General features: G+C 60.9%; 10 protein-coding genes and 2 long non-coding RNA genes across 38 annotated transcripts; 6 read left to right on the forward strand and 6 right to left on the reverse strand.

Moving 5' to 3' along the window:
- Positions 1-43416: 43416 nt before the first annotated feature.
- RHBG (Rh family B glycoprotein) lies at positions 43417-53004 on the reverse strand. The gene is made up of 10 exons (XM_032318122.1): positions 52692-53004; positions 47938-48124; positions 47314-47464; positions 47057-47204; positions 45994-46160; positions 45576-45713; positions 45314-45447; positions 44891-45012; positions 43935-44008; positions 43417-43775 (listed from the first exon to the last, which is right to left on the reverse strand). Exons 1-10 carry the CDS (start codon positions 52876-52878, stop codon positions 43707-43709), a joined length of 1377 nt encoding a protein of 458 aa, XP_032174013.1. The 5' UTR covers positions 52879-53004; the 3' UTR covers positions 43417-43706.
- Positions 53005-53572: 568 nt separating this feature from the next.
- Positions 53573-61478, forward strand: LOC116576206. 2 transcript variants are annotated; one of them, XR_004280072.1, is made up of 4 exons: positions 53573-53656; positions 56635-56776; positions 57238-57412; positions 61300-61478. It is a non-coding gene; the product is annotated as an uncharacterized LOC116576206 (long non-coding RNA). The 2 variants fall into 2 exon arrangements; XR_004280073.1 differs by lacking the exon at positions 61300-61478 and adding an exon at positions 57609-57906.
- An 803-nt stretch (positions 61479-62281) lies between these two features.
- On the reverse strand, positions 62282-68606 carry TSACC (TSSK6 activating cochaperone). 2 transcript variants are annotated; one of them, XM_032318154.1, is made up of 4 exons: positions 68494-68606; positions 67773-67829; positions 63459-63581; positions 62282-62510 (listed from the first exon to the last, which is right to left on the reverse strand). In XM_032318154.1, exons 2-4 carry the CDS (start codon positions 67804-67806, stop codon positions 62293-62295), a joined length of 375 nt encoding a protein of 124 aa, XP_032174045.1. In that variant the 5' UTR covers positions 67807-67829; positions 68494-68606; the 3' UTR covers positions 62282-62292. The 2 variants fall into 2 exon arrangements, with proteins under 2 accessions (XP_032174045.1, XP_032174046.1); XM_032318155.1 differs by lacking the exon at positions 68494-68606 and having other exon boundaries at positions 67773-68477.
- A 308-nt stretch (positions 68607-68914) lies between these two features.
- Positions 68915-86308, forward strand: CCT3 (chaperonin containing TCP1 subunit 3). Of its 2 annotated transcripts, none has more exons than XM_032318097.1 (14): positions 68915-68945; positions 70725-70786; positions 71377-71427; positions 71523-71585; positions 72574-72670; positions 78364-78481; positions 80320-80506; positions 81086-81235; positions 81995-82127; positions 82302-82383; positions 83394-83574; positions 84994-85239; positions 85499-85630; positions 85965-86308. In XM_032318097.1, exons 1-14 carry the CDS (start codon positions 68915-68917, stop codon positions 86067-86069), a joined length of 1638 nt encoding a protein of 545 aa, XP_032173988.1. In that variant the 3' UTR covers positions 86070-86308. The 2 variants fall into 2 exon arrangements, with proteins under 2 accessions (XP_032173988.1, XP_032173989.1); XM_032318098.1 differs by lacking the exon at positions 68915-68945 and adding an exon at positions 69545-69563 and having other exon boundaries at positions 85965-86069.
- A 3374-nt stretch (positions 86309-89682) lies between these two features.
- On the forward strand, positions 89683-92323 carry GLMP (glycosylated lysosomal membrane protein). Its single transcript, XM_032318889.1, has 6 exons — positions 89683-89857; positions 90179-90436; positions 90617-90817; positions 90915-91133; positions 91485-91741; positions 91850-92323. The coding sequence occupies exons 1-6, from the start codon at positions 89738-89740 to the stop codon at positions 92013-92015; spliced, it is 1221 nt and encodes a 406-aa protein (XP_032174780.1). The 5' UTR covers positions 89683-89737; the 3' UTR covers positions 92016-92323.
- Positions 92324-92530: 207 nt separating this feature from the next.
- Positions 92531-99075, reverse strand: TMEM79 (transmembrane protein 79). 15 transcript variants are annotated; one of them, XM_032318900.1, is made up of 5 exons: positions 98587-99075; positions 97741-97853; positions 96156-96958; positions 95792-96005; positions 92531-93456 (listed from the first exon to the last, which is right to left on the reverse strand). In XM_032318900.1, the coding sequence occupies exons 3-5, from the start codon at positions 96913-96915 to the stop codon at positions 93243-93245; spliced, it is 1188 nt and encodes a 395-aa protein (XP_032174791.1). In that variant the 5' UTR covers positions 96916-96958; positions 97741-97853; positions 98587-99075; the 3' UTR covers positions 92531-93242. The 15 variants fall into 15 exon arrangements, with proteins under 15 accessions (XP_032174791.1, XP_032174790.1, XP_032174789.1 ...); XM_032318899.1 differs by having other exon boundaries at positions 97741-97857; XM_032318898.1 differs by having other exon boundaries at positions 98467-99075.
- Positions 99076-99211: 136 nt separating this feature from the next.
- Positions 99212-124147, forward strand: SMG5 (SMG5 nonsense mediated mRNA decay factor). Its single transcript, XM_032318881.1, has 22 exons — positions 99212-99429; positions 102667-102765; positions 103268-103391; positions 103745-103901; positions 105700-105789; positions 106912-107001; positions 107856-107934; positions 109865-109990; positions 110076-110144; positions 110295-110503; positions 111134-111271; positions 111697-112281; positions 114172-114347; positions 115397-115472; positions 116063-116238; positions 117073-117231; positions 120212-120271; positions 120722-120881; positions 121252-121342; positions 122118-122192; positions 122534-122672; positions 122780-124147. The coding sequence occupies exons 1-22, from the start codon at positions 99356-99358 to the stop codon at positions 122861-122863; spliced, it is 3036 nt and encodes a 1011-aa protein (XP_032174772.1). The 5' UTR covers positions 99212-99355; the 3' UTR covers positions 122864-124147.
- Positions 124148-125538: 1391 nt separating this feature from the next.
- PAQR6 (progestin and adipoQ receptor family member 6) lies at positions 125539-129499 on the forward strand. Of its 2 annotated transcripts, none has more exons than XM_032318882.1 (8): positions 125539-125674; positions 126219-126295; positions 126692-126819; positions 126907-127112; positions 127217-127364; positions 127750-127846; positions 127935-128085; positions 128364-129499. In XM_032318882.1, exons 2-8 carry the CDS (start codon positions 126245-126247, stop codon positions 128636-128638), a joined length of 1056 nt encoding a protein of 351 aa, XP_032174773.1. In that variant the 5' UTR covers positions 125539-125674; positions 126219-126244; the 3' UTR covers positions 128639-129499. The 2 variants fall into 2 exon arrangements, with proteins under 2 accessions (XP_032174773.1, XP_032174774.1); XM_032318883.1 differs by having other exon boundaries at positions 125546-125674; positions 127238-127364.
- A 10-nt stretch (positions 129500-129509) lies between these two features.
- Positions 129510-160705, reverse strand: SLC25A44 (solute carrier family 25 member 44). Of its 6 annotated transcripts, XM_032318884.1 has the most exons (10): positions 160534-160704; positions 155684-156321; positions 149942-150069; positions 139812-139879; positions 134753-134858; positions 134111-134211; positions 132949-133144; positions 129865-129903; positions 129713-129782; positions 129510-129600 (listed from the first exon to the last, which is right to left on the reverse strand). In XM_032318884.1, exons 2-9 carry the CDS (start codon positions 156306-156308, stop codon positions 129747-129749), a joined length of 1299 nt encoding a protein of 432 aa, XP_032174775.1. In that variant the 5' UTR covers positions 156309-156321; positions 160534-160704; the 3' UTR covers positions 129510-129600; positions 129713-129746. The 6 variants fall into 6 exon arrangements, 5 of the variants coding, with proteins under 5 accessions (XP_032174775.1, XP_032174776.1, XP_032174779.1 ...); XM_032318885.1 differs by lacking the exons at positions 129510-129600; positions 129713-129782; positions 129865-129903 and adding an exon at positions 131334-131828; XM_032318887.1 differs by lacking the exons at positions 129510-129600; positions 129713-129782; positions 129865-129903; ... (1 more) ...; positions 134111-134211; positions 134753-134858 and adding exons at positions 139304-139397; positions 139431-139469 and having other exon boundaries at positions 160534-160705.
- A 4929-nt stretch (positions 160706-165634) lies between these two features.
- Positions 165635-186108, reverse strand: SEMA4A (semaphorin 4A). 4 transcript variants are annotated; one of them, XM_032317166.1, is made up of 15 exons: positions 186087-186108; positions 179265-179432; positions 177504-177664; positions 176302-176364; positions 175944-176042; positions 175605-175710; positions 174803-174919; positions 174442-174566; positions 174118-174290; positions 172968-173118; positions 169406-169586; positions 167909-168027; positions 167665-167822; positions 167301-167401; positions 165635-166945 (listed from the first exon to the last, which is right to left on the reverse strand). In XM_032317166.1, exons 2-15 carry the CDS (start codon positions 179401-179403, stop codon positions 166353-166355), a joined length of 2286 nt encoding a protein of 761 aa, XP_032173057.1. In that variant the 5' UTR covers positions 179404-179432; positions 186087-186108; the 3' UTR covers positions 165635-166352. The 4 variants fall into 4 exon arrangements, with proteins under 4 accessions (XP_032173057.1, XP_032173054.1, XP_032173055.1 ...); XM_032317163.1 differs by lacking the exon at positions 186087-186108 and adding an exon at positions 183811-183883; XM_032317164.1 differs by lacking the exon at positions 186087-186108 and adding an exon at positions 180160-180308.
- Positions 185230-186588, forward strand: LOC116575737. The gene is made up of 3 exons (XR_004279928.1): positions 185230-185501; positions 185644-185697; positions 186390-186588. It is a non-coding gene; the product is annotated as an uncharacterized LOC116575737 (long non-coding RNA).
- Positions 186589-193403: 6815 nt separating this feature from the next.
- Positions 193404-209542, reverse strand: LMNA (lamin A/C). The gene is made up of 12 exons (XM_032317167.1): positions 208972-209542; positions 198839-198995; positions 197665-197790; positions 197257-197427; positions 197016-197141; positions 196174-196394; positions 195858-196083; positions 195483-195590; positions 195263-195382; positions 194791-194880; positions 193823-194092; positions 193404-193541 (listed from the first exon to the last, which is right to left on the reverse strand). The coding sequence occupies exons 1-12, from the start codon at positions 209325-209327 to the stop codon at positions 193515-193517; spliced, it is 1998 nt and encodes a 665-aa protein (XP_032173058.1). The 5' UTR covers positions 209328-209542; the 3' UTR covers positions 193404-193514.
- Positions 209543-229797: the final 20255 nt, after the last annotated feature.

Here is a 229797-nt window from a genome sequence, read left to right on the forward strand (position 1 = left end):
GCGTTTGTCCCGGGGAAGCACCTCACTCCTCACCCCCCACCCCCACGGTAAGGGTTTTCTCTTGGGTTAGCTCATTCTCGGCCCCAGATTAAGACACAATACATTTACTGATGAAGTCGAAAATATTCTGGGCTGGGACTGACCCGGCAGGTCTGGGCTGGTCTCCTTCCCTCCTGGCTCAGGTCACCTCTGCACTGGGAGGACCTTCCTTCACCGAGGAAAGCGCTGGACACAGAGGTGCGGCCAAGGCAGCTGGGCTGGTCACTGGCTGCCCGTCAGCCCTCCCACGCCTCCCGAACCCCCAGAGGTCTGGGGCAGAGGAGGGGGCTGGGAGGCATTTACTCAGGTGTTCTGAGAGTGGAGGGCCACCTGACGCTGAGGTCAGCTGGGGCTGAGTTCAGATATTAAGCTCTGGACGGAGCCAGCCTCTCAGTAGCCAAGAACGTCCTGCACCTGCAACTCCCGGAGGCCCAGGCAGGCCGCCGCTTAGGTCCCTGCTCCGGCCGGAATGTTAGAACTTCCCGGAGGCACCCAGGCCTCAGCTCTCCATCCCCTTCCCTGCTCTGGAGAACCACAGACAGGGCCCACGTGGTCCATTCGGGCCTAATTCTTTGGAGGCTGGATCACTGGGCCCCTGGAAACCTGGGTCTAGGGGCAGAAGTGGGCGGCTTCAGAAGAAAAGGGAAGGGGCCCCCGGCGCCGCTGGAGGGCGGGGGAGGGTCGCCAGGCCTCTGGCCAGACTCGGGGAGGGGCGCGGCGCTCCTCTGCCGCCCGGGTCGCCCGGTTCTCCTCCGCCCTATTTCCCTGAATCTCCTTCTCTCCGCCTCGTTTCCTGCCCCGGCCCCTGGTTCTGGGCGCCCCTTCCCCCGCTCTGTCCGTCTGGTCTTCCTCGTCCCGGGCTTGCCAGGCTCCCCGGCTGCCCCAGCTTCTCCGGGGACCGGTTGCTCAGCTCCACGGCCCCGCACCACGGCCGGGCCTTCCCGCCTCGCGCTCACGCACGGGGGGCGCACGGGGAGTGGCGTGGCCACGGCCGCTGGCCCCCGCGCTCCCACGGGTCCCGGCGTCAAGAGCCTCCGCTTGGCGCCGCGAATCCGGAGACAGCGTCTACGAGGGCCTGGCGGCCGAAGCCGCGAACCCGAGGGAGGACCGAGCCGGGGGGATGGGCGTGCCCGAGGGAGGCTCTTCTCCGCTTTATTCCCCGGGGCCGGCTCGGAGCGGACGTGGGGGGGGGGGAGCGGGGCACGGGCACAGCCTCGAGCCGGGCTTTTCGCCGGACCCGGGTCCCGGGAGCGGGCCGCCGGTGCAGGAGACCCCGCGCCCCCCGGTTCCCGCAGCCCGCGGACCCCGCGCCCCCGGGTTCCGCGGCCCCCGGACCCCGCGCCCCCCGGTTCCGGCAGCCCCCGGACCCCGTGCCGCCTGCTTCCCGCAGTGCCCCGAATCCCGCAGACCCGCGTCCTGCATCGCCCCACGTCCCGCGGCCCCGTCCCCCGCTTCCCGCGGCAGTCCGCGGTCACCCCAGTCCGAGCCCCACCCCCGGCCCCGATCCCTTCGACCTCCGCTGTCCGCGGCCCCCGCTTCCCGAGCTGCCCCCTCCCTGCGGTCTCCCGGATCCCGCGACCCCGGATCCGTGCCCCCCCACCCGCCCGGCTTCCCGCGACCCCCCGCTCCTGCAGCCCCCAAATTCCCGCGGCCCCAGATTCCCGGAGCCCCCGACCCTGCAGCCCCCCTCCGTTTGCCGCCCCCCCCCCCGCTTCCTGCAGCAACCCCCCCCCCGTCCCGTGCCCCCCAACTCCAACGCCACATCGCCCCGTCTCGGCCTCTCCCCTCGGGCGCCTTGAAGCCTTTTCTTTTCCATTTTGTTAACTTGTCTTTCCCGCCATTTAATTTAACGTTAAGATCTTTGTTATGTTTTCCTTTCATTTTATTCAACATTATTTTATCCCTTCTGTTTTAATGACTCCTATTCAAATGGATTCAGTTCTCTGTTTCTGATTCCCTTTTTCTTTCAACGCTCTAGGTCACTTCGGCCGTCTCATCCTCTGGGATGCCCCCGCGGCCTGTGCCCCAGAAGGAGCCGCGCCCCACCTGCCCCAGTGCCCGCGGAGCCCCCAGCCGGACTCACTGGGAAGCGGGAGCCGAGCTGCCAGCGCCCAGAGAGCGCTACCGGACCAGGGGCGCAAGGCGTGTTCCCCTCTGGCCTGGCCTGGCCGGGCCTGACCCTGGGCAGCAGGCGCGGGGTGGGGGGGTGCGTGGACAGGCCTACGGTTCACACCCGGCCGGCGCCGGCCCCTAGACACGCACCGGCAAACACCGAGATCAACCAATGTCACACCCGCAGGCCCAGACCATGAAAACACACCACACTCACAGAGCGGGGACATAATGGACACAGGAGTGATCGGCACACGCGCACCAGTGAGCACTGCACACTGTAAACAGACATGACTCAGACACGAAAACCTACTTGCACACACGGCAGCTGGGGGGGGCGGCTTCGGTGCTAACTCAGACCATCCCAGTGTGACCCTCCGCAGCATGGCAGTGCAAGGGCACCTGCCTGGTCTCCCCCGGCGGGCATCGTCGTGGCCAGACACGCAGCCATGGGTTCAGTACCTCCGCCTCACTAAGGCTGGAGGGACTCCCAAGGTGGGGAGTCCTGGCTGTTGGTGTAGCGGCGGGATCCAGCCCAAATCTGGGAGCTTGAGCCCCAGGAATGAGCACCAGTCTTCAAGGACCCCTTCTGCAAATTAGGCGGAAACCAGCGCTGCTCGGAGAAAATGGCACCGCGTTAGAGTATCAGGCCGCGATCCGAGTGCCAGCAAGGCTTCCCAGTCGCCTGTAGCACGCGCGGTGCTGGTGTCGGGCCAGCTGCCCACTTAGAGACCATTATTTGTGTGAAAAGGAGCAGAAAAGATGCATGTGGTTCTAGGAATCAAAGTAACACATGTATACAAATATAGGTACCTGTACACACCTAGGGGGACGGAAAGCAGAGACTCTCCAGCTCCCCCGCGTCGCGGCCGAGCTGACTTGCCAGCCCGAACCTCTCTGGCCGGGTCTGGGGTTCTTTCCGGGGCAGATGGGGTGGACAGTGGACTCTGGCCACAGGCAGGTGTGAGTCGGTGCAGACCCAGCTGGGCAGCTGGGTGAAAACACAAACCCAATCGGGTCACACCCGGGACATGCTCCACACAAAGCTCCTGACCCCTACATGGGGCACGAGGAGGCAGGCGGTGTGTGGTTACGGATGTCCCACAGGATGGCCTGCGACATGGATGCTGCAGGAGAGAAGATGGGCTAGGAGAGATGCGTGTGTGCACACACAGGACTCTCTAGGTTTGGAACTGAGTTGCTGCACGTGAAGCTGCGGAAGTAGGGGAGCTGGGAAGAGAGAGGCCAGGGTCGTCCTGGGGAAGCCCTGGTGTGGGGGTGGGGGGATCCGTTGTCCTGACGCCTCAGAGGCGTGCAGGGGCTGCGCCTGACCAAGCTGCAGATGTGTCTGCCCATTTCTGGACTGAGCCTGGACGAGAAGCAGGCAGGAGGAAGGGCCACGTCCCAGGTCTCTAGGGTGGGACAGGGAAGTGCAGGCTTGCCCCCACCCCGAGCCCACCGGGCGGGCTGGCTGTCGCTTTGGAGGTCTGCCCTGTCCTTGACTGGGTTCCTGGTGCCTTTCTTGTAGGTCTGGGTCTCTACCTCTGTATTGCTGGGCCACAAAGACAGCTGACACAGGAGGCGGTAGAAGGACGAATTCGTTCTGCGGAGGTCAAGCTCATGGGTGATCAAGTCCGTCCATCTTGCTGGTTTCTGTATTTCTGTGATAGCACCTTTTCACGTTTGTGCAAAAATCCAAGTTTGGCCTTGAAGGTTTGTTTTCTGGGGTGCTTGGGTGGCTCAGGCAGTTAAGCATCTGCCTTTGGATTGGGCCAAGAGTCCCAGGATCAAGTCCCGCGGGGGCTCCCTGCTCCGCAGGGAAACTGCTTCTCTCTCTGCCTCTGCCTGCCACTCCCCCGGCTTGTGCTCACTCTGGCTCTTACAAATAAATAAATAAAATCTAAAAATAAAAAAGAAGAAGAAGAAGAAGAAGAAGAAAGAAAAAGAAAGTTTTTTTTTTTTCTTTCAGCCCTTTGGCTACTGTCTCTCTGGGGGTCTTTTCTGTCTGTTTCCCTCGAGGAGCCTTCCCCTTCGACATCACACCCCTCAAGAGCAGTCTAGGCCCTCAGGCTCAGTTTCGGTACCTCCCCCCCGCCCTGCCCCCCAGTATTGCCTACTTTAAAGTTTGCCTCAGGTGGGCCACGGCTTGCTTTCTTGGGCGGGCAGCCGGACAAGTCTGGGGGCACAGCAAGGCCTGTGGGGCCCCTCAGACAGGAGGTGGAGGCCTCTCCTCTTCCGAGTGGAGTGGACGGAAGGGCGTCGTGAGGCTCCGAAACCCATGGCTAAGGGCCCTTGGAGTCCCACCCAGCCAGGCAGGGGAGGCACCTGGGGACATCTAGGTGGAGAGCCCAACGGTGAGGACAGCGACCAGACACCCTGGGGGAGGGGGAGGGGCTGGAGTCTACCTCTGTGCCCGACCATCCTGCGGGTAGGACGACACAGGGACCTATTTACTAGGTGGCTCAGTCAGGGTGGGGGGGCTTGGAAACGGCGGCCTGTGGGGGCAGGGACAGCAGCCGCCCGTGTCCACTGTGGACTGCACCCCACAGAGTGCGTGCGGCCCCTCCTTCCAGAGAAGCAGGCCCCCCCACCGCCCGTGTTCTCCCCCAGTCTGGATTCCTTGCGCCCCTCTGGTGGTGGGGGGCTTTGCCCCCACCTGCTCTGGTCCTCAACTCCTGGGAACTGGGGGGGGGTGTCTGTCTCCCTGTCTCTGTCACTCCTTGTCCTGGGGTCTCCGTCTCTCCAAGCTCACCCCAACCCCCCCTGGGGAATTCACCGACTTCTCCGGAGCCCCTCCCTGCTCTTCCCAGAATAACACGAGGGAAAGTGTCCCACACCCTGGGCCCCTCCTCCAGGGCTGCGGGCCCCTCTGCCGGTGTCAGATAATTGCTGGTGTGCCGCTCTGAGGAGCCCGAGCGGATCCCAGCGAAGGAGAGAGGGAGAGAAATAAATAATAATTTGCTTCCATTCAGCGTATATAGGTTACTTGATTTGCATATATGCTAATAATGCTATAATTACCCTGCTGTTCTGGTCTATGATCAAGTTCTATAAATACACGAATAGCAGAGTGAGGCCTAGCAGCACCACGCCAAATTATAAGTGTGCGTCTGTGTGCATTTACGTGTCCCCTAAATCCAGGAACCTCTCTTTGTTACCACAGGCCCCTCCGAGGCCGCTCTCCGCTACCCTCCTGTGCTCGGAGACAGCTCCCGCGGGGGCGGACAAACGAACGACGGGCCTGAAGGAGAAAATATTCCGGGTTACATGTGATTTTTTTCGTATTGATCTGTTCATGAATAAATTACTACTGCTTTTCGGAGGATCAGAGATTTCCCCCAAATCCTTGAATCTGTACTTCCTGAATGCCCTCACCTCCTACAGGCCTGTCCTTGGGGTGCAGGTAAGCCGCAGGGAGAGCCCCCCGGCTGGTGCAGGGCTGCTGAGAAGCTTGCCAGCGGAGGGTGAGGGGTCCCTTTCCCCAAAGCCACCCCCGCACTCAGCTCCCTCCTCACCTGCTCCCCATCTCAGGACGTGTGGGGGGGGGGAGGCTCCGGAGCCCAAGCCCGCCGCCCGTGCAGATGTTTGGGGGATTGGTGGCGGAGGGGGAGGGGCCTGCATCCACAGCTGTCTGCTTTAATTATAATTATCCTCTTTTGCTTCCTTTCTGGCTAATGAGGGGGGGATTAGGTTTTTTTTTTTTTTTTGCTCCCTTTTCTCCCCCCCTTTCCCTGGAGTTGAGGGGTGGGGTGAATTCAGGGTCCTCCTCCCCTTCCTCCCCAGGCCCTGGTTACTGGGAGAAAGGCAGACTCGGGAGAGTGGGGACAGTGTGAAGAGATTTGCAGGAACAAAGGGAGGACAGGTTTGGATTGCTGGACACGTCCCAGAGCCGGAGAGACCCCTCCATCCCACCGGCACCCCCCAGCCCCCAGACAAGGAGCTCAATGTCTTGCAGCCGGTGAGAAAGGAGCTAAAGGGAGCCCGGGCCGGGGGGGGGGGGGGGGCACAAAATTCGTCTCAAAGGATCTTTATTTCTGAGCTAGTGAAGCAGATTAATCAAGGGGAGAGCAAAATGATCATAATGGGAGCAATGAGGGGAGGGGGCTGAGGCCGGAGTGGGGCGCAGTCTGGCCGTCCCCCTCCCCCGGTCTCCCTACTCCAGTGCGGAAGGAAGAGCCAGGCCTGCGGACCCTGACCTAAGCCCTCAGAGTCCCCCTTTCAAAGCTGAGGGACGCCGGCCCGGAAGGTGGCTGGGAAGGCGCCAGGGAGAGGAGAGAGCCCCCCGCCCCAGCGGAGGGAGGTAATGGGAAGAGGGACACTGAAAGCCATGGGGGAGGGGGAAAGAGGGAGCCGGCAGGGACTCAAGTGGCCTCCAGGTCTGTGGGACAAAAGTTGGACGGAGATTTGTGTATGAGAGAGGAGGGGAGGGGGCCTTGGGGAAGGGGGGGCTTTGACAATGAACTTGAGACAAACTTCATTAGCATGCAGGCCTGCTGTCTGTCACGTCGAGCTCAGACAGAGTTCCCAGGCCGGCCAGGAAGAGTGGGAGGGGAGGGCGGGGTGGGGTGGGGGTGACGGAGGGGACCGGCCATTGTGCCATCCTGGGCCCCAGCGACCAGCGAATATCAGGATCCCAGCCCTGGAAACCAGCCCCCAAAGAGCTCTCCCTCCTCTGAGAACAAGATAATTTATCTCCCACTTTGAATCCGTGGTCCCTCCCCTCCTGTCTCCCGTCTGGACTTCCCAGCGCCGCCCTTCCGCCCCCACGGTGGGCACACAGTGTCTCCCAAGTGTCCCTCTCTCCTTCACAACTCGGATGTGGATGTGTGATTTCCCCGGAGCTGACAGGGCCTGGGGCTGGGGGAGGCTCGGGCCGGGGGCCGGCAAAGCGTCCTGGTTCTGGCGCTCCTTCTCCACTCCGCTCCCCACCCTGGACGGGTCGTCTAGCCACGCTCTCAAGTTCAAAGGTCAGCTGGACCGGGCAGGAGCCTGGGGACTGTGCCTGTCTGTCACACTCTTTCTCCCTTTCTCGGGCTTCCTTGGGGCATTTGGGTGGCCTGAGGAACAATGGCTTTCTTGAGCCCCTTCTTCCTGCCTCAGGTCGGAGAAGGCAGTAGGAGGAGGTGGGGGACAGGGGAGATGACAAAGACCCCTTCCCACACGGGCCTCGGAGAGGGACGGGAGGGGGCTTTCTCCGAGCGGGCTGTCATTTTGGTGGTCGCGGTGACTCCAGACAGGGGCAGCACCCCCTCTTTGCAGCCTTCCGGGGACAGCAGCCAGAGAGAGAGCGCGCGGGAGGGAGGGGGCGAAGAGAATTCCTGAATGGACAGACAGATGCTACGTCACCGTCACCGGGGCTGCGTCCCCCACCCCCAGCCAGAGGAGGCAGGAGCGGGAGGGAGGCAGTGCGGCGGCTGGGGCCGGCGAGCCCGCTCTCCTCCTGGCAGAAGCCGGGTGAGTGGCCATTCCGGAGGGCTCTTGCTCCCTCGGACCGCTGGGCTGGGTGGGCTGTGATCCCCTGGAATCAGCCCGGGGCACCCTGCTTTGCCCACCGGCGAATGGAGGAGAGGCGGGCACAAAAATCGCAGAAAGGAACGGCGGGTGAAAGGCGGAGGGGCGACCCACGGGGGTGGGGCGTGGGTGTGCAGGACTCGTGGGCAGAGGGGGGTCCCCGCTCCTGCTTCCGGGCGCCCAGGGCGGTGAGCTGAGGCAGCAGCCCTGCCTCGCTACCAGAGCGCCTCCGGGTCCCCTCCTTCCCCGCCGGCCCGCGGGCTGCGGCTCACCAAGTTTGTCAATGGGATTGGGAGGCTTTAGGGTCACGGCGCTCCTGATCCTGTTAACCGGCCCCTCCCACTCGCCACCAGACGGCCAACGTCTTAATGCTCCGACCAGCGGGGGGTGCGCAGGAAGGGAGACCGTGGGATGGGAGGGCGGAGAAAGACGGTCCGGGGTCTGGACTCCTGACCTGGTTCCTTTCGCGGCTTTAGTCCTCTCTGCCCCGGGGACTTCAGCTCTTGGGGGAGGACAAGGTCGAAGGAGCTGGGTCCTGGGGCTGGGGGCAGGGAGGGAGCCACAGTCCCAAACAGGTGGGGACCAGAATTAGGAGGAAACCCAAAAGCATGGTACAGAATTTAGATCGCTCTAACCCTCCTTCCCCGCTTTTCCCATGAGCTGGCAGGTGGGAGCGGGGTTCGGGGATGCTGAAAGCCCAGCGGGGTGTCGGGGTCAGACGCTCAGGTCCCAGAAGGGGCAGGAGCCCCACTGCAGCTTTCACCAGCCCCACTGGGTGCTGGTTCTTATTTCTTGCTTTTCGGGAAGGGCCAGGGCACACGGAGAGAAGGCACAATTCCTGTCCCCACCCACACGCTGGGGGGTGGTTCTGGGAGACAGGCGAGGACTCCTGGAGGCCAGTGGGGGCTGGAGGCCGCGGACTGTTTCTGGTCCTCGGAGGCCAGGTTTCTGGGAAAAGCTGAGGCTACTAGTCACCGAACAGGCTCCGTGCCTCCCTCCCGGGGCGCGGTCCTTGTCACCATGCCCCCCACCCCTGCACGGCACGGGGTGTGTGTGGGGGGATTGCGGGGCAGCGCTCAGCAAGGAGAGGCATTGCTGCTGCGGGGACCCCATGCCTTTCTGATGGGGAGGGAAGGAGCCAGAGCCCCCAGCTGTGTTTGTGCCCATTTTCTAGCCAGTCTTCAAGTTTCGGGGCTCGGCCCCGCTTTGGTGTGAGGACCTTTTCAAATGGAGACATCCACTTAGGAACGGAGGGGCGGGTGGAGCTGAGGCTGGGAGCCTTCGTGTCCCTGAGACATGGGGCGGGGCGGGCAAAGCGCTCGGGCAGGAAATGGAGCTGGACTGGAAGGCTCGTCCTGCTCCCAGCCCTGCCTAGTGATGGTTTTCCCTGCCTGAAGGCTGGTGGTCTTCCCGGTTTAAAGAAGGTGGAGTAGTTGTGGGGCGAGATTGAGGGAGAAGGACTCATCAACTTACCCCAACACACACACACACACGCACACACGCACACACAAGCATATGCAAACACACGTGTGCAAGCACACACACACACATACACCCGCCCGCACACTTGCGAATACGCCTCTAGAATGTCCAAAGCTGGGTCACCACATCATGCCCCTAAATCAAAATTCAGCCTGAAAGCAAAATCCCGGAAATGTGAAACTGTAAAATATTGAGAGAAGGTTCCATGCCCAACAGTAACACGTAAAATGCTGCTTTGTTTTCTCACCTTCTGTGCACGTGAGACGGAGAAGGCCAGGGCAGGGGCTCTGGCAGCTCCAGGATGGAAGGGCCAGAAAGCTGAGCCGAGCAAGGAGCAAGGCTGGCGGTGTCTTCAGGGCCCGAGGACTCTACAGACTCGCCGCCCTTAGCTCTTGACAGACAAACAGGTCTCAGTGCCCCCAGATCCCTCATCCAGCCCCAAGCAGCCGGAGCAGCCGGGAGTTGTGAGGACAGAATGCCCGTGGGGTGAGGGCCTGCTGGCCCAGGTTCAAGTCAGAAGGGCCAGGAGCCTCTGCTTCAGCAGGAGGAGGAGCAGGCTTCGAGCGGGGCTCGGGTGGTGCCGTCCGGGCAGTGTCCAGGCAGTGTGGGGCCGGCGGGGACCCTGCCTTGCCTCACGTGCGGGCTGCCTGGCGGCCCTCCCTCCTCCCCATCACCCCCGCCCTTGCCCTCGCTGGTGCTGCCTGGAGTTCCTGCGAGGGAAGAGGGGCCTGGCCTGCGGGGGAGGGAAGGCCCCAGGAGGGCGGCAGGGAGAGGGGTGCACGGGAGTGCGGGGGAGCACCGGAGCCGCTCTAACCTTCACGCCTCCTCCTTGACAGGGCCGGCCTCCCAGAGACAGCAGCCCCGAGTCCCGGTGGTCACCTTGGCTTTTAGGGTATTTATTTTCTTATTTGTTTGCTTTGATGGTGGGGGTGGGGGCGGGGTGGGCTGACCCTGCACCCCCCCTTCTCCTCCGTGTTCTCCTGGTCCCCCCACCCTGCCTCTTCTAGCTTTCGGGCCCTGACTGTGCTCCCCTCTGAGGGTTCCAAGACCTGTGGCATCACCGATGGTGGGAACCAAAGACACCCCCCCCCCACCGCACCCAGCTCTGGGAGAGGGAGGAGAGGCCCTGGGGACCCGGGGGACTCTTCCTCTTCTCTCAAAGGTCCTGAGGTCCGAGGGGGGCACAGGAGGAGGCGGGTGGTTGCGGGGCGTGGTGGGGATATGGGTCCCGGAGGGCAGCATAGGTTGGGGGGGCGAGGGGATCTGGGAGGCAGCCCCACCGTCAGAGGCTGTGGCCAGGAGTGCCCAGGACATGGGGTGGCATTTGTGTCTGCACCCACGTGTACACAAACAGCACCCTGGCACCCCCAAGCTTTTGCCCCGCAAGGAAACCTCTTGCTGAGGGCCGGGCCCTCTAGCGTGTTCCTCCACTCCCTTCCCCTCCCTGGCTCCAGAGGGCTCGGAGACACGCACCCAGCTCAGCTTCTGGGTCTAAGCATGGGGGGCAGCCAGGAAGGCACTTCGACAGGAGAAAACCAGGCTCCTGGGGAGGGAAGCGTGGCATCCCCAGGGAAAAAGTCTTCCCCGTCGTCCCCACGCCCTCTAACCCCCTCTGCCCCTATGGAGATAGACAGATTTTTTTTTTCATGGCTTCAGCACTTTTTTTTTTTTGCCAATTCCTGCTTGTATGTGTCCCTACCCCACAGACAATGCAAATATTCTGTAGCAAAAGAAAAATGTGTGATAATGTTTATAACAACGGGGCACCCGGGAGGCAGAAATAATACCTGAACCCAGTCTCCTCCGAAGGCAGCTTTCATGTGTATCTTCCAGGCGAATTATTCTGATCTTTGAAACAAAGAAAAAAAATATGCTCTTAACATAATGACCTGAATGGTTCTAGAGAGTGGCCTAATGCCAACATTTTTGGACCCAAACGATAAAAACCTGCCCCAAAGCTGCATCCAGAAAGCGCAATTCAGGCCTTGTTTTTCCGCACCTGGGCCTGTTCCAGCACAGACAATGGGTGCGCATCAGGCCCGCAGGGATGGGGGTGGGGACAGGCACCGGCAGAGAAGGCAGGCTCGAAGCTAAAGGAGACACTTGCACGCTCTGATCACACCAGGGACTTGGGGGGCTCTCCCCGCAGCACCCCAGAATTTCCCTGGAAGGACTCGGGGGTCTGCAGGCCACAGCTACTGTACACCAGCCTCTGTCGAGAGTGCTGGGGGCGCCAGTGGAGGCCTTCCTGGGGAGACTGAGGCTGGCAGGCCCAGCACAAGGGGGACCTAAGGCACTCATTTTGCTCCAGTCGGCGGCCTCTCCGAGGCCTGCCGTATCCAATTCCGGAGGGTAGAAGGGTCTCTTGGGGTCAAAGAAACCCCTGAATGAAGTCACTAACACACCGCGGGGCCCCGATGCCTCTCCCGTCCCCTCGCACGCAGAGCCCACGCACAGAGCCAGAGCGCCCACTTTGTCAACGCCCGCCCTCTGTACCCATCCACACGAGGGCAAACTCAGCTGAGCATGGGCACGCACATACCCTCCTTAACCCACTCTTTCCTGGGCACCCACTAGGTTTTCGGCATAGTATTAGATCCCCCAGACCCAACAGGAATGACTTTGCCCTGGAGGGTCATCTCATTTGCTCCCTTCCACGTACTGTCCTTTGGGAAACCTGAGTGACGCGGCCTCATATACAGAGCAAGCCCAGAGGCCCTGGGGAGTCTTCTGGCTCTTCCTGGGCTTGGCTTAGTGCTCCATCCCCATGGGAATGAGGACAGAGGCCCCATTCGCCTCCATCTCGGAGCAGGACCCTGGGAGGCCAGCTTGTCCTGTCTGCCCAGAAAACCAAACCAAAAATGGCTTCATCAGGAATCTGGCCAGATATTCCAGGGCACATGCTCTTCCCCATTTCCCCTGCGGGGGCCTCCTTACCTTTAACACCGCCTAGGCTGGGGGAGCTCTGAGGCACCCGTGGCTGTGGCACAAGGCAGAAAATCTAGCTCCTTATCTAGCTACTGGAGGGGAAATTTGGAAACGTACCCTGCTTTCTTTTTTTTTTTTTAAGATTTTATTTATTCATTTGACAGAGAGAGATCACAAGTAGGCAGAGAGGCAGGCAGAGAGAGAGGAGGAAGCAGGCTCCCTGCCGAGCAGAGAGCCTGATGTGGGGCTCGATTGGAGGATCCTGGGATCATGACCTGAGCTAAAGGCAGAGGCTTTAACCCACTGAGCCACCCAGGTGCGCCCCCCCCCCCCCCCCGTACCCTGCTTTCTAAACCCCAGTTTTTGAGAAGGTCCAGCAAGTCTGATTTTGGCCCATGGGGGAGGGGGTGTCCTCCCGGGGCAAAGAAGGCTTTGGGTGTCTAACCCCTGTCCCATCCCCAGCAGAAATACAGCAGTGGCTGAAATGGAAAGAAGGTTCTCCGTGGTCCCCCGCCCCAGTCACTGCACTCCCTGGGTGGTGTCCTCGTGAAGAAGAGCTGGGGCCCACTGAGGGCAGGGGACTAGGCTGGGACAGGGGAGAGTGGACGGCACTGGCGAGCGACTCTTCCCACCTGCCGGCCTCAGCCTCCCAGAAGCTGGGAGAGGGGGAGGACAGGGGTGGGAGAGAAAGTACCCTTCGGAAGCTTTTAAAGGATCTTGTAGGGGGCAAATGGGGGAATATTGGTAAGGGAAGTTGGTGGTGTGTGTGGACAAGTGGAGGTCCCACCCAGGATTTCTCGAATGTCTGGAGGGTCTTGGGTTTCTTTTAAAGGGGCATGAAGTCGCCGACCTGGAATAATTTGAGGACATTTGAAGGCAGGAAGCTGAAAGGCTGGAGGGCCCTAGGGTTTCTCCAGGGCCTGTAGGGAGGGTGACTTTAGAGAGCTCATTCAGCAGCCTGCTGGTACGGTCAGTCTGTCTCTGAGAGGGCTTGAGGAGGATCTCACTTTGCTGCCATGGAACTGAGGCAACAGAGACCCCTGTGCTCCCCCAGTGCTTCGTTCTGAGCCGTAGGGGCACGGGGAGGGCAGGAGGGAAGAAAGTAGGCCGTCGACACTTTGTCTCTTTCTTTCCCCAGCGCTGGCTGGTGGCTGGTGTGCTCCCAGTTCTGGGAGGGTAAAGGATTGATGCTGTGGAAGCTTCTAGAAAGCCTTTCCCTTGGGTAGCAGTCCTGAGACCCTTTGGAGGCTGACAGAGGAGTGGGGGTGGGGAGCTGTGCCAAGCACTGCCCTGAGAGCACCCGGAGAGCGCCCTGAGACTGGGGAAGCCAGGCTCCAAACTGCTATTCTGGGGAAAGGCAGGCCCCCAGGCTTTACCCTATTTCAAAGTGTCCCCCACGTCCCATTCTCTATACATTCTCTGTAAGGGGTGCATAAAATGAAAATTGGCCATGGGCTTGCATCTAACCAGGGGGAATAGTATCCACACAGTGCGGAGAGGTGACCCCCCCCCCACAGTGGATAGAACAGTTGGCCCGCTGGCAGGCCGAGGGGCGCACCTCTGTTGGCACCGCGCTGAAGGATCCCAGGGGATAGGAATGGGCTGGGATGAAGCAGACACACGGGCTCTAGGAATCTAAGTCGTAGGATTTTTCAAAAAAAGGGCTGAGAGTAGGGCGGCTGGAGGGACGGGGAGTGCTCCCTGGCAGACACTGGGACTCAGCGAGGAACCCGCAGCTCTCTCTCCGGAGAGCTCTGCCAGGCGGCGAGAATCCGGACCCGGCTTGCCGGGTGGCGCGAGCTGCCGGCCTTGGGACGCTGCGTTACTGGACTCGGATTCTCTGGGCTGGATGGGGAGAGCCAGGTCAGGACATTGGCGCCGACACCGACCCTTCTCCCTCCGACCCCCGCTCTCCAGACGCCGGAGATGGAGCGGGGGTGGGGGCGCACGGGGCAGGCCTCCGAGGCCGAGTGGATTGTGCGGAGACTGTCCGCGTTAATGCCCGCGGGGGTCCGCCGGCCTCCTCCCCCCGGACCCTTGGTGCAGCGAGCAGGTTCTAGAGATGGTCCCGTTTCTGCGCGGCGACTAGGGAGGCCCTGCCTGGTTCGGACCCCGCGTCTCCCGCTAGGAGTCCAGAATCTTTCCCTCACTGTTTTGGGTTGGAAACCAAGAGCGAGGTTCCCGCCGGTCCTAAAAGGTTAGGATGCCAGTCCGGAAGGGATCCGAACACGACAAGCACAAAGAGCGTCCTGAGGAGAGGAGGCAGGTGGGGGAGAATCCCGTTATCTGATTCTTTTTAGTATCTCTGGGCTCCCCACCCCCATCCTGGCGCAATACCGCGGGACCAAACGGAAAATGTGGGGCCGACGGAGAGTGAGGATGGAGGGGAAAACCACGCGTGGCAGTGGGGGGAGAGGGCAGCGGGCTCGGGGTGGGAGAGGCAGCGAGAGGCCGGGGGTCAGCGCACCGAGGTTCCCCCCCACCCCGCTTCTAGGGGGAGGGGCGCCCCAGTTGCGCGCTCCGGCTGGTCCCTGGCAGGGGAGGGGCGGGGCCGGCTGGGAGACGAGGCGGTGACGTCAGACTTGGCGGAGCCAATCGGAGGCTGGGCTGGGGAGGGAGCGTGAAAGGATGAATGAAAAGTCCGGAGCCGGAGCGCGCCCGGGCCAGAGCAGCGGCCGCGGCGCAGGCGGAGCTGGGGAGGCGAGGCCCGCGAAGCCCCGCTGGCCGCGGCTCGGCGGGGGCTGAGGTCCGGCGGGCGCCTGCACCCCGGCGCCCGCGGAGCCCTGGCACCCCGGAGCCCTGGCACCCCGGAGCCGGGGCCACGGCTCTCCGCGTCGGGAGCGCGCCGGGAGGACCGCGCGGGAGAGCACGATGGGCGCCCTGGGCTCGCTGTAAGTGGCCTGGCCGGCTCGGGGCAGCAGGTGGGCGAGCGCCGAGGTGTCCGGCGTGCCTGCGCGTCCGCCTCGAGGGGCCGGCCGAGACCCACACCTTACTCGGGGCTGCGGGGACCTCCGTGACGACTCCCCTTCCCGATCGGAATCCCCGCCAAGCACCAGGGCCCCTTTCGCCTCGGACCCCCGGCCATTTTCACAGCCTTGGGTGCTTTGTGGACCTCTTTGTACAAAGCCGTTTTTCTGGGGGGTCCCGCGGGGCCTGGGGTTCGGCTCACCTGCACCGCCTGCCCCATCTCGTGTGTGTGCGGGGTCTCCCGGAAGCCCTCCCGGGTGGGGTCTTTGCCCTTTCCTTCTCTACCCGAGACGCGCCGGGAGGCCCTGGGGCGCCCGCCCCGCACCGGCTTGCCTCCCTCCGGGTTGCCGGGATTTCCTGTTCCCTCCAGGACGCCGCCGCCGGGGGTTTCCCGCACGGTTCGCTGCTCGCCCCCAGCTTTAGTCAGCGCCCTTGTTCTACCCTTTCGCGAGCCGGGGGTCCCCGCGGTCCCATGCAGAGGCTTGGGCTGTTGGGCGCGCCCTGCAGCTTCCAGAGGAGGGCGGTGGGGACCCCGTGGGGCCGCAGAGGCCTCTGCCGCGGTCCCTGCGGTCGTCCCGGTTGGCGCGAAAAGCCCGCGAGTCCCTCTTCCTGCGGAAGGACCCGCGAACTCGCGCTTCGGGCTCGGCTGCGAGCGGGAAACCAGGCGCTCGAAGCTCCTGGGGCCCGGGGGCGCGCCCTGGACCTCGACGCCGCCGGCCTTCGGTCCTTCCCACGCCCTTTTCGGTCACCGTGGTTGTCTGTGTCCTGTACTCGGGGTCCCTTTCGGTCTTGGACTCCGTTTCTCTCTCCGCCCCCACCTCCACCCCCGTGCCCTCTCCCACCTCCACCGCGCGGCCGGGGGCGGTGGCGGCGGCCGCGGCCGGGAGGCTGCGTGGAAGAGGCGGCGGCAGCAGCCAGGAGGCGGGGTTGGTTGTTATCTTTGGTTATCTAGCTGTATGAGTGGTGTGGAGTCTTCATAAAGCTAGATAACCGAAAGTAAAAATAACCCCATACACTGCGCAGAGGGCCCCGGGAAAGCTGGCCGCATGGGCGGGCGGGGGAGGCCTACACGAGGGGCTGGAGGCGCGAGGTCCCCTGGGCCGCGCGGGCGAGAGGAGACGCCGGTGGCCCGCGGGCCTCAAGACCGAACCCCAACCCGCAGGTAGGAGGCGCCGCCGGGGCTCACGTTAGCCTGGTGCTCCCCATGAGCTGGGACTAGGCAGAAAGAGGCAGGGTGGTTCCTCCCCAGGATGGGGCCTTTCTGGGCAGAATGAGGGGTGGGCCACTGCGCGGGGAGCTGCTCCGAGGCAGAGATCCGTTGACTCTACGTGCACGGTTCTTTGGGACAGTGTCTAGGGCTCCCGGGGCAGGCGTCTCCCGTGGGCGCTGGTGAACAACTTTCCGCAGGTTATGCCCAACTCTTGCTGGGGTGGGAGGTTTGGGGGGAAACCCCTCCGCCAGCCAGACCTCCTTTTCAGGAGAAAAGGAAAGAGCAAAGACCCCCACCTATGGTTTTTGCTTTCATACGCTCCCTGAAGCCTTGTAGGTCTGCCCAGTTGGGCTGGGAGCTGGGAATGGCAGAGTGGAGACGTGTGGGGGTAGCCCTGGGGGTGGACGGGGAGGCAGGGACAGGCCGGATCCTGGGGAAGGGGCCTGCGGAGTGTTTCTCATCTCTCTTCTTCCTTATTCTTTACTCTTCCTGGCCCAGCACCTGAGTGTGATGTCTTGAAAAGCTTCTCACACCAGCTTTGTCTTCACTGACCGCATGGGTTGAGTTGGGGTCTTACCTGCCTATCCCACTCTCGCGCTCGCTGGCAGAAATCACCTCCAAGAGCAAATGGCCTCAAGGAGCTCAAACACAAAGGAATCTGTAGCTTAGTATTTATGCTGCCCAGAGAAAGCAAAGAATTACAGAGATTAATCAGGGCCTTTTCTGAAAGAATCCATTTATCTGGCCTGACCTAAATATTTTCAGCAAGTGTCTCAGGGCAGTGGAGAGGAGGAGGAGGACCGGCCGGAGTTACTTGGTGGGACGGAGTAAGTGCGACAAAGCCAGAAGTAGCCCCCCTGCATTTATGCCCGCTCCCCGCTCCCTCCCCCACCACCTGGGCCTCCAGAGTGCAGCGAGAAAAAGAGGGCCGGACAACTGGGCAAAATGCCCTTTCCCAGACCCCAGTTCGCTGCGGCAACTGACCGTTTCCTCCAGGAACTGACTTCTGTATGGAGGAGGAGATGATGATTCCATGATACGTTCTGAGGGAGAAATCCTGGGGACGCCAGACGAAAACAGTCAGGCTTCAGGGAGCCTAGAGCACTCGCGTCTCCTCCCCTTAAAGCTTTGGAGGAAGGAGAGATTAGCTGCCTCTCACCTTTTTTTTCAACTGTTTGGAATTTGGTGTTTTTGGAGCGGGGGCAGTGGAGACCGGATTAGGGAGAAAGGGAGCAGGTTTGGGCAGGGACTGAGAATCCCCACACCACGCCGTACCTCCTGGTAACAGCCTCCCTGGTCTACATGCGGCTTTTTGACCCTCCAACACTGGGCGGTGGTTCTGATTAACCCCATTTTACAGAGGAGGAACTACAGACCGCAGTACGAAGCTAGGGTCACGGAATAGTTTCAAACCTGGGGCAGGGCGGGTAGGGGGGAGGGTAAGGGGGGAGAGGTGGGTGAAGGGTGAGTGAGAAAGGAGGGGGTCGGACATGGGGCAGGAAGGCCCGGGAGAGATGGGAAGAGAGCCTCGGGCCTGCTGGTGATCCGGGGAGGGGGAGGGGAGGCGGAGGAAGAAGGGGGGGAGGGGGAGGAGAAGCTCCATGAAAGACAGGCTTTTTTTTTTTTTTTTTAAAGATTTTATTTATTTATCTGACACAGAGAGAACACAAGCAGGGGGAGCAGGAGAGGGAGAAGCAGACTCCCTGCTGAGCAGGGAAACCGAAGGACCTCATGATCATGACCCTGAGCCAAAGGGAGATGCTTAACCCGCTGAGCCACCCAGGCACCCCTACCATTTTTTTTTTTTAAACTCTTCATGCTGCTGGTTGGAAGTGCGCCTTTGGGATCTGCTGAGACTCCTCTACCTAAGAACTGTTTTAGCGGCAGTGGGTTTATGCCGACACCATGGGGGGGCCCAGGAGCACATGTGATCTCTGGGTCTCCCAAGGAGACCAGCTGGGAGGAAGCGGGTGGGTGGAGGGCACAAAACAAACCCCTGCTCTGGGGAGGGGGGGAGAAACCAGGAGGGAGGTGGTGGGGGAGTGTGGGCTGCCTTCCCCGTCCTCACGGTGGCGCGCGTGGGTGTGCGGGCAGGGCGGTCAGGAAGGGTTGGGAGGCTGTGCTGGGAGCTGTCTGTGTCTGCTCAGGAGGGTGAGAACCTGAGTGGCCTGGTGCGAGGCTGGGTGTGTGTGCGCGATGGGTGCACAGTGGGCAGGAAGCTTGGCTGTCGGATCAGGGATGCCTGACCACGCATAAGTACAAATTCGCAGAAGGGACTGACACTCTAGGTTGGGGAGAGTCTGCCCGATGCAGACCTCACAGTCATAGCCCTGAGTCCTGCTGCCAGCCTCCCCCAACTTTTATACCAGATGATGCCTCCTCCAGCTGAGCCCATGAGGCACCCTGATGGGATGGGAGTGCAGGGAAGCTGGCTCCAAGGGGCTCGCAAGGGCCTCGCCTGTCACCAGTGAGTGACTTTCTGGCTTGGTATCATCACACCTCTGTTGACGAGGTTTTAGTTTTGTTCTTTAGATCTTAGACATCCACCCATTCCTACTGGGAATCAAGTTCTAAGCTGGTTTCTTCACGCATTTTCCTCCCTTGCCCTCATCCCAGTGGCTTCCTATTGGATTCTGAGTCCAGGAGTTCAAAGGCAGTTTTCTCCTAGATATCTGACTCAAGTTTTGATTATCACTCACACCCTCACCTTGGGTCAGATTTTCCTCAATGCGGGGCATTGAAAGTTTTCCCCAGGGGCACCTGGCTGGCCCAGTCGTTAAGCTGTGATCCTGGGGTCCTGGGATCAAGCTCGCATTGGGTTCCCTGCTCTTCAGGAAGCCTGCTTCTCCCTCTCCCACCCCCCTGCTTGTGTTCCCTCTCTTGCTGTGTCTCTCTGTCAAATAATAAATAAAGTCTTAGAAAGAAAGAAAGAAAGGAAGAAAGGAAGAGAAAGGTTTCCCTACTTGTAACCACCATCACCGTCAGCCTGGGGAGAGACAGAAACGGAAGGAGTGTATGTGACTGGAAGGTCTGGGGTTGGGTGTATCACGCACCAGCTGCAACGTCTCCAAGCCTCGGCAGGATGTTTATAGAAGGGGGAGAAGAATGTATGCCCTCAGGATTGTTACATGGAGCAAACAAAGAATTCTATGTAAAAGACCTTGTACTGTGTTACCATATCCATGGGCAAGGAGTCATACTTCCCCTACAGTTCGCAACAACAATCTGAAAGCTTATGATTGAGCTCAGAATGCAAGAAAGGACAGCTCTTTGGTATGTTCTTGGCTGAGGATTTCAACACATTGAAACTGGAAGCTCCTTCCTTCTTTTCCAGCTCTGGAGTCCAGGAGGGACTGCTGGGGACCTGGGTAGGCAGTATCTGGAGGCTGGTGGAAGGAGGAACAGCCTGCTCAGGGAAGAGCCTAGAGTCCTTGGGGCAGAAGGGCCATCGTGTTTTCTCTTCTTAACAGATCTTATCCCCTCGTGGTAGCGTACTACAATTCAACTTACGGAGAGAGAGAAATATGGCAAGGATAGATAATAATTCCAAGCTTATTCCATTAAGTTTCTAGGATTACTAAAAACAGTTTATCCAGGTAAAGGACCTGTTAGGCAGTGGGTATAATTAACAGACCAAATGGAGACCTGCCTATCAACCTGCAGACTTTTCATCCACACTGAGCAGCTTTAAGAAGGTGTTTTCTCTCCTCTTGCCTCCCTGCCTCCTGACTGCCAAGCTCAATTCCCAAGGTTAGCAACCCTCTGGAGAAACACAGCCCCCTCTTCATTCTTCTGGGTCTGGAAGTCCTACTTGAAGTCTGCACTTCCCAAGGCTTGGGATCTGGAATATTCTGATACTTATTTCTTTGCCTTATTCCCTCCCTAATGCTCTGGGCACAGATCAACCTTTCCACTTTCCTTCCTTTGTTGTCCAGACCTCAGAGATCTTGGGGAGTTATGTAGGGCGCTTTCTCTTCGAGAGGCAGGGTGTGCCCACTTCCCTAGGAAAGAAAATGCATTTAGATTAGTGCTTTAAAATCATTGCAGGGGAAGAGTAGATGAAACCATGAAAACATTCTCAGGGCTTTGAGGAAAATGAGAAGCAGGGTTATGGAAGGTAAAGGTGTGTGGGTGCATATTTAGATAGGAGGGAGGTGAGAGAAAAGGGGAGCCCTTCCTTGCCACCCAGGCTCTCCCAAGGCTCAGAGTGACACTCCCCTCCTCCTCCTGCCCTAATCCCCGCATTAAGGCTGCTCTGAGTTTGTTATGACAGCGGCTGAAGGCAGCTGAATTGCTGTTTGCTGTGTCTGCTAATTGGACTGAAGGGTTGGAATCTGGACACTGAAAGGAACCATTGTTGCTGTTTACCTTCTACAACTGCCTCCCTGGGGACCTTCTGGGTGAAGGGGAACAGCATGCCCTCAGGGTCACTGCACCCATGCCCAGTCTCCACACAAGGGCCTGTGGTGGGGAGACAGTTTCTCATTGCCTGATGTCGTTGGGATGGTTTGAGCTTCCACAACACAGAAGAGACAAGCCCAACACCTGAGCCGGTCTCCCATCCCGATCTGGCCCGGGGGGGTGGGGGTGGCACCAGGAGTTCCCAGGAGAGAGAAGTTTTATGCTTGTCCTTCTCTTCCATATTTATTCCCTGCTTCTTCGGCGGCCCTAGCTTTGCCTCTTCCTCCAGTGGGCCAGGGTTAACCCTTGTACTTTGTCCTAGGAGCTTTCTTCCAGGCCAGGGATTCTTGACTGGGTTACACACAGGGGAGCTTTAGAAAAAAAAAAAAACTGATGTTTGGGTCTAATTCCTGACTGATGAAATCAGAGTATCTGGGAATGAGGCCTAGGGATCCGCATCATTGGAAAGTTGTCTGGGTATTTCTAATGTGCAGGTAGGGTTAAGAACCACGGATACAGGCTTACTCCTCTGCATGGGTCACACACACACACACACAAACGCGCGCGCACCCAGGCACACACCTGTGCTCATTCCTACCTTCCCTGCCTTTCCTCTCCAGCTCTCCCTAACTGTAATGCTATTGGGCAGACTGTATCTGCACCTGTGTATCTACCTCATCTTTATTACTAAATTCCTTGTGGGAACCATAGAACTTAGAGGTCTGAGCCCCATCAACTACCTTGACTTGCCCTTCCCCAAGGGCAGGAACTGTGCCCTTCCTGCGGGTTTCCAAACAAGACCCAGATGAAGACTGAGCTAATCTAGGATTCTCATGTCCTTAGGGATGAAGGGATGCAGGGCTCAGAACTGCGCTGGCTCTTGGGCTCTCCCTCCCCCTGAAGTTGCATTGGGGATTTGGGTATCTGCAGAGAGGAGAAACTTCCTCCAGGGTTATCTGCCCCTTTACTTACAAGTTTCCAAATGTTTCTGCTTCTTCTCTTCCCTTTAGCTTCTCACCTGGGGCGGGTGGGTGTCCCCACCCTCCCGCCCTGTTTCTCGCGCGAGCCCCAGCTGCATCCAGCACCACGGACAGCTCCCGGGAGGTGAGTCAGCCGGCGGCGCGCGCCCTGCGGAGGGTGACACGGGGCCTTCTACTGTCTCTAGATTGTGTGATCTGTGGGAACTGTTTGCAGGCAGCGGTGGAGTGTCAGGAAGAGGAAAGGGCTGAGGGCAGTGTCCAGTCCATCTTCAGGAAACTGTGTCTGTCCTCCTCGGGGACTCTGAGTGAGGACCGGCTGCCCCAGCAGGAAGGCTGAGAGTTAGACTTCAGGAAGGATTTAACCGAAGCCTTTGTGAGATCAGGAGGAGCCAGAATGAGCCTTGGCCCTGTGTCCCTCATTGTACAGATTCCCTAGAGAGTGGAGGAGTTAGGACCAAGGTCACTCAGCTGGGGAGGGAAAATGCTGAGAGGCACCCCTTGAACTCCAGCCTGGCCCTGCCCACCCGGTCTGCTCGATCCCGTGGGGCCTCCCTGCTCCCTGAGTTAGGAGGAGGAGGCCTGAGAGGGTGCGCAGGCTGTCCGTGCACGAAAAAGCACAGAATGCGTGTGTGGACATGTGAGGCGTCCCCACGAGCCAGCACGCGGTGGGGCCGAGTGCTCTCCTGTCCATCCGCAGAGGTTCCGGGGGAGGCCTCAGGCAGAGGCGCAGGGGAAGGCACAGCAAGCCGTGGCTGGCAAGCCCATGGGAGAAAAGGCAAGGGGGCAACCATCTGCCAGGGCACAGAGGCCAGCGAATGGCCACAAGGAGTCTCCAGAGGCCGGCAAGAGTCACGCAAACTGGAACAGGGCCTGGGAAAGGCCCTTCTGTGTGCCCAGGCCTGCTTCTCCGACACCGGGAGCCCAGGAACAAAGAGGCCATTCTCTCTAGGATGTGATGCCGCCATCTCCGGCTGGCAGTGCCAGGTGGTGGGGGCATCAGGGGTGTCAATCTGTTATCCCCCCCCTCGACTCTTAGGTCCTCTGGGGCTGGATGTTGGGGAGGTGGGTGTTCCATGCTATGTTGCCACGGCAACCGCCCCCACCCCCACCTTCCTAAGCACAAAGAGAGAGCAGCTTTCACCCCCACCCCCGGGAAGAACCTGGGTCTGGTTGGGAATCTTCCCTTGGGAATCCTCCTTTCCGAGGCACAAGCCTTGGCATGCGTGAGCCTCACCCTCTCCTCGGCAGCAGAGCCCCGCCGAGCCGCGCAGGCAGGGCGGCTGGCGCATGCAGACACTCTGGGAAGGTTGTGCGAACAAGCAGGAGTCCCTTGTACTTAACCCTCTCTCCCCTCAAGCTATCCTGTCCCTGCCCTCCACCCAGGCCATCCGGGGCCTTCTCGGCTCAAGTGACAGTTGCCTTGACCTTCTAGTCCTTCCCAGAAGTGAGGGACACCCGGCTACCCCCAGCAAGCCTCCAGGCTGTGGGAACGGGGGAAGAGGAGGGGGTCATCCCTGCCACCCTCCATCTGCACCCTCCGCCATTACTCATTAGGCATTCTGCCCCCTCCTTCCGCTCGTTAAGCCTGATTTGCATACATTTGCATAATACAACTCATTTACATTCCAGGAGGCTCATGGTAGGAGCCAGGAAAAAGGGGGAGGGGGACGGAGAAGAGAGAAAAGGGGAGAGATTTTGTTTTCATCAAAGTGTGTGTGTGTAGGGGAGGCGGCAGGAAGAGGACAGAAATAAAAACTCACACTACTTTCTTTCTTCCCTTCTGCCGTCCCTCCCTGAGCTGGACTCCGATGCCAAAGAGAGATGCCAAGGGGCCGGCTTTTCTGTCCTTTTTTGTCTTGCTTCCTCCGGCCTTGGCTCCCCAGCCTGGCCCCCCACCTTGTTGGGCTCAAGCTTCAGAAAGAGAGAGCTGGGGGTAGGAGGCAATGCTGTGGGAACGGAAGCAGAGGGAGCGGGAGGCCGCCATTTTAGGCAGCTGGTGCCCCTAAGACGGCCACCTCGGACAGGTGGACGGACATGGTGCGGGGTGGGGGTGAGGCCACAGGAAGCGCCTGGCTGGAACGTGGTTGAGTCTACCTGCTCACGGTGGGAAGAGAGGGTGGGAGAGAGGGAAGGCGGGAGGGAAGAGGCATGGGGGCCCCAAAGGAGCGCGAGCCTGGCCTGGGTGCAGGGCTGGTGGAGAGACCTCGGGTCCCCTTGCAGACCCCGGTGAGCGCCGGCGGTCAGAGGACCTGGCTGAGGATCTGATGGGCCGTGGGTTAGGTACAGATCCTGGAGGGGTCAGAATCGGGCATCCCCGCAGGAGGAAGGAGAGGGTAAGTGGGTAGGCGGGCCACCTGAGAAGAGGGGTCTAGTGTTCTCTGCCCAGCCCAGGAGGCTGACCCGGATGGACCTCCACGGGCCCCGCTCAGGCTGGACGATCCCTACAGAGCATCCTCTGCCCACTCCCATGGCCTCCAGAGCTCCTGTTACATCCTTGCTTGTGGCTCTGGCTTCTGCTCACTCCGTCCTCCATCTGGGTTCGCCAGGTCTGCATGCGTGCGTGTGCCCCGGGGTTCCACGGCCCTGCCAGTGTATCCGGTCAGCCATCGTGGGGCTCTAGACGCTCACCCACCTCACCTGTCCGGCCTCTCTGGACTCCAGACCTGTCCCCCACCTGCCCTCTGTGCTCCTGCCCTTCGCTCCCGAGGCAGAGGCTGGAGGGGTCCACCCGCATGGCGGACGCCCGGGCCTGGGCTGCAAGGACCCCGGGACAGTTCCTGTGCTTTCGGCTGCCATAGTGACGCCTAAGCCAGCCTCCCCCAGAGATTCACCGGGTGGCCACTTCCCAGACGCTCCCTGGCTCAGCCCTGCTTCTGACCTGGCCCGGTTCCTGCCACCCTGCCTCCACCAAACTCCTAGGCCCTCAGGTCCCACTGGGAGCAGGCCCTCGCCCTCCACACCACCCACATCAGGACCCATCTCCCCGCCTTGCAGTGCCCCTCACACCCACACCTTCCCCCCCTTCGCCCTGTCTCCACGTCCAGCCCTGTCAACAGGCACTGCCTGCCGGCACTGGGGCCTTGTGGAGGACGGAGGCGGCTACAGGGCTTCCTGAGGAGCCGACGTCGCACAGGGAGGGCAGGCACGCAAGGAGTCGGCGACAGGGTGAAGGCCTGGGCCGGGTGCTGCAGGGGTGCGGGGCAGGCAGCTAGGGTGGGCCTCCTGGAGGGGCCGGAGGAGAGGTGGCGAGACGGGGTGGGGGTGGGGATGAAAGTGATACAAGGTCCAGTGTCCTCCAGTCTGAGGTCTGGGGAAGAAGTGGGTGCTGGAGCGTGGACAGGCAGGGGACGGGGCTGTCCATTCGGGGGACTCTGGGGCAGGAAGAGACGGACATGGGCCCCGCCAGGGAGGCTGGACGTGACAGGGTGCTGGGGAGTTCGCTGACAGCTTCAGAGAGGCCGGGAGCAGGGTGCGGCCGGGGGGCAGCACATGACCGCTCCCAGGAGGGGCCGGGACCCCGCAGCAAGCTGCCCACTCGGCCCGTGCCCCGCTGGACGCTTCAGGGGCTCCTGGTTAGTTCTGCAAATGAAGGAAATGTTTAAGGCCTGGGAGCCCCTGAGGAAGGGTCTCCGCCTGTCCCGCCGGCCTCCCTTACCGTCCACGCGTAGGCTTGTGGGAGCTCTCCGGGAAGAGAGGTGGAGAAGCCGGCGTCGGTGTCCAGCACCAGTGCCCTGGGGCCAGCAAGGAAGACGGGCAGCTGGGACTGGAGTGAAGGGCAGAGAGGGCACCGGGTCGCGGAAGGTCCCTGGACGAGGGGGTGAGGGACAGGGAGGGTGGTGGGGCCTGGGCCTGGGCTGCGAGGGGAACCCTCCTGGAGAAAGGCTGTGGGAGGCTGGAGAGGCAGCCGAGGAGGAGGAGGAGGTGGTGAGGTGCTGCTGTTGGCCACTGGGGGGATGGGGGGGTAGTGGGGGTACGGCCCCCCCCCCCCCCGGCCCAGCCTCTGCACAAAGGCTTCTCTGTGAGGTGAGGGAGCATGGACGGGCTCTGTCAGGTGAGGGGGCTTAGCTCCCAGGGCCCCCGGGGGCGGGTGGACGGGTCTGGAGGTGTGGAGGGCTGAGGGGTAGCCTCGGGCGTTACCCAGACCTGGGAAGGACATGGAGCAGCTGAGATCCGGCCAGGGCCAGGCTCTCGGGGCCGCAGGCTTGGGACGAACGCCTCTCCAGGATCCCGTCAGGCCCCACAGGCCCCGCACCGAGGCCATAGCTGCCCTTCCCTGGTGCTACCCAGCTCCTGCTCCGGGACCTCCCTCCCCGCTCCCGGGGGGTGGAAAGGAGTCCCACGCCGGCCGAGCCTCTCCCCGGTCTTGTCCTCCCCCAGGGACATTTCTGTCCTTGCCGGATCTGCAAGTCCTGCTGACCGCCAGCGGGGAGGGACCTTCCCCACCACCCTGCGCTTGGTGCCCACCGTTCCTTGTGATCAGAGTTTGGGTGTGGGGTGCCCACAGCAGGCAGGATGACCTGCTCACACACTTGCTGGAAGGGCCCCATCCACGGGACGGACAGCAGGAGGAGGTTTCGGTTGCTGACCTGGAACCGACAGGCTTGTCAGGATGCAAACCCTGCTTCCCTGACTTACGGGCTGGGTGACCTTAGGCAGCTCACTGAATGTTTCTGATCCTGACTTCCTTCCACAGCTGTCCTGGGTCAGAAGGGTCCCTGTGACAGGGTGTTTTGTAAGGCTGTGTGCAGACGTCCAGGGCTAATTCTAAAAGGGACGCAGAGTTAGAAGGGCCATTGCAGGTAGGTGGGAACAGTCAGGGAGGGCTTCCTGGGCTCGGAGGTAAAGGCAGGACCCCTGGGGCGGGGAGGGCAGGGGACTGGACGCAAGCTGCCGTGCAGGCCTGTCCGGGAAGCGTGGGGGCGGCTCTGGCGGTCTCCATCCTCAAGCATCTTTAACACTTAGAGGGGAGACCCCCTAACCGCAGCTTCTTTGGTCCTTCCAGCTGGCTCTGTGAGCATACTGACCAGCAGTCCTGGGGGAGCCGGTCTGAAGTCCCCCTCCCTTTGCCCTCCCCCGGCGCCCCCCACATTAGGGTTCTTCAGAGGCGCCGCTTGCCAGACACTGGGACCCTCGGTGAGCATCTACCAACGGTGCCCTGGGCCTGCCGTGCCAGGCTCTCCCGTCCCCATGTTCCGTGCCGTGGCCTTGTTAGGGGGCAGGGGGCTCAGTTAAGACTTCGCCAGAGCCCTCAGCCCCTGGGCTGGCAGGACTCTGAGCAGCAGGGTCTTTTGTCTCTGAGCGGTCACTCCTGGCTGTAGGGGCGGAGCTGGGAGGGGGACCGGTTCTGGGTCTCCTCCCCCACCCCCCACAGATCGCGCGGGAGCCCGAGGCCTGCGGGGAAGGGCGGGGCCGAGGCTGGCATATGGAGGGACAGCCCTGGGCACGGGGGCACGAGCCTCACCCGGCCAGGGCTACCTTCTGCCGGCTCTGTCCATCTGGCACCAGCTGGCTCTCCAGCGCTGCCCCCACAGTCAACCGGACTCCTTCTGCTGCCGTTGCCATAGCAACGGGCTGCCATCTTGTACTCAGGGCACTGCCTCCTATCTGGCTCTTCCCATGGGCTTTCCCGGAGGATGGGAGATAGGTCTCCAGGGATGGACCCCTTCCTCCTGCGAGCCGTTCCTTAAAAATTTAGATTAATCCATGATTTTTTAAAAATAGCCAAGATGGAGGCCAATGGTAAGTCGGGCTCTGTGCTGAATACTCCCGGTGTGTTATGTAATATGGCCAAGGAGGCACTCACGGGATCCGGTTCCCACCCAGTTTCTTACTCCTGCGACAGGCCTTTCCTCTCTCCAACCAGGAGGTCCCATGATCCTGCACATTCCTGTCTTGGGAAGTCCTTCCCGGGGCCTAACCCCGGTCTGTAGCGAAGCACCCTTCGACCCTGGGCGCGACACGGCGACTTTGAGAGGTAAGGAACACAGGGCCACCGGGTGCGTTCGCGGCCCGGCCCAGGCTTCCCGGACTCCAGCTGCTGGCACTGGCCAGCCTGATGAGGTCCCAGGAACCCTTCAAGACTTGGGGATCCACGTCCAAGAGCTGTTGTTCAGAGGGGCGCCCCGCCGGCTCAGTCAGCAGAACGTGTGACTCTCGAACTCAGGGTCCTGAGCTCAAGCCCCAGGTCGGCAGGGAGCCTGTTTACAATAAGAATAATAATAATAAATGCAATCTTGTCTAGAGGAGGGGAGTCCGCGTCACAAAATGCTAAGAAATTCCCCTTCCTTGGCCCCATAACCACCCAAAGAAAGAAGAGCCAGAGGCCACTGGGAAGTGAGTGTCCCAGGCCCTCAGGGTGGGGGGCTGGCTCCCCTAGGAAGGCAGTCTCCCTGCTCCTGCCACGCGGGAGGCTGACGGGGACCCCATCCCCCCTCCCTCTGGAGCTCAGGCCGAAAGCAGGGAATGGTCACCTTGACCCAGAAGGACATCCCGTCGGGGCACTGAGCAGGGGCCGGCTCTGCTGGGGGATCTTGAATGAGGGGCAGGCGGAGGGAGAAAGGCCATTCTCCACTGAGGCAGGGTGGCTGGCAGGGAGGGGCTGGGGTGATTTACGACATCACTGCTTCCCCGCCCCCCTTCCCAGCCCCCTGCTCCTGGACCGTTGCTAGGAGATGCTGGCTGGCTGCGTCTGGGCTGGGAGGGTGGGGCAGGCGGATTCTGCTCCATCTGGACTCCTCCTCCCCCACGGGCTGGGGGTGCTGCTCTGAGCTTCCCCCACCGCCCCTGCCCAAGCCCTGACACGCACCTTCCCTTCTGTTGTCCCCCCAAATCCAGCCAGCCTGGGGCTCATGGGGCTCTGAGGCAGGCTGAGGGTCTGGCAGGCCAGAAATGCCAACAGTGAGCTGGGGAGGGAGAGGCTGGCAGACGCACCTGGGGGGCCGAGGAGGGGGCTGCTCCCCAGGGCCTGCAGGAGCCAGGGCAGGCTGAGGGCCAAGGGAGGTCGGGGCCTCCCAGGTTTGAGGGAGACGGAGTCCTCTCACCCTTGGGGAGCTACCCGTGATGGGCAAGGCACACCACATTCGCAGCCCTCCAGAGTACCGCCGCGGTCAAGGTTAGCGGCTTGCAAAGGCTGGACCACCTGATCTGAGGGGGGAGCTGTATCGCGGGGGCAGGGCTCGGGTCCCCTCCCCTTCCGGAGATTCTCTCTTCACATTTCAAAGCCCTTGGGGAAGTCAGACGGGGTGAACTTGAGGGACCCCCAGAGCCACCTGCTCCCAGGTCCTGCTGGCAGGAGAGGGACACCGCGTCCCCGTGAGCGCTCCTGATACCGGAGTACACACAGCCCTGGCTGGGCTTCCTTCCTCCATTCTGCTCGCTTTACCCCGAGAAGGAGGGCGCCCACCTGGATTCAGCACCCGCTTGCCCGTGCCCCAGTCCCCGCCCCCTTCTCCATCAATCTTCCAACAGGCCTGGAAATGGGCTGGTACTGTCCCTCACTTTGCAAAGGGGCAGTCGGAGCCCGACGAAGGACATGTGACTTGCCCAGAGTCGGAGCTAGTAAGCTGGGCTGGGCTTTGGATGGGCCCTGGTGGGTCCCCTGCACTGCTGCCTCCCTCCCCTGTGGCTTCTGCACAGCAGGTTCCTAACACACCCGGAGTCACGGATGGGCGGGGCCTCACAGCTCCTGTTGGGGGCAAAGCCCAAGAGATGCTGACACCGCCCTTGTGGGCGAAGACAGGACCGGGAAGAGGCTATGGTTGCTGTCGAAGCCACCAGCAACGTCCCAGGTTGGTCCTCGTCCGAGGGAGGCCTGTTCCCCTGTCAGCCAAGTCCCCTGGCCACTGCCCCACCTCTCACCTGCTGGGAATCTGAGTTCCTCCTCCTGTCATGGCCCTGGGTAGAGCTCCTGGAAGACATGCCTGGACTTAGCCCTTGGGCCTGGGGCCCCCTGGCCCTTGCCTTTTTGGTGGAGAGGAGCCTCAAGGGCCACTGGATGTTGTCCCTGGAATTCTGTCCTGTGCCTCCAAGGTCTCCATCCAAAGAGAATCTTCTTCACTGTTGATACTTCTTTTCAGACCAAAAAGAAGGATCTGTGTATCCAGTGGGTGTGGGCTTGCTCCGAGAAGCCTTCTGGGATTGACCCAAGCATGAGGCTCAACTCCATCAACCGACCGGCTGCTCCAGGAAGCCTCTGAGCAGGATGGAACTGGCTAGGCCCCGGCCCCAGCCTGGGTTACCCATTCCTCCTGGAGCCACTGGGGATGAGACTTCTTTCCACGCGTGCTCCCATGTCTGCAGCTGTCCACCTAGCCCAGCCCGGTCCCCCCCGTGTCGTCTGAGCTGACAGTCCTGAGATGGGGGTCCCATCTCCTCTAATAAAGATCCCTAAACGTTGAGCCAGTCCTGGTGGTCGTGGTGTACCTGGGTGGGATGTGAGGGGAGGGCTCCCCCCGAGAGACCCGTGCTGTGGGGGCCGCCGTTGCAGCAGAAGAGGGAAGCCTCATGGAGACACACGCCAGGTGTGCGGACTGAAGTCCTCCTTGGCTGCTTCCCGCCTCCCAGCCGCCCCAGGGCTCCTGGTGATGCCTCCCAGGCTCTAGCCAGGCCCAACTCAGAGCGATGGGCAGATGCTCCCGGCTGAACTGGAACCACCACCAAGACCAAGAAAGCGGGAGAGGCTGGGCTTGCTGCCCGGAGTGCCTGGGGGGGGTCCCTGGGTGGTCTTCTCTCTCCTCCACAAAGGGGCCCTTCTTCACAGACGTCCTCTGTCTGAACCGACCACAGAGAGAGAGCACCCACTCCTGCTTCCTCTGTAGACGTAGAAGGAGAGGGAAATACTTAGCAAAAGGGATGTGGGTTAGATGGTGGGTAGGACAACCCAACAAGACCTTGGTGGGAACCTGGGGGCAGGGGGCCTGCAGTAAGAGGGGGCTGGGACTGTGCTCTTACCCCATGTCCCGGATGATGCATCCGTATCCAACGCTTTCCCCCCAAAGACAGGCCCCTCCCTGTCTGCAGAGCTCCTGCTGTGAAGTGTTGGGAGTCGGACTTCCGACACCTTCGAAGATCTCTGTCGCCCGCTGACAAGTTCTTCCTCCCACCGAACCACAGCCCCTCTGTGGAGCGATAGTCTGAAACCTGGAATCTTCCTAAATAAAAACGCTGAAGCTAGGAACCATGGTACACTTCCAGCAGCACAAAAGGGAAATTGTGTCTCCTTCCTGCCCCGTCCCCAGCCACCCCCTCCTCTCCACAAGGCAACGACCGTCCCTGTGTCCTCCCCAAGACACTTGATATGCATGTACGCACGTGTCTACAACCCCCCCACAGAAACACTGACCACCGCACTTTCAGCTCCCTAAACCGGGCCTCCTGGCCTGAGGGCAAGACAAAGCCCGGGGACCCCGGCATCTGCTCAAGGTGCATCCAGAGCGCCGGTGGGCACCTGGGCACTGTGTCCAGGAAGGAGGGACACATGAAAGCCACCTGGCCTTGTCCCACTCTTCATTTCGCAGAGGAAATGCACGTGGGACAGGAGGAAGGCTACAGAAGCCCCCCACCCCCACCACGCCCCAGGCGCTCCCGCAAGGACAGGTCTCAGAGGGCGGCCAAGGCCCAGGACACAGCCAAGAAGAGGCCGGTCCATCGGTACCACGACGTGGCTTATTTAAGCACCTCCCCACGCCTGGGCAGCGCCTCCAAGGTTCCCAGCCCTCCTGTCAGGACCCTCCTGCTGTCTGGCCTTGCGAGGGGCCCCAGCAGCCCCCCAAGCCCAGGAGGAGGGGTGAATGGAGCCGGGGCCCACTGGGCTCCGGGGTCAGCAGGAAGGAAGTCACTGGGGATCTGCCCCCCACACCCGCCCTGAGCATCAGTCTTCACAGCCCCTTACCCTCTGGGTGCTGGGGCCCTGGGTGGGGGAGGCAGCCAAGGATGGGGTCCAGCCCTCTGCCTGCCCCGTGGCCTCCTGGCCTGGAAGGAAACTCAGGACGCAGCGGTTGGGGATGGGAAGGCGGCGGGAGGGCTCTGCACAGGAAGGAAGGGCGCGGGCCCAGCAGGTGTGTGAGAAGCCTGGGAGGGTGTGGGCCGTGGGGAGGCAGAAGGACCCAGACCCAGGCAGGGGTGGCGGGGTGGGGGCGCTCCCTCGCCGGGGATGCCAGCACTGGGCCCGGAGGGGCCTGGCGGGACACTTCGGAATGTGCTCTCCGAGCCCCTACGGAGCATATGCAGATGAGCCCGTCTGTATGCAGATGAGCCCGTCTGTATGCAGATGAGGAAAAAGGCCTCCTCCTCTCCGGGTTAGCACGCGGCCCACGCCCCTTCCTGCAGGGCCGCAGCTGTGGGGCAGCCTGGAAAGAGGCCAGGCTGGGGAGAGGCGACCTGCGGCGAGGGTTAGACTTCAGGAGGGACTTACCCAAGCAACGTGGGCAAGGAGCTGGAGAGGAAATGGGGAATGTAGAGGGGCGGCGGGGCGAGCCAGGCAAAGAAGATGGGGGGCGGACGAGGACAGAACACAGCGGGAGGGGGACAGGCCGACCGAAAGCTGGAGCCGGGCAGCTAAGAAAGAACTTAGACTGGGGGCTGGGCAGCCACTCCGTGCCAGGCCTGCTGGGTCCCCTTGGGTCCTGCCGACCGAGGCCCCCCGGGCCGACAGATGTGTCCAGGACCCCCTGTTTGCACATGGCGGGGCCATGGCCTATCCAGCTCCAGGGCCTCGTCCTGCCCTCTGGGAGGGTGAAAGGTGTTCAAGGTCAGGGCCTGTGCTTGGCCTAGGTAGGGGCCCCGGCTGGGGGCAGCAGAGAGGGGAGACACCAGGAGGGGGACATCAGGTTGGGGAAGGACGCCAGGGGATAATGCCGTGGGGGAACCTGAGGCCAGGCTCTTGGGAGCTTTGCTCTTCTCGGTCAGCAGATCCAAGTCCCAGCTGAGCCTGAACCCCAGGGTCCTGGGACCCCAGCCCAGGGCCCCTTCCTTGGAGTGCAGTGGCCGGGAGTGGGGGTGTCTTTGAGAATAGCCTCTCCTCTCCGTCCGGTGGCCCCCGGCCCCCCATGTCCAGTGGTGCAGCCAAGGCCTTTGTGGGGAAGCCGCGGGGAAGAGAGGCCCCTTGTTGGCCTGTTCATCTCACCGGAGGCCCCGCCAATGCCAGTCGCCAGCACCGGCTGGGCTCTCCTTCCTGGGGGTGCCAGCCGGCCCCCCACCCGAGACCGCTGCTGCCCACTCCCCAGCTCTGTCGTTTCCTGGAGCCTCAGGGCTTTGGCCCCAGTCCCGGCTGGAGGATGGCGGGGAGCCCCAGCCCCAGAACCTCCCACACCCCTCCTTTCACACGCTGGCACCGGAGTCGTGGGAACGCCAGGCGGCAGCTGGGCACCAGTGCTGGGCTTTGCCCACCCCCAGCTCAGTCGACCTCGGCGAGGGGAGAGGGGCAGGCTGCCCCCAAAAAGCCCCTTCAGGATGGGGCCCTAGAAATCCTTAGCACTAATTATGAATCTGGGGACAAACAAGGCATTTGCAAGTCAATTAGTGACAGAACTTTCCCAGGAAAGCGCTTCATCCAAGCTCTGCTGAAGCCTGGGCCCCATGCTGGGTCACCTTGTCCCTCCTCCTGTCCCTGCCCTGCTCAGAGCTCAGGCACAGTGTTCCGCCAGCCCCTCAGCCGAGGTGCCAGAACCCGGAGTGGGCTGGAGGCTGGGGGACAAGGCCGTGCTCTGCGGAGGTCAGCTGGGGGTCCCTCTGGGGCTGTCTCCGGGGCCGGGCCGGACCCTCGGGTCCACTGCAGCTCAAGCCTGCGGCTGGCCGGGGCGGCGGGCAGGGCTAGGTGGACAAGAAAGTAGACGTCACTGTGAAGAGGCCAGGGGGCAGCTTTCCTGGGGGCAGGGAAAGCAGGGCAGGAGGCAGGCAGCCCAAGGGGGTTCAGCTACACCTATGGGAACTTCAGGGGGGCTGGCCCACCATCTGGGGCCACTTCTCACCGACAGGGAACCAGGGCAGGACGGGCCTCCTCCCAGGCCTGGGAAAGGCACTCTCTGCCTAGAGGACCCCTTAATTGGGGGACTTGGCGGTGGGGGGGAAGGGGCTGTTGGGGCAAAAGCCCTAGAGCCAGCCTCGCTAGCCATCTGAGGGAGATTAAGGGATTACAATTAAAAGGCGTTTGCAGGCCGAGCAGGTGGGCTGGGGCTAACGATCTAATTGCCGCCTTACACCAGCACTTTCGAGGGGCTCTAATGAGCGGGGTGGGTTTTTCAAGGGGGGGCAGGTGGGCAGAGGAAGAGGGGAGAGTGCACCCGGCCGGGAGGGGCCAGGAGGGGCCAGGAGGGGCCAGGAGGGGCCAGGAGGGGCGGGGCCTCAGCTTGAACACCCCTGCTCCTGGGGCCACACCGCAGAGGCCCCCCCACTGATGTCCTCCCGGAGGACCCAAGATGAAGCTGTGTCACAGAGCTCTGGGGGCAGGAGAAGTGCTTCCAGGCCAGGAATGAACAAAGGGGGCGCTTAGATCCGGACAGAGCGGAGCCCTTAAGACTGCGGTCAGGGTGTACTCTGTGTCATGCATTTTACCACATACTTTATAAACGTCCATAACCCTCACAACCACAGTAAAGTCGTGTCTCCCCCAGGACAAGACCCTGGAGCTGGGGGTCCCACCGACCAGGGGGGTTCCCTTCAGATCCGGCCATTCCAGGAAGGGACAGAGGGACACACCCTCTCCAGACCCCAAGAAACCCCAGGCTGAGGGTCCAAGCGTGCAGGGTGCAGCCCCCGAGCCCCCGCTATGGGGCCCCAGGCCCCTCCTTGACTCTCATGCAGAAAGAGACCGGGGCATGCGGAAGGCGTCGCACAGCGGAGCCCTCGCACACTCTGTTCCAGTTCCGGGACAGCCAGCCCTTCTGCTCCTTTTGAAACATTTTTTAAAGTCTTTATTTGTTTACTGGAGAGAGAGAGCGTGCGTGCACAAGCCGGGAGAGGGGCAGAGGGAGAGGGAGAAGCAGGCTCCCCGCGGAGCAGGAAGCCTGACCGACAGACCGAGGTGGGACTTGATCCCAGGACCCTGAGATCTTGACCTGAGCCGAAGGCAGACGCTCCACCGACGGAGCCCCTCAGGCGCCCCCTCCGCCCCTTCTCTGCCCTTTTGACGGGTCCTCCTATCCCCTCCGTCCCCAGGCTCTCCTCCCTCGTTCTCCGGTGAGAGGGTGTGACCCAGGCTGGGGAAACACAGGCATGGGGCTTATTTCCAGAAACCGAAGGGCCTGACCCAAGTAGTCCTGGGAGGGTCCCGAGCAGCTGGGAACGGGCGGGTCGTGGGGCGGAGACAGGTAGGTCCAAGGGAAAGTCCTTGCCGTCTAGTTTACCCTTTGTGCCTCCAGAGTGTCGAGAAGGAATTACTCAGAAACAATTACATTCAAAATATTGGTTATTGCATCTTTTTTAAAGGCTGGGGAAGGATAGTGCTTCACCCCAAAGGCCAGAGTAGCAAAGCCTGAGATGCTTCAGTTAGGAGGCAAGAGTGGGATTTTGGTTCCTTCCATCTGCCTCTCCCCTCCTCCGGCCTCTGACGGCCTCCCTCCCAGGCACCTGGGCCTGGTCAGTGTCCCCCGTGCTCCCCCCAGGTCCCCGGGGCCTTTTGGGACCGGCCCCCAGAGCAGCAGCACCCCTCCCCAGCCAGCTGGCGTTGAGGGCAGAGCCTGACTTCCCACTAGCCCCACGCGCAGGCTCCCTGAGCCCCACCGGCCCTATGAGGGGACAGTGGTGGCCTGGTGGCTCCCGTCCGTGCTGCCAGGCCCCCGTGGGCCCACTTGCCCTCTCCGCACATCTGTGTGTCTTTCCTCTGGGGCCTGGGCCCTGCCGGCCCTTCCTCCCCCGGGGCTGGCTGCCTTGCTGAGGGGAAAGGGGGCCTGGTCGTGGGGCCTTCGAGAACCGTCATCTGGAAAATGGGGCTGTAAACGTGGCTCTGCCGGAGCGGCGGGGGGCTCACTGTGATAATGGAAGTGGAGTGCCCAGCGCAGCAGGGCCCGAGCAGGGCTCCGAGCGAGGCTGTCATTGCCGTTATTAAATGGGAGGGACCCTGCGCCGTGTGCAGGCCTGTGGAGGGGACCCCTCGTTACTGCTCTGGCTGGGGATAATGAGGCCTGTGGTAATAGCCCCTCACACTCCCCAGCCTGCTGACAAAAGGCCCAACAAAGTGGGAAGTGAATGCGCATAATGGGACACTCGGGGCGGGGGGGGGGGGGGGCCTTCGCCCAGGCTGGGGGGGGACCAGGAGGGATCCCCGGGCTGTGGCTCCAGGTGCTCAAGGACCCCACAGGCCAGAAACCCCAGCCCGCAGGCTGCCCTTTCTCTACCTCACCGGGGCCAAGGGCCTTCAGAGGCAAACCCGGCTTAGGATGGGGGGCTGGCCGGTGCACCCAGACCCCAGGCCCTGGGGCCTCATGAGGCCACTGCGGGAGAAGGACACGACCCACCACCGGCTACTCCCATCATAAATGACCTGGAGAAAAACAGATCAGGAAAAGGGGAGCGTCAGGACAGCAGGGTCAGGAGGGGAACCACAGTTTCAAATAAGGCGCTTATGGAAGGCCGGGTTTTGTTCAACTTCGTCCTGTGAAAAATCGTCGTAAACACAAACCGCGCAGGCCAGTGTGGGGAGCCCCACGGCCCCCCCCCCCCCGTCCGCCTGCTTCCCTCTGCGCCAGCTCCCCCCACCCCCTTGGCTAGACTCAGAGCTGAGGTTTTGAAGCAAGTCCACACTCCCCCTTCCCAGCGGCCCAGGCTGTGGGGCTCCAGAAAGCCGTGTGGCCCGAGTTCCAGGCAGGGGGACAGAGAGCCTGGGGCCTGGAGCCCTGGGCCTGGGATGCAACACACGGGTCCCACCTCCCTTGGTGACCGGCTGTGTATCATTTCATGAGTCTCCTAACCGCTCAGAACCTCAGTTGCTCTGTCTGTGAAAGGGGCTTCGGCCTCATCCTCCAGGGCGTCTGGAGGAGGAGGCGCAGCCCTCAGAGGGTTTCATGAAGGTGCCGCCGGGAGGCAGGTCCAGGGTCGGCTCTCTGCACGTCTGGACCTAGGGAAACTCAGTGACAGCTGGTGGTGTGGTGGTTGAGACCAGAGCCCCGAGGCACCCAAGCCAAGGTGGGGGTCAGGACGGGGCATGGGGGAGGTCTGCAGAAGGCCACTGCCAGCTAGCCAGCCACGGTGATGGGGGGGAGGCTGAGCCCAGAGACTGGCCACGTTCATGGTCTGCCCCTCACCGCCACCTGCCGTGGATGGGCCACAGGGTCCCAGGCTGCTGGAGACAAGGGGAGCCTGGAGCCTGGAGCCGGAATGGCCCCTGTTCTCTCAAGAGGCTTGGTCCCCTGTAAAGACCCTTATCACCACCTCCACCTCCCTCCCAGGGTGATTATCACCCAGAGGGGCCTTTCCTAGGGGACATAAAGAGACCCTCAACTCCCATCCTTGGGGCAGGATAATGGGCCATTCACACTGAGGGACCCCAGCCCCACACCTGGCCCTCTCGGACGCCCGACTCCACCGCCCCCATTGTCCCAGGGGCAGGGGAGCCCAAGTCCCCAGCTGGAGCGCTCCTGGCCCTTCCCCCACCTCTCCAGCCGCCTGGACTCCCGCTTAATTTGGGGGAGGTGGGTCCGCCATTCACCCACCCCCTCACTAAGAATTTCACTCCTCTCGAAAGCCCTTACAGAGCGATGGGAAAATGGGAGGGAATAATTAGGAAAATCATTAGCGTCTCAAGGCCCATCTGAGAGGGATTAAGGGATTAAAAGCCTTCCAGCCAATCTCTCCTACTTTAAGGTTGTTGCAGGGGTTTGGGGTTTTGTTTTCAGGACCCCCCCCTTTCTTCTGAGTTGGGGCAGACTGAAGTCTTGGTGGATCCTTCCCTCAAAAGCCATAGGAAAAAGTCAAGACATTGAAGTCCGAGCAGAGAAGAATGGGGGGAAGCAGGTGTGTGGGGGAGGGGCTCCTCCCAAGCTCTCCTGGGCCGCCTGGGGCCACTTATCAGGGTGTGAGTGCACAGGGAGGGGGCACTGAGGCCCATCCAGGCCAGAGGGGCACCTGGCGGGCCTGCCAGGCCACCTTCCACTGGCCCGAGCGCCCGCTGAGGGCTCAGCCTACTCTCTTGCCCCTAACTGGGTCCGTCCTGCTCCGTGGCCGGTGGCCAAGGCTGGAGGTCAGGGGGGAGAGGGAGAGGCAGAGCGCCCGGCTCACGCTGTCCTCGAGGCGCCCACAGTCCATTTGGGGCGAGCCGATAAACAGCGCATTACACCCTGCAAGGGGGGCCTACAGAGGGCGCTGACCCCGGGCCGTCTGGAGGGCTTGGCCACCCTCCCCCCAGAGCGAAGTCCGGCTTTTCTGCACAGGCATTCCGGGCGTTCTGAAGGCCTGGCACCCGGTCGGCTCCTATTCTAGCCCACTGCTCCCTTCCACAGGGTCGTGCTGTCTCAGGAGAGGGTGCTCTAGCCTCGAGGGAGAAATCCAAACACTGTGCCACCAGGGTTAAGGCAAACGGGGCCCCCAGGGGCTGTGGGTTTTTGGGACCTCCACCCCGAGCTACCCCCGAATGTTCCAGGGAAGAAGGGCACTGGCTTCACGTGGCCCTGCCCTTCTCCTCTCTCTCCCTGGTGCCAGTCCTGGGGCTCCCTCCATTCCCCAGCTAAGCCCCTCCGAGCCTCTGTGCCCGTGGACACCTGCGCGGTGGGGGAACGCGTAGTACAGGACGGAGGCAGGCCGGAGCCCACCCGCAGTCCGGGAGACCACGCAGCCTGCTGGCTTGGGCATCAGTGGCCACGGTTATTAAGGGTCTGCATTAGCAACTGCCAGCAAGAAGCCCGGTGCTGATTCCACCGATAATCCGAGGCTCGCATGGACGGAAGGGCGGGCGTGGGCCGGAGGGCTGGCAGCCACTGTGCACCGCGTGGGGTCCGGCCAGGAGCCGCCACAGAGCTGGGGAGAAGGGGGACCCTGCCCCCACCGCCAGCTCCCACCCCGGGTTTCCTTGACCCCCCGGGGCGCAGCCTCCTCAGATGCTGTTGGGACAAAATGAAGCGTGAGGAATTGCATGGAGGAGGGGAGACTTCTGGAGAGAGCCAGAACCAGACAGCAGCCCGTGGGAGGAAGGCGAGGCTGTAAAAGCCTGAGTGAAATGAGCTAGAAGGGGATTGGGAACAAGCCCCACAGTGTCCCGGAGCCACATTCCTGCTCTGGGGAGACGGAGAGTGGATGGTGTGAGCCAGGGCGGAGGGGACACTGGGGGGGCCGCCCCTCCAGCCGAGGGCTCTCCTGCCAAGAAGAGCAGGGTGGGAAAGCAAGTTTGAGAACCCAGGCGATGCCCAGGACAACAAAGCCACTTCCTCTCTCAGCCTCAAGCCAAGCTTGGCCTGTTTGGGGCCCCAGAGACCCGCCGAGCAGGCCCCAGGGAGCCCCAGAAGTCCAAGCCGGGGGAGCTCAGGTCGCTGCTCCTCTGGCACGGGCCGACATGAGGGTGCCACCGGCAAATGTCCTCGTGGGAGGGCAGCCGCGCTCTGGGGTTCGGGCCGGTGGGGGCCTCAGCCGCATGTGCACGTGCGTGAGGACGAGGGTTTGCCTTCTTCCCGAGGTAGCCCGGGTCAGAATGCTCCGGAGGAATTCTGGGTCAGCCCAGAGACGGGGACAAAAGAGCAGCTGGGTGAGGAGCTGTGGGGCGGCCCAGTCGCAGAGGTGGGGGCTGGGGGCCGGCAGAAGTCTGGCTGCTTCCCAGGCCCATGGCACCCCTCAACTCCCAGCCCGGGGGCCCCTGACCCCAACTCTCCCCCTAACTTAGAGTGTCCCAAATGCCAGCCCAGGAGGCTGCACACCCGCCCCCCCGTCCCCCAGGGTGAGGTGGCTGGGCACATTGTTCCTGGGTCCCAGGGGGAGGCCAGGGGTGGAAGGCTGGGCCGGCCCAGAGGATCCTCAGGCAGCGTCTCTCTTGTCTTCTCCACCCTCCCCATCCGGGCCTCTCGCCTTCCTGGGACCAGAGGCCTGGGTTTCCCAGGACAGCTTTCCTTTTGGTGTGGCCCCACCGATTCTGCCCTGAGAGTCTGAGGAGTGCCAGATGTATCCCTGTTTCAAGGGTTCGGCACCAGCCCTAAAAGAGCTTCTCACCCGAGTGGCGGGCGCCATCCTTCACAAATCTGCATGGAGGTCCGGGAAGGGTGGGCTCGGGCCCTGCGCCTCGTCCAGCCTCAAGCCCGTGAGCCAGAGCTCAGCCTGCAGGCCCCCCGAGCAGGGCTCCTGCCCCTCCCCGGAAAGGACTCTGCTCCCAGCCCAGAGCGCCCTCACCCACTGAGTATTTTTGTAAGTAAAACTCTAAACCCGAGGTGGGGTTTGAACTCAGGCCCCCGGAGTCAAGACTCTGAGCCAGCCAGACGCCCCTGTCTGAGCGTTTCAACCCAGGGTTTAGCCAGTTCCACGCGTGAGCCGGACGCAGGCCCCCGGGCTGGGATGGAGGGCCGCACCTGTTTCATTTGCGGGAGGGGACCGCGCCTCAGTCAGTCCTGCCACCGTGCACCTTTCTCCCAGGCCAGACGGGGCCCCTAAGTGTGGTGGACAGGAGAAGGGGGGGCAGGAAGGGCGGCCTGCACTAGGTCTGGGTTTCAGGGGTCAGGGAGGACTCCCGGGGTGTCTCTGTCCAGGACCCGGCTTTGGGGACACCACGAGCGTTCTCCTCCGGGCTCTGGACCGGAGTCGGCTGTGCCGGTCCACTGGGTCCCCGTGATGTGAGAAAATGGACGGCGATGGGGCCAGAGGCTCTGGGGACAGGTAGGGAGAGCGGGAAGAGCCCCGCCCACCGGGCCGGGTTGAAGCCCCAAGGGAAGGAACCCCAGCGGGCCAAGCTAGTGAGCAGGGGGAGGGAAGTGGGGGGCCCACCGCGGTCTGACCCCCAAGTCAAGCCTGTTTGGGGCAAGGAGTAGGTGCAGAGGGGACAGGTTGGGGTCACCTCTGCCTGGGGCCGCGGCTGGTGATCAGACTGTGCCGCGGAGACAATGGCGCTCTGTCTCCGGCGCGGGGACGACAGCTCATCTCTATGCGGTGGCTGCCGGCCCCTTTCAGGCGCTGGAAGCCGGCGGCGCAGGGGAATTCTCACAGGCCGGGGGCATTTGCATACCCGGGCTCGCCGGCCGAGACATTGGCCCGCATTGTTCCCGCCGGGGCGGTGGCGGCCTCTGTGGTGCACGGGCCGGGGTGCGCGGAGGCGGGCTGCAGGCCAGACAAAGGGGCTGGGGCGCAAAGCCGGGAGGCAGCGGGCAGGGGTCCTGATGGTGGGAGAGAAATATTGGGGTGAGGCGGGGCACCCGCCGAGCCACCGACCCACACTTCGGACACCCACGCCGTGTCTAATTCCTCCCCGAGCCAGGGCACACGCCGTGATGTGAATCCCAATGGCACAGCTCAGGCCTTTCCCAGGCTGCCGTGTTCAGGCCAGGTCCTTCAGAGGTCAGGCGAGCTGCGGTGGCCAGAGAGCTCCAGCCACACAGGCCCTGAGACACTGGGGAGCCTCCCTGGACGGACAGAGTTATGCAAAGCCAGAACAGTGGCCACTTCCAGAAACCCTTCCCTTAGTGTCCTGCGGGCTTCCACGCCGACCTCCGCATGGCCCGTCAACCCCATCAGTGCGTCCCTGGAGGGCCACGAGGGCCCAGTGTCCTCGTCCACCGAGGTCCCAGAGCTGGGGTGCAGGCGGTTCACGGTGGACAAGCATCTGATTGTCTTGCATTGAGAGTGATAATGGTGGTGATCAGAGGAGGCTTCCCTGAGGGCCAGAGGCCTATTTGTCCTGAAGGGGTGAGGAAAGAGCCCCCTTGGCCCCGTCCCTGCCATCTCCTTGACCTGCTTGTTGTCACCCTGTTGGCCCAGGCTGGATGGTTGGGTCACCTTGCCCATCAGGGGTGGTGCTGAGTGGGGCTGCAGGCAAGATGGGGGAGGGGCTCCTTAGACACCCACGTTTCCTGCCCTCTGAGCTCCGGGCCACACAGCAGTGATGGGACCATCACCCCTGTCCCCCGTCACTCACACACCCTCATCCCCAACCACAAGTGATGGTTGCCTTCCTCATGGCACAGTCCGTGGGGTGCCAGCAGCCTGCTGGCCCTCAGGACCGGGTATGGGAGGGACAGGAGGGAAAGTGAGGACAAACCAGGCATCTGGCTCGGGACAGCTCAGACCTGGACCGCGTCCCCTGAGCACTGAGCGCAGCACTGTCTCCAGGCCACGGGAGGCTTCGTGGGGGACATGGAGCAGGGGACCACCTGTCCCAGGGCACTTTCAAGGGGCGGTCCCCACCTGGGACAAGGTGGCCTTGTCCTCTGGGTGGGCCACCCCACAGTTCCTCCCTCGGAAACTGCCTGGCTAGCCACCTCCCCCGGAGAGGGCTCAATTGGTCCCTTCCTCCAGGAAGCCCTCCTCCACGCAGCAGGAAGCGGCAGCCAGCCTGGGCTGGAGCAGGCCACGTTTTCAAGCCTGGAGATGCGGCCGTGGTCAAGCAAGGACCAGAAGCGGAGGGCCTGGTGGAAAATGCTGGCGGCCGTGTGCAGAATGACGGTCCAGACTGAACCAGGGCACGCCAGGGCTCGTCCCTTTCCTGACAGGTTTTCAGGTCCCTCTGAGGACTGCTCGGGGGGGAGGGGGGGCTCCAGTTCAGCGACTGGACCTGGGCCAGCACAGGGCTGAGAGCTGAGGCCCCAGGGCGTGGACGGACGATGCGGCCTCCGCTCTCCCCCAAGCCCCCCCATCCCCGCGGGGCTGACAGGACAGGGGACCCTCCTGCCATCTGGGCCGTCATCCTTCTGCCCCAGCTCAGGGGCCTCCCCGTGACCCGCCCACCCTGGCCAGCCGTGGGGGCCTCCAAGCAGGAAGGACGAAGCTGACCGGCTCCTGGGGCAGGGACGGTCCCCTGGACCGCTGGTCCCTCGGGGCTCTCTGTGCTCCTCCCCGCTCCTCGCTCCCCAGCCAAACTCCACACAGTGAGGAGGACGCCTGCTGGGGGCACCCGCTGCCCCTGACGCCCACAGTCCCTGGGTCTGAACAGCTGTTGGTCTCCAGCTCCGGCCGATGTCTGGAGCAAGGGCCGGCCGGGGTGGAGGGGTCCCCGCCCTCCCGCCCGCTGCTGGGGGGCCTCTCTGTCGCATGACCTCTGAAGCCCTGGAGCCTGCCTGACACACGGGGGGCTCAACACAGACACGGGGCAGGCATGCTGGGGAGCAGAGCAGGAGCCTCCGGGAAGGACACGGGTTTGGGAGCGAGGGGGCCGGAGGGTCACGGACACCGGCTCCCGCGCCGGGCCCGGAGCGCCCTCTGGTGGTCAGAGGAGGTCAGGCCGGGGGCTGCCTTCCCTCCCGCAGCCGCTCTGGGGGCGCTTCACACTCCCAGGGCCTCACACCGACAGGAGCAGAAGGGGCGCCTGGCTGCGGGCTACTTCCAGGGACTCCGTGGCAAACAACTCCCTCTTCCCCTTCTGGGCCCTGCAGGCGCCTGCCCAAGTCAGGAGTGGGAGCGGCTGCCGTTCTGGGGCAGGAGGACCTGGCCAGCAGTGCCAACTGTCCTGGGACACACGGACTTTTGGGGAGAGAATGAGCTCCCCGTCCCTGGAGGCAAGCAAGCCTAGGCTGGGCACCTACCTGGCGGAACTCGGCCTCCTAGAGGGAGAACCATGGGCCCAGGGAGGAGGCAGCTCGCTGGCCCCAAGGTCAAACGTTCCAACATTGTGTGTCAGAGCCAGAGAGGAGACCCCCACATGCCCAGTGCACAAAAAAGGAGTCGGAGTCCTTGGTGTGGGTGGTGTTTATCACCCCGACAGCCGGCCTGGCGCACACCGTGCTGAAACGGCTGCTTCAGCTGCCTCACTAGACAGGCGGGGGGGGCGGTGAGGTCTCGACCGCGGCCAGGTGCGGCCCCCCCATCTGCCCACCTTCCACCGCCCTGTCCCCAGGGCCGCAGACGGCTCTCAGCCTTTCTTGCAGCAGGAGGGACAGGAGCTAGAAAAGAACTTCCCTATGGTCGCCGGTCGCCAGTCAGCATCTTCTAAACGCAGGGCGTCCTCTCTCAGGGCTGGAAGCAAGTCAGGCCCGGCTGTCTGGCTCCTCTGCCCTCAGAGGGTCCTGGGCTTCCTCCTCCTGCTCCCCAGGCACCTGGAGGGCAGGGGTGGGAAGCAGGTGAAGGGGTAGCCCCAGGGGCTGAGGACCACAGCTGGGGCGGGGTGAGTCCCCCAGAGAAGGAACGGACAGGAAGGAAAGAGGCAAGTGAGGCCGGGAGGGAGGCTCGGGTCCGAGGGGCCGCAGGCACCTCACCTCCCAGTAAACTTGGTCCTCGTAGCACTGGGAGTCCGCAGGGGAGCCCAGGAAGGGCAGCTTCAGCAGGAGGCCTGGTTGGGGGGTAGGGGTGGGTGTGAGGGGCGGGGAGGCCCAAGGGCCCCCCAGGACACCTGCCACCGACGGGTCACAGCCGGATTGGGGCAGCCCTTTTGCGCATCGGACCCTGTGCCAAGGACTCAGCAAGGCCCTTCCCGGGTACCCGCCGCATCCCTGTGAGCTGGACCTGACCCCCAGGGCATGGTGGGGAAGTCCCGTGCCTCCCTCCTTCCCACAGAACGTCGTCGGGGACCCTATCATGACCCGCTGTGACACAGCTCCTGAGCTCTCTGGGGCCTCCCGCAGGAGGGGTGCAGAGAGTGTCTACTGAGTAAGTAAGACATTATGCGAGGGAACAAATCGAACCTTGTTGGGGCACGAGAATCTCGGGGGGAGAGAAGGGAGGGCTGGGGACACTGAGTCATCGGTTTTATTTTGAAGGCCACAAGGAGCGAGTCGAGACATTGGGAAGGACCGTCTGACCGGGCATCAGTGGGCAGTCCGCCTCCATGGATGGATCTGGGTTCCCGACCCCCGCACCCTGCCCCTTGCCCAGTGGCCCCTTCAGGACCTCAGCCTGAGGTCGGGCTGCCCTCTGGTGGGTGGAGCGGGCAGTGCAGGGAAGCCCCAGACACCAACTCAACTCAGTGCCTGGCTGGCTCCCCACCTTCTCTGAGCACCGGGAGGGAACAGGTGTCCACTTCCAGATGAGGTTACCCCTGAACTCTACTACCCCACCCCACCCCTGGCACAAAGCAGGTGCTCCCTAATTATCTGAGCCAATGAACGTCAAGGGCGTGGGATCTGCTGGGCGGTCCCCCGGGGGACAGACCTCCTCTGTCTTCTGAGCCCCACAGAGCTCCTGCCAGCCTCCCGCCAAAGCCAAGGTCACTCACCTCCGAGGCCCCCACCCACGGAAGCAAATGTCAGTGTGACCAACAGCCCGAAGAGTTGGTAGATGGCCTGGGACGTGGCGGTGCGCCGGCCCGCGGCTACGAGCGGAAACACGCTGTCCAGGCTGCAGGGAGAGGGGATCGGGGGACACAGGGCTGGAGCCCAGGGTCAGGGCGCCAGCGCACTGCATGGCCTCATGCAGCCAAAGGACCTCGAGGGAGCCCAGAACACCCTGTCACCCTCATGGGCCGGCACACCGCTACACGCTTTGAGAACTGTCTGAGGATCTCTTTTGGTCCCAAGGGTAATTCGAATGAATGAAAACAGTGCTTTTTGTGTTGGTCCACAAAAGGAGGAAGAGAGTGAGTGAGGTCACCCTGCGGGGATAATGACCTTGGGGAGGGTCAGGGGTGGTGAGGACTCACCCTTCTCCATAAGCTTCGTGGGTGGCCAGCCCAGCCACAAGGACCCCCAGGAGGGCTCCCAGGACTCCAGGCATCCCGTGGAGGTTGTGGACACCACATGTGTCTTGGACTTTGAATTTTGCCTCGAGGATGGGCTGGAGGACAGGACATCTGTCATGAGTCTTGAGTGCCCCCCCCCCCCCCGCCCTGGGCTGTTGGAGATGGGGGAGGAAAAGGGCTGAGTGCCCCGTGCTCTGCCCAGGGCCCCGGGAGATGTCCATACCGTGAAGAACTTGTATCCCAACGTGGAGACCGTCCCAGCCAGGAAGCCAGCTGCCAGGGCCCCAAAGGGCGTCAGCATCATTTCACCTGCTGTCCCCACCACAACCCCTCCGGCCAGCGCAGCGTTCTGGATGTGGACCTGGGGCAGCACCAGGGAGGGGGGCATGGGAGGCCCTTCCGGATGGCACACCCAGCCCGCCCCACCCCGTCCAGCACAGCCGCATCTCCTGCCTCTAGAGTCCCTCTGCCGACTGACCCCTAACCCTCCAGCTGGCCCGCGGTCTCCTCCTGCGAGGACCCTGCACATCTGGGCCCCGGGCCTGTGCTGCGTCCTGTTCTCTTGGAAAACAGGCCTTACGGGTCTCACAATGCTCCTCCCCCGACCCATCCCGAGGCCTCCCCGAGGCCTCCACCCCTACCATGTCCAGCCGGCCGCGCTCCCCAACCAGGGCCGACAAGGCAAAGGTGCCGAGGGTGCTCGCCGTCAGGGAGTAGTACGTGTTGAGCGCTGTCCGGTGCTGCCCGTCCCCCAGCACGGTGGGCGCCGAGTTGAAGCTGGGCCAGAAGACCCACAGGAAGATGGTGCCTAAATGGGGAGCCCAGAGGAGAGCTGGGGGGCAAGCCTCCCAGGGAAGCATGCCTTCCTGAGGGAGCCCCCGACTTCCATTTCACCACAGACCTGGAGGTGAGTGAGAAATGCAAAATCTGGGGCACCTGGGAGGCTCAGTGGGCTGAGCGTCCCCTTGGCTCCTTTGGGTCATGATCCCAGGGTCCTGGGATCGAGCCCCACAATCCTCTCCCTGCTTGCGCTCTCTGTCGCTATCTCTGTCTTTCTTTCAAATAAAATCTTAAAAAAAAAAAATGCAAAGCCAGCCTTTTTGTGGGGGCCCAGGCCCTCTGGCCATTCTTCAGAACCACCTACGAGACAATAGAATCTCCATTTCCTTTCCTGCCTTGTCCGTGAAGGCAGAGACGGGAGCAGGGGCCAAGGCAGAGGCGTGTGCCTGGAAGGGGAGGCGGTGGCGACTGTCAGCCCCAGCTGCTCCCAGGAGGGACCCATGACCCCTCCCTGAGCCCCGGGCATGCAGGGGCCTCTGGGAAATCGCGGGGTCGGCACCGTGAGGGGCAGAGTCCTGGAGGTGGTAGATGGGGAGAATGGTGGGGGCAGCTGTGCTGGGCGGAGCCTGGCCTCTGACTTGGGGCGGGGGCTGAAGAGTTGTAAGCAGGGATTGGTGCCGTCAGACTTGGTCTGGGGCTGGGGAACAGGTCTGGGGCGTGTGAACATCCCAGGACTGAGTTCCAAGAACATGTCGAAAACAGAACAAAAACAAACCCGCTGACACTGCTGAGCAGACCCCGGGCTCTTGGAAGGGAGAGCCCAGCAGGACCCCAAGGACTGTAGGCAGCACCCCGAGACCTCGCCTAGAGGTGGTCCTCTCTAGCCACCACCCCCCCCCCCCCGCCCACCCAGGCCGGCCTCACCAATCATGGCAAACAGGTCGGAATGGTAGATGGAGCCCTGGCGATGTTTGCTCTTCTCCAGCTGAGGCCGGTAGAGGACCCGAGAGAGGACCAGCCCGAAGTAGGCCCCGAAGGTGTGGATAGTCATGGAGCCTCCCGCGTCCTTCACCTGGGGAGGGAGTGCAGACGTGTAGGGGCAGCCGTCCACCCCCCCCAGGCCCCCCCGGCCCCATGCTCTCCCCGCTTGGGCCTTGCCCTGACGGGCCCCCCCGACTCACCCCCAGGAGGCTGAGGAGCACAAACTCATTGATCCCGAACAGTACGGTCTCCAGCAGGGCCATGAGCAGCAGCTGAGCAGGCCCAGTCCTGCCCAGGACGGCGCCGAAGGAGATGAGCACAGCCCCCGCACAGAAGTCCGCGTTGACCATGCTGGGGACACGGGACAGAAGCGCGGGAGAGGCGGGCAAAGGGGGCCCCGGAGGCCCAGGTCAGGGCCAGCAGGCCGGGAGCACCGGCATCTGGGCCCTTCCCTGGTGGGTGGGAAGGGCTCCCGTGGCCCCCGCTCATGGCCGAGGAAAGCAGTCTCGGGGAGGTTCTGGGACGTGGCGTGCGAAGCCCACAAGGGGCAGGAGGACCAGATCCTGAACCGGGAGTGCCCCGAACCCCTCCTTTCCCAGGACGCCGTCCATGCGCCCAACAGCCCTTGGGTAAGAAGGGGCTTAGAGAAAGGGCCAGGTGTGGCTGGGTGTGCCCCGGCCGAGGGAGCTGGCAGGCCCCTGGGGCAGCCCCTGCAGGTCTGGGAGCCGACTGAAGGACAGGACCGGGGCTGGCTCTCCCTGCCAGGCAGGGGCCTCCCAGCTAGCCCAGGGCTGGGGAGGAGCCGGGAGCCCACCACTGCCCACCTCTGCACGCCCACACGGATGCGGCCCCCGTGCATGGAGTGCAGGAACCCCTGGATGAGCGTGGACCACTGCAGGGTGAAGGCGGCCAGGAGGAAGGTGAAACCCACGCTGCCGAAGCCGTAGCGCTGCAGGAAGGCCATGAGGAAGCCGAAGCCCACGAACACCATGGCGTGCACGTCCTGGAAACCTGCGGGGGCACGCGCAGCTGCTTGGTGCCGCCCACCCCCGCAGCCGCCCTGCCGTGGGGCAGGGGTCAGCCCTTGCCTGCTGGGGCGCCCAGAGGCTGGAGCTGACTGGCCCTCTGAGACCCCCCCAGCTGCAGCGGGGACCCCCCAGCCTGGGTCATCCCCCAGCCTGGGTCACCGCCCCCCCACCCCGGCCCGCCCTGCTGTCCCCATGTGGGAGCCCGGAGCCCAGCCTCCTGCTCTCTCCTCTGGCCCGTCTTCCCACCCCTGACGGGGCCCTCCTGCCCAAGCTCTCCCCTGCAGCAGCCCCTGGCCACCCCACCCCGGGCTCCAAATTGGCCCCCCCTTCGCACTTCGTCCGATCTTTCCCCTTCTGCTGGGAAGTCCTCCTCCGTGTCAATCTCCATTCCTCAGACTTCGGAATCTGTGCCTCTCTCCGTTTTGAGGATTTTAAACTTTTTAAAAACAATTTATGAAACAACTTTATTTATTTTTTGGGGGGGGGAATAGCTCCAATTGTGAACAGAGAATTCCTCAGGGATGGGGATGGGGACTGGGACAGGAATGGGGGGGGGGCTGCTGGGACACTGCCAACGGGGACCCTGGATCTGTGCCTTACAGAGGCTCGGGCAGGAGGGTTCTGCTCTTTTGCATGTTTCTTTCTATAAGTGTGTATGTTAACTTTATAGAAGACTTGGTTGGATTCATCCCACGCGGTGTCACACAGTGCCAGTGAGTTTCTGGGCAGGGAGATAGGACGCTTCCTGCTTGCGAAATAGGCGAATAGACGTGAGGCTGATACCCACGTCTACAGGGACGCTGGGGACGCGTTACATGGCAGCGGTTTGCTTCGGTGTCCGTGTGTGCCCGCACCCCTCCCTCACTCCGTGTAAACAGGGTTTGAGACGTGACCTAGTGCGGCTCGTGGCCTGTCGGCCCTGCTCAGTCTTTTGGAGGAATTCCGTGCGGGGTCTTTGGCTTTAACTGAGAAATGCTAGGGGAGAGTCATGAGTGTGGTCAGAAATCACACAGTGTCAACAAGCTATTGAGAAACGGGGTCAACTCTGACCCTAAACTCCCCTTTTAGAGCTCCACGTGAGAAATCTCCCTTGGAACTTAGTCCTAGCAAATGTCACCTCCCCCAGGGCCCCCGGCTGCTTCTGCCGCATTCCCCTGACAGAGATTTACTAAGAACTGGGGCACCAGGCTCTGGGGACACGGCTGTCACCGCAGCTGCCACTGCACCTGCCCTCAGGGAGCGTCCAACACAGACGTCGGAGAACCAGGGACCCACGCGCGGAAGCCCTCCTAGCCTCCGGGGAGAACACATAACTGGTTGCATTTCCTTTTTCTCTTGGCCGCCTGGAAGCTCCAAGCCACACTGGGATTGCCGCTGGGACCACGAAGGCACTCATTCCTGATGACTACTATTCATTATTTATGTTCTGCGTCTCGGCTTTTCTTTTCTCGTCCTCATTATGTGTTTGTTGTAAACGACCTCAGCTCTCTTGTAGAGAGAGGGAGATCATAAAGGAAAAAAAAATCACGGTCCCCTTTTTCTTTTGTCTGAAGAAGCATCGGCAGAGGCCAAACGTGTATTGCTGGACCGTACACGCGATCCGCAGCTTCAGGAGAAGCAGATTTTTCTTGTGCTGGGTGTGGGCTGACAGGAAAGGAGGTTGCGAGCTCCTGGCAGACGTCTGGGTGGGTCTGGGGCTCAGCTGCCCCCCACCCCCAGCTGCCCAAGGGGTAAGGGCCTGGGGGTCCGCTGCCTTTGCGAAGTGTCCCCAGCACCGTGCCACTTCTCCAGCACTGTGCGCCGCCGAGTCACCAGCTCTGTCAGATCTTAAAACCCAGCAGAAAAGGAGAAGAACCACCTGGAAGCCAGCCTGCGCCCTAAGTTCTTTGAGGCCTTGCTGTCTGGCTTCTTTTCTCCTTGTGGGAAACAGTAAAGGGGTTGCCATGTCTGTTCTTTTGTCCAAGGACAGCTGGATGGCAAAGGGGCCTGGGTTGCTGGGCTCCGTGACCCTGACGAGCAGAAACTGCCCCAGCACTTGTCTTAACTGGCAATAATATTTATATCTCCTGCTCTGGGCTTGTTTTCAATCACAACTCAGTCCCTTGACCTTTCAGCTGGAGTCTAAACATTAAAAAATCTCCTTCACAGCGGGACATTCCACAGACTCTCCGTTGGCTGTGGCCACCAAACCCATGCACCTTTGGTTGGAGAAAAGATAAAAGTCCCCTAGAGATGCCCATTACCCTGCCTCCTTCCCTGACTGCTCCTGCCCAATCCACTCGTTGGCTCCTGAGCAAAATAACAAGGAACAAGGGGGCACTTAGAGCTGGACTGGGTGACCACGGACAAGTCACTTAACCTCTGTGAGCCTTGGTTTCCTCACCTGTAAAGTGGGGCTATAAACACGCCCAGCAGAGGAAAGGGGGTGGTGACCTGGGGGTCCACCTCCTCTCACACTCGACTCCCTCCTCCTCCCAGAGGTCACAGACCACTCCGGTCCAGTCACATCCCCTCCCCCACGTCTTCCAGGAAGACCCCCATTCCACCTGTCCTAACCCTCTCCCCAGAGCTAAGCTCTCAGAGGCATGTGACACAGGACCTGCCCATACCGTTTTCTGAGACTCTTTCTCATGGCTGTGGCCGTGTCCCCCGTCAACTTGCCTTTTCTCCTCTTTCTTATTTCTACGACTTGCCTCATGGGACAGGAGGAGTTGCCGCAGCTGGGCGGCCAGGGGAACGGCTCAAGCCTGGCTGACTTGCTGTGTGATCTTGGGTAGCCCCCTGAGCTCTCTGGCTGTCTCTGCACACCTGAGGCAAGTGGACCAGATGGGCTCTGAGGGCCCCTCCTGCAGCAAGAGGTCAGACGGACCCTCAGAGCGGCCGTGCCCTTGGCACCGGTTAGCCCCACGGCTCAACACCAGCTGCAGAACTCCCTTTCATCTCCCGAACCAAAGGGCGGTGGCTACGCCTCCCTCTGGCCCTGACCCCTTCCCCTGGACTCAGGGGCAGGGGAAGACCCGGCTCATCAAAGCCCCAGGCTCCAGAGACCGCACACTTCCCTCCACCCCGACCTCCCCCCACACCAGGGTCCCAAGTCCACAGGGATAGAAACCTAGGACATCAAAGCGGTAGGATCTCCACTCCCATCCTTACTGCGGCCCAGGGAGAGTTGCGTGTTGCAGGAGAGCGCTGCCCCCGCCGAAACAGAGGGGCCACTGGCTGGGGTGTTTCGGGGAGAACCCTGAGGCCTTGAAGCCCTCCGGGAGGAGCAAATACAGGGTCCTGGCAGGCAGCCAGGTCAGACCCTCGGACAAGAGCTCACTTCTCTCAGCTTGAGAGCGGTTTCCTCCCCACTCTCTACCTCTCTGGGCAAAAGCGCGACCCGGGAGCCTGCCATCCAGCCGTCTGGGAAACACGGGAGATCTGCAGCCCCTGCAGAGGATGGCTGGGGGCCTGGGGGCCTGGGGGCCTGGGGATCTGGCACTTCGAGCTGGGGCCCGGTGCATCTCACCCTCTATTCCCTCAGCATCGGCAGCCTTACTGCATCGGGGTCGGGACCGGGAGAGGGTCAGGTGGGGACAGCCTGCTACCAGCTCAGCATAGGAAAAGCAGGGTAATGACAGACCAGGGTTTATAGAAGAGACTCCCACACTCTGGGCCTTGTTTGCAGGTGCATCCCGCAAACTGAAGCTTCCTTCTTCCCATTGCCCAGACAGGGAAAACTGAGGCCGAGAGGAGCCCTGCCCAGCAATGGTGATGAAGTCTGGAGAGCTGGTATTTTTGGTCCCAGCTGCCCAGGGCCTGAGCTGCAAGAGGTGGCCCCAACCTTGAGAGAGAGGCTCTGTCCCCAGCAGGGGATGTTGCTTGGGAAGCCCGAGTCCCAGTTCCTGCTCTGCCATTCACCTGATGGGTGATTACAGGCAAGTCACAGGCCCTCTGAGCCTCAGCTTCCTCCCCCAGGAAATGGGCTAATGACCCTGCCAGGCTTCCTTCTCAGAGCTGTGGTCGGTGGTGGTGTCCTCTCTCTCGGACTCCAGAAGGGCCAGCTTTGAGTGGCTGGGGAGGAAACGCCTCAGTGCCACCGACTCGGCTGCCTTCATAGCGAGTACCTGCCATTACCACCTTCCGCACACCACTCCCCACAGGGAGGACTCTCTGCCTGGGATCAGGGTGGAGGCCCTGCAGAGCCCGTCTGGGAACAGCCCTGCAAAGCCCAGTCCCACCAGCTGGGAGGGGAGACAGGGAGCACCTCCAGCTCGGATCTGGGTTTGAATCCCCGCTCCCTCAACTCTGGCAGCCCAGACCTTAAGCAGCCAACTAATCTCCTCGAGCCTGGGTTTCCCCATCCCTGTCCACGTCGTGGACTAAGGGAGATAATACATGTGCGGCCCCCGGCACAATGTCCGGACACCGCAGACACCAGTGAAAGGCTGTCATTATGAATCTGGGGCACCTTCTTCTCCGAGAGACTGTTGCCCTCCGGGGGTAGAGACGCCCGAGACACCGCGGACCTTGGGGTCTTTGCTCCCCGCGCCCTCACCCGCACTCACTTGGGTAGCGAAAGTAAAATTCGTTGTCCGCGTGACTGTGATTGCCCCAGTGCCAGAGCGCGGCATCGGTTTCGGGGTTGTAGCGGACAAAGGCGGCAAAGAGGATGGCGGTGGCGCCCTGGAGGAGGAGGCACAGCAGGGGCAGCTGCAGTCGCCGGCCCGCGGCGCGGCGGGGGGACCCGGCCATGGATAGGGGCTTCCAGTCCCCGGCTCCGGCTCCGGCTCCGGCTCCCGCTCGGGGCGCGCAGGGCGGACTATCCCGGCTCCGTGCGGCAGGTTCCACCGGGGCCAGGCCCCGCCCCCGGACCAGGCCCCGCCCACCGGAGCCAGACCCCGGTCCACGCCCGAGGCTCGGCCCCACCTACCGGAGCCAGGCCCCGCCCCCGGATCAGGCCCCGCCACCGCTCGAAGCCCCAGCCCCGGCAGGTGCGGAACCAGGGTGGCAAAGGCCTGTGTCCGAGGCCTGAGGTGGGACAACGTCCGGGCGGGGAGGGGGTTATTAGGACCCCCAGTTCCTGTCTCCCTTGGCCCAGCTGTCTCTCCCGCTCTTCGGGTTGGGACAGGTCCTTGGAGATGGCCTTTGACCTGCCCTGGTGGGGCACAGCTGAAGGAGCAGGTGGGGTGGGGGGAAGAGAGGACCCTGCCCTTCGAACGTGGCATGAGTTTAGAGAGTGTGTCCCAAGGAAGAGGCCCTTTAAGGCCCCGGCCTGGCCCCTCCAGGATTAACACCAGGGACAGTGGAGGGCTTACTCAGTCTTCTCCCAACTGAAAAAACCAGATGGAGAAGGAAGGCAAAGAGACCGGCCAGGCATTGATGATTAACCTGACTGGGGGTGTCTGGGCCTCAGCAGCACAGTCCCTCCCTTGGGCCCGAAGCCTTCTGGGCCTCCCACCCCGGTCTGCATCCCAGCCTGCCCAGCAGCTGGCCGCGGTGACAGCTGGGCTCCCTGGACGCCTGCACAGGGGTGAGGACGCCTGGCCTCTGCCTCAGCAGCTGGAAAGAAGGAACGCTCGATGGAAAAGGGTCTTAGCCTGGAGTCAGGAGCCGCTTCTAACATGGGCGAGGTCTACGTTGGCTGGGGTCCTGGGAGACAGACAGTAAGGACACAGACTGACTGACGCCTACTGAGAGCCAGGCTTTGGAGACGAACCACATGAGCCCTGCCTCCCTCCAAGAGCACCTAGGAGGGAACGGAATTCCCAGTGGGGTGAACGTGGGACCTTAGGAAGTACAGAGCCCAGGGGGGCCCAGGAAGAGAGGCAGCAGAACCCACGGGAGCAGGGATGAGGTTGGGCACAGACATGAGCTGCTTCCTGGGAGCTCGTGTCTGCAGGCGCTCTAGAAGGACAACCTAGAAATTGGGCATTCCAAGAAGGAGGAGGGGACATTTCAAGAAAGGGACCTGCAAAGACGGAAGCCTGCCCCGGGAGTGTCCAGGGTGTTCAGGGACTGAAGCTGGGGGTGGGGGGTCTAGAAAGATCTTGAAAGCCCTGCAGAGGCACACGGCCTCAGCCCATGGGCAAGGGGCCACTGGAGGCTGTCACGGGGGGAAGACCCTGGCACTGTTGGTTCTGACACCTGAAGGCCACAAGGGGCTTCAAAGAAGAGAAGTCGACGGGCGTCTCAGTGGGGCCGGTGGGTTGGGAAGCCCTGTGTCCTCCCTGCTGCCCAGCCAGGTCTGAGGGGGCTGTAGTGTGGGCGGGGCTCGTCCCTGGCAGCAAAGGAAGAGCTGCCGTCCCGGAGGCCGTGGCCGAGGGTCCCAGGGACCAGCCACTCCCCCCAGCAGGTGTCAGGTGGGGCTCCTGCCCGCAAGGGGGCTTGCCCCTTCTCAGGAATGCGCAGGGACAGGTGTGACGGTGCGGTCCCTGCCCCTCCTCCTCGCGTCCCGTCTGTGCGGCTCGTCCCCTCTGCAGTTCCCACCGTCGGCTTCAGCCTCCAGCCTCGCGTGGGCTCCGGGCAACTGCTGGATTCTAGGTGTCCGGTTTCCTGACCTAAGTAAGTGACCGGCCAAGGAGGCCTGGGAGGGCAGGGGTCAGCCTCTGGGACTGCTCCCGGCAGCCCAAGCAGGCTCTCTGGCCTTCTGCGGCCCCTGGCTCGCGGCCCGGAGCTCTCTGGCACTACTTGGTCAGCAGGAAGGCTGTTCTCTAGCTCCTGCTGCAGGGGTGGGGGTGGGGGGGATGTCTGGTCAGCAGCCTTTGGATAATGATTCTCGGACGATTCATCTGGGGTATTTTCCTGGAACCAGCCTTCTGCCCCAGGGATGGGGCTTGCTTCCTGGGCGCTGTCTGGGAGTGGGGGCTTCTTCGGGTTGCCCAGGCAGGGTCTGGACAGGCCCTCATAAGCTGCAGAACCGGTGAGAGCAGGAAGGAGTGGGTTGGGCCCTCCCAGCATCTTCTGGGAGCCTGTCCCATCTCTTCCTCACCTATCGTCTCTCTTAGTCTCTGAACGCCTCCGGATCGCAGATTCCCCCTCCTCCGTGGTTCTTCATGCGTCCAACAACAATTCACTTAGTCCCAACCCTGGGCCAGGGCCTGGGGCCATGACCCAAGACTCTAGTCAACATGGGTAACACAGCTGGGTCCTGGAGGCCTAGAGAGACCTCTGTGGGATCTACTGGATATTGGGGGGTCTAGAGGGCCAGAAGAGCCGGGCCAGCCGTGGAACGTAGACATCTGGGTTCCATCTGTTTGCCCCCCTGTATGGAAAGATCATTATATTTTAACAAATGGTGGTACCAGCCTGTGTCACCCCTGGCCCAGCAGAGGGCAAGATCCTGATAGTCCTCCCCTTCTGAGGGTCCCCCCGACAGGCCTCCACCTGCGAGGTCCTCCCTGGCCCACCACCCAGAAGGAAGAGGCTCCATCCAAGCGTCCTCTGGGCCTGGAAGCTCTGGTGGAAGGGAGCTTTGTTTCTCAGTCCTCCCTGCACGTCACCCCTCCCCCAAAGGGCCCCTGAGTCTGTCAGCTGCTCGCATCCTGCAGCCTGGGGGTCTGCCCCATCTTGGACCTCCCTTCTTCAGGTTCCATTCAGCAGCTGGACACGTGGAGGGCGGCCAAGGGGAACCCCTGGGGGCTGCTTGCCCTGGCCCAGGGAGGACCCTGCGGTCCTTGGCTTGGGCTCAGGGCTTGGGTTACTGAGTAACTGTGGGGTTGCCCTGGGGGGGGGGCGGTGTAAATGAAGGGGCAGGATCAGGCTGCGGAGGGCCGAGGGTGTCCTGGCCCCGGTGCTAACCCGTGCTGCTAACCACGGTGGGGTGGTCAGGGAAGGTTTCCCGGAGGAAGTGATGCTTATGTTGAGATCTAGCCCAATTTCACAGCTGGGGTGGAGCACTCTGGTATGAAGAGAAAAGAGGCTAGGCTAGAGAGCTCCTGGATGCCCATTTTCTGGGGCTGGATGAATCGCCGCTGTCAGACCCCCCTGAAGACCACAGCCACGGCAGCACCGTGTAAAACACTGCTGTTTTTACCTCCCCGGCATGGTGAAAATTAGATCTAGCCTTCTCTGCCCAGGGCCTCATCCACTTAGGGTGCTGTAAAAGACAGATTGCTTTCTTGATCTCAAGCCCCCCATTTTTTTTCATGTGTTTAACACTCTATCTGCATTCTGGCGACAGGCCAGGTGCTGTGCTGGATTCTGGCGGACGTCTCCCCCACGCTCCGCTGCCACCACATGGGACAGAACCACGCCCTGTTCTTGGGCCGCCAAGACAGAGGAGACAATGTCTCAGTCACTAAGGCTTGACGGTAGCCGTGTTTCCGAAGTACAGTCCTTGCCTATCCTGCTGGGGGTCTGAGTTCAATCCCCGATCAGTAAAAGTTTTGGGACACTGCAAAGTGCAGAGGGAAGGGCGTAAGGACGTAAGTCCGTCTCAGCTCGGCCCCAGAGAGATTTTGCACAAGTTGTTTACCAAGCCTCCAACCTCAGTTTCCTCGCCTGCTACAGGGAGGGAACTCACCTCCCAGGGGCTATCGTGAGCATCAGTGTCCAGGGAGCACGTGTCAGTGTCCAGGGAGCATGTGACCGGCCATGTGTCCTCAGAAGCAAAGCTCACGGTGATTACCGCTGTTCATAAGGAAGCCTCCAAGTAAGCCTTATGGCCATTTCTTTGCCTTAGGGGAAATCTGTGCACTGCTAGGGACGTGGGGAAACTGGCCCTCAGTCTTTAGTTTGAACACAAAAGGAAGGGGGTGCCTGGGTGGCTCAGTGGGTTAAGCCTCTGCCTTCAGCTCAGGTCATGATCCCGGGGTCCTGGGATCGAGCCCCGCATCGGGCTCTCTGCTCAGCGGGGAGCCTGCTTCCTCCTCTCTCTGCCTGCCTCTCTGCCTGCTTGTGATCTCTGTCAAATAAATAAATAAAATCTTAAAAAAAAAAAGAAAAGAAAAGAAAAGAAAATGAACACAAAAGGAAGGGTGTTCATTTAACCCTCAACTGCCTGAGTGGGCCCCTTTAAGAGGAAAGCCAGGAGGGAAAGGGTCATATGGGTGTGACTACTGTCAAAGGGGGCCAGGACAGAACACTCTGTCTTCCCCCCACCCCCCACCGCAGCTTCTTTTCCTCAGTGCTCCCAAGGACTCCACCACCACCATGGAACCAACCAGAACCACGGTCCATCCCGGACCCACTGGGAGAGCCAGCTCACGTCCTACTGTTTCCCTCTGCGGGGAGTCCAAGGACTCCCTCTCCTAGCCAGCCCCATGCTCCCTGCCGGTCTTCCCCAAAGGTGAGTTTTGATGAACACCTCTCTTCTCTGGAAAGGGAGCAACTGAGCAGAGATGTTCCCATATGACCCAGGATGGAATGACTGGATGAGATTTCTGTCCGGGGCCTGGCAGGGGTCGTCCACAGCTGGGCAGAAGCAGCTGGGACGGAGGTGGTGAGCTGAGTCCCTACCACCTGACAAGGGCTCCTGGCTCTAGGAAGCTCCTGGCTGCAGAAGAGGGACTGGACTAGGCCGTCACACTGGAGAACTTCACCTTGTCTGGTGCACACGTAGGATGCAGGCTGCCTGCTCTGAGTCTCTGTCCTGCAGGCCTGCCTGAGTCTGAGACCCCTGAGACCCAGGCAGGATGTGAAATCTGGGGCTCGTGATGCTGGTAAGCAAAATCATAGCCACTCAGCCCTTCCCTCCCTAGCTGTTTATGGAACCACACTTCACAAGGTCAAGCAGGCCTGACTTTGCCCCTGGGGATACAGCAGTGAACAACAGACACTGACCTTGCCCTCAAAGAGATGCTTTTCTAGTGGGGGAGCTGCGGGAAACACACACAAATAGCTCTATAACATGCAGATGAGGCCAGCAGGCGGACGGAGGGACAGAAAGGAAGGGGGAGTGAGACTGGGCTGCTGGGGATGGCCTTGGGAGACTGAGACGCAGGCAGGGAGCCAGAAAGGGGCTCTTACGGACCCCTGGGCAGAGGGAACAGCATGGAGGGCAGGGCAGCTGTGTGGGGAGTGAGGGGGTGGCGCAGCGAGATGTGGGCCGCACACGGAGCACTCAGGGCCCTGGTAAGGAGCACGACTTCTCTGTAGGGATAATGGGGGGCAACCAAGTAGTTAAGAGCAGGGGAGTCACATGATCCGATTTACTATTGTAAAGGAGCTTCTGGCTGCCTGGGGAGCACAAGTGTGCGTGTAAGTGGAAGCAGGCAGCCAGCTGAGCAGCCAGCACCATCCAGGCAAGAGCCGGTGGTCATGGTGACACGGAAGAGGAGGAAGCAGTCAGGCTCCAGGTAGACTTGGAAGCTAGAACTGACAGGGTTTCCTGAAGGACTGCACATGGGATGAGAGAGAATGGAGTCTAGATTCACGTGTGCATGTGGATGTCCAGCTATTCCAACACCACTGAAAGGACTCTCCGGGACACCTGGGTGGCCCAGTCATTGAGCCTCTGCCTTCGGCTCAAGTCATGATCCCAGGGCCCTGGGATCGAGTCCCACTTTGGGCTCCTCGGGAAGCCTGCTTCTCCCTCTCACACTCCCTCTGCTTGTGTTCCCTCTCTCGTTGTGTCTCTCTCTGTCAAATAAATAAATAAAATCTTTTAAAAAAGAAGAAGAAAAGACTATCCTTTCTCCATTGGATTACCTTTATTTACTCCTTTGTCAAAGGGGAACTGGCTATGCTTCTGTGGGTCTATGTCTGGGCTCTCCATTGGGTTTCGTTGCTCTATTCATCTAGCCTTTCACCAATACCAACCACACTGTCTTGACTAGTGCAGCTTTACATTAAGTCTTGGAGTCAGGAGGCATCTCCAAGATGCTCCAATGTCGTTCAATATTGCTATTCTGGGTCTTTTCCTCCCATACATACTTCACAATAAGTTTGTCAATATCAACTAAATAATTTGCTGGGATTTTGATTGAGATTACATTTAACCTATAGACCTAGTTGGGAATGGGGTGCCTGGGTGGCTCAGTAGGTTAAGTGAGTGACTCTTGATGTTGGCTCAGGTCTTGATCTCAGGGTTGTGAGTTCAAGCCCTGCATTGGACTCCACACCCAGTGTGGAGCCTACTTTAATGAAAAAAAAGATCAACTTGGGAAGAACTGACATCAACACTAAGTCTTCCTATCCATGAACATGGACTATCTTTCCATTGAGCATGACTTAAACTTTTTTTTCTTTTCCTTTTTTTTTTTTTAAACTGAGGGGCACCTGGGTGGCCTAGTTGGTTAGATGACCAGCTATTGATTTCAGCTCAGGTCATGATCTCAGAGTCGTGAGATCAAACCCCATGTCAGGCTCCATGCTCAGTGCAGAGTCTGCTTGAGATTCTTTCCCTCTGTCTCTCCCTCCCCAAACTGGCTTGCTCTCTCTCTTTCTCTCAAAAATAAAAACAAAGGGGCCTTTGGATGGCTCAGTCAGTTAAGTATCTGAATTCAGCTCAGGTTGTGATCTCAGGGTCCTAGGATGGAGGCCCATGTCAGGCTCCTCCCTCAGCAAGGAGTTGGCATCTCCCTCTCCCTCTGCCCTTCCCCCTGCTCATGCTCCCTCTCTCTCACATAAATGAGCAAAATCTTTTTAATTTTTTAAAAGATTTTATTTATTGGGTGCTTGGGTGGCTCAGTCAGTTAAGCCTCTGCCTTCAGCTCAGGTCATGATCCCAGGGTCCTGGGGTCGACCACCGCATTGGGCTCTCTGCTTCGCAGGAAGCCTGCTTCTCCCTCTCCCATTCCCCCTGCTTGTGTTCCTGCTCTGTTTCTCTGTCAAATAAATAAATAAAATATTTTTAAAAGATTTTATTTATTTGTTTGAGAGAGAGACAGAGAGAGATCACAGAGGAAGAAGCAGACTCCCCACTGAGCAGGGAGCCCAATGTGGGGCTTGATCCCAGGACCCTGAGACCATAGCCTGAGCCGAAGACAGACGCTTAATGACTGAGCCACCCGGGTACCCCAGCAAAAAAAATTTTTTAAGATTTTATTTATTTATTTATTTGAGAGAGAGAAAGCTAGCATAAGCAGAGGTAGGGGCAAAGGGAGAGGGAGAAGCAGACGCCTCACTGAGCAAGAAACCCCATGCGGGGTTTGATCCCAGGACCCTAGGATCATGAACTGAGCTGAAACCAGATGCTTAACCAACTGAGATACCCAAGCACCTCAATTAAAAAAAAAAAAAAAAAAACCTTAAAAAAATAAATTAAAAAATAAAAAACACTTTATTGAACATATTAGGCAAATATCACTGCCTAAATTTAAGGTGTACAATGTTACTTTGATACATTTATATGCTGCAATATGATTGCCTTTGCAATATTGTTGCTATAGTCATTATACTGTGCATTAAATCGCTACGGCTTATTTAAGACTCATTACAACTCTGTACCCTTAAATATCATTTTTGGCCCCAATTCCCTATCCCCTGGTAACCACCAGTTTACTGTTCTTTTTAGTTTGGCTCTTCTAGGCTCCGTGAGTGGTGTTACGGAGTGCTGGTCTTTCTCGGACGTCCCTCACTTGGCCTCATGTGCTCCAAGATCACTCACGTCGTTGCAGATGGTGGGGTGGCCTCCTTTCTGACGGCTGAGGCGCACGGGGTACCTGGACCAGAGCCCTTTTACCCACTTGTCATTTGATGGGCGCGTAGGTCGCTTCCGGATCTCAGCTACTGTATAAATGCTTCAGTAAACCTGGTAGTGCAGGGGCCCTGCGGGGGAGGGGGCTCAGTTGTTAAGTGTCTGCCTTCGGCTCAGGTCATGATCCTGGGGTCCGGGGTCTGAGGATGGAGCCCCGCATCGGGCTCCTTGCTCGGCGGGGAGCCTGCTTCACACTCTCCCACTCCCCCTGCTTGTGTTCCCTCTCTCACTGTATCTCTCTCTGTCAAATAAATAAATAAAATCTTAAAAAAAAAAGATTTTATTTATTTATTTGACAGAGAGAGATCACAAGTAGGCAGAGAGGCAGGCAGAGAGAGGAGGAAGCAGGCTCCCTGCAGACCAGAGAGCCTGATGCGGGGCTCGATCCCAGGACCCTGAGATCATGACCTGAGCCAAACGCAGAGGCTTTAACCCACTGAGCCACCCAGGCACCCCTGAAACCCTCTTCTTAGTCAACTGCTCTCCCTCCTCCCCACCTCTGCAAACCAACCCAGCTCTTCCCCTGCATTTCACAGGAAGAGAAGGCGTCTGGGGAAAAGGACCCAGTCTTGAGAGTAATTTGCCAACGCATCTGTGAAAGTGACGACGCAGCGTGGCTCATGTGGCTGAGCTAAGCTCATGTGTCCTCTTCTCAAATACTGGAAACTTATGGCTGGACCTGACCCCTCATTAAAGCTACACTGACTTCCCCGCAGAGAAATTTCCATGTGACCTGTCTTGGTGTTTCAAGTTCAGGGCTGGTCGTCAGTCCTTCTCTGCAGCACAGCTCAGATTCCCCCACTCCGTCTTAAGGAGGTGACCCGCCCGTTTCTAACCCCACCATCCGGCCGACAGTAGTCTCACATCAGGTCATATTATCGACTGATTCAGGTCCCACGAGCGCCATCGCCCTTCCGCCCCAGAATGCCTGCCCGTGGTGTTCCCATGACCTTACAGGTGCCCTGCTGCTCTCCGAAGGCTTCCAACGGATCGTCAGTGCCTCCAATAGAATCAGAGCTTCTAGTGGCTGCGCTTAGTCCCATGGCCCGGGGAAAGCTGCCTTGTCAGATCTCAGCACTCTCCATTCTCCCTCACATCCTCTGTTGGGGAGGAAAGATTCTCCTAATTTCTAGTGGCTTCTTCTCCCACCTCGAGGTCCTTGTCCAAGCCCCTCCACTGACAGGAGCCCTCCCCTTACTTCATCTGCCTAAGCCCCACGCCCAGCCCTTCACAGAGTCCAAGATGGGTACAGCTGCCCTCCCTAAAGACCCCTCCCCTGCAGCCCCCCTGCAGCCCCCCTCCAAGGACTGCTACATTTTGCAAGGAATTAGCTTAGCTGCCTTGTTAGATGGTAAATATCCCAAGACGGTCTCTACCGTGACACGTATCCCCGGTGACCCTCCCAGTGCTTTGCACCCTGCGCGCACTGACTGTGAACCAGCCATGTGCAGGATTCCTACACACTGGGTTCCACCGAGCGCTTGCCGGGGAGAAAGCAGAAGACGCACACAGTAACTCTGTTCCACGAGTCATTTAGTGGACTGGGGCAGGTGACTGAACAACAGGCTGCGGGGTAAGGCTGGGAGAGTAGAGTTCTTGCTTGCCCTCCCGGGAGCCAGCTGTGTCATGGACGCTTGTAAATTTTCCAAAATAGCCATCTGCTGTTGGGCGAGCTGGGTCTGGAGCTGGAGATTGGCGTACATGCACTCCAGGAGGCCCAGGCATTCTGTGGGCTTGTGGTCAACTCCTGAGGGAGAGCAGAGGAGGTGCACCGGGGGCAGGAGGGAGGCGCGGAGACCGTACCGCGGTGGGGAACGCTCCAGCCGTGCCCGCACAACTCAGCCCGCATGCGCCGGTGCTCGGCGGTCACCCACCCGGCCGCACTATTTTAACTGGAAAACTGTCACTGGGATTTGTTACTTTGTCCCTTGCCAAAATTTCCCCCATAGTACTTGTGATCACATCGCCTGGTCTGCAATCACTTGTTTAATGGTTGTCTAAGCCCCTCTCGAGCACGTAAGCTCCGGGAAGGCAGGAGGCTCTGATTCCTTCGCTGTTCTATCCGCAGCACCTAGAAGCGTGCTGGCGTCTAAGTATTCCGAACGTACTGAGGAGCGAGTGGGACGACCCTTCCACAGCCTGGTGCGGCGTGGGGTCAGCGGGGACCCGCAGTCCGTCCTGTTGTGTCACGTCACGTTGCTCCTGTTCTCAAGGACGACAGCCGGCTCCGGGCTAACTCTGGCAGTGATGTGCCTATGTCTTGTGTATTTACTGGCCGTGGCTCCTTTGCTAAACTCTGAGGTCAGCAAACACTGTTGTCATGACCTGTCGTATGGTCTAGTGCTGGTTAGGCCCTGCAGGTGTCCGAAACACCCACGCATGTCCCCACGGGAATGTGAGCGACTGCCTACCGTTTCCTCCCCTGGCCGCTTTTTAACTAAAGTTACTAGCGAGCAATACAATTTTCCCTTCAGTCCCGCCTCGCCCAGTAAATATGCGAATAAGGAAACCAACACAAATTGGTCGAATCCAGAAGAAAACGCTATCAGTTGACCTGAACAATCAGCAAGCTGCCAGTGACCCGGGGTTGGTACCAGATCAACAGGGAGAGAGCTCAGGCCACTTCCTGCGTGCAGGCCCTCCCCATCCAGCGCTGGGTTCCTTGGGGAAACCTCCCCCCTCCCCAAATCCTTACCTGAGGGCGGCTTTGTTTTCTGGATGTTCAGGGAAGTGGCCGGTGGGGAACTTGCTGGAAGATTAATAAAGCTAGGGGAGGGTTTGGCTCGACAAAGAGGCACAGCATTACTTTCCTCTTTGGCTGGAACAAAATCAGAGGCAACTAATCAGAGTCATTTCTCACAAGGGATGGCCTTTCTTTCTTTTTTTTTTTTTTTTAAAAGATTATTTATTTATTTATTTATTTGACAGAGAGAGATGACAAGCAGGCAGAGAGAGAGGAGGAAGCAGGCTCCCCGCCGAGCAGAGAGCCGGATGCGGGGCTCGATCCCAGGACCCTGGGATCATGACCTGAGCTGAAGGCAGTGGCTTAACCCACTGAGCCACCCAGGCACCCCCAGGGATGGCCCTTCTAACTCGACCCCTGCCTTTGGTCTATGAACACAGGTACCAAGGCCCTGCACTCAATAGCTCCAAAGGAAGTGACGTAAGACAGACAAAAAAGAAGCCACAGTGAGAGTAAGGGAAGCCAAGCAGGGATGGGCTCAGCTAACATCTGAGAAGTTCTCGTGGACGTGTGCCACGTGCTTACTCCTGTGCTAGACACTCGCGCAACACAGGGTCTCGAACTTGTGGCTTCCCCGGGACTATCTCTTTGGGAGATGAATAGCACACTGATGACGAAATGTGAGATATAACCACTCAAGGATCAGGGCGCCTGGGTGGCTCAGTGGGACAGGCCTCTGCCTTCGGCTCAGGTCACGGTCTTGGGGTCCTGGGATCGAGGCACATATCGGGCCCTCTGCTCAGCAGGGAGCCTGCTTCCCCCCCAACCCCTCTGCCTGCTTGTGATCTCTGTCTGTCAAATAAATACATAAACAAATAAATAAAATCTTAAAAAAAAATAACCACCCAAGGACCTAAACAATGTGCTTCTGACAATCTGGGTGAAAATGAGAACTTTGTTGCTATTACTGTTATTATTATCTCTAAAACTTATTTATTTGAGATAGAAAATCTCTGCCCGGGGAACGGAGCCAGGTGCCAGGCTCGATCTCACGACCCGGAGATCACGAGCCAATCCCACATCACGTCAGACCCTCAGCCAACTGCGCCACTCAGGTGCCCCCAAAACGAGGCCTTTTATCTCGTAGTTATCCTAAGTATGTGACTGGATGCAGAAATGGATGCTTTCGGAAAGGAACAAGAGCTCAAGACAACTCTGGGAGTTGGGGAAGACCCCCGGCCAGGAGAGGGTATCTACCGGAAAAGATACTTCAAGTTGGGGGGAAAGAGGCTCAGGAGAGCAGGGGAGCCGCGGGGGGCCCTTCACAACAGTGAGTCTGAGACTTCAGGCTTTCTCCTGAATCCGGTGGAAAGCCACTGAGCCTTTTAGGATCAGAAAATGTGATAAAAACTCTATTTTATTAATTTCCAGGAATTAAAAGAGACTGGATGTGGAAGTTCTTGAACGGGGAAATACATGACCTTGGGCACAAATAATTAAGTTAGAAGGAAAAGTGCATTTGTAGGGAGAAAGTCATGGGTCCCACAGAAGACATGTGTCAATTTTGTTTAGTGAGCAACACTTCCTCTGGAAAAACTACTCTTCTCAGATTCCAGGCCCTTCTGGTTGGGACACCAGGCCCGGCTTCCCAGGAGGAAAGGGCGTGGGACCCAACACAGGCCAACCACGGTATCTCATCCTCCTCGGCCATGTGGCTGATCCAAGCGTAAGCACGAGGGGCCGGGGGGAGTGCACAGACGGATCGGGCTGTCCAAGCAGTCTGCTTTCTTCTGATCTGCTATGCTGGGAAAATGTGAAGTTGGGGCAGAGGAGAGCTACTGAAATCGGCCAGCGCGCTGCAAGGAGCAGACACGAGCAAGAGAGCCCGGACCAGAGTGCCGGGGAGATGGACGGACTAACGGCTGCCGGCACCACATCCCTCAGTGCAGGCCCGGAGGCCCCCGCTCCTGCAGGGCCTTCTTCCTGTCCTGCGACCATCTCAGCTTCCCTCCCAACTGCACAAACCTCCGAATTTCCTTGTTTACCCAAGGAAGTCTGAGTTGGGTTCCCAACTCAGACATACTGAATGAGTGGAGACGAGACAGTCCAAGTAGAAATGCCTAGAAAAACGGCACTGAGCTCAGGGGAAAGGTCAAACTACCAGGCCAGCCCCAAAAAGGGGATAAAGAAGGTGAAAAATAAACGAGCTCTCTAGAGTGAAAAACGGGAGAGCAAAAACGGGACCTTGGGGAGCTCTTCCTCGGGAGTTTCAAGATGAGAAGTGGCCAAGCGTACAGAGGCGGCGGATGGAGAGGCAAAGCGGCTGAGTCTCCGAGCGAGACCGCGAGTCACTGCCAGGCCGAGATCAAGGGGGACAGAAAGACGGACTCCACCGGCTCACTTACACACCTAGGAGACAGCTCGATGCCCGCAAGCGTCCACCACTGACGATGCCAGAGCAAGCAGACCCGCACGGTTGCGACTCTCAGGAAGCGGACAGCGCTGCGGTGTAGACAGCCACTAAGTGACTCTCAGGGAGCTGACAGCGCTGCCGTGTAGACAGCCACTAAGCGACTGAGCATGTGCGTCATTCCACCGGGAAGTGTGAGAGAGCACCTAACCTAGAGCCCATCTGGGCAGCCGGGGACTGTGTTCCCCAAAGCGATCCTGTCTCAGCCGGGACCTGGGGATGAAGATACAGGACGGCTGTCTTCAGAGGAAACAAGCCTGGGGCAGAGGTGTGACAGGTAGGTTGAATGAAGGAAGATGTCATGTTCTTGTCCTTAACTCCAAGTGCAACAAAGGCCCCCCCCGCCCAGCAGGGGACGGAGAGTCCTCATAGCCGGGTGCCAGGCTGAGGTCCTCTCTACTTGGAGACTCACTGGGCCTATGAAAATGCAAATCTGTTGGGGCACCTGGGTGGCTCAGTGGGTTAAAGCCTCTGCCTTCGGCTCAGGTCATGATCCCGGGGTCCTGGGATGAGCCCCCCATCAGGCTCTCTGTTCCCTTCCTCTGTCTGTCTGCCTGCTTCTCTGCGTACTTGTGTTCTCTGACAAATAAAATAAAATCTTAAAAAAAAAAAGGCATATGAAAATGCAAATCTGTTTTATTCCCTACTCCTGGTGAAGGTGAAGGAAATTCGTCTTTGGGGGTTTTTTAGGCTGTGTTTGCGCATTTTCCAAGCCCGGCTGTAGGCCCCCCATCTCCTTTTCCCCACGCCTCCTCTGACATTTGAAGGCTCGTGTGGGATGGTAAGAAGACAGAAGCTGAAACGGGGTCTCGTGATTATTGTCACCATTGGGGAAAATCTAACTTTAACTTCCATACAAATGCACTTCTCCACAATTCAGTCCCTTCCTAGGTGTAGGAGGCTATATTTCCCACCAGGTTGGAAGGTGTGAAGGTGTGAGGAATACTGACACACAGTGCACGGGCAGGAACCACACCTCCGGCAGCACAAAGGGGAAGGAGGCTGGGAAGCAGCTTCGGGAAGCAGAACACAGGAAGTAAAGGGAACAGGTGCATTATGGACATTACCTATTTCTCACAATGACCGTAAGAAGTAGGTAGCCTTCTCCACATTTTATCTGAAAAAACTTAAGGTAGGAAATTTGCCTAGGATTCCACAACTAGCCACGTGGCAGTGCTGGGGCTAAGTCCCGGCCTGGGGGCTCCGTGGTCATGCTCTTTACCAGCCCCGACGGCGGTGAAGAGAGTTAGTCTGTTCCGTCTAAGCTGTGACACAGACCCTCTCCGGTAGGAGTCATCTACTCCACCCACGGAGAAGTGGCTGGTTCTGCAGTCGGCTGCTCCAGGCACCCCCCAGTCGGCTGAGCCGGACTGCGGGGGACTGCGCCGCCCCCCCCAAACGGAGTATCTGTTTTCTCTTCCCACCACTAGGTCTCCTGGAATCCCTGTGCATGAAGTCGTGTTCTAAGCAGTAAGAGGGAAACAAAGAACAATGTACTCCATCAACGTGTCCTCAAGCAACTATCATGTAACAGATCCAGTTCTAGGCCCTGGGAATACAGCAGTGTTCCCACTTATTTATTTATTTTTAAAGGAAGGTCTAGGCCCAGAATGGAACTCAAACTCATGACCCTGAGCTCAGGAGTCACAAGCTCTGCTGACGGAGCCCGCAAGGCGCCCCAGCAACGTTTCCATCTGATGGGAAACCGTAGAACAGCTACAGATACGTTCCACTTAACAGAGAGAACAGGGGGAAATATATATATATAACTAGAATCATTTTCCCGAATTCTGAGCAATTATGGAGGCCTGGCTTTGGTGTGTGTGGGGGGTGGGTGCAGGGCCTCGGACACACACCTTCTCCGCTGGGACCGCCAGCACGCTGCTCCATCGGGACACCAGCAGGTGCGGTGCCTGGGGAAGAACCACAGCGTTACGGGCCCGACAGCCCGCGCTGTCACCCCCAGCGACGGTTCAGGCTCTCTCCGGCGCATCTCGGGAGGCGCGCGCGGGAGGGAGGTCCTGCTGTACGTCCCGGCCCAGGCTGCGCGGCCGGGGTCGCCGGCGCTCTCGCGGGGCTGCGCTAGCTCGCAAGCAGGTCTGCCGCCGCTGCTCCCGCTCTCCAGCACCGAGCGGTCGGGAACTACGCCCAGAGCTTGGCGAGGAGCCTCCCGCGAGCGGGGCCTCCCCCACGGCTCCGTCCCGCAGCAGCAGCCCCCCGCCTGCCCTGCGCGGCCCCGGCTCCCCTCCCCACGCCGCACCCCTGCTCGCGTGGTTTTCGGTGCGGGGCCGGGAGTGGGGCGCAGGAGGAGGGCGCGGGGGAGCCGGGACGGGAGCCCCGGGGGCGCGCTGCGGGCCGGACAGCGGGCTGGCGTCTGCGGGAGGCACCTGCGGAGGGAGCGCGGGGGCCGCGCGCGGGGTCTCGCCGCGCGCCCCGAGAAGGGCTCTGCCACCCAGCCGGCCCCAGCGACCCAGCTCCCGAGGCGGCCCGCGCCGCGGCTCCTCCCGCAGCTAAGGCTGGGAAGGGCCCCCCGCGGCCGGGGCGCACCCCGCACGCCGGCCGGCTCGGGCACCTCACCTGCGCTGTCACTCTAAAGCCTCCGGCCCGGCACCCACCCTCGCAGTTGACACACATGCGCCGTGGCGCGCCGGCCAACCGCCCCGGCCTCCGCGCTTGCGCCGAGCCGCGCGCCGCACGCGGCCGGGAGCGGCCACCCTACTGCGCAAGCGCCCGCGCCCTCCCCGTGCCGGCGCCGCGCGCTCTCCATCTAGCTTGCCCGGCCGTTCCGGCGTCGAGGGCGGGGCTAAGGAAGCCGATTGGCCGGTCTTCGTGCCGGTCAATGCGCTGGCTGCGGTGATTGGCAGCGGCCCGGAGGGTAGCGGGTTAAGGTGTGAGCCTTGAGGAGGCAGCGTTTTCTGGGCTTCTCTCTGCTTCTCTCTCTCCAGAAGGTTCTGCCGGTCGCCCCAGCGCTGGGTACCGGGCTCTGCATCGCGCCGCCATGATGGGCCATCGTCCGGTGCTCGTGCTCAGTGAGTTGGGGGGAAGCCGGGGCAGGGACCCCCTTTCCGCCCCTTCCCTCCGCACTTCGCCGTGGGGCCCAGCCGGTCCCGCCCGGGTCGGGCCGCGCAGCCTTCCCGTCGCCTCGGAAGCCCCCGCCGCCGCTCCCCCGAGTGCCCCGACCGGGTCCCTGGTCTCCCTGGCCCTGGCCGAGCCGCCGGGCTGCGGGCACTCGCGCTCTCCGCGCCGCCGCACCCCTGCTCGCGTGGTTTTCGGTGCGGGGCTGGGGAGTGGGATGTGGCCTGGCCTGGCCTGGCCTCGGCGCCGTGGCCGGTGGGGCCGTGGCCGCGGGGCCCCGCCGGCTCGCCTGGCTCGAGCGTGCGGCCCTTTCTGGCGGCGCAGGCGCCTGTCCCCGTGGGATGGGGGGATTAGGTGCCGGGGGGGGGGGGAGCGGCCGAAAAGGGGGTCAGCGCACCGCCGGTGGTACCCGCGGCCAGTCTCCGTGGCAGCCCCCGGGGTCCCCTCCAGCGACGCGCTGCGGGGTCCGGCTTGGGTGTCCTCTGCGCCGCGATCTTTCCTGCGGAGTTTTCCTGGATTCCTCTCTGAGGGCCACCTCCATTGTCCTCGCTTGGGCCGTTCCCGTTTTTCGGGTAACTTGTGTACCCCGCTACAGGCTCTCGTCCCTCCCTTACGGGTTTCGGTGTACAAAAATGCAATAACGCGATTTCCTCCGTTTTCCCTGTCCCTAGGAAATAACTGTTTTCAGGGAAAAAAAAAAAAAAAGATTTCACCGAACTGGGGCAAAGCCGCCCTCGTTCTGATGAGTCTGCCGGACAGTCCAGGCGGGACTTTAGTTACCGCGACCTGAAACGGGAATCCAAATGCTGAGGGTCCTGAGCGTGTAGATGAGACGACTGGGTGAAAATTTTACCCGTTTAACCTGTAGGGAGTGTGTGATTTGAGAGGAGGGAGGGGAGCATTAGGTTGGTCTGGTTGGAGCCACGGGCTTGTCTCCATGGGGCGGGCCCAGGGCCGAGTGGTGCATCGTGAAGCCTTTTCCAGGTCTGCGTTTATCCCTGGCACTAGTGGCTAGAACCGAGTAGGCCTCCTGTCAGGATACGTGCTTAGCTCTGGCTGATGGTAGGGGTCCCTGAGGCATTCCTGTTCCAGCCAAGTGTGGAGCGAGCGTGTCTGGTAAACCGAGCCCCTCTCAGAGCTTGTTCTCCCTGCACAGCACACCGTGGGGGCACGGCAGTGATTGCGCTGGCACTGTCAGTGTGATTCCCTCTGCCCAAGTAGGAAGATAGGAACCCCCCAAACCCCTTCCTTTTTTGCATAAAGCAGTGATTGATGCTTTTTTTAGGTCAGCGGTCCTTTGAGAATCTGATCGCTCTAGAGCCTCTTCCCAGACAAGAACACAGTAGCTCCCCATTTTCTCCCAACCCCAGGAGTTCACCATTCCACTAGGGCCCACTCGTGGACCTCAGGTTATGAATCTGCTGTAAATACGTGAACGTTTGGTTCGTGGGAAGGCGATGACCAGGGCTCCAGGGTTGAAGTGTTAGGGATTGTTTGTGTGCCAGGGCTTGACATAAAGACGTAGCCACAAGTACGTATATTTACTTTTTTAACAGTTTTTTAAGGTATGTCGACACAATAACTTACACGTATTTGAAGGGTACGGTCCGGTGAGGGTTGACCCTTGTTACATCTAGAACACCTGTGTGTGTTTATTTTCAAAGGTCAGGGAATTAGAGTTTCTATACGGTGGGTGAATCCTGGTCTGTTGCATTTTATTTTATCTGTTTTAGGCCAGAACACAAAGCGTGAATCTGGAAGAAAAGTTCAGTCTGGAAACATCAATGCCGCTAAGGTAGTGTGTCTTTGAAGTAGTTTAAAGTTTGGATTAGTTTGCCTCCAGCTGCCTTCCCTGGTACTTTTGTATTCATTTGCAGTTAGGCAGAAGAAAATGTCCTTTCAGGCCATTTCTCTCATGGTGGTAGGTAGAAAGATACTCTCCCGCAGTGAGTTAGGCCTAATACCTGGGCATAATTCTGTTAGTGTATATTGTTTTGTAACCTGCTCGTGTCTGCCTGCCATTCCCCACGAGTTACTTGAGGGAAAGGACTGTCTTCCCGTTGGCATTCCTAGTGCCCGCTGTAGATCCTGGCGGGGTACTCAGCACGTGCTTCTGGACGAAAGAGTGAAACCTCCCCGGAGCTGGTTTAGCGCAGTGTGGAGGCCCCTGTCGTGGGAAGAAATGCTAACACGTGGACCCGCGGTTACCTGAGTTACGGGAACCGGAAGCTCCAGAAGCCACGTCCCCCTTTCCTGTGAAAAATTCTTTCTGCGTCCACCCTGAAATCACTCCCGGGGAGAAGTAGCAGCCCCTGGGGCTGTGACGTCCTGTACCGAACGTGCCTTCTGACCGGTGGTCCGCATCTGTCATTTTCTTTTCGCTAGACCATCGCGGACATCATCCGCACGTGCTTGGGACCCAAGTCCATGATGAAGGTAGGCCTGTCCCTTCCTGCACTTTCTGACTTCAGATTTTTCCTGTCTGTTACCTGGAACAGGTGTAACTTAGGTATGACTTACTTTTGTCCTAGATGCTTTTGGACCCCATGGGAGGCATTGTGATGACCAATGACGGCAACGCCATTCTCCGAGAGGTGTGACTTTTTCTTTAGCTTTCCAGTGTTCGCTTCGGCAGCACACATACTAAAATTGAACGTTTTGCTTTCTAGGAATTTTATAAAGGATCCGTAAAATTACGTATGCATGATGGTTAGTTTCTTAGGACTGCCGTGGCTTTAAACAGAAATTGATTTTCTCATAGAGTGGAGGCTAGAAGTGAAAAATCAAGGTGTCAGCAGGGCCCTCCTCCTTCTGAAAGCTCAAGAAAAGAATCTGTCTTTGATGCTACCAGCATCTGGTGGTTGACCGCAGTCTGTGACATTCCTTGGCCTGTGGACTCAGTCTCCTTTTTTTTTTTCTTTTAAGATTTTTATTTGACAGCAGGCACAAACGGGTGGAGGGGCAGAGGGAGAAGCCAACTCCCCACTGAGCAGAGAGCCTGACGTGTGGGGCTCTATCCCAGGGCCCTGAGATCATGACCTGAGCGGAAGGCAGAGTCCTAACCCACTGAGCCACCCAGGCGCCCCCTGTCTCCTTCTCAGTTGTTATAGGCCATTCTCCTGTTGTGGCTCTGTTATAAGGACAACAATGATTGGATATAGGGTCTGTCGTAATATCACACATGATCTAATTGTAGATCTTGATTACAACTGCAAAGACTGTGTTTCAGTAACATTCCCATTCACAGTTTCCAGAGGGTAGGACTTCAGCTGTCCTTTTGGAAAACACAGTTCAGCCGCAACACTGGGGCTCCTGGGAAGTAAGCTATGAAAGTAAGAGGCTCTTCTGTCTTTGAGAAACTTGAGTAGTTGAGTTGGGACACATTTTTCCCTAAAAAGAGGGGGACTTGGAGAGAGGATTCACTTAGATATTTTGGAGAGCCCTTAAAATCATGTAAGCTGTGGTAAAACGGTACTGGATAAGGGAGAGAATATAACAGCTCAAGAGTCAGGACCCAGTAGAGTGGGTTCCGAGGTCTTTGAGTATTGCTGATTCCGTGGCAATCTGTGTTTTCCTTCTCAGATTCAAGTCCAGCATCCAGCAGCCAAATCCATGATTGAAATTAGCCGGACGCAGGATGAAGAGGTTGGAGACGGGACCACATCAGTAATTATTCTCGGTAAGAGGGCGACAGCAGTGCTGATAAGGGAAGCTCGATTGAAACGTGAGGTTTTTTCTTTTTCCCCTTTTTTTTTTTTTTTTTAAGATTTTATTTATTTGGAGCACCTGCCTGGGTAGCTCAGTCATTAAACATCTGCCTTTGGCTCAGGTCATGATCTTAGGGTCCAGGGATCGAACCCGACATCGGGCTCCCTGCTCAGCAGGGGGCCTGCTTCTCTCCTTCACTCCTGCTCGTGCACGCGTGCGCGCGCGCTCTCTCTCTCTCTCTCTGTCAAGTGGACAAAATCTTTAAAGATATATATGTTTATCGGAGAGAGAGACAAAGAGATCGCAAGCAGCGTGGAGGGCTACAGGGAGAAGGGGAGGGGCCCACGTAAGACTTGATCCCCATGACCTGAGCCGAAGGTAGACGCTTTACCTGCTGAGTCACCCAGGTGATCAAAACATGAAGATTTTTATCGGAAATAACATATGTGTCCTATTTTAATAAGGAAATTATTACCAGTCCGCTAATTCCAAATATTTAAATAATTTATTGGTAATTTTTTGTGTATTTTCTCCAAGTGAGCATAAAACATTCATTATAGTGTAGGATGAACTAAAAACCTGGTTGAACAAAATACAGTGTGTTCTTGTCATTCACGGTAAGTTGCATTCTAGAAAGTCACCACAGACGCTGAGTTCGCAAGCACTAAACCGTCCGTCCTGGAGTAGATCCGTGTCCGGCTCCTTTGAGCCTCTACACACTCTTTAATACCTACACACCTTACTGCATTTGTTTGGTGGGGGGGGGGGGCAGGGGAGAGGCTGAGGGCAGAGGGGGAGAAACCCAAGCAGAGTTCCCGTAGCGACGGGAGCTTGGAGCCTGATAGGGAGCTCGATCCCACGACCATGAGATCATGACAGCTGAAACCAAGAATCAGGTGCCCTCATACCTCACTTAATGTGAGGGGTTTTTTGGTTTGTTTTATTTATTTCTATTTCAATTTTTTAGAAAGGTTTTATTTATTTGGGGGAGAGAGTGATCGAGAGCACGAGCAGGAAGGAGAGAGAACAGGCTCCCCGCCGAGCAGGAAGCCTGATACCGGCCGCAGTCCCAGCACCTTGGGATTAGGACCTGAGCCAAGACCAGATGGTTAGCTGGCTGAGCCACCCAGCCTCCCCTACTTATTTTTAAAGTAATCTCCCAGTTCACCGGGGTGGCTCAGTTGGTTAAGCGTTTGCCTTTGTCTAGGATCATGATCAGGGTCTTGGGATCAAGTCCTGCATTAGGCTCCTTGCTTAAAGGGGAGCCTTGCTTCTCCCTCTGCCTGCCGCTCCCCCTGCCTGTGCTCCCACGTGAGCCAGTGCGCTCTCTCTGACAGATAAATAAAATTATAAATAGAATAAAAAACCAACCAAATAAATAATTTCTACTTCCAGCATGGGGTTTGAGCTCATAACCATAAGGTCAAGAGTTGACGCCTTTCCAAGTGAGCTAGCCAGGCACCTCTCGGTTTGTTTTTTGTTTTGTTTTGTTTCTGTTTGTTGTTTTGTTTTGTTTTTAAGATTTTATTTACTTATTTTGTAAAGAGAAAGCGATCACAAGCAGGCAGAGAAGCAAGCAGGGCAACGGGGGTGGGGGTGGGTGGTGCGTTGCAGGTTCCCTGCCAAGTGGAGAGCCCAATGTGGGCTCTCCTGTGTGGTTCAGTCGTTAAGCGTCAGACTTTTGGTTTCAGCTTAGGTCACGATCTCATGGGTCCTGAGGTCAAACCTAGCGTCAAGCTCTGTGCTGAGCAGAGTCTGCTTGAGAGTTTCTCCCTCCTCTTCCCCCTTCCCCTCCGCCCACTTGCACAGGGGCATGCACACGCTGTCTCTCTTTTTCTCAAATAAATAAATTATTTATTTTTTAAAGGTTTTATTTATTTGAGAGAGCAAGGGATCATGAGTGGGGGGAAGGATAGAGGGAGAAGCAGAGTTCCCACTAAACGGAGCCCGGGGTGCCTGGTGGCTCAGTGGGTTAAGCCTCTGCCTGTGGCTCAGGTCATGATCTCAGGGTCCTGGGATCAAGCCCCGTATCGGGCTCTCTGCTCAGCGGAGAGCCTGCTTCCCCCTCTCTCTCTGCCTGCCTCTCTGCCTAACTTGTGATCCCTCTGTCAAATAAGTAAATAAAATCTTAAAACGCAAGACTCGATCCCGGGACCCAGGGATCATGACCTGAGCCAAAGGCAGATGCTCAAATGACTGAGCCACCTGGGCGCTCCACAATAAATAAATTTTTAAATAAAAATAAGGACACATTATGTAATACATGTTGCTGATTCATTGAACTCACAGCCAGTAGCACCGTAACTCACACCTGAACGAGGCTTTTGTAATGTGTTTTCTCTGTAAGGCACGTCACTTTTCTTGCACTTAGGAAGGCTGGGCTGGACTAGTGCTATGCTTGGGCCAGTTTAAACAGTGAAGTCAACAAAATGCACAAAAATGTGAACCTGTATTGCATAAAGTGTGGGAGCTGAAGCAGGGCAGGGCATCGCATCGCGTGACTCGAGTGTTCATCTCAGCACGTGTGTGTGAGTGACAATGAAAATGCCCCTGATTTGGGGCTCAAAGATAACATTTTATTTATTTATTTGACAGAGACCATGAGAGGGAACACAAGCAGTGGGAGTGGGAGAGGGAGAAGCAGGCTGCCTGCTGAGCAGGGAGCCCGATGCAGGGCTCGATCCCAGGACCCTGGGACCATGACCTGAGCCAAAGGCAGATGTTCAGCAACTGAGCCATCCAGACGCCCTTACAGATGACATTTTAGCCAGTTGTGCGGTTGACAGATGTCGACAATGAGTCTTGACCGTACATATTTTAATAACATCTTTCCATTTTCTGTAGGATCATAAAGGATCAGTTCTGAAAATTTGACGTTGCCTTTATTTCTCTGTGTGTTTTAAGTCAATGGAGAAATGTTTATAATCAAGGCATTTATTTTTTAAAATCTGATTTCAGTAATACATTGTTGAGGAAATCACCATCACCCTATCTCTCTTCCACCCCCCTGCAACCCTCAGTTTGTTTTGTGAGATTAAGAGTCTCTTATGGTTTGTCTCCCTCCTAATCCCATCTTGTTTCATTTTAAGGAAATGAACTCTTTTAACAGATGTCAGTTTATGATGTTGGCCCACATGCCTGGAAGTAGAGTGCATATAACAGAATTATTGTATGAACTTTTAAAGTGATGTTTTCAGTTATTTTTAGGAAGTAGAGAGTTGGGTGGAGATGTAGTGTGTCACCACCAACTAAGCACTTGGTTATTTATTTTTTTTTTTCCTAAAGATTTAATTTATTTATTTGACAGAGAGAAATCACAAGTAGACGGAGAGGCAGGCAGAGAGAGAGGGAAGCAGGCTCCCTGCCGAGCAGAGAGCCCGATGTGGGACTCGATCCCAGGACCCTGAGATCATGACCTGAGCCGAAGGCAGCGGCTTAATCCACTGAGCCACCCAGGCGCCCAACACTTGGTTATTTTTTGACGGAGCGTGAGCTGGGGTTGGGCGGGGAGCAGAGGGAGAGAGGGGGGCTTCAGCGGACCCCCTTCTGATCGGAGCTGGACTCAGGGCTCCGTTCCTCTGGCCCTGAGATGACCTGAGTCGAAACCCAGGGTCGGATGCTTAACCTGGAGAGCGACCCAGGTGCCCACTAAGCATTTGTTCAGACCCGGTTCTCTTTGAGGAGTGAAAATTAGGTGTGGCTAGTTCTGTGCTTGGAAAATTCGGAGGATGCAAGAAGGAAGACAGACTTGATATGCTTTCCCACTGTTTCGTGGCTGCAGATGAGCAGTAGGCACCAGGCAGGCTTTCCTAGCTAATAACCTAGTTAAATCTCCCGGAGAGATTAGGGGTTAAGTATCCACGAGTCTAGGTAGCTCTGATAAAGAAAACCCTGCTGTTCCTAGAGTCATTCTTCTTCGAAGTTGTCCTCACTGTTCTCTAACAGGCCATACCCTTTCCTAAGTGAACTTACTCCAGCGTATTTTAAAATGCGTATTTCTGGACGCACCTGGGTGGGCTCAGTCAGTTAAGTGTCTGACTTGGTTATGGCTTAGATGATGATCTCAGGGTCGTGGGATCGAGCCCCGCATTAGGCTCCACACTCGGTGCAGAGTCTGCTTGTCCCCTCCTCCCCTTCCGCCCCTCCTGCCACGTGTGCACATGCGTGTGTGTGCGCTCGCTCTCAAACTGAATAAAGTCTGTAAAAAAATAATTGCTTAATTATTTTAACAGGTATTTTGGTCACTTAGGAATTGGTGTAAGGTATCGAATTCAAACATTGAAGCATGTGCCAAAGTACATTTGTTTTTGTTTTTAAGATTTTATTTATTGGACAGAGACACAGCGAGAGAGGGAACACAAGCAGAGGGAGTGGGAGAGGGAGAAGCAGGCCTCCCGCTGAGCAGGGAGCCTGATGCAGGGCTCGATCCCAGGACCCTGGGGTCATGACCTGAGCCGCAGGCAGACGCTTAAGGATTGAGCCACTCAGGCGCCTCTCAAAGAGTACACTTGTGAACCTTGACACATTTGTGTACATTTTTTTTTTCATTTGTGTACATTTTAACAATCAGTGTTAGTGGACAGGTAGTACAAGCAAATTGTACAAAAGATCTTTTTTTTTTTTTAATTGTTACAAAAAGTACATTTGTCTCTCCAAACTTTTTTGTTAAGAAACAGACTTGTGGGGCGCCTGGGTGGCTCAGTGGGTTAAAGCCTCTGCCTTTGGCTCAGGTCATGATCCCAGGGTTCTGGGATCGAGCTCTGCATCGGGCTCTGCTCAGCGGGGAGTCTGCTTCCTCCTATCTGCCTGCTTCTCTGCCTACTTGTGATCTCTGTCTGTCAAATAAATAAAATCTTTAAAAAAAAAAAAAGAAGAAGAAACAGACTTGTGTGTATATGTGCATCTCTATATCTATTTGTGTGTGTTAGAAAGTAAAGACAAATTTTTTTAGTAAGGGGATGTTTCACAAATAATCTCTCAGTAAATTTTGTAAAATTTTTGTGGTTATGCTTCCAGGTATAAGGTTTTTATGTGTATTTTTGTTTTTAGTACAAATGGTTTCTCTGCCTCCCAGGTTCCGAGAGAATCATAAACAAGTCCGTTTTCCTTTATATGTTTTTCCTTCTGGAGTCTTTGGGGGGGAAAAATGTCTCCTTTTGCTTGGAAAACTGGTGACAAACGCTGATCTTGAAAGATCAAGTGAATAAACTGTGTTCAATCTTCGATCACTTAAAGCATGTCTGGTGAGGGTATTTTTTTCATGGATTGCCTTGTATAAAGTATAAAATTTGGATTACAAAAAAATTTTATTAACAGTCCATTGGCATAGGTTTTGGGACCGTCTATTTTAGGGAAAATGATGAGGTATTTTTAGAAGTCTCATGAAGTTGCCTTGAAATCTTGGTACTTTATTAAAAAAAAAACACGATTGGGACGCCTGGGTGGCTCAGTTGGTTAGGCAGCTGCCTTCGGCTCGGGTCGTGATCCCAGCGTCCTGGGATCGAGTCCCGCATCGGGCTCTTTGCTCAGCAGGGAGCCTGCTTCTCCCTCTGCCTCTGCCTGCCATTCTGTCTGCCTGTGCTCACTCTCTTCCCCTCTCTCTCTCTGATAAATAAATAAAATTAAAAAAAAAAAAAACACGATGGCTTGTGTGTCTCTTTTCAGCGGGGGAGATGCTGTCTGTGGCCGAGCACTTCCTGGAGCAGCAGATGCACCCGACGGTGGTGATCAGTGCGTACCGCAAGGCCCTGGACGACATGATCAGCACCCTTAAGAAGATCAGGTATTGAGATCAGAGCTACTGTCAGCCGTGGGGGCCTGGAAGACGGAGGTGTTCTGCGGTGGTGAAGGAAGGCGCATCACCAGGGCTTGACACTGTCGTCCTGTATGCGAGGAGGAGAGAGGAGGACGGCAGAAGACAGGACAAGGACACAGGGCACAGAGCGGACAGAGGGAGTTGGGTTCAGTTCTCCCACATGTCTTCGGGTTATATGCAGTTTGCTTGTTCCCCTGTTAGGGGCTGCCATGGAAAATGTGTAGCAAAATAGACCCACCTTCTCAAAGCTTAGATGCCAGTGGGGGGAGTTAGTTGAAGAGTTGGATAACTAATTATTCAGGATTTAATACTACAGTGCCCTACCATCACGTAGGATTATGACTCATGCAGTTAAGTCTCTAGTAAAATGCTGAGGAGGGCGGTAGCCGGCAGTTTTCCATTAAAGTCAGGAGGAGTGGGACTGAAAATCTGTTTGAGTCCCATCTAGGAATTAAAGAACTTGCTGTTCATCTGCTGTGTACTAATAGGGTAACGATAGGAGTGTGGAAAGGCAGGACTTCTAAAATCAGAGGATGTGAGGTCATGACAACGCAGAATGTCCTGGGTTTAAAAATTCTGTGTAAAGCCTCTACTCTGTTGTGGTTGGGTGTTTGGTACATACGCCTCAAGTAACTTGGCGAGCTGTGTGTTGTAGTACCTGCTGAGAAACGGAGTGTATGTTAAAGTCTGTCTAGCACTTTCAGGGAATGTGGTGTTTGCCTGAAATTATTTTTATGAAGTAAGCTGTAAGAATGTAGAGATAACGAAAGGACTTATTGAGTTTGTGGAGCTGAATTGATAGTTTCTCTTATCAAACAATAATTGTCTGAATGTCCTAGGTGATACTTGTCGAGCTGTTGTTTCTTCTCTAAAATCCATAATTCTTGGGGCGCCTGGGTGGCTCAGTCGGTGAAGCATCTTCCTTCGGCTCAGGTTATGATCCCAGCGTCCTGGGATTAAGTCCTACCTCGGGCTTCTTCCTCAGTAGAGTCTGCCTCTCCCCCGGCTCATGCTGTCTCAAATAAATATTTAAAAAAAATAAAATCCAGGGGCACCTGGGTGGCTCAGTGGGTTAAGCCTCTGCCTTCAGCTCGGGTCGCGATCTCTGGGTCCTGGGATTGAGCCCCGCCTCAGGCTCTCTGTCAGCGGGGAGCCTGCTTCCCCCTCTCTGCCTGCCTCTCTGCCTACTTGTGATCTCTGTCTCTGTCAAATAAATAAAATCTTTAAAAGAAAAATCCATTAATTCAAGAGCTATGTAATGATAGCATAGCATATGCCTTACACTGTTACATGAAAATTCGGTTTAGGTGGTGTCCAAGGTCTTGTAGAACTTCGGTTTTATGGTTGCAGATAGTCTCACCACATACAGGTGTGTGCTGCTGTTAGGAGAGGCTGAACACAAACACGGCATGTGGTTCACCACGGAATCAGCTGCTTGAGGATAGTGCGGGCTGAGGGGGGTTACCAGGACGAGCTCTCGGCATTTACTAGTGGTGGGATAAGGTGTCAGAGGCAAAATGTGTTTTGACCCAAGTTACAAAGTGGAGTTTATTTGGTTGAAGCAGAAGATAAAGAACACACCATGTTTCTGTAAACTCTTAAGTCTGGAGGGTCGTCAGGCATGAGGAGACACTGGTCGGATTTGAGATCGCTTCCAGGGAGGGCTTAGTTGCAGTCTTGTTGAAAGGCACGGGGAGGGACAGTTCTGCCCGTTGCCCCCCCACCGGGGTCCCTAGGCTGTAGATGAGGGACTTCCTCGACCGTCCGAGCTGTCCGCTGAGCACACTGCCTGCCTCTTCCTCCAGTACCCCTGTGGACACCAGTAACCGAGACGTGATGCTGAACATCATCAACAGCTCTATCACCACCAAAGCCATCAGCCGGTGGGCCTCGCTGGCCTGCAGCATCGCCCTCGACGCCGTCCGGACGGTGCAGTTTGAGGAGAACGGTCGCAAGGAGATCGACATCAAGAAGTACGCCCGGGTGGAGAAGGTGAGCTCGTCCGCGCGCTTGCAGGACGCGCTGCTTCCGAGCGGGAGTCGCCTCACTTGGGAGGACCGAGGGTCGTGTTTTTATAGTTAGAACATTTGCTGCCCAGAAAACTGCAGCTTGAAAAAGAAGGTACCCAGGAGGTGTTCCCAGAATAGTTCTGCTGCTTTCAGTGCTGTTCCTCCGCAAGGCTTCCGGGGGCTGGAGGAGGGCTTCTCGGTGTCTCTGTGTCTGGGCCTCTTGGTGAGGCTGTGACCCAGGCCCCAGAAAGCGCTCCCCGGCTCTGCTCCTTGGAGGACCAAAAGTAGCATTAATAGCCGTGGGCCTGTAGGTGGAGCCCCAAGCCTAAAACATCTGAGAGAATCTTTGCGAGTCCCTGAATTTCTCAGCGTCTCCACTGACCTTCAGATCGGGGTCCTGGTCCGTGATTGGTGTGCCTCCTGGAGGCAGAAGTGTGGTTACAGCAGGGAAAAAGCGACGTCAGAAACCTGAATGTGCTCATTCGGGAAAGCCGAGTGTCTGGGAAGGGAGTTGAGAACTGGCTGCTCTTGGTTGTGGATGAAAAGTGGGTCTTTTGCTCAGATACCGGGGGGCATCATTGAAGACTCGTGTGTCCTGCGGGGAGTCATGATTAACAAAGACGTGACCCATCCCCGAATGCGGCGCTACATCAAGAACCCACGCATCGTGCTGCTGGACTCCTCTCTGGAGTACAAGAAGGGAGAAAGCCAGGTGAGGCTCCCGGCCCGCCTCCTCACCGCTGGGGGAGGACTCGGATGCGAATAGGACACGGAAGTAAAGGCGTGTTTGTTACCCTGCCTGCTGCGTCCGCTACCTGCATGTCTAGTTTCTGCTTCCCACGGGAATCCTTTCCCGGTGTTGGAGCTGATTCTGATTTCCCTTCACAGCTGAGGGATTCAAAGCTCAGAGAAGGTAGATTAATTGGGGAACACAACCGTCCCGGCCAGGTCAGGGTTTGAACGCAGCTCTGTTGGCTTCGGTTCCATACTGCCATGCCACCTCTCCTGACACGAGTAGAACATAGGGTCAGGGGTAATTCAGCTTGGGAATGTCAAGGAATTTTCAGAGGGAGGAGGTTCTCCAGGCTTTTACTCTGTGTGGCTAGAATAAAATAACAGGCTCGTTAACGCAGGCATTGGGAGGAAGGTGTATTTTGTTGGCAGGAAGAATTAAGACCCAGATACTATGCACACTGACGGGCCGGAGGGAACATTGCACTAGGGTCCGGGACCTCAGGCCACAAACTCCCCTGAATGCCTTTGCCTTTGACATTTCCACTTAATGTGTAATTAAACATTAACACGGAACCACACTCCTGAAACCAATAAGACATTATGTGTTAATTTAAAAAAAGGAAAAAAAGTGAAGGCATTCAGCTGCAGGGCTGGAGCTGAACGGGCTCCCGAGGGCTGGGCTTCCAGCCGGCAGGCCTCTCGGACCTGTAAGTCCGCAGCTTTCTCCACCTCGCAGACTGACATCGAGATCACGAGAGAGGAGGACTTCACGCGGATCCTGCAGATGGAGGAGGAGTACATCCAGCAGCTCTGTGAGGACATCATCCGTCTGAAGCCCGATGTGGTCATCACAGAGAAGGGCATCTCAGGTAGGACTCCATTCGCTTCCCCTCCCGGTGAGCAGAAGAGGGTGGCTGCCCCCCCGCCCCCCGTTGGCGTGGACCGAATGTAAACGCGACGGTGTGGGGTACGTTGGGGATGACACCGGTTCAGGACCCAGGATTCCGGCTTCCAATTTGACGTCTCTGTTCTCGGGTTTACAGATTTAGCTCAGCACTACCTCATGCGGGCCAACATCACAGCCATCCGCAGAGTCCGGAAGACAGACAACAACCGCATCGCCAGGTGAGTTGGCCACGTGAAGATGAGATTCCTCCTTCCCGTGTGTTTTCCTTTTGGAGCTTTATAATGTGGTTCCTGTTACCTGAAAAGGTTTAACGTAGGACACAGTCAGATTGGGTATTGATGGCCATAACCTGGGCTTAGCTGTGTGCTGTCTCCAGAAAGGCTCCGGACCCGCAGCTGCCTGCTGCTGGCCAGTAGTGACAGGCTCAGGCTTAGACGTCTGTGGTCCCTGCCTCAGGGTCTGTCACGGCCTGTCTGCGGTAGCTCGGCCTAGAGCACGGCTGTTGGATTCCCTGACTGGATCTTCAGCTGCTGGTCATGTAGCTTACGACTGACTCGCTGTTTGCAGATTCTGTGTTCACATACCATTCGTTTCTGATACTAATTTTTATTTTAAAAAGCTGAGTCTACCCCAGTGTCAAATATCAGATCCAAGTCAAGTGTTATACTTCCGCCAGCTCTGAAAGGGCTCTGAGTGCGCACAGCTACAGAGGGCGGACCGTGGGCCCGGGAGTGGGGGGCCCGGGAGTGGGGGGCCCGGGCAGGTGAGTTCCGTGCTCCGTGGAGTGGAGTCAGACGCACACTCACGGACTCCCTTTCCTCCCTTCTGGACTTCACGCTGTCTTGAGTGCAGCTCCGTTACTGGCCTGGAGCTCTCATTGGGCCTTGCGGGACGCAGCGCGTCTGGAAAGGACTGTAACGTGGCGCACACGGTAGATGCGCCCAGGAGCACATTTGTCCGGTGCCGAAGGGCCACAGAACATCCTCGGGTCAAACTGCACCTGCTTGTCTCATTGTTCCGTGTATTTGCAGTTTATTAGCCCTGTCCGTGCAAGGACACGTCACATACACGTGTTTGAGAATCTTACTGCCGGGCAGCCAGGAGCTCCCGCGTTACGTTGCCGTGTTTCCAGCAATCCACTTCGGGCCTTACCCCAGCCACTGGCCTCCGGCTGGGAAGATGAGTAGAAGCCCCCAAAGTCACATGCCCCCCCCAATCTGGTCAACAGAGCTTGCGGGGCCCGGATAGTCAGCCGGCCAGAAGAGCTGAGAGAAGAAGATGTTGGGACAGGAGCAGGCGTGTTGGAAATCAAGAAAATTGGAGACGAGTACTTCACGTTCATCACCGACTGCAAGGACCCCAAGGCCTGTACTGTTCTCCTGCGCGGGGCCAGCAAGGAGCTGCTCTCCGTGAGTCTGCCTTGGGGGCGTGCGCGCCGGAACTGGGTCGTTGTTTCTTTCTCTCTTTCTCTCTTTCTCTCTTTTTTCTCTTTTTTCTTTTCTCTCTTTTCTCTCTCTTCTTTCTTTTCTTTCTTTCTTTCTGATTTTATTTATTTATTTGACAGAGATCCCAAGCAGGCAGAGAGAGGGGGAGGCAGGCTTCTTGCTGAGCAGAGGGCCCGAGCGGGGCTCCATCCCAGGACCCTGGGATCATGACCTGAGCCGAAGGCAGAGGCTTTAACCCACTGAGCCACCCCAGGTGCCCTGGGTCGTTCTGTTTCTTGAGAGAGGCCCCTAAGACCTAAAATCCTTCTGTTGCCCATTCATAGCCATTTAATTTTTGATATGTGGCCACAAGTATCTTCTTTTTTAAGTGAATAATAATTTTTTTAAAGATCTTATTTAGTTGGGGCACCTGGGTAGGCTTCGTCGTTGTATGTCTGCCTTCAGCTTGGGTCATGATCCAGGGTCCTGGGGTCAAACCCACATCAGGCTCCCTGCCCAGGGAGAAGCTGCTGCTCTCTCCGGCCCCCCCGCTTGTGTTCCCTCTCTCTGTGTCTCTCTCTGTCAAATAAAATCTTTAAAAAAAAAATAAAAGATTTTATTTGACACGAGCACAAGGAGGGGGAGCAGCAGGCAGAGAAGGGGAAGCCGGCTCCCCACTGAGCAGGGGGCCTGATGTAGGACTCGATCCTGAGACCCCAGGATCACGACCTGAGCCAAAGGCAGACATTCAACCAACTGAGCCACCCAGGCGCCCTGAAAAACAATTTTTTAGGGGCATTGGGTTGGCTCACTGGATAAACACGCAGCTTGAGTTCAAGCTCCGCCTTAGGTACAGAGATTACATGTGTATGTAATTTTTAAAAAATTATTAATTATAAAAAAACCACATAAAATTTACCATCTGAACCATTTTTGAGTATGTAGTTCCGTACATATTTACATTCTCGGGCCATAGATCTTCAGAACCTTGTCATCTTGCCAGACATACCCGTTTGGCAGTGACTCACCATTTCCCCAGTAACCACTGCTTCCTTATTTCTTAAGCTGACGTTACAAATACCACTTTTGTCCCAGGTTAGGTAACTTACCCAAAGGTGCACAAGCAGGGCCTGTGGCGCCCGGCTCCCGCAGCGCCGTGGGACGGGACGGAGGGGGACTGCTCTGTGTCGCCTGACTTCACCCCCCGCCTTCTCACACACCTGTAGTCCCTGTGCTTCTGCGAGGTGCAGGGCGTCTGCTCTGCCCCACAGTGTTCTAGGGACCTTTCCAGCTGCCCCTCCTTGATGGTTTACCAGACGTGACAGTTAGGGAGCCCTCGAGTGCCTCTGATGTGTCCCTGAGTCCCCAGCCTTGGGCTTCATGTCATCCGTTTGCTTTCCCAAGGAAGTGGAACGCAACCTCCAGGATGCCATGCAGGTCTGCCGCAACGTCCTCCTGGACCCCCAGCTGGTTCCGGGGGGTGGGGCCTCGGAAATGGCCGTGGCCCACGCCTTGACAGAGAAGTCCAAGGCCATGACCGGTGTGGAACAGTGGCCATACAGGGCTGTTGCCCAGGCCTTAGAAGTCATCCCTCGCACCCTGATCCAGAACTGTGGGGCCAGCACCATTCGTCTGCTTACCTCCCTTCGGGTGAGTTCCTTCCCACGCTTTGCTCCTGACGGGGTGGGGAGAGCTGCTTGGCCCAGGGGGATGGTTCACATCTGTGCGTCTGGCTCTCCTGACAGCTTGTACCTTCAGGTGTCCCCTCTCTCTCTCCGAACACTCGATGTGTTTGCAGTCATTGTCATTACCTTGTCTCATGTCACTGTTTTTGCCTTATTATGTCATGTTCCTGCCCACTTGTTTCTGGTGTTTTCCCTTGAGCTGTTGATACTTCTTCCGACTCCAGGCCAAGCACACCCAGGAGAACTGTGAGACGTGGGGTGTAAATGGTGAGACAGGCACCTTGGTGGACATGAAGGAACTGGGCATCTGGGAGCCGTTGGCCGTGAAGCTGCAGACGTACAAGACGGCAGTGGAGGTGAGGCACCTGAGTGCGCTGGGCCGCGGGCGGGCACGTCCCTGGAAACCAGCGTGTTGGGCTCGATCTTGAAGGGGGCTTAGAAGACAGAGGGTTCTCGGAAGGTCTCGCGGAGTATCCTTTTCTGTACCCCCCTCTAGCTCATGCAGAAAGCAAGGTGACCCCACGAGATGTGGCCCTTGCTGAGGGAGAGCTGCGTTTTCCGTGCCAGCTCCGTCAGGGTAGACGGCAGATAAAATGCTAACTACGTGGAGGAGCTCGGTGTTGGGTTTTAAAGAAAACAAGCGCTCTTGCGGTCTCTGCTGACCTCTTTGGGGCTGTGGTTTTCCCCCAGACGGCAGTTCTCCTGCTGCGGATTGATGACATCGTCTCGGGCCACAAAAAGAAGGGGGATGACCAGAGCCGGCAAGGCGGGGCTCCCGATGCTGGCCAGGAGTGAGTGGCCGGCACCCAGACCTCGACGCGGAGCCGGCAGAGGCTCCCTCTTCCCTGAGCCAGACCGCCAGGGACACTGTGGATGTCTTTGCTTGGAAGGGTTCGGGTTGAGGGGCAGCCCAGCCCCTTTTCTGCCCCAGCTCAGTTTGCAAAAGGCGCTGACATGTAATTCTTCTCTGTTGTAAGCTTTCCATTTAATTTAGTTTGCTTCCGACGATTAAATCTAAGTCATTTGAGACGGTGGTTCTGTGTTTTTCAGTCTTGAGTCTTATCTCCGCCTCCTGGTGAAGAGGGAGGAGGAGGAGACCTTACTGGGGAGGAAGGGGGACCGGAAGGAGGCAGGCACCCGCCTCCTTGAAGGCGTTTTTCAGACTTCCCAGTAGGTGCTGGTCGGGAAGACTCTTGGAATCCAAAGGGTCGGACTTCCCACTGGAAGCAGCACCGCCTTGTATAAAGGGCCCAGAGAACAGGAGGAACCTGTCCAGCCCCTGGGTGTTCCCGCTGGGGGTTGTGTAGACAGCAACACCCAGTGCGCGCCACGGCTCAGGCGTTTGCCCTAAAGAGCATGAACCTGGGGTTTTTCTGTTGTTCCCTTTAACTTTCAGAATCCCTCGCGTCTTACCTGGAATGCTTTTCTTCCTGACCGCGTCTGTCCCCCGGCCTGCTGGCGTGCCCTGGCGCGCTCCGGTCGCCGGAGGGCCTCTGCCTCCTTGCTGGCGGTCGTGGAAGGTTTAATTGTGTTTCATGCTTTGTTCTTATCCGGACAGGAAAATAACGGCCAGGGATGCTGGAGGCCAGGTGGGGCCGGCCTGTGATTTCTTCAGGGTCCGTGTTGGCCCCTGGGCCCTTCACATCCCCTTTGTCCTTAGGAGTCATACGGTCAGCCCTTCCCTCCTCCCCGGCCGCAGGCCTTAGTCGTGCTGGGCGGCGTGCTCGGTAGGAGAACAGCACACAGTGCCTCCTGCCCAGCGCGTTCCAGTCCGCGTGTGTACTCCGATCTCCACGGGGACCCCGATCAGTCCCATCCCCTTTCGCACTGGGGCGTCCGACTGGCACAGATAAAGTCGTGTCAAGGGCCACAAAGCTGGAGAGGGCAGGCGAGCTTGCTGTGGGCGGTCTGGCTCTTGGCAGGCCGTGCCCACCGCAGGAGGCATGAGGTGGTCCCTGGTCTGTTTGCCTCCGGGGCCCAGCGTTGGCTCAGCCCCCTCTGAAGCCCTTGCTCCTCCTCCTGCCCTGCGGCTCTGGAACAGGCCCGCCCATCCTGTGCCGAGAGCCCTGCCTCTGTTTAATTCATCATTCCTTCCGCGCTCTAGGACCTTAGGGGCGAGGTAGACGACCCTTGAAGTGGTGCTCATGAAGACCCTGTGGGTCTTTGCTCCCTGTTGCAATTTTCCCCAACGTCCATCTGGGCTGCCGTTGTCCCTGCCGGGTGCCGGGGTGAACGCTGGGGGAGCGTGTGGTGGCCGGCCTGCTGTGCTCAGACCCTTGTCCCTGTGAGCGCCTCTGAGCCGGACTCCCGGCCAGCAACTCCTGTCCAGGCCGGCTCCGGCGTTCCCAGCCTCTCCCTGCCGCGCAGGCTGCCTCCTCCGTCACCACCCTGTGGGCCTGTGACCGCAGCTTCGCCACCTCCTTGACTGGGTGTGCCACCCCCTGCGTCAGGCTCCTAGAACCGGCCACATCCGTTTTCCTCCTGTAAAGCAGCGTTTTTGTGAGTGGTGGGGAGGCTGAGTTCCTGACCACTCAGGCAGACACCAGTCTCTACTTCACCGTGTCTTGGTAGCTCAGACGATACAAGCACTTGTCTCAAAAATGAGCGGTTTTTGGGGGGTTTTTTTGTTTGTTTTTAGATTTTATCCATTTGAGAGCAAGCATGAGAGGAGAGAAGGTCAGAGGGAGAAGCAGACCCCCGCGGAGCCGGGAGCCCGATGCGGGACTCCATCCCGGGACTCTGGGATCGTGATCCGAGCCAAAGGCAGTTGCTTAACCAACGGAGCCACCCAGGCGCCCTCAAAAATGAGTTTTTTGAGAAAACTTGAGTTCATCCCAGAGGAGCCATTTGGGGGGAAAATAAAATTAGATCCCTACTTCATTCCCGGTTTCCAAAATTACTTCCAGGCAGCTGAAAGTTTTCAATATAAAAAAATGAAACCAGGGCGCCTGGGTGGCTCAGTGGGTTAAGCCGCTGCCTTCGGCTCAGGTCATGATCTCAGGGTCCTGGGATGGAGCCCCACATCAGGCTCTCTGCTCAGCAGGGAGCCTGCTTCCCTCTCTCTCTGCCTGCCTCTCTGCCTACTTGTGATCTATCTCTGTCAAATGAATAAATAAAATCTTTAAAAAAAAAAAATGAAACCAGAGGAAAACCTGACATTTTAGAATCTATCCGCGTCGGGGAGAATAATGAACATTGTGAAAAAGATGGTGGAGGCGCTGGGGGCGGTGATGCTGGTTCCAGTACAGACGTGGACTTGAAAGAACGAGCGCTTGGCGGTCAGGAGGGTGGGGCCTGCAAAGAATCAGGCCAAGGTGTAACCACAGAGGAGTGACCAGCCTCCCTCACCGGGACAAGCAGGAGGGTGGAGGCGGCGAGTGTCAGACCGTCCCACACAGGGCCTGGCCGCGAGAAACCTCACACACCGTCCCTGGGATCAGCCGCGTAGCTTCCCTATCTGGACTCCGACGCGTACGAAATGCTGTCGGTACAGGGGTGGTCATGCCGCAGTCTGCTGCCGCGGATTGCTGGAAACCACCTCGGCTCTGGGAAGATGTATCTGGGGGACAGTCCCCCGCGGCGAGACGCGCGGGTGGAGAATGCGCCGGGAGGAGAGGCAGCCGACAAGGCGCACGCGGGAGAGCACACGGCAGGTCGCGGTTTGCCGCCGTTTCACGGCATCACACGTATGTGTACATGTGTGGCACGCGGCACGCACAGAACAGCTCGGGTCTTGTTCTGCTTTCTTCAGTAGGCTCTGCGCCCGGCGTGGGGCTCGAACTCACAACCCCGAGACCAAGAGTCGCCCACTCCCAGCAGCCTGCTGGGTGCCCCTGTGTGGTGCTCCTTGGGAAGGACAGGTCCCAAACACCACAGTGGTGGTGGTCTCAGGAGGGAAGAAGGGTGACATCCTCCCTTACCTTAAGAAGTCTGAGTCATGTGCATTTATTATTAACATAATTTTAAGGAAAAACACGAAAACAACGAAGAGGTTTATTCAGCCAGACATAAACCCCTTTTGACAAATACACTGTTCCCATCTCTTAGTTTGGAAGTGTCTTACAAGGCGGAGCTCCCGTAGGTCAGGAAGGGCATGCCCGGGCTCCACAGTCATGGACGGACCCATGGGGGCACCCCGTCTGCGCCCGAGTTCTGTCCAATTCCTCTCTGCCTTCCCCACAGCACAGCGTTATCGGGATCCTCTGGGATCTCGAATCCCGGCATCGTGGCCCCTTAACAGGCAGCCAGCGTGGCGGTCGGGTAGGCGAGGTCGGGGCGTCTCACTCGGGGTCCCGCTGGGGATGACGAGCCGCCCACCTTCCTGACCTCTCCCGAGCCTGGGCCGGGGTTAAAGGAGGCGGCCCCTTTAAGGACTGTGCGAGGCCCCGCCCTGCGCGGAGGTCAGCTGAGTGTGCGTGTCACATGACTCTGGGGTCTCTTCCGCCCTCTGAAGTTGGGGCCCCATGTGCCGCCCCGAGGGGCCCCGCTGGCGCTGGGGGCGCGGTGCCCCCGGCCCCACACTCCTCCTGAGCCTGCTGGCGTCTGCAGCCCCGCTCGGCCTGCTGGGGGAGGAGACCCGCCAGGTGAGGGACGAGACCCACCGGGTGAGGGGCTAGAGCCCTGGGCGCTTCGGCAGACGCTGGCCTGGAAGGGCACCCGGGCAGCAGGGGGCGCAGGGGGCTGCTAGTGCTCACGGGAGCGGGTTGCAGAGGGCGGGGGCTCCCTGTCTTGCCCTGATGGCCCAGAGGGACCCAGGCGGGCCTTTCCTCACCCCCCAGCCCTGCGCCCTCATCTGCCTGCCAGGGTCAGGGCGTCCGGGGCTCTGTCCACCTCTGCGCCCCTTACCTCTCCCCGTCCCCCCAAACGGCTTCAACCTGTGTCCTTTTCCCTACCCCATGATCCAGGTGTCTCTGGAGGTCATCCCGGACTGGCAGGGGCCCCCCCAGAACCTGCTGCACATCCGGGCGGTGGGCGCCAACTCCACGCTGCACTACGTGTGGAGCAGCACGGGGCCCCCGGCAGCCCTGCTGGTGGCCACTGACACCCCTCGCAGCACCCTGGCCGTCAACTGGAGCCGCCTGCTCTCCCCGGAGCCGGACGGGGGCCTCACCGTGCTCCCCACGGACAGCGTCCGGTTCTCTTCTGCCATTGTCTTCACCAGGGTAAGGAGGCTGGGGAGAGCCAGGGGGAGGAGCAGAGAATTCATCGGGGTGCCGGGGAGGGTACTGAAGACTGTCAAAAATGGGACCCTGGGGGTTGGGGTCTGCAGGGGGGTGGGGGTGGGAGGTGGTTCGGGTGCAGCGGGACACAGCAAGCCCCTCCCACGTCACCCCGCCCGCCAGCTGTTTGAATTTGACGACACCAACACATCGGAGGCGTCTGCCAAGCCTCCGGGAAAACCGTATCCCCCGTATTCCCTGGCCGAGTTCTCTTGGGACAACATCACGGACTCTCTGGACCCTGCCACCCTGAGTGCCACGTTTCGAGGCCACCCCATTCGTGACCCCACCGGGGCTTTTGCCAACGGCAGCCTGGCCTTCAGGGTAAGGTGCAGGGACTCAGAGGAACCCGGAAAGCTGGTTTGTGAGGGTGAGGAGGGCCTGCAGACACAGGCCCCCGCTTCCCATGCCTCCCCTCCAGGTGCAGGCTTTTCCTGGCTCCGGCCGGCCGGCCCAGGCCCCACGCCTCCTGCATTCAGCGGACACCTGCCAGCTCGAGGTGTCCCTGGTTGGGGCCGCTCCCCGCGGAAACCGTTCCCTGTTTGGGCTGGAGCTCGTCACCCTGGGCCGGGGCCCCGACTGCCCGTCCATGCGAGAGCAGAGCTCCATCGATGACGAGTACACGCCTGCTGTCTTCCAGGTCAGGCTTCCGGCAGGGTGGGGGCCGCAGGAGGAGCCCGCGGGGCCAGAGGTGCCGGTCGGTCACCACGTACCAACGGGCAACTAGTTTAGCAGCTTTAGGTGCTTTAGTCACTGTGGCCTGAGGAGGACTGAGGAGGGAGCGGCGCACAGGCTTGCAGAGGGCAGGGCTAGGAGGTGCCCGGTGCTTCCCATCCAGCTCCCCCTTCTACAGAGGACAGACTGAGGCTCTGTGCACGTGGCCTTCGGTCCTGGAGGTGGCCCCGGCCCCAGGCCAGACAGTGATAGCGGGAGGCCCAGAAGGGTCCGCACAGGGTGTTGTTCTCATCCTGTTGTTTTTCTTTCTCCCCAGTTGGACCAGCTGCTGTGGGGGTCCCCCCCATCAGGCTTCATGCAGTGGCGGCCAGTGGCTTTCTCCCAGAGGCAGAGGGGCCGGGATTCGGCCCTGCCCTGCCAAGCTTCCCCACTGCGCCCCACCTCGGAGTACCCTCTCCCCCAGTCCCCCATTGTCCGAGCCTTCTTTGGGTCCCAGACCAACTTCTGTGCCTTCAATCTGACCTTTGGGACTTCCACAGGCCCCGGCTACTGGGACGAACGCTACCTCAGCTGGTGAGGGCCAGGGCGGGGCCGGGGCCTTGGGAGTAGACGTGGGGGAGCCGGGCCTCCCGGTCTTCCCACCTAACCTGCTGGCCTGCCTTTCCCACTCTGCTTGCCTAGGTCGATGCTTCTGGGCGTAGGCCCTCCTCCGATGGACAGCTTGTCCCCGCTCATCTTGGGCATCATGGCGGTGGCCCTGGGGGCCCCGGGGCTCATGTTGCTGGCAGGAGGCCTGTTTCTGCTGCTGGGCCACAAGCAGTGCTCCGAATACCAGCCTATCAACTGAGGCCCGCTCGCCGGGGCAGGGGATATGCACTTCGGGCCTGCCTCGCCGGTCTGCCGAATGGAGGGTCAGCGGCTCCCTTCTCCGTCCGGCTTCCCTGCAGGACCTCAGAGACCACCCCCAGGGGTGGCTTCCTTCATCCTCCGGGGAGGGACCAGCAACAGGGTGATGGCTAGAGGTGGGGAGGGTCCCTTGGCATCCCTTCCCGCCCCTCGAGCCCTGTTTCCCAGGATGGGACTCGGGCCTAACGAGAGGCCTCTGACCGGTTGGCCACCCTGGAAGGGACGAAATAGACTCTTTTTCCCCCACAAGGGCTCGTCTGTCAGTGTGCGGGCTTCATGGGTGGGGGGGCGGTGCTGGTTCCAGGAACCGAAGGCTGAGGTGTGGGCATGGGAGGTGTGGGCGAGGGAGGCGTGTGCGGCCCCCTCTCTTCCCTCCAGCACGCCCCTCTCTGTCCTGTGGGGCAGGGGGTTCTGGACCAGTTGGCTCAGACCAGGAAGGGACACCTGAGAGTGGGGTTCAAACATGAATAGTGAGGGGGGACCGTGGCGGTCATTTATTGTCACGTTCACACAGGGTTCCCATCGGCCACCGCACCCTGTAGGCACCCCAGCCACACACACCCCTGCCCCTCTCTGGACGGAGGCTTCCCCTCCCCTCTGCAGGTTGGAGGTGGGGGGTTGGGGGCCTGGCTGGGTCGGAAGGGAGCAGGCGGCAGCTCTGGGCTGGGGCAGCTTCGATCATCTTGACCGAAGCTAAAAGTCCTACAGGGGCCTGTGGTGGAGGGTCCTGAACCCAGGCCTGCAGGAAGGTTTCCGCCAAACGTATAAGTCCCGTGTGATCAGATGCCCAGGCTTTACCTTGGGCACGGGCACTACTGCCAGTCTTCCTGCAGCCCGTGGCACAGAGATAGTCAGTCGGCGGAGGCTCTGCCTGCGCGGCCTCATGGGGGCTGGAGTGTGGGGCAGAGGCCAGCACGGGGGTCCTGGAGGCAGCGCCAGGGGTGGGGGTGTTGCTCAGGAGGGAACCATGCCCCTGCTCCCTGTGCCAGCCCCTGCCCTCAGCCCGCAGAGGGGCATGGCCGTCCACCTCTTCCCCTGCAAGAAACCAGCTAAATTCCCTCCCGACGGCCGAGGGCTCCCGAGGTGACAGGGGGGAGAGAGGGGGCAGACGGGCAATCCTGGGGCTTGTCCCCCAAGGCACCGAGGCTGGGGGAGCCGAGTGGGGGCCTCAGCCCCAGGGACGAGGCCTGAGGTCCGAGGCCGAGCGGGCGTGGTCGGGGTAGTCCAGGCGGCTCTCGGCAGCGGCGAGCATGCGCTCGGGCTCCACCACGAACATGTAGTACAGGTTCCACACCAGCATGGACAGCAGCGGCAGGAACGTGAGGCCGTAGCCAAAGCCTCGAAAGGAGCGGCCCACGGCGAAGGTCAGCCAGTATATCAGCCTGGGGGCAGCAGGAAGAGGAAGTGCGTCAGCCGGCTGGCTTGCGAGCTGATGGGGGCGGCGGACGCGACAGGACGTGGGCCCTAGTGTGGACATCCCGCATCTCCAGGAGGCCCTCGTCATTCCCTCCCTCTCTGCTGACTTTCCGAATTTAAGTCTGAAACTTCAGCGCAGGTGGGATACCTTTCTGTGGTTCGGAAGGCAAAGGCACCAGCGAGGACGGTGAAGCGCCCCCGTCCCGACCCCTGCCCTCAGCCACCCGCCTCCCCTCCACCCGCCCTCGGACGTCCAGTAACCCCGCGGCCTGTGAGTCAAGGCTTTATGTGCAGATGAGCAAGCACAAGGCGGATGTTCTCCTTTTCCCGTTTTGAGGGTCGGTAGCACGCCGTACAGACCGTTCGCGCCACTGCCTGTCCAGGTTAGGGTTGTAGCCATACATAACGCACTTCCTCGCCTCTCACAGCCGGACCGTACCCCACTGTACTGGTTTCTCATTTTGCAGATGAAGAAACAAAGACTCCAAAGGGATTAAGTAGAACTGGCCCAAGGTTGCACATCAAGGAAATACTAAAACTGTGATCTGAACCCAAGCCTGAGCATCACCCTCTCTCCTGCCATGTTAGAGGACAGAGGGAAAAAGAGTAAGGAAGCCGACTTCAAGAGGCCTGGAGCCAAAGGGATAGGCCTTTCCGCTCTTGGAAGATCCATCCCAAATACACACCCCTAGTGCCAGGAGGACAGCAGCCGCCTCTTGTCACGTGAAGGACCACTCGCCACAAAACGCCCGTGCCTCCACTCTAACTCGTGGGACGGGGAAGAGCCTCGGCCCGGGCTGGCAGGTGCAGCGGGACGCTGGGTTCCAGCGGCTGAGCCCTCCCCGAGCACCAGACTCCCGCAAGCTCTGCGTGAAGTCCCTGTTGAAGTCCCACGCTCCGCAGGGGTGAAGCCCCACGCTCCACAGGGGTGAAGCCAGGCAAGAGCGTTGAGCACCTTGCAGGCGGTAGGGAAGGAAGGGCCCTGTGGGGGACACACGGAGGGGCTGTGCTCCAGGCCCCATGGCTGCCGGCGGGCCTCCCCTGACCTGCTGGGCTTCCCTCGCCGTGAACCAGGTGAGAAGGGCCAGACAAACGTCATGGCTGCTTAAGCCAGCTTCTGTCTGAGGCCGGCGCTCCCCAGGACGGACATGGGCACACGGGAGGGTGAGTGACACAAGTAGGAACACGTTCATCTGGGGGAACATCTGGGAGAAAACAGGCTTCAAGATGGCCTGGTGGGACAGACAGCCACTGGGAGAGGCTGGTGGGACAGACGGCCACTGGACTCCAGTCAGAAGAACGGCACACGGATGCTAGCTCAAGAGCAAGAATGTTCTAGCACTTAAAGGGACCAGGAATCCTGCATGAAAAGTAACAAAAGGAGGGATGCCTGGGGGGTTCAGTCGTTAACTGCCTTTGGCTTGAGTCATGATCGCAGTGTCCTGGGATCGAGTCCCACATTGGGCTCCCTGTTCAGCAGGGAATCTGCCTCTCCCCCTCCCTGTCACGCCCCCTGCTTGTGCGCACCATCTCTCTCTCTCTCTCTCTCTCTCTGACAAATACAAGCTTAAAAAAAAAAGTAACAAAAGGAAATACATTAGGGAAAAAACAAAAAGATCTGCGTGTGCCTTCAGAAATTCAAAAGTGCTTTCTGGGTTCGCAGCAGTTCATGTGGAAACGCCCCACAGGGTTTCGGGTGACTTCCAGACAAAAGCAGAGGAACGAGAGCCAACGTGGCTCCATGTGTACCAGCAGGAGGCCAGTGCCAGTGACCACCGACAAGCAGGAGGCTCTCTGGCCAGAGGGAAGGTCACAGGACACTGAGGCAAAGGAAACTGTGGGCGGGGGACAGGGTGCTGGAGTGGGGACTTGGAGCACTGGTGTCAAATACCTGAACGGCCCTGGGCAACTCCAGAGTCAAAGGACAGCGGTTTATAACACAAAGACAAGACTCTCTAGTAACTGGGGCCTTGACACAGACGCGGAACTGAGCATCGGTCACAGGGGGTGTCTAACTAGAGGCCGGGGGCGGGGGAGGTTGATGGAGGTGACACCTGGCAGCCTTTCCAGTTTTGGGTTGGTCCTTGTCTCTCTAAAACAATTTCCTTTGGGAACACAGAGCGGGTCACCTGCTGCCAGGTGAGGTCAGGCTCAAGGAAGAAAGCGGACTCACCGATGCAGGGGGCGCATCCAGGCTAATGCGGAATCCCGAGGGCTCCCTGCCCCCGTCTCCCCAGACCAAATGCCGGGGTCCCTCCAGCACCACCGCCTCCCCCAGCCCCACCCCGCCGGCCAGCTCACCGGGAGACAGCAAAGAGACCGGTGAGCAGGGGGAGCAGTTTGAGGGTCTCCTGGGGCAGGTAGGTGGAGAGCACGGCCAGGTTGAAGAAGTACAAGATGAAGAGCTGCACCGACTGGGCCACGAAGCGCCGGTGGATCTCCACCTCCCGCCGCCGCTCCCCGAACGGCCGCAGGGCCGAGAAGCACAGCAGGCTCAGCCCGTACACCAGCAGCCCTGGCGGGTCGGAGAGCGTGCATGGTCAGCCCGGGAGCCCGCAGGCAGGAAGCCTGGGAGGGCTCGCGGTGGGGGGTGAGGGGGGGCCGCGGACCCCGGGGAAGGGGAGCTCCCGCCCCCGGCCCCGCTCCCTGCTCCCCGCCGGCTCACCCAGGATGATGGGGAAGGTGGCAAAGACCCCGCAGCGCAGCGTGTAGATGAGGCGGGAGCTCATGGTCGGCAGCCGCGGGGCGTCGAAGGGCAGGAAGGCGTAGGCCCCGTACAGCAGGCAGGGGAAGAGAATGAGCGCGGCTCCCACCGAGGCCACGGCCCTCAGCCCGTCCCGGCCTCCGCAGCCCCCGCAGCCCCGGCAAGTGTGGCCCGGCGGCCTCACCACGGCCTCGGCCCACTTGCGCTCACAGGGCTCGGGCTGGGTGGGCCGGGCGGGCACGCAGGCCCGGCGGCCCTCGCCCTCGCCGGCCTCACAGCGCACAGCCGGGTCTTCCTGGGGCCGCCGCTCAATGCACTGCAGGTCAATGGGCACGAAGGCCCGGGCCGCCTTCTCGGGCAGCAGGTTGGCGTCATCTTCGGACAAGTCCTCTAGCTTGGTGGGTGGCTCTGACCGGAGGGGCTCGGGCTCCATGTCCCGCCACCCGGGGGGGTCTGGGAACAGGGCACTGGGCGGGGGGCCGGTCCCCCAGGGCAAGGTGGCCGCCTCGCTCACTGTGCTGTCAAGGCCATCCTCAGGTACCTCTCCGGCCGTGGTAGACCCGGCTGAGGACCCCACCTTGGAGGATGCGGCTCCATGGGTCTCGGCCTCACCTTCCCCTTCTGGCTGACGGCCATTGGGGACCAAGGCCTGGGGTGGGCTCTTTTCCAGGGCCTCAGACCCCTTCACTTCCAGCAGGGCCAGGGTCTCGGGTTCTGTCATCCTGGGGCCTCACTCCTGGGGTCTACCATGAGGGCCTATCACCCTGGAGGGAGCAGAAGAAAGCTCTGTCAGAAGTTCCTGGTTTCTGGCCCTCGGGACAGGTTGATAGAATCGGAACTGTCTGGGGCAGCTGGTCTCATGGGCTCTGGCCTCTTCTGGGACCTTCGGGAGAACATGGGGCCAGAAAAGGTGTTGAAAAGAAGGAGGCGGGAGGGAGGTAAGCATCTGAAATGGAGACACCCTTTCTGCGCCAAATGCTCCCCAGCAGGAGAGGGTGAGTCAGGGGGCACAGGCGCTGGCAACCGCGGCCTCGGCCAGCTCCCACCCACACCGTCTACTCCCTCCACCAAAACCCCTGGGGTCACAGCCACCCTCTTGCAAAAACAGGAGGAAGGGTTTTCTAGAGCTTTGCCAGGACCTCCCTTCCCACCAGCGGCCTCCCTGCCCCTCCATCTCCAATCCTTCCCGTCTTCTTGGGGATCCCTGCTTGGAATTCTCCTGGTAACTGATCCCACTGATCTGCCTACAACTCTGTCCCAAGGATCCGGCAGCGGCCGTGCGCCCTGCTCTTTCGTCTCCAAGGTGGGCACCGGGACAGTCTCCACTCTCTTTACCAGCCCCTGTCCGCTGTCCTCCAACTCCAGAGGGCCTGGGGCTGTCCCTTCTGAGTTCTGGGCCTAATCACGGCTGTTTCCCATGCCTCGTCTCCTTTCTTTCCTCCCTGTTTTCTCCATCTCACTCCTGCTTGATGGGGCTGGGCCCCTTCCCCCCACCTCCTCAAGGGCCTTCTGCCTCTAGCCATGTAGACCCATGATACCCTCTTACTTTCCATCTGGAGAGACGGAGGGTCCCCAACGTCTGGGAAGGAGCTGCCCGGCTCCCTGCTGGCTCTGCAAGTGTTCCTCTCAGTCTCTCTCCCTTTACCTGTGTCTCCAAACCTGTCTGACCAGAGCAGGTGGGGCCCAGATTAAAGGGGCAGGACCCGCCCTGCTGAATCTGCCGACAGAAAAAGCATTGGTGGAGGACGTCGTCATCCTCTCTGAAAGTGGGGGTGCAGCTGGGCGTACAGGGGAGCGTGCGGTCCAGGCACATGGGATGTGTGGGGGCCCGAAGCTCGGCAAAGCAGAGGGTAAAGAGTGGGTCTGTACGTGAAAGGGTGCTTGGAGTAGGTTGGGAGACCCAGAAAAGAAGTGGAATTTCTACCGTTATCCAAGAATATTTGTGGAGCACCTGTTTCTAGCCAGGCACTGTTCTGGGCACAGACACAGGAGACAAGACGACAGGCAAGGTCCCTGCCCTCCAGAAGCTTATTGTATTGGGGTCCCAGGTAATGAAGAGCCTAACCTGTCAGACGATTAGAGTAGAGAAAAACCTCTTAGCCAAGATGACATTTAAGCTGTGACCTCATGGGAAATAAGGAGTGTCCTAAGGAGGGGACAGCAGGAGAAAGCCCAGCCTAGGTGGTTTCAGGAACAAAAAAAGGTCGGTGCAGGAGATGGAGGGGGAAGGGAGGTTATGTTCCCATCATAACTCACAAAGACCCCAAAACACCTCGCTTTGTAGCCTGCGTGCAAGGTTAGGAAAGCAATCAGAATCCAAGGTGACCTTCCAAGGCAGAGGGCGCGTGGCCGCTCACTGCCGTGGGGGCTGCTCGCTCCCGTGGGGCCTCACCCCCGAGCCGTCGGAGCTCCGGGAGGGCGGGACAGGGTCTGGGCCGCTCGCCCCGCATCGCGTGGCCGGGTGTGCCTGTTTGCGGGGCTGCTGAGACGCGCGGGTGCGGGTCTGTGCGACGGGAGCCCGGGAGCCGCGGGCGCGGCCAAGGCTGGCGTCCCGGAGGGCCGTCCGCTCGCGGGCCGCCTTTTGAAGGGAACTTTCAGGGACACTTCGGTTTGTTCACGGGACCGCGGGGGGTGGGGGTGGGGTGGGGGAGGGGAGGGGTCGGCAGCGATCCGAAAGCGGCGCGGCTCCAGCGGGGGCTGGGGTGAAGGGTCGGAAGGACGGACCGAGGGGCCACTGCAGGACAGAGCAGAGCCTCGCTCCTAGCTGCGGCCCGTCTGCCGCCCCGCAGCCCAGCTCCAGCCCCTCGCAGGGTCCGCCGTCCGCTCGCGGCCGGCGTTGTCAATAAAGTTTTCCGCAGCGGCTCGCAGAAGCCGGAAGGAGGCCGCGCTGCCCAGACTTAGTTCGGGCAACTTCCGGGAGGGAAAACGAGCTTCGCGAGATTTGGCCGCGTTCAGGCCGCGGGCCCGCCGCTGGGCGGCTGCTATCGCGAGATTTGGCGGGCGGAGGCGGAGCTGTCGCGGGCAGCCGCCTCACAGCGATGGCGGCCGAGCAGGGCCGGCGGCGGCGGCGGCGGCAGCGGCTCCGGCCGGACACGGCAGTGGTGGCGGTAGCGGCGGGCGGCGGGGGCCTGTGACCGGGAGCCGCCCCGGACCCGGGCACCATGAGCCAAGGCCCCCCCCCAGGGGAGAGCAGCGAGCCCGAGGCCAAGGTCCTCCACACGAAGCGGCTTTACCGGTGAGGGGCCGGGGCGTGCGTGCGGCCGCCGGGGGAAGTGGGCGCCGCGGGGGCGGGGCCGCGGCGGGCGGGGCCGGGGTGCGGGGGGGCGCGGGAGGGCGCGTCCGGGCGGCGAGCGGGGTGGGCGCGGGGCCCGGCGGGGGCCGAGGCCGGGGGGCGCACGTGGAGGCGGCCCCTGGCCCGGAGCCTGGGGCGGGCTCCGAGCTCTGCGGGCGGCGGCGGCGAGGGTGGGGTCGCGGGCGGGGAGCACCCGGAAGGGAGCGGCGCTCCGAACCCCGCGGGACGCGACGGAGGCGAGCGCCCCGGCCTGCGGTCCGGAGAGCCCGGGGCTCCGTGTGACCTTGGGCCTCGCCGTCCGCACCCTGGAGAGGACGGGCTTGGGTCGGGTGCGCCCTGAAGTCCCTCCGGCTCCCGTCTTGCGGAGTTTGAATGAAAAGAGAGGCCGAAGACGAGCTGCGTCGGCCTGGAGGGGCCCCGAAGGGCCGAGTCCCGAGTGTTCCTAGGTCACGGAGCCCATTTCAGGGCACCTGGGCCCCCCTGATCGCGAGCCCTGCTCCCGCCCAGCTTCCTGACTACAGCCCCTTGCCAGGCAGCGTCCATCCCCAGTTTCTGGTTCCCGCGGCGCCTCTCGCCCTCCGCAGGTCCTGGCGGCCGCCCCCGTCCCCCTGCGGAGGCCGCTGTGCGCTCTTCCCACACGGGGTCGAGGATTTTTTCTTTCGGGGCGGGGGGTGCAGCTGGAACGTGGTTTCTAGAACTGGGGCAGAATGGGGTGAAGCGTGAGGCGAGGTTGGGGTTGCTGCTGTCTAGTAGAGGGTGAGGTTCGCAGAACAGGGGCCCTCGGAGCGGCGGCCCGTCTCGGCCGGCCGCCGCTCAGCAGTGCGGGGCTCGGGAGCGTGTTCTTTCCCTCCCGGCCCTGGGCGTCCTGCCTTTCTGGCCTTTGTAAGTCAGAGGCACAGGGGAGCATAGGCTGCTCCAAAAATAGCAAAGTGATCCAGTGCGGCAGCCCCCAGCCGCCTCAGGGCGGGTGAGGAGCCGGCTGAGGGTGACACGGGGGCCGCGTCACGCTCCCGAATGTCAGCGCTGTCCCTCGAGCGTGGGCCCTGCCTGCGAGATCCCGCACCGGTCTCCAGCTCTCAGCGACGGCCTGGTCATCCTGATCCTTCGCGGCCTCGCTCTCCCTCAGCCCGCCCCAGTACCTCACGGGACCCACAGGGTGATGTGGGCGCACGTGTGGCTTACGTGCGCACGAGCGTGCCCGTGCCTGTGTTCCTGGCTTTGAGCAGGGTGGAGACAGAGGCAGCAGAGGGTCGCAGTGGTGACTGTTGGAAGGAACCGGGGAAGGGAGGTCTGCTTCCTCTGCCGCACGTAAATGTGTTGTGAGATTCGAAACTGTCACTCTGAGCGTCAGTAAATTTGGGAAATTCCCACCGTCTGTTTATAGACGGAGATTCTGAAATGTTTTAGGAAAAGAGAAGGCAGCCGTCGAGGGGATGCTGGAAGGGCCACAAACACCAGTTAATTAATTAGGCTGATTAACTATTTTTAAAAAGTCGTTTTTCGGGGTGCCCGCTGGCTCAGGAGCGCATGCAGCTCTTGATCTTAGGGTCACGCCTTCAAGTCCTGTGTCGGGTATAGAGATTACTTGAGAAAGAAAGAAGGAAAGAAAGAAGAGAATCTGCAATTAGAACTTTCCAGAGTAACGGTTGGTAAGCTTTCCTGGATTGGGAACTAAGGAGAGCTGTGGAGCCGGTCCATGAAGACATGTGCACATGCTCCTGAGGTCTGTCCGTGGCACGAAGTTGGAAGGCCCTGCCCTGGGGAGCTGAGGGGGCCTAGAATAAAGTCAGTGATGGCCATCTGACAGCCCTGGCATGGAGGGCCAGGCTGGCTAAAAGGGCTGCCTCCCATCTGTAGGCGGCCCAGAAGGCATTTGCAGGAATGCTGAGCTCTGAAGATTGCCTGTGAGGAGGCCTGGAGTCCTCTCCCACCCGCTCCTCTGGGTGCTGGCGGCCACTTTGCCCTGGGCAGGGCAGCCTCTGTTGGCGTCCCACCTGCGCCACCGCAGGGAGCCAGCCTGCCGTGGCCCACTCGACCCAGCCCAGAGGCCCACGTCTCAGTGTTCTGAAACAGTCACCAAACCCTCCCTTTCTTGTGTGCCCAGAGCTGTTCTGAGTGTCCCTGTTTCCCCAGCTCTACCTGCCTTCCTCTGGGTTTTCCCCTTCTAGAGATGACACGTCCCTCTGGCACTTCTCAGCCATCCATGGTGGCGTTTCAGTGGCCTTTTCTCGTGGTGTCTGGCGTCTCCTCTTGGCCTTACGACAAGAAGGATAGAAGCTAATACTTGCTGAGTCTGCACGTATGAGGCACCGTCATGAGCGCTTCACGTATTCGCTAATTTAATCCTCGCGCAGTGGGGCGTGATGGTGCTTCCATCGTGTAGATGGGAGAACTGGGACCCGAGGAGGTTAGCTCCCCCGCCCGGCACCCAGAGCCCGGCACAGCAAGCGAGGAATGGAGGAGACCTTGCGGCGACGCAGTGCAGCGCCCCCGTTCTTCCGTACCCCACTAATTCAGAAATAGAAATTTATGCTAGGAAGGCCTTTCCTTTGTGTCAGGGACAGTAAGTCCTTGGACAGTGATTAACTCGAGTCCCGTTACTTGTTGAGCGGCTGCCGTGAGCCAGGGCCTCAGGCAGGTTCTTTCAGTTCATCCTCACAGTCTCCTGTGGTGGCTGCCGTGCCTGTCCCCGTTTTTATGGACAGGGAAACTGAAGCTCGGAGAGCTTAATTTGCCCAACATTACAGATGTAGACACAGCCAGGGTCAGAGCCTGCATTTCCTGTTGGCGTCCCAGCACAGGCTCTTTCCATTAAGAGAATCCAGCTTTTCCTGTCACAGGGCTTCTCTGCTTTGACCCCTTGGACACTTGGGGCAAGACATGTATTGTGGTGGGCTGTCCCGTGTATCGTGGGGTCTCTGGCAGCACCCACTGTAAGCCAGTAGCAGCTCCTCTGCCCACCAAGCTCCGCCGCAATTAGTGACAGAACTGTCCCCCAGGGCAGAGGGCTATTCTTGGGGTGCATGGTGGCTGTTCGTCTGGTTTTGTACAGCGTAGCCTGCAGCCTTCCCGTTTCCCTGCCCCTAATTCTGTAGCTTCTCCTCTAGGATCAGTGCCCCCCGCCCCAGCCTGCCTGGACCTATGCAGGGCTCAGGGCTCTCTGCCTGTGCTTCCCTCCAGGGCCGTGGTGGAGGCTGTGCATCGACTTGACCTCATCCTTTGCAACAAAACCGCTTATCAGGAGGTGTTCAAACCAGAGAACATTAGCCTGAGGAACAAGTAAGCCGGAGACTCTCAACGACAGAGCCTTAAGCTTTCTCTGCCTTTCTCCCCCGAAACCCTGTTGCACACAGACGCGTGTTCTGTCTTACCTCCTGAGCTCATGGTAGGGTAACGGGCTGAGAACTCTGGCCTTCCTGAGAGAGGACGTGGGGACCCCTCACTGTCTCCGCAGCTTCTTCCTCTAGCGGCCTGGTGCCGCTGGACGGCACTGAGTTGGGGGAACCGGCCATGCTACCAAGTGGCGGGAAAGAAAGATGGGGTTAAAAGGCAGGAAAAAAGGAGAGAAGTGTGCGGGGCGCAGAGAGGATTATTAAAGTTCTTACCGCTCCCGCCTCTATCCTTGGGGGTTTCCACTGCTTTCCAGGACTGCTGTTTTTCCCGGGTCCTGCAGACTGACCCTGGACGTCCCTTGGGAGGCATGGGGATTGGTGGGTCGGGGCGTGGCACATGCCTCCCTGCCCGAGGATGGTCAGCCTCCCGTGCCGCCCTGTGCCCTCAGGCTGCGCGAGCTGTGCGTCAAGCTTATGTTCCTGCACCCAGTGGACTATGGGAGGAAGGCCGAGGAGCTGCTTTGGAGGAAGGTGTACTATGAAGTTATTCAGCTCATCAAGACTCACAAGACGGTAAGGGGAGGGCCCAGGTTTCGAGAAGAAAGGTGTCTGAAGAGGGACGCTGAGAACGGAAGGGACAGCTGGGAGGGGGGGCCAGGACACGGTTGGAGGCAGAGGAACCACGGGAAAGAGGCAGGAAGGAGGGAGGGGTCCGATGAAATTAGGCTTGGCCGGGGGGCCTCCTCCCAGACGGGAAGATGAGAGGTGGATCTGAGGGTGTGGGGTGACCCGTGAGTGAAGGGCATGTGGGCGAAGTTCCAGAGCCAAGAATCCAAGTTCGGTTCCTGGTGAGAGGCCTGGGGTCAGGGAGGGAAGAGCCCTGTGAGCTCACGGCTTAGCAGTCCCTGCGCTTCCCCGCCGTCCAGCACATCCACAGCCGGAGCGCCTTGGAGTGTGCCTACCGGACGCACTTGGTCGCTGGGATCGGCTTCTACCAGCATCTGCTTCTCTATATCCAGTCCCACTACCAGCTGGAACTTCAGTGCTGCATCGACTGGACCCACGTCACCGACCCCCTCATAGGTCAGTGACATCTGACAGGTGGGCTGGGGAGCGAGTGTAGGGGCCGCCGCATCTGGCCTTCTTACTCTTCTGGGTTCTGTAGCTGGTGACCTGGCCAGGCACAGAGGATTCTAGCCAGACCTGCAGACGGTCCGTGGATTTCGGGTTTCTCTAAACAAGCGTGCGAGGTTGGGTGAAGACCTGGAGGAAAGAGAGAGGTGTCTGTTGGTCGGGGGTGCAGACGAGGCGGTGTCTGAAGGACGGCCCCGATGATTGCGAGCAGGCCCGTCCCTGGAGGGTGGAAGTTACAGCGCTTGTTTTCTTCTTGCCCTTGAGTTTGCTCAGCACTGTATGTGTGTGTTCTTTTTTAACTTAACTAATTAATTATTTATTTTCATAATCTGTACAACCAACGTGGGGCTTCAACTCACGACCCCAAGATCAGGAGCCTCCCACTCCCCTGACTGAGCTGGCCGGGCGCCCCCAGCACTGTTTCTTTTAACTTCAGAAATTGTTTCCTAGCTTTTTTGTGCTTATTGAAAGTGTTAGAAATGTTTACAGACGGTCCTTCAAGATCTCGCCGGGAGGTTAGGTGTCACGGATAGGTAGGCGTGGCTGCCCGAGGGGCCGCGACTGTGCTCCACCTCATTCCCTCCGTGGCCAGAGTCCAACTCTGGCCGCTCACGCTCCTTCCCTCCTCCTGCCTGTGCCCCTGCCCTGGCCAGACGCTGTCTGTGTCAGCTGGGGGCATTCTCCTTCAGAAGCCCAGCACTGCATCTGGTGCATTTACAAAACATTTAAAAACAACGAGGTAACCTAAGACCGCCCTCCTAGACACCATAGCAGATGGCCGGAGGGGTCCAGAGCCCCTGCAGTGAAGAGCCTTCACTTCTGAGGCTACGTTTCCTGAACTCAGTTTTTCTCCTCATTGATGTGCTCGCGCGACCGGCTGACTGAGGAGGCCTGCAGAACGTACTAGGAAGGGCTTCTCGGGGCGGGTCTCGTAGCCAGCAGCGTGGCAACCTGGTGATGTGGACAGAGGGGACCAGCTCGAGCCAGTCTGCCTTTCAAGTCCTGGCTCTGCCACTCACCAGTGTGTGACGCCCTTCTTGACTGCCCGGTGGGAACAGTGGAAGTCACCCTCTCCAGAGGTTGCCGTGGGACCCGTTGACACCAAACAGGACTGAGACCAACCAGTGCCTGATACGTGGGGAAGCTGCCCCCCAGAGAGCTCGAGCTCTCTGAACTGAGAAGGGGGAGCTGAGAGCCCAGCACATTGGCTCCGGCCACGCCAGTCCTCGGGCACGGCAGGCTCACCTGTCTCCTGCATGGGCAGACTCCCCAGTAGGTGGCCTTCTCCATAGGCCTCCTCCCCCCGGAAGCCTGGGGCACCTGCCTTGGCCTCTTGTACATTTCATTCTTCCCAGCAGGTTTCCCGTCTGTACCCAGACCTTTGCTCCTTAACGTGGGAAGCTTCTACCCAAGGCACCCAGGACTGACTTGACACTTGGCCTTCCCCTCTTCTTCCTTTCTAGAAGCCTTCCTATGATGACCTTTCACGTTGCCCTTCCCCAGCAAACTGTCCTGACCTGAGGACCCTTGCCCATCTCCTCCAGTTCCTTGCCGTCCTGTGAATGATCCCTACCTGCAAGCCTCTGTCTCCCCACCTGGTCCTGGATGCATGTCTTCCCTGCCCCTAACACAGGGTTTCAGGACGAGCTTCGGATTCTTGATCTCCTTCCCCACCTAGGAAAGATGTTTCCCATTAGGTAGAGGGCCGGGGAAGGGGCCTCTGAGTGTCCCTTTCTGTCTTTCTCAGGATGCAAGAAGCCAGTGTCTGCGTCGGGGAAGGAGATGGACTGGGCACAGATGGCGTGCCACCGGTGTCTCGTGTACCTGGGGGATTTGTGTAAGAACTGGCACTCGTTGGGGCAACAGTTTGGGCTGCAGGACAGGCGGGAAGCTGCTTCCGTTGGTACCAGCTTGTGTGTGGCGGGAGAGCAGGAGTCGTCGTCTGCGGTCTGTAACTAACATGTCCCCTCGTCCCTGCTCCTCCGTGAGCCAGAAGGGACCAGTGACTCTGGAAGAAGGAAATAAACTGAGAGAGTCTGGGTGGTAACTCAGGTTCAGTAGTGGGTTAGGAAGATTTTTTTAGTTGGATGTTTTTCTCCTTTGGGGTATGTTTTTTTCTGTTTTTGCTCTACTCCTAGAGGAATTGAAGTTCAGCCTCCTGGAGGGTTTCCCTGCCTGGCAAACGTTCCTAGAATGGAGGAGTACTCTCTTGCCTGCTGGGCCCTGGGCCTCTAGTTCTGGTAGCTGAAGGTTCCTCATTAGGCTATTAGATGCATTACTTTTTGTCCCCTGAGGCTTTTCCTCCCTGCCCCGCACACTCCTGGCCCCCTCATGGGCCCTTTGTGCAGAGAGAGCAGCGGCTTTGCGTTAGACTGGCCGAATGTCCTCAGTAACGTCTTCCTGCAGGATCAAACAGCTGTATTCCATGACCCACTGCTGGAGGTCGTCCCGAGCAGTTACGGCTGCGGTGGGTGCCCGGGTCCCCTTCCGTTGGAAGGAGATAAACAAGAGCCTGTTTACAAACACTAAACATGGGACGCCTGGGTGGCTCAGTTGGTTGGACGACTGCCTTTGGCTCGGGTCATGATCCTGGAGTCCCGGGATCGAGTCCCGCATCGGGCTCCCAGCTCCATGGGGAGTCTGCTTCTCTCTCTGCCCTTCTCCTCGCTCATGCTCTCTCTCACTGTTTCTCTCTCAAGTAAATAAATAAAATCTTACAAAAAAAAACAAAAAAAAAAACAAACACTAAACATGACCCACACCCTGAAGCTCCCAGCAGGGAAGAGAGAGTTGAACGACGGGCAGAGTTAAGGTTATGCCCGAGGCCCAACAGTCAGCCTCATAGCTCAGGTGTCTTCCTCCCGGGGTCTTCCTGCAGGTCCACAGAGTGACTCCAGGACGAGGGGAGGTTTTTCTGGAACACAGCAGCATCATGTTTCCTTCCTTCTGTCTCCTGCAGCGCGTTATCAGAATGAATTAGCTGGCGTAGACACCGAGCTGCTAGCCGAGAGATTTTACTACCAAGCCTTGTCAGTAGCTCCCCAGATTGGTAAGTGGCGTCCGACTCAGGCCTCCCTAACCGGCAGCAGTTTTCAGCAGGAAGACGACATTGAGAGGGCAGGCAGGCCGCACTGGCTTCGCTGGGTCCTCTTGTGCTCGGTCCCGTCACACTTTGCCTTGGTTGTGCATTCTCCCTCTTGAACACAGGCTTGAGAGAAATGCAGATTCTTTTTTTTTTTTTAAGATTTTTAAAATTTATTTGACAGAGATCACAGGTAGGCAGAGAGACAAGCAGAGAGAGAGGAGGAAGCAGGCCCCCTGCTGAGCAGAGAGCCTGACGCCGGGCTTGATCCCAGGACCCTGAGATCATGACCTGAGCCGAAGGCAGAGGCTTAACCCACTGAGCCCCCCAGGCGCCCCGAGAGAAATGCAGATTCTTTATCTAAAAAGGAGGGAGGCAGAGGGGAAGGGAGAGAAGGCTCCCTTATCTCTGAGGCCTCTGCAGAGAGAGGACCCTTGAGGGACAGCGGGAGCAGGGGGAATGCTCCATTGCACGGAGAGGTGGGGATTTGCTTGCAGGAGGAGAGCTGAGGGTGAGAAACAGAGCTGGGGAGGAGCAGAGGGCTCCGTGGGTTTCCAGCGACCCTAGAGTTGCCACAGCTGCCGCTGACGGAATGGCACCCGGTGGTGCTGATCCCTGGCAGGCGAAGCCGGAAATGAGTGTCCAGTCAGTCCCCCGGGGAAATAGGATTGGCCACTCCTCCCCGGGGATGCTGGTGTCCTCTACAGACCCAGGCCTCCTCCTCCTCACGAGCCCATGAGTTTCCCGGTGCTCAGCAGTGCTGGGTCATGGCGGCAGGGGAATGTCCTGGCACAGACCACATGACTTCTGTCTCCCTCCAGGGATGCCCTTCAACCAGCTGGGCACGCTCGCAGGTGGCAAGTACTACAATGTGGAGGCCATGTACTGCTACCTGCGCTGGTGAGTACTGCCCGCGGGCCTCGTGTCCCAACCGCTGCTGCTTCGCTCCCCCGCCTTTTCCTAGCTCCTGCTTGTCGCGGATCCGCCTGGATTGGAACGCGCTCAGGCAGCCGGCAGAGCTGCCCACCGTCTGCTGGGAAGTGCAGGATGGCTGTCTTGGGGGAGGAAGTCCGCGGGGTGTGGTAGGCAGAATGGGGTCAGGGTAGCGGCTGTGCAGAACAGCACAACCGTCGGCCTTTGGTGTCTGAGTGACCACGGCGACAGTGTGGGAGGGCCCGCTGAACCGCAGGGTGGCCACTGCTTCCCCAGTGCTGACGCGCCCTCAGAGTAAGGAGCCTCGGCTTTAGGATGGCTGAGCCGAGTGGGCTTAGGTCGCCCGAGTCGCCAGAGCCGAGTGGACGTGTGTCTGATAGGTTGCTGGGTGCCCCAGTGAGGTAACGGTCAGGAATAAACCGCCTGGGCCCCAGCGGCAGCTGCCTTGTTGGGGCCGATGGCTCCATGAGAAGCCAGACGTTCCAGAAGATGCTGCTGTGAACTAGGCTTCCAAGCAAGAGGGAGCTGGTTCTTCGTAAGCGTGTGGGCCGCGTGCGGAAGTGTGAAGTGAGCGTCTCCCTTCTCATTCCTTGTGCTGTGATTGTGGTTCATTTGGTCCAGGAAACCTTTCTCCTTGAATCAGCACAGTGTCTGCTCTTGGGGCGCCTGCCCCCTGTCCAGGGCCGACATTCCGGCCCCCGTGGCTGCTGTTCTTAAATACAGGTGACCAGGTTCGTGGGCTTCCGTTGCCTCCTCCCCAGTCCTCTCGTACCTTTCCGGGAATGCCCCCTTACTGGTCCTTGGTCCCTCATCACCCTCGTGACCGTGATTGCGAGTGATCACTTCCAGAGAGAGCCTGGCATGTCCAGGTTTGGGAGGTGCCCGTGGGGGCCCTGCCTTGCTGTGGTAAAGCACTCACGTCTCCCGTTCCTGGGTGAGGCATCTGGGTGGGGCCTGGTCAGGCCATTCTTTGCCCCCAGTGGCCTTTTCTAGGATCAGTCACTGGTATTCAGCAGCCCTGGGGGCTGCTCTGTCTGGAGCAAGGCTCTTCTGGACCCTTCCCACTCTGTGTGGTTTCTCTTCTTGGGAGAGATGGATTTCGTACATTGGTGGCTCAAGGCTCCGGACATTGGATTGTGACCCATGACATTTGGAAATAGAACCTGCCCGTCTCTTAGGGCCTGGAAACTGGCAGTCATCTGTGTGGCATTCTGGTGGTCAGAGCAGCTGCTCTGCATCGTCCTCTCCCCCATCCCCGGTTTAAGGCGAGGACGCACAGAGCCCACTTGTGGACGGAAGGAGTGTCTGTGACTTTGTGACTACCTCTTATTCACCAGTAACACATATTTCTTCTTTTCTGTCCCTTGCTTCCTATGATAAAAATACATTAAAAACAGCCCAGTGCCCTGTTGGTGTTGTGGGTGCTGCCGTGAGGCACGCTGGGCTAGGAACCGCCGCACTGGCTCGGGTCCCTGCTCGTCCCAGCTCTGCATGCATGTGCATACATGTGGGCAGCATGTGCTGGGCCTGGCCTGTGGCGGGCTTCTCTGCACACTCTCGCCTCCGAACCAGTGTTTGAGCACAGGAGCTGTGTGTGCACACACGTGTGTGCGCCGGCTTGTTAGCTGCCGCTTGTCGTTACGTGCTCTGTGCTGCCCTATTTCAGGGACTGTCCCTGACAGAGTGGGAGCAATTATTGTGCTTACGGAGGGAGCGAAGGTCTTCCGTTCACTGTGTTGTCCGAAGTTGTGTCTGTGTAATTTATCTGGAACGGCGGCCTAGCCCTGAGTCTGTACACAGAAAGGGAGCCTGGGGGCAGCGTGCGTTTGCTCCAAGTACTGTTCCCCAGAGCGCCGTGCCTGCCGGGGCCGCACAGTGCACTCTGTGTCTGCTTCAGCATCCAGTCGGAGGTGTCCTTCGAGGGGGCCTATGGGAATCTCAAGCGGCTGTACGACAAGGCGGCCAAAATGTACCACCAGCTGAAGAAGTGCGAGACTCGGAAACTCTCTCCCAGCAAGAAGCGGTGAGTAGGACCCGTGGGGCTGGGGCGGTGGGACTGGAGGGCCTCTGGGGCATTTGCCATTTCCCTGGGGCGCCTCTTCTTCCAGGTGTAAAGACATCAAGAGGTTGCTGGTGAACTTCATGTACCTGCAGAGCCTCTTGCAGCCCAGGAGCGGGTGAGCGCCAGCGGACGGGCCCTTGACCTGCATCCCGTGAGCCCCCTCCCGCCCGGGCCAGCTCTCTGCAGTTCCCACCGGGCCCCGCAGCTCGTCTTGCCTGCCCTGGGCCCCATCGCTGACCTCCTTGTCGCCCCTGTCCTTCTGCAGCCCGGTGGACTCGGAGCTGACGTCGCTCTGCCAGTCAGTCCTGGAGGACTTCAACCTCTGCCTCTTCTACCTGCCCTCGTCCCCCGGCCTCAGCCTGGCCAGCGAGGGCGAGGAGGACTACGAGGGCGGCTATGCTTTCGTCCCGGACCTCCTCGTCTTTCAGATGGTCATCATCTGTCTCATGGGCGTGCACAGCTTGAAGAGAGCAGGTGACCCCCGCGCCCTGCCTGCCCCCTCCGCCCCGCCCCTACCCGGCTTCCTCCCCGGGCTGCCCGCCGCGCCTGCCTCACTGCTGGGCCGGGGACCCCTCCGCTGAAGGAGCTTCTGGTGAAGGAATGAAGGCAACAGCCCGTCCATACTGTGCCCCCACCTCAGGCCCCTCCCGCAAACACACTGTTGGTCACAACCCGGACCAACAGGAGGGACAGGGTAGTTAGCCGATGATCCAGACAGAATTCCAATTTTGTTTTCGGGAGCGGTTGGGCAGTTGCGCAGACCTTCCTGGGAGCGGCACACATGGAGCAAAGTCGGGAGGAAAAGGGAGGCGGGCCTGGGTGTGTGGGGGCTTGGGATGTGGGGAGCCCGCCTGAAGGCGTCCGAGCCAGGGCAGATGGCACGGGCCCACAGGATATGCTTGCCCGAGGACGCACACGGTGAGCCAGCACGTCCTGGGCGGCATAATCACGCAGAGACCTCAGAAATCCTTTTTTCTTAGAAGAAGCTTTGAGAAGTAGTTTGGTCCTAGGAAGGAGGAGAGCAGGTGAGATGGGGCTGGAGCTCATGGCGCCTGCCCCTCCTCAGAGCCCTGGGCCGCTCATGCCCAGCTTTCCCGGCTTTAGGGTCCAAGCAGTACAGCGCAGCCATTGCCTTCACGCTGGCTCTCTTCTCGCACCTCGTCAACCATGTCAACATACGGCTGCAGGCGGAGCTGGAGGAGGGCGAGAACGCCGGGCCTGCATTCCAGAGCGACGGCACAGGTGCAGGCGTGGGGGTGGGGCTGGTCCAGAGCGAAGGCACAGGTGCAGGCGTGGGGGTGGGGCTGGTCCAGAGTGACGGCACAGGTGCAGGCGTGGGGGTGGGGCTGGTCCAGAGCGACGGCACAGGTGCAGGCGTGGCCGTGGGGCTGGTCCAGAGCGACGGCACAGGTGCAGGTGCGGGGGGGCTGGTCCAGAGCGACGGCACAGGTGCGGGTTTGGGGGGTTGGTCCAGAGTGACGACACAGGTGCAGGCTGGGGGGGCTGGTCCAGAGCGACGGCACAGGTGTAGGTGGGGGAGGGAGCGTGCACATGGGCAGGTCAGGCTGGTGTGCGGTGACGGGGAAGGGGAGCACATGGGGGGCTCGGGAGGTGGTGAATTGCTCCAGTTTGCCCCCAGGCCCCACCTGACTGTCTTCTTGGCACAGATGAGCCCTTGGAGAAGGAAGAGGTGCCAGGCCCCGAGCCCCCTCCCGCAGCACCTCCAGCGGGTGAGGTCAGAAAGAGCAGGAAATTTTCCCGTCTCTCCTGCCTCCGCCGCCGCCGCCACCCACCCAAAGCAGGAGATGACAGTGACCTGAGCGAAGGCTTTGAATCGGACTCCAGCCACGACTCTGCCAGGGCCAGCGAGGGCTCGGACAGTGGCTCTGACAAGAGTCTCGAAGGTGGGGGAACGGCCTTTGATGCCGAGACAGACTCAGAAATGAACAGCCAGGAGTCCCGGTCAGACCTGGAAGACATGGAGGACGAGGAGGGGACACGGTCCCCAGTCCCAGAGCCTGCTCGGCCCAGGTCAGAGGCTCCCGAGTCTCTCAATGGCCCCCTGGGCCCCAGTGAGGCTAGCATTGCCAGCAACCTGCAAGCCATGTCCACCCAGATGTTCCAGACCAAGCGCTGTTTCCGACTGGCCCCCACCTTCAGCAACCTGCTCCTCCAGCCCCCGGCCGAAGCTCACGCCATGGCCAGCTGCAGGCCCTGCGTCAACGGAGATGCGGACAAGCCCTCAGAGCCAGGTATCTGGGCCTCTGTTCCCGCCACTCTGGTCCGTACTTCCCACCACCCCCCGAGGGAGGCGGCTTGCCTGTCGGTGCAGGTGCCCCCCCTGCCCCCCCTCGCTGCATCCGTGTGCTCCCTCCGGTCCGGTCCGGTCTGGTCCAGCAGTGTCGTCCTCAGAGTCCCCACTGCTGCTTGCAGTCTGCCCCTTCTCCCACACCGCCATTGCCCCTGGCCCTTGTCCCACCAGGGACCTCTGTCTCGGGGATCTTACCTGCACAGGACGCACAATGCCTGCTCTCTGCTGGGCGCCGGGCTGGCCTGTCGTCGGGTGCTTTGTTGAACTTGCACAGCAGCCTCGTGCAGGACGAGTTCTCCTCCCTCTTCTGAGTGCTGCCCTCACCTGGTGCTTGGCTCCTTCTTACTTGCCGTCTGATTTTCCCTCAGAAATCACGGGGTCTGGCATTCTTCTGAGGCTAGGGGAGAGTTCCTCCCTGCGGTTCCTGTAACCTCTGCCCCGCCACAGCTTCCAGGCCTTTCCCACTCAGACGTCCTTGTCTGTTGGCTTGTCTGGGTCCCCAACGAGACTGTGAGCCTCCTGGGGGCAGGGCACCGTGGGTATGGTCTGTCCTTGGATCATCCGTTCCTAACACCGAGCCTGCACGAGGTGGGACGCAGGAAACGCTGCAGGGATGAAATGCTCAGAAGCCCGGGTGCAGGGGTGGGGCCCGGGAAAGTGCTGGGGGGGCAGGGTTGTCCTTTTTTTTTTTTTTTTTTTTTTAAATTTAGCCCAAGCAGACTGCTGAGTGTGGGGCCTCGCACAGAGCTCGGCTTCACAGACCCTGAGATTGGGACCTGAGCCGAGCCCAGGAGTCAGACACGTAGCAGAGGGAGCCCCCAGGCGCCTCGGGCTGTCGTTGAATTCTGTCTGCCTTTTCTCCCTCCCCAGCGGCTGCCTTCTGGTTGCCCGCTGTGCGTCGTAGCAGGGAGTAGGCCGTTTATAAACACCGGTTGAGGAAATAGCTGTAGATCCCTCACAAGTTAGCTTGAGACCGAAAGAACCATATTTTGTTTTATTTGTTTATTTAAGAACCATATTTTGTTTTACTCGTTTATTTAAGAACCATATTTTGTTTTATTTGTTTATTTTTCAGTGGGCTCCACGCCCAGTGTGGAGCCCAGCACAGGGCCTGAACTCCTGACCCTGAGTTAAGACCTGAGCTGACACCCAAGAGTCAGACACTGAACCGACTGAGCCAGCCGGGGCCCCAGGAAGAAACCGTTCTTGTTTTTCTTTCTTTCTTTCTTTCTTTTTTTTTTTTTTTTTAAAGATATTTATTTATTTATTTATTTGACAGAGAGAAATCACAAGTAGGCAGAGAGGCAGGCAGAGAGCGAGGAGGAAGCAGGCTCCCCGCTGAGCAGAGAGCCCGATGCGGGACGCGATCCCAGGACCTGAGATCATGACCTGAGCCGAATGCAGCAGCTCAACCCACTGAGCCACCCAGGCGCCCTTTGTTTTTCTTTTTAAGATTTTATTTGTCAGAGAGAGAGAGTAAGCACAGGCAGGGGGAGTGGCAGGCAGAGGGAAAGGGAGACGCAGACTCCCCACTGAGCAGGGAGCCTGACTCGGGGCTCAACTCGGGGGCCCAGGGATCATGCCTGAGCTGGAGGCAGACCCTCTGCTGACTGAGCCCCCCCAGGTGGCTCAGCAAGGGTGGAGGCACCAGTTTCTCAGCTTAAGAGCATCCAGCTGGTGGGCGTGGAAAGATGCAGGGGTGCGTGGTGAGTTCCCCATCTTCCACATCAGCACTCCGCCCTGGGGTGCGGGCAGGGCGGGCCCTGGCCTGGAGCTGAAGCCTGAGGCTGTGTTCTGGCCGCTCATCCTGGCTCCCCGTCCCCCACCCCAGCCTCCGAGGAGGGCTCCGAGTCGGAAGGCAGCGAGTCCAGCGGGCGCTCCTGTCGGAACGAGCGCAGCGTCCAGGAGAAGCTGCAAGTCCTGGCGGCTGAAGGCCTGCTTCCCGCCGTGAAGGTCTTCCTGGACTGGCTGCGGGCCAACCCTGACCTCATCGTCGTGTGTGCGCAGGTGCGGCTCTCCGGGGCGGTGGAGGAGCTCCGCCGTGGGGGGTGCTGGGGGGCCCCTCCGCGGGTTCCATCACGGCAGACGTTAGGCACCTGCTTCGGGTGGGCCGTTACGCTTTCTATAGGGGCAGGGTTAGACGTGACCTCTGCCCTCCAGGAGCCTGTGGCCCCGGGCCGGGACCCGGAGTCTCTGCACAGGGAAAGCGAAAGCTGCTTGTTGCACTTTGGGCCCTCGTGCTGCGGGGCACGCCCGGCCTCAGGACTGGGGTCAGTGAGGGCCGGCCTCAAGCCCCGTCCCGGCGTCCAGAGGGAGGAGTGGTGCCTGGGAGACAGGCCCCGGGGGCGGCAGGACCGCCAGACAGGGTGGAGGCGCTGGGGCAGGGGAGCTGTGGAGGTAGTGGCTTCAGGCCCGGGCTGTGGAGGCGGGCGCTGGGGGGTGGGGCGGTGGGGGCAGGGGGTGCCTTCTTAGGGTCTGTCTGTCTCGAACCTGGAGGGCCGCACAGTTTTTGTCCAGTGTTGCTTTATCCCAGGGGCACATCTGCCCTGCTGTGGAGGACCCCTCCCCTGCGGGTCGCCCTGTTCTCAGAGGAGAGCTGGGGTTAGGGCCAGGCACACCCTTGGGCGTGTGCTCATGTGTGCTGGTGGCGAGTTACTCACTCCCCTGTAGTCATCGGGAGGTGTGCTAAGGCTGGGGGTGTGGGGGTCCCGTCCCCACACAGGTATTCCAGGATGGGCGCGTGGAGGGCAGAACGGTGGGGAGAAGCCGCCTCCGGCGCTCGGGTTTCTCCCCACTCCCAGAGCCCAGTGTCCTTCCGTGGCCTCAAACCTTCTCCCCACGGTCTTGCTGCTGGTGATGAAGTTCAGCCAGGCCCGTGGGCCCCCTTCATGTCTCGTGAGATTGGCTCCCTGTTTCCCAGGTCTCCCAGGACTCCCCCGCCCCCTCCCCCTCGGCCTCTTTTGTTGATTTTTCTATCAGATCGCTCTAGGTCTGTGCCCATAGCCAGCACCCCCCCCGCGTCCTCCTGCCCCACCGAAGGCTTCCCTTCTTCCCAGAGCTCTCAGAGTCTGTGGAATCGCCTGTCTGTGTTGCTGAACCTGTTGCCAGCTGCTGGCGAGCTCCGGGAGTCTGGTGAGTGAGTGCCCAGCACTGCCCCTGCTCTCCCTCTCCCTCGTGGCCCCACAAAGCCCAGCCCCCTCCCTGGTAACCCAGCCTGGGGGGAAGGAGGCTGATGGGGCTGTGTCCGGCCATCCCGGCACACAGCGGCCATTGTGGTCTCTGCGTCTCTGGTTTCTTCAACACTGCCCTGCTGTGGGCAGGTGGCCTGGTTGGCGAGGCAGGGTGCTCCCCGGGGAAGGCTGTGGGGTGGACAGGAGCAGAGAGAGGCAGGCCTGGGAGCCAGCTCCGGTCACCGAGAGTCCTCCTGGGCCTCCAGAGCTCATCCCCTCTTGCCACGTTCGAGCTGCGTGTGTGCTCCGGTTCCCAGCTCGGGCCTCAGCTGAGAGGGTGCATGTCCTCCTTGAGAGCCCTCCTCAGGTCCACGCTGGGCTCGGGGAGCCTTTCGGGTCAGAGCACACTGCTCCTGTGCCTGCCCTGCTCCTCCAGCCCCACCGGTCCTGTGGGACGGCCCTGCACGTCCATCTCCCTGCTCTCCAGGGGGAAGGGCCATGTCCCTCAGGGGGCTCCCACAGGGCAGCTGGTCTCACGCGGCTTCTCCCCAGGCCTGGCCCTGTGTCCTGAGGTCCAAGACCTTCTTGAAGGTTGTGAACTGCCTGACCTGCCCTCCAGCCCGCTGCTCCCAGAGGACACAGCCCTTCGTAACCTGCCGCCTCTCCGGGCGGCCCATCGACGCTTTAACTTTGACGCGGATCGGCCCCTGCTTAGCGCCTTGGAGGAGGTGGGGACGGCGTTTCTGACACCGGTAGCTCTGTTCAGCCAGCCCCGCAGTAAAGCCGGTGGCCCTCCCGTCCCGACGGACAGGGTCCTCAGGGCTGGGCTTGGCATGCTTCCTTCGTGAGCCGCCGGGCTTGCCTCCTTCCCGGGGGATGCTTGTGGGTGTCCTTCCGTGGCCTGCCTCCACCGTGTCCGGCTTTTGCAGAGTGTGGAATGGGGGGCTGTTAGGGCTTAGGAGCTGTTCTCAGGCTCTTTTCCGCTCTGGGGCCGGCATCCTGTGAGCTGGACAGGAAGCCGTCAGAGAGAGCTGGAAGGGGCAGCGCTGCCTGACCGGCCACCCGTGTGTCTGCGTCCCTCTGCGGGTTGCCTGGGGACTGCCCGGTAAGCCGAGCAGACAGGCACCCAGCACCCTCGCCGGCACACAGGGGCCTTTTGGTTCCTCCTCTCCAGCCAGAGGGCCTGGGCTTTCGTCTGTTTCATGTTTTAGGGTTTTAGAGAGGATTCTTGTTTGAGGGGGAAGAACCGTTTTCCTAACCAAAAGAAGAGGCTGGAACTGTTGGTCTCGCTTTGTCCCCTCGTTTTTGCACTCGAGGAGGGAGGTGGCGGGAGTGCCCAGGTGCCCCAACGCCCAGCCCGCTGTGCTGCCTTTTCTGTCTCCGCCTGGGTCCTGCTTAGCCAGTTCTGCCTGGAGTCCCCTTTTCTGGCAGCCCAAAGCTCTGGGTCTCGGGGCTCCCCTCTCCACCGGCCTTTCCAGGGAGCCCCTGCCCCTGCTGCGGGGGGGCCGGGGGGCGGTGCCTGGGGGCCCTGCCGCGCCTGACCAGCTCCCTCGTCCCCGCAGTCGGTGGTGCGCACCTGCTGCATCCGCAGCTTCGGGCATTTCGTGGCCCGCCTGCAAGGCAGCGTTCTGCAGTTCAGCGCGGAGGCCGGCATCTTCGTCAGCATCGCGCAGTCGGAGCGGGAGGGCGTGCTGCAGCAGGCGCAGGCGCAGTTCCGCATGGTGAGCCTCGGTCCTGGGGGGCGGGGCTGCACGGAAGAGCGAGGGGACGGGGGCGCCGGGGGTGCGGGGCTGCGGGGTGGGGCCTCCCCCCGTGGGCCTGCAGACGGGGGCAGCACAGGAAAGGAGCAGTGCTTTCAGTAGAGGCAGCCTGGCCCCCGTCTGTGTCCAGACTGCCTGGGCTGGAGGCCCGTCCCTGTCCCCTCCTGTCTGAGCTCCCTGCTAGGTTCCCCCATGGGTTCCCTGGCCCCAGGGGTGCTGGCCTCTCGGGGTTGTTGTGACGTCAGAACGAGCTTGCGTCTCGGGCATGTGCTCGCGGGCGCCCCTGGCGCTTCCTCTCTTGGGGATGAGGACTGGGGGTGGGGGGAGTGGCCAGATCCTTCCCTACAGGACCCCCAGAAAGTAGGAGGTGGCCGGGGTTAACCTCTTCTCCATTCAGAACCTGGTCCCCAGACGTTGACTGAGAGTCAGCTCCGTGCCAGGCCAATCTGTTCTGTAGACCCTGGGTTCGCGGCAGTGAGCGAGCAAGGAAGGTCGTTTGCTCTCGGTGGCCTGATGCTGGGGAGCAGGGTCTGGGCTCTGCGCTGGGGCCTGCATGGCTGAGCACACTGTCCCCCCCGGGCTGGATGGCAGCCCGTTTTGGGGGGCAGCGGGGGAGGTCTGGCACTGAAGCATGGCCCACGTGTCTCTGCAAACCTTGAGGTTCTTCGTCCGAGGCCTGTCCCCTCCTCCCAAGCTGCAGGCCTCCCCACCTCTGAGCATCCGCTTCGCGCGGACAGCGTGCGTGGTTGGGAAGGGGCACAGGCGCACCAGGAACTCCCTTCTTCGTGGTCTTAAAAGCAAGCTCCTTTTGTTGAAAAGCAAACCTGTCGTGTTCTGTAGAGGAAAACACGCAATTACAAAGACATTCACGGGGAAACCACACAGCTTTAAAAATACTAGTTTTTGCAGGCATTTCCTTTAGCTTGAAGCTCCAAGACTCCCATCGCAGGGACGGAGCCGCTGAGAGCCCCTCGCGGTTGGTGCTGGACCCCAAGGTCCTGTCGCCTGCTGGGGCTGCCCCCAGCACTGCAGAGTGGCCCATGTCCTCCCCAAGGGTGCATCCCTCAGCAGCAGCGTGCCCTCCCCGTACTGACATCTGCCAGCGCATACTGAGAGCTTTCCGTGTGCCGAGCCAACGTAGCCCGGGACAGCGCGATCAGCCCTGGGCGCAGCTCCGTGAGGGGCGCTTACCCTCTCCTGCGCCCCATGACGGGACACAGAGCCACAGAAGAGGGACTGTCTGTGGCAAAGCCAGGGCTCTGCCATTGGGCAGACCAGCTCTTCTGAGCTGCTGTGGCTGCAGCATTTGCCTGGGTGAGGCAGGCCGAGGTCCCCTGAGGACGGCCGAGGCCCATATCTTGGAGTCGCTGGCCTGACGATGCCAGAGGCCGAGGTCGGCGCAGCTCTCCTCTTCCTGGACCCAGATGGAGGTCCCTTCTCTCCCCTCGGCGGAGCGGACCTCGCAGTTCAACTCCAGCCTGAAAGGCTGTTCCCCGGGCTGGATTCTGCAGTGCCAGCACTGCCCGGCCTCGCCAGTCTGTCGGCACGGCCCCTCCCTCTCTCTGTCCTGTGCCCAGGTGTCCCCAAGGGGCCATTTTGTCATGTGGTCCTCTGGAGGGGGGTAGGCGCATCTCGCACAACCATCGTGTAACTGTCACAGCTGAGGTGCTGGGATGGGCGCAGTACTGTTAGCCCAGACTTTCCTCCGATGTCACTGGATTCTCCACTGACGTCTGTTTTCTTTGTTGTTTTTCTAATGATTTTATTTATCTGAGAACAAGCAAGCAAGAAAGACAGAGACAGCACAGGCAGGGGGAGCGGTGGGCAGAGGGAGAAGCAGGCTTCCTGCCAAGCAGGGAGCCTGATGCGGGCTCGATCCCGGGACCCTGAGATCATGACCGGAGCCGAAGGCAGCCACCGCCGGTGCCCCAGATGTGCTCCCACATGACATTGGGTTGTGTGTGTCCTTGGTCGGCTCTGGGCTGTGGCGGTTTCTCAGTCTTCCCGTTCTTGACCTTGACACTTCTGAGGAGTGTCTGTCAGTTGGTCTGTAGCGCGCCCTCAGTCTGGCTCTGTCCAGACAAATCGTGGCCACGCGTTCTCGCGGTGGACGCGGTTGTACAGGTTACTGCTGTAGAGCATTGTTCTGGGGACGTCCCTTCACCCATCGAAGGGCCTTCGGTGCCGTGCCCCCTGCCGCCCATCCTTTGTCTCATCTTTAGACCACGTAGGGAGATTGGGCTTCATCCCCGGAAGACAAAGGGGACCGTCAGAGGCCTCGGGGCCCAGCAGCTGGTGTCTGGGTGCCGGCGGGGAAGGTGGCTGGGGCGGAGGCAGGGGCCGGGGAGGAAGAGGTGGGAGGAACCAGCTTAGACGGAGGTCCCACAGCGGAGGTGAAGGGGAACAGAGGTGTGAGTGGTTTTTCGGACATGTGGTCAGCAGGACAGGAAGGCGATGACTTGGGGAGCAGAGAGAGGGACCAGTCACAGCCCAGCTCAGCCTCCTGGCTTACACAGCGGCTGCTTTCCCAAGTCGGGGACCGCCAGAAGGGGAGCAGCAGGTTTGGAAGAAGTTGGCAAGTGGTTGGCGATCGTGGTGTGCGCGCGCCGCGCAGAGCAGAGGGCAGAGCTGGCGGCCGCCGTGCTGCTGGGCACTGTGTGTGTGGCCCCCGCGCGCAGCTGTTGCTCCGTGGCCCGGGTGCCTGGGCTGGCGAGAGCTGCGGTGCGGGTCCCAGAAGCCCTTCTCTGCCAGGGCAGTGGTCTGTCTCCTGAGCCTCCCTCTCTCTCACTTAGTGGGGGCGAGAGAGCTGACCTCACATGATGCCTTCCCGTCTCTGACGCGGGAGCTCCTCTCGGATAATCTGTGAGAGCTCTTGATCACTGGGGAAAGGACTGTGGCCCCAGCTCTCGGTCCCAAGCTTAGCGCGCGTTTCGCCTTGTAGGCGCAGGAGGAAGCCCGTCGGAACAGGCTGATGAGAGACATGGCCCAGCTGCGGCTTCAGGTAGGCGGTTGGGACCCAGCGGCGGCCGCTCTGCATCTGCTCATTGGCCGGACCCCGCGGGCAGATGGTGCCCAGCCGCTGCCCCCTTGCTCTGCCCCCAGCGCCTGTTCTCCCCCGCACCCCCGCTGTTCCAGTGTGGCGCCCGGCCCTAGAGCTCTGCTCTGTCTGCCCCCGACCTCGCGCACCGGCTGCCACCCGAAGCAGGTTGTCTCCCAGACTGCCTTCTCCGGCTCTCTCCTCGCTGGGCCTCGGTGGGCCCTTTCTGCCTTCTCTGTTCGCTTTTCCTTCTCTTTCTCTTTGCCTTTCCTTCTTCTGCCTCCTTTTCTTCCAAGGCCTTGGTGCAAGGAGCCCCCCCGTCCGCCTTGGCAGCAGGGGACACCCCACGAGAGCCCCCTTGGGTTCCATCCTTCACGCCCGTGCAGCCACACCTACTCTGCCCTCTCTCCCCAGCTCGAGGTCTCTCAGCTGGAAGGGAGCCTGCAGCAGCCCAAGGCCCAGTCAGCAATGTCTCCCTACCTCGTCCCTGACACCCAGGCCCTCTGCCACCACCTCCCGGTCATCCGCCAGCTGGCCGCCAGCGGCCGCTTCATTGTCATCATCCCGAGGACAGGTAGGTGTACTGGGGACGGGGGCAGGGTGTGGTTAAGAGAGACTTGGGGCTTGCAGTCGAGAAGCACTCACGGAGGCCCAGTTTGTACACGGTGGCCTCGGTCAGGTCCTGCCGTCTTTCTAAAGCTCGGTCACTTCGTCTGTGGAACGTATGTGACAATCTGTTAAATGCTGACTCACGAGACGGTTGGGAGAAATGAGAAAGACCCAAGCGCACGCACTTGGTAGACCGTGAGCTCTGCTGATCGGAGAAGGTCCTATTTTGGAAGAGCCCTGGGAGCCACCGAGGAGCCCGGGTCCCTGCTTCTACTGCTGCGGGTGCTGGGGTTCCCTGCGAGCTCACCTGTTCCGCCTCCCCCCCAATCCACCAGTGATCGATGGCCTGGACTTGCTGAAGAAGGAGCACCCAGGGGCCCGGGACGGTATCCGGTACCTGGAGGCGGAGTTTAAGAAAGGAAACAGGTGAGTGTGGGCCTCACCAGGCGTCTCCTGAGCCCTGGGTCCCCGTAGGTGAGAGACACACTTGCAGTCCCTGCGCACTGCTGCGGGGAGGGAGGCAGGCGGGGGGAGGGGACAGAGATAAAATGACAAGTCAGGGTCTCAGCTGTGGATGCGGGGTGGGGGGGCCTGTTGTCAGAGCACCAGGCTGTCGTCTCTGTCTCTGGGCAGACGGGAGGTGAGCGTCGTCAGGGAGCTGGGGCAGCACCCCCACACACACACCCCCACCCCTCCGGCTCCCAGCTGCCGCTGTGGGGTCGGTCCGCGATCAGGGCTTCTGGGGTGGGAGTGCCTTCACCTGCGCAGCCAGGCGGGGACTGCTGAGCCCCGCTCAGGCCCTCCCTTTGGGGCTCCAGGCTGGGAGAGCCACGGGCGGTGGGTGCAGCAGAGGGACAAGCTGGCTCCGGCGCCCCGGCGTCCCGGCGGCATCTGCCCCTGCCCGGCCAGGAAGCCACACAAAGCCTGCTTGTTTGGACCCTGTCTCCAGAAGCCCTGACTTGAAAAGCATCTGCTGCTCCTCCCTTCCCAGCTCCTCCCCCGGGAGGAACCAAGGGACCGATGTTATCGGGAGGAAAAGCGAGCCCAGCTGGGGTGTGTGGGGGGGCGGCCAGGAAGCTCCTTAGAAATGGCTCCAAACAGAGCCCTGATGGGAGCGAGGTGCCCCTCCCCTCCCCTGGGACACAGGGAGGTGCTTTAGGGGAGGTGCCCTGCCTCCTCTGACCCCCTCCCCCTGCTGCAGGTACATTCGCTGCCAGAAAGAGGTGGGGAAGAGCTTCGAGCGGCACAAGCTGAAGCGGCAGGACGCGGACGCCTGGTAAACGCCGGCCCCGCCTCGCTGCTCTCCCCACCTCTCGGGCTGGACGGTGCTGCCGCGGCTGGTGGGACCAGCCTGGGGCCTTGCTTAACCCGCCAGGGCCTCCTGTGCGTGTCCCGCGGGAGGGAGAAGTAGCCCCAGCCCCACAGCCCCTTGGTGTCCCTGCTTGGTGTCCCTTTACCCAGTCCCCATGGGACACTCTCTAGAACCACTGTCCCTCTCTGCCTGGTTTCTCCTGCGTGTGCTCCTGCTGCCCTCCCCAGTCCCCAGCTTCTGGGGCTGCTGGTACGTGGGCTGCCCTCACACTCTGGCTTGGCTTGCCTCCTCTTCCTCCCTACCAGGACCCTATATAAGATCCTGGACAGCTGCAAACAGCTGACTCTGGCCCAGGGGGCGGGTGAGGAGGACCCCAGCGGCATGGTGACCATCATCACAGGCCTTCCGCTGGACAACCCCAGTGTGCTCTCAGGCCCTATGCAGGTCGGTCCGCCAGGCAGCAGGATGGGGGTGAGCGGGGGGAGGTGCCCGGGCCGACGTCCTCCTCAGACCACTCCATGCGCTTGCTTGTCGCTTGCACCATCCTTCAGGCAGCCCTGCAGGCCGCTGCACACGCCAGTGTGGACATCAAGAATGTTCTGGACTTGTACAAGCAGTGGAAGGAGATTGGTTGAGACGGACCCCACGCCCTACAGTGGGGCTGCGTCCAGATCTCTCCTGCCCTCCCTGGCAGCCAGGACCACCACCTGTAGTCACCCCAGCACACGCAGACGCACACGCACGCAGGAAGGGAGCCCAGCCGCGCAGGCCCCAGGGAGGGCCCGGGAGCGCAGGCAGGGCCCGGAGCCGGCCGAGAGGGCGGCCTCCCTGTCGCCAAGATGACGTCGGGAACGCGAGGGCGGTGCCGGGAGCAGGAGAGGCCTGGGGGCCCCAGCCGGCCCTTCTGCCTCAGCCCACCGCTGTCCCTGGGGGCAGGGGCAGGCGTGGGCGTCTGCGCTCCATCGGAGAGCTTTGTGGACCTCTGAGGGGAAGGGCCAGCAGGAGGGTCCGTCTTCTCACTCAGGATGCCCGGTGATTGGCGCCGGGAGTCCGCACCCTCTGGCGCGGGGCGGGGGAGAATTGGGTAACACCAGACACGTGGGTAGTTCCCTGCGGACCCTTCCTCTCCTGGAGGACCGCCCGTCCTCTCCCTTTGTGCGGGCAAGGCAGCTCTGGAGCCTTGGGGACTCTTCCAGAAGAGGGGCCCGGAGCTGCCAGCACCAAGAGGAGGGCCAGGGCTCGCCCCCTCCTGCTGCGGGGGCCGCGCACCCAGCCGCCCCACTTCTGCTTCCGCTCTGCGTTTGCCTGGCTTCCAGGGCCCTGAGCAGGTCACCCTGTCTGTCGGCAGTCTGGCCCGCAGGCCAGGGAGGGTCCCTGGGGCCCCCAGCCCCACAGTGGTGGCGCCCGCGTGGGGGCAGAGTGTGATGCCAGGAAGAGGAGAGGGGAGCCGTGGGAGGCCGGGAGAGGCCTGCGTGGAGATGGGCGGCAGGAGGGAGAGGCCCTTAGAGCTGCCCGGCCAGGGGCTGCTGGCCCGCTGGGGCGGAGCATGGGGTTCACTTGCGCGCAGCGAGGGCCGAGGTGAACGTGGGAGCCGGGATCGGGAATCGCTCAGGGCAGCGGGCTTTGCAGCGGGCACAGGCTGTCCGGAAGGCTCTGGCCAGGAATGCTTTGGCCCCTTGCCCTGGGGCTGGCCAGGAGCTCGGCCAGGGGTGGGGGGTGCCGGGGGTCTTGGCTCTGCGCCCCCCACCCCAGCGCTAGCCTAGCTTCCCGGGCTGTTCTCAGAGGAAAGCAGGCTTCTTGCCTCCTTCCTCTAAGACAGCACACCTGGGACAACCTGGGGCAGCGGGGTCACCCCCCTCCCAGTCCCTGGCAAAGACTGAGACTAAAGCGTCACTTAATAAAGACCCCTCGAAGCCCAACCCCGTCTCCTGGTGCCATTGTGTCTGGTTGTATTGGGATGTTGGCACTTTCTTCCTGGCGTTTGCAGAAAGTTTCTTCGAGGTGAACCCCTGAAAGCAAGAACCCAGCAACCCAGGGATGATTTTGTGGAAGACTCCGTCAAGTTCCGTGGCCCTGTGAGCGGCTCGTGGCTTTGCAGGGGTGCTGGCGGGAGCTCCAGCAAGGACAGCTCCGGTGGGGCGGGCGATGCGTGGCCTCCCGCTGGGTCCCATGAGCAGGGCTGAAGCTCTTCCACGGGGGCGGGGGGCGTGCGTGGGGGCCCGGACACCAGCCTCTGGGGCCTCAGCCCTTGGCCCCCAGCAAGGACTGGAGCGGCTGGTGTGTCTGGGGATAAACAGGAATGGCGGTTCCCTTGTGGTGCAGCCCCATTTCCTGGAGGCGTTCGCTCTGGACTCTGCCCAGCACCGAGGCTCAGTGAGAGGTGCTTTCTGAGGTCACAAGTCAGGATTTGGGTTCCCGAGCCCAGGCGTCCCCCTGCCCCCACCGCCCTGCTCATGGCAGAACCTGGACCCCTGGTGCGCCCCCTGGTCTGAGGAGGGTGCCATGCCGCCCTGGCCAAGTCTGGGCTGGCTCTAGCCTGGTGTGGCCAGTCTGATGTCCATGGGCTTGGGTCAAGCCGGAGGGGCTGGCTGTGTGCAGGAGGCCGAGTGAGTGGCCTGCTAATGGGGTTGGGCCACCCCGCGCTGCTCCCTGGGGGCTGGACAAGGCTGGGATTGTTCCCTGGCTCCCCTTTGTCTCACTCCCCGCCCAGGCTTGGCCCGCCTGCCCGCTGCTCTCTCCCTCCTGTCAGCTTGGCTGGCAGGAGCCCCAGGCCTGCTGACCCACCGGGTGGGGAGCGCCGGCCACGCTCTGGGTAAGCCTGGGGTGTGACACCTGCTCTGGGGGACCAGAGGAGGAGCGCCTGCTCCAGACCCCTCTTCTGTTTAAATGGCTACTGCACACAGCCCTCCAGAGACCCCAAACCCTACCGTTAAGGGAAGGGACCCCAAAGGGAGCTAGGCCCCAGCATCTCCACCCCCACCCGTCCCCAGGGAGGTGGGCAGCGCGCAGGATGGGTCAGATCACCCCCATCCCACTCCTGGGAGGGGCTACGGGACCGGGGAGGCCTCATCTAAAAGCCAGGCCACAGGGACTAGAGACCGGGTCTGCCTCCGCCCAGCAGGGTCCCCAGCACCCAGGTCAGCAGCAGAGCCCGGCAGGAGCAGAGGCCCGGGACCGGCTGGCGGTGAGGCCCGGAGTGAGCCGCGCACAGGCACACACCCAGGCCGCCGCGCGGGAGGCAGGAAGAGGGGCGGGGCAGGGCTGTATTGTTGCCGCGCTGTTTTGGCTGGGGGAGGGGGAGGGTCCTCCTCTCCCTCCCCCGGGGCAGCTCCACCCGCCGGCTGGCCCAGCCCCTCCAGTGGTGCCAAGGAATGTGCCTGGGAGAGGCAGGAGGGGCCGCGGAGCCGCAGCCACCCGGAGGCAGAGCCCAGGTCTGGAGCAGAGGGGTACGGGGCTCAGGAGGGTCGGGGACCCCCGGAGCACATGTGTAGTCTTTAGAGAAGAGCCAGGCTCGCCCTGATTCGTTGCGACTCCCGCGGCCATCCGGCCTCTCCCCGAGCTCTGGGCGAGCGCGGTCAGTTTCTGTGCTCGGCCCGGCTCCGCGGGCCAGGGGGCGTTCTGGGGCGGGGCGGGGGGTGCGCGGATGCTCTCGGCACTGACCTCCCTGACTCAGGCTTCCGCAGAGACCGAAACGGGGGGCTGGGGACCCGGGCCCGGGGTTTGGGACTGCTAACCCCGGCTGCCTTCGCGCGGGGGAGCGCCCTGCACTGTCTGTCCCGGGCTGAAGCTGAGCAGCCCCTCTCACTCGCGAACCGAACGCCCCAGGCGGGGACGGGAGCACGTGGTATGACGGAGGACGCCAGCTCCCGCGCGCACCTGCGGGCACAGCGCACTCCCGCTCCCGGTGGCCAGGCCCGGCCTGCCTGGGGTGAGAAGGGGCCCAGGATGGGGGCAGACACCTGATTCCCTCACCCCGCACTTTGTCTCTAGGTCACGGGTGGAGGTGCCGGGCCACCATGCTCAGTCTCAAGCTGCCCCAGCTCCTCCGAGTCCACCAGGTCCCTCGGGTGAGGGGCTTGACCCACCAGCTCCCCGTCCCCAGGCTTCCCCCTCTGAGCGGCTGGGCGTGGGTGTGGGGGGCTCCTTCCTGCAGGCATCCCTCTGCTGTCTAAGGAACCTGCTGGCGACCCCTCCCCAGAGCCCAGGATGCTCGTCCACCCAGAGTCCCTTCTCCCCGCCCCCCCCCGCCCCAGCTCACCCCTCCCCTCTGGTCCCCTTCCCACTGCCTCCCGGCTTTCTCCTCCGCTCTCTGGGTATTTGGGACGCGGTAAGGCGCGGCTCTGAGTTGGCTTGGCTTTGGGGCGGGAGTGACCTCCAGCCCACTCTCTTCGACGCCGCTTGCGGAGGTCTCTCGCGGGCCCAGTGGCGCCCCCCGACCTTGTGCCCCACCCGGCCCCGCACAGGTGTTCTGGGAGGACGGCATCTTGTCTGGCTATCGCCGCCCCAGCAGCTCGGCCCGGGACTGCGTCCTCAGCTCCTTCCAGATGACCAACGAGACGGCCAACATCTGGACTCACTTTCTGCCCACCTGGTGAGCGGCGCCCCGACGGGGTCCCCGGGGGGGGGGCAGGGGCCGCGCGGCGGGTGGGCGGCGGGCCTGAGCACCTGCCGGCCGCAGGTACTTCGTGTGGCGCCTGCTGGCGCTGGCGGGGGCTCCGGGCTTCCGGGCGGAGCCGTACCACCGGCCGCTGCTCGTCTTCCTGCTGCCCGCCTGCCTCTACCCCTTCGCGTCGTGCTGCGCGCACACCTTCAGCTCCATGTCGCCCCGCGCGCGCCACATCTGCTACTTCCTGGACTACGGCGCGCTCAGCCTCTACAGCCTGGGTGAGCCCCGCGGGGCGGGGGCGGGGCCGGCAGGCTGTGGGGGCGGGCCCTCGGTGCTCTGGGGGCGGGGCCGAGCGGGCGCGCCCTGGATACGTCAGCTCCAGCCCCGCCCCCTTGCTCCCCAGGCTGTGCTTTCCCGTACGCCGCCTACTCCATGCCGGCCTCCTGGCTGCACAGCCGCCTGCACCGGCTCTTCGTGCCTGCTGCCGCGCTCAATTCCTTCCTGTGCACCGGCCTCTCCTGCTACTCCCGGTGGGTTTCCCGCCAGTGCGGAGGGGGAAGGCGGAGGGACAGGACACAGCTGGAGGCCCGAGACACACCGGAGGCCAGCGGTGGCGTACCTGCGCCTCGGGCTCTTGATCGACATGAGTAACAAAGGCCCGGCTTACTGAGGACTCCCCCGGTGTCGCTCCCCCAGCACCGAACCTGCCCCGTCTCCTTGGATTCTCACGGCCACCCTGGAGCGGCGGGCGGGCGGGTGTCCACCGCCTTCACGGGTGTGGTCACTTACAGAGGCTCCCAGGCCCTAAGGGCTTTCATGGCCACTAAGCTAGTGACAGTCCATCTTGGCCAAAGGACCCCTGACCTTCAGTGACCACCGCCAGCAAGGGTGGTGACTCGCCTTTCCCTTCCTCAGGTTCCCCGAGCTGGAGAGCCCTGGGCTCAGTAAGGTCCTCCGCACGGCCGCCTTCGCCTACCCCTTCCTGTTCGACAACCTTCCTCTCTTCTACCGGGTAAGGGGGCCCCGGGCTCCTGCCCTCCCTGCTCCCCGGACCCTCACTCCCCAAGGCCCTCCCGGCAGCTCCGCTTGTCTTCTGCCAGCTCGGACTGTGCTGGGACAGGGGCCCCGGCTGCGGGCAGGACGCGCTGAGCGCCAGCCACGGCTACCACCTGCTGTGCGCCCTGCTCACTGGCTTCCTCTTCGCCTCCCACCTGCCCGAGCGGCTGGCCCCGGGGCGCTTCGACTACATCGGTGAGAGCTCAACAGTGGTGCCCATCCAGGAAGGGGTGAGGGGAGACAGCGTCCCAGAGCACAGAGCGAACCGAGGAACGGGGTACCGCAGCCAGGAAGAGCACGCAGGGCCCAGGCGCACCCCTCCCCACATAACAGTGGCACCAGCAGCACGGGTACCGGGGGCCTTCTAGGTTTTCTTAGTCCCCGTTTAGGGGAGCAGCCCGCCCAGAGCAGGAGGTAGTCAGGGTGGCCCTGGGAACGGAGTCTGTGCCCTGAGCTGCCCGCCCCCCCCACAGGCCACAGCCACCAGCTCTTCCACATCTGCGCCGTGCTGGGCACGCACTTCCAGCTGGAGGCCGTGCTGGCTGACATGGGATCTCGCCGAGCCTGGCTGGCCACGCAGGAGCCCCCCGTGGGCCTGGCGGGCACGGTGGCCGCGCTGGGCCTGGCGGTGGCCGGGAACCTGCTCATCATTGCTGCCTTCACAAGCTCCCTGTTTCGGGCCCCCAGCACCTGCCCCCTGGTGCAGGGCGGCCCCCTGGAGGGGGGTATGAAGGCCAGACAGCAGTGAGGCCCCATCTCTGAGCCTGCCCTGGGGGAAGGCGGAGGCCAGGCCTTGGTGCTGGGGAGGAGCCCAGACTCGGGCCTGATGGGCGGGGCACATGGAAGCCGGGAGCCGAGAGTGGCTGCGGAGAGAGGGCAGAGGAGAGGAAAGGGCCAGGGCGCTGCTGGCAGCAAGCAAGAGGGGCAGCGACGGTGTGCTCAGCGGGCCGGGGAAGTGCTGAGGGTCGGAGAGGGGCAGCGCGAGTGCCAGGCCGCAGCTGAAGGCTGGCGACGGGGAGGTGCTGAGGCCCTGACACCTGGTCCCGTTTCTGGCTGCGAGTCTCTGCCAAGCCCGGGGAAGCACTAACAGGACTAACCTAGACCCCCGACCCCGCGCGCTCGCTCGGCCTGCAGACCCACGGCCGCCCTGCCTCCCGACCAGGGGCTCTCTGCACTCGGGGAAGAGGCTGTCCCCCGCACAGCCACGCGCTCCAGCTGTCCGGGCCTTCGGGTGTTCCACAGAAGTGGGTGTCCTGGGTGGGGGGAGGGGTGCTGGGCTAGAGGGGGACCCTAATAATTAGACCTTTAGAAAGCTCCCTTCGATGCTTCCAAATAAAGCAGTCAACGGCAGATCTGGGGGAGCACTGAGACTGAAGAGGCCCGCCTCCCCACCCCCTCCACCCCGCCCCCCAAAACCCCACAGACAAAGAATCACGGCCCCAGTTCCTCTTCCGGAGTTTATTCTGGAGCAGCGGGATGATGGGGACCCCACCCTTGCGGGACGGGAGGCGGGGGGAGAGGCGGGGTGCGGGGGGGAGGTGGGAGGGCTGCCAGCTGGCCAGGGCCACAGGGCGCCCGCTCTAGGCCGTGCCGTAGAAGCGCCGGTAAGCGTCCTGGAAGCCGATGTGGTCAGCCAGCTCGTCGCAGTCGGGGTTGAGCTCGCAGACTTCCCTCTTGGGCTCCAGGGGGTCCGGGTAGGGGGCTGGGGCTCTGGCGCGCCGAGAGAGAGGCATCAGCCTCCAGGCGCAGCGCCCACGGCCCCGGGGCTCCCCACGCGTCCCCAGGCCCGGTCTGGAGCCACGGGGCCCTGGACAGCACTCACCCCAGCCCGGGGTCCAGGTAGCGCCGGAGCCTCCTCACCACCTCGCTGCCCTCCCGCTTGGCCACGAAGGCTGTGGGGCACAGAGGCGGGCGTCAGGGGGCTCGGGGCCTGCGGGGTGACACGCGCATCCCCCCACAGGCCCTGCCTCATACCTGCTCCTCTGCGGGACTCTGCACCGCTGGGCTTCGCATCTGCAGGGGAGAGGGTCTGGTTCAGCCCTGCTCGTCCCGGCCCCCACCCCCAGGACAGAGCCCATAGGAGGGGGGGCGGCTGGGCGAGCAGCAGGTAGGGGAGGGGAGGCTGGGGCCAGGCGGGCCACTCACCGGCCAGGCCCGCCAGGCAGAGCGCAGCCAGGGCCAGCAGGGTGAGGGCCGTCACGGGCCTCATGGCGGGTCTGTCCTGTCTGTGTCCGTGAGCGGCTGCGGGGCTGCTGGGCCTCAGTTGGTTTGTCTCTTGCCGCGGCCAGCACCCGCGCCACTTATACTCCTAGTTGAGCCCCGCAGGCGAGGGGGGCGCCCCCCATGTTGTGGGCGGGTCCCGGGGGACTGTGCCAGGGCCATGTGGGAGTCATCTGCCCCAGCTCTAAAGGCCAAACCCCGAAGGATGTTGTGGTTGGAACTGGAGCTGCCTGGGCAGGCCCGGCCCCTCCCCAGGGGGCGCACCCCAAGTCCCCCCACTCCAGCCTCAGTTTGAACACCAGTGGGCCAGGCCAGGGCGGGGGGGCTCCAGGTCTAAAATAGGCTCCGGGAGAGCCGGGCTGCCTCTGGAAGCCTGTGATTTGCACCGCCGGCCGAGGGCAGGAGCCAAACCCCAGGGAGGGGGAGCCCGAGGCAGCGATGCCCTCGCTCACCCCAAGGCAGGGCGGAGGCGCCCATCCCCGCAGGGATGTCCGTGGCAGGCCTGGTGTAGGGGTGCTGGGGACCCTCGCCCGGAGCCCCTCGCAGGGGCACAGACCGGGCCTGTGAGGAGGCGGAGGCTCCCTGGTCCTCTCCTCGGGGTTCACAATGGGGACCGGTCTTCCGAGACAGACGTCCGGCCTGCAAAACCCCAGCCCAGCACCCCTGAGGGCCACGACCCCCCAGTCCAGCCTGGAGAGGATGGGGAAAGGGTGCCCTCATGCCGCCTCGCTGTCCACCCTACGGCCTGCAGCCGGGCGGGAGGGGGTCTCCCGTGTGAATGCCGCAGCCCTGCTGGGCTCAGGGCAGCCAGCAAGGGTCCCTCGATATCTGCCCGTGTGTCTCCAGTGCCCCCAGCCAAGCATCCCGGGGGGCTTTTTCTGTGCCCCACGTGTACGCATCCACTTCACCCGCCGGTCAGAAGACCTGCCCGTCGGCGCATGTGTGCGCGTGCACAGGCGCTCACCATGTGGGAGACGGAGGGAGGCCTGCCTGGGGCCCCCATCACAGTGAACCCGGGTGGCAGACAAGGGCTGGCCCCGGGGTCCCGGTCTCCCGGTCGAGGGGCTTTGCTGCCTCCCTGCACGGACATGCGGTGGGCAGCGGCGCCCCCACCAGCCCGCCTCGGCCTGGAGGCTCTCAGAGCAGCTCGGGGGGGGCCTCGCGGGGGGGTCCTCGGCCCTGGAGAGACTGGGAGAGGCCGGCGGAGGAAGCGTCCTCGCAGATTACAGTGTAGGAAGCGGAGGAGGTTTATTTACGGATGTGGGGAGAACATGGCAAGGGCCCTGGGGCTGGCCGGCAAGGGGGCAATCAGGGCAGCCCGAACACAGATGCCCCGGGCCAGGTCCGGGGGTGCTCAGGAACGGGCGGGGCAGGCGGCTGGCTCCGACCTGCAGGACAGAGAGCCTGGGGCCTGATTCCCGGCGTTGGTGCTGGCCGACAGCCCTCGCGTCCGAAGAGAACAGGGAAGGGTCTGAAGGGGTGTGTGTGTGTGTCTGTGTGTGACCCCAAGGGAGCCCCCAACGCAGAAGGGCTGGTCAGGCGTCATCCTCCGGCTAATTCCATCCGCACTCAGGGACTGGCCACCACTTCACCGGTTCTCAGGGGCAGCCGGCCCTGGCCCTTGACCTCGACTGCCCTCTGTTCCTGGTCCGGCGGCCGCCTCCTCACTCGGACCCCCCCAGCACGCCCGGCAGCTCCTTCTGTTCTCTGTGCAGGGCCTGCAGCAGCAGAGGGACACGCAGCCCAGGAGAAACCGTAACCTTCCCCTCCACTCGGCCTGACCCCAGGCCTCTTTCCCCCAGCGACACGGAAGGGGTCTCGGCTCAGGTCACAGGCCCAGCAAGAGAGGGGCAGGCAAAGGCCTCTGTGGAAGGTGTCCCCTACTCAGCAGGCTGGCGGTCATGGCCACCGAGGCTGGGCCTCCCCAGAGCAGCGCCCAGCATGACTAAGGGCCCCTGAGTGTCCCCTGACACTAGCAGGGTCGCAGCTGGGCCATGGGCTGGGACACGGACAGCCCTGCAGGTGCCACATGAAGTCACGCACCAGCTCACCAGGGCACCCACTGCCCACTCAGTGGGGCTCTCTGGCTGCGTTGGGGCTGCTATGGCTCTGAGCAGGGGCTGTGCGCCCCGCTCTGAACACAGCAGCTCTGAACGTCAGGGCTGGCCGGCTTGGAAGTCGGGCTCCAGACAGGAGAGTGAGCCATGGCCTCGTGGGGACAGAGTGGCAGCGGCGGGGAGCACACTGCCTGACGACTCAGCAGGGTGCCCCCAAGGAGGCCCGGGTCAGGACCCTGTGGGTACCTGCTGCCCAGTGCCCCAGAGCCAGGGAGGGGGTGAGGGCAGGAGGGAAAGCGAGGCCACTGGCCGGCTCCTGCTGCAGCCTCCGAGGCTCGGGGACCCGGGAGCCTGGGATGTGGGGACCCACGGTGGCGAGGAATGGAACGGGAAGGCCTGCCCCGGGAACCCGCAAGTGGTTACGAGTAAAGACGGGCTGCGCGTCTGGGTGACGGAGCGAGCCCAGCAGTGGTGCCCACAGCCCTGGACTGGAGCCGCTCTGAGGGGGAGGGAGGGAGGGGGAGAGGGAATCCCAAGCAGACTCCCTGCTGACTGCGGGGGGGTGGGATCCGACCACGAGCCCGAGGGCATGGCCTGAGCTGAGCTGAACCCGGGTCGGACGCTTGACAGACTGCGCCCCCGGGTGCCCCCAAAAGCTCCTGGGGGTCTCGTGGAGAACCCCACAGCCACAGGCCACTGAGCCTAACAGGAGGAGCCTGTCCCTCGGGCTTGCCACCTGCCATCAGGCCCCACGGCGGGGGACACGACCGGGGACACCCACCTGCCAGGCCTGCTGCCGGGCCCGGGCCTGCTGCTCCAGCTGCTCCAGCTGCCGCCGCCCGGCCAGCACGGCCTCCGCCAGCCGCCGGTTCTCCGCCTCCTGCCTGCGCACCCGGCGCTGCAGCGAGTCCCGCTGCTGCAGGAAGTAGGGCACAGCCACGCTGCGCACGTCTGCCTCGGGGATCCCGCTGGGGCGCCTGGGTGGCGGGGGTGGGGGGAGCACGGGTGTGGGTGAGTCTCAAGCGGGCTGGGCCGGGCCCCCACTGCTGGGCTCACCGGCCGGCTCTCGGCTCAGGCGCCCGGGGACCCCTCTCCCGGTTCTCCCCACCCGCCAGCCGCAGGCGCCCCCCCATGTCTAACGCTCCCAGGAGGCCACCTTCCAGCCACGGCCTCTGCCCGTGGGACCCTGTGTCCCCGCTCCTCAGCGAGTGGGGCCACCCCGAGAGGCCCAGCCGGTGCTGGCCGCCTGGGAAGCTACGGCAGGCGGGTCTGGGGGTGAAAGCGCGAGTCCCGAGGGCCCAGAGTGAGGACGGGCTGGTTCGGAGGGGCAGGGGGCTGGAAGCCACCAGAGGTTCTTTAAAAAATTCGTTTTTCTGGGTGCCTGGGTGGCTCAGTGGGTTAAGCCTCTGCCTTCGGCCCAGGTCATGATCCCAGGGTCCTGGGATCGAGTCCCACATCGGGTTCTCTGCTCAGCAGGGAGCCTGCTTCCTCCTCTCTCTCTCTGCCTGCCTCTCTGCCTACTTGTGATCTCTGTCTGTCAAATAAATAAAACCTTTTAAAAAAAGTTCGTTTTTAGCTCTAAAACCCAATTCTCTTATGTGTTAAGGTCATAAAGCATAAAAAATTGGAAGGCATGAGAAAGGTGTTTCCTGGCTCTGGCCTAAATTCAGGCAGGGGGCTTTGGGGAAGGCAGGAGCCTGGGATCCCCCCATCCTGTGTGGGGTGCCCGAGCCACGGGAAGGTCAGCTTTGGGGGCACACCATAGGGGTCCCCTAAATACTGTGAAATGGACAAGTGACTAAAACCTGACCGGACAGGCACTGCAAATCCGCCAGGGGGATCCCGAGATGAGCCCCCCGCAAGGACGGTCCCCCGTGGGCCGCGAGCCCCCGACAGCACGCGCCGGCTGCAGGGCCCGCCTTCCCCGGGGCCGCGCCTCTCACCAGGCCGGCTCCGTGCGGTCTTTGCCCTCCTCCACGATCCTGTCCAAGGCGTCCAAGACCGCCTCCAGGTTCCCCTCCGCTTTGATCTCCGAGATCTCCTCCTGAAGGGCAGGCGGGCCACAGCACTCAGACGCCGGACAAGCCCACCGGGCCCACACGCGCAGGACCGGTAAGATTTTGGCTGACTTCTGTCTTCATACCAACATTCCAACTTCTCTCCGTGTGGCTTTAATAATTAAGGACAGAAAGTACCAAACGGACAGCAGAGCCCGCCCAGCCCCTCGGGGTGCCACCGCGGTGCCACGGACGCACACGGACGCACACGGACGCGGAGCCCTCTGGAGAGACCACGGTCACTTCAACACGCGAACACAGCCCTGGCCTCCTTCACATTCCCCGCAGCAGGCCGGTCCACGGATGCCCACGGTTACGTGTCGCCTCTGCTCCCTGGGCACTGGGGACGCGGGGAGGACAGGAGCCCCCGGGGCAGCAGGCACACGCCCCAGCCCTGGCCACGGGCATGAGAGCAAGGCCACGACGGAGAACTGACAGCGGCCACGGCAGCCCGCAGCCACAGAGGGCAGCGCTGAGCCCTGGGGACCCCGAGGGCCAGCGCCCCCTGCTGGGCTCCTTGGCACTCACCCGGACGGACGCCTGCAGCTGGGCCACAAACTTGTCGTGGATCCGCTGGGTCACGTCAGGCTGCAGCTGGCAGAGACGCTTGTAACAGTCGCTGAATCTCTGGTAGCTGGCGGGGAGGACAAACAGCCGGCAGAGGGTCAAGCGCACGGCCAGCCTGCGCCCGGCCTGGCCACCTCTGCCTCCCTGCCGCAGGGGCCGGCCAGTCAAGTCCACGGCCCCGGGGGAAGGCTGTGGTTGCCACCCGCAGCCCCACTCAGCCGCACCTGATCCCCGGGGCCCCCACCGCCCCACAGCAGAGCCCAACTAAGCTCTGGAGTCTCCCCTTACGAGTGGGTCACCCCCGTCCAGCCACAGTGCCTCAAATCACCGGGAGCTAAGACTCCGTGCCAGCTACCCCCACAGTGTCCAACCCGCTCCTGGGGGCGGGGAGGTCCTGCTGCGGGGGTGGGCTGCGGTCCTTGAGCAGCTCTGGTCACTCCAGCAGGACAGGACAGGACAGGTGGCCTCTGGCAGAGGTTTCCTTCCTCTGTAAAGGAGCCACACAGGAAGGAAGCAGTGCCCCTTCTGTGGGAGGGGACGACCCGTGCAGGCGGCAGTGGCTCCAGCTTCAGGCCTCCGTGGGGACCTTGGCCTGAGGGCAGAACTCATGCCCTGAGGAGGCTGAACGGAAGAGGGGAACTGGGGTGTCCGAGGACATCATCATGCGCTGGAAACACCAAACCAGAGCCACCCACCTTGGGGCTGCTAGTTAGTGGGGTAATGGATTCCTCTTACTGTCCTGCCTTTTTTTAAAAAAATTTTTTTAAAGATTTTATTTATCTGAGGGAGAGGGAGAGAGAGAGAGCATGAGCCCAGGGTTGGGGGAGCGGCAGGGAGAGGGAGCCGGAGACGCGCCCCTAGCAGGGAGCCCGACGCGGGGCTCGATCCCAGGGCGAGATCATGATCTGAACCCAAGGCAGACGCTTAACCGACGGAGCCGCTGGGCGCCCTGTTTGCGCCCTGTAAAAGGAGGTCTCTGTCCCGGCTGTTGGAAGCTGGTCCCGGATCCACCCTCACAGCTGGAAGGATCAGAGGGTGCCCGGGACACTCCCCGGGCTTGCTCTCTTGGACAAAGAAATTCAGATAAGGCAACGGAGGCTCCTGCCTCGTCCCTCCCCACTCCCTGCTTTCTCGTCTCTCTCTCTCCCTTCGCCCTCCTGCCTGTCCGCCATCTGCCAGCGCGCTGGCCGCCAACCAGGTCCTGGGTGATCCTGTGGGAGGGAGCCGCACGGCCTTCCTGGGGCGTCCGCGGGAGCACACGTGGACATGGGGACGGCTGCTCGTGGGGGGCACTTTGAAGGCAAAGGCTCTCGGGATGGTCTTTAAGCTGCGGTGGGGGGAGCTCAGTGACCCGCAGGAGCGTCTGAGCCCGGAGTCCCCAAGCACACAACAGCCCACACTGTGCTCGGCGGGGGATCGGACGCTCCCCAGCTGTGTGGCCAGACTGGGGGCCACGGGACACACATGGTGTTGTGTCCCTGGAAGCCGGCGCCTAGCCCCCCGCCGCTCGGGGTTCACTGCTGGTCCCCCTTTCTCATGGCTCCCGGCCTCCCCGACCAGCTCTTGCCCTACACGACGTCTGCGGAGCGGGTGACACCTGTGCGTGCACGGGGCCCTGCGAGGGACACCTGCTAGTCCGCAGGAAACCTGTGAACCTGCTGTTCAACCGCCCCAGACACGAAGTCCTGCCGTCCGCCCGCAGGTGATATTAGAAGCAAGGCTACCGCCGCCTCCCGGCCCAGCACCTTCCTGGGGCCCCGGGCGGCTGCCGTCCTCTGTCTGGAAACGCTCCGCCTACGGGGCGCCGCTGCTGTCCTGCGACTGCGGCTTGAGCATTGACACCTTGGAGACTGGCACGCGCAGGAGGCCAGGCCTTTATTTCCAGAAAGCCGCCTGCAAGCCTCTGCCGGCGGCTCCACGTGAGGGATGGTCTCTCCCTGTCGTGACGGTGCCCGCTGGACACCAGCACCTGTGGGGGCTAAACCTTGGCCCCGTGAGCAGGAGCAGGGACAGAGGTTGGCACCCTTCAGCCTCGGCGGGGCCCCAGGCGTCCTGTGTCCTGCCAGCCCCACTTGCCACGCAGTCTGTGGCTACAAGAGGAATGTGGCGACGCAGGACATCCGGCCAAGCGGGCTGGAACGAAACTGGGTAATTGTGGCTTCAGAAAGACTTGGCTCGGACACCGGAGATCCTGTTCCTCCTCCGGGCCTGCTGGCCGGCGGAGGGTCTGAGTGGGCCCCTGTCCTGCGCTCCAGCATCCGGTGGTGGTGGTGGCGAGGATGCGGGGCCCGGGGACCAGGGACAGGCCATCGCCCACCAGTGCTGCTGTGGAGGTCACTGCGTGGCCCGCTGGGCTCCGAGGACTCAGTGACGGCAAAGCCCACACGCGCAGATCCCCGAGCAGTGACCGCGGGCCGCACGGGAGCGGAGGGCGGGCGGCTGGACTGCAGGACGGCGTGGGGGAGACGGGGCACAGGGATCCCGGCTTTGTTTGTTGGACACTGCAGGGTCACTGCCACGCCTGCTCGTGTAAGGCTCATGGCACGACGCTGCGGCTCTCACACGGTGTAAGGACGACCCCGAGAAGTGCAGCCGACACCCCCAGCTGGAGGAGACACGGGAAACCGGGGAGGAACAGCTTCTCCTCGTGGCAGGCGCTCCCGCAGCGGATGCCCCTTGCAGAGCGCCGCGCGCCGCGGTCAGGCCCGTGGACACCGCGTGCCCGGGGCGTCCTCACCCTCTGGCCCATGCGCGTGCCTTTGTCTGCCTCCTCCCACCCCCTCCCCACCCCACGAGTTCCTTTCTCGAGAGCAGGGACAGGCTCCAGGCTCGGGAACAGTTTAAATGCCCTTGTGACTTCTAAAAACATACTTTCAGAGAAAAGCAGGTCAAGTGATGCATTTTGGAAAGCATTCGGGGCCGTCACGCCCCTCCACTGTCCACTCCCTGCATGTCCGGGGTGCCCGGAACTGGGCTGGAGGCAGCTGCAGCCCAGCGCCCCCACTGCGCCCCCAGGGCCAGCAGGTGTGCACTGATCTGGCAGAGGAGTCCTCCCTCAGGAGCAGCTGGGGGGGGGGCTCTCTGCAAGCCCCCCTCACCCCCTGCTGGGACGGTGCCCCGGCCTTGGCCTTCCAAGGGCACGCAAGGGGCCCATCAGCTGCGTGTGGCTACGTGCACTGGTTCTGCGGCTCACGGCCTGTCCGTCTGTCTGGGTTCAAACCCTACCTCTACCGCTCGTCGCATGAGTGACGTGTGAGAGCGTCCGTCCGCACCTTTCCGAGCCTCGGGTTCTGCTCTGCCCGGCGGGCGAGTAACTGTCTGCGCTCATAGGGCTCCCGCGAGTCACGCGTGTGACGCACCTAGCACAGGGACCCCGCGCAGACGAGCACTGTCAGTAGCACTGATTCCACCGCAGGCCTCACGGCGCCCACAGAAGTGCCCAACAGTGAGCTGGTTTCCCGGCGTCGAGAAGCCTCCCGGCAGACAAGAGCTCCCTAACAGCGTCCTGGTGGCAGAGGCCGGCTCGAGGCCCGCCGAGCCGCAGGAAGACCCCACTGGCCGCACGACAGAGAAAAGGCTAAGCTGTGCCCCCCCCAAAAGAGGACTATATTTATCACCAAAGTCACTGTTTGAAATGTACTAATTATCAAAACACAAATGACTATATTAACTGATTTTAATCTAGTTCTCTTATACTCTTTTAAGTTATATTTTTTTAAAGATTTAAATTATTTATTTGACAGAGACAGTGACAGAGGGAACAGATAGAAGCAGGGGGAGTGGGAGAGGGAGAAGCAGGCCTCCCGCGGAGCAGGGAGCCCGATGCGGGCTGGATGCCAGGACTCCAGGACCATGACCCGAGCTGAAGGCAGATGCTTAATGACTGAGCCCCCGAGGCGTCCCTTTAGTTCGTTTTTAAAATAACCTCTGTGCCGCATGTAGGGCTGGAACTCAGCACCCCGAGATCTAGAGCGCCCTGCTCTCCAGCCCGTGCACCACGGGAACGGAGATCTCCCATGGTCTGAACTCACAGAAGGAGTATCTCATTAACTGCACTAAAAACTCTGACTTTACCAAACGAGTTTATTTATTTTTTTAAAGATTTTGTTTGAGATAGAGCGCACAGGAACAGGGGAACGGCAGGTCGAGGAGGAAGCAGGCCTCCCGCGGAGCTGAGAGCCCGATGTGGGGCTCGATCCCAGGACGCTAGATCATGACCTGAGCCAAAGGCAGACCTGGACAGACTGAGCCACCCCAGCGCCCCGTATCACGAAATTTAACTTAAAAAAATTACCCTCAACATACGGAAGCCCAGAATCATGCCCCCGGGTCAGTCAGTGCAGGGCTTTGCAGAAGGCTCGCCACTGCCCCCCTCCCAGCCGCCGGCAGCTCTAAGCACCGCCCCACCCCCACCCCGAGCTTGTGGCCCCGCTGAGCGCCCTCCACCGACCGCTCACCAGAGGGCGCCTCGGCCCCAGCCCAGGGAGGGGGCGCTGCGAGCCCGCGACAGAGGCTGGGGGTCTGACACCGCCCACCAGCAGGTGCCTGTGGGTGGCTCCTCCCCGCTGCCCCTTCTGGGTGCCGGGCTCAGCGGGCAGCCGCGGGCCTGAGGGCGGAGGGAAGCCAAAACAAGAAATGCTCCTTGAGGACCGCACAGGTATGTGATGCATGATGACAACTGTGGCAACAAGTTAGCTTTTAAAAACTCCTCTTCATTAGGGGCGCCTGGGTGGTGAGGGTCGGCCTTCCCTCTGGGTCGTGATCTCCGGGTCCCCCGCGTCTTCTTCCCATCCCTCTGCGCCTCTCCCTGCTCGAGCTCTGGCTCTCTCTCAAGTGGGGACACAGGCCCCTTGTAACCTCAACTTTTACTGCTTGGAAACTTCGGGAACTACCAGAAACTTAATAGTGAGAATCTGAAATTGCGGTACTTTTTCTGAAAAACACTTCTTCCGATTTCATAAATATTAACAAAAAGATTTAAAAAAATCCCTCAAAGTAACCGTAACAGTGGCCCCCTTACCCACGGTGCACACATGCCAAGACTCTGCCTGCGACTGGACGGTGGCGAACCCTGCAGTGCTGCTTCTCCTGTGCGGACACAGCACCATAAGCTTTATTTATGACCCAGGTACTGTAAGAGGTGAACGACACTGTAACAACCACCGTTCTGAAAAACATCCCCATAACAGCAGTACTGCAGTAGAGTCGCGTGAGCGTGGTCTCTGCACAGCCCCGTGTCTCCAGAAGCTGCTTCGGAGAAGGGGAGAGGCCTGGGGGCGCAGAGGCCCGGCTTCCCACCAGGAGGGGCACCGCTGTGCTGCTCCGCGGGCTGGGAACCAACCGGGCAGTGGGGTGCAGGCAGAATACCGACCTGGGCTGGGCCAGGCGCGAGGAGGGGGACCGAAGGCGCAGAGAACCCCAAACCTGTCCAAACAGCTTTCTGACCCCAGACCTGTTCACTCCCCAGCTCCCGATGCCGGCACCGCCCTGCGCCCAACCACTGCAAGCTGGGAGTCCTGGCATCCCTGTCCCTCCACTCCGCTGTGTCCTACCCCCCCCCCACCCCGTCGCCTCTGTCTGCACCGCCTCAGGCTGCTGTGGCCCCTACCAGGCAGTTAGGCACCGGACTCTGGGCGGAGGAGCTTTTCAAGATCAGACAGATCCTCTCAGACTTCCCAAAAAAATGGAACAGCTTAAAAAAACAAAGCCCAAACTGAACTAGTAATGGTCATTTGTAAAAGACTGTAAAATGTAATGTGTCAACTAGTCAACTGCAATTTTATTTTTTTAAGATTTCATTTTTTTAAGGAATGTCTATACTCAACGGACAGGCCTGAACCTACTACCCCAAGACCAGCAGCGCCAGCCACTGAGCTGCCAGGGACCCCCACGCCTGCAACTGTAATACCAGAGAAAGATCATACTCGTGGGGTCTGCGTGCTTCCCTCCATAACCTGGCTTTAAAATTTAACATCATAATGTGATCATTTCCCATGAGTAGAGATTATTCAAAATGGAATTTTATTTTTTTAAAAGATTTTACTTATTTATTTGAGAGGGAGAGAAAAAGCACAAGGAAGGGAGGGGCAGAGAGAGAGGAGGAAGCAGGCTCCCCCTGAGCAGAGAACCCGACACAGGGCTCGATCCCAGGGCCCTGATATCATGACCTGGGCTGAAGGCAGGTCACTGAGCCACCCAGGTGCCCCCAAAATAGAATTTTATTATTTTTTTTAAAGATTTTATTTATTTATTGGACAGAGAGAGATCACAAGTAGACAGAGAAGCAGGCAGAGAGAGAGGAGGAAGCAGGCTCCCTGCTGAGCAGAGAGTCCCATGCGGGACTCGATCCCAGGACCCTGAGATCATGACCTGAGCTGAAGGCAGCGGCTTTAACCCACTGAGCCACCCAGGCGCCCCTAAATGAAAAACATTTCTATATGTAAACAAATACATAAATAACGGCGAAACATCTGAGTCAGCCGTCCTCCAAAGAAGACACGGAAGCGGCGAAGAAGCGCGTGGACGGGCTCAGCCCGGGAGTCCGGAGGAAAGCGCGGACCCGCGGCAGGTGAAGCACTGGGCGCGCAGCCGCCGGCCGCCGGCAGACAGACCGCCGGTGAGGAGCGCGCCGAGGGTGTGGGCAAACCGAGCCGGTGGAAACGCAGAGCAGCACAGCTGCCCCGGAGGACAGCCTGGCACCTCCCCGGGCGGTGACACCGGGAGGGAGTGTCGTCGGGAGCCAGCAGAGCCCCAGCACCTGCGCGGCGCTTCCCAGCACCGTTCCTGACGCCCGACCCCGGAGAACAGCCCCGCGACGTGCCAGTCGGGGCAGAAGCAACGAAACGGGGTGGGAGGGCCACACGACAGAAAGCAATCCGGGCATAAAAGGACGGAAATCCTGACACGGCGACAGGGACGAACCCCGAAATCCTTCCTCATGCGACGTGCGGGAGGCCGGCCGCGTCAGGCCCGCGCGCTGCGCTCTGTGCGGACGGAGAGTCCAGACCAGGCGGGTGCGCGAGACAGAGGGCAGACGGGGACCGCGGGGAGCTGCGGAGAGCAATGGGGAGTGACTGCTAACGAACACGAGGTTTCTTTCTGGGGTGGTGAGAATGTTCTGGAACTAGAGAGTGGCGATGGGTGTACAAGTCTGCGAATGTGCTGTGCACCACGAGGGTAAATTTCCCGGTATACGGATTAAACAACTTCTTCTTCCCCGGCTGCTTGAAGCCTGGCCGCCGTCAGGAATGACGCGGTAACTATCCGCACCAGGAAGTTCATGACCAACCAGCTACTTCAGCGGAAACAGACGGTCCCTGACGACCTTCACCCCGGAAAGGCAACGGTACCGGAGACAGAGATTTGCAAAAAACTCACCACGATGTACAAGACCACACCAGACGTGCCATCTGCATTGGGATTCAGAACTCCAGATCCAGACCGGTTGTGGCAGCACAACAGGCTTTGGCGTGATTTATGATTCGTGGATAAAGCAAAGAAAAATGAACCCAAACGCAGACTCACAAGACACGGTCTATATGAGAAGAAAAGGCAAGAAGCGGTGAAGGAGCGCCAGGGACAGAGGCCGGCGGGGCTGCGGCGCGGGCCAGAGAAGCGAGCTGGAGGCTGCGCGAGCAGCATCGGAGCCGACGCGGCGCCTGCCCCTGAGAGGAGTCAACCGAGACTGTTAGAGAAAAACAAGAATTAAACAACTATGAAAATATGAAAGGTGGTAGAATTCGTAGAAACCAGCAGTAGTCGTATGACAATTAACAGGATTTATTTTTAAGATTTTATTTATTTGCCAGAGAGAGAGCACAAGCAAGGGGAACGGCAGGCCGAGGGAGAAGCAGGCCCCCTGCCGAGCAGGGAGCCCGATGCGGGGCTCGATCCCAGGACCCTCGGATCGTGACCTGAGCTGAAGGCAGCCGCTTAACAACGGAGACCTCCAGGCATCCCTGACTTTTTAAAAACCTCTCAGAAAACTAGAAACACATAGAGACTTTCATAATTTTTCAAAAATACATAGCCAAAACTGTTTTTATTTTAAAGATTTTATTTATTTATTTGACAGACAGAGATCACAAGTAGGCAGAGAGGCAGGCAGAGAGAGAGAGGAGGAAGCAGGCTCCCCGCTGAGCAGAGAGCCCGACGCGGGGCTCGATCCCAGGACCCCGGGATCATGACCTGAGCCCCCCAGGCGCCCCTATACAGAGCCAAAACTTAAACACTGAGGAGAAGGAGGAAGGCGAAGACGATGACGTCACTGACGATGACGTCACTGTTCACTACCGCGAGTCCTTGGTGACGGTGTGGGTGAATCTCACAAGGGCAGCGTCGAGGAAAAGAGTCCAACATAAAAGATCACAAACCACAGGATTCCTTCCATTTGATAAAGTGTTGGGGGGGTGGGAACGCAGGCAAGATTCATGTCTGGGTAACAAAAGGCAGGAAAGTGGTTACCCTTCCGGCTGCAGGTGAGGACGGGACGGGGCGCCTGGCACTTTCTGGGGGTGTTCCGGATCCGGGTGCTGGTCACAGGGCGCGCTCATTCGCGGAAATGGATCCGGCTGAACACCGGGGACCCGCGCACTCGGAGGAGGTTACGCTTCGGGAAGAGTGCAGCAAGACTGCTGGATACAACTATCTCACAAAAAGCAATAGTTTCCCTAAGTCATCAGTAACTAATTTTTAAAAGAAAACAGAAAACAAGAGAACATTCCCGACAGTAACAGAAACTATCAAGTACGAGGTAGTGACCTAGTAAGAATGCACGAATTCTTTAAAGAACGTTAAAACTCCGCAGAACGGGCGCCTGGTCGCTCAGCGGTTAAGCATCTACCTTAAGCTCCCCATGATCCTGGGGTCCTGGGATCGAGCCCCACATCGGGCTCCCTGCTGAGCGGGGAGCCCGCCCCTCCCTCTGCTGCTGCCCCTGCTGGGCCCCTCCTTCTCTGTCTCCCTCTCTGACAAATCAATAGTATCTTAAGAAAATGAGTCTGAAAAAGAAAACCTGGAGGCGGCGGCCGGGGCCGACAAGGAAAGCTACGTGACTGACAAGTGCGACGAGGGTGTGTCCCAAGCGGCGAGGGGCCCGCGGAACTGCTGTGGAACAGCCCTGTCCACGCCTTCAGAGCGGCAGGGGTTAGGTGGTGGACGCCGGTGCCGGTGAGGATGAAGGAGACAGGAACAGCTTTTCTGGGAAGCAACCTGACCAGGCAGAGGCGGGTGCGAACCCCAGAAGCCAGGGCCCCTCTCCATTACCTTCGCGCAGAAACGTCAGCGCTCGTGCAAAAGCAAGGACAAGGGCAGCGGCCCAGGCAGGAGCTGTGGAGGACGGGCTGAGCCGGCCAGGGGTCTGCCCCGGCTGGGTGAGCGCCGGATGCCGACCAGGGAATGAAAGGCGGCCCAGCGGCCCTGCACCACAGGCACCCAGGATCCGTGGTGACCGCGTAAAGCAAGCCTGTTCAGTGAGAACGGCCTCCGCGGGCCCATTATCACTCACGTCCACTTGCAAACAGGCACGAAACCTGTTTTACACGGAGACAAACACACCAGTGTCCCCTCCTTGCACTGGCCAACCCAGACGCCCCCGACCCGCCGCTCTACTCCTCTGACTCCCTTCTCCTGATGGCACTGGCCTCCGGAGAGCAGGCGCCCTGCGCCCCGACCGCCGGTCCACCTCCAGCTCCGGCAGCACGGCCGGCGACACTGCGGGCAAGGACTCCCACCCCAACCCCCGCGGGACACCGAGCCCACAGAAAGCGAGGCGTATGGAGAGGGGGCGGGCGGGGGGCGGAAACGCAAATACCTAAAACAGGAGGGACCTGGCCGGGGCAGGTCTTGGCGGTGGCTTACGACGGGTCCACAAGAGCAACTGCGGACGCTTTACCAGGCTCCTTCCTGCGGAGAACTGCAGGAGAACCGCTCCTGCACGGAGGCCACCAGCGGCCCCTCCCCGGCGGCCCCGACGACCTCCGGGCCTTTGCACAAGCCTGGTCCGTAGGCTTCTCCCCGTCGCTCCCTCCTCCCGGTTCCGCTCGGCGTCACGTGCTCTGCGGCTCCCTCCCCGCGCGGCCCTCCGGCCCGGCGCCCGCCCTCGGTCTCGGCAAGCCCGGCGCCCGTCCCCCGCACGTCTGCCCCGGGGACGCGCGGCGCCCGGGCCTGTGCGCACTGCAGCCGCGGGCGCAGGACGGCCGGCGCTCCGTGCGGGGCCGAGGCGCTCCGTGCGGGGCCGAGGCGCGGGGAGCCCCGCCGCAGCCCGCCCGCGGGGCACGCCCCGGGGCCCGCACACCGGACGCCCGCCCCGGAGGCCGAGCGCCCAGCTCCCCGCCCCGCCCCCGACGGCGCGCGCGACCACGTGACCGCGGGCGGAGCCCGGCCAGTCGCGAGGCCACGTGACCGGGCCGCCGCCGCGCCCCTCCCTGGCCCCTCGCTTCCTGCCCCTTACCTCCCGGCAGCGACCAGCTTCTGGAGGAAAGTCTCCACCAGGGTGTCGAGGAGCTTCACCCTCGGGATGGTGGCGCCGGGGGGCACGGCTGGACACGACCCTTCAGGCCCCTTTTCCTCGCAGCCGCCGTCTGCGTGGACGCGGCGCGCTGCGGCCATGTTGAACTCCGACCGCCGAATCTAACGGGCTCGCTCGCCCCGCCCCCCGGGCCTCCCGATTGGCCGGCCCGGCACCGGGCGCCTCCGGTTGGAAGGGGCGAGTGTCCGTCACCGAGCCGCGGGGGCGGGGCGGCGCGCTCCGGCGGGCAGACGGACCACGCGCAAGCCGACGCCCAGGGGCTCCGTAAAAAGGTTTAATCACACGTCAGAGGCTTCGTACAGTGCAACAGTGGGTGTCCGCCGCTCGTGTTCACAGCAGTCCAGTGTGCCACGCGCCAGCTGCACCTGCGTGCCCGCCGCCCCGTTGTCCCACGTTCCTTCCGGGGCGGGCCACAGACCAGCCCCCGCGAGTCCAGCGGCCGCCGCCTTCGGCCCGCTGCCCACCCGAGCGCTCCGTAACCCGAGGCCACCCGCCCCCCCAGGGGTCGGGGCCCCCTGTCCGAGCACGGGCCGGGGCGAGGGAGGGAGGTGGGCAGAGGGAGAGGTGGAGGACGGAGGGAGCGGTAGACGGAGAAGGAGGTGGACAGAGGGACAGCCCGACAGAGGGAGAGGTAGAGAGGGCGGGGGGTGGAGGTGTGCGGCACCCCGCATGGGGAGCTCGGGGCGGGGCGGGGGGGGGGCAGTCTGAGCGCACGCACGCCCCCTCCTGCCACCACGCCCCGTCCTGCCACCGCCCGACGCCCGGCCACGCCCGACCGAGTGGCCAGCGTGGGGCCGACAACAGACGGGCCTCTAGGGAGGAGGCGTGGGGCGGAGACTGCAGGGACAGGAGCCCTGGCCTCCACCCTCCTGGTGGCTCTTGGGCAGGTGGGTGACTGAGGGGCAGTGGGTCAGAGTCACCTGTGCACCCTGGTGTGGGGGGGAGCCACTAGGGGACGGACACTGGGGGACACCTGACAGAGGAGGAGAGGGGACACAAAACCAAAGGGAGGTGAAGGGGGTTCGCCCTCAAAGATCGGACAGAGGTGGAGAAGCGGGGTCTGGCTCTGACCAGGCCAGGGAGACAGAAGGGGGCAGCCGTAGAAGTGTCAAGGCCTCGGGTAGCTAGCACCTTTCACGGTACCGCGGCCATTCCCGGGGTGGGACTGATGAGAGGCGGGAAGGCTCCTCCAGCCACACGTGTGACCTCTGTGGGTGCGGCAGCCTGGGTGGCAGCGGCGTGTGGGGAAGGAGTGCCGGGCGGCCGCGCAGGGCAGTGTCAGGCTGGTAAGTGCAGCGGTCGTGGGCAGGTGGCTTCGTGCCCTGCTCCTGACTCTCCCAGCACCCCTCGGGAGGCCTGTGACCGGGAAGACTCTTCACTGGGATGAGGAGAGAAACACCAGTGGCTCCACGACTCGGAGGCTCCCGCTGTGAGGCCTGTGTGTCCGTGAGTCCCGCTGACCCGGGTACAGACACGGGTGGCCCCGCTGCGTAGGGCCCAGAGCTCCACTGGGCTTCCCCGGACCGGCTGTTCTCTCCGCCTGGCAGGCCTTCTAGTCACCCCGGGCCTGCACGTCCGGGGGCTGCTGGCTCGGAAGGAACGTGGACGGGACAGATAATCGGGATTGAGGGAAAAGCCGCATTTTCCACCTGTCTGAGGAAGGGGTGGGCTCTGACTGCAGGACTGGCGCTTCAGCAGGACTGACAGTACCTAGTTCACAGGTGTTGAAAACACACACAAGATAAAGGATCAACATCTGTCCCCGACCTAATACCTCTCCAAAGAGAGGACAAGTGCTCTGGAACACCAGAGGTTCTCGCTGCTCCTACTCCCCGCGCGGAAGTGCCGGCCCGTGCCCCCAGCGCCCCATCGGCAGGGAGAAGCAGCGCAGTCCGGCGGGCAGCTCAGTCCCGAACTAAACACGAGCGGGCCCGCGGCAGGCAGCAGGAGACGGCTCGTGGCAGCCGATGGGAGCGGGGCTGAGGGCCCAGGAGAAGACCAGTGACGGGAAGCAAGCTCTATGTACAGCTCTTGTCAGGGTGTCAGGAACACAGACCGTGGGGGAAACCAGAAGAGGTTCCGCAGGGCGTGGGGCGGTGGCACTGGACGGTGGGTTTCCTTAGGACGGGGCTGAGGACCGGGACTGAGCCAGGGAGCCCAGCAGGGCAAGAAAACGAAAAGTAACGGACGAGGAGGGGGTCCCGGTGTGGAGCTTCTTCAGCAAGAGCCGTTCCGTCTCTGCCCTGTCCCAGACAGGCCCCCTGGGGTAGGGCTGCAGATGTGGGGTGGCGGGGAGCCCGTCGGGAGGCGGCGCCACCCCCCCACGCGGCCCCTGCCCCAGAGCAGCGCGGCCACCAGTGGGCTTGGCTCCCGCCGCGGGTTACCAGTGTCGGGAGTCGACCAGCTCCGGCCGGAGGCTCAGCTTCTTGAGGCTCTCGTAGCCCACCACGATGACGATGGTGGAGGGCGTGGCTGAGATGATTCTGGCCGAGAGGCCCTTCATGAGGCCCCAGGGCCCCTCTTCTGCCATCAGCTGTCTGAAGGTCAGGATGATGGAGCTCTTGCCTTCCACCTGGAGAAGCACACAGCGGAGGGCCGCGGGCTGCGGTCAGAGCCGCTCAGCACAGCCTTGTGCCTTGGGGTCCGGGGTGGGACCGTGCTTGGGCGCGGCAGGGTGGCCTGGGGCTGCGTGTGGGCCCCAGTGCCGGCCCGTGGCTGCGTGTGAGCCCCAGTGCCGGCCCGCCTGCCAGGGTCGGATCCTGCTCCCCGGTCACCGGTCACCGACAGCACAGCCCCGTGGGGAGTGTACTCTGTGCTTGGGGCCCTCGCGCGTGCAACAGCAACGGAGCACCCCCAGCCCCGCCGCGGTCGTCTGAGCGGTCCCGCTGGCAGGCCCCGGTGCCGTTAGTGCGAGCTATTACCGCCATCAGGCCGGCCCTCCGCTGCGGCCCTGCCCTGGCTGCGTCCCTCCGGCCTCAGGGAGACCGGGTACTCGCGGACCTGCCACTCTGTCCTTTCCATTCCGACCACTTCAGTCCCTCAGTCCCCGAGGCTGGACTCCTCCCCTCACGCTCGCACCCACACACCCGCCAAGGCCCCTGTTCCCTGCCACACCGGAGTCCAGCTGAGGCTGGCATCTCCTCTGTTCTCGACAGTCCTGCCCCCTTCCTGTGCCCCCAGACCCTGCCACCGAAGCACACTTGGTCCCACTCAGACCCTCAGACGGCGCAGGACACCAGCTCTCCGTGTCACACCTCCCCAGACTGGGCGATGTTCACAAGGCCATGGGCTCCGGAGGGTCAGCCCCTCCCCCCACCGCCCGCAGCTCGGGCCGCACACCACACCCCGCTCTTCCTCCGCACACCCTCGGCAGCACTCTCCTCTGCCCGCCTCTGCCCCCTGCCCTCCCTGCCCTACCGCAGAGCCACAGCCGGGGCAGGGCCGCTCGGGTGAGCCTCCAGGCCTCCAGCGCGCTTTGTCCCCTCCCGCCCCGCAGTGCCTCGGCAGCAGACACCTGTCCTTTCCCTTGGTCTCCTCACGGAACACTCGAAATAAGCCTCAGAAGAGGAGGGAGCCTGTGCACTTTGTTATCTGCAAACCAATCAGATGCCAACTGATTTGTTCAAAAGTGTGGGGGGGGGGCGCCGGGGGGCTCAGTCGTTGGGCGTCTGCCTTCAGCTCGGGCCATGGGATCAAGCCCTGCATCGAGCTCTCTGCTCAGAGGGAAGCCTGCTTCTCCCTCTCCCACTCCCCCTGCTTGTGTTCCCTCTCTTGCTGTGTCTCTCTCCATCAAATAAATCAATAAAATCTTTTAAAAGAGTGTGTGGGGGCGGCATTCTTTCCTAGGGACGAGTACACCTACATTTACCGGCCACCTCCGTCCCAGCATCCTGGTATCGGGGGGCTGACTTCACCTCCAAGCTGTTGAGTTCCCCCCCAGCCTCACCAGCGACCCCACTCTCCTGCACAGCTGTCCTCCTGCCCTACCCACCTCAGATGTCACAGTCCCCCAGTATTCTCACCTAAAGCTTCACACCGCAGCCCCTGCCACCCGTCTGTGACACACCCAGACTCAGATTCTGCTTCCTCGGCCGAGGTGCCGGGGAGCTCTCTTTGAGCTGAGGGAGGACAAGGACGATCACCCCGGACAGCACCACCAAGGGCTCTGTCAGCGTCCCTGCCGCGTCTACATGGCACAGTCGGTGAGGCCTGTCCAAGAACAGCCTGCAGAGAACCCAGACCTACCCGCCGAAACGGACAGACGTCTAACCGCCCCAAGCCTGCGACGTAAGCAAAAGCTGTCCTATCGGCTACGCTAGCAGGCGGCCAGGGCAGGGGAGAGCCGGCGGGCATGGCCACGACAGGAGCAGGGCATGCTGGGACAGGAACAAGTGCGCGAGGCCAGGAGCAGGACGTGCGAGGCCACAGACACTACGACGGGAACACTAGGGGCTTCGACGTGCGCCGCTGGTTTCTGCGGAAGCGAGCCGGCTGCGGGAAGGGGCCTGGCTGACAGGACAAGGCCAGCTAGACTAGAAGGCCACGGCTCAGAGGTCAGGAGGGCACGGGGGAGCCCGCAGGTCACCCACCCTCCTTCTCACCCAGGTGGAGGCCGGACTTACCTGCACTCGGGTGCGGATGACGTCCATGGGGTTGGTGAGGACGGAGGCAGTGGCCGCAGCCAGGGGCCCCGAGACAGCCTGGAAGACGATGTGCGGGCACTCCTTAGGACAGAGGTATGAGAGCTGTTCTGGAACCGAGGGAAAAACAAGGCCTCAAGACCCGCGGCATCACGCGGTCAGCCCTCAGGCTGCTTCTGCGCCCAACAAGGACGAACCCTCTCCAGCCCCAGCCCCCTCGGACCCCGGAACACCCGTCTTCTCTTCCTGGCCTCCATCGGAGCCAACAACACTGATGGCTCTGAGGGCCCTTCCGGAAGCCATGCTGGGTCCATCTCCAACCTGAACAGAACAGTCCTCTGGGGAAGGGGTTTCAGAACCTCTCTGCACGCCAGTTCCTTTCATCTGACGGACAGAAATCCTCCCTGGTGCGAAAACCCGATGCCTGTGCTCCGCTCCTCTCGACTCACGGCCAGGAACGCACACGGGGCCCGTCTTCCCACGCATGCAGGAGGAAGGGGCAGGGTGACGGGCACGGGCTCTCTTCCCCGCATCCCTGTCCTGACCTTGTGCGTTCTGGACCACGTGAATATTTGTACTGCACTTTTTCATTCCAGCTTCCTAGCAGGCGGCGTTACGTTAGTTTCCTACGTGCGACACGGTGACTAGACAATCCCGCATCCTGCTCAGTGCTCGCCACATTAACCCCTTCAGCCCCATCACCTGTTTCCCAGCCTCCCACCTCCCCCCTGGTGACCAGCAGTGTGTTCTCTGGAGCAAAGAGCCTGTTTTTTGGTTTGTCTCTTTTCTTCTTTGTCTTGTTTCTTAAATTCTATGTCTGTGTGAGATCCTATGATACCTGCTTTTCCCCGACTGGCTTATCTCACTTAGCATTATACCATCTAACTCTGTCCATGTCATGGCAAACAGGTAAGTTTTCATTTTTTTTAATGGCTAATACTCCATTATGTATATACCTATGTGAATTTATTTTAAAGATTTTATTTATTTATTTGACAGACAGAGATCACAAGTAGGCAGAGAGACAGGCAGAGAGAGAGGGGGGAGCAGGCTCCCCGCTGAGCAGAGAGCCCGATGTGGGACTCGATCCCAGGACCCTGAGATCATGACCTGAGCCGAAGGCAGAGGCTTTAGCCATTGAACCACTCAGGCACCCCTATGTGAATTATTTTTTAAGATTTTTAATTTATTCATTAGAGAGAATGAGCGAGCACAAGTAGGCAGAGTAGCAGAGGCAGAGGGAGAAGCAGGCTCCCCACTGAGGAGGGAGCCCGATGCGGGGCTTGATCCTAGGAGTCTGGGATCATGACCTGAGCCAAAGGCAGAGGCTTAACTGACTGAGCCACCCAGGGGTCCCCCGCCATATGAATGTTTTTAAAAACAAAAACAATACTGAGAGAAAGTCATATCCAAGAGAGAGGTTTTCTCCAGGCTGTATCAAGAAAGCAAAGCTCATTTCTCAAACTGCTGATGGAGATGGCCAGACTCAGCCACTCCCTGGTCACTGGGAAGCTCAGTGTGGCTGAACTGTTAGCTTTACCCTCTCTAGCCATGAAAGACAAGAGCTCGCTTGTTGAACAAAGTCTCCCTGAGTGGCCACGTGGCCAGCCACCCCAGACCCCGAGGATGGAGGTGTGAATAAACAAGGTCAAATCCCATCCTCAGAAAGGTTTCTGTTCTACAGCGGGGGGGGGGGTGGGGGGGTGGGTGGGGGTGTAGAGGAAATCCCCAAAACCAAAACCAAAAGACAGAGCTACGTCAGAAGGTCACGTGTGTCCCCTGTCGATAAGGATAAAACAGGAGAGGGGACAGGGAATGCGGAGTGCTGGCAATGCAGGGGCTGCCGTTTTAAACACGGTGGGCATGCAAGCCCTCTCCAAGAAGGCTTGAGTCTGAGCAAAGACCCGAAGGTGAGTGCAAGCCCTATGGATCTGTGCAAAGAACTTTCCAAGCAGGGGAACATCCTGTGCAAAGGCCCTGAGGCAAGAGCATGCCTTAAGTCTTCAAGGGCAGCAAGGCCAGTGTGAGGTCGAAGCTCTGGCTTCCGCTCCGCAGGAGGCTGGATGTGCGGCAGGCTCGTCGCTGCAGGTTCCGTCTCCGTCTTCTCTCTACAGCTCAGTTGCCACAGAACCTTAAAGAGTTTTCTTCTCATGCCCTTACTTTTGGTCATTTGTGGCCACCTAAAGATCAGGGGGTAGGCATGTGGGCCTCTAAATCCGGTAGCACGGGAGGACTCCGTACGGCCTGCCAGAGCTGCCTGCCTCTGCCACCCGAGGTTGCTAGCCACCGGTCAGCATAAACCGAGAGAGTAACCAGCATAAACCGAGACACCTGCGTCCTGTTTCTCCAGAGAAGGAAGCATCTCACGGCCACTGCGTGGTGGCGTCCAGCTGGGCGCTGCCAGCTTCCATGGGCCTGTCTGCACTGGCCCCTGGGCCTGCAAGCCACAGCAGGCTCCAGGTTCGCGCTGTAGTCATGCACACAGACCATTTTCCTGGGGCTTCGGGAGAGGATGAGAAAACAAAGCAAGAGGGTGGGGGCAAGAGCTCCAGGTCCTGCTCTCCACCACTCGTTCAACCAGCGCTCATGGGCTCGAGTATCTGCAGAGCAGATGGCAAACCCAAGCTCACTTGGTTTAAGTCCCTCCTGGCCACATGATTTTGGCCTGTCTATTTCACGCTACCAGACGCCAGGCACTGCGCAGAGCACAGGACACACAGCAGAGAGATGAACCCGGAAGGGCCTGCATGGGACTCACATTCTGCTGTCGGAGCTGTGAGTCAAGGACAAAGCGATCGCAAATTACGACAAACGCTGTTAAGGAAACAAGCTGAAAAAAAAAGACGAGCCCTTTTTCCAACTGGATGAAGACGTCTTCTGTGCAAAGGTGGCATGTAGGCTGAGGCCTGGAGCGCCAGCAGCACGACGGGGGACAGGGCGCTCCAGGCCGAGAGAACGTTATGTGGAAAGGTGAGGACAGAGCTTGGTGTGTTTCAGGAACAGAGAGCAGGACAGTGAGGACGGAGCGGACCACGGGGACGGAGGCCACCGCGGGCCGCGCAGCACAGCGGCCGGATCATGGAGACCTGCACTGGCCACGGGCACACTCGTGTTTACTTTGTAAACTTGTGTTTACATTTATTCTAAATGCTCAGAAGGCACCATTGGCAGATTTTAAGCCAAAGGGAATGACAAGAACTATTCTGCTCATTCAACAAGTATTTACGAAGCACACGTGTCACGTGTCCAGGAGCCCGTCTGTGTAGTCAATAAATGTCAATTTCCTCCCCCTTCCAAGAAACTTTCCAATCAACTGTATCTTAATTGTATCTCAACTGAAAAATGCATTAGGAAAAAGGGAGCCTTTCCACACCGTGGAAGAGAGAAGGTGCAACAGTGGAAAATGTGTACGTACTTCATGCTCGACACTCACCACCTCTGAACACATCATCCTGCTTGACTTTAACAAAATAAATGGTGTCTTGGAGTGAAAAAAAAAAAAAGGAGAGAGAAGGTGCACACAAACGGCATCAAGGCAAGCTATGCAGCTGCAGAAGGACGCTTCAAGGAACGCCCCTGGGGCTCAAGGACAGACAGGTGGTTTCGGGGTTAAGAAGGGCTCCAAGAAGAGATGGAGGCGGCAGTGAGCAGCACTCACGTAGGTCATGGCCTCACAGGGCTGGCGCACCTGGACAGCGGAGAGGAACAAAGCTGGGGTGGGAAGATTTGTCCGTGATCTGGCCTGGCTACCACGCACACCACACAGGGGACACTCCGCTGTAAAGGGCGGCGGAATCCAGGCTGAAGAGATGGGCCCGTCCTCGGCCAGCAGGGGGAGCCGCTGAGCACCACGCCCAGGGTTGACAGAGCGACTCCGACGGCATGTGCGGTAGGTGGGACGGGAGACCTGCTAGAGGGCTGGCGCAGCAGCAGGCAGGGTGGCCCTGGAGGCCTGGTTTCCAGGGAAGGCAGGAGAAACGGACAGAGAATAGGAAAAGACATTCTGGGGTCACCAGGACCCGATGTGGGGACGAGGGAGTGACTGTGTCAGTGACATGGAGAATAACCTGGCCACTGAGAGAAGGAAGTGAGTCAACCAGCTTGGGATGAAAGACAGTTTACTGCGTAGTGTTTCGGATGTAAATGCATGCGTCCAAGTCGGGAGGACCAACAGTCAGTGTCTGTCCAGAGCTCTGGGAAGTCAGTCTAGGGACAGACACAGATTTTCTGACATGGCAGAAAAGGACAAGTCAATTGTAAATGAAATCACATGAGGAGAGAAGGGCAGAGACAGATGCCGGAGAAAACGCTCACATTTCCTAGAGTGCTTCTTTCTTTCTTCTTCTTCTTCTTCTTCTTTTTTTTTTTTTTTTTTTTTTGGCGAGAAAGAGCGCACGTGCACAAGCAGGCCGGGGGGCAGAGGGAGAGGGAGAAGCAGGCTCCCCACTGAGCAGGGAAGCTGGATGTGGGACTCGATCCCAGGACCCCGGGATCATGACCTGAGCCGAAGGCAGACACTTAACCGACTGAGAAACCCAGGCACCCCTCTTAGAGTTTTTCTTAACATTAAGATTACCAAGATCAGTTCCCAAAGGATCTGAAGCAAAAGGTCACGTGGAGTCTGGGTGAATTTTACCAAATATGCAAGAAGAAAGACTGTGCTGAACAGGAGAAACAGAGCTAGCAATAAAGAAGAAGGCACAGTCAGGAGAGTAGGAGAATCACAAACGTGTAGTCCCGGAGGGAGAGGGTGATGACAGGTGAGGAAGGCATCATGAAGTCTGGTTAGAAAGGTCCCAGATAGCCTGGGCAGAATGCCCACGGCCAAGGCTCGGAGCCCACAGCAGGGACTGTGGAGGCTGCAAGCAGACACCGTCCTCACAGGAGTCTGCTGGTGGCCCAAAGCCATGGGTGTCAACGGTCACAGGCACGCTCAGGTCCTGTTCTTGGCAATGCACTCGGCCTTCCAGAAGGAAGTCTGGCAACAGGCTTATTGAGGCCCTCAAAAATGTTATCTTTGGACCCAGTAATCCATTTCTGGGAAACACCTAAAAAGAAGTAAAATGTCTTACAAACAAAAATACATTCTAGGTTGGGGCGCCTGGGTGGCTCAGTGGGTTAAGCCGCTGCCTTCGGCTCAGCTCATGATCTCAGCGTCCTGGGATCGAGTCCCGCGTCGGGCTCTCTGCTCAGCAGGGAGCCTGCTTCCTTCTCTCTGTCTCTCTGCCTGCCTCTAAGTGTACTTGTAATTTCTCTCTGTCAAATAAATAAATAAAATCTTTAAAAAAAAGAAAAATACATTCTAGGAGCGGAGGGGTTCCAGGCTCTTTGACACCCTGAATTTAACAACGCTGAGGAAAGGCATCCAACGCAAACACTCATCTGAAATTTGAAATTTCCTCTTCAGATCCCAAATATCCCATGAATTTTGTCCTTCCTCGCCTTCCAATTAAAGTCCACGACCCCCACTGATTAAGACAATCAACATAACTGATGTTCGAGAGTCGTCTACTTTACTCGTCTGAGTCCCCCCACAATGACAGAAGCTCCCCGAAAGCAAGAACCCGTGTCTCATTCATCCGTGAGCCCTCTTGGGATCAAATGTTTGTTGGACAAACACCCCCTTCTTCCCTGAAATCCTCCGCTCTGGCTTGCACAGCGCCCCGCCCGCCCCGCCCCCACTTACCCCACCTGCCCAACCCCTGCTCTCCCGCCCCCCCTTACCTGCATAGAAGTGATAGAAGGGCCACCAGACAGCACTGTTTGGGATGTAGGTAAGCAGTGACGCCACGTACCCCCGGTAGAAGCCTCGGAGCCCGTCAGCCCTCAGGATCTGCTTGATGATGTCCTTGGTTTGGCCAAAGGCTACCACCCCTCGTCCCTGGGGGCTCGCTCGCACTTGGAAGCGGCCCATTCTCTCGCCCTTGCGCTGCATCATCAGGTGCTGGGACACCACATCGATGGGCACCGTGATGCTCTGCGCCACAAGGGAGGCCGAGCCGCCGGCCACCAGCGACTTGACCGTGTTGCTCTGGCTGTAGTCAGCGACAAACTTCCGGGTGAGCTCGTACGTGGTGACGTAGCACTGGCCGGAGATGAGCGTGAAGGTGTTGACCAGGAAGCCCCGGTAGAGGCCAGTCACGCCGTCGGCTCGCAGGATCTTGACGAAGGCGTCGAAGGTCCCGTGGTAGAGGCTCTTGCCTTTCTGGACCTGCAGCCGGGTGCGGATGAGGGTGAACGGGTAGACGCTGACGCGGATCATCATGGTCATGGCCACCCCAAACACGTAGAACTTCTTCTTGTCCAGGTGCTCCCACTCGATGATCTGGATGTTGCGTTTGTCCTCCATGGCGCCTACAGACCTGGGGGTGCGAGCGGGCAGGAGGACGTGGGCAAGGAGGCCAGGGCTTTGTGCTCTGCCCTGCCGGCTAGGCTCCGAACCCCGTGCTCAGGCTTCGTCTCCGGGGTGCCCGCCTCCCCAGAGTTTAGATCCCACCCAGTCCAGCTTGGCCGGCTCTCTTGCCTGAGTCGTCCTTCGTGCCCCCTGCTCTCTCCTTGGTCAGCCCTTCCCCAGTTCCAGAAGCCGCCCCTCACCTCAGTGACTCCCGCAGCTCCGCTCCCGGCTCGGCTCCCTGCCCCGGCTGAGCAGACCACCCAGCCCAGTCCCTGCCTCTGCCCGGGCCCTGGAGTCATAGCCCATGTGCCTCCTGCCCTGCTCACCCAGGCAGAGCTCAGGATGCTGCCCAGAGAAACCACCTGGCCAGGGGCAAGGCCTCCACGGGGATGAAGGGATGTCACTGAGCGACACTTAGCAAGTTCCTAATGCTGAAGGGAAGCCGGTGCTCCATTTTGGCTGCTCCAGGGCCTCCCAAGGAGGCACCGCCCTGACCACTAACCCTCAGCAGGGTGCTGCTTTTGTCACCATTTAGCGGCAGCGGACTGGGCCCTCCGAGCTGCCCACTTACCCTCACTACACTTACCTTCCCTGCAGTCTGCCCCCCCTCCCCGCCCTCCAGCAAAGGATAGAAAGTTAGCAACAAGCCAAAGGTCAGAGTCCCCTTTGGTTATTAGATAACTGGCTCTAGAGAAAAAAAGCAGCAGCAGAGAGCAAAGAGGTTTCCCTGAAGTCTGGAGAACCATAAGGCACAGGACAGGCCCAGCCCTTCTCACCCCTGCGCACAGAAATCGTCATCTCTGTGCTGTACAATGAGAGAAGACCCAAGCGATAGGAAGATACCGCCTCTGCCTTCCAGACGCGCACAGTCTGTTTTCAAAGACAACAGCAATCCCTCCGGGGAATGGATCTAAGACTCAGACAGAAACCAGGTCAAAGTACGCTGCCGTGGCTCTAATGTCAGGCCTGGCCACCACCGAAGTTCTCCATCAAAACCAGCACTAATGCAATAACCATATGAAACCGGGACCTTCCAACTTAAGAACCATCCAGCAATGGGTCATGATCTACTGGACATGCCCTGAGCGACAACGGAACGTGTTCCTGCACAGGACACCGGACATTTTTGGCCAGAGTGGAAACGGGGAGGTGGAACTGGCAACGAGAAGTCAGGGGCTCCCCAGGCTTTGGGAGAAATCCCGAAAGGCTTGGTAAGCAGGTGGCCACATTAAAGGGACAACTCTAGAAGCCGAAATGTTCCTGAAGCCAGTGCCTTAGCCAACCTCATGGGTCTAAATGGAATCCATCCTTGACCACCTATCCCAACCAAAGGTCCCAAGTAGCCTGAGGAGCTTCTCGCTTTGCCATGGAAGTCACCAGAGAAGCACAGTGAGCTTTCCGGGGAGCCCCCACCCACACCCCCAGCGGGACTGTGTCACTGTCACAGAAGGCCAGGCTGCCTGCAGGGCGAGCCAAACACCTGTGCCCGGAGGGAAAACCTCAGCTTCAGGTGAGGCCAGCGGAGGAACCCTGCAGGGCAGAGCCATGGGGACAGAGCAGGAATGCACGCAGACCACGAGAGCAGCAAACGGTGGCTTAGAACAACCAGCTCGGCCCAGGAGGAGCATCTAGGATGTGGGAAATAACCGAAAGGAAGGCTGCCGTGTCACTTGCTGCGGGCAAAAGTGGCCCTTCCTCCCCAGCCTCAGATGGGGACACCCACCAAGCCCCACAGTCCTCTCCTCTGAGGCCTTCAAGAGAAGGTGGTCACTGTCACCTGCCCAGAGTGTCTGGTATCCAGGATCCCAAGGTCATGTTTCCAACACCACTGGGCGATGAGCAGAGAGAGACTCAAGGATTTTCCGAATACCTGTCACCTCATGTGACCTTAGAACCTCACCTGTGCAGAGTTAGACACTTCGGCATCAGATAAAGTAAAAGGAACAGGTCCAAGGTCATGGTGGAGGCAGGATATGAGCCAAGATTTCTCCTCTACTGACCATGCCTTCTACCCCACGGAAGTGAGGAGTTCCGACACAAGTCACACTGCTGAGTCTAAAGCCGGGTCCCTCCCACCTGTGGTAGGCAGCATTAATGCTTTTATGGCTGCTGGTCACTCAAGGGTTAAAGGGTTAAATATAAGCTCCTGGGCCTGCAGATGACCAGAGATTTCTCTCAGCTTTGCTCCAGAGAAACCGAGAGCTGCCTCTGCTTTCCCAGGGTGCTGGTGGAGGGAATGACCAGGCCGAGCGGCGGGCCAGCACTTGGCTGTCACCAGACAAACACGGCAGGGCTCAAGCAAGACAGCCTCCTGCTGGGCTCGTGCCAACTGTGCTAAGCAGGACAGAAAGGAAGAGCAGTGGACTCGTTCTCAACTTGTCCGGCTGAGTCATAAAGAACCACTAACTCCTGACAAGAAGTCCGACGGCGGGACCCAGCACCCCATGTCTCCATCCTTACCTGGGCCTATTGACTGTAAAGTCCCACAAAGGCGGGGGGGGAACTCTCTGAAGCCAAGGCAGGTGTCTTCTACAGCTGCCATGGTGACCGAAGCCACTAAGGGTCATGCCTCAGAGGGAGAAGCTTGTGCACCTAAAGGCGAGAAGGCCCCGCACGCACTCCCTCTAACCCTTCAAAAGCTGCGGCTGCCCTCGAAAATGGGATCCCAACCTGCTCTTTGTTACATAACCTCCAAACTTCCTGCTGAAATACCAAAACTAGTCCCTCCCGCTCTACCCGATGGAAAATCCTCTTGGCAGGCACCCGGACGCACATTGCCTCTGGGCTTCCCTTCTCCCCACTCAGCAGCCCCGTTCTTTCGGGCTCTTCCCCCGACCCTTACTTGCGTGCACAGCTCCGAATCTGAATTTCCTCCCATCTTTCAACAACGGCCCAGGCACAAAGTTTGAAGTGCTTCCTATGGAACCCAACAGATGACCCAGGACACACCGAAGTCATCAAACGAGATGTCAGAGGCAGCGCCTCCGCTACCAAGCCCAGCGGGGGAAAGGGACAGGTCGGTGGTCTCTGCACATCCGCTTCCACCTGCACTCTTCCTGATCAGAAGCATCCCTCCAGATCATTCTCTAGGTTCTGAGGTAAGACTCTGGTTCAGGACAAGGCAGGCCACCTGGAAGGCCGGGGTCATGCAGTGGGAAGAACACCCGAACTCAGGAGGTCCGAGGTCCACTTCCATTACTGGTATGATCGGAACCATGTCGCTTCATTGAAACTCAGTTTCCTCATCTGGGAAGCGGGGCAGCCAGGCCTGCCACACGTGTACCGGCGAGGCGGTTCGTGGGAAAGCATCCGGTAACAGCCAAGCATCTCTACCACTGCAAAGCTCTCCTGGACAGCGTTGCCCGAAGCCCTGGCTGGTCAGAGCCCTGCACGCACCGGCAGCCGGCCGGGGCTGGGAGCTTGCAGACAGACGAACTGAGGCTGCAGGCTAGCCCGTCCAGTAAGAGCCACTGTCAACGAGCTGTCTGGGTGACTACTGTGCCCCAGCGTTTGGAAAACTCTGCTTTAAGTGACGACAGTCACTCTCGGTATAACGATGACAGAGCTGCTCAAGAAGTCCAGGACCATAACGACTCTATCCTGACCTGTCGCCAGAACTGGGCCCAGCACTGGTTACCGGACGCAGGCAGAGCTGCTCCCGCGGCCACCCGCACCAAAGCAAACCCCGTCCCGCAGCTCTGGACCCACACGCTGGGCTCGGCCCCCGATTCTCAGCGGAAGCAAGGCCTCTGCCCCACTCTGTCCCCCACTCTCCCCGCACGGGCGCGGACACATCTCCACGCTCGCCACCGCGACGCCTCCGACCCCTCCGACCCCGCCCTCGAGGCCGACCCCCCCCCCCCGTCACGGAGCGGCCCCACCCAGCTCTCCCGGGGTCGTCCACAGGCAGCCACGCGGTCCTCGTCGCAGACACCGCCTGCCCGGGCCCCCCGCACGGCCGCCCTCCGCCCCGGGCTCGCTGCCGGCCGAGCCACGCCCCCGCCCCGCTCCCTCCGCCGCGCGCTCCTCCGACGGGAGCAGACGCCTGGCCGCAGCCGCCCCTCGGCCCTGGGGCTGCGAGGCCGGCTCCCGCGGAGCCGCAGGCACTCGCCGCCGCCGTGACAGGTCCGGGTCCTCGGAGACCTCCGCCGTCGGGCGTTCCGCGCCGCCGGCTTCTCACCTCCTCCGATCAGGGCGGTTCTGCCGCGACTGAGGCGAGCTCCGAACCCGGCCCTTTAGGCCACAGCGCCCACTCGAGCCTCCGTGCCCGGCGGCCGCCGGCCCCCGCTCGCATCTTCCTCCATCGCGACCCGGCTCCCGGTACTGCCGGAACCGGAAATTGGGACACTGTCACTCCCGCCCCTCGCGAGGGGGCGGGGATACGCCGGGGGCAACTCCACCAATGGCGTGCTGAGCTTTGAGCCTCTCCCCCGCCACCCCCGAGGAGGTGAGGGGCGGAGCGCGCGGCCATCCTGAATTCGGGCAGAAGCCACGCCTTCGTTGGCCTCGTCATGCCCTCAGTTCTACGGCGCGTGCGTGTCCTTTCTCGTTCGCGGAGCCAAGTCACCCGGCCCTGCTTGAGGATCCCGTTGTAAATGGGTCACCTTGTGTTTCGGGTCTATTGAAATCTTAACTCCAATCTAATCTGTGATTTTTGCGTGACTTTTCTCATCTGTGGAGCCAAAACAGTAGAGGCCGGTGTGCAGCAGGAAGGAATGAGGTTAGACAACCGATTCTGAGGCTTGAGAACTCAAAACATTGCAGGAATAGGGGCCATTCTGGAGGTGGAGTAAATGACATTAGGGTGTCTTCCGGCTCTGAAACGACCTGTATTTGGATTTTAAGGGAGAGAAAGAGCTCTTTAAATGAGGGTCTGGAAGACCCCGGGTGGAGAGAAAGTTCACTTCAAAATGGGATTTTCCACATCTCAACAGCAAAAGACCAACGACTCGGTGGACAAAAGACTTGAATAGACGTTCTTTCTCCCGCCTCAGTTCATTAGCAAGTCCAGTTGCAAGTCCAGGCTTGCATCGGCACAGACCACGGTGCAAGCCCTCCTTCTCTCCCTGTCACCTGCAGCCCGTCCTCAGATGCCGTGGGCTTCCTTTCTTTTTGTTTTTAGTTATGTATTTATTTATTTATTTGACAGACAGAGATCACAAGTGGGCAGAGAGGCAGGCGGGGGGGAGGGGAAGCAGGCTCCCCGCTGAGCAGGGAGCCGGATGCGGGGCTCGACCCCGATCCCAGGACCCTGAGATCGTGACCTGAGCCATGAGCCGAAGGCAGAGGCTTTAACCCACTGAGTTAACCCACCCAGGCGCCCCTATGGGCTTCATTTCAAAAGCCTGTCCAGAGCTTGGCCACTCCCCGCCAGCCACATGCTGCCTGCCTGGCCCCTGCCACCGCTCTCACTTGGAGGACTCCAGCAGCTACCTCACAGGTTTCTTTGCTTCTCCCCCTTGCTCCGGCTATGTTCTAGTCCTGGGATCGAGCCCCACATCGGGCTCTCTGCTCAGCGGGGAGCCTGCTTCCCCCTCTCTCTCTGCCTGCCTCTCTGTCTACTTGTGGCCTCTCTGCCTACTTGTGATCTCTCTCTGTCAAATAAATAAATAAAATCTTAAAATGTTTAAAAATAAAATATAAAATCTTTTAAAAAAAAGGAATTGTGTCTACTTTGTTCATCGGTGTGTCCTCAGCACCTCACAGTGCACGTAGTAAGTGCTCAGTAAATGTTTGAATGAATGAAAGGATTTCAGCATTGAGACTATATGCCAGGTACACAGAAGCCCGGTGAAGCAGCAGCCGTGTATGAAAGGGATTAGAGCAAGGTGTGCCCAGGGCACTAACTCTGCAGGGCAGGTTTGAGAACAATCCAGAGGGGCTGATGTCCCAGGGGGAAGAAATGGCATGCCTCAAGGAACGTCACTGTTAGTTCTGTCAGGCAGAAGGCTACTGATCTCTGTGTCACCAAGGTCTGGACTGACACTGGACACTCAGTATAGGTTCTTGGAGAACGGTCCCAGGTGCTCAGTCGCTGGACGTAGTAGAAGGCGTATGCAGAGCAGCTGGAGGGAAGGCACGCTGTCCCCGGAGGTCCTGCTGGAGTTCTTTAGTCTGGATTGAGTGAAAAGCCATTTCAAGTTTTTTTCTTCAGATTTATTTATTTATGTATTGGAGAGTGTGAGCTCGCCAGAGCTCAAGCAAGGGGAGGGGTTGCAGAGGGAGAGGAAGAGAAAGAACCTCAGGCAGGCTCCCCGCTGAGCGTGATGTCTGTCTGCAGGGCTCGATCTCACGACCCTGAGATCACGACCTGGCTGAAGCCAAGAGTCAGACACTCGGCCAGCGGATTCCCCAGGTGCCCCAGCCATTTCAAATTTGTGGCAGAATCATTTCTAGCAAGCTCTTCTTGACCCTGGCCGAGAATGACCCTCCAGAGAAGGGAGTCTGGATGGGAGTGGCAGAGAGGTGGAGGGGGCCGGCGAGGGGTCGGCTCTGGCTGCCTTGGCGAGGGGGTCAGGACCTGGTGGGAATGCAGAGGCAAGCGAGGGCCGGGGAGCAGATGGGGTGGGGACCCAGTCCCCAGGGAGGGCTGGGAGAGAGGAAGTGTAGGACGAGCCCCAGGCCTCCACACTGCGGTGCGACTAGCCCGCACAGGGGAACACGGGAGAGGGTCTGGAGGGAATGACAAATTGAACTGGGGACATGTTGCGTTAGAGATGTCTGTGGTGTGTCCAGGTGGAGGGAAGCAGTAGCTGGAAGGCAGGTAAAGCACTGTCCCCCTCCATACCTCTTCCCCAGCTCGTGGCCCGCTGTCCCTGCTGCGGTGTTGTAAGCCCCATGCAGACAGGAAGCAGGCCTGGCCACGTCACATTCTGGACCACAGCCGGGGCGGAGTGCATGTTTGCTGAACGGACCGGTTGGCGGGGACGGACGGGCGTCCTTCGTTAAGAGGTGGGAGAGGGAGCAGTAGGTATGGACACACTGTCCGAGGGATCTTTTTTTTTAAGATTTTATTTATTTGACAGAGAGAGACAAAGAGAGAGGGAATATAAGCAGGGGGAGTGAGAGACGGAGAAGCAGGCTTCCTGGCAAGCAGGGAGCCAATACGGGGCTCTCGATCATGACCTGAGCCGAAGGCAGACACTCAACGACTGAGCCCCCCGGCGTCCCTGCAAGGGAGCTTTTAGCGGGAGAGAACAGAGTGATGCTGCGGGAACCTCAGACGCTGGGACAGGCAGGCAGGTGAGCGAGTGCGCAGCCGCACCGGAGCAGCACAGGTGTGGCTGGATGGAAAGGTCACCAAGGTCAAAGGCTGCACAGAGGTCACGCAGGGCCAGCCGGGACGGAGGCTGTGCTGTCACAAATGGTGAGAATCTCCGGAAGCCTCTGGTCGCCAGTGTGTAGTGCCTCACGCCTCACGCTGCCGGCTGTGGGGGTGGCCTGAGATGCACGCGCCCCCCCCCCCCACCCCGCCCAGGGTCGCTCACATTCTTAGGTTTGGCTCGGGTTGGCTCGGGCACCTCCCGAGTGAGGCAGACAGTGAGCACCAGGGAAATCCCCGGGAGGAATGACCCCCGGGACTGGGGCCAGCTGGGAAGATCGCGTGGAGGCATCTAAATTGTACCTCCGAGGGGAATGAGGAGAGAGACATTTCCAGAGTAATGTTGAGGGGAGGCAGTGAGGGGCAGACAAAGGATGCGCTTCCGGACGCCTCTGGGTGGTTTGGAGGAAGACGTCCAGCGGGCTTGTCCTCGGGCTGGCTGGAGCCGGGAGAAAGCTCGCTGAGGAGACGCCTGCCTGGCAGCGAGGGTTCCATAATGCTTGAAGCAGGAGGGGCTGCCGGTACCTTCCTTCCTTCTGAGAGGTGAGGGACTGTGGCGCGGACAGGGACGCAGGCCGAGTGCAAGTTCCCAGCAGCCCCGTTGTGGCCCAGCGCCCCCCGCAGCCCCACTGCTCTTGGTCGAGAGGTCCCCGGGGTGGGAGGGGGTGGCTGGAGCCCCAAGGCGCGTCTGGCAGGTGCTTGAACAGCAGAAGCCGGGCTCGGGCTAACAGTGTGTTCGGTGACCGAGGAAGACGGAGCCATTGCGCGGGGCGGGGGCAGAAGACATTCCTAGAGAAGAAGACCTCCTCCAGAAAAGAAGGCACAGAAATCAGGGTCTGGAGGAGAGACTTGCCCACCCGTGCTCACTGCAGCGGTGTCTGCCGTAGCCTAGAAATGGCTCAGTGGAGGGTCCTCCGGCACGAGGGGAGGGGAGAAGCGGCGGGACAGGTGCCCAGGGGAACAGTGCTCCGCCCTGGCGAGGAAGGAGGTCCTCCAACATGCGTGAGCCTTGAGGACGTCACAGGGACTGAAAGAAGCCCGTCACAGAAGGCCAAATACTGTGCGACTCCCCTCACAGGACACACCTCCCGTAGCCAAATTCACAGAGAAGGGACTGGTGGTTGCAGAGCCTGCAGGGGCCTGGCAAGGGGGAGATGCTCGTTGAGGGGCAGAGACCCGGGGCCACAGGAAGGCAGGCTCTGGCGGCATCACACAGCAACGGGAGCACAGGCAACACTCCGCGGTGGTCCGTGAAGGGGGTAGACCGCCTGTTGTTTGCTTTGAGCCGCATTACAAATAAAAACGTTAAGGAAAAAGGAGAAGCCCCAGAGAAAGTCGTGGGAGTGCAGTGGCCAAGTGTGAAGGTGGCAGAGAGTTCAAGGCCCTTTGGGGCTTATGAGTAGCTTCAGAGTCATCGGTGCAGACAGGTGGCCCGAAAGCCAGAGCACAGGGCACCCGAGAGGGCAAGGTTGTCCCCGGGGGAGCCGTGGGTGGGCGGCAAGAAGGGGCCCTGTCTGGGTTTGGGTGCGAACAGGAAAGAGAGCCCGTGGGCGTGGGGGGCGGGGCGCAGAGCCCTCCTTCGTTGGGACCCTGCAGGGAACACCCAGCGCAGGGGAGGGGAGGAGCGGTAGAGTGCGGGCAGTGCCGGGGTCTTGGTGAGAGGAGCCCCCGGGGGGGAGCCCCACACAGGGCTGTTGTGGGACTGGGGAAGGGGATGCCCCGGCTGGGGGTGGCCATAGGGTCTCTCCCTAAATTCAGTCCGCCAAGAGTGGACACCGGATGAGGAAAGGGCTGCAGGGTTGGCTCTGGGTGGGCAGCCGGCGCGGCAGAAGAGGCGGTTTGCCGGTGGACAGCGCTGGCCCCACGGACCCGGCGCTGCTCCCGCTGAGGCCCTCCGCTGCCGCCCCCTCCACCCCGCCGTGCTCTGCGGCCGCCTTCTGCTCCCAGAAAACAGCGCGAGTCGTGAGCTTTGTCTTTTTAATAAAAAATAAACTGTCTGTGACAAGCGGTCGTCTGGATCCCCAAATAAAGGAAAGGGGAGAGGAGAAGGCTCGAGAGGTCAGCCAGAGTGGCGGAGGGAACCAGGCTCAGATCACCCCGTCCTTAGCCACGGCAGGGGCCACAACCCGCCCCGGCTGAAACAAGAAGGGAGCTGGTCAGACCTCCAGAAGGACGTCCCAGGAGCCAGCAGCGCGGCCGGTAAGGGAGCGGGAGGGGCAGCTCCGGGCGGGGACCCGGAACAGCGGAGACTTGGTGTCCATGGTGGCGGCGGCAGCAGCCCCCCGTGGGGTCTCTGGGCAGCGGGCAGCGGCCTGCTGTGTCGTTCGTACCTCCGTGTTTGTTACCACGGGGGCCTGAACAGTCCCAGGTCGCAGGGGCTCCTGGAGCAGCATGTTTCTGGAAGGTCTTGGAATGGCGGGAGATGAAGGATGGGCTCCAGGTCTTGTCTGGTCCGGGTCTGGGACGACCCGGTGGAGAGCCCAGTGCGTGGCGGAGGGACAGCCCACGGGGGGTCAGGCCGCTGTGTCCGGCCCGCTGAGGACCACCGGCGGCACAACAGGAAGGCGGTGTTTTGTGCTCCTGCCTGTCCTGGGGCTACACTGCCCCAGGTCCCCCAGGCAGCCCAGCTGGGCACCCCGCCCTACCCTACCCTACATGGCCGCAGCCCTGCCCAGAGCCTACGCCACCTCCGTGCCCGGGGGGTGGTTGTCAGCGTCCACATCGCTCGCGGAGGTCCTGCATTCCTTGGGAGGCTGGAGGTGCTGCTCCCGGCTCAGGGGGGCCTTCTCCCCTGGGGGCAGGGTCCCACAGCCCTGCACCTTGCCCCGGGCTCGGAGAGCCCCCAGCGGGGAGGCAAGGAGGAGGAGGAGGGCCCCTGAAAGCACTAAGGCCAGGAGCACAGTGACTGTGAGGAAGTGGGGCCAGTAGGATCGCTGGGCAGCCAGGGAGGCCCCAGCCCCAACCCTGGTCAGTGGGGCATCCACACGCTCCCGCGGGATGCCTGCCAGCTCGGGGTCCAGGGCCAGGGGCTGGTCCTGGCTGTGCACCCAGTAGGAGACCACGGGGTGAGAGAAGCTGTTCTCTGTGGCCCAGCACTGGTACAGGCCTCCTACCCCGCCCTGCAGCAGCAGCACCAGAGAGCCGTTGTAGACCGCGGAAGAGGCTTCTGGGATCTCCGCCGCACCGTGAGTCCAGCGGTACGAGGCCAAGGCCGAGAGGTGGGGGCAGGGGAGCTCCAGGATGGAGTTGGGCGCAGCCTGGACTTCTTTAACTGGAGATGAAGGAAGCGGATACGGCTAAGCGCAGGGGAGCAGGAGGGCAGGAAAGCTCTACAGACATGTGGACCCTGACCCCCCTCTCTGCCTTCCAGTCCGGCCCCCACACTCAAAGCTGAGCCCTTTCTGTCTCCAGTCTGGACCCCAGACTAACCCTGGTTCATCTGACTCCCACTCTGACACCACAACCGACTTCAGCCCCAGTCCGGAATCCCCGCTTGGAATTCCCATCCGCCCGCCCGAAGCCAGGCCTGAAATCCTCGCCGGGTGGGTGCTGGGCTCGCAAGCTGGTGGGTGCTGGGGGAACAGCCACCCGAGCCTCCCCCCACCCTCCCCCCGTTCCACACTCACTGATTTGGGGGCGGCTCTGGGGTTGGCGGCTCCTGCCCATGGGACCAGTGGCGCAAGCCCACCCTGGGTTCCCTTGCTCCGTGTCCTGTCTCCAGGACCTCCTGCGAAGGCAGAGAGCAGACCTCAGGCCTTGAAACAGACCGACGTGGGAAGAGGACGGAGGGCGAGAGGGAGGTGGGGGTCAGCACAGAGAAGACGCAGGCAAACCCAGGCGGCGGGGGCAGCTCCAAGACCCCTCGCTTCAGCCCACCCCAGGAGGAGCCTCGGCCCCAGGAGGGAGACCCCGGGTGGGACTGTGCCCCACACGCTGGGAAAGAAGGTCCCCGTGGGCCAGCCTCCACTGCCGTCCGGGACCGGCACTCACGGGATGGGGCTGGGCACCAGGCGGCAGGTTCTGGACTCGGGGTCCCAGGCACAGTGGGGGTCCCGGGCCAGGACACAGTCCACGCAGCTCTCATAGATGCAGCAGCTGGCTCGGGGAATCCTCCAGATGCCCCCTGAGAAGCCTGCAAACACTGCGCCCTGGAAAAGAGAGGGACAGTGACCTCTGCACCCCAGTAAGGACCCAGCCCCCCCCAGCCCCGCCTCGTCAGAAGGGCCCTTGCCACCTGCTCGGGGGCCAGCAGCAGGTTGCGGACAGGTTCCGGATCGAGGAACAGCTGGATCTCCTCCACCAGATGAGCACCGCTGTCCCCACTCACCACAGCCTTGTGGAGGGCCCCTGTGGCTGTGGAGAGACAGACGGTGGAGACTGTCACCTCCTCCACGGGCCCTCGTGCATGGCCTCTGACTCCAGACTCCTCCAAAGAGAACCCAGCACAGCCCATCAGGCTGCTCCCTTCCATGCCGTGGGGCTGACGGGAACTCTGTTAGCAACGGCTTGGAACCCCTTGCCCCTCTGTCTTTCCCTTGCAAGAACCCAACCCACACCCCCATGGACTTGGGGCCAAAGACAGCCACATGCTTCTGCAGAAAGCCCAGCGGCCTCCACCCTCAGCTCCCCTGAGTGTCCCTCCTCCACGGGCCTCAGTGAGGTCGCGCTGACCGCGTCGTTGGAAATCGCACCCCCCCCGGCTGTGGCTGGGGGTCCTCCCTCCCTCCAAATCAATTTCTAATCTCAAAACACACGAGGTCCGTGGCTCATGTGCTACACACGTTGTCTGTCTCCATGCGTCCCACAGGCACCGAGCTTTTGTCGGTCCTGCTCTCTGCTGGGACCCAACAGGCGCTGAGCGGGGACAGTGGCTGCGATCAGCGCACCGGTCGCTTTCTTCCACGGAAGCTCAAGGTCATCTACCCCCACCAGGCCTTCAACACACACGCCCGGCAATCTCGCACGTCCCCCCGCTGACTCTCTCTCCTTCCTTCACAATGACTTGTGAATGTAGCCCTTTCTCCTCACACCTCCCTGCTTCTCCACCCCTGGTCCCCAGCCCCAGACCCCATGTCCTCCTCCTGTACGGAACACCAAACCCTGCCTGCGACAGCCACCTCTGCTCCCTGCCGGACACCCGCCCCCAGCCTGACCTTCTTCTACTTCCCCACCCCGTCCCAGCATGGGGGCTGCCCCCCACCTGCGTCCTGGACTCCAGCTTCCTCCTGGCTCTGCGTCACCTGCCAGTCACCCCTGACCTGCCTGCTCACTTCCTCACCGGTTGCCTCTCTCCTGCAGCCTGAGGACCTTTCCATCTTAAAAAAAAAGAAGCCTGCTGGCAGGAGCCCCTCCTTCCTCCAGTCTGCCCTCCCCGCTTCCCTTCACGGCCAACTTCCTGAAGGACTGTCCCCCCCCCTGGCTGCTCCCAGCCACCCGCCACCGGCTCGCTTCTTCACGGCTCTAATGGGGCTTCGGGAGACAAACAGCTCCTGCTCCGGCCATCAAAGCCCTCTGTGCTCTGTGTCCATCACCCCCTCCAGACTCAAAGCTCAGATAGGGTGGACACTGGGCTGTCGGGTGGCCCCACCGTATCCTAGAGCCCAGAAGGACGCCAGACACATAGCAGGTGCTCAGCAAGCATTTGCAGAATGAGAGCGGGAGTGCACGGAGTCCGCAGCCTGAGTCACAGTCCCCACCTGGTGGCCGCGGGACATCGGGAGACTTTACTCACCGGTGCCCAGGTACAGGACCAGATGGCTGTGCCCGTCGGCACCCTGGGCTGTCTCCACCGCAAGCCTCGTGTACTCCACACCAGACTTCACCAGCAGGGGTGTCCCCACCACCTGCTCGTCCATCAGGAAATGGTCCTTCATGAAGGTCAAGGCTTTGTCGGAGGAGGGGCCCACAGAGCACTAAAAGGGGAAGGAGGAGCCTCAGGTCAGTGCTCTCTGCCCCGCAAGCTCACTGTCGCCTTCCCGCACCCCCACTGGTCCCTCTCTCAAGGCAGTCCTCATCTCAGGACCCTGGGGCTGCTGAATTCCAGGCCCCGCACACAGCACAGCGTGTCACGGGCTCACGGTGCCCCACTCCGTCAGCTGCTGCTGTGCAGATGTCTCTCCCCCTCCACATGCTTCCATTTCCTCATCTGTGATGTGAGGTAAGAACATCTGTGTTTCACTCTGATGCCAGAAGGAGCACGTGCACCTACTCTCACTTCCTCCCCCTACCCCGGAAATGGGGGGATGGGGCAGGGCGAGAGCAAAGGCAGACGCAGGGTGAAAGCTGAAGTCAAACGATCAAAGATGGTAAAAGACTGAGCAGGAAAAAAGGAAAGAATTTTCTTTTTTTTTTTTTTAAAGATTATTTATTTATTTATTTGACAGAGAACACAAGTAGGCAGAGAGGCAGGCAGAGAGAGAGAGACAGAGAGAGAGAGAGAAGCAGGCTCTGCACTGAGCAGAGAGCCCGATGCGGGGCTCGATCCCAGGACCCTGGGATCATGACCTGGGCCGAAGGCAGAGGCTTTAACCCGCTGAGCCACCCAGGCGCCCCAGGAAAGAATTTTCTTAAGCCAGCCCCAGGGTAGCCAAAAGGGTCTGACTTACAAGGCAGACTCTCTAAAGGTCACAAATGGCAGCAGCCACCTCTGGAAGTGGGGGGTGAGGGTGGGGGGTGCCGCATCAGGAGGGCAAGCTGAGGTCCCACACATGGGGGGTGGGGGGGCTGGCCCTGCAGGCCTCGGGCCCAGGACTGGAGGCTCCTTCTCTGGAGACCAGAAAGCAGAGAGTCTCTGGACACGGGCAGCAGGCACACGTAGAAAGCAGGGGGAGAAGGCGGGGAGACCAGTGCATGTGGGGGCATGGTCCCCCGGCCCCCGGCCCCCCAGGGCCGGCAGCCAGGCCGTCTCCCTCCAAGCACAAGGCTGGAAGAGGGCCCCAGAAAACTGGCTGCAGGTCAGAGGTAAGACCTGTTGATACTGACGCAGAGGACCCCTGAGAATACTGCCTGGCCAGGCCACCTTCCGTGGGGCATCAGGGAGCCCCCGCTGGCGGTCATGTCCACGGAAGAAGCTTCTGGAGAGCTTCACGGGCCCTTCTCACGAGAACAGAGAACCGGGGGCCATCAGACCCGTGAGTTAAATGATGAACACAAAAGGGACTAAAACGAACCGATGGAAAAAAGACAAACGAAAAGCTAAATGACCTAGAGGAAACAGACCCTCTCCCAGCAAAGAACTACTGAAGCGGTCTTGTGCCCCCGTGGAGCTCTTATTGGACGGAGTCTCTAGGCCCAGCCTCCAACAAGACGCAGGAGCAACGGCAACTCTGCCACAGAGACCCGGAAGCTCCAAGATCTAGACTGAGAAAAATTCCACAGGACAAGCAAATGGCAAGAGAAAAGAAGACGTTGGAACGTATAGATTAAAAGAGCCTTAAAAGAACAACAAATCCAAGGGGCACCCAGCGGGCTCCATTGGAATGCATGCTGCTCTCCATCCCACGGGGTGAGTTCTAGCCTCACACGGGTGTACAGATTACTTCAATAAGTAAACTTAAAAAAAAAAAAAAAAAAAAGAGGGGCACCTGGGTGGCTCAGTGGGTTAAGCCTCTGCCTTCAGCTCAGGTCATGATCTCAGGGTCCTGGGATTGAGCCCCGCATCGGGCTCTCTGCTCAGCGGGGAGCCTGCTTCCCTTCCTCTCTCTCTGCCTGCCTCTCTGCCTACTTGTGATCTCTGTCTGTCAAATAAATAAATAAAATCTTAAAAAGAAAGAAAGAAAGAAAAAAACCCCAGCTAATCCAAGGTTACATATCTTACTTAGATTTTGATTCAAATAAACTATTTTGGGGCACAGGGGGGTCTCAAATGGGTAAGCATCTGCCTTCAGCTCAGATCAGGATCCCAGCGTCCTGGGATCAAGTCCCCAGTCGGGCTCCCTGCTCAACAAGGTGTGAGCCCCTGTTCATGTGTTTTCTCTCTCTCTCTCTCACTCACTCCATCAAATCAATCAATCAATCAAATCCTTAAAAACAAAAGAAAAAAATTTAAAAAAAAAAAAAAAGAGGAAGCCAGGGGATGTCAACCACGAGGACTTCACGGAGAAATACAAATGAAATGCCCAGAAGGACAAGAAGGGAAATTCTAGGATGGCAGCAGTGCGGGGGGTGGGGGGGGCAGGTCTGGGCTGCCGCTCATGGGAACCACCTCCAGGAAGGCAAACCCGTTAGAATGCCTAAAGCATCTGTCTTCAGAAGAGATGCAGATCACTGAGGAAGGGTCTGGGGTAGAATGAATGATAAGAGCTTAGAAAACGAAGCAGCGAAAAGACAAAAAGAAAAAGAAAAGAAAAGAAAAAGCAAATTAAGAAAGTAAAAGAAGAAAAAAGAAAGAAAAAGAAGAGAGAGAGTTACACACCCCCGGAAAATTTTGAAATTATGCAAAAAGGAAACGTAATCAGGGTCTGCTTCCTGACTCAGCTGTGCATGAGTCCTGATCTAAATACTGATCTAACCAAAATTACTATAAAACTCTGTTGGGAGATGACGGCTGGGTGCAGTGGTGTGCTGGTAAAACAGTTCGGGGGTGCGGGGATGCGCTGCCCTAATTCCCGCGGGTCTCAGGCCACCGGCGTCATGTCAGCGCACATGAGCTTGGAAACAGATGCCCCCAAACGATTCTTGCTGGCTGCTGCAGGCCAGCTCCAGTGCCTACGTGCCTGGGTAGGGGTGAGGGGCATAGGGATATCGTCACCACCCAGAATGGGGATTCAATACATCCTACTGAAACTCAAACATCAAGAAGGAGCAATAACAGTATGTTAGAGATTTGGAGATAAATACAAAAGGTATCAGCTCAGCTAAAAGAGGTTGTCCCTCTACAGGGGGAAAGGTGTAGGACGCTGCATAGGGCTGTTTTTGGTAACGGACCACGTAGATCTGTAAGATTCTGTAAATGCTGTCGGTATTTACAGAACTCAAGTCTGATCAAAACACAGAAGTTAAATAAGAAAGGCAGAATCAGATGCCCAGGCAGTTCTTGGCACAGCCAGGGTTCCCTTGATTCCTCCATGATACACCCGGGTACTTGGGGTGCACTTAGCGGCGGGGGGACTTCTCTGTGTGTAGGATGCACGGACACCTGTGGAATGTGGGCCACAGGAGCAGGTGTGTACCTGAGCAGACAGGACTGGGTAACATTTATCAGACACTGATCGTGCCACCATGGGTACTTCCATACGCAGGACATGTGTGTATCAGTGGAGCGGAGGACTGCTGGGTGTGGGGGTGGTACTCACACTGCCTGGCCGGGGACTGATCTCGGGGACCCCATAAGTAGTCCAGCGTGATGTCTCTTTGTTCAACTCCTTGTACTTCCCCTCAAAGACACGCTTGATGTCCTTGAGAGCGAAGGCACAGACAGCAGAGCTCCTGGTCCCACCGATCTGCCTGGGGACAGCCAGAGCAGACACAGTCATCGCCTCTGCTCTACCAGCTCCAGGCCTGGCCCACCCCTGTGAGAAAGCCCTGAAGGGCAGGAGTGTAGAGGGCCCAGCTGGCCTACTGCTGTTTACTGCCCCTCCCCCACCACCCCCATGATAGGGGCCAGGAGAGCCCCTCACTCTGGCTCATTTTAGGATTATCCTTAAGGATAATTAACTGGGGCTCAGGTCTTGGGGCGGCTCCTTCCTGTCTTGCCCAGGCTGGGCTGTACCCATTGGAGGGGCCATGGAACCTGCCCCTGATGATGAAGCCCTGATCCTTTGGGCCTCCTGGATTCCTGGTCCTGGGACAACCAACCAGAGCCTGACTATGAGACTATTTTTATTCCTTCAGCCCTGGTCTGTGAAGACAGGTTTCTCTTGTTCCCTTTAGCCAGATTGTGGCACACCCCACATTCTCAGTTCTGGATGCCACTGATACCAGGCCCTGCTGACAGCAGATAACTTTGGTACCTGACATGCGGTCATCAGACACCTAAACACTGTGGGGCCAGATCACAGCAAATCAATGAATTTTTCCCAGCCTCCAAGCAATGACTATTCTTATCTTAGTGACACTGATGGTGTTTCCCTCTTTGCTCTGGCCATTGGGAAGCTCAGAGCTAAATTTGTAACCAGCATCCCAACACTGCACCAGCGACAGCCATCTGTGATGTGCTGACCCTGTCCCTGCCTTCTCGTTCTCCTTTTACGCCCATTTCATCGGTTTGACCTTATCTGGTCTCAACGTTCCCCTTCCATAAGCCTCCTATCCTTCTTGGAAGGGGGCAGGTTATAAACCAGAAAGAACCTCTCTGGGCCTAATTTTCCCACCTCCACGAAGGTCATGAGTCAGATTCCTGGGACGTGGTGACGGGTCCATGCCTTCCTAGGTGAAGTGCATGCAGGGGCCGCTCTGGGCCCTACGACACGCGTGCCGCCCCTGCGTCCCCACCGCTCTGCTCACCACTGAGAGCTGAAGGTCGCGTAGACGAGAGGCTCGCCGGAGGCGGCGGCGGGCAGCAGGACAGCGTGGCGGATGACGTTGAAGGGCAGCTGCCCCGGCTGGGAGCACAGCAGCTGGGCCTTCAGGAAGGTGGTCCACTTCTTCTGCAGCAGCTTGTCCCCGCCCACGTCGTTCTAGGGCCGCGGGGGCGGAGTCAGGGCCGCCTCGCCCCGTCGCCCCGCCCCCGTCCCGCTCTCATTGGGCCGTGAGAGCTAGGCCCCGCCTCCGCCGCCTCCCCAGTGGCTCCCCCGACGGCCGGCCCCGCCCCCCGCCCGGGCCGCAGACCTTGCAGACTCTGGCCACCCGCGACGTGTGGAGCTTCTCGAAGAACTCGAACTCGCTGGCGGTCTCCTCGAAGAAGAAGTACACGAAGTGCGTGGAAGGGATGGCGGCCACGAAGGAGGCGTCCGCTGCGGGGCGGGGCGGGGAGGTTTAGGATTGGGAGCCCCCCACGCCCCCCACCCGGGGCCGGTTGTGCCGCCCGATGGGACGCCCCACGGCTGGCGGGAGGTGGCGCTGGGGGCGGGAACTGCATGCACCCCCTCCCCTAACACAGAGGACCGCGGGGTTCGGGAACCGCGGCTTTCGGGCCTGGTCTCCGCGCTCAGGGCAAGGCCAGATCTGGGCTGGGGGCTCGGGTCCTTACGCTGCAACCAACGAAGAAAATTGTCGGTCTTGAGGACGGGCTGGGGTCCCAGCGTGCGGATCAGGATGGGCTCGCTGCCCAGGAAGTTGTTCATGGTGCCAGAATAGAGCATCCCATCTAGGGGAGAGGGCAGGAGGCATCCTCGATGGAGGGTGCAGCTTCCTGGGGCGCCCACAGCCCAGCCCAGCTGGTAGGCCCCTCTGAGCACCCTTGTTAGGAACTCCTACGGCAGGAAGAGCCTCCCTCCTCGTCCTTCAGCACGCTGGCCTTGTCCGGCCCTTCCCTGGCTGCTCCCTCGCTCGCCCAGCTGAACCCCCTGCCAGAAAGGATCCCTCTTTCCTCCCCAGAGGTGGCGGTGCTTTCTGCTTCCACGCCTTGGTCCCACTCTTCTCCTCCTGGAACATCTTCCCTGTGCGTCTACCCCAATTTCCGAGGTCCCACTCAAAAGCCAAAGGCCACCTCCTCCAGGAAGCCAGGGTGGGGAGTCCGTTGTGGTTTGTGGATGGGAGGGTGCAGACAGTGATGTCGCTATAATCTATGGACAAGTGGCTGAGCCTCAGGCCTCTTCTCTGCCAAGATCCCTCCCAGGCGCCCCCGCCTGTGTGAACAAACCTCTCTCCACCTCTCCCCCCACCTCCTTTGTGGTTGGGGAGCTGGTGGTTGGGGTGCTGAGTGCCCCTCCAATCTAGTGCTCTGAGGCTCCCGGCTTCCCCTCCCTCTGTCCCCGGCCTTTCAGGAAACTGTCAGCTTCCATATTCACAGAATGACCCGGGAAAGTCCCTGCCGGGAACCTGATGCTCACCTGTCAAGACAGCCGTGTGCTTATGGGCAGGGTCAAAGGGGCTCTGGCCTTTCCCCTCCACAACCTTGTCCTCGGAGATGGGCAACAGGTAGGAATCTCGGAGTTCCTAAAGGGGGGGAGAGGCTGGGGGCCAGAACGCCAGAGTCTCATGTCTGGGAAATGGGGGGCGTGAGGAAGGGAGAAGGATGTGGAGGGGAACTGGGGCCAAGAAGCTCACGAGGGTCCCGCATCCAGAAGAGCAGGGTTTTCCAGAGCTAGAGAGGGTGGGGAGGGGCGGGGGCAGGGTGTAGGTGTGAGAAGGGATGCTCGGGTCTGGGCGCTGGTGCCCTCCTAACTCACAATGAAGGTACAAGCAGGGCTGAAGGCAAAGGTGCCGCAGGTGTACAGGTGGGTGGCGTTGAAAGAGACCAGGACGCGGATAAAGTTGAAGCACTGTGTCTGGGGAGACAGAGAATCTGGGTGTCTGGCCACTTGCCCCACACGCTTGGGTCACGGGCTGCCCCCCCACTTCCTGGTGGGGAGAGGGCCTAGAATTGCTGGGGGGGGCGGTCCCTGGACATCTTCACAGAACGTGATGCAGGCGATCGCCTAGGAAAGAAGCCTCCTCCACTGCCAGCCCAACCAGATGCCATCCAGTGATGGTCTGGGGACTCGGGGGTTCCCCACCCAGTGTCCCTACACCCCTACCTCCACTCACCTCATTGCTCTTCTTCTTAAAGGCGCATTCACTCTTTTTCCGGTCACTGGCCGGCCAGGGGATCTGCAGTGGTAGGGGTCGGGAGGGAGAGGGCAGTGAGGTCTTCTGCTCGAGCTTTGACCCGCTGTCCTCTCCTCGGGTCTGCTTTAAAGCCACCAGCATGGGGCGCCTGGGTGGCTCAGTGGGTTAAGCCGCTGCCTTCGGCTCGGGTCATGATCTCGGGGTCCTGGGATCGAGTCCCACATCGGGCTCTCTGCTCAGCAGGGAGCCTGCTTCCCTCTCTCTCTCTCTCTGCCTGCCTCTCCATCTACTTGTGATTTCTCTCTGTCAAATAAATAAATAAAATCTTTTAAAAAAATAAATAAATAAAAAATAAAATAAAGCCACCAGCATGCACAGTGGTCAGTGCACACTGATGAGCTGTAATAACACCAGCCCTTGACCCTGGCTATTGCCCGAAGGATACCGGTGTTCAGGAGGGTGCGGCTCTACGGGAGAACCCAGCCTGTGGAATGAGACCCGAGTTTGAATCCAGGCTCAGCCACCCCCTGGGTGAGGGGTCCTAGGCCATTGCACAGGCTTCCGGAGGGCACAACCAGTGTCATATGGAAAGTACCCAGTACCCGGCAGGCTAGGCAGAGCGGCAGTCGACAAACCACACGTTTCCTGGGGAACTTGTTTAAAGTGTCAGTTCCTGGCTCACACCTCAGAGAATCTGCATTTTCAGCCCGTATCCCGTATGCACAGGTGGCCCAGAGACCACACCCTGAGAGACACAGCGAGGTAGATGAGGGACCCTCGGCCCGTCCCTCCTCCCTCCCCCCTGTCCTCCTCACAGTGTCCCCAGCAGGAGGGTGACTATGATTTGACACGGAAGCTTCGGGGATTTCTGCTGGCAGGTGGACATCGTACTGTTGATCTAACTCCAGTCCACGCTTCCTTCAGTGTCAATGATTTCCATATCATCCATTTTAGCAATTAATGTTACTCCTCCAGGATGCATGGTACCAGCAAGCAGTGAGGCCACCGTGGCGTTTCTTATCTGCTCTGCAGACCAGATACCTGCGTCGGGAATGGCTGATCGCCGCGGGTTAGAATGGACAGCGCTTGCGCAGTGAGTCGTGCGTGGGCAGTCTAGGCCCCCCGCAGCTGCCCACCCCCCCACGCACCCGGCCCGCACCCTTCATCCCCGGCCTCCTCACCATGTTCTTCAGCTTGGGCGTCCCTGGGTCCTGGATATCCAAGGCCAGAATGGCCTCTCGAGCCCCCACATAGAGAGTGCCTCCGTCATCGCTCAGGAGCAGGGTGTCGAAATCCTGGAGGCCCTTCTGGTGGAAGACGCTGAGCGCCCTGGGTCTCTCCCCTGTTGGGAAGTGATGAGAAGGGGTGAGTGATGAGGGAGGGCTGGGCAGGCAGATGATTCCTGAGGTCACGGTGGGGGGTGGTGAGGAGAAGTGTTGGCAGAGTGTGCTCCCCTGGCCTTGGAAGCTGGACCCACTCTCCATCAGCGGCTCCGGCCCCCCCCCCCCCCCCCCCCCGCCCGTAGCATAGGAGGTCTGTGTTGAGCCCATAGGAGAGACAAGAGGCTGCCAGAGACAGGCTAATGACAATCTGGGCCTGGGGGAAGGTGGCCTGCACCCAAGAGATAGACAAAGGGAGGGGAAATTGAGCAAGGCACATGGACATTCTTCCAGGCCTGGGGGGCGCTGGGGGCAGGGGAAGGATGCCCGGATCCTCCCCAGGGAGGAGCAGGGGGAGCAGAAGGCAGAGGGACAGACAAGAAGATACTGTGAGCCACATGGGACGGTGCGTCAGGGTAGCTGTGGGCTGTAGGGTCACACTTGCTGACCCCCTTCCTCTCCTCTAGCAGGAAGCTTCAGCCACTGGAATCACAGCCAGAGGCTGAGCGGAGGGGACCATCAGTCTTCAGAGGCCCCTGTTGGCATGGCTGGATGTCTCCGGGGTGGGGGAGGCGAGCTGGTTCCAGGAGGGACACGCCAGCAACAGGGACAAGCTCCTCCATCCCCTCACGGGCGCATTGGCACCTTGGCCCTCGTTGGAGGACCATCTCGCTAAGACTTACTTCTGGAAGCTCTGACAATCTCAGGACCAAAAGGAGAGGCTAGCAAGGTGCTGGAGGCCTCCCCCAGAGCTCACAGAACTGAACCCCCTTCGCACAGCTAGTTGCTGACATGCCTCCCCACTCGAGCCTGCGAGCCCCCTGAGCACGGCCGAGTGATGCCTCCTTTGGTAACCCCAGCACCCACACCTCCTGCAGGACCATGTCCTTCCCGGACCTCTCCCTGGAAGTAGGAGAAACATGGGCCCCTACAGCCTCAGCAAGAAACCAGCCGACGGGCGTGCCTGGCGGGGCTCAGTAGGTTAAGCATCTGCCTTCAGCTCAGGTCCTGGTCTCAGGGGTGTGGGCTCTCTGCTCGGCAGGGCGCCTGCTTCCCCCTTCCCCTCTGTCTGCCTCTCTGCCTGCTTGTGATCTCTCTCTCTGTGTAAAATAAATAAAATCTAAAGAAGGAAAGAAAGAAACCAGCCAGTAGCGTCCCAGGGCCTGGACCCCAGCAGGCCGCCCTGATTCTCTTATTCCTGGGGCCCACGGCACCGGACACGACACGGTCCGGCACGGTCCGTGTGGTTGTCATGTGCCTGCCATGTCCTGGGCCGCCGGGTCCACGGATAACCTCCTAGCACGGGCCTTGGTTTGGGGTGTGTGTGAGAGCAGTTAGGGTCTGCAGTGCCCCGCTTGAGGAAACCACCACCTCTGAGAAGCGCCCCGGTGCCTCCTGTCCCTCAGTCTTTCGCCACACGGTTTCTTCACTCCTTCCTCAGTCTCTGGCGCTGCGAGACCACAGTCTCCAACCCCCCGCCCCGTCCCTTGCCTCCCCCGCTCCCTCGGTCTCTGTGCTCCCCTGGCCCTCCCGTTTAGCCCCATCCGGCCCTCAGACCCTCACCTGCGCGGTAGGTGATCCTGGGCACGGGCTCCTGCCCTCCGTCCCCTGCAGTCAGCGGGAGTGGCACCGCCAGGAAGAGCTGGGAGAGGAGAAGGCCCAGGAGGCTCCAGGGGTCCTGGCCCGGGGCTGGGAGGGCCATGCTCAGCGGGAGGCTGTCACCAGATGGCTCTGGGGAAACAGGCATCGGGCACTCTCAGCGTGAGCCCTCCTCACCACATCCCCCCCTGGGGGACCAATGGGAGAGCCCCAGGCAGCAGAAGTGGGGGTGGGGGTGGGGGTGCCGGGGAGGGGACAGCTTCCTTTGCAGGGTGCCCGCAGAGTCTCACTTCCATCACCCGCAGGCGCCCGCCCGCTGCCTCGCGCTGCCCTCCGGGTCCGAGTCCCGCCGTCAGGCCGTCGCCCTGACCTCCGGCCACCCCGGGCCCCTGGCCCCGCTCTGTCTCTGCTCTCCTCACTCTCAGGAAGTCCCGCTTGCTGTCTCCTCCATTCCTTCCCTTCCCCATAGTCCCGACCCCAAAGCCCTTCCTGGCCCCCGGAAGGGGAGGTTCTGGAGAGCAGATTCCCCCACTTAAAGCAGAGGTGAGCCGGCCGGCCTCTCCCCGCACTTTCAGATCAGCGCGCACCCTGGGGCTGCGCCTTGTCCGCTGGCCTTGGACGACCCAGGCAGGCCTGCTCCGACCGCTCCCCTCGGCTCAGCCAGGCGCCGGCCTGCGGCTGTTTGATGCCCAGACCTACCTGGCCCCCTCCCTGCAGGGCGGCGATGAGGAGCCCAGCAGCCTCCCGGCACTGCCCGAGCGTCCGCAGCTGACCCTCTCCCTGGAGTCTGTCTCCCCAGGTCGCTGCATCTGTGTCCCCAGGATGGTCTACCCCCAGCCACCCGCCCCTTCCTGCATACCCTTGAGCTAGCCACAGCGCAGAAACCCAGGTGGCCGGACTCTGGGGTGGAGGGGGTCCCCAGGCCCCGGAGGCAGGGGACAGAGGCCTTAGCCCGGCTGGGCCGGGAGCGCGGCCCTCCAGGTGCCCATAGTGCCAGAGCCAGCCCTGGGAGTTCTGGAAAACCAGAATTTCCACCTCTCGAGTCCTGACAGATCCCTGGCTTGGGCTTGGGCGGAAGTGGGGGGGTGGGGCAGTCAAAGAAAGAAGACTCCCCTCCTCTCTCCCTGTCCGTCCAGAAAGCTGAAAGGGCCAGAAGGTTTCTGGGTCACGTCAGCCACCCCTCTACCCTCTGTCATGCCACATCCCGTCTGACCAGACCAGGAATGACTACTCTTGCTCGAGCCCTCGCAGCTGGGAGCCATGACCCGGGCTTCGCTGTTCCTCTTTCGGCTTGCCCACAAGATGAGGTCTCCTCCTGGCTGGGGGCCTGGACAGGCCTGCAGCTGGCTGACCCCCCAGACCCCCACTTCCAGCTGAGCCTCCGGCTCTTACCCGCAGCTGTGCCGACCCAGTCCCTCTGCAGCCTGGTCTCCGTCCCCTTCGGGGCAGCACAGGCTGGGTGGCCCAGAGCATGTCCCGTCTGCGGTCACACCTCTGGGACACACTGCTGGGGCGCCCAACCCCCCCCCATAGCTCACCTGCCCCTGGAGGCCCCCGGGGGAGCCTCATAACGCAGAGTTAATGACACATCTCGCACTGAGGGCTCACAGCCTATGAAGTGGGGAGTTTCCGGCCTGCTCAGCCGGAGGCTGGCTGGCTGCTGGGTTAAGAGCATGGCCATCCCTGGGCTGACCTGACTCCGACAGCGACCCAACTCAGATGCCCATTCCTCGGGTGGGGAGTCCTTCCTGTCCTGCCAGCCCTCTGGCCACGACGCAGCCCAGGTCACTCCCTAGAATTTCCTCTTGGGCACCCCAGCACTCTTTCCTCATCCCTCTGCTCCCATTTCTCTTCCGTTCTCCTCGGGGCTGGTCTCAGCAAGACCCCTCCAGACAACTGTCACAGAGGTTGGTGGCCAGGTCCTTGGGAGAAGCCGGGGAAGGGGCGGCAAGCCGCTAGAGAAAGTCTTTCAGACTCCCAGAACCCTGGAAAACTCCCACCTGGACCCCACCTTCTGCGCCTCCCCACCTCCCAGCCCAGATTGGGACCTGCCCTGGCCCTGGGCCTCTCTGCTCCCGCAGATTTGGCTTATCTGGGTCACAGGGAGGAGTTCTGGTGGGGGGAGGTGGGTGAGGGAGGCGGGGGAAGGAGCTCCAGCCCACGCTCTCAGCCCGACGCCCTGCTCCTGCCTCTGGAAGTGTTTGCTTCAACAGCTGGGTTTAGCTCCTCCTTCCCCAGGGACCCAGGAATTTTCCTTCTGGCCCGGGGCATCTTCCCCAGCGCCTCCCCCCAACACAAATAGTTTGAGATGGAGCTCTGGTCTGCCAAGAACTTCTGCAGCTGGCTACCATGGTAGTCCCATTTCCCAGGTGAGGCGAGTGAGGCTCAGGGAGGCTCCCCAGGGAGAAGCCAAGTTAGACTCAGATCTGAATCCCTAGGCCACCCAGTGGCTGGGGAGCACTGACTCCCGCTGTCCTCCCTTAGCTCAGAGCCACTAGGGCGGGGAAGACAGCTGGGAGGGTGTGTGCTGCTGGCTCAGGCTCTCCTGGCTGAGAGCGCGTCTCTCAGGGGACTCCCAATGCAAGAGGGAACCAAAACCTTGGCAGGCAGGAGCCCCACACCCAGGAGGGCCATCGAGGTCGCAGGAAGATGCAGACCAGAAGGAAGGGCACTGCACCCCGCCCCGCCACTGCCCCTCTTGCATGGGAGGCCCTGGAGTCAGACTCCGCAGTCCACACCGCCGCCGGCTGGGGTCAGGGGCACGTGACCTGGGCAGCCGCAGGAGCCCGCATTCAGAAGGGCCCCCGTGCGTCGGGTCTGTGGCTCTCCAGCGGCCTCCTGAAGGCGGCTGATGGTTTCTGATGGGGACCCCCTCACATCTCCCTCTGCACCAGGCGGGCAGACAACGTAGCAAGTCCTGCCCACAGCCTCCAGCCCCCTGCTGGCAGGGCCCCACCTCCCTCCTGCCTGTCCCAATGAAGAAACCAAGGCCCAGCAGGGGAAGTCTTGGGAGGGTTGTGCAGGTGGGGGTGGCAAGAAGGGGTCAGGGGTTCAGGGACAGGTCTGAGGGGCCGTGATGTTGCATAGCCCCAATGTGGGGGTCCTCCGGCTCCTCTCTCCCCAGCCTGGGCACCCCCCAGTAGCAGCAATGCCGAGTTCAGCCATGTCCCCCACCCCAGGGTCCACCTCCTCTGGGGACTCCTCCCCCATGGCCCCTCGGTCACATCAAACAGCAGACCCTTTCTGCCAAGCTTTCTGGCCCAGGGTGGAGATCTAGCTGTGGGGGTTAGAGGTGGGAGGGGAGATGGAGGTGTCATTCTGCACTCCACCCTGTGCTCACCCCCTGCACCCCTGCCTTGTGCTCACCTCTGCACCCCTACTCCATGCTCCCTCCCCCTACACCCCTACCCTGTGTTCATCCCCTTGGACCCCTATCCTGTACTCACCTTCCCTGGACCCTACCCCATGTTCACCTCCCCTGCATCCTTACCCCATGGTCATCCCTCGTAGCCCTACCTTCTGTTCACCCCCTGCACCTCTACCCCATACTCACCCCCGTATACGCCTACCCTGTGCTCACCCCCCGCACCCCTACCCTGTGCTCACCCCCACACCCCTACCCTGTGCTCACCCCCACACCCCTACCCTGTGCTCACCCCCCGCACCCCTACCCTGTGCTCACCCCCCGCACCCCTACCCTGTGCTCACCCCCGCACCCCTACCCTATGCTCACCCCCACACCCCTACCCTGTGCTCACCCCCCGCACCCCTACCCTGTGCTCACCCCCCACACCCCTACCCTGTGCTCACCCCCAGCACCCCTACCCTGTGCTCACCCCCCGCACCCCTACCCTGTGCCCACCCCCCCCCCCGCACCCCTACCCTGTGCTCACGCTTTGCACTCCTACCCCATGTTAACCCTCCTCCCCTCCCCATCCTGTGCTCACCAGAGAACTCTGGGGCACTTTGTCTCCTCAGTGCCCCAGGGCACATGGATACCTCACTGAGAGGGGCTCCAGGAGTGGGGAGAAAGGCTTTGCCAATGACCCAGCAGGTCCAACGCCCCCTAGCCCCTCTCCCTTCCAGCCTCAGGGGCAGCCCCAGAAGAGCCCAGTCGTGGGGAACACCAGCCTCCTGGCTCCCCTTCCTGGATCCCACCTGCCCTGCCCCTTGTTGCTCTCTTTTTAGGATCACAGCCAAGTCAAGTCAACTTACGCAGAGCAGCCTACTGTGCGTCAGGCACTAGGGATGCTCCCGACTTCCACTCCCCCAGCCTCCCCGCCTCTTCCCGCCCACACTGTCTCTCAGCCTTCCTGCCACCCGCCCAGCCCGACCTCCCTAAGCCTTTAGCCGGGGGCCTCCTAGGCTTCCTCCTCCAATCTGACTGTGCTGGAAGGCTGAGCAGAGTAGCGCACACAATGGCCCGACCCCTCCGTCTGCCCCCTCCTCAGGGCAGAGGCAGCATCAGACAATGGCCCGCCCCCTCCCTTCAGTTCTCCGGCTTCCTTACCTGGAGCTCCGGGATGCACCGTGCTTCCCTCCCCCCGGAATGCCCGGCAGTTCCTGTCTCCCAGTGCCTCCGTCCCTGCCACGCCCCCGCCCCCCATCCTCAACCCCATCCCGCCTCACTGGTCCTCAGTCACCATGGCGACCGCATCTCTAAGTGGGAGGGACTAGAATCTCCCCATATTCTTCCTCCTCCTACTCGTGTCCCCCTGCGCCCCACCTTCTGCGGCTCACGGATCCACATGTGTGGGGGAGGCGGGGATCCAGCTGTGGGGGGTAGGCAGGAGGGAACACTAGCCCCTGGGGGGCCTTGCTCAGCATCTTCTCCCCCGTCCAGCAGGCATCACCTCACAGATGTCCCCCAGCTGGGTTCAGGGGTCATATGGTGCTAAATTCTTTCCTGGGGTCCATTTCTCTGGGTTTCGCTCTTCCCTGGGAAATGCATCTATGTAGGAGGGGTCCCAGCCAGCTGCCAGCCAGCCTGACCCCATGCAGACTGAGATTGCCAAGGAGGAGGCAAGTGAACCCACAGATGTCCGGGCAGATTAACTGAGAGGCTGGGTCTCAGAAGCCCTCTTCTGTTCTTAGTATCCCGAGTCCCCCGGGAAGGGGTCCACCACCACGCTCAGGCTGGTGCCACGGCCTTCTTTGGCTAGCCCCCGAGACCTGTCAGGGGGAGAAGGGCGATGCTATAAGAGGGCGGAGAGCAGACTCCTGCAGAAAGGGCTTTCTAAGGTCTAGACCAGACGCAGATAAAACAGAGACAAGCCTGCGCTGGAGTCTCACACCTCTGAAGGGGCGAGCAGGGTTCCGGCTGGGAGCTTTGAACCTGGGCCTGTGTCCTCTCCCGGCCCCGGAACTGAGCACCCCTGGACCCCTCCCTGCTCTCCCGTCCCCCCTGGACCTCAGCTTCCTCACTGGTAACAGGAGCAGTTGACAACGCTCCTTCCAGGCTGGCCTCTCTGGGCCTGGGCGAGGACTGTAAAGCAGGCACCAGGGGGCCAGGGAGCTGGAGCCCTGGGTCCCAGGCTGGGCTGCCTCAGACTGGCTGTGCGACCCTGGGCAGCTTGCTTGCTCTCTCTGATTCACAGAGGTAAGATAATGGCTTTCCAGCCTACCTGGGAGCAGTTTGGCCCATTTCTAGACTTAATAGTGTTTCTAAGAAGAAGGAAGTGAGTGTGCTGGTGCCAGCCCCAGACCGGGCTTTCAAAAGAGACCGAGTCTGATTCCCACTCGGGTCTGGGTTCGGGTGGCCAGCGAGCATTTCCGTCTGGGGAGGGGCCGCTTGGGCAGGGCTTGTGCTGAAAGCAGCAGTGGACTCCGAGCCAAGCTCCATCACTGACCCCCACGGTCCCTTTCCCCCTGCTGGCGGCCCCTTGGCCTTGGGGCCTCAGAGAGTGCCCGCTTGTCCAGGCTCTTCTGCCCCTGGATGGGGGCGCATGGGAGCGGGGGGAGGCGTGACTGGAAATCAAGGTGGCAGCGTCGGAGGCCGCTGAGCTTGTGGCGCAAGAGGACGGAAGAGGTCAGGACTTCCCGCCTGGGAGTGTCCCTGGGTCTCCCCCACCTCCTTCCCCTCAAGGGGAACTGGGTGCCATTCCTGGAACAGAAGCGTAAGGGCCACATTTCTGAACTACTCCAAGGAAGCACAGTGGAGGGAGGTGCCAGCTTCCCCTGCCTTACTTCACCCCTACGCAGGTGGGCTTCAGGGAGCCTCCCCTGGCCTTGAATCAGAACTCCAGGAAGGAGCCAGGCTGTCCCGGTGACGCGGTGGGGATGTAGTCTCGGGCTGTGGTTGGAACTGTGCTGGACACCCAGTGCCCTGTGTCCTCTCTTCCAGGCGGAGAAGGAGGGAGAGGCTCTCTGCAGCCTAATCCCCCTCTCTCCTGCTAATGTATGCACCATCCCATTTCCTCTGGCTTGCCTAGCCTCAGTTTCCCCACCTGTGGGAAGATGGGGGTGCCAGGGTCCCACATCTTTAGTTGCAGGAGGGACAAGTGGCTGATGGAGTTTATCCCAGGAGGGTCCCAGGAAAGTGAGATGGGGGAGGGGAGGGTAAGGAGACACAGGGCTGCTTCCCCCCCAGGCTCTGCCCCTCAAGACCCCCGGAGCTGCCCTACCCCCAGCCTAAGGCCGGAGGACCCCCCGGAAGGACCCCCTATGTTATTCACTGAAGTTGGCACAGATACTCAGTGCCCAGAGTCCTAGGAAACTGGCATCCCACCTTCCCATGCCCTCCCCCGGGGACCACGGTCCCCCTGCCCCACCACTTTCCAGCCTTACCCCCAGCCCAGCAGTGGAGACCCTAACCCCGGCGTCCAAGACTTCCAGCAGAGTCTGTATGGGGCAGGGGCGGAGCAGAGGCGGGCATGGCAGGGGGAGGGGGTGGGGGCCCTGCCAGCCCCCTCCGGTGCCCCAGTTCCCAGGCAGCTCTTAAAGGGACCAAGACAAATTAGCTAGGGACAGCGTCAGGGGGCGGCAGTGGAGGAAAGTGGGTGGTGAGGAGAAGATTAGATTTGCAGGGGGAGGGCAGGAGGGCCAGACTGGGGGCCTGGGGGCCTGACGTCCCCTCTCTTGCTCCTGAAGCCCTCAGACTCATCAGCTGAACCTTTCCCTCGTGCTGTGGGACCCCCATGTTGGCCACCCGGCTTCGGATCCTGGCCCCCATTCCCCTTGGCCCCTGCCCACTTCCTCCCCTCCCCCATATTCGCGCGGCCTCGGTCTTCGGCCAGAGCTGCCAGCTGGCACTGACTGGTACTAAGCACGGAGAACCAGCTCAAGGATTGTGAGGGCCTGCAGCCTGGCCCCAGAGGGGGAGGGGAGGACAGTCCCCCCCCCCGCAGGGTCACTGCAGGGGCCCGGGGGCAGGGAGCAGGGGCCAGGGAGCACCCTCCCCTCCAGATCCCTCTCCAGCCGTGCTCCTGGCGGCAGGATAAGGGCCTAGTGGCGCTGGGGCTGCAGGGAGGCAGGGTCCGGCTCAGCCCCTCCCAGTGCCGGCCTGCGAGCTGGTGAGGGCGGGAGGCACGGAAAAGGCAGAGGCCCGAGCAGGTTACTTGTGGCCACAGAGGGGCCCGGGCAGCTGAGGGCAACAGGCAGATGAGGGGAGGACAAAGATATGAAGGCGGAAAGACCTCAGCCAGGGAGCCCACAGGAAGCGTGGGCTCTCCTCTCTCGGGCTCAAACCCACGGGCTCCCCAGTGCCCACAGTGCCAACGTGAAGTCCCCGTGGAGTCCCTGCGGGTTCCGGAAGGCTGGACTCCAGACCTCCCGGACCCAGCGTTTCCTCGAGTTTCAGTTTCCACCTGCAGTGGGCCTTCCTCTCATTTCCACCAGATAGAATGTCTCTCTCTGTTTTTTAAGATTTTATTTATTTATTTGAGAGAGAGCACAAGGGGTGGGAGAAGCAGGCTCCCCGCTGAGCAGGGAACCCGATGCGGGGCTCGATCCCAGAACCCCGAGGTCACGACCCGAGTTGAAGGCAGAGGCTTACTGACTGAGCCCCCAGGTGCCCCCAGAACAACTTCTTAAGTAATCTCTATGCCCAACGCGGCGCCTGAACTCACAACCCGAGATCCACACGCTCCACGGGCTGAGTCGGCCGGGCGCCCCCGACAAAATTCTTGTCCTTCCCTGCCTGCCCCCAACGAACCCCTTCCTTCAGAAGGTCCCGGGTCCTCCCACAGTGCTGAGTCGCCACAGCATCTTCTGGGAGCCAGGAGCCCCGGACCCCACCAGCAGCTGGATGACTTCGGCCCAGCCTCTCTCCGCACTGGCTCCCGGGTGCTTTGCTTCAAGTGGGAAGGTGACCTCTGCCCCGCAGCCAGGAGCGGCAGGTCTCTGCGAATGTGCTCGCCCCGAGGGATTCCCCTCCCGCGCCTGCCGACGCTGGCAGAGTGCCCGCTGTGTGATCGGGCACCGCGCTGGGCGCTGGAGTCATCGCCTGAATGAGACAGACCCCAACACCTGTCCTTGGCGCATGCGTCCCGGGATGGAGGACAGAACATGAACAAACATGCGCATGCAGTATGACTGCCGCTGGCGTGGGGACAAATAAAGGGGGGAGGCTGGGAAGTGTTAGGGCTCAGGAAGGAAACTTCTTCGGGGAAAGCTGTCCTTGACGGTGACGTTTGAACAGGGACTGGAGAGAGTGAAGGAACGAGCCCCAGAATATTCGATGGGAAAAGTGTTCTAGGCGAGAGGGGGGCCCCTGAAGTCGGGGAAGAACTTGGCAGCCACGGCTGGCGTGGAGGGGCCGGGAGCGAGGGGCCGGGAGTGAGGGACCACGTGCCCGGGTGGTCAGGCCGCTGCGCGCGCCATTTGTGCAGGCCACTTCGCTCTTACACGGACGGCTTTAGGGAGGTTCTGGAGAGTTTTGAGCAGACTGTGACCAAGCTGTTAAAGGCTCCCTGTGCTGGGGGCACCTGGGTGGCTCAGTCGCTAGGCGTCTGCGTTGGGCTCGGGCCCTGATCTCGGGGTCCTGGGATCCAGCCCTGCATCGGGCTTTCTGCTCAGCTCTCACTGTCTGTCAAATAAATAAATAAATATCTTCAAAAAAGAATAAAAAGGCTCACTGTGCTGCTGTGCGGGGAACCAAGCTCGGGAGCAAGGGCAGGAGGCCAACTAGGAAACTGACGTGTCATCGTGTAATCGTGTAATCGTGTAATCCGCACAGGAGGTGGCTGGGGGGGGACAGGCTGGCTTCCTCGCTTCCTCGTCTGTACTGAAGAGCTGCCACGATCTTCTGGGAGACCGAATGTGGGGTTTGAGAGGACAAGAGGAGTTAAGGGTGGACTCAAGGCTTCCGCCCGAGCCGCCGGACAGAAGGATGGTCACCCGCTAACGTGAGGAGGACGATGGGCAGAGCAGAACGGGGCGCATCGGTGCAGACATGCTAAACTCCAGAAGCATCGGGTCTGGGGTTCAGGGAAAGGAACGAGCTGAAGGTGCACACCTGGGAGTCGGCAACGTGTGGCTGGTGCTTAAGGCCATGAGCCTGGAGGAAGCCTGTCCTGGCCGCGGTGTAGACAGAGAGGAGTGGGGACGTCCGAGGAGGGAGAGAAGAGGAAGACCCAGCAGTGGGGACTGACAGGGAGCAGAGCATCGTCGTCTGTGACAAGCAAGGCCAAGGGCAGCGAGGACTGAGTACAGACCGCTGGGTCGGCCATGAGCAGGGCACACGGACCTCAGCAAGAGCCGTCTCTTCGGAATGGAGAAGGACACAGGTCAGCAGCTGAGCAGGAAGAGAGGAATTTGAAGAGGCAGGAGAAGGTGTGACATAGTCCTCTGGAAAAGAGTGGTCGGGGCTAGGGCCAGCAGCGGGGGGTGGTGATGGGGCGGTGGTCCCAGGGGTGTGTGCTCATGAATTTATTTATTTATTTTTAAAGATTTTGTTTATTTATTTGACAGACAGAAATCACAAGCAGGCAGAGAGGCGGGCAGAGAGAAGGGGAAACAGGTTCCCCCAGGAGAGCAGAGAGCCCGATGCGGGGCTCGATCCCAGGACCCTGAGATCATGACCTGAACCGAAGGCAGAGGCTTAATCCACTGAGCCACCCAGCACCCTCTGCTCATGAATTTAAAGTCAGGTTAGTGGGGCACCTGGGTGAATCACTCAGTTAAGCACCTGACCTCCTTTTTTAAAAAATTTTATTAACGTATAATGTATCATTAGCCCCAGGGGTACAGGTCTGTGAATCGCCAGGTTTACACACTTCACAGCACTCACCATAGCACACACCCTCCCCCATGTCCATCACCCAACCATGCTCCTCTCCATACTCCCCCTCCCCCAGCAATTCTGTTTGTTTTGCGGCATTAAGAGCGTCTTACGGTTTGTCTCCCTCCCGATCCCATCTTATTTCATTTTTTCCTTCCTGACCCCTCAAACCCCCCACTCTGCCTCTCAATTTCCTCATATCAGGGAGATCATATGATAATTGTATTTCTCTGATGGACTTATTTCGCTCAGCATAAAACCCTCTAGTTCCATCCACATCACTGCAAATGGCAAGATTTCATTTCTTTTGGTGGCTGCATAGTATTCCATTGTATACATACACCACATCTTCTTTATCCGTTCATCTGTTGATGGACATCTAGGTTCTTTCCATAGTTTGGCTATTGTGGACATTGCTGCTGTTAACATTCGGGTACACGTGCCCCTTCGGATCACTATGTTTGTATCTTTAAGGCACCTGACTTTTGCTCAGATCCTGATCTCAGGGTTTGAGATCCAGCCCCTGGGATCGCCACACTCAGCGGGGAGTCACCTTGTCCCTCTGCCCCCCACCCCGCTCCTGCGCGCACGCTCTCTCTCTCTTTCTCTTTTTCAAATAAATAAATAAATCTTTGGGGCACCTGGGTGGCTCAGTGGGTTAATCCTCTGCCTTTGGCTCAGGTCATGATCTCAGGGTTCTGATATTGAGCCCCACATCGGGCTCTCTGCTTAGTGGGGAGCCTGCTTCCTCCTCTCTCTCTGCCTGCCTCTCTGCCTGCTTGTGATCTCTGTCAGATAAATAAATAAAATATAATAAATAAGTCTTTAAAAAAATAAATGAGGGGTGCCTCGGTGGCTCAGTGGATTCAGCGACTGCCTTCTGCTCAGATCATGATCCCAGAGTTCCAAGATCAAGTCCCACATCAGACTCCCAGCTCCACAGGGAGTCTGCTTCTCCCTCTGACCTTCTCCCCTCTCATGCTCTTACTCTCTCTCTCTCAAATAAATAAAATCTTAAAAAAAAAAAAGAAGAAGTCAGACTAATCAGCAGGGGACTCACCGAAACTCCATCATAAGAAATTACCTGAAACACTCAAAGAAAAGGCATTCTCTGCCGCATTATTTATAACCACAGACATGAGAACAAGCCTAAATATCCAGAGACGATCGGTGAAATGAGGTGTTACATATACACTTAGCCATTTTTAAAGTACTTTTATATAATAAATATCCTTTATCAAATATTTGCAAAGCATATAGCTTCATAGCTAAAGAGAGAGCGCTTTCTCCCCTAATCTTAAGAACCAATATGAAAATGATAATTTTCCCAATAAAAACAGCAAAATATGGAAACATGACTCATTCCAGAAGAATTGCAAAAAGCCATTATATGTGAATGAAAAAACAACTCAACTTCTTTTCAAGGAGATGCAATTCCGAAGAACAATGAAGTGTAATTGTTTTCCTATCAAGTTGGTAAAGATTAAAACTGGTAGAAATTTCGGCGTGGGGAGGAGCTTGGGGAACAGTGAGCTCGGGGCAGGTGGGAACGGGAAGGGTCGGGCTTCTCTCGAGGATGCTCGGCCAGGATACCAACAGCCCTGACCGCGCCCCGCGCCCCGCGCCCCCGGGCCTCTGCTAGTCCCGACCCGACATTTATCCCGTGGAAGTGCCCAGCGACGTCAGCAAGGAGGTCGGCCCCGCGAGGGGCGAACAACCAAACGTGCTGGAACCCCCGAGCCCTGGGGACGTGCGGCGGCGGGAGTGCGGTCGGGGCCGGGCGTGCGGACGGGGCGCGGGTCGGCGGCGCCGCCTGGGCGCCCCGCGGAGGGATCCGTGTTGTCACGGGTCGTGCTGACAACTGAGAAGCGGCACGGGAAGGCGCTCGCGCGTGTTCACTGAGAATCGGGATGGAGACCCTCGGGAGAGCCTGACCGCGGCCACGCGTGTCCGGGGACATCTAGAAGGAAACCCACCGGTGCCTGCCCTGGGGGGTGGAAAAGGGATGACTTTTCCCTCTTTGTATTTACCCGCGTTCTCAGTGTTAACGGAGCGGTACAGCTGGACACAAAACATTTTCTTAAAATGAACAGTCTCCGGCCGGCCAGGGGGGCGCGCGGGCAGCGGGGCGCGGCGGAGGTCCCGGCCCGGGCGGCGCTCTGGCGCCCTCGGGTGCCCGGCCCGGGAAGTGCAAGGACGGGCTCCGGCGCCTCGGGCCAAGGGCGGGAAGGGGGTTCCCGCCTCAGGCAGGGGCCGCTTCCTCCAGCGCACAGCCCTGGCCGTGAGCATCCCTCTCCCAGGGGCCCCGGGCCGCAGCCCGCGGGGCAGCAGGGTTCCCAGCAGGACTTGCGAGGGCTTGTCCCCTCACCCACGCTGCTTTTCCTGGTCGGGGTCGCCATCACCCCAGACTGCTCCCTGCCGCGGGACTCCCCTACCCCAGGGAGCAGAGACTGGAGCGCGGCTCCTCCTTGCTCGGAGGGGACCGTGCAGTCACAGGAGCGGGGGTGGAGGTGGGGGCTGACGCCCGCGCTCTGGGATCCTGGCCATCTGCCCGCGGTGCGGCCGTGGGCAGCTCAGAGACCCTGTTCCCAGCGGCAGAGGCCACAGTCCCGCTCAGACCAGGAGGGGCCACTGAAATAGGGCAGGGATGCTTTGGAATCTTTGATGTGCCGGAGAGAGGATGCTCACCAGAGTTCATGCCCCGTGGGCCCCCCACTCCTTCCTGGGGCTCCCACTCTGCCTGAGACACCCCTTTGTCCCCGAGTATGGCTTCCACTGGAGTGGAGTCTCCCTGACGACTGTACTGTCCCCAGCTGAGCACAAAGTGGGGAGGAAGGCCAGGCCCTCCAGTGGGCTCTGCCTCTCTGGGGGACTTCCACAGGGGCACAGCCCTGCAAGGGGAGGGCACAGCTTACCCGGAAGCCCCACGCACCAGCCACCAGACGACCCAGGTGTGTGTCAGATGAGCTCCGGGGCCTCCGCTGGTCTCCCCCAGAGCAGGGGTGCGGCTGGGCAGCAGTGAGCATGAGGATGTGGGAGACCATGTGAGTTGTGTGTGTGTGTGTGTCCGGACACTCGGTGACGCCCATCGACAAAGACAGCACAACAGCAGGGGATAGAAACAACTAGTGTATTGACTGGCGGAGGAGAGAAGGGGTGCAGATGGGAAACGGGGGGCAAGGGGCTCTTTAGTGTTTGCCAAAACCACTGACGCACACCCTCCACCCCCTCTCACCTTCCTCCTCTGGGATGGGGCCACAGCTGGCTCCCACCCTCTCTACTACCCTCCCTCTCCCTACTCCCCTGCACCCACGTGACCTTGACCTCCGGAGCCCACGCTTCCAGCTTCCCGATGAGGCAGGCTCAAAGAACCTTTCTTCCCCCTTCTCCCACCTCATTCCCATCTCTTGTCTCAATAAAATACAGCAAAAGCAAGTGTGGCTGGTACTGGGCAGCCAAGTCACCCCGGGGCTGGGGCAGGGGTGGGGCAGGGGCGGGGCAGACTGCGGAGCCTCAGCCAGGTAGAGTGGAAGGGTGGAGTGGCCAGGGGCCTGGCTCAGCCCTCCTCCCTCAGAGGCCGGCAGAGAAGACTCCACACCTGCTCTCAGGCACCATGTTCACGGGGTCCCCGGGGTGCGCGCAGCAGGCAGAGCGGAGCAGCAGAAAGTGGGCTCCGTACAAGCATCCCTTTCCCTTGGCTTCTGGAAGAAGCCCTCTTTGGTTTTAAGGCAGATAAAGAGTTTCCGGGAGGCAGGGAAAAGCAAGGGGAGATTGACATAGATGATTTTTTTTTTTTTTTTGCTTGTGTTTTCCTTCAGTATAAAACCACTGTAGAAAATAACTTCTCTTAGAAAAAAAAAAATAGAAGAAGAAAACCAAAGGGGTACTTTTCTTTGGCTTCAAGCCCCGTCCCACGAGGTGCAGGGCGGGGGGTGGGCAAGAGGTGGGGCGGAAGCAGGAGGCCTCCACCACCACCCGGCCTGGCAGGTCCCAGATTACATGATGCTGCAGTTCTGGGGGCCCTGAGAGAGAGAGGGGAGAGGGGAGGGGTGTGAGCACCAGCCTGTGCCCCCCCTCCCTGCTCCCCGCCCCCGGTCCCGCCCCCGCCCTCCAGTCTGGGGCTCAGACGGGAGGGGCAGGGTGCAGGAGCCCACCGGCTGGGACCTTGGGCTGGGGGAGGAGGCTCCCACTCCCCCGGGCTGCGGAAGAGAAGGCCTCTCCCCCCCGCACAGGGCCCCCTTGACCTAACCCTCAAGGACCCTCGGCCCCTGCTGGCAGGTGTGCAGGCAAAGCAGGGACTCACCTGGGTGCGGCGGCTGGAGTTGCCCAGGAGGTAGGAGCGGGTGACCAGATTGTCCCCGAAGCTGCCACCCCCACTGCCCCCCACACTGCGGTAGCTGCGGGTGACCGTGACACTGGAGGCCGAGGAGCCGGACGAGATGGATCCGCCCACCGCGGCGCCCGCGCTGCCGGCAGAGGCCTTGTCGGCGGGCTGCCCGCACGTCCCGCACAGCACGGTGCGCGAGCGCAGGTTGTACTCAGCCGGGTCCCCCGAGCTGCTGCAGTGCGAGCCCTGAGGAGGAAGACAAGGCTCAGGCGGGACGCGGCGAGCCCCGGACTGTGCGCTCGGGCCCAGCCCCGGCTCTGCGCTGCGGTGCGCCCGGCCACCAGGCAGAAAGGCGGGCTCTGGGCTTGGGGGCCCCAGTGGAGGGCCCCTGCTGGGAGGAGGGGAAGCCGTGCGGGAGCAGAGGGTCAGGAAGACTTGGGGACCGGCAACTGGAGCTGCGCCTGGACCCTGTGCCAGCCTCTCGAAGCTTACGAGGAAGAGGAGAGCGAGCGAGCTCGTGGGGCAGCAGCCATGCAAAGACAACGGGGCTGGGGACTGGGAAGAGAACGTTCTTGAAGGAAGGAGAAACGGGGGCGCATGCAACAGGAAGGGGAAGAGAAAGGAAATGCGAGCCACAGGCGTGGGGGGAGAGAGGCAGGGCCAGGCGCCCCGCATCTGTCCTCCTGGCCCCTTCCTGGGAGACACATCCAGACCCTGTCCGCTGCTCCCGCGGGAACACCCCACGGCAGCGGATGTTCCCGCTCCTTCCCAGCCGAGGGCACCCAGACACCTGGGCTCCCTGTTCAAGGTACAGGGAGGAGAGAAGAAGAGCCAGGGCAGCGTGTGAAGTTCCAAAACATTCTTTAATGAGACGATTTTTGGCAAGGAGAGGCCTGGCGGGAGGCCCCGGCGTGGGCTCGGGCTCAGCGGCGGCTGCCACTCACATGGTGGTGATGGAGGAGGTCCTCTCCGTCCTCGTCCTCATCGTCCTCGACCACAGTCACTGAGCGCACCAGCTTGCGCATGGCCACCTCCTGCCAGGGACGGGGCACCAGGCACCAGGGGTCAGGGGGTCAGAGCCGGGGAGGGGCACGGGCATTCTCACTCCCAGTGACCCCCCTGCAGTCTGCCCTCCGTGGCGCTGGAGCGGAGGGACTTTCCTTCTCCAGAGGGACCTGGCAGGCTCGGTGGGGGGCTGTGTGAGTGTCAGAGGAGTGCGCTCCTGCCTTTATCCATCCCTGCTGTCTATCTCCCCTGACTTAGGCCGCTGGAGGAGGCACCCCGGGTCTGCCCGCTGGACAGAATCTGGGGCCTGGGGCTGACCGGGAGGGAGCTAGGCCCCCCGGGGCTGGGTGCTGCTGGCTCCAGCTCTGGGGGAGGCTGGTCCAGCCGGAGGGCGGCCCGCAACATACTCACTTCCCCAGTGGAGTTGATGAGGGCCGTGCGCAGGCTGTTCCCGCAGCCCCAAGTGTTCTGCGCCTTCCATACCAGGTCGGTAGGGGGGCTATGGGTGGCCCCGGCGCCTGCAGCCCAGATCTGGGGAGGCAGGGTTAGAGAAGGGGACTCAGTCCAGCGTGCCCAGCCTCAGACCAGCCCCTCCCCACCCAAGGTCGCCCCAGGGGACCCTGCCACTCACCGTCACCACCTGCCCAGCCTTCAGGGTGAACTTCGGCGGGAAGCGGTAGGTCAGCAAGGGGTCGTCTCCATTCTGGCGCTTGATCTGCCAATTGCCCATGGACTGGTCCTGCCGGGAAGGAGGGGAAGGTGGGGGAGGTGCGCTCAGGCTCCTCGGCCCATCTTGCTCCCGCGCCTGGGCTGGGCCCCACCAGGGAGAAGAGCGAGGTACCGGGCACGCTGGGGTTGAGCCGCTCGCCCAGGGTCCCGCAGCCAGTGGAGGGACACCTGGCCCTGGTCTGGCTCTGGGAGGGGCAGCCCGCGGTCCCAGGGCCATCCCCTCCTGCGGCAGCTCCTCCCTCCCCGAGCCCAGCCCGAGCCCGGCCTGCAGGCCCACCTCGCTGGACTTGTTGCGCAGCCGCACGAACTTGCCGTCCTCGTCCACCTCCTCCACGGCCACGCGGCCGCTGGTGCGCGCGTGCTGGGAGAAGCTGCTGCTGCGGCTCTCGGACGACTCCAGCTTGCGCTTCTTGGTGACACTGCCGGTCCCCTGCGTCTGGGAGGAGTGGGAGGAGGCGCGGCCTCGGCTGCGCTGTGAGGTGGGGCTGGGGGACAGACGCAGCCTGGCAAGGGGACACAGAGAGGCCTTGTCAGCGCGGGCGGTGGGCCACCCCGCCGCCCCCGTGGCCCGCCCTGGGCTCCTCCCGACCCACCTCTCCTCCTCGCCCTCTAGGAGCTTGCGGTAGGCGTGGATCTCCATGTCCAGGGCCAGCTTGATGTCCAGCAGCTCCTGGTACTCGTCCAGCTGCTGCTGCATCCTCGTCCGCATCTCCGCCATCTCCCGCTCCTTCTCGGCCAGCAGCCGCCGGCTGGTGTCGCGCTCACGGGCCAGCGCGTCCTCCAGGTCCCGCAGCTTCGCCTCCTTGGCCGCCAGCTGGGCGAGCAAGCCGGGGTCAGGGGAGCTCCCAGGGTGTGGGAGGAGGACAAGCGGTGCCCCCCACCCTGGACCCTATCCTGGCTCTCCGGCCCCCCACCAGGGCCTGCTGGGGGCTCTCACGTGGCCTGGCTGGCTTCCCCAAAACCTTCCCTGTATTGAACTGAAATCTCTCGTTCTGGGGCTGGAACCTGCTTCCTCCGGCCACAAACGCACAGCCGGCCGCAGCACTGAGCCTCGTGGAGGGTAAGAGGTGCCTCCATTTTCAAAAGGGAAAACCAAGGGGCACCTGGGTGGCTCAGTGGGTTAAGCGGCTGCCTTCAGCTCGGGTCATGATCCTGGAGTCCCGGGATCGAGTCCCGCATCGGGCTCCCTGCTCTGCGGGGAGTCTGCTTCTCCCTCTGACCCTCCCCCTTCTCACGCTCTCTCTCTCTCAAATAAATAAAATCTTTAAAAAAAAAAAAAGGGAAAACCAACGCTCTGTGGAGCACAGGTCACACAGGCCAGACCAGGTCACGGACTCTGAATCCCAGGCTCCCCAGTCAGGCTGGGGCCCCAGGGCACACTGTGTCGTCCCCCTCCTCCCAGAACGCTCCGTCCCCGGGAGGGCGGCGGGGGCACCTGCTTCTGCAGCTGGCTCAGCTGGGCGGACAGGCTGTCGATGCGGATGCGCGACTGCTGCAGCTCCTCGTGCGCGGCGCCCACCAGGTTGCTGTTCCTCTCCGCCGACTGCCTGGCGTTGTCCAGCTTCAGGGGAGAGCACAGGGTCAGGGCGCTGCAGGCGGCGGCGGTGGCGCCATCCAGGCCGGGCCAAGGCTGAGGGAGCTGGGGCAGGGGGTGTGGGGGTGGCCGGGGGCAGCACCTTGGCGGAGTAGGTCTTCTCCAGCTCCTTCTTGTACTGCTCCACCTGGTCCTCGTGCTGGGCCCGCAGCTCCTGCAGCGCGTCCGCCAGCCGGCTCTCGAACTCCCGCTGCTTCCCATTGTCGATCTCCACCAGCCGCGTCTCGTGGCGGCGCTTGGTCTCACGCAGCTCCTGGGGGCGACCCGAGATGGGACCCGGTCCTTGGAGGCTGAGGCCCGGGTGGCCAAGCCCCATGCCCGATCCTATGCCTGAGCGGAGGCCCTGTCACCCTCCTTTCCCCTGGGGTCTGGGTGCTGGACATCCCCCCCCCACCACCACCACGAGCACAAGGCAGGCAGGCGGGCGAGGCCGGCGCCCGGCACCCAGCGCAGCCCCAGCGCCGCGGCCGTACCCACGGGGCCCACCCACCTCGCTGTAGATGTTCTTCTGGAAGTCCAGCTCCTCCTTCAGGGTCTGCAGCCGGTTTTCAGCGTCCACACGCCGCAGCATCTCGTCCTGCAGCTGCTTCTTGGCCTCACCCAGCGCCGCCTCGAGCTGGGAGAAAGGGGGCAGAGGTCAGGGAGACGGGCCGTGGAACATCAGAGCCGCAAGGAAGCCGAGGGTCTGTCCGGCACACCCCTTCACGTGTGCAGACACAGGTCCGGGGGACGGATAGCCTCCGCGGTCACCGAGGTCACAGTGTCCCGTCACCCACAGAACCCGCTCCGGACAGGTACTCGCATCCGTCCCGGGCACAGCTCAGGACGTGCTCTGAAGGGGGGGGTGTCCAAAGTACAGAGGAGCACGGGGCAAGAAACCAAAGCGTGCCGGGGGGGTGGGGGGCACTGCCATGGCCAGGGTGTGGAAGAGAGCCTGTGCAAAGGCCCGGGGGTGGGAAGGCCCCTGAGTGGTGCAGGGAGCGGCTGGAGGTGGGAGGCCCGGAGGGCAATGGCCCAGCCCGGGCTTGGCAGTCGGCCTGCCGGACTCGCGCGTCTGTCCGGCACACTGCAGTGGCAGGGCCCGGGAGGGGACAGGGCCCACGACGGGAGCTGGGCAACTGATGCTGGTTGTGCCCTTGCCCTGATGGGAGGAGGCTGAGCCAGCCAGCTTCCTGGATTCCGTCCCTAGCCTGGGTTGGGAGATGGGAGGCAGCACGGATGGTGGGGGGTTTTGAAAGTCAGTACAACCATACCCGTGCCTGCATCCCGTCGGTGATGAACCCTCACTACCAGCCCAGGCTCTGATGTCCAGAGGGAGCACGGCTCTCTGACGGCACAGCCAAACCAGGAGGGGTGGGGGCCAGGCACGACTCCTTACAAAGTTACGTGGATGTGGCTGGGGGCTCTTTCATTTATGAACATAAGCTCTACGGACGATGTGGGGCTCCACCCTGCGGCCCCGAGATCCGGACTCGCACGCTCTAGCCCCTGAGCCGGCTGGGCTCCCGGCGACGGGCGGTCTGGCATCGCCGCTGCAGGACACCCGCAGGCAGAGGCGGCTGCGATATGGCGGGGAGGGGGGCGGGGGCCGGCAGGGGAGTAGAGTGGCCTGCTCTGGGCCATGGGGGAGGCAGGGTCACAGCGGCCCCGGAGGCTGGCCTCACCTTGGCCACCTGGCCCCGCAGGTCATGGAGCTCTCCCTCCAGCGTGCGCTTCTCGCTGAGCGCGGTGCTCAGGGCGGCCTCCTTGGAGTTAAGCAGAGCCTCCAGGTCCTTGAGCCGGGCCTGGGCGGCCATCAGGTCGCCCTCCTTCTTGGTGTTGCTAAGGAAGCAAGGAAGAGTGGGCTTAGGAGGAGAAGTCCGTGCCCCGAGGAGAACCTGGCTCCAGCGGGGAGCCGCAAGTCACCTCCCAGAGGCCTGCCCGGCCGGCCCGCCTGTCCCAGGAAGTGCCAGGAGAGGGCATCCTTGCTCTTGGTCTGTTGGCATAGGCCTGCCCCTGGGGCTGGACTCCCACTTTCCCCAAGGTCCCCCAAACCCCCTTCCTGCTTCTCCACCCTTCCCATGACTCAGTGCTCAGGAACGTGCCTGGGGCCAAGGGCAAAAGCAATCCCAGGAGATGAATGCCTTTCCCTCTCTCTCCTCCCGTTCCTTCCCAAAGAGACAGGGCCACCTTTGTCTCCTGCCCCTTCCCACACAAGGCCTTAACCTTTTTTTTTTTTTTTAAGATTTTATTTATTTATTTGACAGACAGAGATCACAAGCAGGCAGAGAGGCAGGCAGAGAGAGAGGGCGAAGCAGGCTCCCTGCTGAGCAGAGAGCCCGATGTGGGGCTCGGTCCCAGGACCCTGCGACCGTGACCTGAGCTGAAGGCAGAGGCTTTAACCCACTGAGCCCCCCAGGCGCCTCAAGGCCTTAACCTTCTCCCTGACTCCACGCACTCTCCACCGGGCCAGGCCTCCCTCCCTACGGGGGCCCAGACAGCCAGGCTTCCAGCCCTGGGGTCCAGGCTTCCCTACTGCACCTTGGGCCCCAAAGGGATGGGCCACCTCTCCTAGCCCCTTTCACACATCAGGGATGGTCTGTTTAAGAGTCAGGCAGGAGGACAGCAAAGCGTGGTACTGCCCCCTCCCCTTCTCATACCCAGTCTGGGTCCCCCGATCCGGGCCAAGCACAGGGGTTCCAGCTGCCGCCTGCCCTCCAGGCCTTATCAGAGCAGGAGAGAATGCTAAGCCTGGCCCTTGGGCCGCAACCCTCAGCATCTGGCTCCAGATGTGGCCCCTGGGTCTCCAGGTTTGAACCTCCCTACCCCTCCAGCTGGGCGAAGCTTTAGCCAAGTAACCAGATAAACGCGGCTCTCGCTCTCACCTCCCTCTCTTTCTGGGCCCCCAGTTACGTTTGCTAGATAGTGAATCAGAGACACAGAGGGGTCCGAACCTCTGGGAAACCCAAGAACTTTGCAATATGTGGTGAGAGAGAGCAGCAGCCCCGGGGCTGGAGGGAAGGAGCCCAGGGCCTGGGCCCAGCTGCCCTCATGGAACTCCTCTGTCCTGAGCCCGAGCCAGAGACTAAAGGGAAAGTAAAACCAAACCTGGGCGGGGGTGGGGGACTTCTGTCCTGGAAGCAAGAAGAGTGGCCCTTCAACATTTTTCTCCTCGGCAAAAGCCGTTCGCTCCAAGAGACCCAGCCTTTCCCTGCGAGGCCGAGAGAGCCTTGACGAAACTGTGCAGGGCGCAGCCCAGACGGGGGCGAACTCCTGCCACCGCCCAGGACTTTCCAAACGGGGTCACTGGTCTCTAGCAGGGCCCTACCAGGAGGGGGACACGGTGACACCCAGCTGGGGTCAGGGGACGCAAAGACCTAGAGAGGGCGCCCCTGCAGGCGCGCTGGGCCCGGAGGCCGGCCGCACCCCAGAACAAGCCCTCTGATGGGGCAGTGTCTGTCTCCCGCGCAGAGAGGCCCGTCCAGGCCTGGAGGATGTCTCCCCTCCTCCGACTCAGCCAGAAAAGCTAAAAATAAAGTCAAAACCCAGCTCAGGTTTTGGCTGCCATCCGGCCCAGCCCCTGGCTGGGAACACAGCCCCAACTTTCCATGACTTCAGAACTTCTCCGAAGCTGAGCCAGCGGCAGGGGGAGGAACCAAGAAGAAACCGCTGGTAAAGTGAAGCCGTGCGGCCCCAGACGGCAGCTCCTGGGCTCGCTCCAGAGGCCCGCAAAGGCCTCTACACCCGTGGCTGGCGGTGCTGCAGCCGCTCTGGGCCAAGAGGACTGGGAGGGGCTCGCGGGGGGCCGGCGCAGGCCCTTGCTCTCAGACGAGGACACTAGGCGCAGAGGACCCAAGTGAAGGGCCTGCAGGCGGCAGTGGCCCAGGACCGGGGTCCCACTCAATCCTGCTGTGGGGGACCCCTGCCTTGGCTGCCAAGGCCTTCTGCGGGGATCCCGCCTGCCCGCCGTGGCGCAGGACCCGGGCTGAGGGCAGAGGGGCCGGCTGCTGCCCTCTGCCAGTGCACGGTCTGCGGGGCTGCACCCACGACTCCCCGCGACGGCGGTGTGGGTAACAAGGCTCATCAGAGGAAGGCGAGGCAGCCAGCAGGCCTGGGCACCCGTCACACAGTGGCCACTGCTCTAAGGGTCCATGCTCGCTCCCTTGGTCTGCACAGCGGCCCACGAGCCGGCACCCTCCCCGTGTCACTGAGGACGCCGAAGCACGGAGGCTCACGTCCACGGGGCAGCGGCAGAGCTGCAGCAGAGCGGCCCCTAGGACGGCCTCGAAGCAGCAAGGAGGCGATGAGCCTTCCCGTCCTGTCCTGTCCTGGCGACCGCAGCCGGGAACCACCGGCAAAGAGGGAGGGAGGGGGCGCTGGCGGTTTCCTCATGCGGGGTGGAGAGCCCCCATGTGTGGGACACTGTCAGCCACCCACAGCTCATGACTCAGCCCCCAGGCGCTGTGTGGCCGGGGAGCCACGTGCCCACTCCAGGAAACGGCTGGGACAGTGCAAAGCCAGGCCCCTTGCCTGCCTAGACCCAGCAGGGACCCCCGAGCAGACCCTGGCCAGGTGGTCAGCCCCTCAGGTGCCAGGGCCACTGGGGCTGATGGCGAGCGGTGGGTGGGGCGGCCCAGGCGCCGGGAAGGGTGGGAACGGGGCTGCAGGTGACTCATCCTGGGGGGACAATGCCGGGCAGGGGTCGGGAAATCCTCTAGCACCCACAGGGGAGACCCTGACTTTGCCCACGTCCTGCCCCAGCCCTCGCATCCAGGTCCTTCGAGCACGGGAGTGGCTGCGTCCCAGTGGGCTTGTGAGGCCAGCAGGGCCGGGCGTCCTGCTGCCGCCTCGACCGGACACAGACAGTGGGCTGGGGCGGGCAGCGTGCGGAGAGCTGGGGCCCGCGGCCAGGGGTCTGCAGGGGCCCGGGGTCCGCAGGGCCGAGGCCTCAGGGTAGGGAAGCTCGGGGGCCGGGTGGGCCCCAGGCCAGGTGCCGGCCCGCCCACTGAGTCACCCTCCTCAGCTGGCTCCGATGCCAGATATGGAAGCCAGGCCGCCCAGGCCTGTTTGGGCCCCGTTGCTAGGGACAACTGCTAGGCTGGGCGGGGGAGGCCCCCATTTCTGCCCCCTGGGGCCTGAGGAGGACGCAAGGGGCACAGAGACCCCAGGCCACCCTCAGACTTAGGAGGGGGAGGGGAACGTGGCCACGGGGTCCCTGAGGAGCCGCCCAGCCCTGCAGGGGCTCCCTCCCCGGTCCCCTTGGGCCCCTCAGCTCACCGGCACACAGAGTTCCCCATGGCTGGGCAACCCCGGGACAGGAGGGAGGGGAGGGGCGGGCAGGGTCTCTGAGCCCCTCCGTGAAGGGCGCCCCCTGTGGCAGGGCAGGGCAGGGCAGGGCAGGGGTGTGGGCCGCAGGCAGCTCTTCCCTCCACTCCAGGGACTCCAGACGGGGCCCAAGCCCGCTTCCTGCCAGCGAGGGTGTCTCCCCCCGCCACCCCCCCCCCACTTTGTTCCGGCAGCTCCCCCTTGCCATCTGTCCTTCCTTCCCTCTGTCCCTCCAAGCCCACCCTGCTGGCTGCACGGCCTCTGCCCTGCCCTGGCGCTCTGGTCTACCCCCAGCGCCACCGCCACATGCTCTGCGGCTGCTTTGACCCCGGCCGACGGACGCTCTGTCCACTTACATCCGGGGCTTTTCCCGTCTGTGCCTGGACGCCTGCAGGCCGGGCCTCCTCCTGGGCTAACCCCTGTGTGGTCGCAGCTGGGGAAACCAAGCCCTGGCCCGAGAAGGCTTGCCCATGGGGTCACCTGAGGACACTCACAGCAGATGGGGACAGAGCCCCCAAAATGCCAGTGGGGCACCCCAAGGGGGCCTGGGGGGGGCACGGAGGGTGGCACTCAGGCCCCGGGAAGCAAGCCTGGGACGCGTGCTCCCCCGGCCTCCCCAGGAGAGTCATGGCGCCCAAACGGTGTGCGAAGCCACGGGCTTGGACGGTCCCCACCACCGGGCTGCGCGGCTGGGCTGTGGGTCAGCCGCTGCTTTCTAGTAAGGGCAGGTTGTGGGGAGACAGGACATGTGGGCCTCCAGGTACCAGTCCTCGCGGGCAGAGAGACCTTCAGGAGCAAAACTGTGGGGGAGGGGTGTTCCCGGCCCTGCCAGGCCCCGGAGCCTTCTGAGCACCTCGTAGCCAGAGAGCACAGGTGGGCCCCTGGGGTGGACCCACCCGGACCTCCCCACATGGGTGCGGGCACAGCTTTGCCTCCCCCGGGCCTCTCCTGGGTGTGGCACCACCGCTTCTGCCTGGTTCGAGGCCTCAGATCCCTGTCCAGAGCCGCGGGGCTCCAACTGTCCCCCACCCTAGACAAAGCCAGGTGGTGACTCCGCGCGGGGGGCAGGGGGGAGGGACTGGCGCTGACAGGAGGGCTGGGAGGCCTGTGGACATGTTCAGACGCAACTCCAGCAGAGGCGCTGGGCCTGGCGGGGGGCCAGGCCTGAGTCACAGCTGCTGGGTGTATCAACGTGGCATTGTACCGAGACAGGAGGCAGGAGGCGCCCGCAGCCAGAGGCTGGGCCCCGGGGTCCTGCACGATAGGCAGCTGGCTTCCTGACCAACGGCTCTCTCAAGGTCCCTGCCAACTCCCCTTTCCTTCTCCTTGGCCTATCTCTCTAGAAGTCCCTCCTGCCTGGTCACGGCAATGCACGGCTGAGGCCTGGGGCTAGACCAAAAGCAGGGGCGTGGGGAATGTCCAGGGGGGAGGGGCATGCAGGGGCTCCCCCACAAGAAGCTGACTCAGAAGTCCCTTCTTTAGGATGCATGAACCCTCCCCCTGGTGGCTTCTGCTTATTAACCCCATGACAGCAAGAGGGGGTGGGAGCCACACCCCAAGATCAGGAAAGGAAGTGGGAGGACCTGGGAGTTCTGGTCCCACCGCATTCCAGCTCCTGGTGCCAGCTTGGAACCCCAGGAGAAGGGGGGCCCTGGAAATCCCCGTCCCTGCCACCCCCCAGAAACCAGGCCCCTTGTTAGAAGGGTCCCTAGCTCCTCTGACCCAGCCCTAAAGGGACACCTGTGTTCCGTCCCCTCCCTCTGTCCCCCGTGCTAGTCCCGCCCTCCTGCCTCTTGCTGCCCCTGGGCAAGAACATCCACGGCACCCCTCAAAAAAAGGCCACCCCCAGCCCTTCCTTCTCTGGCCGAGCAAGTTCAGGGTCTCCTGTCCACCCTCACGCTGCCCTCTGCCGTGACTCAGCTCCTGCGTTGGGCCTGGGATCCAGCCAGAGTTAATCCCGGCTTCCCCTCCCACACGCGGACAGGGAGCACCCCGCCCTGCCCCCCTTCCCAAACTGTCCCCCTCCAAGTCCTCCTCACAGCCCGACCTCAGGTTAGGGGAGCCGGAGTGCGTGCGGGAAGGGAATGGGTGGGCAGCCCAAGGTCAGCCGCACGTCCGCGGGTAACAGCGCGGCCCCTCCCGGGGAGTCCCTGCCAGCCCAGCACGGGCCGTGGCCCTCAGCCCGTCCTGTATAACATGGCCCTTCCCACCGTCCTGGACGCAGACGCGTGACCACGAAGTGTCCCTTCTTACCAGCAATAAAAACAAAGCCTAAACCGAGAGTGTAATGTCACCACTGTGAACTGCTCGCACAACCTCTGACAACAGAGAAGCGTGTCTGCGCTCTGCCTTCCGCAGCTTGTGGGAAGCATTTCTATTGAGAACACCATTGGCTGTTAATTATGTTCACATTAAGTATGTTTAATTTTAACATTTATAGCTTATAACATTTATGGCTTGGTGTTTTGGAGGGCTGTGTTCTCACGTCGTGGGTCCCTGTGCTACTTTGGAACCTGAGGATCTCTGGACACCTCCTGCTCTCACCGCTTTATTCCACAGCTGGGGAAATCCAGAGAGGGAAGGTGACTGGCTCAGGGTCACACAGCAGTGTGGCAGCGGGACCAAGCCTAGGGTAAAGGGCATGGAGGCCCAGGGCTGTTCCTGCGGCCTCGTGCTGGCTGTCATTTTGCTGGTGGCCGCCTCGTTAAGGGACAGGAGCCTCTCCAACCGCTCTCCGGACGAGAACATCAGAGCTTGGCCCGAGTCTCTTCCAGGACCCTGGGGCTCCAGGAGGCGGGACTGGGGGGGGCACCGCCCTAGTGCTAGGCCTCTGAGCCAGACAGGGTAAGGGGCCGAGAGGGGAGGGCTGGGGGAGGTGCAGAGGCCCGGCTGGGAGGTGAAGGCCCTGCCGACCAGTTGTTCTCACAGCTGCCCCTGGCTTCAGCCCTGACATTGAACTACTGAATCCCTGGGGAGGGAGGGTGGGGAGTACTGGGGGGACGAGGGGCACTGCCCACACAAGGGCAAGTCTCAGAATGGAGACTGGGGGAGGGACCGGCCGGGCCTGTGGTCACAGGAAGGCACTCAGGAAGCCCGGTGGGAGCTGCGGTCTCTTTTGTCCCTTTTGGGTTCCTCACGCAGTGCTCAGTCCGTGAGCTTAGCTGCCCCTTCACTGCCTCAAAGCAGAATGTAGACTTCAGGGACGGGGGCGGGGGGCAGCAAGAGAGAACACCGGGGCTCCCTCAGGTGAGAACAGGGGCCCAGGTTCCTCAAAGGCCTCCGTCCCTGTCCCTTCGATCTCCGCCAGAGGGTGCGGCGCCCTTCCTCCAAGCAGACGCCTCCTGGGCCAAGTCCCAAGACAGGAATCCCCAGCCCTCCGGAGCTCTGTTTTAGGGTCCCCGGCCTGGCAGGGTCTTGGGTCTCTCCAGGTACAGGGCAGAGCAAAGGCTGGCTACCAGCAGACCCTGGCAGGACAGGACAGCATGGCGGGGTCGCTGGCCCTGCTGGTCTCAGAGTGCCACCTGCGGACGGGGGGAGTGAGCCTCCGCCGCCCCACCACACCCGCCCTCCGGACCCTGCCCTGTCCTCTAAGCCGCAGAAGTCGGCTCCCGTGGCACAGGCCCTGAACTGGAACTCTGGAGGCCTATGCTCAAGTCCTGACCCGACACCCCTTTGCTCTGTGACCAGACAAGCCTCTGCCCCACGGAGCCCTGGGACCAGCCTGGGTCTCCGCTTCCCTGCCCGGCCTCCTGGGGACCGCACTGGAGCAGACAATACAGGAAGTTGTCAAACACCCGGCCTTGTCCTGGGGGAAGAGGAGCTTCTGCTTTGCGGGCCCAGGGTCTCCCCACTTCTGACTCGGCCTTCCCCCACTTCCACGCGGGAAGGCGCAGACCTCAGCCCCGTGCTGCGGCCTGCAGCCCCGGACCTGGACTCCGCTCTGCACCCACCTGTGGCACCGCGGCCCCCGCTGGGGCCCTGGCCCCAGACCTCCAGCAGGGGTCCCACGGAAAGCTCCCAGGATGCCTTGGGGAGCACGGGGAGAGTGCGGCATTCGCGCCCCCCTCCCTTTAAGACATGTGCTGTCTCCACCCTGTGTCCCGCTGTCTCTTCTAAAGCCACCGGGGTGGAAGGGAGGGGGGACAGCATCTGAGTCAGCCGCCCAGCTGTCCTGCTGGGTTGGGGCCCAGCTCTCAGCCTGGCCCCCAGGAGGGCTCCCCTGGTGTTTTCAGCTACCCATACCCCCATGCTTAGTTGTCCAAACACGTTAGACTCCAGCATAGACAGAATGTGGGGGTGTGTGTGCTTGCTTCTGCTTGGAGCCTTTTACCCAGCCCAACCAGAGGGCGCCCCAAAGCCCTGGGTGTGGTCAAGGTACCAGACTGGGCCAGGGATTGCCACGGGATCTTACAGACAGCTCCGCGCCCCAACCAGACGCTGGCCCTGACCTCTGCGCTCTCATTAAACATTAAACCAGACAACACCTTCTCCCTAGGCTTTCGTGGGAGGAGTCACGGCAATGCCTTGCTTTCTCTCCCCAGTTCTACTCTTCTCGCCCTGGACACGGCGGACACAAAGACAAGCAAGGAATCCAGTCTTCTCCACCGGCGACAGACACCCCGAGTCGAGGCTTCGTCTCCACCTGCCTCCCAGCAGCCCGAGATCCAGGTGTGTCAACCCACCCCTCGCTTCCGGAAGCCCAGCCTCCCCAGCCAGGATCAGAGAGGGAGAAGGCAGGCAAATGGCTAAATATAACCCGGGCACACACCGCCCCCGCCCCTGCCCCACGTGCGTGCACACCCGCCTGGCGTCCCAGGCCTGGACAGCTGCACCGCGAGGCTGGGGAGACAGCCTGGCGTGGCTGGGTTAGCGGGGGACGGCTGACTACTCATCCTGTCTCCCGATCAGTGTCGCCCCACAAAACACCCGCTGAGAATGCCCTTCGCAGGAACAGGCAGCGGCAGACTAATCTAACACGCTGGTGCTCTGGCAACCCCCCCAGCTTGCCTCCCGTCTGTCCTGCTCGCTCAGTAGTTCCTGTCACTACTGCAAAAAGACAGGAGTGGCTTCTGGCAACAATGCCCCCCGGCGAGTGACCCTGTCTGCAGCCACAGTTCCCACCCAGTCTTCGGAGGGGACAGACCCGCCACGCCCATGGGGCCTGGGGCCTGGTAGAGGAAGGGCCAAGAGCAGGGCGAGATCTGGATCTCCGGACCCAGAGAGGCTCGGAGGAGAGCCAGTCTGAAGACGACCGAAAGGCAGGGAAAGAAGGGACGTCAGGCCGTGGCCCCCACCGGCCACCCCAAGGATCTCAGGCACCTTCAGTGCTCCTTGGCTTGGAGAAAAGGGTAACGGAGAGAAGGAAAGTAAATCCTTCGGGCCCAGGGAAAGGGGCCTAAACTTCCAGGCTCCAAAGGCCTTTTGAGAAAAGAGGGTGGAGTCAAGCAGGGTGGGGTAGGGTGGGGCAGGGATGGGTGAGGTAGGAGGGGCTTGAAGTGGCCAACGGCTGGATTTCAAAAATGTCCCTGTATTCCAGCAGCTTGGTAAGGCAAAGATCAAAACAGAGTCAGTGGCTGAGTGGACCGGGCCCAGCGAAGACTGCTCAGTGGGGCCGGGAAATGAGAGTGGCTCGCCCCAAGCAAGGAGAGGCAGGGAGGAGCAGGGCCGCCCAGCGTCAGGCACCAGGCAGAAGGCCAAGGCTGGTGCACCAGACCTGGGCACAGACAACACAACTTCCTGAGCGGGAGCGAGCCGGGAGCGAGCCGGGAGCGAGCCGGGAGCCTCTGCCCTCTGTCTCCCTCCCTCTCCTGCATTCCTGGGCCAAGCAGGCCAAGGGCTGTGGGAGCTGCGGGGGAGCGGTGCTCCTGGGGCCGGCTGAAGGGCCTGTCAGAGCCCAGAGAAGGTCCCAGACAGGCGAGTGGAGAGGGCGGAAAGCTTCCCAACTCTTGGAACCCCGGAAAGAGTTGTGCCAAGGGGGTCACCTCCACATTCCTGCCCCGCTAACCTCTCTCCAGCCCCACTGGCGACTGCCCGCAGGGGTGCTCCGTCTTAATGGGCACCAGGTGTCCAGACACAGGCTGGGCACAGCTGGCACAGTGCCAAGCCAGCCAAGAAAGTTCTAACAGGACCCTTTCACCCACTCCAGTGTGTCCTGAGAGCCCAGATTTCTTAGAACGGGCAGCGCCCCTGGCTCCGGTCGGCCTGCAACCCCCGCCCGGACAGGGACAGAGCTGTGGGCCTGCCGTCAGCCCCCACTTGGCCCGCTGTCCCCACCATTCCCTAGACACCCCGCCCTCTGCCAGAGACCCCTCCCTTCTCTGTCCCGTCTTGACAATTTCCCTTGGCACTGCCAGTCACCCGCCGGGGCAGTTCCGGGGAGGGAGGGGACTATAAGGCCAAGTTTATCGGCCGGCGGCCGGCGGGAGTCCGACCGGGCAACGGCCCGCCCACCCTCTGGGCTCCCGCACGCGCGCCGCCACCTGCGCTCACTCACCGCGCTTTGAGCTCCTTGAACTCCTCGCGCACTTTGCTCAGCTCCAGCTGCAGGCGCGCGCGCTCCTTGGCCACCGAGTCGAGGGTCTTGCGGGCATCCCCGAGCTCGGCCTCGTAGGCGGCCTTGATACCGGACACCTCGCGGCTGACCACCTCCTCGGACTCGGTGATGCGAAGGCGCAGGCCGGCGTTCTCCGTCTCCAGCGAGCGCACCCGGTCGATGTAGACCGCCAGGCGGTCGTTGAGCTCCTGCAGGTCCTCCTTCTCCTGCAGCCGGGTGATGCGGGTGGGCGACAGCGGGGTGGAGCTGGCCTGCGCCCCGCTGCGGGTGGCGCGCCGCTGGGACGGGGTCTCCATGGCCGGCAGGGTGGCAGCGCTGCCCACAGGGCAGAGGTCCCGGGAAGGGCGCGGGGCTCGGGCCGAAGGGCAGAGACCGCTCGGGGTCGGAGCGCGCGGGCCGGCGGGCTCTCGGCGGGCTCCTGGCGGGCGTGGGCTCTGGGCCGGGCGCTGTCGGACCTCGGGACCTGGGCGCGCGGCTGTGACTGCGGCGCTCCCGCGGACACTCTGAGTCACCGACGCCGGGCACGGGCTCTAATAGGTCTAGGGAGTGGGAGGAGGGGCCGCCGCTCTTAAAGGGACCGCCGCACAGCCGCAGCGGGAGGCGAGGGGGCGGCGCGGAGGGGCGAGGACCGCGGGGCGCGGCGGAGTGGGCTCCACCCCGGCCCGCGCTCCCGCTCGGCCCCGCGCTTCCCGCGTCTTGGGTCCGCCCCCTCCCAGGACTCCCTCCCAGCCGCAAGCTTGCCCCCACCGGCTCGGGCCTTCCCGGGGAGAAGGCCCAGCCAAAGGCTGGGAGTGGGTGGGCAAAGGGCAGGAGGAAAAGAGAAAGCGGGTGGAAGGCGCGGGAGGGCGTCAGGCAGGCCGATCCAGGAAAGGTGGGGGGAGGGCTGAGCCTGGTGCCCATAGGGGTGACTCACTCTTCTTCCACCGCCGGCTCCCCCCTTCCTCCCCGTAGTAATAGTGAGTCACCCCTACCCCCCTCCCCATGTGGGCAGCCCATTCAAAGCAGCATCGCAGAGTGCCAGGGTGGGGTGGGGAGGGAATGCCGAGCTCCCTGGGGAGCTGGGCTGCGGGGAAGTTCTGGATCCTGAGTTCCTTTAACCCTCAATTTGGGGGGCAGAGGCCAGAAGTTTGGGGTCCCTCTTTTCCTATCTTCTGCCCCATCTTCACCCTTCAAAGCCAAGCATTGGGTCCTTGACCCCAGCACCAAGCTGCAGGCCCCCGCAGAAAGCCAGGAGTAGGACCCAGGCATTTGCACCCATCCCTACCCCTTCTTCAGACCCAAGTGACTGGGAAAAGAGGCTGCGGAGGTCCCTCCCCCCCTTCATCCTTTCTGCTCCTTCTATCCGGCCCTGCCAACTGCAAGACTGAACTTATTTTAACGGATAATTTAAAACAGATACCAGAGCTGTGCGTGCACTCATCACGTTGCCGGGACACCCGGTCCCAGATTCCTGTGGTTCCCAGAGGGGCCTGGAAGGGGGAGCAGGGCAGGGGCTGGACAGCCAGTGGTGGGTCTCTGTCCTGGTTTCAGCCAGAGAGGCGGTGTTGGGGGGCTGGGACAGCAGAGACCCCACAGCCCTCCAGCTGCACTTATCACTACAGACCTCCCTGGCCAGGTCGGCTTTGCCACTGATCACCCAGGGGACGTCCCCAGATGTCCCCACCCCAGGCCTCACCAAGCACTCCTCTGATCAGCCCTGTAGCAATCCTAGCCCGGGGGGGGGGGGCACCCACCACCTCTCCTTCTCTAACCCATCATCCGTCCTCTGCTCACAGGGCCTCAGAATGACGGGAACCTGCCCTCAAGAATTCACTATAAAGGGATTTCCAGACCTTGGCCTTGAGTCCCCAAATCATTCCTTCTCTAAGAGGCAGCAGGGCCCAGGCTCCAGAACCCACATGAGTTCACATCCTGCCCCTGTGCCTCCCATGACTTCTGCTCTGGTGAAGAACCCAGAAAACTCAATTATGTTGCTAATGCCTAAAGCTCCGGGATATCAGGGTTTCTGTAATAGGAAAGGGAAGCAGAGCAGGGAGGGCCCTCTTCCCTGGGTTCTGGAGCCCAGCCTCAGAGGACACAGGGGTTGGAGTGGGGTTAGGATGGGAACTCTGAGTATTTATGGAGGGGAGCCGTGGAGGGGATGCTTGAGTTTCCCATCTCTGTGATGGTGACCGTCCAGGACACACCCAAGCAAGGGATCCAGGACACAGCCAGCCCCCCAGGCGGCCCTCTCCCCCAGGGCGTGGCCCCCACTCTCAGCTTCCCAGACAAAACAAAAAGTCTTGTTCTGCTTCTCCCTCTTCTGTTCCCCAAACTAGGAGCGGAGGCGGGGTGGGTTAGCCAGTGGAACGTGAGGCACAGGGCTCATACTGTTCCCACCGCCTCAGGCCCCCCCACCTCCGGGCACTGAGCCCCCCCTCTGCCCCACCCAGTCCCAGACAGGCCCAGCTTCCCTTCCTGGCCAGGGAAGCAAAACCACACTTAACCCTTCCTATCCCAGACCTCCTCATCTTTGTGGAAAAGAGGCAGGAGAAAGGAGGGGGGTGGACTCTTAGCCCAGATTTCACTGTAGGCTCTTTCCGAAGGGTCTCCCCTCTCTTACCACCAGCACTGAAAGCCTCAATCCTAAATCCAAACTTCAAAGTGGGCCTCGATCCTGAATATTCGATCCTAACTCCCATTCCATCAGTCTGGGGACCAGGTTCCAGTCCTGCCTCTCCCTCCTCGCTCTGCTACTGGATTCTCAGGGCCTCCGTTCCTCACCTGCAACATGGGCAAGGTGCCCAGAAGAGGCAAGGCTACTACTGTGTCCACTGGTGGGGAGACCAAGGGAGAAGCACGAGCAAGCGCGGCAGCTGCAGAACAGCAGAGGACTCTGGACTGGAGAGTGAATTCCTGATGGAAGCCAGAGGCCGAGGCCGGAGAGCTGGAGCAGGAATGAGTATTATCAGAATACAGGGGTGAGTCCAAGGCGTGGCCAGGGCGGTGGAGGTGGCACCTGTCTTGAGGAAGTGACCCTGGAGAAGGGCACAAGGCATGCCGTGCCTCCCTTCCTCCATGAGCCTTCCTCCCAAAAGTGCTGTGAGAGACAGGAGGGACCAAGTCTCGGTCATCTGTGTCCCTAACACCTGCTCTGTTCCTAACATGTGGCTCACAGGAGCCGCTCAGAGTTTCTTACCTGAGCTGAGTGCGCCGGGCCCTGCTCTCAGGGGTGTGACTCTAGCCTCCCTTTCCTGGTCTATAAAACAAGGACGCTGCAGGGATTAAGTGATACACACTTGGGGACACCTGGCTGGCTCTGTGGTCAGTAGAGTACATCACTGGATCTCAGGCTCATGAGTTCGAGCCCCACCTTGGGTGTAGAGATTACTTAAATAAATATTTAAATACAGACACACAGTGGGACGATGCTGGACAGTGAGTGACACTTTTCCAGTCAAGTTCACCGTTGCACATTCTCAGCTTGGTCCACAGAACCCCCTCGCGGCTGGAGACGCTCACTTTCCCAAAGGTAAGACTCACTTTCCCAAAACTAGATTCTAAGTAATCGGCTGAGCTCGGAGCCTGGACCAAGCAGCCTGAGCCAAATCCAGGACACGCTTCGCTCTCTTATGCCACTTCGGTGGAAGGCGTGGGAAGTGCTGGGGTGGCCTGGTGCTTAGAGGAAGCCTGGGCAAAGGTGCCAAAGGAGCGGGGGCCCCCAGACGCAAGAACTCGGGGGTGCGGGTTCTGAGAGGGGAAGAGGCTGAGGAGGCCCTGGCCAGGACACCAGGGAAGCTGGAGGGAGCGGGGTGGGGGGGTGGGGGACCCGGACCAGTAGGGATTCCAGAAGCTAATGATGACTGGTGAGTGGGGCAGGGAGTAGGTGGAGGCACGGGCGGCTGTGAGGGGCCACCTTGGTGAGCCCCCACCGTAGCTCTGCAGGCTAGAGACTAGAAATAGCCGTGTTTTACAGAGGAGGAAACCGAAGCCTGGAAAGTTAAATTCTTCACTTAAGGCAGGGCCTCCGAGCTCCCAGCATTTGGGGCTGGAGGTTTCTTTGTTATGGGGGGGGGAGGTTCCCGGCCTCTACCCACTAAATGCCAGGAGCACCTCCTCGACCAGCTGAGCCAATCCAAAAGGCCTTTGGATGTTGCCAAACGTTTTCCATGAGGCAAAACCTCTTCCTGCTGAGAACCACCTGCCCAAGGTCTTGTGGTTAGTTAGTAGCAGAACTGGAATTCTGACACAGGTCGGCCTGACTCTGGAAGCGAAGATCTTGCCATTAGGCTATCATCGCGGACGGTGGAGGGGAGAGGCTTCACCCGGGTCCCAGGCCACTGGGGAGGCAGCTGTGCTCCCCCCACAGCAGTGGGAAGGACTGACTCTTTGGAGGAGGGTCTAGGGACTGGTGTACGGTGGGGGAGTGATTTGGGGACTCAAGGCCAAGGTCTGGAAATCCCTTGATAGTGAGTTCTTGAGGGCAGGTCCCTGTCATTCATCCTCTGCTCTGGGGGCCTGGTACTCAACAGGTGCTGAGTTGCTGAGTGAGTCCCGCACAGATGATCAGGGCGGCCTTGAGGAAGGAAGGGGTACCTGTACCTGTTCTTAAAGCGTCTGCCAGGCACCGGGCGCTGGGCCGGGGGCCGCGTGGAAGAGCTCCCACTCACTCTCCCCCTCCAGCCTAATGAGGCGCTGAGCCGGAGCCAGTCTTCCCTCACGGCTCCAGCCAGGCCAAAGGGGTGGCGGATAATGGGGTAGAGAGCCAACCCCTCACCCTCACACCTAGGCAAGGTCTCCCCTCCCCACACACAAGATCGCTATCTTAACCTTCTCCAAGCATCCTTGCAGGGCCCAGAGCGAGCACCTTGATGTCCCCCAATACACATGAGGATGGGGAGGTCTGAGCGGGTGAACTGCCTTGCTCAAGGCCACCCAGCTGACAGGGGACAGGAGCAGGCCCCAAACCCCAGCTGTCCACCTCCAGCTTAGCTACACCCCACTTCTCTTCGGCCCAGACCCCAAGAAGACCAGTCCCGCAGCGAGATCCTGGAGTCGGACCCGGAGCTCCTTCCCCACACACCGGACCACGCCCCCGACCCCTCCCCCACCAGACTGGGCCCAGGTAGTCCACCCAGCTTCCCGGAAGCGTCAAGAGACACGACAGCAGCGCAGTGCCCCTTACTGTCACCCGCGCCCAGACTCGGGCCAGGCGGGCCGCAACCCGCGCGACCCTTTCCTTGCCACCTCCCCAGTAGGCCCCGGGCCCGCCCGCCGCTCTCCCTCCCCACCCCCCACGCACCTGCTGGAGGTGGGGGAGGGCAGGCGGATGGGAAGGGGCGGGGCCCGGGGCGGGGGAGGGGCGGCGAGCAGCCGGGGCCGCCCTCCCGCCGCGCCCGGCGTCCCCGCCCCGGCCCCGAGGCGGCTGCCGGCCGGCGGTGCTGACGCAGGTCCTGCGCGTGGGCGGCTGCGCGTGAGGCCGCGAGTGTGTGTGTGTGTGTGTGTGTGTGTGTGCGCGGTTGCCGGGGACTCCCCGGCCTCGCGAGCGGGGGTTTCCTCTCCCTGTTGCCAAGGAAACAAACAAGCGCCACAACGCCAGGCCCCGGGGCTGCCGAGGGTCCCCGAGCCGCAGGCCGCCGCGCGCTCCCGGGAGGGGAGGCAGGAGAGGAGCCCCCCAGCCGCCCCTCCATCCGCGCGTGGGGCTGGAATCGGGGGCCCCGCCGTGGGCTCCGCGGGACGCGCCGCACCCACGGGGCCCGCTACAGCTGTCCCTTCGCGCTCGCCCGGTTGCTGCGCGGAGGCCCTATTTGTGAACGGGACGAAAATCTCTCTTGGACCAAGTGTTGGCAGCTCTGCGGCCACCCGGGCGGGCTCCCTCCCCTCGGCGTGTCTGAGCGGCAGGGTAGATAGATCCTGCAGGTCCCAGCGCCCCCAGCCCCTCTGGGCGCCCTCGGAAGGCGACCCGGGGCCTGCAGCCAGGGGTGTCTACAGGCCCAGTGAACTCCGGCGGGGAGGCTGGTGGTGAATTTTCGGGAGATTTCCTGACGGATGGGGCAGAGCCCTGGGCCCTTTCCCGGAGAAGGGGCTGGGGCTACCGGCGGACAGGCGGATGGGCTGGACACGGGAGCTCCAGGAGGGCCCCCAGGGATGGCGACAGGACTGCCTTTGGCCAGAGTTTCATCATTTCATTCCCCAGAAGCCAGAACTCCAGAGCTGGGAGGAGTCTTAGAGCAGTGCACAGGCCAACCCCTCTTTCTCAGACCTGCCTGGGGCCAACTGCCCAGATTCCCTGGTGATACTCTCCGGAGGGCCTGCGCCAGATCAATGCACTGGCCTCCCCGTGCCGGTAAGCCCAGCTTCCCCAGCGCCCTGAGAGCCTGCCGGGGCCCTGGGAGCCTGCCATCCTGGACCCTGCAGGGTTCTTCGTTACAGGGACAGGGGACAGGAGACCCCTGGAGGAGGTGTAGGGCATCAGGGCCCTTACTGGAGGGGGGACAGGATGTACAGGCCGAGGCCGGAGCACCGTCAGGCTGCCCAGGGAGGGGCGGAGGGGGCATCTGTTTCCTCTTGGCCATGGTTCCCTCAGTGCTACCCCCAGAGGAGGTGAAAATGGTGCCGGCTTCCTGAAGAGAAGCTCCCTGGGGATGGTGGATGGAAGACGGGTGGGTATTCATCAAAACATCCCACATCCCTTGATCTCTCTCCCCTTGGAGCTTGGGGGACCTGAGCTGAGGCTTAGGGGTGGGGCTGTACTTCCTCTAGAAGCAGAGGTGAGGTCCTGGTTCTCAGCACCAAGACTTAGCCCCAGGCGAAGCCAGGCTGGGCTCCCCGTAGGATGTGGCGGGGACCTGTCTAGCTCAGGGGTGGGGTCTCACCCAGGTGTCAGGGGTGAGCACAGAAGGCAGGTGGGGATGTAGGGAGAGATGGGAACCGGCGAAGGAAGGAGGCTGGGGAGGCGTCTCCTGTGAGGGGAGGAATGGAGCTTTGAGACAAGCCAGTTGGGGGGGGCGTCACACCTTGAGTCCAGCCAGGGGCCTTTGGAGAGGGGACCTGGACAGAGGAGAGGCCCAGGAATTGAGGAGAGGGGCAGCTGCGTGGGCTGACACCGGGCGCTCCAGCCCCAGATTCTGGTGGGGCAAATATTTACCCAGCAACAAGGGTTGCTAAGCAGGGAGGCAGGAGGGAGCCCGTAGCTGGAGGCCCTTCCAGGCTCCTCCCTCGCCCTCACAAAAGAACACTCGGAGAGGGTGAGCCAAACCGCTCCCCTCAGCCCTCCCCCCCAACCCCTCCATGCACGCACACGTGTGGTCACTTCTATCCACCCCCACCCCCAAGCCGGCAACAGGCAGGGGTGCGGTGCTGGGCTGGGGGAACTGACTCCCTGGGCTGCCTGGGCTTCCCCGACCCTGGGACAACTCTGGGGGCTCCCACCTTGCAAAAAGACCCCTCCCCCAATCGGCTCTTCAGTGGGGATTAGAAAGAGGGGTGCTCTACAGAGTCGGGATCCAGAGAGGAAGGGGATCCTGAGGGCCTGAGGGACGGAGTCCAGATGTCCGAGTCTGCAGGTTGGGAGGGGCTGAGGAGGTGGCAAGAAGGGGGAAGGAGTGAGTCTGTCAGAGACTGTGAGGGGGCAGGACAGAAAAGAGGGGTCCTCAGGGGCACTCCCTGCTCAGGCCCCAGGCAGAGAAGGGGGAGGGGACAAAGCGGGGGAGGATATGCTCCCGGAGAGCCAGATGTGGCCCATGTGACGTGGGCTGTGGCTGGCATGGGCACTGTGGGGACGGGCTATGCAGCCGTGCCGCGTAGTCAGAAGCCTGGAGGGAGAGGGGAAGGGGCAGCTAGTCCAGGACCCCCTGAAGCAGATGGGCGCTTTCCGGGAGGCGGGGAGGGCTCAGGACCCGTGGGGAGGGACTGGCTGTGGCTGAACTCGGGAGTCGGGAGGCAGACGGGGAGTTCTGCCGCCCCTTCCCGGGGCACGGGACAGACACGCACTAGGTCTCTTTCTTACCCACCTTCTTGGGGTGAGATCTCTGCTCTGCAGGCTTCTCCCTGGGAGTTGGTGGATTCTCACCCCCAGCCACAGGGCCTCTGGAAAGTGGGGTACAGAAGCAGGAGGGAAGGGCACAGAGAGGAAGCTGCTGGGGCAGAGGCGGTTCCTGTAGCCCACGCTCCCCGGTGTGGACGGTCGTTCTCAAGAGTTGCAGTGTTGGCCAGATGGCTTCAGGCACCATGGGTCCGCCCTGAAATGGGGTATGTGGCGGGCTTACACCCTGCAGTGACAGCAGAGGACAGGCCGAAGCTCCCCGCTGCCCGAGGGACTTCTCTGAGCCCCTCAGAGGCGGCATGGGCCAGTGGGCGAGGGGGCAGGGTCCCAGGAAATGAAGCAGAGCCGAAGGGCTGGGCTGGGTGTAGCGGCCGTTGCGGGGAGACCCTCCAACACAGAACCAGGAACCCCTGGACGGCCAGGCCCAAGCTGGCAACCAGAAGGGTGTTGTTTCCCAAAGTGCCATTGGAAAGTTTGAAAAATACACATAGAAACATGACTCACTGCCCCCTCCCCATGGCCCCCCTTTCCTGGTTTCTGTGATTTTTCTCCCAGGAGTTAATTCAAATCATATTCTCCCAGAAACCAAGTTTAATGAGGGAGGGCAAAGAGCAGGCTGAGGAAGCCCAGGGGCGCTCCGGGAGGGGCCCGGAAGGGAGGGGCCGGGGAAGGGGGGCTGGGGCTGGGGCGCAGGGACCGTCCTGGAAGCCCCTGGGTGGGGTACCATTCAAGGGGTAGGGGGAGCCTTTCCCAGACCCGCAGCCAAACTGCCCTATGGCCCCGGGTGGCTCCGGCCTAGAGAGCCTGCCTTCTGGGCTCCCCTTTGGAACCCATTCGCCAGGGCCACAACTCAGGCCAGAGGCTGGGAGGAGGCAGCAGGGTCCCTAGAGCTCCCCTTATGCATGGCTCCCACCCTGTGGGCTGCGGAAGATCCAGGCCAGGCCTGCCCCGACGGGGTGTCTCTGGGCCAGGGATGCCCAGTATGTCCTGGGAAGGTCAGGGACACGGAGAGGCTGGCCCCAGGCCCTTCCCTCCAAGCTTCCCCACTCCAGGGGCAAGCCCTGGTTTCCACACTCACCATCTCCCCGCTGCCGGCCCCACCCTCGGTGGGTACCGAACAGAGGTCTTCACATCTCCCTCGGCCAGGCAGCCCCCACCGCCTGTAGACCCGATTTCTAGAATCTCTCTCCATCCTGGGTAACTGCTCGGGTTCCCGAGCCAGTCTCCGTGCCCACACCCTTGTCTCGGTGACCTCTTTTCCTCCTCCAGATCATGGCCATGTTTCCAAAACGTAAACCTTGGCATGTTTCCATGAGACTCCAAACTATCAGTGTAGCCCGACGGTACTGGGGATGAGGGGCAAACGGGTGACCTGGCTTGTGAAGGCCCCCAGGGCATCTGGTCCTGGCCTCTGGATCCTAGCAATCCAGACCTCTCTGTTACTTCTAGACCAATCTGCCTGAAGCTGGCACATGCTTTGCCCTCTGACCAACTCCTCATCCCCCCCGCCAGCGCAGCTAAAAGTGCCACTGAGGCTGGGCTAGGCACCCTGGCTAAGCCCCCAGCATCTCTCCGCACACACAGTGATGCTGTCCGTGGATGCCTCTGTCTCTCTCCCCGGTTAAGGAGCTCCTTGAGGAGGGCTGGGTGGTCTCCCTTCCCATCTCTGATCTCCAGGCCTTGGCTAAGTGCTTGGAGCCCAGACAGAGCTCTGCCCACACTCGAGCCAAGCAGCTCAGGAGCCCGAAACCTCCAAGTGCTCAAGCGCTCTGCTTTTTCCGCACACCCAGTCTTGCCGGCGCCTGCCTTGGAGGAGCCCTGCGTGCGCTCTCTCTCTAGGAACTTTCCGTTCATGGGGTAATGGGACTCCAAGCAGGAGCTAGAAGAGGTTGGCCCCCGGAACCTACTGGTCTGATGGTCTGGCCTCACCTCCGCAGGAGCTCCGTGTGTAAAGGAGATGCTAGGTACACGCCAGTGCCAGGCCCTCAATAAGTGTTTATTGTGCAAGGAACAATATAATCGCCTCCCTTCATAGCAGGCTCTGTCACTAGCTAAACAGTGTCTCCAGGCGGCCCTGGGAGGCGAACACAGTGGGGTTATTACTCTCACCTTATAGAGGAGGACTCTGTCCAGGTGAGCGGGCGGGACCTGCTTCCGCGGGCGCACAGGTGGTGACCCAGGGCCACGCAGCCATCAGGGCCCTGAGCTGCTGCTGGGCAGGGGGGTGGGGGGCGGGGGCTTTTATTTGAGAGTATTTCAGGGGTCAGGGCGTGGGGGAGGCACCCTTCTATCCGGTGGGCTCAAGCCTCACCGGGCGTCACAATCACTCGGGAGAGGGGCTTTCAGAAGCACCCATTCCCAAAGTCTCAGATGTTTTGACTCCATGCTCGGTCTGGCGTGGGACCCCGGCATTTTTCAGTCTGCCGTCTTACACGAGGCAGCTGAGGTCTGGGATCGGGGTGTGACAGTCACTACTTACTCTGGGGCCCCCCAAGCCAGGCCCTGTTCTGAGTGGCATGGGTCCACTATCCATCCACTATCTGCCCCTCAGCCTTCCCCTTTGAGGGGTGGAAGGTTATTATAAGCTCCATTTTATTTTATCTTATTCTATTCTATTTTTTTAAAGTTCCATTTTGGGGGTATTTCGGTGTTTCAGTCAGTTAAGCATCTGCCTTCGGCTCAGGGCTGGATCTCGGGGTCCTGGGATCAAGCCCCACAGGGCTCCCTGCTCAGTGGGGAGTCTGCTTCTCCTCCTCCCTCTGCCCTTCCTCCACCCCGCCCCCCGGCTTGTGCTCTCTGTCTCTCTCTCAGATAAAGAAATTAAATCTTTTTTTTAAAAATAAAACATTTAAAAAAGATTTTATTTTTAAGTAATCTCTACACCCAAAGTGGGGCTTGAACTCATTACCCCAAGATCAAGAGTCTCACACTCTACCGACTGAGCCGGGTGGGCGCCCCATCCGCTGCGTTTTCAAGGTAAGAAAACAGAGCACAAAGGGTCCAAGGTCATAGTAAATGGTGGCGCTGGAGTTCAAACCCCTTGGAAGCCAGCCACCTGGCTACCAAACCCACACCTCCAACCTCGACCCCATAGCTGTCCACCCCAAAGCTGCAGAGGAGCCGGGCCGGGGTGGGGGTGGTCCAGGCCCAGATCTTACATCTCCTCTGGGCAGAAAAACCAGACAGCCCCTGAGAGTGGGGAAACTGAAGCCAGAGAAGCCACAGAACAGCGAGGCCTCAAGGCTCCTGGCCGGCCCTAGGCTCACAGGAGCAGAAGGGGCTGGGCGCGGGGCGACTTCCCCAGGGGGCCATCTGCCTCCCTCCCTTCCAGAAGGGGAGCCCTGACCAATCCCGGCTGAGGTGTCACCCTCCCTCTGCTAAGCGATGCAGCCTCCTAATTGCTGATCACAAGGAGGCAATTAAGTCCAATTAGGGAGGGAGAGCTAATTAGTGCTCAGCTTCCCACAGCCTCTGGGCACCCCCCGGGGTCTGCAGCGACCTGCCGTCCACCCCCAACCCCCAGGGGAGGGGACAGCTGTTCTTGCTGAGGGAGGCAGAAATTCATACTCTTCCTTGCTTTCCTGGGGGTCAAGGGTCAGCACTGGGCTTCTCCCCGACTCTCCACTGCAGGGCAGCTGTCTCCCAGCCCTGCAGGACATGACTTGCCTTCCCTGGCAGTCAAGAACCTTCACGTCACCCCTAATTCTTAAGTACTTGCCCGCCCTCTCACCCATCCTCCCGGCAAGCCGGAGGTGGGCTAGCCCCGGGGCTCAGAGAGGGTAGGAGGGTGAGAGACCACACAGTCCTTGGTGACCCCAGACGTTGACACCCCTGCCACGCGCTGCCAAACGGGATCTTTCCCATGATCTCCCCTCCACCATTCCTAGGGTCACGTGGCAGGTGGGGCGCGACCCGCGCACGTTCTTCCCACGTGTGACCCCTCGCGCTGGCACCCCAGCTCGTCCACCCTCTCCCCTCCCTTCATCCCCTGACCCGGTTCTGAGAACCTGGGGCCAAATTCAAGAATATTCTTCCTGGGATCAGAGAATGTAGAGTCAGGAGTTAGGGGATTCGTTTTCTCTTCTACTAGTTCACTGTGACCTTGGAAAACTCGCTCTTCTTTACGGGCTTCTGTTTTCTTTGTGCAAGACCAGGAGGACGGATTGGAAGGGTCCCCAGGTGCTTGCCGTCTCTGTCTCTTCCGAGGCAGGGGCAGAGATGGGGAAGCGCTGGGCTTCCCGCTTGCGTGCCATCACCAAGGGCCCCGCGGTGGGGGGGCGGGGGACCTCTTTCATACTGAGTTTGGGGGCCCCCAGGCCTTATCAAGAACGAAACTGTCCCGCCAGCAGCAGAGAGATGGGCCCCGGCAATAGCGGGGGCGAGTGTGGGCAATGGGGGAAGGCACAGACGATGCACCCCCCCCCACTCTCTCTCTCTCTCTCCCGCCCCCAGGACCAGGCGACAGGGAAAGTGATGCGGGATGCTGGCTGCACCGGACTTGGGGACCGCTTTCTTGGGCTTGGCGGAGAGGGAGGGCGGCCGAGGGGGATGGGGACCCCTCCCATCTCGTCCCGGGCCTTAGCCACACCCGAACTCGCATGCCCCCGCCTCTGGGTCTTCACCAGCGTGGCCGAGTCCCACTGGCCCGGGTTCCAGTCCTGGCTCTGCCACTCCCGTCCTGCCCCTCGTCCCGGCCAGGTGACTGTCTCCCCGTCTGTAAAATGGGGTCTCGGTTCCGCACCGCGCGCCCCGCACTGCCCAGGCCCGGGCCGGGGGCGCGAGCCGAGCGCGGGGCAGGAGCACCAGGCGCGGCCGCCGCAGACCCAGGCCTTCCGCGACCGCCGCCCCTTCCTGTGGTGAATCACTGCTCCCGGCCTGCGACCCAGGAGTCCCCGGCTGGCCGCAAACACCGCGTCGCCATGGAAACCGGGCCTCCCCGCCGCCCGCGACGGGTTGGACCACGTGGCCCCCGCGCAGCCCAGTCGGGCCCCTGGCGCTCGGCTCTGACTCACTGCGCGGCTCCCGCTTCGCGCCCCCGCGCCAGGCTCTGCGCCCCGAGCCCCGCAGCCCTCACGCCCTCCGCGCCCAGTTAGCCCCGCGGACACCTCTGTCCCTGCGCCCGGCCGGGACCTGCCGCTCCCGCCCGTCGCGGACTCCCGCGGGGCAGGGAGGTGGCCGGGGACCGAGCCCCGCGGGCGCTGGCGCCACCTGCCGGCCCCGCAGCGGGTGGCGGGTCCGGGCCCCAAGCGGGGAGGGGCTAGTCCTCCCCGGACGGCCAGTGCCCCCTCCTTCCTCCACCTCCTCCTCTGTATTCTGCACCTGTGCCCCAAAGGCTTAGGGCCGTCGAGGAATAAGCAGTGAAATTTTGAGCGGCCAGGGCGGGGGCATGCTGGGGTGGGGGTGGCAGCTCAGGGTGCCCGAGGGCAGAGAACCAGCACCCGGGCCAGCCCGCAGCGCCAGAGAGCAGGTCTCCTGGAGGAAGGGATGATGCAGGTGAGTCCGAACATTTATTAAGCACTTGCTGTGTGCACTGAGGCCTGTGAGTTTACACATGTCTTCCCACCGATCACACAACAATCCTGACAGGTAACTGCAGCTGTTACCTTCATTTTATAGGTGGGGAAACAGGTTCGGAGAGAGAAGGAATTTGCAGAGGGCCCGCAGGTGGTGACGGCAGCCCCACCGACTGCTGCCCGCCCACCCGGGCCGGAGGACAGCCACGCCCGGCTTCTGCTGCACCAGCTGGGCAGAAGTGTGGGACCCAGGAGAGGCCTGCCGCTCGGGAGCCGCGGGCCTGGAATGCTGGAGGAGAGCCGGAAAAGGAGCAGCCGGAGAGGGTGGGACTGGCAGGGTAGGAGGTCAGAGGTCACGCAGGAGGAAAAAGGGAGCCTGGACCGGTCAGTGTGGGTGGGAAGGTGGGGAGGGCCGTGCAGTCCGCTGGGGGCCCTGGTCCGGAGGGGTCTGCGAGACCCCCGGAGGGGTCTGAGGGGAGAGTACGGAAGTGGCCCCGCGTATGGCCAGAAGGACCCCAAGCAGCCAGGTGTCACTGTCCACACCTTGGGGCTGGACACAAGAGGTGACCGGGGGGTGCTGGGGATGCGATGAGAGTGGGGAGCAGCCCGAGCGCCCCCCCAGCTCCTGACAGGGGCCCTTGTGCAAGGACACTGGAGCTGGCCAGTGTGGTGGAGGCGGGGGGTGCCCAAGCCTGTCCACCCGCGGTGCTGATGCTGAGTGGAGGTGACCCCCCCAGCCCACTGTCCACACCAAAATCCACCGCGGCCAGGGAATGTAGACCGTGGCAACCGGCCGTTGTCGCAGACCAGGGCTCTGATTAACCTGAACAAGCACATCTTCGTTCTATGTTCTCCTGTCCCCACTCTTCAGAAAGGGAAACTGAGGCCCAACAAGAGGCTGACTTGTTCAGTATCATGTTCTTCCTTTTATTCACTCAGTCATTCACTCAACAAACCTTGACCATGAGCCCCCCGCATGAGGTTTGGAGAGATAATCCTCGTGTGGGGGTTCAGTCTCTGGCCTCCTGAACACGGAAACAGGCTCTGACCGAGCTCCACACTGACCACGTGCTATAGGAAGGGCCCGCCGACATGCTCAGCGTGGTCAGGAAGGTGTCCTGGAGGATGGGACTCCTGAACTCAGCTCTGAAGGACGAGTCAGGGAGACAGGGCTCCAGGCACAGGGAGCGGATGGGGCCTGGCAGGAGCACAGGACTCGGGGACGCTTGGCACTCTTGTGGCCTACACCATGCAAGTGACGGGGGGGGGGTGGTGATGACAAGCACGCCCACTTCCCAAATAGCTGACACTGACCGGGCACCTGCTGGGTGCTGGGCACCTTGGACCTGGGAAGGAGGACCGGGCTAGATCCCGTTCCTGGGCTCAAAGAGCGCCCAGTGGACTGGGGAGACAGAAACATAAAGAGATGGTTACAGTCCAGGGTAGTGAAGGGTAAGGGAGATTTCCCAGGGAAACTGTCATAGAGGGGACCTGCGAGGTGCACCAGCAGTGACGGGGGAAGGGTCAGGGAACCCCTGACGGGTCAGCACAGGGCACAGCTGGGCGCTGAGCAGGACAGGGTGTGCTCCGAGCCCTGACGGAAGGCCGGTGCGGCCGGAGCGGAGAAGGGGCTGGAGGACAGAGTCCACGGAACTGAAGGGCAATCTAAACCGCACGGAGGAGTCTGGTCTCCAATCTAATGGCAGCAGGGAGCTAATGCAGGGTTTTAAGAAGGGAGTTTCACGGCCCTGCTGGTTTTGGAAATGACCTCTCTGGCCACGGTGCCGGAATGGAGCTGGCGCGGAGGGCATGGAGGCGGCTGGGAGGAGCCTGCAGCCCTCATCGGGAGGGGGCAGCAGGGACAGCGAGCCCATAGGTTTGGGAAGTGTCCAGAGGTGTAGCTGGGGGGTCCGGCTCCTGGGCTGGATGGGAGGAAGTTATGGAAAGGCAGGAATCATACCGACTCCTGTTCCTGGCTTGAACCACCAGGTGGGCGGTGATGGAAGCGGGAGCTGGGGAAGGGGCAGGTCCGGACTACAGAGGCAGAGGCAGACCCAGTTCTCCCAGCCCAGGACTCCTGTTTCCCCCAGGGGGGCTGCTGGAGGAAGCCTGCAGGCGGGGGGACAGAGGAAGGGGATGGGGACGGAGCGGGCGGGAGGAAAAGGAACAGCCATCTCACACCTTTCTACCCCACATTCGGCTTTAGTGGTCTTCATAGCGACCACCACTACCAGAGATGACATGATGACCTTGTCTACTGTCTGTGTCCGCTCCCGCCCAGACTACCAGCTCCCCGGGAGTCTCATCCACTGCCTGTTCAGTGCTGCGTCTCCAGGGCCTGCCGCAGCGCCTGACCCAGCGAGAGTTCAGCACCCGTCCACGGGATAAAAGCCATTACCTCTTACTCTCGTCCCTCCCCTTCAGACCCAGGTCAGTTGAAGTCCAGTGTCGGTTTCCTCAGCCTGTCCCCTGAACAGTGTGTCCCAGGGACTCGGGAGGGCAGCTGGACACGAAGGCAGTTTGAAGCAGCTGGAGGGGGCTGGGGATGACCTGAGCAGCTGATGTGGCCGTGGGCGTGCCCAGCCTCTGCGCCCGGGTTTTCACCTGGAGTCGGGAACACACTGGTCTCCCGTGTGTGGGGTGTCCAGCCCGCCAAGGGCAAGGTGGAAACTCCGGGTGACCCCTGAGGAGGCAGGGTTGGGCACAGAGCCCTGGCAGGCAGGGAAGAAACACCTGGGCCCTAAAGTCCAGTCCAGGCTGGAGCCGCTCCCAGCTGTCGGCCTGCAGCGCCACCTCGTGGTCGAGGCTCCCAGATGCTGGTCCTCCACCTGTGACCCACGCCAGGGGGCCACCTGCCCCACCAGCAGGCTTCCCTGGGCACCTGCGGCACCAAACGCCAGTCTTCCCTCCAGCCCTCTCCCTTCAGTGACCTCACTCATGTGTCAGGGACTCCAGAGCCACTCGGTCCAGGAAGCCTCTCCAAACTGCTCCCGGTTCGGTGGTCACCCCTGCCTCCAGACACGCACTGGGTGTCAGTGTTTTCCCTCCAGGCTCCTAAGCTCCGCAGTCAGAAAGATCTAGCACCCAACGCCGGAGGGCACTTACCAGCTGGGTGACCTGCGCCAGTTACTTAACCTCTCTGAGCCATAGGTCCCTAACGTGAAGCCGAGGCGGCATGTCTAGTCTCACGGAGTTGTGAAGGAGATGAAGTCAGATGGAGTCTAAAGGCCAAGACAACAGCCGGGCCAGCAACAGGCGCGCAGGAAATGGCCAAGTCCCTCCTCACCCCTCCCCCGACTTCCGCTTCCCTTTCCTAAAAACGACAGCACGACGGAACAGAAAGCATAAGAGTCACAGGGCCTGGCTTCTCCTCTGTAAACTGAGGCCATTAGGGGTGCCTGGGGGGCTCCGTCGGTTGAGCGTCTGCCTTCGGCTCCGGTCATGGCCACGGTCGCAGGGTCCTGGGGTCGAGCCCCGCGTCAGGCTCCCTACTTCTCTCTCTCCCTCCACTCCTCTCCTGGCTCATGTTCTCTCTCTCTCTAGCTCAACTCTCTCAAATACAAATCTTTTAAAAATATATTAAATTAAATTTTTAAAAAACTTTAAAAATGAAATGAGGCCATTAGATAACTGATGAACGTGTTCCAATGCTCATTCATTCATTCACTCCACTTCTATTTCCCCGAGGACACTCTCTGCAACCAGCACGTGGCTTGTATCTGCTAATTCACCTGGGGCGGGCTGTGTCTTGAGGGTCAGGATCCCCTTCAGTTTCTAGCTCGGCACCTGGCACAGAGAGGGTGCTGGAAAAGTCCCTTCTCGAGGACCCGGCAAGGGCGTGCCTACGGCCTTCACCTCCCTGCCCCGAGAGAGCACCAGCCCAGGCTGGCACCACGCGCCCCTCCCCCTCCCCAGCCCGAAACCAGAGCTGGCGCCACTGGGTGAGGAATCTGGGGACCAACTGTCACAGCTCCAGTATCACCCGCCTCCCGGACGCCGGGGTCCAGCCCTGAGTCCCGGAGAGGCCCTGTCAGCCAGCTGTCCTGGGGGACCCTGGCTCCCCCCCAGCCCCTCTGAGCTGCTCTCCCTAGGGAAATAAGAGAGCAGGGGACCTGCTGGGGGTGGGGTGCTGGAGTGGGCCTAGGGGAAGGGCAGTGGCATCTGTCCAGGTCCACACCTCAGACCCGGCTTCAGAGCCCTTGGGGACCAGTGCAGAACAGCAGGAGGACCTGTAGTGGCCTCCTTGCTCCTCTGCCTCTGTAGCCCTCTGAGTCCAAAAGACCGTTTGCCCCCCACACCTAATCGTCTTTGGCCGCGTTCTCTGGGTCACATAGGCTAGTTTCGTGGCTTGCTGCAGGCAGAGATCAAACCTGATCTTTCTTTTGTGTGTCCTACAGAATTTTACTTAATACATCCTCATTGAAATTAATGAGCTCGCGTGTTCCACCAACCGAGAGCAAACGGGCTGCCGTCTCGGCAGCAGACACGGTGCTGGATAGCCAGGTGGACTTCCCCCAGGGAGGGGTATTCAGACAAGGAAAGGGAGACCCTGTAACACATAGGAGAGGAGCCCCCTCGTCCCCGCCTTGGATATATGACGCGGAGAGGGGGACGCTAGGCTGCCCTCCGTTAGGGCCCACCAGCTCTGTGGGGCAGCCTTGACGACAGCCTCCTGTGTCCCCTCCCTCCCTAGGGGCTCTGAGAATAGCACACAGGAGGGGCAGGTGCTAGATGTGTGCCCCATCCCTTGGTGCTTGCAGAGGTGACGATACAAGGTTGGCTCAGAAAAGAGAAGGGACCCAGCTCCACACCCAGACAAGCACGGCTCCTGACCCACAGCCCCCACACAAGCTCTGGGTTCTGTGTTCACACGTGTGGACATGCGGACACCAACGCGTGCACCCAGACACACCTGCACACAGACACACGTTGCACAGGCAGCCTGCGCAACAACTCCACGGGGTCCTTTGTTCCTCGGGCCCGAGGCTAGGAGGCTGGCCCGCGTGTGCTCTCGCGCACCAGAGCCCCAGAGTTTGCCTGCATTCCAGGACTCACGGCAATTATTTCTGGAATTCTGTGCTGGTGGTTTGGGGTCATCTCCTCCCTGCAAGGCCAGATCTAGAACTGGCTCCAGGGGACCCAGGGTGGGTCGGAATCTCCTGCAGCGCCTCGCACACCCGAGTTAGCTGGGAGAATGAACGGGTGAGAATGAATCCTCGAGGACCGCAATCTTGCTACAGGCGTGCAAGGGGGGAGCAGCCGGGCCGAGCACTGAAAACGACCGAAGGCCCAGGAGGAGCCAAGCGCTGTGCTGGGACTTATTTTTCCATTTCAGAGATGAGGAAACCAGGGCTCAGCCGGAAATGATGGCCCAAGGGGCAGACGCGAGAGGCCTGTGTGCCCCCTGGTTCTGCCCCAGACGCCCGGGAAGCCTCGAAGTGCGGTTTAGTCAACACGCCCTCCCTGGGCTTCAGGCCTGGGCAGCGCTGGGGGCCGGGCACTGGGGTGCCGGGGCAGGGGTGGGGTGGGGGACGATGACAAAGAGGAGAGAGAGACTTGTGCTCCAAGGCCCTGAGGTGGAGGGATCTGCCGCCCACACACCTCTTTGGCCAGAAGGCAGAGGGTGAGGGGTGGGGTAGGGTGGGTATAACCAGCTCTTTCCAAGCAAAATGGCTCAAGGAAGGGCCTGGGCCTTAATTCTGGATCAGGCCTGCAGACAGGAGGAGGAAGAGGAGGTCCGGTGCGCAGAAACCTAGCTTGGCCAACACAAGCGTCAGCGGAAGAGGGGAGCCCCCTGAACAAAGGACATTTGCCTGCGGGACAGCCGGAGAAGGGCTCACGGAACTGTCCCAGGGAACCTGGCTCCTAGGAGCCCGCCCCTGGGCTCCTCGGCCGCCTGGGCAGCCTGGCCGTCCCCACCCTGCGTGGACATGCCCCAGTCTATAGGCAGGCGCGCCCCCGTGCCACAGGTCCACATGCGCTCACACCCCCATAGCCTGTCCTCCAGACACACAGCTTCACGTCTGCCTCTCCCAGCCCCAGCCTCAGGTGTGGGTCTGGAGCCTCAGCGGGACCCGAGGATGGACGCGAGGATGCACGCGGGGTGCATGAACACATCTAAGGGGCTGATTTGTCTTTGTTGGATGTGTGAGGTGGGCCCCACAGGGACCTCCGCCTCCCCTACCGGGCTCCTTAATCTACCCCTTCCCGTTCAGCAGCTGCCCCCTCCCCACTCACACACACTTGTTTCTGTCCTTTGTTTGCCAAATCCCCAAGGCTTCTTTGGTCATTAACCTCCTGCTTTAATTAGCTTAGTAGAGAGGAAGGGGGAATCAGGGCAAATTCAGGGCTGGGTGTCAAGGGGGAATCTTGTTTCGGTGGGGACAGGAAGGCTCAGACCAGCTGGTGACAAAAATGCCTGGCTCACAGTAAGTCCCATGGAGCTGGCTGCTATTTCTCTTAAGGTGAAAACCAGTCACCCAGGCCGCAGAGTAGGAACCACCCCCCCCCCACACACCAGGTGAGAGCCTCCAGTCCCCAGGGGCACAGGTTCCCCAATCCCTGTTCCTGGGGCAGAGGGACCAGGGACAAGAACCCACCTCTCCACCCCCCTCCCACTCAAGCCATAAGTGTTACGTTAATGTTACGTGACCTCCCCCATCCAGGGGGAGCCCCTGCCCAACGCTGGGGCCCTCCAGGGGCTCCTCGCAGTCTCCCCTCCCCTAGACCTTCTGCTGAGCTGAGCGGGAGTGGGAGCCCGGCAGGGTGCCAACCCCTCCCGAGACCCCCCAGGGTCCCCCCCCCCACGGTGCTCAAACCCACTCTTCCCAAGAACCGGCTTAGTGAGCTGGGCTGCACAGCTGGCCCTGGTGGCCTCACAGTGTGGCCTCTGTGAGGCCACCTCCTTGGCTCCCTGCCTCCAGGCAGGACTTTACCTCACAAACCAGTTCAGATGTTTGGTTTCCAAGGCGCCCCAGAAAAGGACACCTTGTCACGGGAGGCTCACCCACCCATTCCCAAACAGCTATTTTGGGAAATTCTCCTTAAAGCCCAGCGTCCAGGCCTCAGGCTGCAGCGCCTTCCTCCGTGGTCGCGGGACCCGGCATGAGAAGGGCGACAAAAGAGAGGCTGGAGGTCCGGGGGATGGGGAGACACCGCATCACACTCCGACTTCCCCAACTCCCTCCATAAGTACCCAACTGTCCAATTCATGCCTCAAAAACTTATTTT

The sequence above is a fragment of the Mustela erminea genome, chromosome 17, assembly GCF_009829155.1.
Source record: "Mustela erminea isolate mMusErm1 chromosome 17, mMusErm1.Pri, whole genome shotgun sequence".
NCBI classification, from domain to species: domain Eukaryota; kingdom Metazoa; phylum Chordata; class Mammalia; order Carnivora; family Mustelidae; genus Mustela; species Mustela erminea.

Excerpts from the sequence above, each read along its gene's own strand:
- RHBG (XM_032318122.1), bottom strand. The coding sequence starts at position 52,878 with ATGGCCGGGTCCCCCCGCCGCGCCGCGGGCCGGCGACTGCAGCTGCCC. Across the intron at positions 46,161-47,056 it reads CGACCTGTTTGCCATGATTG|GCACCATCTTCCTGTGGGTC; the intron begins GTGAGGCCGGCC and ends CTCCCCATTTAG. Across the intron at positions 43,776-43,934 it reads AGGACCAAGTTTACTGGGAG|GTGCCTGGGGAGCAGGAGGA; the intron begins GTGAGGTGCCTG and ends CCTGCCCTCCAG.
- TSACC (XM_032318154.1), bottom strand. The coding sequence starts at position 67,806 with ATGGAGCAGCGTGCTGGCGGTCCCAGCGGAGAAG. Across the intron at positions 63,582-67,772 it reads TGGCGGTCCCAGCGGAGAAG|CCAAAGAGGAAAGTAATGCT; the intron begins GTGTGTGTCCGA and ends ATTTTGTTCCAG. Across the intron at positions 62,511-63,458 it reads GAAAACAAAGCCGCCCTCAG|GAGTTGACCACAAGCCCACA; the intron begins GTAAGGATTTGG and ends GCTCTCCCTCAG.
- CCT3 (XM_032318097.1), top strand. The coding sequence starts at position 68,915 with ATGATGGGCCATCGTCCGGTGCTCGTGCTCA. Across the intron at positions 68,946-70,724 it reads TCGTCCGGTGCTCGTGCTCA|GCCAGAACACAAAGCGTGAA; the intron begins GTGAGTTGGGGG and ends TATCTGTTTTAG. Across the intron at positions 71,586-72,573 it reads GCAACGCCATTCTCCGAGAG|ATTCAAGTCCAGCATCCAGC; the intron begins GTGTGACTTTTT and ends TTTCCTTCTCAG.
- GLMP (XM_032318889.1), top strand. The coding sequence starts at position 89,738 with ATGTGCCGCCCCGAGGGGCCCCGCTGGCGCTGGGGGCGCGGTGCCCCC. Across the intron at positions 90,437-90,616 it reads CTGCCATTGTCTTCACCAGG|CTGTTTGAATTTGACGACAC; the intron begins GTAAGGAGGCTG and ends CCCGCCCGCCAG. Across the intron at positions 91,134-91,484 it reads ACACGCCTGCTGTCTTCCAG|TTGGACCAGCTGCTGTGGGG; the intron begins GTCAGGCTTCCG and ends CTTTCTCCCCAG.
- TMEM79 (XM_032318905.1), bottom strand. The coding sequence starts at position 96,915 with ATGACAGAACCCGAGACCCTGGCCCTGCTGGAAGTGAAGGGGTCTGAG. Across the intron at positions 96,006-96,155 it reads CACCTTCCCCATCATCCTGG|GGCTGCTGGTGTACGGGCTG; the intron begins GTGAGCCGGCGG and ends CCGACCCGCCAG. Across the intron at positions 93,457-95,791 it reads GGTCTCTTTGCTGTCTCCCG|GCTGATATACTGGCTGACCT; the intron begins GTGAGCTGGCCG and ends TGCTGCCCCCAG.
- SMG5 (XM_032318881.1), top strand. The coding sequence starts at position 99,356 with ATGAGCCAAGGCCCCCCCCCAGGGGAGAGCAGCGAGCCCGAGGCCAAG. Across the intron at positions 121,343-122,117 it reads GAGTTTAAGAAAGGAAACAG|GTACATTCGCTGCCAGAAAG; the intron begins GTGAGTGTGGGC and ends CCCCTGCTGCAG. Across the intron at positions 122,193-122,533 it reads CGGCAGGACGCGGACGCCTG|GACCCTATATAAGATCCTGG; the intron begins GTAAACGCCGGC and ends CCTCCCTACCAG.
- PAQR6 (XM_032318882.1), top strand. The coding sequence starts at position 126,245 with ATGCTCAGTCTCAAGCTGCCCCAGCTCCTCCGAGTCCACCAGGTCCCT. Across the intron at positions 126,296-126,691 it reads GAGTCCACCAGGTCCCTCGG|GTGTTCTGGGAGGACGGCAT; the intron begins GTGAGGGGCTTG and ends GGCCCCGCACAG. Across the intron at positions 128,086-128,363 it reads GGGGCGCTTCGACTACATCG|GCCACAGCCACCAGCTCTTC; the intron begins GTGAGAGCTCAA and ends CCCCCCCCACAG.
- SLC25A44 (XM_032318884.1), bottom strand. The coding sequence starts at position 156,308 with ATGGAGGACAAACGCAACATCCAGATCATCGAGTGGGAGCACCTGGAC. Across the intron at positions 134,859-139,811 it reads TTGGCATGTGTGCACCGTGG|CTACCAGAGATTCAGCGACT; the intron begins GTAAGGGGGCCA and ends CCTCCCCGCCAG. Across the intron at positions 133,145-134,110 it reads GACCGCACGGAGCCGGCCTG|GCGCCCCAGCGGGATCCCCG; the intron begins GTGAGAGGCGCG and ends CCCGCCACCCAG.
- SEMA4A (XM_032317166.1), bottom strand. The coding sequence starts at position 179,403 with ATGGCCCTCCCAGCCCCGGGCCAGGACCCCTGGAGCCTCCTGGGCCTT. Across the intron at positions 174,920-175,604 it reads GCACACGGCTGTCTTGACAG|ATGGGATGCTCTATTCTGGC; the intron begins GTGAGCATCAGG and ends CCTCTCCCCTAG. Across the intron at positions 174,567-174,802 it reads TTTTCTTCGTTGGTTGCAGC|CGGACGCCTCCTTCGTGGCC; the intron begins GTAAGGACCCGA and ends CCCGCCCCGCAG.
- LMNA (XM_032317167.1), bottom strand. The coding sequence starts at position 209,327 with ATGGAGACCCCGTCCCAGCGGCGCGCCACCCGCAGCGGGGCGCAGGCC. Across the intron at positions 197,142-197,256 it reads AGAAGACCTACTCCGCCAAG|CTGGACAACGCCAGGCAGTC; the intron begins GTGCTGCCCCCG and ends TCTCCCCTGAAG. Across the intron at positions 195,591-195,857 it reads TGCGCAACAAGTCCAGCGAG|GACCAGTCCATGGGCAATTG; the intron begins GTGGGCCTGCAG and ends CCTTCCCGGCAG.